Consider the following 259,848-nt stretch of genomic DNA (forward strand, 5'->3'; position numbering starts at 1 on the left):
CCCAGACTCCTTGTAAGATGGCTCCACCGAGTCCGTAGATTCCCACTGCTACACCCGCATTTGGAATATAGTAAACACCCAATGAATGCTGACCATTATTATTATAATTATAATCGTTAGAATTAAATACAAGCCCTATCCTATTTCTTCAAGGTCCAAAGCTAGTAAGCTTGCTGTCTTAGCTTGGGCTGCTATTACAAAATGCCATAGAATGGGTGGCCTAGAAACCAGGTATTTATTACCCACAGTTCTGGAGGTAGGAAGTTCAAGATCAAGGTGCTGGCAGACTCAGCTTCTGATGAGGGCTTTTCCCTTGAGTCCACACATGGCAGGCAGAGAAAGTGAGAGGCAACATGCCCTCTGGTGTCTCTGTTTATAAGGGCACCAACCCCATCATGAGGGTCTCACCCTTATGGCCTCATCTAAACCGAGTTACTTCCCCAAGGTCTCATCTCCATCCCATTGTGGGGTAGGGTGTCAACACATGAATTGAGTGCAGGAAGACACAAGTTAATCTAAAGCATTTAACTCCATCTCCCCAAATTCACATCCTACTCACATGCAAAATGCATTTATCCTAGCCTAACATCTTAACTCATTCCAGCATCAATTCTAAGGTCTAAGGCATGAAGGCTCATTTAAATACTATCTGAATTGCATATGGGTGAGACTCAAGATATGATTGATTCTGAGGCAAAATTCCCCTCCAGCTGTGAATTTCTGAAACCAGACAAGTTATGTGCTTCCAAGAGACAGTGGTGGGGCAGGCACAAGATAAATGGTCTCATTCTAAAAGGGAGAAATGGGAAAATAAAAACAGGTGATGGATCCCAAGCAAATCCAGATCTTACCAAGGCAAATTCCATTAGATCTTGAGGTTCAAGAATAGTCCCATTTGGTTGAATGTTTTGCTCTGTAGACCCACTGGGGGTGGCAGTGTCACCCCATAGTGACACCAAGGCAGCTTGGGTTGAAGGACCCTGCCCCTCTAGCTCTACAGTGCCTGACCCCACCTCTTTTTGTAACAACTTCCCCTGACGCCCCTTGTAGGCACATCCTGACTGATAAAGGCAAACATATCAGTGACTGTGATCAGGGTTAGGACTTTGTACCACATTCCTTTATTTTTATTTTTTCCTAAGTAGGCCCTGTTCTAGCAAATGCTCTAAACTGAAGCAGTGAGAATTTCAAGTCCACCGGAAAATAGAAGCTGCACCTTGGCAAAGGTCCCAAATGTCAGGGAATCATCAGAAAGGGCAAACGTTAGCAATCCACTCTGATCTCTAGGATTCAGGCACCATTTGGCGGTCCTGTGTTCAACAATATGTGCCAATGCCTGTCTCAAAGCATTGCCCAGTCCTTAAGAGACAAAACCTCCATCCTTGAATTTCCAGGGCCTGGCACACATGACTGCTGCATGCTTAATAGTCTCTACCTGATGATAAATAAAGCCTGGATAATAGTTGTCTCTCTAGCAGAAGACATCAAACATGTTAATCCCTTTCTTTGACATACACCATACACCTCATGAATAATTAAGTAATGATTCACAATTGGCCAGTTTTTCTTCACTTTTTTCCTTTGCAGACTTCAAAGGACTTTTGGATAGGTAGAAAGTAAGGCTGGTGGTAAAGATCAACCTAAATTATCTTATCACTCAATGTATGTTTTTGCTTAAAAAAAAAAAAAATTCATTCTTTAGCCATGGCGAGTCAAAAAGACAATCTTGAGCTTCAAAGCCTTAAAGTCTTTAAGAAATCTTTGCTCACTTCAACCCACGATTCTGAATTCCACCTGTAGCTGCTCATTCATCTGAGTCAGTCTAAGTGCGGTTAGTTAGTTAAACCCTCACTAACCAAGTCTTAATCCTCCTCCTGAACAAAGCCACGCAAGTAGAGACCAGATCAAAGCCCAGAGTCAAAACCCAGAGTTTATATAGCAGCGGTACGGTGGACAAGAGATAAGGAAACTGAGCCAGTTCAATTTAGAACAAAATCGGTAGTTCATGCTTTTTACTAAATATTTTACTTAATGACTTGGTTTTTAAGAGCAAACAGCTAAGCAAAAACAATCATTAGAACACACGTCAGTTCCTCAGCACATAATTCCCTTCTTAAAAAAAAAAAAAAAAAGGAGTGAAGCAGTGAATTGAATCCAATTAGGATGGATACTAGAACAAAGCGTGCTTCAGAAACGCGCTGCAGACATTCATGTAGTATTAATTATGACGGACTTGGCCTTCCGTAGGTCATGTTCGGTATTTAATCGTTTTATGAGACTTTTGGCTCTGATTTAAGTACCCTCTTTAGTTGCTTTAATCCACTGTTCTTAATAAGAGAAAAGACGTGTTCAGAGCCCTGTAACTGGATTCAGTTCACTTTCCTGAGAATCCATGTTGGCCGTGGTCTCCCTGGGTCAGTTTGGTAGGGACCCCTGTCAGCGCTTGGTGGCCAGGCCAGGGAACTGTGTGCCTGGACTAGGCCAAAGGCATAACGTGTTATCTGCCACCTTCTTAGAAAAGCCTAAGGTTGGCACAGGCCTCAGGGCACATCTTTATGAGCAGAGGGTTAGTACCCTCCCTGTGAGACTGTCATGCAGATTAAGTGTCACGCAGGTGAAAGGCGTTCAGTCATAGAAAGAGCTTAGGAACACCGCCTGGCAGTCGGAAGCAGCCGACAAATGAGTTATTATTTGGTTACTATTGTCGCTGCTGTTGTCATGGCCTCAAACCATGAAAGGACAGTTAGGTAAGCAAATCTTTATTTGTCTTTGGCACTTGCTGAAACTAACGAGGTTCTCGGGCGCACGGGCGCCTGCAAGGGGAATGCACTTGAATGGAACGCGGTATCTTCACAATGGATTTCACGTAGAGTTCTCCAAGAAAGCGCTTTCTTGTCACATGCAATATATAATGGAACAAAGGTAACACACGTATAGGTCACCGAGTCAAATTCAAAGCAAACTTTTCCCTTTACAACCACAAGGAACTATTTCATTGCTGGCACTAAACGTTTAAGTCCTGGATGAGTGGGCGGCCAACGCTGATAGAAGAAGCTGTAGAGAGGAAAGATGGAAAGAAAGAAAACAGATGCAAATTTAGAGAAGGAGGAATTGACATGCTTTGCGGTGGTTTCTTTTTGGCAGGACAAAGCTGAGCAAACTGCCTCCCATTCATTCACCATTCATTCTGAATTTTCCAAGAACATCATTTGTAAATTCTAACTCCATTTCCAGTGTCCTCTTGGAATAATCCAGTTCATCAAACCATCGATTCCAATGTTTACTCAGTCTGTGTTCAGTCACTTCATTAGTCAGAAGATCCCAACTGCCCACCCACTCCTTCCCACCACTCCAATATAAAATATTTTTCCATAACAGCTTGCCAGTGCCTAGCATTCTATTAACAGATGGGACAACCTTCTGTTTCACAATTAGGCCTTATGCATGATAATTGAGTGCCTCTGACTCCCTTTTAAAATTCAAATTAAATTATACATTGTTGAGTTCAGAGTGTTGCCAGGAACCAAGGTTTGATAGTAACAGAGAGCAGACACTGGGCTTAAGGGGGTAGGGGAGGGAGAGTGGGGTAATGCACCCCAGAAGAGTTATGAGCAAATAAAAAATAATAATAAAGGCTAGGGGCCCAAAGACAAATTTGCAGTCTTCAAAAGTGTTCCAACATTAGACCTGGACAGGAGTGTTGGTTGAATAGGAGGGAGAAAGTGCTGAGGTATAAAACCAAGCTTAAATTCAATTTCATACAGAGAGTTTTATTTGTGTAATATAGAGAGTTTTATTTGGTCCTCTGTTCTCTGGGGACAAAAGTGGGTAGGAGAGGAGTGAATTTCACTGATTCCGCAGAGGGAGAGCAATTGTGTGCAGAAAGGAGATCTTGCTGGGAATCAGTCCCGAAGAGTCAACAGGTAGGAGGGCTTCTCATACAGCTCAATGGGAAAAAAACAGTGACCAAAAAGTACAAACTTCCGGCCATGAGAAAAATTAGTACTAAGGATGTCACGTACAACAGATTGGCTGGAGTCAGCACTTCAGTATAACGTACAGGGTGGGGCGAAAGTAGGTTTACAGTTGTTCGCATGGAAAATAATACACTGATTAACACATAATAATACAAGGATAAGTCAACTCTGTGTTTCATGTACTCACAACTATAAACCTACAAAGTTGTTAAGAGTAAATCCTAAGAATTCTCATCACAAGGAACATTTCTTTTCTTTTTCTTTTCACTGCATCGACATGAGTTGATGGATGCTAACTAAACTTATTGTAATAATCATTTCAATATATGTTCAGTCAAACCATTATGCTGTATACCTTAAACTTATACAGTAATGTGTCTCAATTATATTTTAATAAAACAGAGGGAAAAGAAGAAATGAGAACTTCTCTGCCCTTTATCTTAAAGCAAACCCTCTGGGCCATTCCCACAGCCTCCCCTGAATGTGTGACTAATGGAAATCAAAGAACTGATTTTCTCTCTGCCTAGTGAAGTGTTAACCTAAGCTTGGAAAGGACAGGTAGGGCTTGCTATAGCTTTTATTCTCAAAACAGTAAGAACAAAGCATTTACCTAAATCCCCACCCTCCCCACTCCCACTTCATTGTACTCAATATTTTATTTACTAAAGCAAATTGCATTTAGCTACTCACAAATGTTGCAAACCACCTGGCAGATAGTCCAGCATTAGCATGTATGTCATGAGGAGGTTCTTGTGTCAATATGTTTTAGAATCCCAGTTAATATCCATGTCATCTTCAGTTAATATTTTGGTATTATCCCAAGGATATTTTTGATTTCTCGAACTCATAGATACAGAGAATATATTGATAATTGCCAGAGGAGGGGAATTGGGGGGCTGGGTAAAAAAGGTGAAGGGATTAAAAACCCAAGTTGGTAGTTGTAGAATATGGGGATATAAAGTGTAGGAAAGAAAATGTAGTCAATAATATTGTAATAACTATGTATGGTGTCAGGTGGGTATTACATTTATCAGGGTGATTATTTTGTAAGGTATAGAAATGTCTAATCGCTGGGCTGTACACCTGAAACTAATACAATATTTTATGTCAACTGTAATTGAAAAATAAAAAATTATTAAAGAAAAAAAGACTATCTTTGGTTTCTAATATCCTTGAACTTCCTTTATAGCTAGTTTTTTTTTTATCTCCATAAAAATTTAATATCAGTGTGTTGGGCAAGGAAATTTATCTACATATAAATAAGTTCAAATTTCTTTTATTTGTATGTCACTTCTTCCAAAACAGAAAATAAAAGTAAAGGATACACATCTAAAACCTCCATATTGTGAAGAAGAACACACTCCCACCTACAGAGTCTGAGATGAGACAGAACGGGAAAGTGACTGTCACCTCCAATCCAGTCCCACAGAAGAGAAGACAGGAAACAAGAGCCGTGGTACGGAAGGTCTGAGGCAGTGAGTGGGGCCTCTACTTTAGGGATGGTACCCGTTAAGAAGTAATAACACCACCTTGAACTCAAATCTCTAAGCACAATGAGATCTATCAGGGGGGTTATTCAGAGTTTTACCTATGAATAAATTGGGGGTCAAGAGATAAAGTGAGTCTAGGCCTGACTGGACAAAGAATGACATTCTCTCCAACACACCACCTACTGAAAATAGTATTTGGCCCCTCCACTGATGAAATTCAGTGTTCTTCAGGTTGCTGACATTCTGTTCGTATATTCACCATCTCATGCTTTTTTGATATTCATCAAGCTAGTAAACTTGCACATGGATTGTGAGGAAATGTTTCCTTTAAAAAGTTGCTGTGAATGAAAGGTTCTACAGTACTTATATTGTTCCTTGACAGACTATAAATAGGTCATCATTGATTTGCAAATTTAATGCTATGGTCTAGAAAACAATGAGAAAATATGATCATCTTTTGTCTTTACACTCAGTGGTCTTTATCCCTGTTCCTAAGTGTTCTTCCGGGAGAGCACCAGGTAAGGGATAGGGTCATAAAAATAAGCCAGCCACAGAGCTAGCCTCCAAGACACATTCATTGAGTTGGTTGTGGATCTTAACACTCTACTCTCTGGCTCTGGGTAGAGCTGGGCTGCGACCGGAAAGGCACAAAATCACCAACAGGGACTTCAGATGAGGAAGCAGCAAGCTAGCCTTCTGTGCAGTGAGCCTTCAGAGCTGCAGTGACTGAGTGAAAGAAGTTAAACCTTAGCAATGCAGCCTTCTTTTTTTTTTTTTTTTTTTAACAGTATGCCCATCTGTTGACCTCATGTGCAGGCAGCTGCTCTAGGGCCTGAGTATCAACATTCTTAATGTCAAGGGGTTGTGAAATTTTGCTTTTGTGACAAGAAGTCTTCAGGGCCATAATTAACAGAGTAGGGAATTTCAACCCAAATATTATAACTTCTTTAAAACTATGCCCATCTGCTAGCCTTATGTCCTCCATCGGGCTTGGGTCCTGGAAGCAGCAGGGGGGTGGGGGGAGGTCACAAAATGTAATTTTTATTTCAATAATTTGGTTTTTGTCTTTTTTTTTTTTTTTTTTTTTTTGAGTGGTGAGGTGGTAGGGAAAAAGGTTGGGTATTGATCACAATTTACAAAGGAAGAAAGTGGAACTATTATAACTGGACTTCCATTCTGCTTTTTAAATTTTCCCAAGGAGAAGTATAATTCTAGGTTTGGAGAGCACTGATTTAAGGTTATACAATTAGCAAAGCTTATGGACTTGTTATTGCAATTGTTCCCTTCTCTCCTGTCTCTCCTCTTTGCCCCATTTTTTCTAGCTTTCCCAAAATTTGCAAAGCAACTTCATTTTCCTCAGTCATGTATCATAGAAATGTGGACCAGCCTCACACCCATGCTTCTTACAGCCAAAGTGGGAGACAGTTCCAATAAAATGTCAGAAGTATAGACTCAGCTATGTTACATGGGTATCCTTCAAGTTGGGGTTTTTTTAAAGACATATCTAGTTTGTTTATTTGTTCTTTTACAGAAACATTTCCTAAGCACTTATTCTAGGGACTCAATATAGAAGGATGAGTAAGACATGGTCTCAGCCCTCAAGTAATAAACCATTTGATAGTTAACCACATTATTTTGAACCTGACACCAGGATAAGCAATTCATAGAGGACTTCCTAGAAGAGGTGTCACCTAAATGGAAAGATAGGATTTGGTTAGGTAATAACTGGGTCCAGAGGGTAATTTTGGTCAAAGGGACAAGTTGATCATGGGGTAACAATGAATTGACACTGTCCGGAATTGCTAGAGCAAGACACATAAAGTTGGAGCTTCCCCGACTGCATAGAGACCAGGTTAAGGAGGGTGAAGAAAGCTATGCTAAATTACTTAGACTTTATCCTTTAGAAATGGAAGCATTTCAACATGGCGTTACATTGCCATTTAAATAGATGACCCCAGAAAGAATGTGAAGTTTGGATCTGAGAGAGAACACACCAGAGTCCCAAAGGCCAGTCAGGATATTGGACTTAGTCCAATAGATAAGAGAGAGAAGGGAAGGAAATCCCAACTCTTTGGTGGGTAAGTTAACAGACTTGCTTACATAGATCAATTGCAAGAAAAAGTGTTATTTCTATAGATTACCACCGTGAATGAGGTGGAAGATCTGATTAGTTTAGAGAAAACAGGCCATGGGTGTGTCTTGATGCACTGAATAAGGCGAAAGCTGAGTTTCGTCCTTTACATTTTGTATTTGAGGTGTAACATATACATGGCCACAAAAATGCAGCTTCAGTTCAGAAAGAGGTTGAAGGATAGAGATGCAAATATAGAATTTACCTGCATATAAGCAAAAACCATGGGAGTGGAGGAAATGATCCAAAGAGAATGTAAAAAGTGAGGGGAGTTGCAGACAGTGAACCAAACCGAGGCCTCATGTTTCAACAGCCCCCGTGGGTCAAGTATTATTGTCAACATGGTGAAGCATCTCGTGAAACACCTGTTTAGTCATAAATCAAGGTGTACCCACATTCAAAGTACAACAGATAATGTATGAATCAACCTTTCCTGAAAGGATGCCGACTGAATGAATCATTAATTTATTCAGCAAATCTTTATTAAGCACCACAAGGCCGGTAACAGGCTAAGATGCTATATGCGCTGGTAGGACTGGAACGATTGTTAAACCGTTGGAACATTTCTGTACCGGACGGCATAAAACAGCAGTCCTCAGCTAGGCTGATTTTGTTCCCCAGGGGGCATTTGATGATTTCTGAAGACATTTCTGGTTGTTAGAACTGCGAGGGAAGTGATCATGGAATCTAGTGGGTAGGGAAGCCGGAGTACATGTAGCTAAGCCTTCTGCAATGGAAGACAGCTCCCAACAACAAAGGATTATTGGTCCCAAAGTGTCACTGGTGCCAAGGCTGGGAAACCCTGGCAGACAGTCCCTATCATGAGCCCCCAGGAGCCTTGTTATCGGTCCTCTGCCTCTTTCCTGGTCCACCTCTTCATTCTCACCTTCTCAGGATCCAGCAACAAAGGGTTAATGTCCATCCCCCAAAGGGGCCTGAAGGACTTGGTTCAGCTTTATGGCTCATGTCTGTTCTGACTGGTCAGTGCTCCAGCCTTGTCAGTTGTTAAATATTTGGAATATTTGATAAATATTTATAAAATATAGTTGCTCTCTCATCAATAAATTTACCTGAATCCTTTCAATGATGGTACTGATTGAAATTCCTTCTTTTAAGAAAGATAATACCTTTTTATAAATAATATGTATCATCAGGGAAATGAAGATTTGATACACCAAGCTCTTTGTGAACAGTTGGGAAAAATGTAATTTAGTGCTATATGATGGTACAAGATAAAAATAATAACATGATTATTGCTCACATAAAGAAAAATTGGAAAAACTCTCAGATGTTTTGAAAAATGACCTGGACATAAACAATTTATTCCAAAGTATGTTAAGGTGTAAAGATTCAAACAATGCTCAAAAAGATATTTTTAATATAGTAGGTGATAATAGAAAAGAATCTTTTCTTAAACAGTTGTTGAGCCATTGATTTTCCACCCTTAAACGCTTCTATAAGTTGTATTAAATATGGGTATGAATACTATTTGTATAACTGCACATTTTAAAGGCTTTATTATAAACACTTTTAAAAATTAACTATTCCAAGGAAATTAAACAGCAAAGGAAGTCTGTTTTGAATATGTCGTTTCTCTGATAACATCTTCACAGGTTGACATGGTTCGCTACTAAAGATAAACATAAAATATTAATCAGCCACCTACAGTGTTGCTTTCTGTTTGATGCTTCTGAGAATTAACCAGCCAAGTTGTGCTCATTAAAATGCACCGTAAATTAGAAAAACTGTTTTGCAAAGACATAATTTTCACGGTCACACAACGTAAAACGGGGGAGCATGCCTTTTCGTTTAGCAGCCCTTAAAGACCCCCTCCATTTCAGCAGAGCATTCAGACCTAAACAGGTGGCATCAGCGTGAAAGAAGTTGTCCCCACAGGATGTCAGGGGTTTTGTTTTTAGCCTACAAGGTCAGTATCTAGCCATTGATTGCTCAAATAATGTATCCGTGAGGGCCGCTTTCTATTTCTCCCGTTACATTATTTTTAGCAGAAAGACACTGTCCTCCTCAAATGAGGTCTGTCCATCTTCCACATAAAATTGAAGCTGATGTCTACATAAAAGTGTCATTCAAGAATTGACATGAAGGGATTAAGAAGGACAAGTTGATAGTTACAGAACAGTCACAGAGATGTAAATTTTACAGCATAGAGAATATAATCAATAATATCATAATAACTCTGTATGGGGTCAGTGGGTACTTGATATATTGGGGAGAACACTCTGAAGTGCAAGATTGCCTCACCACTATGCTATACATCTGAAATTCATATAGAAAAAGATTGAATGTAAGCTATACTTGAAAAACGTTTTTTTAATTAAAAATAAAGTTTAAAAAAAGAGTTGACATTAAAAAGAAAATACAATAACGTAATCGAAGTGTTTGAAAAGTATGAAGTAAAAAGCTTTTAAAAGTTTCTCCTTCTTCACAGTGTCCACAAGACCCTTGATGCCAGCTAGTTGGTGACTTTCTCACACTTAGAGACTCTGCTTTGTGTTTCTTTGATTCTACATCACTAAGAGCATCACCTGGTCCTAACTCTGCAGCTGCTGCTTGAAACCTGCATCAAAAATAATCATCTCTGTGACTATGTCTTGGGCTTGGTTTCTAAAAACTTAAGAATCCTTCACTTAAAAGTGTAGTTTGCATAATAATTAACCTTTCTTAAATTAAATTAAATTTTTGTCATGTTTAAAAAATGGTCATTTTTTAATTGCTTTTGATTAAATCAATTCAGTTAGTTGGTCACAAAAAATTTTTTTAAGAGAGAAAGGAGAAGGGAGGGAGAAATAGAGGGAGAGAAGCATCACTGTGAGAGAGAAATAGACTTGTGCCCTGACCAAGGCAATCAAATCAGCAACCTTGACCTTTGGTTTTGCAGGACAATGCTCAACTAACTGAGTCACACTGGTTAGGGTGGTCACTTACAATTTTTAAATGATAAGAGTTGATACTCATCTGTCAAAGTTAACACAAACTAAAAAAAAAAAGGAAGTATAGAATAAAAAACAAGAATCTTTCGTTGTGATTAAGGAACACTCAAATCTTTAGAACAGGTCTAGTTTGGCAGGAGAAAAACCACACACACACACACACACACTATTCCTTATAATATTAACATGATTTATCAGCATCTGAAATCTCACCTGCTGAAGTGGCCTTAAACTTCTTGGCAATGTTTCTCCTCAAGGAGTGTGTCTTCATGTTAGCTTTAATTCAATGTTTACTCGCAGAATACCTGCATCATACACAATGTTCTGTTATGCGCTTCAAGTGGTTTGGCATTTTGAACTTTCTCGTGGATGCCAGGATGCTGACCACAAGGCCAAAATACATTGTATATGGTCTGATAGAGCAATGACCCTAAAAATCAGGTTGGTAATAGGCTCTATCTTAAAGCACCTTGACTGGAGTTGAAACTAATCCTGTTCACATGATGACTGAACCCCACTAAAAATTCAAATTCACTTGAAACAAAGGATCCATAGCAAACGCTCACTAAATACTTGCTAAACGAATGAATCACACCTTTTTAAATTTAGAAATCTTCCATATATTTTATGACACTTTAGACTCAATACATACATTTATTCATTTAATCCCCTTGAAGTTTTGGGAAACCTATCTTTACACACATGCACACGCATGCATACATACACAAATCCAGTTGGAAAGAAATCTGTTCTGTAGAAACGCTCTTATATCTTATAAAGGATAATATGTCCTGAGATGCAAGTTTTCATAATGGTTAGAGAAATCAAACTTTTTCGATGTTTTACCGCTTCAGAAGGCTTCAAACATCTAAAGTCTTATAGCCTCGACTACTAACAATAAATATGAAAAATCCCTGAACATTTCCGTGCAAATGAAAATTGGGGCACACCTAAAGTTTCATTGTTAAACGTCTAGTGAGAGTCTACTTCATCAGATTATTCTCTCATTCTTAGTTTCTACATCTGTCAAGTATGACTAATACTCACATCATAAGTTTGTTATTAAAAAAAAATAAGTTTGTTATTAGGAGTGCATGACCCTTGGACGTGGACCACATTGTGGGGATTGCCTGAAGGAGTGGGGGGGGGGGCTGGGAAGAGGGGGGTAAAGGGGAAAAAACTGGGAAAACTATAATAGCATAAACAATAAAATGTAATTTAAAAAAGATGAAATGAAAGTCCATGCAAAGGAGTGAGTACATTTTTTATTCATGGACAAATAAAATGTTAAAGCCGGAAGGACCTCAACCTTCTGCTTCGAAATGACAAAATTAAGCCTCAGAGAGGGTGACTTGAAGAAAGTCACACAGCTTGTCAATGGAAGATTCAAAATCAAAACCAGGGTCATAGGACATCCAGTTTGGCACTATTCCCATAGCTTTACACTAAAGTATGAGCTAAACTAACTTTGAAATAATTAATAGTAAATCATGTGTCATAACACACACCATAAAGTTCTACCCTCAAGCTAAGCCACTCATCAAAAAATGTATCTTCTTTTAGATTGTAATATAAGCCCTCAACAGTGACTAATTTGATTTATTTTCTGGATTAGTTGCCATAGATGCTTTGCAAAATGTTTTTCCACAAGCTTTCTCATGGAAATAGAAGCTAAAAATTAATAGTCAGTGGTCTTTTTCTTCCTTCTGAGAAGGAATTTTGATTAAACTACTAGCCCCAACATCAAGCAGGCTCTCCTGCACCCTGAGTTCTTCTGTATTGTTGAGATGGCGAGTCCTTGAGAGCAATCCAATGACCAACGTTGGGAGCGCCCCACTGGGACTGGGAAAGCAACTGGGAAGAGTGGGGGGAGGGGCAGGAGGGGACAGCGGAGAGGGGGGTTGTTCCAGCTGCTCTGCACTTGCCTCACCTTCATTCCAGAGTCTTCTCTACCTAAATCATTCCCAAAGCTGGCTGACTCATCAACTGGAGCCCACATGTTTATTTAAAAAGAACTTGTTCATGTATTTTAACCTTCTGTTTTTTAATAAATAATTTTTATTTATTTCAAATAAAGTTTATTTAAATAAAATAATGAAAATGAAACAATAATTTTATGTGTTTACTTTTAAATAAATGATTTTAATTTTTTGAACCTTTTCTTTTTTACTTTAATAAAAGGTTTTATTTATTGTTTCTCTATTATAGTTGTCCAACTTTTCCCCCCATTGCTTCCCCCAACCCAGCCCACCCCCTCTCCCATAGTCAAACCCCACCCTGTGGTCCATGTCCATGGGTCATTTATACTAGTTCCTTGACTAGACCCTTCCTTTTCTTTCCTCCCTCTGCCCGGGTCACTGTTAGTCTGCTCCTTGTTTACATGCCTCTGGTTCAGTCTTGCTCTGAACTTTTTATTATAGACATTTTCAAACATACACAAAGGTACAGATAACAGTATAAAACACCCTGTAGTCCCATCTCGCTTCAACAAACTAGCAACATTTTGTCCATTAAATTTCATCTATTTCTTTCCATTTTTTGGCCTTCTTGTCAATGTTAAAAAGCAAATCCCAGTCATCACATTATTTCATCCATAGATACTTTAGTATGTATATCTAACAGATAAGGACTTTTTAAAAAATCATCACAATATCATTATTAACCCTTACAAAATGAGCAACAAACTTTTAATATCATCTAACACCCAGTTTGTGTTCAATTTTCCCAAATTTTCCTTTAAATGTAATTTAAAATTGGGTTGTTTGGATCAAAATCCAAAGAAGATCCTAAAAACATAGTTGGTTGACATGTTTTCTAAGCCTCATTAAATATATCCCTTCTCCCTGTGCCCGTTCTCAATGTTTCTATGCCATTTGTTGGTCAAAAAATGGATTATTTTGTCTTTCAGGATTTCCCTATCCTGAATTTGGCAGATAGCACCCTCAAGGTATCAGTTGATAAGTTCCTCTTTCCCTGGTGTTTCCTACAGCCTGGTCGGATCAAGATGCTTCTGCTTCCATTCAGGTTCAGTTCAGGTTCAGTTTTCGAGTCATGGATATGCATAGGAGGGACTTAACGTCTGGTTGTCTGCTGCACTTTTACTGACGAGACTGATCAGGGGGTCAGGCTGCCTGCCTGCTCCCTCCCTTGAGAAGTTTTCCGCTTTCCCTTTCAGCTAATGGTTTTAAGAACCTCTGGGTATCACTGCCTGGATTCATTATTTTAGTAAAGGTCTCAAAATAAACAGTCTTACATTCTGCCAAGTTAATTAATTTTCAATTGTATTGAGATGTAATTGACACACAACGGTGTATAAATTTAAAGCATGCAGTATAATAACTTGATGTATGTATATTACGAAATGATTACCACAATAAGTTTAGTGAACATCCATTACCTCACCTAGTTACAAAAATGTATTTTCCCTTGTGATAAGAACTTTAGGGATCTACCCTCTAAGCAACTTCCAAATATACCATACAGGAGATTAACTATAGTCATCACGCCCTGTACTTATAACTGAGAGTTATACCTATTTTTTGGGGGGGGGGTGTTCTTTTTTAAGATTTTATTTATTTATTTTTAGAGAGTGGGGAAGGGAGGAAGAAAAAGGAGAGAAACATCCATGTGTAGTTGGCTCTCTCACACCCCCAACTGGGGACCTGACCCACAACCCAGGCCTGTGCCCTGACTGGGAATCGAACCAGTGACCCTTTGGTTTGAAGGCCGGCACTCAATCCACTGAGCCACACCAGCCAGTGCAGGAGGTATACCTGTTGACCACTTTCTCACAATTCCTCCTCCCCCAACCCTCTACCTCTGCTAACCATAATAATTTTTTAGAATATCACTATTAATTCATGAAATGTTATTTTATATTTGATGTGTTGCAATCCCTTGCATTCATTATTCTTTTTGCTCCTGAAATGATCATGTCTTTGGTCAACAAGTTGGCACTTGTGACCTTTTGACAAGACCCAAGTTTGGCAGCCTCCTCTACTTTCTGGCACAAGATGCCCCATAATCCTGTTCTCTATTGCCTGCGCTGTAGATTGGGTGTAGCAGACCCAGTTTATATGACTCCCTGGATTTGCCTGACCACTGTTTTTTTGCTCAGTATTATTCAGACCCCCCAAGAAGGCCAAGCTGACCCTTAACTACAGCTTTTGAAAAGCACTCAGATTATTCTAACATACTGGAGGGCTTCAAAAGCTATTTGTACTGTTGCCTTCCTCCTGAAGGTAAGGAAAGAAAGTAAGTGAAGTTACAAAATAATCATATACACCCCAGTAATTCTCTTTCCATATCTTCACTTTAAAAAAAAATTAGGGACTAATTTTAACATGAAACCTCTCAAAGCCAATCCAAGTATTTCTCCTGAATTCAAATCAAGTCAAACTTTCCAATGAAGTACGTGAATCAACATCCAAGAAAAAGGAAATAATGGGAACTTCATGATTACTGACACTACATGGCTTGATGGCTGTGTCTGAGTTTCACATCCAAGGTCAAAAATGCAAGTGTTTTGAATACGTTATTTCTATTGTTTTGTTTTTATCTGGAAGCATCTTGAAATCCCAGTCTCTCTCATCTGCCACATACCTAAAGCTGCGGGACCTAATGAGTTGTCAGTAAAACATTACTAACAAAAGCTATTTTCTTTAAAGATTGTTTTATTGTGCTCTGACCCACTGCATCTATAAAGGATGCAGAATAGTTCACCCCTGCACCCGTCACCTAGCTTTGTCAAATCTTGACATTTAGTCCTCATTTTTTTTAAGGAACAAAACTTTACAGACACAGAAACACTCCGTTCTTCTCTCCTCCCCAAACTCATTCTTTTCACTACCTTTTGAGGTCTAACTACTTTTCTGAAGTTAGAATGGGTTATTCTATTCAAATTTTAATCATTCCACCATGTAGCATATATCCATAAATAATATAGAATAGTTTTGGCATTTCCCAAAATTTTTATAAGTTGTATTATACTGTATGTAGCCCCGTGCAGTGGGCTTTTTCACCCTCATTGTTGTTTTCAAGATTTATATGTTGATAGATATGACCTTTGTTCACTCAGGGGAACTGTTACATTTTATTCTTATCTGAATATTCCACAAGTTGTTTATTCATTCTTTTTAATAAATATTTAGATCCTTTCCAAATGTCACTACTTAAGCAACACTGCAATGCACTAGTGCATAGTGTGCATTAGTCAGCTTTGGCTGGGATAACAAACACCCCCCAAATCACAGAGGTTTACAAGACAAAACATGTGTGTTTCTTTCAGTAGGACAGTGGCGTGGCTATAGCTCTTCTCTAAGGCTCCGGCTTGGGAGAGCAGAGAAAAGGAAGAGAAAAACTATGGGGGTGGGGGAGGTTCTCTACGCCCTCTGAGCATCATGCATTTCCTTTCCTGCTCTTCACCTCGGGGTTGGGGGAGGAAGGGGTGAACTTGTTAGAAATGCAAATTCTCAAGCCACAACCTGACCTTGGAAACTCCGTGGGTGGACTCTAGCAATCTGATGCCTGATAAAGTTTGAGAATCACCCACACAGGAGAACAAGGGGCTGACAGTAATTAACATCCCAAGATAAGTAAAGTGAGGACACGTGCTTAATGTCCCTAAGGTAGGTAAGTGACAGGTGTTTACTAAACAATGGGATTGTTTTTATATTGCAAAGGGTCCTCAAGAATTTGCAAATTGCATACACTATAAAACATGAAAAAAAAAAAAAAACAAGAGATGCTACACTATTTAATGACATATTTGTAAGTAATCTTAATTGATGTAATATTTGAGCATATTGCTGTTGATTTATAGGAAGATTCTACTTTGATTTATGTTTTTGTTTTATTACTACTGACCTTTGTGTGATCCCATTTTGTGAGGAAGTTCTTTGGGTCAGAGTACCACAATACTGGTCTCTAAATGAATACTTGTATTGAAGTTCATTTTCTGGCTAATTTGCATCCAAATGGCTCTATCTGAAACACTGATAACAGGCCTAAAGAAGGTTTAAAGACCCAAACCTTCAGAAGAAAGTTCATCAGAGTTCAGCTTGAAGGGATGTATTTATGGGAGGAGATCAAATTCCCTATATAACAATTTTCTAATCTATGCCTTTTAAAGATATAAAACAGACTTTTATATTATTAAATAAGTAGAATTTGAATATGTTTTACAACAGTTAATAGATAACAAATATATTTAAAAGGGGAGAAAACTGAAGCCTATTTAAGGAGTTGCTATGTTTCAGACTTTGTTAGGTATTTACACACATAATTTTAATAACCTATTGAGTAAATATTATGTACAGTTCTTGAAAAGAAAACTAAGGCTCCAAGCTGTTAGGTAACTTGTCCCACATCACAAGTAGCAGCCTAACTAGGTCTGTCTGACTGCCTGCCCCATGTACTTTCCAGTGTTCCACTTGTATACCTCAGCACAAGTTTCTACAAACAGTTACTGGGTAGATGCATTGAAAAAGAAGTCTTTGCACAGGGAAGTGCAATACAAACATATCCAAGCAAGGGTCAGATCGGAGCCTGAACAGAGATTAACAGACAGGTAATTTCATAGAATGCATAAAAACATTCACCACTTTTTAAAGTGACTATCTCAAAGTAGCTTTCTATATTAGGCTAGGTAATTTTGCCCCAAAATGAATTTGTACATCACGCACCCAACAGCAACCCTGGTGCCACAAGTAATTATGAGAAAGCTGCTTGATGAATACAGCAAGTGTTTGAGGCCACTCTCCCAGATGAGGTCTGCCTTGCTCCTTCCCAGGAAGCATCAGGATCAGCCACCATGAGACAGCGTAAGTAGTGGTGATACTCAGCGGTCTAAATAAACTCAGTGATGTGAACGTAAGACTCTTCTTCTCTGAAATCTTCTCACATAGCTAGTGACGAGACTGCTTATGTTCTACAGAATAAAGTTTTAAAATACAGTGCAATGCCAAATACAAGTTCCCTATGTAGTGGAATGCAAAACCTAATGCTCCGTCCATTTCAGAACACTAAGCTTAACAAAGAAAGAACTGAGTGCCTTCTGAAGATTTTCAGAAGGGGCTTTACTTGAATTGCTAGACTTAAGTCTACCAAAAAGTTAGCCTTCTTAACAGAATCACATACTATATTTAAAGCATGTGCTAAAATAAAACCACTGTTCAAAAATAACTATTCAACAGGAAGTATTTGGACCTAAAAGAAATCCAGAATATCTTCCCATTGCTAAGCCTGTTCAAAACACACACACACACACACACACACACACACACACACACACGTATGTCCTGAGGTAATTATATACATTTTCACTTAAACAAGACATCTCAGAACTAGAATATTTCTGGAGAAATGTGAGTACACACACACACACACACACACACACACACACACACATATACGTCCTTTATTTCAGACAAAGTTCAGAGCTTTATCTTTGCTCACAGGGAAAAACAAACGGACCATAGATGACAGATGTACAAGTTCAAAAAAGAACAACCAAAAAAACAAACAGAGATAAGCCAGTTATTTAGGCTTCTATAGTCAAAGTACTCAATTCATTTCCAGCACCTTTCATTTCATATCCAAGCGCTATGATAGCAGGGACTCCGTGCCAAATGAAGCCCATGGAAATGTATTTTATGGCTGACCATTTAATTAGAATGCACTTTACCTCAAAGAGGAATTAAGGAACATGATTAAGGAGGCTTTCCCGCCACCTCAAAAAAAAAAAAAAAAAAAAGAAAAAAAAAGAAAAGAAAAGAAAGAAAGAAAGAACTGTTAAAAGTGAAGAAGTAGTCATTTTTATTAAACTGGAAATTAAGCAGTGGGGGGGTTTGATAGTCTCTCTGCAGAGCCACTGTGCCCTGTGCAGTAGACATTAAATACTGAACTCCAAGAAGAGTTTAATTCCTGGGAACTGACCAGGCGGCAGTGGTAGAAGTCCTGGAATATTATGCTATAAGTGACTTATGAGGTCATGACAGAGCTGTAGTTTTTCATAGGACCATCTTTAGTCATTATCTGGGGTGTACAGGACTTTAGAGAAGGGTTCCTTGAGCTCTCCTAACATTCTCCGAAATGCAATGTCACCATCCGCTGACACTGCTGGCTAGTCACTCCTCAAAGAGGCGCGGAAAGGTAGGGGGAGTGGATGAGACCCCTTGAAGCAGCCCCTTCCAATGGTTAAATCCTGTGGGAAGATAAAAAGCATTTCTCTTCCCACTGTCACCAAATTCAGTTTGGAATAACCAATCCACAGAATTAATACAGTGAATTCTACCTCCCCAAGTTCTTTCTTGAACTTGAACTAATAGATCCTGTTACTACAACGAGAATAATTATCACATGTTGAAATTATTTTTTCCCTCTGTCTCACTACCAGATTTGGGGAGGGTATGGGCTAGAGAATTAGATGATGATCCCATTAACACAAATCTCTTCAACAGACTCCTTCAGTTCGTTAATGTCCAATAAAGTCATCCATGTAAGACATTGTTAAAATAGTCTTGAGTCACTTACTTAACATGATAGTATGAGGATCCCCTGAGACTCACCCTACATTAAATTCATCTATGGAAAATCCACCCCCTCCCTGCCTTTAAACTGTTCTCATACCTTCTTCCACTTGTATAGTATTAGAGAATTCCATATATCCAGATGCAGATTGTGCTATTTGTTAACATGATTTCAGAAAATGGGACAAGAATGCAGGATTTGTGTTGCTTTGTCTTTAACACCATCACCTCGCTATCAACTTTTATTTGCAGTTAGGGCTGTTAAATAAAAGACGTGGATTGGCAGGTCATATATATGTGTCATATATGTGGGGGGCATACACACACACACACACACATATAAAATGGAATACCATTCAGCCTTTGAAAAGGAGATCCTGCCATTCACAACAACATAGATAAACTTGGAAAACATTATCTTAACTGGAATAGGCCAGGCACAGAAAGAAAAACCCTGCATGATCTCACTTACATGCGGAACCTAGAAAAATGAAAATCTTAGAAGCAGAGAGTAGAATGATGGTTACCAGGAATTGAGGAGGTATTGGTCAGAGGGTACAAAGTCCACTTATATAGGATGGATCAGTTCTGGAGACCCGCTGTACATACAGACTGATGACTGTATTGAATACTGGAAATGTGCTCAGAAAATAGACTTCAGGAGGTGCTCTTACCACACACATACAAGGGTAATCACGTGAGGAGACAGAGATGTTAATTAGCCTGACTATAGTACTCATTTTACTATGCATTTGTATATCGGAGCATCATGCTGTATGCCTTAAAGACAGTTTTTATTTAAAAGACAAATGAAAAAATAGCAGCTTAGCTGCTATCAGAGACAATTCAATGTCAACAACAACAACAAAAAACCAATTTGGAGTGTGATGTAAAAAGAAACTTTATTTGGTTCAAAACAGCTCAATGATGATATGGCATGGCTGCAAATTGGCCCTGCGGCCAGCCCCTCTTGGGCTAGACAGCTCTGCTCTGCTCCACGGCCTGCTTTGTTTTGCTCCTTACTGGTCTGCTCCTCTGTGCTCTGAGGAGACATCTTCAGTGGTTCAGCTCACCAAGGGAGACACAACCTTTCCTCTTTGGTGGAAAAACAAAGTGCACTCTCAGAGTGAGAAGGGAACTGGTTTATATGGACAGAAGTCCCTGCCCTGGTCCCTGATTTGTTGGTCCCCATGCAAATGAAGGCTCCAAATTCTTGCAGTTTGATTGGTCCAAAAGGTACTGTCCTGATTGGTCAAAATAGAGCTGCTCTGGCTGACCGGAGCTGTGCAAGCCTGAATGGATGGGGAAAGTCTCAGATCTATTGATTGAAATAAGATTCCAGGAACTCCTTTATAACTGACTGGCTCACATGGCAGAAACACAGGGCAGGCAGGCAGCTCCGTGCAGAGGCAGGCAGCTCAGTGCAGACTTCTCTGTGAGGCGCAGTTTGGGATAGAGGCCCCTGTGCAGAAATGGCTTCTAGGCTCTGCTTTTCTGTTGTCATTGCTCAATTTGAATCCCGTTAGCCACCTTTTTAGTAGGTGTCTTTTTTTCTCTAAGCTAATGGCTCTCACACTTTAACACGTATCAGAATCGTGGGCAGGGTCTATTGGAGCGGATTGCTCAGCCCACCCGCTCGGAGTTTTGGATTCAGCAAGCTTGGGCAGGGCCTTAATTTGCATTCTTACAACTTTCCAGCAAATGCTGGTGCTACTGGTCTGAGATCATACTTTGAGAATCACTGCTCTGACACCTTTATTTACAAGAAATATGCAAATATATAGTATGGTAACGGCTGCCAGGAAACCACACCCAGCATTGCCAATAGCTGGATCAAGAGAGTTAATAAATAGGCCTGCTTGTATGGGATGAGGTCTTGACTGGAAGCAGATGGAACACTTCAAATAAGATAATTCCCTGCAGCCAACGAGTGAATGCACAAATCTTGTCAGGCCCTGGGGTTTTGTACTGAAGACCTAAGCATACAAGTAAAAAATTGAACTCTGCTCATCTCCACACACACTCGTTTAAAACAGCTGACACAGCCTCACCTTACAAGGTCACAGCCATCTGCACACTAACTAAAAGGCCCAAGTAGGCACCGTAGCCCTTCGCGCTGAAACTTCTGTTTTTTCCTCCAAGAGCACCTGGCGGCCTTTCCCGCTTTGTCCGTCCCACGAATTCATCTTCACTCAGAGCAGGACGCTCGTAAGCTTTAGCACCTAGGAGTGCTTTCTGGGACGGGTCACACTCTTCTCTGGGCAGCCCTATCTCCCTCCTTCTGATCTACGGCTCATTTCTCGACTACCTCTTCTTAACCGCTATTCTCATGCCAATACACATGCAGAGGGTTATTTTCTTTCCTTTTGTTTCTATCTTTGAGGTTCTCTCCAGTCTTGCTACCCTCCATTCCTTCAAATACGTGTTCAGCTGACACATGGATACCTTTAGGTTACAGATGATCTCTCTGTATGGCCCTAATTATTACAGCATACTCCCTTACTTTTGTAATAGTTATATATTAGTAAAAGAAAAACTTAGGTAAAATATTTTTAAGCTAATAAGCACAAAATAAATATAATCAAGTAGGAACCCATTTTCGATCTCAGACCTAGAATATTCCTGTACCTTAATGCATCTCCTTATCCCATCCGTCAGCCTTCTCTCAAGTAACCACTATCCTTTTAAAAAAGTGAATTTGCTGTATCTATAGATATTTCCCTAAGCAAAATATTGCTTAGTTAACCTGGATTTGGGGCAAATTTCTACAATGTCTATTTCTCACTCTACATTTTAAAAAAATCATTTATATTGTTACATGAACATTCATTGTCCCTGTGTAAATTTCATAGTGTGAAGGTGTTGCAATTTATTTATTTACTCTCCTATTGCTGGACATTTGTGTGTTTTTTCAGTTTTTTGTTATGAACGCAGCTGCTATAAGTTTTCGGGTTTTTTTCTCCTTTTTTTATAGCTATCTGCTGCTGTAGATGCTTTAGAGTCCCTCTTGGGTGTACTAAACCTAATAACAGAATTGCTGGATTATAGGATATGTGCAGATTCACTTTCATAAGGTAATATCAAGTTGTTCTCCAAAGTAGTGGCACCAATTCACAATCCTGCCACTACTGTGTAAGAGTTCCTGTTGAGTCGTATAGTCACCACCTCGGACACGATCAGACATATTAATTCTTGCCAATATGGTATGTGTACAAGGGTATTACATGGAGGACTTAATTTACATTTCTCTAATCACTAACAAAAGTATCTCTTCTTAGGCACTGTATTTGTTCCTAGGGCTGCCATAACAAATCACCACCCATGGGATGGTTTGAAACAACGAAAGTATATTCTCTCCCAGTTCTGGAAACAAGAAGTCCCAAATTAAGGTGTTGGCAGAACTATACTCCTTCTTTGCATCTCCCAGTCTCTAGTGATGTCGGGCATTCCTTGGATTGCAGCTACATAGCTCTGATCTCAGCCTTCGCCTCCATATGGCCCTTTAGCTCTGGGTGTCTTTCACCTGAACGGCTCCCACAAGGACACCTGCGATTGAATTTGGGAGCCACCTGGATAATCTAGGATAATCTCACTTTGAGATTCTTAATTTAATTACATCTGCAAAGACCATTTTCCCCGGAAGGTCACATTTACAGTTCTGGGGATTAGGACACGGATATATATATTGGGGGGGCCACAATTTTAACCCACTACATGTATAATCACCATTTATAGTTCCACTTCCATAATACAGTTTAATGATTTTCCCCATTTTTTCTATTGAATCTTTTCTATTTTTCTAAATCTTTTTCTTATCGTTTGGTAGGGCTCTTTATATTAAAGATATTAATTTTTATTGACTATATTTGTTAAATGAGTATTCTCCCAATCTGGGACTTGCCTTTTCACTTTTTAAAATGATATCTTTTGATAAATAGAGGTTCTTAATTTTTTTGTAATTAAATTTGTCAGTCTTTCATGATTAGAACATTTTGTGTCTTTTATAGTAAATTCTTCCAAAGAATTAAATAAATTATTTTCTTCTAAATATTTTAACAATTAGCCTCATAACTTTCCATATTTAATTCATCAAGAGAAAATTTTTATTATAGTATATGGTAAGGATCTAATCTTACAATTTTCCATTAATAAGGATAAGCAATTCCCCTTCATTCTTTTTAGATCAATGCCTGGGGCAGAAGCAATTATTTTGTAATAAATGTGACCACAAGCTTGAGCATGAAAGGCAGGGTCTGAGATGATGAAGGGACTTATGATAGAGATACAGTCAACTTCTAGGACAATCAGCTTTATAACTGAGCACAATTCGACAAATGTCATTTAGAAAGAATAAGAGAATCCAGAAGAACATCCCTGCTCTACTAACAGTATATATATGTGACATTTTTCGAGCCTTAACTGATACAGTTTTGTATGCGCTGAAGTTTATCTCCAGGAAGGTTTAACTATTGTCAAAAGTAACTTAACAGTAGTTGTTCTTATATTTGGAGTTGCATAGTTGCCAAATGACATCACTGAATAATGTGGTGCGGAGAAACCCTCAGGTTATTATCTCTCTGTCACCCACCAGATGGATGAATCTGCAGTGCCCTGTGTAGTTAAGGTAACAGTTGGCTCATTGCATCCCTCTTCAATCAACGATGTAAATTAGCCAATTGTTTGAGATAGTCAACAGAACCCATAATTTTATGTCTAATAAGTTACACCCGTACACACAAAAGAAAATGTACTGGTGATCTCAGAAAACCTACCTTTACAGAATGCATTGTCCTTCTTTATACAAGGAAGGAAATAATTGCTTACCTTAACTCAATCCATAATTTCCAAACTTCACAAATAACATGTGTCTTCCTTTTTTTTTCCAAATTATAAGAGAAAGTTTATTTAGAGAGTCACAGAGGTACTAGAAGTGAGCCAGCTGGGCTCTGTAGGCTCAGGAGACAAGTTACAGAAGTCAAAGAAAGGCCCTCGGAGCTTAGCAGAGGGGAAGGCAAAGGTAATGCTCTGGGTGGGGGAGGGGGAGTTGTTGAGGGGGCGGGGGAGGGGAAGGGAAAGGCTGGGAGTGCTCCCGGGAGGGAGAGTGCCAACATGTGTCTTCCTTTAGAAAAGTCATAATTGGAAAAGAAAACATGCTTATGCTTTTTATGTACTGTGTTCTTTCTGACTCTGTTTTGGAATAGTCATTTGTTGGTTTTGAAACCTCTAGACTTGTTCTTTCCAAAATGGTAGCCACGTGCCACCTGTGACTATTTAAGTTTAAATGAACGAAAGTTAAGTAAATAAGCTGCCAAGCTCACACGGCCAGGCAACAGTCACCTTAATCCTTTGACTTCTAACTCCTTTTATTCCTCAGCACTCCGTCTTCACCCACCGAGGTATTACCTCAACCTCCTTAAACGATCTGGTCATTTTTATAAAACCTACGACATAGTATCATAATGTTAACCTGCAATTATTGCAGCTGAGATTCAAAGGGTCTCAGATGCTTGGTTAATAATCATTGTTTCTCTCCTTTTGCTTGGTTTTTCAGGAAAAAAAAATTACAGGAGAGTAGAAAGAACAGAAGGAGGGTGTTACTGGCAAATACTCTCTTTGACCCAACTCTAGACAGGGTGGCTCTTCCTTTATAGGCCTTGAACTTGGTGGCCGTCTTTGTCTAGTGTGTATCACCCCGTCATAGCAAGAATCCTATTAAGCTGGTTTAGCCAGAATCCCCCACCCTGGGTATCTAATCAAATCTGATCACCCTGGCCTGTTGTCAGCAAGAATCCTGTCAGATTGGTTTAGCTAGAATTCCCTCTTACCCCTGATGTTTTCTTCTTAGTAACTTCTTATCCACTGACCCCAACCCTGCTTCTTGGCTATAAATCCCCACTTTTCCTTGTTGTATTTCGAGTGGAGCCCAGTCTCTCTTTTCTGCTGCTAAATGTCGTTTCACTGATCCCCACATCTGCTGTGATGATCCTGAGTAGAAAGCCTCACTGTTTAACCAAGTGTCATACGGAATTTTTGCAGCACTATTCCAGAGCAAACATCAAGTGGAATGGAAGAAATAAGAGGAAAATTACTTTGTTCTTCATCTCTCAAACCCGCACAGGAGAGGTCACTTTTTATAAATTGTCACTTAGAAAAGGGATGGGGCAAGCTCTTCCTTCCTGAATGTACAAAACAACAAAGGTGACCTGCAGAGAACCTTGTCTTCAACCACAGCACATTCTAATTTACACAGTTAAAAAAATTAGTTCTATTTCAAACAAAGGGCAAAGTGTGGACAGAGTGGGCCATGGTATATAAAGTGATTTCACTTTTTGGTCTGCCATTCGATATTGGCGACTGGAGGTACGATAGATTTAAGTCCCAAATGTCATGGATTTACTGACAGTGGGCGCTCCAGCGGACTGCGTTAGCCTCTGGTCATTATTTCAAATCGGGGTTTGGTTAACACTCACTGTAGATATTAAGAAATTACTTTTGCGAGGTCCTTCCTTACAAAGATACTGGAAAATATGCTAGAAAGGTTTTGGACACTTGAGAGGAAAGACTAGTAGAAATGAAGAAAAATCTTTTGGTTAAACAAATAAAATTTCATATTTTGAGGTTGTTCTAGTAGAACGAAAGGGGCAGTTTACAAGACTGAACCGCTTTGTAGTTAACAACTTCTCACCACTCAGGGAAAGCTCCAGGAGTCTCTCCATCTTGTCATTAAGGTCCCCTCCATTCCTCTTGACCAATGAGTTGAGGAGGTTATTTTCGTTTAAATAATTCCTAGTACATTTTTAAAAGGATTACCTATCTGTGGGAGATGACGTCAGGCACAAGTAACCCAAATTCTGCCCTTAAAAGGAAGTCCTGAGTGAAGCTGGCCTTCAGAGAGAGTTGCTTCCATTCATTGAGAACGCTTGTCTGCCTTCCCTGGTGCTGGCCTCCCCCTGGGCAGGTAGGAGGGCTGTAGCAGCCCCACGCACAGCGCCCCAACCTGACAATGTCCATTGAAAGACATAATGTCTCTCGTGGATCTCTCTTAAGACAGAGAACATTTTTTCCAGAGGCCTCCAAGCCGACGTCCTCTCATATCTCATTGGCTACAATTGGGCCACCTGCTCATGGCAAGGAGCACAGAACTACCATGACGGGCTGAGAGAGATCATCTGTTAAAGCAAGGGTGTTGGGGGATCTATCACAATTCTCATTAAATGGAATCCTTTCAATTTCCATATCAGGCTAGCTTTTATGACCAAAAATTCCTCCCAGGAAGACAAATGGGTTCTTAATAATAAAAATAAATCAATAAACATAGAATGAGGGAATGGCCCCTATTGTCATATGAGAAACTATAAATGAAATAGAAAAGGGAGAATTGGTGAGATCAAGGAACAGTGGTTGGTCCAGACCAGCGAAGGAAAAAGCAAAGTATAAATTGAAATGCTGATCACAAAATCCTATGAGACAGTCCTTGTCAGAATTCATTGAGACTCGTTGGTGTGTATTTTTCTGCTGTTCAGACTAAAGTTAAAAGCCAGACAACAACTTTAAATTGAAAAGAAATGTGTTTAAGAGCATGCATCTCTACCTAGGGAAATAGGTAAGCCAAACAAATGATAAATGTATTACATTTATACTTCTCAACACAATCAGTGATGCTGTCGCTCTGTGATTAAAGTACCCACTTTTAAATAATTTTTAAAAATCCATAGTCAGTGTAGCTGCTGGAAGGAGAATCTTCCTCCAGCCATTTTTTTTTTTTTGTTGTTGTTGTTGTTGTTTTTCTCTTAGGATGCTTCTTAAACCACTACACTGATGACAATAACAGCTTTGGTTCATAAAGGGAGCAAATGAGGTGTGGAGTGTAAGGAGCTAGTGTATTACACTGACCAGCACATCGGCTGTGGGGACAGCTAGCCTTGGGTTTCAGTCCAAGAGGTGAATTACTGTGAGTCATTTCGTCCACCTAAACCTCAGCTTCTCATCCATAACATGGCGGTAGGGTATTAATTGCTACCATCTTACAGGATTTTATAAAAAGAACATGAGAATATTTCATATAAGATGTTAGCAAAGAGTCTGGAACATCATTGGCATGGAATCAATGTTACGTACTGCTATTGGTCCCCCACAGCTTTGTAACTGAAGCAAGAAATAGTGGGGATGTTTGAGTAGAATAATGGCACATAGTTGTTATCTTCATGTTTTGCTGGTATCTCTCACAATCAGTGATGCGCATTTTTAAAAGGTCCTTTTAGAGATGCACTTTTAGAGATGAAAGTAAGACTCCCCACATTCAGTAATAACTACATACATACATTGGAGTTTATGTGGCAAAGATGAGATCAAACCAGAATTACTGACCTCAAGTGTAATGTTCTTTCTGTCTCTGTTGAGAAAATATTGTTACTCTTCTGCATGATTCATTGCTTACAGTTCAAAAAGGTAGACTTAGAATCCTTTGATCACTGAGCTGGGAAAGCATCGCAAGCATTATATTTGTCCAGCAAGATCTGTTCCCTAAGCACTTGGGAATGCTGATCTTATATGTGTAGCAATAGAAAGTCCACAACCAACCTGCTCCTCTATGTATTTATTCCTAAAATAAAGGTATACTTTGTCATTTTTCATTGTTCTGTTAACAGCTAGCCACCCAGGAAGTGATTTGCAATGCCTCCAAATATTTTTCTGACTGGCTTATAGCATCTGGATTTTCACCATTAAGGGTAAAATTTTATCTTTAAAGCGTAGCTTTAAGAAAGTCCTTGTTCTTCTGTAATAGTGTCAACAATAAAAATAAAGAAAAAAATAAATAAAATTTAAAAATTAATTCATAATAGAGAAAACCCTTGCTCTAGTGAACTTGGAAGGGACCAGAAATATTAACACATTGATGCCCATAGTTAAACACTCATTATTCTTATCAGATTGATTAGTTGTTCTAATGCATCCCCACACCTCCACCCCCTCTGGAGAGGAGAGGCAGATTCCAGGGGAGAGTTGCAAAGGGTAAAATAATTCCAAAACATGGGGAAGTGGAAAGGGCTGAATAGTATGTCACCTTCGGGAAGTATAGGCAGAAAAGGGGTGCAGGCAGATGAGAAAATGGGGAAAAGGGACGGAGGGCAGGACATGCCTGAAATCAGTCAGCCAACTCATGATTATTTAATCCTAGGACTATTCCTAAACATGTCTTAGAATTCTTTCTTGCCTTAAATTTAGTATTTCCCCCGCTTTTAGGACTCAGCCATGACTGACTACAACTGAAAGAGCATGTTAGGCCACGTTAATAGCTCTGTGCGTGTGTGTCATTCCTTTATTTTCTGTGTATTAGTACTTTACCAACACCACAACCATTAAGAACACAATTCCAAGTACTATACTTTTTAGTTTGGGGCAATCAGTCTACAGTCTCCTTTACTTATATTAGACAAGATAAACTTCATTCGAAACTCACGGCAGTTCATAAATTCACACAAATACATAAATTGATGCAATTAAACAAAAACTTAATGCTCTCATTTTTTAAATTCTTAGATTATAACTTTCTCCGCAAGCTATAATTACCTGCCCCATGATCAGCAATAGTTACAGTTTAATTTAACTACATCAACTATCAGCTTTTTATATCCTTAAAAGAATGTAAATGAAAATTACAGTTTCTTACCAAAAGGTGAAGGATTTTCCAAATTTCAAATATTCACTCCCACTCTCTCCACTTCCTTTGCTTATTCCACATTTCAAATAAACTACGAATAATCACACCTCACGTGTATCAGTCAACAGCAATCACTAGATGTACGAAACTTTAACTATGCCCCCAGTTATTTTAAGATACAAAAAAAAAAATGGCTGCCTATCAGTCTAATTCTCATAAGTTAGAAATTCTACACTTAAGAGTTAACCCAAGGGTTTCAAGTTACCTCCACTTTAGGGGTTTATAATACCTTTGTTAAACTGTGTGAATGTTTCTTAATCACCAAACATACCTAAGTAGAGTCCTTCTCATTTCACTTAGTATGCTGTTGGTACTTGATAAATATTTGTGGAATGAGTAAATCCTTCTGCAATGTAATTTTGTTTTTTACTTTGGAAGCGACTCAATATTGAGTGCATCGAACTTAGGAGACTTGATGTAGCCTTCAAAAGCCATAGCAAAGTCTTTAACAATGTTGTTCATAATGAAAGTGTTCTTTAATTGGTCCTGGACAACACACTGACGACTAGCCATAAATCGATATTGAGTCCTTGACAAGTAGCTAGTCAGACTAAAGAACTGAAGTTTAATTTAATAGCCACTTGTGGCTGGTGACTACCCGTGGTATTGGGCTGTACAGCCTACAGGTTTAATTAAAAGTTTTCCACCCTGCTCATTTAGTTTTTATTTATTTATTTATTTATTTTTGATTTAATCTTTATTGTATATTTTCCATTGCCATTTAGTTCCCTTATACCCCTCCCCCCCCCGCAATCACCACACTGTTATTTTTAAAAAAGCTATTTTGATTAATTCCATCAATTGTTATATATAGGTTTCTCTCATGTTGTATTTTTCTTTTTTAATAGAAATAATTAATTTATCTATGATAACTCTAAAGATTAGTATAGCAAACCAAATTAACTTGCACAGCAGTGTCTGGGGAGAATTTATGCATGTCATTTATAGAACTTGTAATATGTGGTCAATTTCTAATTTCAACTATCGACATAGATAAAAGGAGTGAGCCTCTGTGGTTGACATAGTGAAGCACAAGGAGTCTGTCCTCTGCTCTGACAGGCTGGCCTTTCAAGCCAGTCTTTCCTTTGATCGCTTTCTGGCTCTTCAAAAACCTGGTACCTTGGGGCAGCCCCCTGGGTCTCCTGGGGTCCTCTAAGGTCCTTTCCCATAGTTCTTCCTTCTCCTAGCCTCTCTGTGCTCTTCCCTCCTTGCAAATCAAAAACTGCCCTGAGTTACTTGTGACAACCTCCCTTAAACCCTTCCTAATTTTACAGATGAGAAAACGGAGACATTGTAAAGAACAGGGGTGGGGGAGAAACCATTAGCTACTATGTGTCTGCTAGACACTCTGTGTGGTGCTCATCAGTAAGAGTGCTGCCTGCATGAATGAATATCTCCCTGGCAAATAAATGGCATTCAACAATAGTCTTCGAATGGATAAGCACACCATTACGTTCTTACCTTGTGGAACCGATATTATTCCCTTACCACAGATGAGGAAACAAAGTTAGATAAGTTATACGACTTCCTCAAGGCTAAGCACACAGAACACTCCAACACTTAATCTTTTATTCTCTTAACAGTTTAATTCTTCGTCCTGTTTCCTGTGCCCTCCGGGTTTTGCTCTTTACCTTTCAAACACAGGGATCAGCTAAAATGACCACTAGACTTACATCAAGGGCTGCAGACGCCGGGCGCTAGAAGCCGCTCCCAGCACCATCCCTCCCACCCCGCCACCTCGCCCTGTCCCAGGGATCTTCTAATTTTAATGCCGACTTTCTGGGAATAGTGTCAACCAACTCACAGAAATGGCTCTCTGGGAATCTCAGGCTGTTGAGGAGGTATTTTATTTTGGTACTTTAGCGACATTAAAAAAATACTACAGCAAGTATTTTCCTGGGGTCTGGGCGCTGTACATAAAAACGACGCATTCATTTATATATTAAATCTCAACAGTGTTTGCAAGTATCTCAGTTTCTAGTACGAGGAGTAGAAGATCGATTTGTGTATTGGCCCCATGAAGACTTGTAAGAAACATCACAGATTGGCTCCTCCTCCATCTCTTCCCCCACCCCTCGGAACCTTCTCTGCTTCAGAGTACTGTCTAAAAACGTAGGCGCTTTTGGAAAGCATCGGAAAATTAAAATATGGCTCCGTGATTTTCAACACAAAGACCACAAACAGCGCTAGAGCACAAGAAGTCTTGAAAAGATATCACCCCCAGAAGTTGGAGGGCGACAAAGTACAAGTCAACTCGTCCAGGCCAGTCTGCAGAGACCGTTCGTGTTTCCTCCCTGCAACAGCCGAGCAGGCAGTACGTCGCGATGGCTTTCAGCTGCAGAAGAGGAAGAGCATCACCTGCAGTTCCCAGCGTGGGAAACGCTGCCTGAGGGGGCTTGAAAGGCGGGCCGAGAGGAACGCGCAGCGGGGGTCGGGATTCGGGGGCCGCTCAGGTGGGGAGTTCGAGGCACGCCAGCGGTCTGCGGAGCCCGGAGACGCGGCGGGGTACAGGGGCAGACGCTGCACCGGAGGGACAGCAGCTGGACAGGTGAGCCCGCTTCAGCCTGCCAGCTCGCCGCTGCGACTGTCCCGGAGGCGGACCCCGCCGGAGAATCCCTGCCTAGCCGCCGGGTTGGGGCGAGGCGGGGCGCTGACGTCACCTCCCCTCCCCCAGCTCCCCCAAGAGGGAGGGAGTGGGGAAAAGAGGCAGTGATCCGCCGCAGCTCCCGGCCGCAACTCTCAAACTCGGCGGCTTGCTGCCTGGGCAAGTCCTGACAAACTTGGCTTCTCTCCGGCCCTCTCTCCGGCTCTCTCTCCGGCCGCGCGCTCTCACCGTGCCTCGTTTGGGTGCTTAAGTTTCACCCAGGACAGAAGCCTCCGGAGATGCGGCCACCTGGGTCCTGGCAGCGCGGGTGGATTGCACTCTTGTTGGGGACATGCTGAAGATCCGTGGGAGGCAAAGTTGGTACTTCAGACACAGCTTCTAACATATATCCCAGTCGCGTGGGGATTACGAAGCTGCCGAGGACTTGAGAGCAGACCACCGAGGACTCGGCTGGAGGGGTGAGTTCTTTGTGTAATGGAAGCCTTGGGTATTTAAGTTTCAACGTAAATGAAATTACGTGGGGTATTTGGTTCTAAGCTAGTGCTGGGAAGCGTGTGCATCCTACAGGCTCTCCACTCGGCGATCTGCCCGCCCCTCTGACTGTGCATGGCTCGAGAATGAAAGATCGAAAGGCAGAGGTTTGGGAATTCATAAGACACATACATGGCACTGTTCAAAAGAACTTGAAAAGCTAGGCTGTTTGTGCATTATTTTGGATGTAACTTATTATAGAAATGGTGCCCAGGGAGGGCGCATCCCGGGCCGCGTGATTCACAGGGGCGCAGCGCCCTCTAGGCTAGACACCAGGCAAGGAGCGCGCTCCCTGCCGGGTTCCTAGCGCACAGCGAACTTGGACCTGCTCCTGGGACGTGGGCGTGAACTCCGTCGCCGCCACCCCAGCCTTCACTTACCACCCACTCTGCCCCATTCTATATGTAATTTACAAATACTAGCTTGAGTGACCTGGATTCAGAGGCGGTGCTGGAGGAAAGCGTTTTTGTTTTTCGAGAACTGTCCCCATCCCCCTAATTTCCAAGAGCCTTTGGGGACAAGGTTAGGGAGGGTCGACTATTGACAAGAGACACTTGGAGCTTGAACTACATTTCTCTTTTGTGTCAACGTAATTAGACGGTAGCAAAAAGGCACCTCTATTTCGTTCCGTTGGGGCTAAAGGATCACGTGGCAGCACCGGAGTCTGAAATCTCCATCTCTGGCTCTCGGCTGTACCTGTGGCGACCAAGTGCAACTTCATCCAGGCAATTAGGTTTCTTAGTGAGCCTGGAACATGGGGATTTCCAAACAGATGTTTTAGCTCGAGTAAGCGTTATTATTTATTAACGAGTGGTAATTTTCTCCGGGAATTCTTTTGTGCCGTTCATGAAAAAGCTTGTGATTTTCTGTTACGGGAAGGTGTCTTTTTACTTTACCCATCCCCAGCCCCACTCTCTTGGTGTGTGGTGTGTGGGTTGCGTTGAGTCAGAATTCGGCAAAGGATAAAAACTGCTTGAGCTTGGAGATCACCTACTTCCGAGGTGTTTCATGTATGAAATTGACCCACATTGCAGGAGTACTTTGCGCATTTCTGGCTGTGCCCAAATGTTTTTTGATGATAGTGTTTATTGGGAGTGTGAATTTGTGTGTATTCTAAATAATGCGCAGGGAATATACTGCATATTCTTAGTGCTAGGAATCAGCACACTCACGCTGCAGGCATTATTTTTCCTTCCCGGCCATAACCTGCTAGACACCTTAATTTTTCTCAATCGCCTTCTTTAAGATGGGTTAAGAGGAGACTGCATTAAAGTGGAACCAAGGAAATTCTCTCTTTAACCCTAGAGCCCCCCCACGCCCCCCCAATCTGCGTCGCAGTTCACTCTGCAGCCCCCTCCATCGGTTCCGGGGAAATAAGATCTCTTTGTCCTCCCGGAGTTATAATGTTCGAGCCCCACAAACTTTCCGAGGTCACGTCCGCCCCTCTTCTCGGGGCTATCTCCCAACGCCCGGGAGCATTCCAGGCTTCCGCGGCGTCTCGGAGGCTGCGCGGAGCCCGGGCGTCTGGAGCTTTGCTGGCGCTGAGATGAGCTCACGGTCGGGAACGCCGGATTGCGTGCCTGCCTTGGGGAGCTCCCGGAGGGGGAGTCTGGACACCCGAGGCTTCCCTCTCTCCCTAGGGAACTTGTAGTTTCAAGTTAGAATGGACTCAATTTGCAGGGTGTGACTTCACACCAGGCTGGGAAAGCGCACGAGGCGGCACTGCTGCCTTTTGTCCCGCAGACCTGAGCGCCGGCAGTGCCCGCCCCTGGAGGCGGGCGTTGGGGTTCCTCACCGGGGTCGGGAAGGTTATGGGGACTTAGTAGCTCCGCACCAAGAGGTCTCGGAGGAAGCGCTTTGATTTTCCCGGATCTTAATGATTCAAGGAGGAAGTCATTCCGATCTAACTGCATTCCTTTCAGACCTTTTGGAGGATTTTATACCCCCTCCCCTCCAAAGTAATGCAGACCCGGAACCGAGGCATTCAAATGCAGATTTAGGAATTCCCGGAAGGTTCTAGAGAATCTATTGGGAAGCTTTTTCATTAGCCTTAGCTGGCTTCTCCTTCTTTTTAACTTTCCCTTTCCTAGCAAGAAACAGCCCATATTAATTCTCTGCACAAATCTGTACTGGCCATAACTAACTTCAGCACTAGAGGAAGCCCCACACTGTTCCTTGGGGGGTCGCTACACCGCCCTGGGTACTGGCTCCTCTCCTCGCCGGGAGTTGGTTGCGGTGCCCGCAGGGGATCTCTGACCCCGGAGCAGGGGGGTGGTGCATCATCACCCGGGATCCTTGGGCTCCGAGTCCCGCCGCCTGGGAAAGTCTGATTGAGTTTCCGAGCTGGAGAAACGAGCGCCGGCGCTCGCGGGCGTGGCCGCGGGCGGAGGGATCTACTCTGAGCCTACCGGCCTGGGAGGGTGCTGCACCGGGGGCGAGTGGCGGACCGCAGACACCTGGCCGGCCACACCATGCGGATCTGCGGACCCAGTGAGACCCCCGGCCGACCCGGTCCCTGCCCCGGGGAGCGCTGAGGCGACGCGGTGCACCGATCGCGAAAATGCTACCGCCAAAGCCACCGCCACTTGGGGCCAACTTTGCTGTAAGTTTGATAAGAGCGAAGTTGGAGCTCCAGGGCGGGCGGGTGGGTGGGTGAGTGGTGCCGCGCCGCTCGTGCGGGGGAGGCATGCATGCGGCTAGCTGTGTCCGATGGCGGACTTTGAGCTCCCCGGCGCTCTCGCCAGATTGCCCAGCTGCAGACCATGCTGGAGCTCGGGAAAAGGGGATGAAAGAGAAGAGCCCGGCTGGAAGGTGGGCAGTGCCGTGGCGCCTGCCCATTGGAAAGTTCATTGCTGGCCCTGGAACCGGCTGCTGGGCAGGGAGGCGGAGGCGGGGCGGAGAGGCATGAGGGGGAACGATTCGCGACGTGAACAGAATGGGAATCAGCGAGCCAGAGAGCGGGGCCCAGCCACACCAGTCTGGTCCCGGAGCCATTGCTGGAAATCAAAGCGCCGCTGCGGCGCGGGGCTACCGGGCTGCCCCGGGGCGAGGACTTCCGCTGCGCCCTGCAGCTGGGAAACTTCCCCAGCGCGCTCCGCTCTCTCCTCTCCGGTAACACTTGTGCCTGCTATGGGCTTACTGATCTCTGCTAGGTTGATTCTTCCCGTTTATGAAATAGTGTTCACAGTAGGGGAGAGATGAAAAGAGAGGCCAGTGGCCCAGAGATAGCATCTTGAAATGGAGTCGCAGAGTTCTCCCAGATGTTTTGCGCCCTGAAGGAGCGCTGCTCTGAGGTTTCAGGGATAACTGGTTGAATGTGGATTGATGCGATTGATAATTGATAGGTGCGCTTGATAAATTGCAGGATAAACCTTCACACAGTTTATCCATTCGATGCTATCTTTTCAGGAAGAGGAACTAGTGAGATCAGTTTTTAAAGAAAGGGATTCTGGTTCGTTAGTGCTCTTTCTTACTCAAAGTGCCTTCTAGGAAGCTAACTTTCTGTTGTCTCTAAGATTTTTTTGTTCCCATTGATGTGAATTGCAGGGCTTTGAAAACAAGGACGCAATTGTATGCATTAGGAAAGTAAACTCATAAATATTTTCTATGCAGTTAAAGTTTTTTTTTTTTTTTCCGCCATGCTTCTGAACTATGGTTACATTAAGTGGCATTTGTTAAGCAATTCCCTGGTGCCTGGTACAGTCGATTTTTTTTTTTTAAGCTGGATATTTACAGTGACTATGACAATCAGGAAAAGATTTGAAAAGCAAATTTTTCTCCTTATGTATTTATCCTTACAAAACCAGATTCTTAAGGATTCATATCTTCAGAGGTAGGTTTTGGTTGTTTAAGAAGATATCTGCATGTGTTAAAACTAGGTATGGTGATGGTATCCCATATTACACTCAGAGTTGTGTTTGTTATCTGGCACACCTAGTTAGTAAAGTTACTCATGAAAATTTGTTTCTCCAGTTACATAGGTAAATTCTGATACTTGGCTTTGTCTTTGTGTTTTAGAAGGACAGCTCTGGTTCCACAGTTATTATTCCCTTTGCTTGGTATATATTTAAGTTTTAAGATGGATGTAAAAATACTTAAAACTTTACATAATTTTAAAAACAGTTGATATAACTCTTAAGTTATGCCAAACATTGCATTTAACAAGGTCAATGCAGGGTTTGATTTGAATAAAGGGTGCATTTCTTTGTGCACCCATTTCTTGCAAAAACGAGCATTTTAAATGAGCCAAATTCGTTGTCACTCAGAAAGGAGGTGAAATTGTTAAGGGGACTTCATATAATCATTCAGGCCAACTGTATATTCATTTCTGTCTTTTCATGACTAGAAGTATCCCCAGTAGGTTCTTATCATGTTAATAGATTATTCAAATCCATATTATGGACAGGTGCCAAAAAAGGAATCTAAAAAGTTATGTGCAAAGTAACAGTTTTCTTTCCTTTGATCCCCCGGTCTTAAACTTAGCTCTTGGGCCACCTTTGAGAAGTCAGTCATTTCTTTGAATGTTATAGGTGAAAGGTATCTTACAGATTATCTGTTTTAATTCCCTTAGCAAGTCTATAACCACCTGTTCTCCACCCAAGTCTGGCAGAATTTACATAGAGCCAATAAACTGAATCAAATTAGTTAATTATTGTTGCAGTGAATGTTGTCTCAGTGGCCTAATTTGTGGTCGAAAGGACCTGACTTGATAGCTGGAAGCCATAAGGCTAGTTGTGTGCTTAATCGTTATGAGTGGGAAATTGCAGTCGGTAAGCTCTCTTTTGATCAAATGATGTAGATGATGAAACCAAACTCTATCTCTCTGTCGCACTTAATTGTTCCATTTACAAGTGTTCGTTTATCCTTAGGCACTGGACAGGAGTTTTTGAAATGAATGATGCAGATAACTCATTTAATTAAGATCAGAAAGTTGCTATTTTCTTATATCTGAGAGGAGCTTTTTATTTCAAAGATGTATTTGATCAGATGAAGAATCTGTATATTTCACATTTTAAAGTTTTAAAAAATTCATCTTTTGCAAGTCGCAGATGTAAGAATATTGCCAAAATTCTTGCTTAATTTTATAGTTTATCATATCTGTGGAGATAAATCTATAATTAAATGCCCTGTACAGACCGCTTAGGAAAATCGGTCATTGTTAATCCTTATCCTTCACGGAATATTCAGGTACATATAGAACTCCATAATGAGCTCTGCAGTACAGACCCTGATCTAGCGTCACCTCTCGCCAGTCTGGAAGCATTTTGAAGTAGGCGGTGACCCCTCTCAGAGGTGCTGGAAATGAGAGCCATCTCCAGGGCAGCCACCTGCAGTGCTGTTACTGGGCTGGTGGCTGCACCTGGATTTCTGTCAATTTTGGAGCAATGGATGTATTATTTTCCCATGTTATCCCCCCACTTCCCTCCCCTCTCCTCCTCCAGTCCTGCCTTCCCTTGTCCATTCTTGATCCTCATTCATCTGTTCATTCACAAACCCAATAACTGGATCTCCTCTGTGCCAGACATTGATTGGGCCGCTCACAGGGTGAACAAATCATGTCTTCTGCCTTCAAGGGGCTTACAGTCCAGTGCAGGAGAAGGACAAACACACAGTTCTATGCAGTGGATAGGAGAGACCCACTAGGGCCAGGGCAATTCATCATAACACCGTAGTGATCTGGGAGCTGGGGTAGGTGGATTTTAGGATAGGGTGAGCGCCGAGGGAGGAGTGACTCAGAAGGGACTCATCAAGGAGTGGATGTGACCTGTGCAAAGCAGGCTGTAGAAACCTTAATTAGGTTTCAACTCTTACTCAAGGGTTAAGGATTAGTTGCCACTTGGTGGTGGTGTGATGATCAATGGTGAGAAGAGACCTGAGACCTAAGCAGGCCATGTTATCTTTAGGGAAAGGGTTGGCTGGTTTATCATCGGTGCTTCTTTCACTCTGTCGTCACTTGATTATGAATGGTCTTTTCCTTTGTGTAGGTAGAAGAGAAAACCTCTAGGTAGGTCTGACACTGGCTAACAGAGACAGCAAGGATACTTGCATGGGGGAGTGGTTAAGAAAAGAAGGAACTAAAGAAATAGTGAAGAAAACGGTGAAGATAACGAAACTGTATGCGAGGAGTGGAGGGCAGGAATAAGTAAAATAGTAATGTTTGCATGACCTTTGAGAAGATACGGGGTGGGTAAGGGACACATTTAGAGCCCCCACCACAAGGTGGTCGCATCAGCTCAGGACAGCTGAGTTGTTTCAGGCTGCTAGGATTCACTGTTTTGGTTTGAAATAGGAAGTAAAATTGGAAGATGAAATTAGGGATGTAGGTATCGGACAGATTAGCAAAGGTCTTTAATATAAGGCCGAGAAGAATATACTTAATCAGCAGGCTGAGAGGAAACACTGGATATTTGTAAGCTAGGGGACAACGCAAAGAAACTTGAATGAGATTAATTTGGTTGCAGTGTATAGACTTAATAGTGTGGGGACCAGAAAGCAGAGAAACCCGAAAAGTTCTGCAGATGCTGTGTCTGAACAAATACAAATATGAACTGAACTAGGTGGTGGCAGCAGAAATGGAAAGGGAACACTTTTGAGAAATTGAGAAAGAAAACAAGTCCAGTCTAGGTAACTTGGTAGCCATGGAGGTTTGGCAGTTAAGAATGAAAGGTCATAGAAATGTTGAATTTTCAGAGAGAGAGAGAGAGAGCATGTGTTGACTATATTCAGAGAGAGGGGTGAAAGAATATGTATCTGTGGAGGGCAGGAAGCTATAAAGATTTTAGTCCAATCTCAAGTTTTTCAAATAAAGAAATGCCATCCAAGTATTGTAATTTCATTCAGTTCACCGAGTTAATTAATGACAAAGTTAGGGCTAGATCATAGGTTTTAGGTCTCCCAGTTCCTTCTTTTTAATTTAGTTTCTTAGATTGCAAAGTTGGGTGATTGGGGAGAGATGAAACTTCTCTGAAATAGCTCAGTACAGTGGGATCCCTGTTACAGGTGTGCCTCATTTTACTGCGCCCCACAGATACTGTGTTTGTTACACATGGAAAGCTGGTGGCAACCCGGAGCCAAGCAAACCTGTCAGCGCCATGTTTCCCGGAGCGCTGGCTCACCTCTCGGTGCTGTGTAACATTTTGGAAATTCTCACAGTATTTCAGATTTTTTCATTGTTGCAGCTGTGTCGGTCTGTGATCAGTGATCTCTGATGTTATGTTACAGTTGTAGCTGTTGGGGGCACACGGACCACACCCACGTAGGGCGGAGAAGTTAATCCTTAAATATGTGTGCTCTGGCCCCTCCTCTGACGCGGCCTTTACCTGTCTCTCCTCTCCTCGGGTTTCTGTTCTCTGAGAGACAGCATATTGAAATTACATGTTCCAGTGAAAGAAGTGTGGCATGTCACACTTTAAATCAAAACTAGAAATGACTGAGCTTAATGAAGAAGACAAGTGTAAAGCTGAGTTAGAACAGGAGGGAGGCCCAACCGCCAAGTTGTGAATTCAAAGAAAAAGTTTTTGAAACTAGGAGTGCTACTCCAGTGAACACAGGAATGATAAAGAAAGCAAAACAGCCTTATTGCTGATACGGAGAAAGGGTTAGTGGTCTGGAGAGACGTCCAACCAGCCACACAACATTCCTTTAGACCAAAGCCTAATCCAGAGCAAGGGCCTTAACTCCCTTCAATTCTGTGAAGGCTGAGGGAGGTGAGGAGGCTGCAGAGGAAAAGTTTGAAGCTGGCTGACGTTGGTTCATGGGGTTTAAGCAAAGAAGCCGTCTCCGTAGCATAAAAGTGCAAAGGGAAGCTTGAAGTGCTCATGCAGAAGCTACAGCGGCAAGTTATCTGGAAGATCTAGCTAATATAATTAATGAAGGTGGCTACACGAACAGTAGATTTGCACTGTAGACAGAACCGCCTCGTATTGGAAGAAGATGTCATCTAGACTTTCATAGCTGGAGAGGACAAGCCAGTGACGGGCTTCAAGGCTTCAAAGGACAGGCTGACTCTCTTGTGAGGGGTTGATGCAGCTGGTAGCTATGTTGAAGCCAGTGCTCATTTACATTTTGAAAATCCTAGGGACCTTAAGAATTATGCTAAATCTCTGCCTGTGCTCTGTGAAAGGAAAATCAAAGCCTGATGTCAGCACATTGTTTACAACGTGGTTGACTGAATATGGGGCAGGGCAAAAGTAGGTTTACAGTTGTGAGTATGCGAAACAGAGTTTATTCTTGTATTATTATTTCAGTGTCGTACTGTTCGTGCAAACAACTGTAAGCCTGCTCTTGCCCCACTGTGTATTTTAAGGCAACTGAGACCTACTCAGAAAAAAAGATTTTCTTTCAAAATATTGCTGCTCACTGGTAGTGCACCTGGTCACCCAAGAGCTCTGATGGAGATGTACAACTAGATTAATGTTTCATGCCTGCTAACACAACATCCATTATGCAGCCCGTGGATCAAGGAGTCATTTTGACTTTCAAGTCTTGTTACTAAGAAGTACATTTCGTAAGACTATCTATAGCTGCCACAGAGAGTGATTCCTCTGTGGGATCTGAGCAAAGTAAGTTGCAAATTCTCTAGGAAGGATTCAACACTAGATGCCATTAAGAGCTCATGTGATTCATGAGCAGAGATCAAAATATCATTATTAACAGGAGTTTGGAGGAAGTGGATTTCAACACTCGTGGATGACTTTGAGGGGTTCAAGACTTCATGGCAGAAGCAACTGCAGATGCGCTGGAGATAGCATTGGAAATGGAGCCTAAAGATGGGACAGAATTGTAGCCACCTCACGGTAAAACTTCAGAGGATGAGCACTTGCTTCTTACGGATGAGCAAACAGAGTGGTCTCTTGAGATGGAATCTATCCCTGGTGAAGATTCTTTGAAGATTGTTAAAATACACTTGGTTGATAAAAGCAGTGGCAGGGTTTGAGAGACTTGACTTCAATTTTGAAAGAAGTTCTGTGGGTACAATGCTATCACACAGCATCACATAGTACAGAGAAATTGTGAAATGTCAATCAATATGGCCAACTTCATTCTTGTCTTATTTTAAGAAGTTGCTAGAATCGCCTCAGCCTTCAGCAGCCACCACGCTGATCAGTCAACATTCAGGCAAGACTCTTTACCAGCAAAACATTATGCTGAAGGTTCAGATGATGGGTAGCATCTTTAGCAATATTTTTAAGTGAAGGTGTGTATATATTTATTTAGACATAATGTGATTACACACTTAATGGACTACAATATAAGTGTAGTCCACTTACAGACACTGGGAAACCAAAAAATTGGTGTGACTCGCTTTATTGCGCTGTTCCCTTTATGATGATGATGTGGAACAGGCTGTATTCTGCGGTGGGGAGGGGGTGGAAAGGCTGCAGGGCGCAGGTCTGGTGGCGTCTCCAGAGGAGTGTCCCGCGGCATTTGAGGACTGAGTTTGGGGCTGAAATGTAGGATTCTGCTGTGGTCCTTTGTGGTTAAGGCAAAGTGGATGAGGTCTTGAAGGACCCTAATATGTGTGTGTATCCAAAGGGTTGGAAGAGAGAAATTTGTTATGCCAGACTTGAAGGTGATAGAGTCGATGTCGAGTATAAATGTATTGAAGAAAACCAGGAGAATGGTACCATTGATTTTTTACGTGTTATGGGTTGCCTCTGTCTTAGGCAGTCTGCGACAACATAAAGGGCAAAGGGCATTGGAGATTAGAGAGGAATAGTGTCAGATGTGATGCTGAGTCCAAGAGGATGAACACTGAGAAACATGTCATTTGATTTGGCGTTAACCTGTCGTGCCAGGTGGACCTGAGGTCGTGTGGAGCAGTTGAGGGCAGGAGCTGTGTCTTTGGAGGAGAGGGAGTTCTCAGGGAGTCAGGGGAGCACCCAGAATCCACTCTTCACCAGTACAAGCAAGAGCAATAATTGGGTATTAGTGTGAGGGAAGAGACGGTTTGAATAAAGTTGACCTTTCGTAGGGGATGAATGTGGGCATTTGAGTCCGATGTTTGAGTGGGGGAGAGAATTTGGGGAAGAGCCACAGAAGAGGCAGAATTTTAGGGCATCGAGGGTGCCTTTATTTGTAGCTAGGTGGGCCCCATCCCCTGTGAGATGTGGGAAGAAGGGAGATGGAGAGAAGAAGAGGGATTGTGTGCCTGATGACTTCCGTTTTCTTACTGTGCGTGGACCGTTACATCCCGCACCCGTTCTTTGGTGAAATGCCTGCGTGTGGACCCGAGTACACAGGTGCACCTGAACTTGGCCTGTAAGAAAACCTAACTAATTCAGGAGTGGGAAGAAACGGCCAGTGTTAATAACTGACCACGCTGCCAAAACATGATTTGAATGATTTCTGTTTGCAGAGAAAAATTCATTAGGTGAGATTATCTTAAATCACAAGAAGTAAACAGTGTGTTTACCGAGCTTCTCAGTGGGCAAAGTTTACCTCGGGGTGTGGATGAGGAGAAAGCAGTTGGAGGATGAGTAGTAGATAGTGGTCACGTTTTTGGAGGTGTGGAGAGACTAGAGAAGGGAGTAGCATCGCAGGGATGCCTGGCCCAGCCACAAAGGTCCGCCCAGCCCCTGGTTGCCTGCCCCATCTCTTGTGCGGCACCAGCACAGAAGCCCCAGACACATAATGCCCGCAGACATGTTTTACGGGTTCATGTCGTCAGTAAGTGACACCGTAGATTCTATACGGAGGCCATTTAAAAATGAGGAAGTCTGTTTCACTTTTTTCAGGGCAAGAAAACGTTGTAAAAATTATTTGGGATTAGTTAAATCCTGTAAATGCTGACATTTTTAAGTTCTGAAAACGAGTTATAATGTGCCTAGGAAAGAGATTGGTAGCTCTTCACTGTCAGCATCAATAGTTTCAACACTGTTTTCAGTTATTTTGGGGTCAGTTGTGGATCATTTGCAGGCAACACTTGAATTAGGTTATTGCTACAGGAGTCAGACTCACTGCGGCAACTGTGAAAGCTAACAGCATACGGTTACCAGAAGGAGTGAAATGATAGCTACACTATGCCTAAGGCTGCCGTTCATTCAATTCTGGGTTCATAGCTGGGCCCCTACCCAGTTTTATTGAAAAACATGTCGGGATATCTTAAAAAGACTTAGCATGCACCTAGACGATGAAGATCTACCCATTAATTTTTCAGTGTAAGAATGAAAGCTTTTAAAAGTACTATCTATGACTATTATAATTAATTAGAAAAATGCAGATTTTTTTCTTTTATAAATGTTATTTGGAAGCTGTGAATTGATTATAACTGAGTAACAACTAGGCTTTCTTAGTAAGCTACAATGCTTTTGATTCCTATTAAATGATTTTAGAGATCATTAAACATTTATTTAATATACAATTTTTTTAAACCAGTAGTTATTTAATTTCATATTTTGACAAATTAATGACATTTTTCATTGAAAGTGCAGTTATCTTCCCTGCAATGTAGACATCTTTGAAAAACACTCTAAAAATGTAACCCTATTCGAACCGAACATGAAGCTCTCAATGTCAGCGGTCAGCTGAAGCCCAGTGACGCTGTCACTGATGTTGATACGGGGTAGGCGTGTGCAGGAGAGCCTGAGGACGGAACACCGAGTCCTTGGATATTGTTGCATATTTTTATCATATGTGGAATGGAAAGTTCAGGACTGTTCCCCTAGCCCAGCAGGCTGCGATGACTAAGTGATAAATATACAACACTGAGTGGAATTCGTGCGTTGGGAAAGGCCAGGTCCCACGTAACGTCCTGTTTCTGAGAGTCTGAAACCATTCCGAATCTTCAGCTTTCACTGAATATAAGCAGTGACCTCCTCAGCACGGACTGTGTTCTGTTTTGTGAAGATTGTGTGGAATCACAGTGATTGAGTGGAATACTTTACAGGAGGCTCTCACCTCATGAAGCAATAGGAGCATATTGATATTGGAATTCTACCAGAAATGTTATTTTTCTCTTATTTATGGATTTTCAGAAATCTGTACTAAAAATATGTAAGCTTTGGACCTGAGGCCCTTTTCCCTAAAGGCTGCACTAAATAAGCGTTCTTAATTTTCGCTTTGGAGAGTGCCAGAAGGAACCCTAAATTCCTGTGAGTTCAAGCCACTGATCGCCTTCTAAATATCAAAGTGTAGCCTTTGGCTGGAGTGGTTTCTGGAGTTTAATTTTCATGAGCATGCACTCTGGGCGATAATGTACTTTTTAGACTCTTTAGATGAAATGGTATTAGTGTCTTCTTTTTCCCCTTCAGGTTTACTATTTGTTGTGCAGAGAGTAGCAGCCATAGTTTTGTTTGCTTGTTTTCTGATCATGGTGTTTTACAGTGAAACTGGAGTTTACAGTTCTTGCTTATATTACTGTAAGGTTAACAATATCTCCTAAAAACTGGGCCTTTTTTGATCCAAAGAACTGTACTGAATAATGTAGTCTGATCACAGTGACATTCTGGTAGCCAGCGTTGCCCAGAACATTCACGGTGTTAAAGGTCTCACTCCATCACAGGGTGCAGAAGGTTGATCCCAGCTTCCGTGTGTCCGCGAGGGGTGTGGTGGGTGGGCTGTGGGAGGCCATCAGGTGCGTGGGGGTCCAGTGAGAGAAGAGGCTGTGGTTGGACTGAGGGCCTAAGAAGCGTGGCCAGAGAGCAGCTGCAGTAACTTGACATGTTGGGTGTTTTCCTGGTGACCTGGAGGCGAAAGGGGTGTCCAGGGGAGACAGCATGGCACCAGCCAGTATTTATGGGCCATTCGTATCCAAGGTCTAATGTTAGGCTGCAGATGCTCTAAAGGATCCATCTGCCTATATGTCTGTCACACCCCTGGGCCTTGCTTCTTCCAGCTCAGCAGCTCTCTGTCTCCTTCGCTGGCTCCTCCTTCGCTGTCTTCCAAATCTGGGGGAGCAAAGGGGTTGTTTTCTGTTCTCCACCTGTGCCCCAATCGTTGGTGATCTCAGCTTTGTGGTTTTCAGTACTTTCTTCATGTCCGATCATTCTCACACGTTTTTGTCTCCAGGCCGGACCTCTCCCACGCATCTGACCACCCACCTAGGCTTTACAACGGGCAGGTCCGCCTCGACTAAAACTGAACTCTTCTCCTTACTCCCTAAACTCCACTCTTCCCTCATTCTTCCCTCTTTCTGTACCTGCCAGCTCAGTTGTTCTTACTCAGCACGCGATCCTTGGTACCTTCCCTGATACCTCTCTCTTTCCTTCCTCTTCTGCCTCTCTGATCATCAGCAGATCCTGTAATAGATCCACAATGTGATCACTCCTCCCCTCCTCCATCATTACCATTTTTGGGCTCAGCCGCTGTGGTCTCTCACCTCGAACTGGTCTCCCTCCAGCTTTTGCCCTGGCCACCCTGCGTTCTGTTCCCAACACAGAGCCACGATTTCCTCAAGTAAAATTCCAAGTCCTAAAAATCGCCCTTCCTCCGTGAGTTCATACTGAGCTGAAGGAATGATTGAATAAAGACGAATGAGAGAGAGCAGACAAACTTCCCCTGTAGAATAATTCTAGATCCTCGAAGAAGCGTACCTCTCCACCCCTTAAGTGTGAGCTGAGCATAGTGACTTCTTTCCAAATAGGACAGAAGGGGCGGGCGGGGGTTGGGGAGCGTAACTTCACTGTGGAGAAACCTGACAAGCACTACATCAACTAAGTGACCAAGGTCAATATCAACATGGCAAAGCGATGGTGATACGATGCGAAGAAAATGGCACTTTTCCTCCTCCCTTGAGCACATAGCCACAGTGTAGTCATGAGAAGAACATCAGGCAAATTCCACTTGAGGGACCTTCTATAGAATACCTGACCGGTGCTTTTCAAAACTGTCGAGGTCATTAACGCGAAACTGTGACAGTCCAGAGGAACCAGAGATATGACGATGGCCTGGGATGAGGTTCTGAGTGGTGGGGGTCTTGGATGGGATCCTGGGACAGAAAAAGGGCATTGGGACTTAAATAGTTAATAACAGTGTATGAAATGAATTCATTAATTGTGACAAAGATACCCTAATTATGTGAGCTATTAACAATAGGGGAAATGATCTTAACTTTTTTGTAAATCTGAAACTATTTTAAATTACAAGTTTATATTAAAAAACGGCCCCCCTTACTGCCTCTCCCCTCCCCCACATGCCCTAGCCACAATGGTCCCTTTGTTGTTTCCCTAACTGGGCTCCTGTGCTGGGGGAGATTTTGAGCCCCGGGGACCTTTGGCAGTATCTAGAGACATTTTTTAGTTGGTGGGGAAGTTATGCTACAGGCTTTTAGTGAGTGGAAACCAGGAATAATACGAAACATCCTCTAATGCTCCGGACAGCTCCTCGGCTCCACCCCCCGCCCCCGCCCCCGCCCCCGCCCCCCACATTCCAAAATGTGAATAGCGCCCAGCCTTAGAAAACCTGGGTCCTTTTGAATTTAGGGTCCTCTCTTTCCCTTCAGGTTACTGACCACTCTCTCGCCCTGCTTTATTTATTTTTCTCCTTGGCACTTAATCCTCAGCATCTGATACACTGTTTACTTGTCACCTGGAAGTGTATCACCGTGAATTCGTTGGTAGGTTGTTTGCTTCACTTTTATATCTCCAGCGTCTGCAACTGTTCCCGGCACATTGAGTATTTGTTGACTGAATCAAATAATCGGTAAAGGCGTTGAATGAATGATAAAGATAATATATGCTTATGCAAAAAAAAAAAAAAAAAAAATTCAAATAGAAAAGTAAAAAATGGAAACATGTCCCCAACTGCCTATCTCCAGACGTTACCAGAGTTCACAATTTTTTAAATCTGTGCCCAGATTTTTCTGTTTATTTTTAAGCCCATTTGTGTCCTCTGTGCACAATTTCTCTCTCCTCTTTTTATTTTGCAAAGATAAATGGGATCAGTTTAGTTTTTCCAGTGACTGTATCTGGACATCTTTACATATCAACATATAGAGTGCTGTCTTACTCTTTTTAAAGCATAATGTTATATAGAGAGAATTAAGCAAAATTTTTAAATGGCTTACAATAGAATCCTAGTATAATACTTTGTTGTAAAGCAGATAATAGTATGTTTCCTAAAACAAAGACAATGTTTGTTTAACATCATCTTTTTAAGTGTTCTTTAAAGCATTTTATATCTGTCTGTCTGTCTCTAGTTACTCCTAGTTTATAAATGCCTCAGGATGGGAATCTCTTTTAAAATAATCTTTTAACTCCACGTCCCTTGCACTGTCTGTGCCATAGCAGGTCCGCAATACCTGGATGTATAATTGAAGTTTTTACTTGTTTGATTAAAATGACTGGATTATCACAAAAATATTCAAATTTCCCTGAGTTTTTGAACTGTTAACCAAATTAAGGAATAGTTTTGGGAGAGATTTGTTTTGTTATCTTGTTTAAATGAGAGTTGTTCTTCTGGAGGCCAGAAATCTGTCTAATTTCCCTACTTTCTGTGCTGCGCTGAAGACCTGGTGTCTAAAGAGCAAGTTCGGGTGCCCAACTTGAACGTGATTCAGTATCGTTTTGCTTCTAGTTGCTTTCGGAATATCGGGTCTTTTTCCCCCCCCCAATGAAATGAGTAACGGGGCAAAGTTGGCCGTAGCTAGCTGGGTTAAGAGACTGCACGTTAATATTGCCATGCTAATTTCAGGCTGGCTGTTGAAGCAGCCCTCAGTCTGCTGTTTCTTTCACCTCTGGTAACATTCACATTTCACGACTCTTGATCTGAGAGTCACTTTGCCAAGAGTACGGTGCTGTCCTCCACTCTCAGTGCTGGGATGTTTGGTGAAGCTACGTTGAGGTACAAGGTGAGTTTGGCATTTAGGGGAACAATTGATCTGCAAATAATCATTCTGCTCCCATGCCAGACCTCAGCCCCGTGGAGGGCCTTCCTTCCCACTTACTAAAGGCAGCCCTTTCTCAGATGTCTCTCCCTTGGACTTCTCCCTGTGACCTCCTGCATCACCTACCACCTTGTTGCATGGAATGGACCCTCTATGAGCCTTAGCTTAGGTGATGTGTGTGTGCGTGTGTGTGTGTGTGCGTGTGTGTGTGTGTGCGTGTGTGTGTGTGTGCATGTGTGTGTGTGTGTCTTGTGTTCCGTGACAGGTTGTTCAGTGCCCTGAGGACAGTAGGCACTCTGAGCGCTGGTTGTTGACAACAGTGGCGATAAAACATTGATGTGGTTGGTGATATGTGCTTCACTGACTTAGAGGAAAAGTCCTGGTCCTCATCAAGCTGCCGGTTTTCCTTTTGTAAACTGACTTCTTTTTTTTTTGGCTTGTGGTGGTTCAGAAATGACCTCAGTATCACACTTGAATGATATAATTATTTTAATACACTTCAGTTGTTATATAGTACTGAGACAGGAAACCCTTCCATTTTGTGGGGAGTGAACTTAATCGTATAAAGAAATAATTTCAGCATAAATTTTGAAATGAGATTACAAGCTATCTTTATGAGAGGTCATATAAAACCACTGCTGAGAGGTTTTTTTTTTATTATTATTCTTTTAAATTTATTGTTCAAAGCTGCTCATGCTCAGGATGAGGTAGTAGCATTGTTTGTGAGTTTGTGAGCACTTATTGTACGCAGGTAAGTGTAGACAGTGTACCTCGCCACCTTTTTAACGATTGCTTATATTTGCCTTGAAGATTCAAGTGTTAGAATACACTTTAGTTGTCAAAATTGGCAGTCTTTCATCTGGTGCTCATTAGGATTCTTTAACTCGAGTCATTAAAATATGAAAAAGACTGTTCTGAAACTTAGTAACTCTTGACAAGTAAGAAATGCTGAGACTTATATTGGAAAACAGAAAAAAAATCTAAAACCATTTATTCATATTCCGCAAAGATGGGAAATAGTTTATCAACATGTAAGGTCTAAACCAAACTGGAGGGAAAAACAATTACATGTTTCCGGTGCATTTCTCCGAAGTAATGGCTGCCCCTTCTTTGCTCTGTTGCAGGTTCCCGAGAGCGGAGCGATGGGGAGGCATCAGGCCCTGCTCTTGCTCCTCCTCCTCCTCCTCCTCCTCCCCTTCGGAGACAGCGATGGAAGCCAGGCCACGGAGCAGACGCCACTGCACTTCACGCAGCCCCAGTACAACGTCACTGTCCACGAGAACTCGGCAGCCAAGACCTACGTCGGCCACCCTGTGAAGATGGGCGTTTACATTGCAAACCCCTCGTGGGAACTAAGGTACAAGATTGTCTCGGGAGACAGTGAAAACCTGTTCAAAGCTGAAGAGTACGTCCTTGGAGACTTTTGCTTTCTAAGGATAAGGACCAAAGGGGGAAACACAGCGATTCTTAACAGAGAAGTGAAAGACCATTACACATTGGTAGTCAAAGCACTCGAGAAAAACACAAACGCTGAAGCACGGACAGTGGTCAGGGTGCAAGTGCTGGATACAAATGACTTGAGACCGCTGTTCTCGCCCACCTCATACAGTGTTTCTTTGCCCGAAAACACAGCCATAAGGACCAGTATTGCAAGGGTCAGTGCCACAGACGCAGACATAGGAACCAATGGAGAATTTTACTACAGTTTTAAAGACCGAACAGACATGTTCGCTATTCACCCCACAAGCGGTACAGTCGTTTTAACGGGTAGACTCGATTACGCAGAGACCCCGCTCTATGAGCTGGAAATCCTGGCGGTGGACCGTGGAATGAAATTGTATGGTAGCAGTGGCATCAGCAGCATGGCCAGGCTCACCGTCCATGTGGAACAGGCAAACGAGTGTGCTCCTGTGATAACAGCGGTGACATCCTCGCCGTCAGAGCTGGACAAGGACCCCACCTATGCAATCATAACCGTGGATGACTGTGACCAGGGCGCCGGCGGGGAAGTAGCTTCTCTCAGCATTGTGGCAGGCGACGTCCTTCAACAGTTCAGAACAGTGAGGACCTCTCCAGGGAGTAAAGAATACAAACTCAAAGCGATCGGTGGCCTTGATTGGGACAGTCATCCTTTTGGCTACAATCTGACACTTCAGGCTAAAGATAAAGGAACACCTCCCCAGTACTCTTCTGTAAAAGTCATTCACGTCACTTCTCCACAGCTCAGAGCTGGGCCAGTCAGGTTTGAAAAGGATATTTACCGGGCAGAAATAAGTGAATTGGCTCCTTCCCACACGCCTGTGGTCATGGTAAAAGCCACGCCTCGTTATTCTCATTTGAGGTATGTTTTCAAAAGTGCACCTGGAAAAGCTAAATTCAGTTTAAATCACAACACTGGTCTCATTTCCATTTTAGAACCCATTAAAAGACAGCAATCATCCCATTTTGAACTTGAAGTAACAACAAGTGACAGAAGAGCCTCGACCAGGGTCTTGGTTAAAGTCTTAAGCGCTAATAGCAATCCCCCTGAATTTACCCAGATAGCGTACAAAGCTTCTTTCGATGAGAATGTGCCCATTGGTACCACGGTCATGAGTGTGAGCGCTGTAGACCCCGACGAGGGTGAGAATGGGTACGTGACTTATAGTATTGCAAATTTAAACCCTGTGCCATTTGTCATCAACCATTTCACCGGTGCTGTGAGTACTGCAGAAGACTTGGACTATGAGCTGATGCCTCGGGTCTATACCCTCAGGATTCGAGCGTCAGACTGGGGCTTGCCGTACCGCCGGGAAGTTGAAGTCCTTGCTACGCTTACTCTCAATAACTTGAATGACAACACGCCCTTGTTTGAGAAGATAAATTGTGAAGGAACGATTCCCAGGGACCTAGGGGTGGGAGAGCAAATAACCACCGTTTCTGCTATTGATGCTGATGAACTTCAGTTGGTCCGCTATCAGATCGAGGCTGGAAATGAACTAGATTTGTTCAGCTTAAATCCCAGCTCTGGGGTGTTGTCACTGAAACAATCACTGATGGATGGTTTAGGTGGAAAGGTGTCATTTCACAGTCTGAGAATTACAGCAACAGATGGAGAAAATTTTGCCACACCATTGTATATCAACATAACGGTGGCTGTCAGTCGCAAGCCAGTACACTTGCAGTGCGAAGAGACGGGCGTGGCCAAGATGCTAGCCGAGAAGCTCCTGCAGGCAAATAAATTGCACAGCCAGGGAGAGGTGGAGGACGTTTTCTTCGATTCCCATTCGGTCAATGCGCACGCACCACAGTTTAGAAGTAATCTACCGACCAGGATCGAGGTGCAGGAAAACCTCCCTGTGGGTTCCAACGTCGTTCTCATGAACGCCACTGACCTGGACACTGGCTTCAATGGGAAACTGGTCTATGCTATTTCGGGAGGAAATGAGGATAGTTGCTTCATTATTGACATGGATACTGGAATGCTAAAAATTTTATCTCCACTTGACCGTGAAACAACAGACACATATACCCTGAATATCACAGCGTCTGACCTTGGTATACCGCAGAAGGCCGCGTGGCAGCTTCTCGCTATCAGGGTCCTGGATGCCAATGACAACCCCCCTGAGTTTTTGCAGGAGAGCTATTTTGTTGAAGTGAGTGAAGACAAGGAGGTAAATAGTGAAATCATCCAGGTGGAAGCCACAGATAGAGATCTAGGGCCAAATGGACAGGTGACGTACTCTATTCTCACAGACACAGATACATTTTCAATTGACAGCATGACTGGTGTCGTTAAAGTCGTGCGCCCGTTGGATCCTGAGGTCCAGCACGTGCATTTCTTAAAGATTGAAGCCCGGGATCAAGCCACAGAGGAGCCCCAGTTGTCTTCCACGGTACTTTTGAAGGTCTTGGCAGAGGATGTGAACGACAACCCACCGAAGTTCATTCCACCTAATTACCGTGTGAAAGTTCGGGAGGACCTTCCAGAAGGAACCATAATCATGTGGTTAGAGGCCTACGATCCCGACTTAGGTCAGTCTAGTCAAGTGAGATACAGTCTCTTGGACCACGGAGAAGGAAACTTTGATGTGGACAAACTCAGTGGAGCAATTAGGATTGTACAGCAGTTGGACTTTGAGAAGAAGCAAGTATATAATCTCACCGTGAGGGCCAAAGACAAAGGGAAGCCAGTTTCTCTGTCATCCACCTGCTATGTTGAAGTCGAGGTCATTGATGTGAATGAGAACTTGCACCCACCGGTGTTTCCCAGCTTCGTGGAAAAGGGGGCCGTGAAAGAAGATGTCCCTATTGGCTCCTCGGTGATGACAGTGTCCGCTCATGATGAGGACACCGGAAGAGATGGGGAGATCCGCTATTCCATTCGAGACGGTTCTGGTGTTGGAGTTTTCAAAATAGATGAAGAAACAGGTAATTGTGTTCTTATTTCTCTGTCTGAGCTCCCCTCCCATGTTTTCTACAGTAAATGTCTCTTCTCCACAGATCCCCGTCGTTCCCCACTGGCCTCTGTTAGGGTTCAGTATAGAAGGGAGTGTGCACACATTTTGTCCTTGTCGCAGGTGTCTTTGTGTGGAGTAAGTCATGAATGGAACCAGAGAAACCTGAATGAGCCGCCATAAAATGAATAAAAAATGAGGAAGCATGAAATCATGATCGCTGATACTGATCTCTTGAGTTTGCACCCTTATCAGAAGCATCATTGTGGTTTTGCTGTAACTTGGAGAAGCCTTGGCAAAGTTTTTCAAGCTAGTATGTTTACAGACGTAGCACAGTCACTACCACCCCCTAGCATGCTCTTCAGAGGTTATTGCAAACCCACAGAATTATGCAATGCACAGAGAGAAGTCTACTACAACTCGCATCATGTGACCTGCTTTCCTTAGTGCTGCCTCTGCCTCTTGTTTGAGAGGCAGATGTACAATGTTGAACAGAGGAGACCTTGCTTGCAAGTTTGGCTCCTTCCGTTGTCAGTTGGGTGATATTGTACAAGTTAATTATCTTCTTAAAACTGACGTTCTTCATCTATAAGATGGGCACACTTACACTTACCACAAGATTTATGTGAGGATAAAGTGAGTATCATGAGAAAGCTCCCTTGCAGGTGTTAAGAGTCTGTTAATGTCTTGGAGATGGTAGTGCTGCTTGGTTACGATACTCTCCCACCTAGTAAAGGTCCCCCAACCAAAACATCCGAGACAGATGCTTTGTGCTAGGCTGTGGAGTGTTTTGCACTTTGTACTTCTCTCTTAATTTAGCTGCTTTTCATGGCTGTTACCTTAGTTCTATGCCGTTCTCCTCTGCTGGGATGTGAGCCTTTGGATTACTTTGCTAGGGCCACCGTAACAAAGGACCACAGAACATCAGAACACCAGAAATTTACTTTCTCACAGTTTGGGAGGTCAGAAGTCAAAGATCAGGTGTGGACATGGTAGGTGTCTTCTGAGACCTCCCTCCTTACCTTGTAGACAGATGTCTCCTCTGTGTCTTCACATGACCTTCCCTGGCTGTCTGTGTCCTGATCTCTTATGAGGACACCAGTCCTGTTGGGTTGGAGACCACCCTAATCACCTCATTGCAACTTATTTATCTCTTTAAGGCCCCGTTTCCAGGTGCAGTCACGTTCTGAAGTACTAGGGATTGTGACTTCAACACATGAATTTTGGGTGTTGAAATTTACCCTCAAAGCACCTTTAAGGGCAGGCCATGAGCTCATCATGCGTTTTCTATGCCCGGCATGTAGCCAAAGTGCCTGTCATGTAGAAGCTGCTCATGAAATGTTGAAAGACTGACTGATGGAACGAATGATTATTTCGGCTTTGAATGTCCTGTCCTCTGAGAGAGTTAGTGGAACTAGAAGGAAACTAGGTAATCACAGCATTAATCAGCCATAGATGGAGCTCAGTGTGTTTACTGATCTCATTGATATTTCCTTTATTAATGATTCCATTCTAAAAAGGGATGTTTCGTATTACATTAAAACTTTTTTTATATTCAGTAATACCACTGGGTATTTAGTCAGTACCCACTCTCACATCTAGTAGATATATAACAAAAAATATATAATTATTCTCCCAGAAGTAAATTATTTTAGATGCTATAATATATTTAACGTGCTCTAGCTTATTCAAAGGACTCTTTTTCTAATGAATTAAATATTACTGGCATGTATTAGTATTATTTATGGACACACACACTCCTACCTTATATACATACCATTCCTCTAAAATACCCAAAAGAGTTTTAAGTCATGAGAAAATAACACGATCAACAGCAATTAGTAATCACTCATCTGAAGAGTAGAATAGATTTTTGGGGGGAATCATATTCTCCAATACGAATTGGGATTTTCAGCTGCAATGTCAACAGAAAAATACCCTAAGATTAGTAACTGAAGCTGAAAGTGTGAAGTATTTTGCATTTCCTCAGGGCAGTCATGACTACTTGTTGTTTTTTGTTTTCTTTCCAAGTGGGTTTTGAAAGCCCTTAAAGAACGGTTTTAAGTTAAACTGCAGACAGAAAATAGAACTAAAGTCCTAATTTACATTTCTTCGATGACTTCTACAAGCACTTTAGGTTTTATTCTTTCAAGGTAAAAGTATTTTGCTGCTTTTTAAAAACTCATTTAGAAATAAATATTTTTCACCTATAAATTTAAGAGACTGAGATATTTTTAACCACCAAGAAAGAGAAACAGAGGAAAGAACCCACAAGCCAAGGCTGTCTCCTGACATATATCTAGAGCAGGGAGCCAGCTGAACAGCAGGGCTGGACCTTTCCCGGGGAAACTTAGTGGGAGGCCAGGGATCCTGGGCCGTGGGGTTGGGAAGTATATATGAAACTGTTCAGCATTTGTATAAATATTGAGATTTAACGGGGAGAGAAAAGTTGGCTGATTCTAGGTCATCTGCCCTGTAATCCTTGCTTTACAGAGCAAAACACATACTGTACAGTAGATTTATGTTTATATTCTTTTTGAAATTAAAGTGATATAATAACATTTGTCCATTGGCCTGGCAAGCATTACAAGATGTATTTTTGGCAGTAGAATTCTCAGCCCAAGTTATTGCAGTGAACCCTGGCAAGTCAGCTGACACCATAATGCAGAATTCCTTCGGGAAAATTCGGTATGTTTTGTGCAGTAGAAATACTAAAATTAGGTATGCTAATTCTTCCTGCGGGATTTGTCTAATTCCTGCGACACGTTGGAAGAGCAGAGGGGTGCCTGTCAGATGAAGAAAAGCAGGGGCAGTTCAGGGACACCGGCGGGGATATCATAGGACCCTGCACTAACACTCGGCGTGAACTGAGCCGCCGGCCTTGCTCGGGTCAGGTGGACCAGCCCCTTCCTGGAAGTTCAGGGTCTGCCCCTGGCCCGATTCTGCCGCGCTCTCCCGGTCTCTCCTCGCCCTGCCTTTACCGCTGGGCTACTACCTGGTCTGCTGGGCCCACGCGGGAGGGCCTTGCCTCTGAACATCAGCAAGCTGCTCACGTAACTGCTTGCTAGTAATGCCTCGGACTTAACTTTGAACAATAGCTAGTTGAGTCATGTAACCAAGCTTTTGTGATGTTTTACCTATTTTAACATCGTCAGATACGTGTGTCAGTACCTTTTCAGAGAACAGAGAACATACTCAGAAATCTGAATTTAATTCTTATGCTTTTAAGATTCTATTCTTTAAAAACAAACTACTTATATTTGAAACATTTCCTGAAAAGTAGATTTGTTTGTGTTTTTTTTTTTTTTTTGGAAATGGAAATTCTGTGGACTAGCTGAAATATGCACAGTCCTGTCAGGTCCAGATTTTGTACCTGCTTTGCTAATTGGCTTTGAAGGGAGGAACGGGTAATTGCAGTGTGGGGGTGACAGTTGACTCATCTGACGCCGCTCGCTGTACCCTGTGCTTTTCCTGGAGTGGCCTGTGGGTGGGTGCTGGGGAATTGTTCTGACAAACTGTGCCCACGGGATGGCCTGTCCGTTTGAGGTTTGGAAGGGTACAGTGTGACGTGAAAAATTATTTGGAAAGTCAGTCTTGTTAGAGAGCCCATTTCCAGGGCCCGGCGTTAAGACTCTCCCCCTTCCTGTCTGGCATCCACAGTGAGGATCATAAAGCAGGGTTACCAGAAGTGTGAGTGGAGTCAGTATCGTTGGAGCATGGAAAATTTCACGTTTAGGGTTTGATTTGCCCGACTGATCCTTCTCAGCATTCACCCCATTCGCACTTCCAATAGATTCCTGGTTCTTTGTTGGAAGCTTCCAAGTTGAGCAGAATAGAATCTTAAGCTTCTGTCCTTAGATTTGTGGAATCATTTCAGCTCAGCGTTCTTGGCTCAGAGGTACCCATCCAAGTGAATTATTACTTGAGCACCAATAGAAAGGTGCAGCTTTTTGCTAATTTTTGAAACTTAGGCTCTGTCTAGAAAAACGGCTGGCCAGAGAGTTTTCCAGTTGTTAATAGAAACTTCTGTAGGCCTGAACACATGTCCTCCCTTCAGTCTGAAATACTCTGGTTCAGTCGTTGGTTTTTGGTTTTGTTTTTTTTTTTAAATGCAGCCCAGTAAGAGTGTTTCCCCCTTGACAACTTATTTGGGGAGACCATGTTTTTCATTAAGATAAGAGCAAATTCTGAACTTATTAGTGCTGTGTTACTTTTAGAATCCCAGCCGAGGCTTCAGGATGGAAATCGACGTTTTGATGAAAAGACTTGGAATGAATTAATACGGGAGCGCAGCTGTTCCAACAAGATAAATCACCATCGGGGAAATACGGGAGGGGGAGTTAGGAGTCCATTTTTCTTAAGAGAATCTGGCCACATTCTCCTGGTGGGGAAGTGTTACTGCCCCGCTCCTGTGTTACCCCTTTGGAGACAGGCTCCTGGGCCTTCCTTAATTAGGGGGACACAAGGCAAACGCATTTGTGTAGTGGGAACAGAAGGGAATTTTAATGAGAGGGGAAGCATTTCTGGGGCTTCTGTCTGGTTTGGCAGAACTCTGAATTATTTTAATGATTTATTCAAGTTTTTCAACAACCTCTCTCAACTGGAAGTAGGATATTTTCCATGCAGCCAGGGACCTGTGTTTTTCCCCAGGGCCTGTTCTCCCACGACAGGAAACAGAATGCAGAGCATCAGTGGGCTCAAGCACCGTGATGAAAAAGTTTATGAGTGGCCGTTAGAAGCGAGGTCTGCTGGGGTGGGACCGGTTACCTGTGCGGGAGCTGGGTCTGCATTCCTGGCAGCGGGAGCTTAAGTAGATACTGGGGGGAGGCCCCTTGAGGGAGTTCAGAAATTCGCTGGTGAAAGGGCTTTTGTGTGGCTGTCCCCTCCCTCTGTGGCTGCAGCTGCTGCCCTGTTCTTTTTGTCCTCCTGGAAGAGTGGAAGAGAAGAGAAGTGGATTTCCTAGCCACAGCGAGGTGGACAGTCAGGCCTTGGCAGAAACTGACGATCGAGTGCCAGGGTTGGGAGTACCAACCTGCCCCTGAGTACCTGCGGGATTCTGAGCCAGGGCAGGGCATCGTAGGAATTTCCGTTGGGGAGAAGGACCCACCCTGAAGCAGGAGGGCTTTTAAGCGAAAGTAGGGTCCACTCAGCCGTCCTCAGGGCATTCCATTTTGTTTTCAGAGAAGACAGAGGATCAGCTTTTCTTCAGTTCTTTGCATGATGGTGAACACGTCGATGCTTTGTGTGCTGATGACGCACTGGTTGGGCCGGGAGTTGGGTCCGGAAGCTGCAGGTGCTGTGTTACGAAGCAGAAAGTGGTGAGGCTGTGCAGTGCTTTTGTACCATCCTGAGCAACGCGGAGCGGGTAGCGTGGAGACAGTGTCAAGTCTGGTCTCTTTGGCCTCGTGCTTTCAGTGATAACAGTAGAACGATGATGGACATCAGTGTAGTAATAAACCACAGACACCATTACCCCCGGCGCCCTTCCAGCAGCCTGCATGTATTAATTTATTTAATCCTCTCGCCTGCCAGATAGATGCTGTTAATCTCTTGGTTACCTGTGGGGAAACGTTCACAGGTAGTTTAGGCAACTTGCCTGAAACATACGGCTGCTAAGGGCAGACCTGAGCCGTGCGTGCAGACACGGCCGTATACCAACTCTCACTTTACAAAGAACAGTGTTGAGATGTCTAAGGAAGCCCATTTGAGAACTACTAGTTGGGGGGTGTTCTGGGCTGAATTGGCTTGGGTTGAGCTGGAGAGTTGAATCCTAGATTTGAGGCTTGGTCTTTTTTTTTAATCATTTTTTATTTTGCAATTAGAGTTGGCATACAGTACTAGACTGGTTTCCAGTGTATACCCCAGTGACCAGGTACCACCTAACCCACCAAGTGATCATCCCAATAAATTCTACATCCACCTGACACCACCGGTAGCCACCAGACCATGACTGACTGTGTTCCTGATGCCGCCCTCCACGTCCCCATGGCAACCAGTCTGTACTTCATAGTCCCTTCACCTTTGCCACCCAGCCTCCCAACCCTCTCCCATCTGGCAGCTGTCAAAATGTTCTCTGTATCTATGAGTCTGTTTGTGTGCTGCTTGTTCATGCTTGTTCATTTGTTTTGTTTTGTTTTTGTTTTTAGATTCAATTGTTGATAGATACGTACTTATTGGCTTTCTACTGCTCACGTTTTTAAATCTTTTTCGTCTTAAAGAAGACCCTTTAGCATTTCACATAATGCTGCTTTGTTGGGGATGAACTCCTTTGGCTTCAAAGAAGTGTAAAGTCTAAGACTCTGTCCATCACTTTTTCTCAGAGTGACATACTGCTCTTCAGCACGTTAGGAGAACAGGATTTTAGGGTTACAGAGTGGTGGCATTTCAACAGTTAAAGATTATTCCAGTGAAGTGATTAGTAGTGGTGAATCATGCCGAGTATGACTTACTGTGTAGTTGAGGTGGACAAGTATTTTATCTGGGTTTTCAGTTGTGAAAGTATGATCTCCTAAATAAAAATGCTACATGTCTGAAATGTATAGAATGTTAAACTCAAGCCTCTTTTCATCAAAACAAAGTTTTAGGTGGTTGTTAGGGTTGCAGCAAACCTCTAACCCACAGGGTAGCTGAAGGTAACTTCACCTGCCCTTTGCCTTTGAGCCAGTTGCTTGCGGTTGCTGTTGTCTGCATTGTCCCCTTGATGCCCTGGCTTTGGAAGCTGTGCTCAGGGCCATCTGGTATGTGTCATGACAGTAGGGGGACAAAGTTCTCCTCGGGGAACCATTAACTCGATGAGTGACTGTTTATAGAGATTTAATGCTCAGTTAATATCTGGTCTGTGTTTTCCATGATGCCCACCTTTGCCCAATTATGAAAATTGAGTAGATTTTAAACTTGAGGCGTTTGTCCATATTGGATTTTTTTCCTGTCTTTCCTTAACCACTTAGTTCCTGTTGTTTTGACTTTGTGGATTATTTTCATTCAGAAGGCTGGATTTGTCAAGTTTTTATTATCTATTAGTTTGTATTTTGCATAGTGCACTACTTTGCATTACGTGTATGGCACTTATTTTTATACCAACAAACCATGTTGCTTATAATAATGATGCTCACTGTATAAGACGTAGTGCCTCAGAGCACTGTCTTTTGTGCCTTTGTTACCAGGAACACATGGACTCAGGAAGTTTGCCACTCAAGGGCACAGGCCTGTGCTTGTTGAATTGGCAGTGACCTTCTTCAACAGCACTGATAGTCAGTCCAGGAAACTATTCACATAGAGACTCCAAGGGCCAGTCTGATCAATTAACTTGCCTTGCCGGCTAAATGCACCATCTCTCCTCAGAATATCTGATACTGTATTGAATCTGTTTCATTGCTAAGTCTCCAATAGCTGAGTGAACTGACCTGTTGAAGGAGGCTCTTTAGATTTGTCTATTTGTTTTATGCCGGGGAAAGTCTACTCAATTTAGTCTTTTTTAGTTTTAGTCTAATTGATTTTTTCTTCTTCTTTTTTTTTTTTTTTTTCCATAAAAGTTACCCAGCTATTCCTGTAGTTTCTTAAAGACTTCTTTCTAACTTGTGGTAATTGAACTATGTTGTATCTTCTTATCAATGGTGGTTTTTCTTCTTTATCATGGCCGGTATATAATTATAGTTAACATTTATTGAAAGCTTAATGTGTATCAGCCTTGTTTTAAGCTCTTTGCATAGACTCTCTCATTAGATCATGACAGCAATTCATGAGTGACATTCGGTACTAATACACTGTGTTCATGTAGGGCCTATATTATAAAGACATGACAAATAATGGAAATTAAGATACATACCAACCTTGTGTGATTTTTGAGAACATGTTTTAAATGAAGTAATCTTCATTACAAAATAGAAATTTTGGCACGGTTGAAGGGGGACACATTTGAGGCTATTCTGGTAACACAGAGATGCTTCCTGAGTGGTGCTATTCCATTGCTCAGGGCACCCTCCTTCATACCTCTCACTGTCTCCATCACGTAAAGCTGGTAATGCTTGATACACCTGCCCCCCCTCCCTGTTCCCTGGTGTGCCCCTCCCGTCAGCTCTGCTTGTCCCTGTGACATGTGGAGCAGCCCTTCACCATGCAGCCCTGCCCCTCTGTGCCCCTCGTTTCTTGTCTCCCCATTTTGGAGAACACGCCACCCATTCGCTTGGTTCCTCTTACCTTTCACTCTTCCTAACACTATCTTTCTTCTTCATATGGAGCTAATTCATCTCTTCTTGTTTGTGCTTTAAAAACCATTGTAAGTGTAATTGTGTCTGTATATGTTCTTTTCCTCTAAATTGTCAGCTTCTTGTGGGGATGTAAGGTCTAAATCTTTTACTGCTGGACTCACATAATAGGCACTCGATAGATACTTGGTAGGTTGGCCAGATAAGCCCTCATTGCCTCTCTTCGGAGCCCTTTCCCAAGACCCAGGCACTTAGTTTTTGCTTCTCTGTGTTTCAGGGATTCTTTCTGTATGTTCTTCTGTTATCACATATGACTCATGGTGCTGTGTGTCTGGCTCCTTCATGTCTGTCTCCCGGGACTTGCAGATGGATTACAGTCTTACTCCTTTTCCTGTCCTCTCCTGAGCACAGTGGGTCACATAGCAGAGCTATAGCCTTTGTTCACCAGGCACTCTGACTGTAACACACAGTGACGGGGGTCATGAAGGTAAAGTGAAGCCTTCCTTCCACTGCCAGATGCCTATTCCTAGGCTTCCAGAACAGGAGTTCTTAATGTTTTCAACATCAAAGAAATTTTTGAGAAGCTGTTTAAAACTGTATATTCTGTCTTCAGCGATACCATGATTTACTCGCCTACAGTGCTAAGGGCTCACGAAGTGCTGAGCCTGCTCCTGGCCCCTCGGTGTCCTTGAGGGTCCACGTTCGAGAGGTTCCAGGCTGCCAGCCCTTGAAAGTTCTCATAAAGGATTGTTATTTAAATGAACTTAAAAATCAGAGCATTTGGGATTTAACAAACTATTTTGAATAGTCCCTTTATTCAGTACAAAAGAGAAAATTGATAAATCATGCCAATTTTTTGGCACTGGTCATTGCAAAAGGGGCATTAAACACCTTTGCAACAAAATATGAAATAACTGCATATGTGGCAAAATATTCTGATCTGTGATTTCCAGGCATTAATTTCTTTCCTTTTTTTTTTCTTTTAGTTTTTTTTTTAATATGCTTTATTATGCTGTTAACAGTTGTCCCAATTTCTTTTCCCTTTGTTCCCTTTCACCCAGTGACTTCCCTCCCTCCAATTGTCCCTGACCCTTAGTCCATGCCCATTGGTTGTGCATATAGTTCTTCTCAACAAAATAATTTCTTATCACTTCCAGTCAATATGTTTTTTGACCTTTATGGAGGTCATTTTTTAAAATAAATAATGATTTTGGGATCTTTCATGAAATAACATTTTCTTTATTGCACTAAGTTTAGGACATTTTATTAGTTGAAAACAGGTTTTTGGAAGATGACTGTAAAGCAATTCCACCATAAATTCTTGAAAGATTCTCCAAAATCCATTTGCTTTTAGTCCTTTATTAAGTTTTTTACTTGATTACTTACTCTTCAAGATGTTTCAGACATCTTTATTTCTCTTATCTCATTGTCTGGCGCACAGTTGGTCTTAGTAAATACTTGTTCAATGATGTTCATCTTTTGATAAACCCAATAAATATTTGTCACATGATGTTTTTTTATTTGTTTCTCAGACGAGTGTAAGCAGGGCTCAGTCACCCGGTTCAGGAGATGCCCCCGTGGTCTAGTCCTCCGTGATTGGTCGGCACACCCTGTGGGTAGGGGGGTGGGAAGAGTTAAGTAGGTGGGCATGGTGTGTTTAGCGTTGGGTGGGAGTCAGATAGCCTCTTCTGATGGCCTTCAGCCATTATGCTGGTGATGCAGAAAACGCCTTTGTCAAAGATTCTAATAGCGTGGATACCAGCATGGCTTTGGAAATACTGCACCGAAACAATTCCTGTGATGTTTAACTAGTGTCAAAGCTAGATGGAAACTCCTTTTGCAGCCATTTGACTTGGGCTCTCTCTGGCTCGGTGTTAGCGCATGCAGGAAAACAACTGAACAGTTCATTTCAAGTTAGAACTTTGCTTTCAATTAAACATTGGCCACTGATAACTTTTGTAAAATTCTGAGTGAATCAAGAGTCTCTTTTGGTTTTTAGCATAAAGATCAGTTCCTAAACTTGTCCCATTCACATTGCTTTCGGGGGCCTAATTGGGGTTTGGTAGTGTAATTCCAATCTAAAGATTAGAAATTTGTTTCACCATTGAGACATACATTTTTTTTTATGTGAAAGTATGTGATTGTCTTAAGACGGTGATTTTCAACCTTTCCATCTTATGGCACATACAAGCTAATTACTAAAATTCAGCGGCACACCAAAATAATATATTTTTTGCCAGTCTGACCAAAAAAAATGGCTATGATTTTGATTCATTCACACCAGACAGCCATGGTTGTGTTGGCTGCTGTCATTTTTTAAATTTGATGATCTAGGGAAAAGAGGTGAGTGCCCCTGACTAAAATAGTCAGGTGTTGCATGTTCTAAATATCCTTGCAGCACACCGATTTGAAAATTGCTGTCTTACGACAGTGTTTTACAGAATAATTTTACAAAAGATTTGACTGGATCAGGTCACCATATCCAAGTGAAACAAAACCTGTAGTAATTAACAAACAGGTTCCCGCGGGCTTGGAAAGTTGTTAACTTGGGTAATTCATTCAAAACCCACCTTTTTCATACTTCTCTTTGAAATTAAGGGTGATTAAGTAGCCCCTCTTCTGGTACCTGGCTCTTCATGTTGATATATTGTCACATTCCAGATATGGGAATTCTTTGTGTAAGTTTTGGGGGGCGTGCACTGGGATTTTTTTTTTTTTTTTGCATTTAAATGAACACTGCCACCATTATTAGTAGCTCACAAATCTACCTGTTTCCATTTGGGCTTCAGCGGTGTCACATCAAAAGCTGTGAATGAAGCCTAAGTAAACATGTTTGCTTTGTGGCGGATGCTGGCTGGGAACCTGCTGGAGCAGCTTGAGATTTTTTTTTAACCTCTGCAGGGTGAATCGCCACTGTGGCAGGTAAATAGCATTCTTCTCTAAAGCCGGAGCGCTCCCCCTGAAGTTGCCCCCTCCTTCATTTCTTAGGACTGTTGAATGTGGGGATTGTCTTTCTTGGACCCCTGTTGATTAGGTCACAGCCTGGTCCTCTGAAAACAGAGCTGCCCTGGGGCGACCTCGCTGCGGGGGGCATTTGTTAAAGCCCCAGTCAAAGGACCACATGGGGTCTCACTATTACCTTATGAAGGGCAATCAGTTCAGGCAGCAGAATACATATTTAGGACCTATTAACTTTTTCAGGCTTCTGGGTAAATTGAAAAGTACTTGGGAGTGAAGGAATAATAAGAGGAAATTGTTGCCAAAGCCAGTGAATACGCGCCTTGCCAAATCTCTGTGGGCACATCCGTTCAGTTGCAAATTTATTTTCTGCTGGGGCAAATCCCCTAAATTCTTGGAAGGCGAGTTGGAAAATGATTGCCTAATGTTTATTCTTTTCTTTCAACTTGATTCTCCATTGCATTTGGGCAAAATTAGCAGAGAAATACCGTCATTTTAAACATGAGCTTTATTCTTCAATGAAAAAATTCAATATATAACTATTGTAGTAGACTTGGAAATATAGACATTTATAAAGAAGGAAAACTATTAAAGTTCTACTTAGAGGGCCATTGAGAGTTTTCCTAATTTGTGTACGTGTGCGCGTGCATGCGCGCACACACACGCATGCACACACCCTATTACTATAGCTCTGGGTGCTGGGTTAAAAAAAAAAAGTAAACATATATTGCACATATTGTTTTGTGCACTGTCTTTTAATATATCCAGAGCCTTTTATGATTCTTGGGTTTACTTAGAGAACTTGGCATGCCGTCACAGCGTAAACTGTACTGTGTATAATTATACCCAATTTTTGAATATTTAAATCATTTCTTTGTTGGCGTATTTCTCTGTTACTTTAGAATAAATTCCACAAAGTGGAATTAGTGGGCCAAAGGAAACAAAAATTTAAGCTTTTTGATAGAAAACAAATTGCCACATTTTTATACAGAGAAAGACTCACCAGCAGTCAGAGAGTACTCATTTCTGTATTCTTTGCTGCAGTGGAATAGTTGGATATAAAAACAAAAATCAAAAAAGTTCCAGTATTGTTGGTGAAAAAAAATGACCCCATTCAGGGAACTACCGTAATCAGAACAGTGGTTGTTAATTTGGTGCCTGTAGTTTCGGTTTTGTGTTTAGAAAATCCTTATGTTTATAGACCAACTTTTGAGACAGTACTCTGATTTAACTTAGCTTTTTCTAATCTCTGTCCCCATTGGCATCTTAAAGCTTACTTCTTTAAGTTCTTACCTTTATTTTTTAATGAGTGTCTCCTTATGTGCCAGATAAAGGTCCTGCTGGGGGAAAAACACTAAAATGGGGGTTGACTTTTTATTTCCTTCACCTGGTTAGAAATTGCTTACTCTATAAAAGCACATGTTTAATATTGTCAACTGACGGTCATTGGTGTCAATTCAACATCAGCAGGAATCCCCGATTGGTCCATGTTCATGCAAATAAGGACTCCAAGTCCTCGTAGTTTGATTGGACCAAAAGGCACTGGTCTGATTGGTCAGAATGGAGCTACTCTGATTGGTTTCTGAGGATGTTGAGATGGAGATAGCTGAGCAGCAATGATTGGCCCGAGGAGGCCTCAGGCCCGGTGGTAGAAATAGGATTCTAGGGAGCTCTCTCTAAGGGCTGGTGGCTCAGAGGGCAGAAGCACAGTGGACGCAGGGGCTGCGTGCAGGAGTCAGGCAGCCTGGTGCAGGCTTCTCCCTGACGTGCGGTTTGCATTAGAGGCCCCTTGTAGAAATGGCTGCTAGACTCTTGTTTTCCTGTTTCTTTTTAAAATTTGAGCCCAGTTAGCTGCCAAGAGCCCTTCTTAGCAGGTATCTTCTTTCTCAGGGTCCACAGTATGAATTTCTAATGTTAACTGTTCTGAGGTTTTTTTAATTAAAAAAAAATCTTTTTTTATCCTTAAAACCAGAATGCGATTTCTTTTCTCTTCCCTGTGTGGTCAGTGTAATTTAATTCACCATGCCCATAGCTAATATATACTCATAGCACAGTGTGAATGAATTAAAACAAATTATCTTATTAATGGAGTAATTTGATAAGCGATTATGAAAGATCTGTTATTAGGCAATAAGCAATTTCTTGGCAGCTGTTAACTCAAGTACTTGGGAAAGACTGGAGTAAATTTTTTAAAAACAGGTTTCTATTCAAAACAGTTGAGTAAAGAACAGTGTTCTTAAAAAGAAACAAAGTGATAAAGTTTTAAGTTAATTACTTACGCAGCAGAGCTAAGAATTAAATATGAAAACTAGGTTAGTATTGAGGCAGAGTGCTGCATGCATTAGACAGATGAGGGCCAGATGTTGGAGGCTAATACATTGATTTAAATATGCTGAGGTGATTTCACTGAACACTTGTAAAAAGAACACTCATTCTGAAACTGAAAAATATTTTTTCTTTGTTAGCTTCCTGTTTTATGCTTATAATTGCCATAATTCATAAAAACTGCATTGTAGAGTTTAATTTATCAATAAAGTGATAAAGATGGGAGGGAAGATACAGGAAAATGTCTACAGGTTTCTGGAGAGTTTGGTGAAGAAAATTCCCAAATAATTATGGTACACCAGCTTTCTGCCTTATCATGCCATGGGGGACTAATTCTAAAAGCCCAGGACTGAATGGATGCATCTTTAATCATGTGGAAGTAAGAAATCCATTATTTTTCTAAACCAGACAGTGGTTGTCTGTTTCAGTGGAACAGTTGGTTGATTACATTTCTTCAGGGCTTTATTTCCCAGTGTTTACTTCCTGTATATATTTGAATTCCAGCTTTAGGGATTGTCGTGAGTGAGTGAGACAGCAAAGAATATGGAGTAGGGGTCTGAGGTTGATGGATTTACGTTAGTAGTTTTTGTGGCATTGCAATCTTACTGTTGCAGTAAGTGGATTTCCTTATAGCAGATTACATACCTTGGCTGCTTAGAAATGGACTCATCTATTGTGTAAATACACAAGCAAAACTTTCATATGTTACAGTACAATCTACTGATGAGAATAGAGGATTCAGGGTCGGCCAGTGTTTTCTTTTTAGGAGAGAGAATAATGCTTCTTTACCTATGTTGAAGGAAATAAATTGTCTTTTGTAGAAGTTAACAATAAAAAAAAATCTTCACTTTTTTACAGTAACCAAATACATGCCGGCTTTATGGGAGGCAGAGTTCTAACTGCAGACTCCCAGATATAGAAAGCATTATACAGGTTGAAAATTACTGGCTAAACTCTTCAGAAAGAAACCTCTTAAGATGCATTAAAAAGAAAAGTTAATTGGAGTAAAAGATATGTTGAATATGTAATCCCTGACCTATGGAATAACTTAGAAGCACTACAATATCCCCAGGGCAGGCACCACTTACTGGTTGTAAGAATCTGCTGTGATTTTAAGAAAATCGTAATGAAGATCTTTCCTTTGAAGTTGGAATTTTGAGACCTTCATATGTTTTACGATCTTACTAAAAACCAAGGAAGTTTGCTTTTCTATTAACTTTCTCATCAGCGTTCTCTGATCACACTCACATACTATCAGCTATGTGAAATAGTATTTAAGGACACAGAAATGCTCCATTACAGCCTATTCATTCATGAAATGTAAAGCTTGTTCGTTCTCTTCCTGGGAGAAGAGATTCGTGTGAATGCCTTTGCCTTTTTGGAATGCTTTGTTTGATCTCCGGGTAATGCCCTTGGAGTCCCCTTCCTGGAACGCAAGAAAGGTGAGTCAGGCCAGATAAGACAGGAATGTGCTTCTTGGTCACTTCTGTGTCGTTCTCGGCTTTGAGGCTGTGGCTTATATATATACTTTACCTTTTTTGCCCAAGGGAATAGGGCATTGGTTGGCTTCCTTTCAGATACAGTGTTTCATGCACTGATACGACCAGCCTGCTGAATTCCTGAAATTCATGACTTGATTTGGGACATTAAAAAAGTTGCCAAAAACAATAGGAGGTTGACATTCTTAGTTAGTTGAAACTGAACACAGAATAGTGGATGAAAACTACACCTCTTTTGTTTAATATGTTACTGTACCCGAAGGTCATCCTTTTTGTGTAGGTATGTTAAATTTTTGTTTCGTTTCGTTACCCTGTTCAAATGATTTGTCTGAAAATGTTGCGGTAGGCTGTCATTCACACTGACTGGTAGGTTAAAGGGACCTGTGATTTTTTTTTCCCCACTGTTAACCCCAAAAGTTAATGCTTAACGTATGGTCATTCAGTTGTGAAAGGAATGTTGATTGCTTTGGAAAAGTACATGGTAATTATTTCACGTTTCCTGAAGAAGTTTGCTAGTTTTTTCATTCTGTTGAAAGTGGGCCAGGCGTCCGTTCTGCTCTTTGTGCACCGGAATGTTCAGGTGTGGAAGGGAGACAACGTTCTTCTAGGGGGGAAGCCCCGTCCACAGTAGCGGCTGAGTTTTGTTAGAGAGCCAACAGGAAATTTACAAAAGCTCTTTCTGCCTTGCCCGGCCACAGGCCTGGCCCTTGGAAAGCTGTCATTTCAGGGTCAAGCACAGAAGCACTAATGCAGGCTGTGCAGTAGACCCTCACCTGGCGTAGGTAGTACTGGAATTGGAATGGAGAGGTAGTTTAGATAACACATGTGTTAGAAAAATTGTGTAATTAAAAAATCTTTTAAATGTTATAAAAAGAAAATAATATCATTTCTTATTGTGAAATACACATAGTCCATACTGACCTAATGGAGTGGGATAGGTAAGGCTCCTATGGAATGAACAATATCTTATAGATGTTACACATTCTTAACTACAATAAACATGATAATTCTAACGTCTATCAATAGTTCTCTCTAAATTGTTAATTTGCTTATTCAAATCTTTGCCTAAGTGAGTGATATAATACCTGTATGTGTTGGCCTAATGGAACTAATGATATAGTCATCTTACTGTGCATAACTCTTGAAAACAACTGGAAAATTAAGTTATATTAAATTTTATATGACCTATCTTGTGATTTCTGTTTTTAATTTTCTGTGAAGATTTTGGGGGTCACTGTGGGAATTTTAACAATTTTCCAAGGCATCTCTGATCCCTAAAAGGATTACTGACTCCAGAAGATGAGTAGAGAATGAAGGACCAAACAGTAAGCCCTGATGATCCTTGATGGACCTTTGTGTGATCCTACAGAGAAGACCCCATTTATGGGACTGTCCCAGGCCTGGGGCCGTCTTTAAGTTGAGTGGTCAGAGAAGGACTTCTAAGGAGGAAATGTGCGCTGGGACTTGAATGACAAGGGTGGAGAGCCAGTCGTGACATGATCAGAGGACGTAGTGGTCCCAGAATACAAACAAGCTCATCCTGGTGGAAGTCTGAGGTGTGGTGTGTAGGAAAGGCAGGGTCCAGGTCATGTGGTGGCTTTTGGTCTGTGACTGAAGGTGAGTGGTGGGAATAGAATAGGATCCTTGGGGACTTCTGTGTTCGCTGAAGATGAGGCGAAAAGAAGCAAAACGCTCCTCTTTTCATCTCACTGCTTTTTTTACTTTTGATGGTTTTCCAAACCAGTTTTCCTCCTTGGCATTAAACTTTCTTTTGCATACATAAACCCTTGAAATCAGATTGCTGTTTTAACTACTTTTTAAAAAAAATCCTTAAAAGCAAGTTGTTTTCTCTCGGAAGCATGTTTTCTTTAATTTCAAAAATGTCTTATGCATATATATCATATCAAATATAGCGTTTAGGGGCATTTACAATTTTTAGCAGTTCCAAAGGTAAGTTTATATTTTGAAAAGAATATGATTCATATTTCTGCACCTGGATGGGGAACTAGGTTTCCTTCCCAGGTCTTAGGTAAGAAGGTCCTTCAGTGCTCCTTGTCTATATAATATTCACAATTTCATACATTAGGTGTCTAAGGATTATATGTTGCACAGGTGTAAACTTTATGCTTTAAATTCTTTTAGTCACGGTATATTCTAGGAATGTCTTATTGAACTTTGTTATTTTTAACTTGTGAATCTGTAATAACTTCTGGAAATTTGATGAAAATAAGTGGAGAAAGAGGGGGTATCAGGGGCAAAGATGCACGTAATGTTTTTTCTTGGCTCCAGAAATTTCTAATTGAGTTTTTCCTAGTTTTGATTATCATATTTGAAATGAGACTTTATAGTGTCTCATTAAAGTAGCTCTAAACTTTGCTGGGGTTTGGAGCCGAGGGTTCATGACAGACCTCACTGGCCACTTGTGCAGTATCGATGCATGCCGTACGCATTTATCCTGGTTTCTGTGCTGTCACTTGGAATTACTCATGTGTCTATTGAGAAGGCTGCAATGGTGGTGTAAATGTCTTTTGCTCTGCAATATTCAGTTCGAAGCACTAGGGTTATTTTAGTTACCTGGTCTTCAAGTGATTCCAATAGTTCTGTTTTAAACGCCACTTCATCATCATAAGGTTTCTGTTAGCCAGGTTTTTCTCTGGAGCAATAGTAATGCCCTTGTCACTTTGGAGGTTAAGGATTAAGGTGTCAGACCTCTTTAAGAATCTCTCTAAGTCTTGACTTTGCTTTCAGGTTTCAAGCATCAAAATAGACCGAGTAGTAGTTATTTTACCTTTATTTTTATACTAATCATTTAAACCTTGCCCCCCCCCCATTTTAAATGTGAATAAACTGAGGTATAGACAATAATAAACTGCAAAAAGTCACACATTTATTAAAGCGCAGAGTTGGGACAGTTAACAAGAATGCTTAAGAATAATTGATTATATTGCTTAAAGATTAGTACTTTTAAGTAACACATGGAAGGAACAAAACCTACATTTTCTGAAAATGGAAAATGGAATAAGTAATACTCTTGGGTAGTGACTGGGATGTGTGATTAAGTCAGTCATTGATACACAGGAAGGTAAGGCCTGGAGTACTTTTTAAGCTTCCTTAGAATTTTGTTGCGGGTCACTGAGACGCGTCGCTGAAGCTTGTTTTTCCTGCTGTCAGTCACTTCTCTCACAAAATCTGCACCAGCAGTTCACTCCTACTGGAATTTGGATTAAGGCAGCATCTCCCACCTTTATTAGGTTTCACTCTTGGGGGTGAGGTGGGGTTTCAGGAGACCAGGGCTCCAGTTACAGCTTAGATTCAAGCTCTGGAGTCTAATGCCAGGCCGCTTACCCTCTGGACCTTGGCTTCTTCATCTGTAAAATTAGAGGATAGGACTAGATGATTTTTATGACTCTCTTCGTTCTTAATGCTCTGGTGTGATCGTTGAGGTTAACTACACATACCTTTCTTTAGAACTTCCCTTGCTTTTGAAACGATAACATGCTGTTTCCATAAGGGGTCAGCTCCCTTCCTGTGCCTTTGTAAATGGGTTTGGGATACCCGGTTGTGCCCCCTTCCAGAGGGGAGAGGGAGGAGGGGGTGGGGCAGGAGAGGCACGCTACAGAAATGACCGTGCGTGTGCAAGTGTGTTAGATGCTTTGTGGTAGTGTCGTCAGTAATGACAAATGTTAAGTTCAGTCACATTCACATTTCATGCTTATGTATTCCATGCTTTGACTCTGAATTAGTCATTTTTACCTTATTAGAGAACATCAGTACCGTCAAGAATAAGAATAGCAGTTCTTAGCCTTAGCCCGTTAATACTACTGACCTTTGCACATTTCTTTTTGAACAGATTTCAGTCTGTTGGATTCTATTTCTTCTAAAAGACAGTCATTAAAGCCATGAATATGCCAGAATTATTGCAAAATATGGTGCTAAACGTGAATACCTTTAAAGTTTCTTCAATATTTGGTGAAATTGAGATAATTTATAAATGTAACTTTTACAAGTTAAGTCCTGAGATCATTTTGGAAATTTTTATGGGTTTTTTTTTTGCTGTTGTTACTGGGGATATTAGTACTAAATGGATCTGTGAGTTATGATTGGCTGAGAAATTACCAGATTATAAACTGATCATTTAAATGAAAGATTTTCTTGAGTTTCAGATTTTAATAACCTGTTGTAGCAAACCAACCAAAGTAGTAAAATATTGGGTTGGCCAAAAAGGTCGCTTCGTTTTTTCCGTAAAATAAAAGACATATTTTTCACTTTCACCAATAACTTAACTGATTTGGGTATTTTGAGTATGTCGGCTCTCTCCCGCTCTTGGCTTCCGGTGAGTAAAGGCCAGGGGGGCTGCTAAACACCTTCCAATGCGTCAGACAGCGTCACAGCGAAGAATTATTTCGCCAAAATGTCAGTAGTGCCAGGAAACTTCACAAGCGACTTGTGACACCTTCGATCAGTCATAGCAGCTTCTCCATACTTGGCACGAATCTTTCTTTTGCATTTCAGTTGAGTTTTTACCTTCCTTGAAATTATAAAGCATGATGCGCCGAAACGTTGCGGATTTTCTTCCATCTTCAGTATTAAAATGTCTGCACGAAAATTCACCGATTTTGATTTTTTTTAAATGCACGCAGATGCGGCAAGTGTCACAGTCTAACAAAATTGATTCGAGGGAAGTTAAAGACAACTAAGCACTACGAGAGCCATCATAGGGAAGACACCTAAACGAACATTTTGGCCAGCCCAGTAACTAGAAAAAATACATGCTTTGCCGCCTCTTCCATAATTGGTTGGATGAAGAGGCAGGTCCATGCAGGAGTTTAGGAGTACATCATTTTTTTAAAACCACTTTAAAAATGACAAACTTTATAACGGAACATCTGGCTTCTTCCCTTTGAACCCATCTATCTAATATTAAACATTAAATAACATGCTTTTTTTTTTTTTTTTTTTTTTGCTTTTGCATTTTGATTTTGTATTTACTTTTTAGTAAAAAGTATTTGGAAAGTGCAGATAATTTCCAAAACAACCTGTGAGATATTTCCATTTTATTCAATTGCCATTTACTTACCTATTAATTAGGAAGATCTGTGTTTTTAGTGTTTCATACTTTCAACTACTTATACCTTTAATTAAGATTTTATTGTTATTTATTTATATTTTACATTATATTTTAGTAGCTGTTTTACTGGTTAATTATAATTAATATGCTGTAATTAACTTGTGCAGTTTTGAATACATTTCAAATGGATAATTTGATTATGTACGCTTTTGTAATATGTATGGGTATGTGATGACTCTGTGTTTAATGTTCTGTATCTTCTATTATCACCTCATTTTATAAATGCATAGGAGGATTAGAGAAGAAAATATTTCACTTTTTAATGAAATGTTTATTATTTGTCAAAGAACAGCTTCATTAAAGAACAACTTTGGCCTCAATAGAGGGAATTGAGAACAAGGGTAATAGAAGAACATTTATTCTGTGTATTTAATTTTTCCCTAATTCATTTCTTTGCTTTATTTTTTTAATGTAGACATGTGACAGTTGCGACTCACTGATCTATTTTTTATATACCTTCTTACTGTCTCAGGAATTATGACTCCATATTCTTTAAACTGATGAATTAGCAAGAATCTTTCTCCAGGTGCCTGAATTCAGTGTTTCCAAGTGTGTGTCCTGTGAAATGTTTCCTGTTTGCTTAAAATAGTACAGATTATATAATTCCTGTGTGTGCATCACAGTCCCACTGAGAAGCCCTGGCTGTGATTGCTCTGGCTTTTCGAGATTAGTTCAGTCTTGATTGTATCTCTCTAGTTTCAGAATTCACTGATTAAATATAGGTACCTCATATTTTGTGATTTAAAAAATATATGTCAAATCAGTAATTTTCAACTACATTCAAGTCTGTCATTCACACCTTTCTTCATTTAAGAAACTATGAATTTAGAAAATGGATAAATTAAGGGGTGCTGTGTACTTAAAAATGGATGTTTTGCCTTAACGAAGATTCTTAGTAAGATTTAAATAATCAAGTCTTGTGTTGCATTTAGGTCAGTATTTATAGGTGTTTAATTTGAAGTGTTAGTATAAAAAAGGGTGTACTTGAAGTTTCTCCTAAGGTAGTGTCAGTGAATCAGTTCGTAACCAGGCTAGTCTCGCCTGACTTAAGTTTCTGAGTTCTTATAGGTGGCGGGTTTGGCAGCTAATTGAATATTAAAAGTAATTGCATTTTGTCTTTAAATTATACCTTCTAAATTTGTAAAATAATTTGGATTCTTTAAATTTAAAATATGCTTTATAGTTAAAGTAGAATTTAATAGAGAAATCTTTTTTTTTTTCCTCCCATTTGAAAGAAAAATGTCCCTTGGGAGTGGAGAGGACATGGGAGAATTTACACAAGTTCATTACCACAGGCACCAAAAAAATAAATGGGATTTTTATTTGCTTCAACTGGTATTTGGTTCATGTAAAACACACCTTCCCTTTTTGCATAGCTGGACTGCATGTGGGTCTTAGGTTTTATTTTAAGAAAAATAAATGCTACTTGCAGTTTTCTGGGTTTACAGTCTGTTTTGCAGAAACCTAAACAAGCCTTAGAAAAAGGACAACCTGCTCTGCTCCCAGCCTTGTACATTCTAGGGCTCTGGAGACAACTGTCTCTTGGAAAAAGCTGTGTTTATACAATGACCAGCGTAATAACTTGACTGTAGCTGGAGGAATCTCATTCCATTCCTTCTTTAGCAAGGGAGTGCTTTAAGGAGCTTGGCATGAGGCTTAGCCATTTCAACTGACATTTTAATTATTGAATAGTGCCTTGTCTTCATGCTAGAGCATACTTTGCAATACAAATGTTTCAGGCAGTTGTTACTTAGCTTATGGAAACCTGGAAGTCACTTCTTAACCTATAAAGGTTGCCTTAGCATTTCTGAAATTTCTCAAGTTCTGTTAATACACTTTGGATTAATTCTTTATACATGAGGGGTTAAAAATAGTTTTATGCAATGCATATGTATTTCTTGTAGACAATATTGACACAAAGTAGAAAAAATCCATTCGTCCCTAGTACCCACCATTTTTAGTGTATATACACATTTCCCTATTTTTGTCACAACATGGAATTATAGTTTATTTTTAAAGTTGCATCATATTATTGAGGCAGAGATTTATAACCTAAGAAGGGTGCATTTGACCTTTGTGTAAGACATATTTATAACACAAATGGGAAATAATTATTAAGGTAACTGGTTGTTAAAATAATACTCTGCCCTTCTGAAACAGGTGTGCTTTCTATTTCTCCTCTTCCTGCTGCTCCAGGGAATAAATTGCTCTTTATTTAATTGTATTTCCCATAAGACCTAGTCTTACTTTTCTTGGATTCTTTAGCAGCTTGTCGCATGCTGGCAGATAGTAGGAAACATGTGCCTGCTGAACGGATTAAACGAGGTACAAATCAATAGTGACAGGCTTCAGATTAATTTCTACCAAGACCCTGGCCACTAAAAATATTAATTTTGTTAACGAAAAGAATAACGTAAGGTACAGGTTTTTAAAAAATCTATAATTTAAGTATTGTGGACTAAATTAAAAAGTCACCAGATTTTTTTTTTGAAGGGGACTGTTCCTTAAGACATTAGTTTTTATCTGACACAGTTTTTTCACCACTGGCTTAAGATTTAGAACCCTGGACCTACCACTCACCCTCAGTATTTAAAGTGAATAACAGTAACTGCATTCACAGCTCAGTTATGATGGTCTCACAGTGATTTCAGTGTTGTATAATGCCACAGACCTATTAATGTTTCACTTAATTTAGATTGCATTTTCACATTAACAATATGGCATGATAAATACACCACCCTCCTGAATATACAATAATTTTAGAGTCTTTTCTACTGTGTATCTTTCTCCCTTTTTCATTCTAAACAGACATGGTCACCTGGATTCTTGAACTCTCTCCAGGGTTCTGCTTGGCCCACAGTTGGGTTTATACTTTAAGGCCTGTCATTGCTCCCACCATGGGCCGCTGCTGGTGAGCTTTTGTTGATGTGTTTCATTTTTTTCCCCCCATCAAGAGTGGTGGATTTACTTATGGGCTTGCAAGGAAAGAACCAGGGCTTGAGAATCAGACATGGCTGTTGAATTTCACTCTGCAACGCCAGCGCATAGAAATAGAAGAACATCGTGTCCTGGTGGGCTAGGGTTTGCACCTTGCTTCTCTATGACTACGTGGGTAACTGAAGGCAACTTACTTAATTTTTGAGTCTTAAATGAGTTAGTAAATGTAAAATGCTCAGGTGACTAACTGGTAAGGGAATGCAATAATTAATTTACTGATTAATTTATTATTGTTACAGTGCTGAGTAATAAGTGACTGTTAGACCAGTGATTTTTTTTTTTTCAGCTCTAAACCTCTGTACTCACATATGGAAAGTGGGGAAAGACCAGAGTTTACAGAATAGTTGTGAGGAGTAAACCATATGACCTATATGCAGCGTTTGCTGAGTGTGTATCCAGTAAATACAAGGTAGGAAAAAGAATGAACATTAGTTTCTAAAAGATAAAACAAACAGCTGGAAACATTGCCATTGCCATGTGAAATGTTTCCTTTGAATTTCAACGTCTCCAAAGGCTATCTTGTGTATGTAGTTATATCCAATTAATGTATGTTCAAATGATACTTTTGATACCCAAGGATGATCCTCTTTAAGAGAGCTTATCTGTGAAAGCCCTCATTAACAATATTAATGACTCTGACATGGAGATCAGAATTTGGAATCATTTCTCAACAAAGCAGAAAACATGGTTTGGGAGAGTTTGCCATGGGAATGGCTTTTTACAAAGCAAAAGAAATCCCTGGACTTGAAACATGATGCTTAAAATCTGATTATGAACTTAATTAATGTTAAGTTCTAGTAAGTTTGTAAGTCAGAAAGCTTCCTTAGCTAATTTTAAAGTTATTGCAACAATTTTAATAGAAAGAGTTGACAGATCTACATTTTCATTAAAATCATTTAAGTAGACACTCTGAATAGGGAAACAACAGATTGACAGTGGCTCTATAAAAATACTTTTCATGATTAACTTATGACCTAATTCTGGGCATTATAATTAATTATAGAATTTCTGAGACATAAAACTTTGTAAGTAGTTTCATATACAAATACTTTCAGAATATTAAATTGTTGAAGTTGTCAGCATAGCCACTCTTATACATCTGCTCAGATTAGAGGAAATCTATACTTGGAAATGGAAGAGGCAAATACTTGGGGATGGAACTATATCTGAGATATAAAAGGAAAATAAAACACGGAGGTTATACTAACAAAACTTCTAAGTGAGGCACTTAGGTTTTATTCGGCTTTTTATTGTATTCATTTTAAATAAGGCTTAAAATTTATTGTTATAGAAAGTAACAGATTAAAATATGTAGTTTATTGGGTGATCATTGTTCCTTCATCACCTTGTTTATTCTAGACTTGACTTTCCTCTGTGTGTATTTGAGTGGTTTTTAAATTTGGAAACGGTGCTTTGTACATTTTGACAAAGATTTACATTTTTCACTAGTTTGTACATTACTGACAGTCTTCCACGTGATTAATATACAAATCTTTTTTTTAAAGCTGTATCATAGGCCCGTTATGATACTGTGGAAAGTGCTTGATGTCCTAATGGCACAGAACAGTAAGGTTTTGGCAGCATCGCATACGGGACGCAGATCCCCAAATGTTGGAGAAACAACAAAACCAGTTTTTCCATCGTATCTACAGTGTTTCCATTCCTCTGAAGCCAGGACTTTTGCTCTGGAAGCTGCGGGTTGTGTTCAGCTGCTGTCACGTTTCTCTCCAGTTAGAAGGCGCAGCCGGAGATTCAGAGGTGGGAGAGCGTGATTGTCCAGAGAGGGCTCTGGGGGATTGAATCCCAGATCCCCCACGAATGACCTGTGTGTGACTTTGGGCAGGTTGTTGAACTGCTTACTCAGTTGTAAAACGGGGGGATCATATGGCTTCTTAGAGTTGCCGTAAAGAGTAAATGAGTTAATATGTGAGAGGGTTGTTTAAAGTAGCATCTCACGCGGCGTGAGCCCCACATTTGTATTTGCTGTTTGATAGGATTACCATCACCTCGTTGTTTCTCTTGAGTTTGCTGGGTTCCCAACCACGGGTGTTTCTCACTGAATGACAGTCATGGCAGGTCCTTGGTTTTGAAAGGCTGGCTCATGGTAGTGATCTTTAGTTGAATAGGGGAGAGAATTTTACAACACAGTTGACTCTGTTTCCAGCTGTAAGGGCAGAGAGGTGGCTGTTGAACTGTGTGGTGTATGAGCAGGCTGCCTAGCTGTTTGCTCAGCCCACGAGGCTTTTTTATGTAGTTTGATCTTTTTAAAAATTCCCAAAAGCATAGCGTATTTACCTTAGGTTTGTGGTCTCAAGCATTTAAAAATTTAATGAAATATGCTTCAGGCATTTTAAAAATTAATTGTATATATCATTCTGTTTTTGAAAGTACTAGATTTTTTTGCAGAGAATTTTTCTCTGCAAAATAAACCGTTAAACATGACTGTGTTTTCCTTATGTGTCATGATTATCAACACCAGCAAAGGAAATAAATAATACTTTGTATACTCAAGGTGAAAGGAAGTACAAAGTTTTTATTTGAGGACAGAAATCTTTTCTTCTGTGTCATTTTCCAAGTGGACAGAATAACACCGACTCTTATTATTTGTTCCTCTGTATTAGTCAACAGTAGTGACACAGTTTTGCCAACTAACGGCAGGAACAGGCAGGAAGCATTAAATATGTACTATATATTACATATATTATAGATATGTATGTATAATATACTTATGTTTTATTATACTTACATTTTCTAAAGAATTAAAGGGTTTTCATATGTTAGCTAATGCATATCAAATTAATGTAGTAATTTTAAAGTGGTTAAATTTCAGAAATCTCACTTTATATCAAGAACGTATTTGATCACTTTTTCCACATTAGTATTATGAAGGCAAAGCAAAGTAATAGAAAGTCTTTATTAAATTTGAAGTAGACCTAGGAGTTAAAATGTAAATATATACATGTATATTTATTTGAATTGCTATTTAGATCGTCAGCCCTAACATATAAAAATTGTTATGCACATATTAGGATCTCTCAGGGTATTATTAAGATGTTGAAATATTAACAGCATTGTCTGTGAGATCTAGTAGTTAATGAAAATGACATAAATTTAAAAATATGTTATCCCATGAAAGAAAGAAATTAATGTATGTATTATGAACTCTGATATATCCTTTTTGAAAAATTAAGTAGATTTACAGAAAAATTGTAGCGATGGTCCATGTGGCCCCCACTCCACACACGATTTCCTCTGTTACTAAGATTGCATTAATATGTCTATTTGTTATCATTAATGAACCAATATCAATACATTCTTATTAAGTGAAACCCACAGTTTACTCAGGTTTTATCAGTGTTTCCTAATGTGTTTTCTCTGGTCCCGGATTCCATTCAGGATCCTGCATTCTGTTTAGTGGTCCTATTTCCTTAAGACTGTCTTGGCTGTGACCATCTCTCACACTTGTTTTTTCGTGAATATCCTTTGCTTCACACATGCTGAACATGCCCCCGCTGTTTCCCAGCCTCTGAACAAAACATACAATAAACCCAGGGCTTGTACTTCAGCAGGGATCTTATAGTCGACTTTTTACATTTAATTTCAAGGACGAAAGACTATCTTACCGTCGATTAATATTTAAAATAACTGTTGTGGGACTTCTGATTTTTTTCTGTAATTATGAGGAAAAAATTGAGAAAACCATTTATGAATTAATTGCAGAAACATAGGTATTGGAGCTCCAGTATGTAGAAGATGTCTTCGTTCTTTTATATTTGGGAAACACTTATTTCTAAAAGAGTTATTCTGTTTATGATGAAACTATGGAGTTGGAGAGTATAGTAGTCAGTTCCTTGTTGCCAACAGGGAAATATCATCACAAAATTACATTTCATACTCAAGTTTTATCTTGTGACTGACCAAAGAAGCTTTTCATACAATTGCAGCCTTCAGCTTGGTTCCAGAAAAGTGGGGACACACACACATGCACGCATGCACACACAGGTCCACACAAAAACTGACATGTTATATCAGGTGGGTAGGGTTTATAGCAAATCTGTGTTGCCAGTCATTGCTGACTACAAAAAGTGTTTTGGGTTGGAGTAGCTGAAGAACCTCAAAAGCAACATTTTTTGTTGAAAGCTTTGGCACTAAGACTTGATAGGGGGCCAAGACCTGTTAAACAAAGAAAATAGGAAAATTCCAGGAATAAAGGTGTTCTGTGGCCATGGAAATTGGAGTCAGTTAAGTTATTCTTGGCAGACAAGTGGCCACATGTAACTTTATTTTTGCCCAAGCAATAACTGTGTTGAAAGCATCTTGCTTGTACAGCCATGTCAGTTGGAGGGAACGCTGGCTTTTCCTGTTCCAGGATCATTTGATTTAACAGCAACCTTCACCATCACTGGTGGGGAGTAGAAATTAGTTATTCATTGAAACCTTTATTTACTTTTGGGGACCACTTACCCAACCACCTAATATTGTACCTTATAACCCATGAATCATCAGGCTATAAGAAGACGACATCAATACCTGTTTTAACTAAATATGTGAACATCAATGAATCCTTCTAGAAAGAAATTTTGTTATGAGCTGCTTTATCAGCTGCATTGGCCAAGCTCCTAACAATGTCCTTCTTCCTTTTTGAGTTTTTCCACTGTATTCACATTTAAAATCAATTTCCATAGTGACATCTGGTGGTCGTTTTGGAATCCTAGTGAGTATGTTTGGAATGATCAACATTTTAACTTACTAGCTCCAAATTTCGGCTTCTTTTCAGTTTTTTCCGTTATTAACAACTGTTCCTGAGAACGTCTTCATTGTATTCTTGAGATTGGAAAGGCAGGCATGTTCCTGTGTAATGTGTCATTAAAGCAAAGATGTGATTCCTTACAACATGGCTGGGGAGTTCCTATAACAAGCTTGTGTAAACTTGTTTTCTGTGCTCAAAGTACACAATATATAGGATCACACGGCAACATCCCTACCTGGCCTACTGCTGGGACCTGTGGCCTTGTGGTAAGAAAGGTGTCCATTCTACATTCTCTTTATCGCTGTCTTTCTCTCTCAACGACATTGATAGTCTTCTTGTCCAGCAAGAAAGCTTGGGCTTCCTTGTTGCCTAGTTGCACCCTGTTGTCTCAGAAAATGAAAGAGGAAGTAAAAACAGGAGCAGAGAAAGAAGGAAAGCTATTGGAAGGCAAGAAGGAGACCTCAGAGTTTGTATTTGGGTATGTCTATGTGCCAGATGAGATACAGTATTATTGTGGGTATATGCTAAACTGGAGATTAAGTATGTATAGTTTTTATTGGTTGCTTAAAGAATTGTTTCACGGAAAGTGAGTTTATAACCCAGTGTGCAAAAGAGTAGTTACTGAAAGTTGGGTGGTGGCTGATCGTGGGTTGAATGAAATAGGAATGAAGTTGCATTTTGAGAATGAACACAGTGGGCTGATTGAGTCACTTCCAGTGATGGCCAGTAGTCTAGTTATTGTCTCCTCCGTGAATTAAGGTAACTGCTGCAGGTACGGAAGAAGTCCCTCTATAAATGCTAGTTGTGGCCTGGGAAGGGCTGGGAACAGAAGTGAAGGGTAAGGACTTACAGTGACTGAGGGAATAAATGCTGCTTCTGGTGTGCTAGTCAGTCATCTCAGAAACCAGGACCCCTGTGAAGAACGATGATGAGCGCTGATCAAGGCGATGCTTTGCTCTGGACTCTAAAATCTGTATGTTTAGCTTCCTGAAATTGGGCGAATCATTTCAACTTTATTTAAAAACAAGAGAGTTACCCTGAGGATTTCCAAGGGTTTGCTAGTCTGCCATTCTTGATTTTGAGATGCTAAGCTTAAGTCTACTGGTCTTTTCTCTGCAGATTATCTAGACTTTTCTAGCCTTCCTGAACTCTTCTACTCCTGCTGGAATCCTGACGGGAGCTCGGTGTAGGGCTTCAGTCTGTGCCTGGGGATTGGGGGGTTGGGGGGTTTATCTTGTGACTGATCAGACAGACTAAAAAGCAGAGCATAAAATAACCCTGCCTATGGATGTTCTTTCCCCACCTACTTTCTGCGTTTAGTATCAGGATCTACAGTTAGGCCCCCGCCCCTGAACCTTGTGGCCAAGCACAGTCCTTGGGTCGTCTCTCCTTTAGTGTCCTGATTTCAGCAGGTGAGAACTTGTAGCTTCTCCCATTGCCACAGCCCCCTCTCCCACGGTCCCCAGCATCGTAGGTGCTGTGGCATGGGTGACAGTGATGCTGTGGCTAATGACGGTCTAGCCTGACGGTGAGGAGCCTGTGTTCTGGAATCAGAGTGTCGACTCAGATCCCAAATCTACCAAGTAGCGGCTGACTGTGGCTTGTTTCTTATACTCCAAAGCCTGGGCAAGTGGGTTACTTTGTCTAAGCTTTGCTTCCACATTTTTAAAGCTGGAATGAAAGTCATACATGCGGGTTGTGTGTTCTTTAAATCACTTAATACATGGAGAACACCCAGGGAAGTCCTTGGCATACAGCAAATATTTGTATTATTAAGGTATTATAAGTACAATAAATATACTTGTGTTTATATGGATTTGAGCATTTTGGTTAGAAGAGATTACTCAGTATGTCCTCCTTCCCCTTTGACAGTCAAACATTTACTTGATAGTTACCTATAAGCTGTATTAAATACTTTTGTTTGGTCTTTCTTTTACAAGGATGTAGTAATTAAAATACATCAAAACAGCCATCTTAGCAATCACCATGTCATATTTAAAAATACAGTCCATGAATTAATGAAACACGAACTTCTGAGCATCTCAGATATGCGTAGTTATTATTTAAATTGCTAATTAATACAGTTTTAGTTTTCTCCTATATTTCAGTAGAGCCACTTTGCTGTCTCTCACTATTAACCTTAATTAATATCCAGAGATTACCTGGAAGTCAGAAACTTCCCTTTCTAACGTGTCTAGCGGGTCATGCATAGAGGCGTGGCTGTCCCCAGTCCCTGGCAGCCAGGTGGGTTGGCAGAGGGGGCCCCTTCACAGCCAAGGCTCCCTCCCCTGCACAGTGCAGTCCGGACACTCACAGGCCAGACTCAAGGTGGAACTTGCTGGAAGAGAGATAGCTGGCTTTGCCTCCGATTTAAACTTCACAGTATACTTCCATTTTATATTTTTCCCTTCCACCGAGACACTAGAGAAAACCAGTGTGTACGCACAAACATGGAATACACTCTTTCTGAGCACTGGCACGTTAAACAGGGGACGAGCTCTGAGGCTCAACTTGCCTTTTCAGAGTTCGCACATTGACTTCTGTGTACTACACTTTTGTCACATAAACAGCAGGGCTGACAAGATGTGGGTGGCACTGAGGTCAGAGATCCACGGTGTCCGGACTCCAGTCTGCGTTTACTGCGACCCTGGCAACATGCCTCATCTCTCTTCCTCTGAGCTTTGCATGCTTTATCCGTGGGTAATAACACCCCGTATGCGGGCAGGTTGGATATGAGGAGTAAAGAAGGTGAAGCTGGTAGGAGTCCTCCTCGCGCTTGGCATACAGTGAGCTGCACACATTCGTTTCCCTAATTACTGTTGTCACAAAGTGCCTGCGAATCGCAGGTAGAGACGCAGTGTTAAAAAGTGGATATCAGAACTGTTCAAGGATTAGAACTCGTACCTGTCTTCGTGTAAGTTTCTAGTAACGCTTCGCCTGCCAGATGTACTGTGTTACATTTTAGCACATAGCAGAACACAGGGGGAGCCTATGAGCCTTCCTTTGTCACTACGTTCGGGTGTTTCCCGACTGCTTTGTATCGGTTGACGGGAATCATGAGAGAGTGAAACTGGGAAAGATTATTTATTTTCTCTTGGTTACTGAGAGCACTCTTCTTTCAAGCTAAAAACATATTGCATACTGTTTTACTAATTTAGCAAGGAGAGTTCATGCGTGAACTGTGTTTGGACCACAGGAAAAGTAAAACATGTTTGAGTTTATCTGACGGTTGTCTGTTGCTGCATAGAGAGACCAGTTAGTGCCTTTTTATTTAGGAGTTCCGTGGCTTTATTTTATATTTCTCTGAGTAGCACTATAGATCCATTTATACATTTAAATATTTGCTCATTTGAGGTAGTTAATATGAGAAAAATCTCATTGATTTTGCATATCAGATAATGTCTTAACAACTCCAAAAAGGTTGACAACTCACAAATAGCAAACTTAACTAAATAATAAAATGTGGAACAGATCATCATAAAACGTTGATTGCTATTCAGCAGCATCGTACTTACTGTCGCTTTGTTAATTCTTAGCAAACCTTCAAAACAGAAATGCATTAAAGGGGAAATTTCAGTGATTCAGGGGTTGCAGGATTCCAAAGCCCAGCCTGGACCGTGGTGTTGAACCCTGAATGTAGCGCTCGTTCCGAATGGTTAGTGCACAAGGACCAACGCAGTGAGGGATTCTCTGGCCATGAAGGTGGGGTTTCCCTATGAGAAATGGACGTTTTCACTGGTCATCATCCTGAGGAGAGGTTAACTCCTGGGATCGAGTGAGGTTTTGACTCATTTCAGTGGCTGGGCCAAAACAAAACACTAACCTCTTCTTGACAATTATATAACTCCACATTTTACCAGTTGACTTAATAAGATATGTGTCCCAGTTTGGGTCCTTATTGAGGGCTTTTTCTGTACTAGCTCCAGTTAAGATATGTATTCATTTTTGTTCATTCATTTAAGGAATAATTATTGGGCTTTGGGTAAGGTGCTGGGTACACTAATATTTGGGAAACGTGGCCTCTGCTGTATATTTTTAGCACTCTGCTTGTCTTGCCCTTTGTTTGAGGTGATTAAAAGAAACCAAAGGTTTGAGTACACAAGAGGCCTGAGCAGGCCCTTATTCTGGACTTTGGAAGGCTGTACTCCGTGTTTCTTAGCCACTGTAAAGGGTGTGTCTACCGAACTAACCTGTGTAGAGGAGTTTGCTCCAGCCCATTCTCCAAATTGTAGCGGGGTACCATGATGCAGCAGGGTGGGAGTGGGGGTGCGTGCTAGACCGTAGAGGCTCAGATCTGGGCCATAGCTTTGGTTTTGACCCTGATTGACATCCAGAAAACTCAACAAATCTTAACCACCCGTAAATGTCATCCTTGGAAAAGCAAAGTGTTCGGCCATTAGATCATCTCTTACTGCCCGTGCATCTCATTGGGTTGTTTTGAGACTTAAACAAGATAATATTTGCAGCGTGCTTCCCATAGTACCTGGCACCTAATACTCATACTGACAACAAGTACTTTAATAGCCAGTAGCCTGTGCCAACTCTCATTCTAATTGTCATGTGTGTGTGAGTTTATTTAATGAAGCTCTGAGGCACCTGCTGCCTTGGCTCCGTTTTATGGGAAACGGAAGCATGGAGATGAGCTCAGTGGCTCAAGGTCACACAGTTCTGTGGCTTATAAGCCCCCCATAAATCAGAGCTGTTATTTAGGTTGCCACTTGCTCAGAGTGGCAGTTTTGGTTGTTCTTGACGCTCTACTTCAAGTTTTTCTTCTTTGTCTCCAGGTGTCATAGAGACTTCAGATCGTCTGGACCGCGAGTCCGCCTCCCATTACTGGCTGACGGTCTACGCCACGGATCAGGGTGTCGGGCCTCTTTCCTCGTTTATAGAGGTCTACATCGAGGTAGAGGATGTCAATGACAACGCGCCGCTGACGTCAGAGCCAGTGTATTATCCTGAAGTCATGGAAAACTCTCCCAAGGATGTCTCAGTGATCCAGATCGAGGCGTTTGATCCGGATTCTAGCTCTAATGACAAGCTGACGTACAGAATCACAAGTGGAAACCCACAAGGCTTCTTCTCAATACATCCAAAAACAGGTATGTGTGAATACTGTTATTGCATGAAATGTTCTTGTTGGTCCTCTCCTGATAGGGGGACGTTTTAAATTCATTTTTCACTTTTCTTTAGTTTTTAATTGTTTTCCTTCTGAGTTATTCGAAGTAAGTCTTTTGCCAGATAAAAACTTAATCCAAATTTGTTTTTCTTTTGAGGTTGCTTTTGTAAAGCTATTTCATGATTTTGCCTCGTTTGTGGAATTTTACTTACAGGCTCAGTAGTAGCTCCTAAATTAGTGATATTATCTTAAATTCATTGCAAATTCTTCTGTTAAGTATTCCAATTTTCTTAACTACTTTTTATGAAGAATAGCAAGAGTTTATTTCACAATTCACAGGTGGGTTTTTTGTTGTTGCTGTTTCTGTTCCATTGTTTGGAATTTTTTAATAGAGCAGTGCCGAGTCTCTGCAGGCAATAGGAACTGGATTAAACTATTTCCAGAGTGCGAGCAGTTACTTTCTCCAGGTGCCAACTCAAGATTTCCCTCCGTTTTCTCTTCTCGATGTCTGACCCTCTGCTTCTAAGCAGATAGCTTCTTCTCCTTAAATCCTTAAACATCTACTAAACGTTGTTCTTTTATATTGGACAATGCATCTACTTTTTTCTTAGTCTTCAGTTTTTGTTATTACTATTATTTAGCAAAAAAAGAGGTCCAGCCGGGCTTTCACTCATGTAGTTGAAAGTTCGCTGTCATTGGTGCACTGAAAAAATGGACTTGGCGCTCTTCCTTTTCCTGGTTGGCGTTAAAGCAAGAACAATTTATTTGTAGGAAAATGAAACTTCCAATCAAATAGATCACTGGCCTTTGAGCCCAGATATTTCTGTGAGTCAGTTCTTTCTGTGGAATCTAATTATGAATTCCGAAGAAGGAAATGTGTTCTGGCTTACGTACCTCTCTCACGTTTTCGCATGTTATTTCTCTCTTGCTTTAGGGGAGCTGGCTTGTTTGCTCAGTTCCTGGGTTGTCTCTTAGACACGTGTCAAGGAAATAACACACAAAAATCAAAATTAAAGAGGCATCTTCCGCTTCCTTAGCAATCTTTGTTATCCCTCTTTGGTACCATTTTTATTTCGTAATTTCCTTTGTTGAATGTAAAAGGAAGCCATTCTTAAAGTGGAAAGAAGCTTGAGTTCAAGATCCATGTACCCCAGTGCCTGTGGAAAGACACCTGATAGAGATCATGTGTGTGTGTGTGTGTGTAATATTTGTGTCTTAAAAAGTATGTTAAAATGTTAGTTTTAAACCTCTCATCGGCATATTTCAACCTGATGTTCAAAGAGACTGTTTTTCTTGACAGTTAAACATAAACATAAGTTCAAGATTGAGTTTGGATGTATTAGGATTTTCTTTTGCTTTGAGATTGTTCTTAATGCTCTACTCTTTGGCCAAATTCTGGTGGGCTGCCCTGATAGAGAATAGCAGTGAGTGTGGAGTCATAGAGAACCAGTCATTGGTGGAGCCATGTAAGAATTTAATTATATAAACGAGAAAAGGGATCGGAGTGTTTTTTCTTCTGGATGCATTAGGGGCAGGGTGCGGGACTCCCAGCCTGTGAAAAAGGGCTGGAATTAAGAGATTACACAAGAACATGAAGACTTAAAACACATCTCTAAATGATTAATTAAAGGCTTGTTTAAGCAATATAGTTGCATGCTCTGTTTACTGCACAAAAGTAGTAACTAAGTTTAGCCTTTTATTTGTGTGTGTGTGTGTGTGTGTGAAATCAACTGAAAGAAAACTTAAGAGCACACTACCAAATATAAACCAAGAAAAATTAGAGATTTATAATGATTTTGAAGGAGGATTTCAGACTTGAGAAACTGTTTGCCTGAAAGCAAGGGGGCAGGGGTGTCACAGGCCTTGAGAAACAGAGGAACCTAGAAGTTCTGTATGTTAGGGCCATTGTGGGGGCCTTGAAACCTCTGAAGTAATGATAACACTGTTGTGTTGCTGTGTCTTGTGAAATGGGATTCATGTGGCCTTGCCACTCCCTTTTACGTCTCTGTCCTGCAGCTCTTAGGAAGAGTTATCTGCAGAGACTTCTTTCTTATCACCAGGAAGACGGAGTCCCCTCCGGAAGTCCACGGAAGAAAATGCACAAGGGTTACAAAGAGGTTTTATTTCCTCATGGGCCGAAGGCATGTAACAGTGAAGAATAACGATAGTTAGCACACGGGAATATTTGTTGTGAGGTGTATGATAGACTGTATGGATAGTTAAGAAGTCTGATCTCCCCTCTGGTCCTCTGATGTCTTTTCAGATAATAAATAACCATATTTTCGCATGGGCATTGTTAAAGAATATGGTTAATATGGCTTCACAAGGTCTGACTCTAGAGGACTCTAGTCCGTCAACTCAGCAGAAAGTTTGGGCCTGATCCTCAGGGTCCAGAGCGTAATGCTTCCGAGTGTACTTCTTCCTCAAAACTGTTCGAGCAGACTTATTTCAAAGAGGTAGTTTCGTATCATTGGAGGCCAGATTGTGAAAGCTGATGAAAGACCGCCTGGGAGAGAACGTTCCCATGATGTACTGACCCAGAACACCACCTGGAGACCCTCTATCATGTTTCTTAATCATTAATGGCTGAGTGCGAAAATTACTGGGCTGGAAACGAGGGGGTCTGGGCAGCAGCAAGGCTTCCACGTCCTTCCCTTGTGTGGTCGGTCAGTGGCGAGTGTTTTGCACGCCTGTTAGGGCACCTGTGTGCAGAACGCAGCTCACTCGGAACCATTTGTGGGAAACACACCACCGCCTCTCACGTGCATGTGTTCCTTTTGCTCTGTTCACTATGCAGAAGGTAATACTTTTGTGCATCTCCTTCGGATGAACAAATCTGAGGAAGTAAACGGAGCCGACTTGCTCCTTAGTGGGGCGGATAAATGTAGGGCCCCGGGGATTGTCCAGCAGCCTAGAGAAAGCCAACTGTCATTGCCATTCGGGCCATCTGTTAACACATCAGGTATGTCCAGAGCTTCTGCCCTGCACTCTGCACACTAACAGATGCTCTGAATCCAGGTAGTCTGAGAGGGTGAAGAGCAGGTGGGTGTGGGAGAGTGTGTGATGGCCCCGGTCCACACCTCTGGGGCCCTGGGCAGCACCCCGGGGCGGTGGGAGTGATTAGGGGGATGAGGTCTCTTGGCAAAGTTACAGGGCTTGATACTGAAGGGAGTAAAACTGAACGGGTGGAGAAGGGGTAGGGGCGGACGTCATGTTGGGGACACTTTGAAGGAGTGGCGAGCTAGTAGCCAAGAGATAAAGCTAAACGAGTGTGGGGGAGAATGGATGGAAACCCTGAAGTACCAGAATAAGGGTTAACAGATGATATTTATGTGATTTTTATAAACAGTGACCTGTTTTCAAGAGTCTCCATGCAGACCCTTGGAATGTTTCATGTAAACATAAATCCAGTGACCTCACTGAGTTATTTTGGAGAAGAAATATCTCCATAGCAGCCTTTTCTCCTTTTGTCATAATGCAGCAACATATTAAAAAAGAAAAAAGAAAAAGAAAAAAACAGAAACCCTTCTTAGGACTGCATTTGATCATCTGAATTTTGGGTGCCAAATGACAAGTTTGAATGAACATTTTTGAATGTTTATCCTTTAGCCAAAGTTTTTGTGCCTGATTATGGTGCCAGGAACTGTCTTTCTGCATCTCAGCTGGTTCCTATTATATTGTTTTTCTTTTTCAGGGTGTCCAGGCAAAAGAGACTTGGTCCGTTTTTCTCTTTTCTGATACACACACTTTTGTTGACACCAGCATTTTTCATGACCTCGTTTTGTTTATGTCCGGTATCAGTTTGGGTAGATTTGCTGCTTCTAATGTAAATTGTGCATTTGCTCAGGATGGGAGACAGATGAGAGCATGGAATGCGAGGCTGTCTGAGCTCTCCTGACCCCAGCCCCTGCAGACAAGCGCGTCAGCCACAGCTTCGTTGGTGGCAGGTGAAGGACAGCCAGGAAGGGGAGTCCCGAGCAGCAGGGACCAGCGTGGGCCTCAGGGGTTTCATTGTCCACAAGTGCCTCAGGACGCTGAAATGACCCCAGCAAAGTGCCTGTTCAGTCTGTGTTATCAATTTGAACTTCTGAGGAGTGGCTACAAATTAGAATTGGTAGATAATTTTGAAGCGTTACTTTAGCAAAGACGGTTGTTTTATTCTCTTATCTGTATGCTTGGTATTTTCCATGTTCAGGGCACAAAGCAAGTATTGCTTTTTATTTCTGAAAAGCTTTGTTGGAGTGTCATTGGCATACTGTCAATTTCACATACTCAAGGTCTGCAGCTGGACAAGTTTTGATGTCGCTATACAACCGAAGCCATCACAGCCAAGCAGTGAACGTACTCATGGCCTGCAGAGGTCTCCCCTTCCCTCCCTGGTGTCCCTCCCAGCTTCCTCCCCATCCCACCCCAGGCTACCACTGATCCGCCTCCCGTTCCTACATGTTAGTCTGCATTTTCTAAAATTTTAAATAAATGGACAGAGACAGTGTTTATTCCTTTTGTGCTGAAGCTTCTTGTACTCCTATTTGCTCTGCGATTCATGCACGCTGTAGTGAGTCCCAGCGCTGGTACGTTTGGTTCACTGCCCTGTGTGTCCCTCATATAGATGTCCCATGATTTGTCTACCCAGCCCCCTGTGGATGGACCTTTGTGTTCCGGCCACTGGTTGGCCGTTACATATACAGCTGCTGTGCACATTCGGGAATAAGGCTCTGTGTGGACAGAAACTTCCATCTCTCCTGACTCCAGCTTGGAAACTGCCTGAAGCCAGCAGGCCCCTCATCTCCTTTGTTTCCCTTCTCTCAGGATTTGCCGTCTTTCTGTGATGCTCTGGTGTCCCGTCAAGCATTGTTTTATTTATTTGTCATGTTGGAGGGTGAACCTGGTTCCCTGCTTAGAAGTGGAAGTTCAACTATTGCTTTTTAATCTGGAAAAAAAAAATGCTTATTTAATTTAACAGCTGCCGTAAATACATATATACTGTTAAAACCTCATTTAATAACTAGTATACATCTCCCTTTTTAAAAAAAGATTTTCTTTAATTTTAGAGAGAGGGGTGGGAGGGAGAAAGAGGGAGAGAAACAGTGATGGGAGAGAAACAGTGATGTGAGAGAGACGTCGATCGGTTGCCTCTTGAACTTCCCCTGACGAGGACTGGGACCAGGGTTGGGGACCGAGCGCACAACCCAGGCCTGTCCTGACCGAGAATTGAACCGGCGACTTTTCATGTTGCAGAACGATGCCCAACCGAGCCAACCTGGTCAGGGCAAATAGTATAAATCTTCTGAACCAAGATTTTTTGTGTGTTTGTTTGTTTATTTATTTATTTTTAGAGAGAGGGGAAAGGAGAAAGAGAGGGAGAAAAACATCACTATGTGGTTGCCTCTCACTCGCGCCCCCAACAGGGGACCTGATATGCAACCTAGTCATGTGCCCTGACTGGGAATCGAACCAGCGACACTTGACTCCCAGGCCAACGCTCAATCCACTGAGCCACAGCAGCCAGGGCCCGGGTATCTTTCTAGACTTTGTAGAAATACAGACCACTGTACACTTTCATCTGCAAAATTGTGTCACTGTGTTGTACCTAAGGCCCAGAGCAGGGTCCTCTCGTTCTGGCTGGGCCACCTTCCTCAGAATGCCATTTATTACTATCTGTTCTGCTTACCGAGACACGAAAGTAGATGTGTGTTTGAGAGACAGAGAGAGAGAGAGAGAGCGAAAGAGAGAGAGAGAGAGAGAAAGTGTGTGTGTGTGTAACATACTTCATACGTTATATTACTTGTTATAAATAGGCCATGCATTCACAAGTACAAAAGGACACCCATGAAAACTCTGGCTCCCATTCAGTTCCCCCGGCACAAACTTTTCTTCCCCAACGTGTTAGCTGTATTTTATTCTCTGTCCTCGGTGCTCTGATGTGAGGAGCCTCGCTGCCCGGTCAGGGGCTGCTCCCCTCAGGGCTAGATGGTCTCAGAGGCAGCAACGACCACCTTCCACGTGCTCACTGGCCAGGGCAGACGCCGTCCTCGGAAGCAGCCCTTTATCCGGCCGCTGCCCGCCTGCCCTGGATATCCCAGGCCCGGGTACCAGACACGTCGGCACAGGCCCTGTGCTCCGGAGCCCGCCGGATGCTTCCAGCCGGCCAGGGCTCAGCCCCCGTGGCTGCTTGGCGGGCCTTTCCTAAGGAAACCACACCAAAGGCTCTTGCTCAGGCTTCCTCCCGGCTCCCGCTGCCCCCTGACCAACCCAGTGCGGCCTCCTGTGGTCTGCATGACGTGGCCTGGCGTGCCCCTCTCTTGGGAATGGTGAGTGACAAACTGTCTTTTCAGTGACAATTGTCTCCTGACCTGTTGGCCTCACCGTACCTGACTAATAATCGTCGGCAGCCGTCCGTCTCGAGAGACGATGGTGTAGCTTCTTAAGAGTCTATCTGCACCGCCGAGAATGGCTGTGCAGTCCAACTCGGGAGTGACACGGTATATGTCTCCTCCCGTGTTGAATCGACATCTTGTGATGACGCTGGAGTGTCCTCTCCAGTGAAGCTGAAGCTACAGAGCCTGGGCAGGGTGATATGGAGGGTCTGCTGTTGCCCATGCAGCAGACCCCCCCTCTCTTCGCAGCTGAAGGGTCCAAGGGAAAGACGGAGTCAATACAGCTTGGCTTCAGGTGCGCCGCAGGAGTTGCCGGTGTTGACTACAACGTCAAACCGCCTTAGGGACTCCGGCTCCGGATTTTCTGTCGGGGTTTACTCCCTTAGCCTTTCCCCTGAAGAGGTATGCCGCAAGGCAGTGGAGGTTTTTTGGAATCAGAGTTTTCCTTCTCTGATAATAAAACCTACGCTATAAAACACTTTGAAGCAACGGGTGTCTGCGGTTTCTTTCACTTGTGTATGAACGAGCTGGAATATATTTTTATGTTTTTTAATACAGGTGGTAGCATACTCTACACAGTGACGTGCGTCCTGGGGTCTTCCATGACTGTATTAGATGCTGTGCTACAGAAAAATGATTTTGTTATGATTCCTGATGGACTTGCCACGTTCTTACACAATTACAGATGCCTCTGCATGTACCCTTCACCACTCATTTCACGGATCCCCTGGTTTTACGCTGTCTAGTGAATGAATTTTTAAATATCTTCTCATTTATTGATTACATCTTCCTGTTTGGGAATAGATATGCTGACGGACAGTTTTTTTTTTTTTTTTTTATGGTTAAAAACAAATCCATCAGAAGTGTATATTAAGTAAAAGTGGAGGTGCCCATGTGGCATGTGTGTGTGCGTGTGGCTGTGACTTCGGTGTGTCAGCAGGAGCATCTAAACAGGCTTTCGGCCCTGTGACAGCTATTGGATCTATTTCTGTCTGCTTGACAGAAATTATAAATGGTTTAAAAACAATTTTGAGGCTGTTTCAGCTTACTCTGTTCGAAGCCTTTTAAAAAAATTCTGTAGAGGAACAATTTTACCTATTTTGGTGGCTGATCTTTACTCTTAAATCTCTTTTCATGGTTGCATCTGCCGCCTGGGATATATAATGTTCGCATCTTCCAAGTCCTGCAGGCTCTCCCCGGGCAGATTCCCAGCAGGTGTGTTGTACCTGTCACCTTTGAGAGTGAGCCTCGAGGAGACAGCCAAGGAGAAACCAGCAACCCTTGGTTTCCTTTTTCCATTTCCTACTCTTCTGTCTTGTGCTCCGATCTCTCGTGCACTGCTTCTCCACCTCTCCGCTGTCCCTGACCTCACTTCTAGATGAAGCTGAAAAGGACCTTCCGTTCGGAGTCAGGGCAGGGAGAGGAGTGGCATTGCGTGTTGTGCTTTGGATGTTACCGGCAACCTCGCCTACTTACTCTTACAAAAGCCTTGTGAAATGGGTACAGACTACTGATGCCAGCAGTCTGCTGTCTTCCCCAGTTTGCACATAGTTCTATGACTTCAGGGAGGTCAAGGCCACCTGGCTGTGGCCACCTGAAAGAGAGGCATTTCCTGCCTGCTGCTTCTGGCTGCACCTTCCCAGATTTGCTCTGTGCCTCTGGCTTTGGGAGCCGGCTCTTCTGGTCTTTGTAGTAGGAATCGCTGTGCTGCGTCACTATGGCTTCAGACCGAAAGTAACAGCGCTCCAAATAACCTGCGAAGGGCCAGGCAGTGACGCATCAGGCTTTGTAGGTCATGCAGGCCTGGCACTGCAGAGCCAAAGCAGTCACGGACAATATGGAAATGAACAAGCGTGGCCGTGTTCCAGTAAAATTTTATTTTTCGACACTGAAATTTGAATTTCACGCCCTTTATGTGTTCATGTGTCACAACACATTCTTCTTCTTTTGATGTTTTTTCCAGCCGTTCTCAGCTGGCCAGCCACACAAAAACAGGTTGCCAGTTCGTTCCCTGATTCTTGATCAATTGATGTAGTTACCAGTTGGATTAAATTGTTGACTTATTTCTGAAGGCTGGACCATTTAATATTCCTGAAGTAAAAGTGGAAAAATTTCCCATGTTTTCAGGAGTGAGTATTTAGAAAAGATGATACACAGTTTGCTTCTCCAGTGTATTAAAATTATTCTTTAAAGAATAATAGCTAGAATATTTGTTTTCAAAGTTAAAATCTCAGAGCAGAGTAAGCAAGTTGATGAAAGACTGTTAGATTTCTTCTACTGTGAGAAGTAACTATTTCTCATTAGGAGATAAAATATCTCCAAATTTTGAGATTTTTCACACTTCCTTGTGCTGATGTATCCTCTTAAGAATACTCTACCTTTCACCGTTGGCTGCCTGTGTATACTAACCAGATCTTTACCATTTTCTGCATTTTTTCCATTCCTTTATTCTCAGTTGAGATAGTGATGCTGAAATTACTAAGTTCTAGCTTCTTATGCTTTGTAGAGGACTTAATACAGTGCCTGTTTTTAGTTTATTTGTTTACATGTAGCGTAGCGTATTGAATATAGAAGTATTTTATGTTCAGTATAAAAAATATTATTTGACTGCAGATTGAGGTGGTGATCTATACTCGCATGTATATAGTCTATAGGTAGTAATTCCTAAAGCGTGCAAAGCCATAAAATGCTCTAGTAGCTAATGGACGTACTCATCCATGTTCTAGTCCAGTATCACATTATAACTAATTTTTTTTCTCCAAGTAAATAGCAGTTTATTGTGGCTGTAACAGCGGCTGAACGAAGTGCAATAGGAAGTCGTTACAGCTGCAAACAACTTCCAGGGGTTTCCGGTAACATTCGGTAGCTACAAAGGAAGGAAGCGGAGACCAGTCACTTCACAATGGCAGGAATTCATTTTTAAAAAAAATAAATGTACCTATTTGTAGCCTCTTTTCCAAAGACCTGCAAATATTATAAGGAAGAATTATAGATTTTGTTGACCTGCTTTTCTGCTTTGAAATTTTATAGTAAAGTGTGTTATCCTAAAAGTGAAATTTTATCCAGTGCGTTTCCTACACATGTTGAAACGATGATAGACTTTTCCCCTAAAATCTGTTAACATTGAATTCATAGGACCCAAGGGGTATTCGGTGTTGTTTTTTTAAACATGTTGCTCAATATTATTTCCTAAAATTATTTTAAGGACCAGTTTAATATTTTTTATTTAAGTGCAGTTAGCCTTTTCCTTTCCTTTCCTTCTTTTTTCTTTCTTTCTTTTCTTATTTCTTTTGTCAACATAGGATGAACCTTAAAAATGGGTTGCGTCCCCTCCCCTCTCTATCTCTGGTATATCTGACATTTATAGGGATGATGAAAGCACTTTGCAATATATCATATTTGTCTTTTGATCTTACATTTATCTTAGGTTTCAATGCCATCAGCTTCCAACAAGAAACAGCTATTAAGATAGAATTAAAACCAGAAGAGAAGTCTGAGTATAAATTCCTGTTCAGCCACTACCTGTGTGACTTCAGCCATTTGATCTATTTTATTGGGGTTTTCTACGGGACTCTGAAAGTCTGAACTACATGAGATCCCAGCTCCTCTCCAGACTGGACAGTTTGTGACTAGAATTCCATTTCTGGCTCCAAGCCTAATCCACTCGGCACCAGGACCGCAGTGACAGACAGTAGCCGCTCACACGGCTGCAGCTGCTAGGGGAGCTCCAGGCAGGCTGTGCTCAGATGCAACCTTACAGCCGTGCCTAAATAAAGACAGCGCGATGCTGTGTCGTGTCTCTGAGCTCACGGTCTGAAGCTCCAGTGGGGTGGAGGCCGAGCAATGGCCACAGGAGAAACAGAACGTTCCCTTCGGTCCCGCAAGGCAATCTGTGCTTCTAGAATGGGGGATGGGCAGCAGTGCCCAGCCTCCCTGCCTGTCTTTGCAGGTCTGCTCTACCTGTATTTTCAGTGTGGGTGCTGGTCTTGCCTGTGTTTGGTGGGGGTGCCATCCAGGCTCAGGTCCCTGAGGGCCGGGACCACCCCGTGGTCACTTACTGCAGCCACCGTAGAACCAGACTGGATACTGAGCGTGTGGTTGCTGCTTAGTACTTCCCCGCGGGCTAATGCTGATTTTAAAAATCAGCAAAATTGATACGATGTCCATTTCACCTGTTCGAAGAGAAGGTTTAAGAAGTGTGAACAGGAAAACGCCTTGCTTGGTTTCGTTTCTGTCCCTCCTCCGGCCTGCGGTGCCCTCCATCCAGCTACTGACCAGACCCCAGGACTTCCGCTGTGATCTTTGCGAAGTGCAGTGCACAGCCCTGTTCTGAGAGCATTTTTACTTTATTAAAGCTGGTTGGGTAGAGATCTGTAGACTAGCACGTCCCATGTGGCAGCGAAGTGTGGGCAGAGGGGCAGTCGTGTGCTCCGTGGAATCTGTCATCACTGTCTCCTGCTTCCCCGCCTCCCTGGGCTTTGTTTTCTTTCATAATTTATTTTAAAAATTAGAACGGTTATCAATTGTATTGCCTCCTTCACTCCCCATTCATTAGTCTCTCTAGTTGTTGATAGCTCAACTAACTCAAGGCTTGTTCTATTTCAGTAGTTACTGTGAACATTTAAAAATATATAACTTCTAACCTCTCATATATTTTATATTTATTTTAGAGTTGATGTTTTTTTTCCTGGCAGTAAGCATTTTATTGTTGTTTCTTAGCCATCAATAATAAGAAGAAGGGGTCACGATGGCTAAGGTGGAAAGGAGTGTTTGGGCAAATGTAGGGCAAGCACAGGTAAATTTTTTGACTAAAGAGAATATTTTTTATTGGGTAAAGTATTTTTGAAAACTTAAAAAAAAAAAAATCTTATTGTACCTTGGGGGCCCACATTGCTTGAATTCTTACAAAAACAGAGAGAAATTGTTTTGGTTTATTCAGAGCATAAAAGGGTCTTTTCTATTTTCCTATTACAACTTTGTAATTAGGACTTGTATTTTATAGGCATTAAGCTAGGATTTATAATTACTGTTATGGGGTTACTGAAAAATATTTAGGCAATTTTTATTTCACTATTCTACTTTGGGGAAGGAAAGAATAGGATAAATAATAATATATTCAGTGATACAACTGATGTATAATTGTGGCATGCTTTATGTATTAATTTTTTAAAAAGAATAACATTTAGCTTCTTTGGGGTTCTCAGCCAGAGATGTTCAGGAGCCCCCCACCTCCGCCATCCCCAAGCTGAGGCAGCCTGCTTCCACTTCCCTTCCTTTTGAGGGGAAGCATACAATTAACTTGGATTACTTCAAACATTTGGCACATTCCTACCAAAAGTCATCTTTGGGCCTGAGACTTTATTTTTAATCCTCTGCCTTTTAATTGTCTTGTGTATAGAATAATACCCTATAAAGTTATAAAACATGCCAAATGAAGACAATAATATTAATACAATACAGAAAACCATATGGGTGATTATCTCTGGATTATAGAATTGTTTGTTTTTCTTACTTCTCTCATTTTTTGTTTTGTTTTGTTTTGTTTTTTGGTATTCTTTCATTACTGCTGTTTGATATTCAAATAAAAAGGTGTATTAAATTTTGAAGGCTACTGCAAAATGCCACAAGCTGGAGGGCTTAAAACAACAGAAATCTATTCTCTAATAGTTCTGGCAGCCAGAAGTCTGAAGCCAAGGTGTTGGCAAGGCCAGGTGTCCTCTGAAGTCTCTAGGGGACAATCCTTCTTTGCCTCTTCCAACTTCTGGTGGCTCCCAGCATTCCTTGGCTTGGGGCAGCATCATTTGTCTCTGCCCTCGTCTTCACTTGGCCTTTTCCCCTGTGTCTTGACTACATCCTTTTCTTCTACTCTCTTTAGACAACACTTACTGAATTTAGAACCTACCGTAGAATTAGGACAATCGCAAGCACCTACTTGATGATGTCTGACAAGACTATTTTTCTAAATAATATCATAGTCACAGGTTATAGGTTGGTTGGGCATATCTTTTGGACAAGGCCACAAGGCCACCATTCAACGTACAAACAACTGTTTCCAGAAGGAAGAGAAATATGCTGTTCAGTGATCAGTGACACAGCCATTAAGTTTGTTATTTCCTTTTATCTTGGAAAGGCTACATTTCATTTAGTTTACATTTTAACCGGCTTTGATGATGTGGGTCAGCCGTTGTAGATTTGTTAGGAAGGTTCTGGGAGATGGTTTAGACTTTGTTAGGTAACTTATGAGCAGTGGACATCTTCCTGTAGGCTGTCCTGGCCATTTCTTCCAAGTAATTTCTGCGATGCTCTTTCTGGTTCTTACGCACTATCTCTCATACGTCCATAGTCCTATCACAGTTCTCTCTATCTCAAATGGTATTTTGAGATACTTTGTTCCTGAATGTGGCCAGTGGTGGTAATGAAAGGGACTGAAAAGAATTCTGTGTTTAGGAAACTGTTTCCATAAGAGGGCATGGAATTTTTTCAACATCTTTAAGCTCTTGGCCCAAAACGTTTGGCGTGGGATGGATCACCAAATCACCTGGAAATCTCTGTGGAATTGGACTAGGTGGGTCTTCCTGAACTGGGATTCTGATTTGGGGGTGGGGGGGGAGGAAGTGGGTTCAACCATCATTTCTTCTGCTTCTGACACATCCCTCTGGTTGCATTGCCTGGAGTGACAGAGAAACTAAAAGTTTTCTTTGGTAAGAACTCAACTCTGGCTCCAACTCTGCTGCTAACTCTGACTTCCAGGAATTAATTTAATATTCCTGAACCTCATTTCCTTGTTTTCAAAGTGTAGGATTTGGGCTAGAAGATTTTAAGACTGTCTGGCTCTAGCAAACTTACTTTTCCAGTAAGAGGGCATTTTAGAATGTGTGATACATTTCATTAAATTTTTGTTTCAAAAACATTAGAAAACATTGTAAAACATTGCCACTGTAATATTTCTAAGAAGTGTTAATTTTTTATAAACATGACCTAATATTTGAGGGTTTAAAATTTTTTTCCAACCTAAGATTAATCTTCAAGAAATAACATTTCTCTATTTCACTCTAACCTTAAAAATATTTTAATGTTTGAATTTCTTTAAACTTGTTAAAAGTCAAACATTACCACAATAAAGAAGTATATAGAGTAAAACATGAAAGTGCCTTTTTCTCTTTTCTTATCTTCCTTTGGCCCCCCTGTTATTCCCCAGGAGTAACCACAGGTAGTAATTTTGGGTTTAACCGTTCATAAGGTGTGAACACATATTACATGTCACATATATATATACACACACACACATACATACATACATACACACATATATATTATATTACCATTTTGATTTTTGTAATATGCTTTGTGTAAAAGTTGCTTGAGCAATGTTAAGCTTTCTAATCTATTCACCTAAGATATTATAATTGTTTTATTGTAATTGTTGCTGATTCTTAAAGCATATAAAATGTCCTGGTAGGAATCCCTGCTAAAGTAGGGGTTAAATGTAGAAGAGTAGAAACCCCCAAAACTCGGTGGCTTAAAACAACCACCACCATTTAGTCAGGGCTTCTGCCAGGCAGTTCTGGTTTTGTCCAGGCTTGGCTGACCTCTCTTGCAGGTGGTCACTTGGCTGGTTGGCTTGAGGCCGTATGGTCCTGCATGGCCTCACTTGCATATTGGGTAGTTGGTTGGGTATCTATGGGAACAACAGGGCTGACTAGACCACACATCTTCTCACCCAAGTTCAAAGTGACTTGGAATACAGAGCCCTCAGCAGGAGCCCTTGCTTGCTTTTCTCTGTTTTTTGTAGGTAGCCTGTACTCTAGGCTGTCTTATTGTTTCTCGAACATAGCCTTTGCCTTCCACCCTTCATCTTTGTTTCTTAAACACTGGAAACGAGTCTCGGTCTTAATCATCTGCGTTCTTAGTGCACAGAACAAAGTAGCTGAATGAATACTTTAAGGTAGCTTCACCTATGGGGACTGTCTCCCATTATCTTTACCTACTAATGCTTTAGTGCTTGTATGTGAATTCTGCGTCATGAAATCTGTTTGACCTCTTAAACTTTGAGCAGTTTGGAGATGGTTTTTGGTATTGATTTGTAAGAAATGTCAAAAAATAAAATTTTCTAGCGAAACAGTTACAATTAATCTAACATTCTCTTTTCTTAAATGAACTCTTCTCTAAAGCAGCATAGAAAGGCTATGCATAGTTTTTTAATGATGTTTAAAGAGTATAGGAAGTTTGGTTTCTTAGTTTTACATACCTTTATGGGCTAAATGTAAACTGTTAATTGGTGAGAAGATATGGTATCTATTCTCTCAGCCCACCTGCTTTTATAATAATGTTGGTCTAGAGAATGGGATGTTTTTCTAGGCCAAGGAAAGAAAATTTTCTATTTCTACCTCTAATTTTAATGTAACAGTGCTTCACAGAAAAGAAGGATAAAACAAATGCCAGCACTTGCGTGTGCATTTTCCTGCTTTAACCAACACTATTTTAATTTCTAACTTGCGTTTTTGGACCTGTTAAATGAATAATAATTAACTTGCCATTTTTTCCCCCTTAAATTTTGCATAAGCCACAGTTCGCAGTTTATGGAGTGTTCAAATACCATAATGCAATATATTGTGCAGTGTGGTGTGATGGGGAGGGAAAAAAACAACAGAAAACCTCTCATCTGGGCCTCAGGAAAACTAAACTCTAATCCTGGCTTTGACAATGACTTCCTGGTGACTTTGGAACAATTGAATTTTTCTTTGGCTCAGACACCTGAGCAACTTCAAGGTTCCTCTGCAGTTTGGAAACACTGTACTGTTTCTGTGAAATATAAGCCTTTGGCTGGGATTTAGTAATAAACATTACAGATGAGCACAGATGTTTAAAATGGAAGAAAAAGATGCCCTTTTTTAGCTATTTAATACCTACAAGGTTAATAACATGTACCAGGTACATAGAAAAGGCTTATACTGGGTTCGTTTTTGAAATAGTTGTTTATCACAGAGGCAAGGAGGGAGGATTAGTGGGATTCCAGAGGGGAAAATAAGAGGGAATGACTGTTGAATTCTGCAGCTAACGTGATGTGGCTGGAGCATGGGATATTTAGGTGGCTTTTCCTGCCATTGAGCGCCCAGTGCGGTAGGTTGCTTAAGGTCCCGTGTACCTCTGAAGAGCACCCACGGTTTGCCTAGTGTTTTCCTGCTTCCTTAGAAAAGTTCGCCCTCTTTTCAGGGTTGACTTTGTATGAAACCCAAGAAGCACTGATTTCCCACTTTCTTTGGTGTTGACCACAGCCTGTCCCTGGGGATGGCATCAGGGCAAAGAAAGCCCGGTGACACTGATGGGATTCCTTTTGGTAGGAGGGTGTGAACCTAGAAAGGACTCTGTGTCAGTCTGAACTGTCCTGCATGTGTGTGAACTATCTCATGTGACATTTAAATGCCAGCGGCCACCTGAGGCCCATGGCTGCTGTGCGTCAGCCCGGGTCTAGATCCTCTCTCATCTCATGTTTGCGTCACTCACGCATCTGCTCTGTTAGCGGGCTCAACTGTCTCCTCTTTGGGCAAGAAATACCTTTGCTAGTCTACTTTCTGCCTCCTCTAAGAACTTGGAGGAGGGGTTTCCTCCTTAACTCTCTCTGCCCCTGGCTTCTGGGACACATGGTTCTGTCCCAGCTGTGGCTGCATAGGCTTCTTAGCGGCCTTCTAAATGTTGATGTTCTTTACATGAGTAAGACTGGCCCGCCAGTTGCTTTGTTTTTCAGTAGGTCTGTCTCTTTCTAGGTTCCTCATACTCTCTTCTATACTTGTGAAATAGCCCAAGTTCATTTGTTTGCCTCGCACTGCTCCCCTGCACTTCATGTCTGTGTCTCTAAATGTCCGCCGGACGCCACGGTCACCTAGTCTGCCTGTCACAGTGCCTGCCACACCTTGCCTGTCAATACGTGTTAAATGGTTGTCTTTTAGCTCATGTATATGTGAGCTATAAATATGTATCATTTCCAAGGTCAGTGTAGTTTATGCATCTCTCTTACTCTAAAACGTATTTTAAATTCTGCTCTTTTATAATTTTAAGACATGCATGTGCTCACACCCTGAAACATTTTGGGGGGTAACGGAGATACAACAGTGTCACCAAGAGAGGCATGAAAGACAAAGCCCCTGCTCTCATGGGCTCTGCAGTCCACAGAAGAAGACATTGAGATGAGAGACCATGGTAGTGTGGGGTGATGCAGTAGAGGAAATAGAGGAGCTTGGAGAGCCGAGCTGTGGGACCCCCAGCTCGGCCTGTTGGGGAAGCCTCAGAAATGATGTGTAAGCTGAGAGCTGAAGGAGCGGATAGGAGTAGCTAAGCTGAAGCAGATGACAAAGGAACAGGGGAATGCGTACTGCATTTGGACGGAATTTAGGTTCCATTTGTGTTCAGAGGAGAGTTCATTTGAAGCGTAGAGAACACACAGCTAATTCCAAACCTAGGAGGTGGTCAGGTCTGCTTTCTGCGCCCTTCAAGTCAGTAGCATGGACGTAGGTACACCTGATTAGCAGTCTGGTGTGCTGCATGTAAGTGAACTGGGAAGTGGGAAATTTTATTTGCTAACAGATATTACTTGCTGTGGAAATGTATTGCCAACGGATATTCGTGCAGAATGATTACCCTCTACAGAAGCGGCGTATTATTTTGCTGAGAACATGCATGGCAAGCTGTAGCCGCTTGGGAAGGTGCCATCAATAAGAACTTTTTGACGGGCACCTTAGCACAGTTAGGTGGGACCATCGTGGTTATATCCTGTCGTTCCGGAACTACTTAAAACGACAGACTGGAGGCGTGTGGTACACTTTGGGTAGGAAAAAATAGAAATGAACTTTAAAAGGGTTTTAACTAATGGAAATCAAGCTTGTGCCAAAGCAGCATTTTGACATGGTTAGCCGTTGTAGAGCATTTTCCTTGGACCTCTTAATCTATAGGAATGTTGTGGGACAAACCTCAGATTCCAATTTACACAATAGTCTTTTGTTGTTCTTATTAAAAAGAGTGCGTGGCTTCATTGAAGTGTGTGGAAGGTGATGTTGAATTAGGTTCTTAGTGACTATTTAAGAAAAGACTTCAAATCACATGAAAACCTTTCATTTACAAATGTAGAGAAACATTTTAAAGAACCTTTCATGGGTGGTTTTGTGAAGTTAGGATAATAGAGAAAATCAATTAGAGTAATAAAGTCTGTTCTTAAATATGAACCGTTTGAAGTATTTCCTTGCTGGGAAAACCGCAGCAAGCTGAGCAGGAAAAGGTGAGCCCTGGAATGCCACAGGGGGCTGGGCCTGACGGGATGTTAGAGGCACTCAGCCCGCACCTGCCCGTGGTCGCAGCACGGGCTGTGGAGGACGTGTTAGTGGTGGGGGCATTTAGTCTGCTCGTATTTTCTTTTTTTAAGTACAAAAATATATTTAATCAATTTTAATGGTCTTCTAGGTTCCAACATATGTTGACAATTTAGCAGATAGTTAACGTAGTCTTGGAGAGAGACAGAAATTTGATAGTGTAGTTGGATAGAAAAATCAAAGAAATAAAGGGGTTACTTTGAGGCTCATTTATTTTCTTCCTCTTTTGGAAAATCAGTGATTGTTATTTGAGAAACATTACCTGGGAAGTAACATTTCCTTTTATCGCAGTTCTTCATTTTTGAGAGTAGATGATTCAGAGGTAATGAAGCATAGTTAACATTATGTTTTCTAATGGTCCTTTTCACTAGTTATAGATGTTACTTCCGTCAGTTCTTAATCATCTGCAGCGCTTAAAGGAGATAGGAGTGAGGTTGAAAGCCTGAATAATTTCATCGCATGTTCTAAAAATCTTTTCTGACAAAATGCATATTGAAACTACTAAACAAAAATAATGGAACTGATATGAGTTTTCCACTTTCTTAAGACTTCGGTCACGGATCTGTTGTGCCTAAGGATTGTTAACATGCGAGTGTTATAAAGTATGTCAAACAGAATAAAAGAATTAACTGTTCTTGTATTAATCATTTTATTTTTTCTTTGGAGAGTGAATGAGAGAGTTGCTCAGGCTTTTACACACAGGTGCGGTTCTGTGAGGCGATGGGTCATTTTGTCGTAAGGATTCATGAGCTGTCGTCCTTTTATAGGTCTCATCACAACGACGTCAAGGAAACTGGATCGAGAGCAGCAGGACGAACACATACTAGAGGTAAGCATTTCTTTGTTTTTAGTGGTTTTGCAAATACACTTGTAAATATCATGGGAAAGAGCAATCTTGTTGACATTAACTAGTATTCATGGCTGTTAATATTTTGTTATGTTAGCTTCCTGTCATTAATAAAAAGAAAACCAACACATTGTGAATGTATTTTATGTCCCCTTTACATCCCTTTCTGTCCCCAGAGTACAAGACCACTGTCCTAAGTCCCATTCTGATTTTTGTCCTTCGTCCATACTGACTCACAGAGTGAACAAAACTGAAAGCAGTTATTTGAATTTTATTTTCATTTACATAAGTGATTTTTATGCCTTCCTCATCTTTTCCTCGATATTATTCTTTTAAGATATATTTGTGTGAATAGATCTAACTCAACTTTTGAAACTAGTTAGCTCGTTTCCACTTTTTTTTTGCGTTAACCAATGAATTGTTCATGCATTTTAAACTGAATTATATAAAGCTTATGCTTTAAAGAAATTTCTAAAATAAAGGTAGATGGAATGTCTGACGCACTTTTCTAAGAGGTCCTCTTCTGAGGAGGCATCTCGTGCTCGCGGGAAACACCGCTTGTCCTGCGCTGCCTGCTCTGTTCCTCGGGGATAGTAATTACGCTGCGGGGACAGAGACCGCAGTCATTTGGAGGAAGGAGGTGGCATGCACTGTGCTGTTGCCCTGGAACCACGGCGAGGCCGAGAGAGGGCAGCCCTGGGAGGGGAGCCTGAGCAGAACAGACCTGTCACCTCTGTTACCGTTCCTCTGTCACACGTTAGAGGCCAGACCTGGAGAAGACCCAGGGCTTTTCTTTGACTGTGGATTTTCTGCACAACTCTTACATTCTCGTCAGTGTGCGTCATTAAAAACATTCCGCACTGTGGGGTTTTTTTTTAAGTCCCTCTTTTTATATTATTGCTGTTCATAGTGCCTCTTGCGAAATTTCATTTCACGGTTAGTCAAAATTTTCTCCCTTTTCAGTAAAATATTTCATTTTATAGCTCTCACTATACACACACACACACATATATTGTGTGTGTGTGTGTGTGTGTGTGTGTGAATATCCTGGCTAGAAAAGGTGATTTCACAGCCACAATTACAGTTAGTAATTTCTCCATGATTTACCTCCTAACTGTTTAGTCATGGGTTGTATAGTTCTCTTGAATTGTGTGTGTCTGTGTGTGTCTGTGTGTGTGTGTGTGTGTGTGTGAGAGAGAGAGAGAGAGCGAGCGAGCAGTGTTCCATTTGTATTCAGTCGCTAGTGTGATTGACAGCGGGGCAGATACGGTTCCTGAAGAAGACGAACAGGTGGCAGGTTCGCAGAGCGGCAGGCCCCACACTGGCACCCTGCTCCTGTCCCCGCCCCCAGGCAGTCGTGGGTGTCACTTCAGAGCCCCCTTGTCTCAGTGACTGCCAGGGCTGCATGGGAACAGGCCGAGGATACTTCACCCTGAAGATACCGCTAAAGATGTTGATGGGAAATAAGATACCATAATAGTGTGTTTTCATATCTTGTGCGTTCTTCTGTAATCCTTCTGTGTGGTACATGCACCAAGGCCCCGTGCAGGGACTAATTTGACAGTCTAATGAAGGACCTTTTTTCCATCGCACGTTAAAAACTGCGTTCCTGGCCTTGCTTGTTACCTCCACGCCTAGGAACAATTTGACGATGAGTACTACAAAGAGTAGTGCTTGGTTGTGTTTCTCTTTCATTTTTCTTTTCCCCTCAGATAGCATATGAAAACTGATCAAAAGGATATACTTTGAGGTGTTAAAATTACAATAGCAATTTTTATCTTGTTTTGTTTTGAGAATTTGCGAAGGTAAATTGTGTACTTGAAACAAAGCAACTACTTTATTTAAATACTCTTGACAAGTTCTGTCAGGATACAGTCACACCTTTATAAATCACCTGCCAAGCTTCAGTAGAAACTAGTTCCACGGGGATCTTCCATCTCCTTGAGTGCTAAGCATTTCGTTAATTAATTTCAGAGGTTGTGGGTGAGGGGAGAAAAACTATATTACGAACGTCATTACTTTTAATCTACCTGCAACCCAGGTATGTGCCCTGCCCAGGAATCAAACCTGCGACCGTTCACGTTGCCGATCGGCACTCAATCTACTGAGCCATACCAGCCACGCTGCTTACCATATATCTTAAATTTATGATTCAGCTTATTTTATTGATGAAGCTTTAAAGTGATAGTTTTTTTTTTTTTTTTAATGTACTCTGTGGAGCTTTTCTTTTAAGTATATAGAGTGTTTTTTTTTTTGTTTTTTTTTTTAAGGGGACTCTTTAGATATTTAAAATGAAATCTTCATGCATCTCTCTTCCTTGGCTTAAAAAATAGTAACTTTTCCATGGCTTGACGTTTTGGTGACGTTCACAGTACGGGAATGATGGCATGAGGGCGAGAGGTGGCCTGGTAAGGCAGGGTTAGGGCTCACAGCCAGTCGTCCTTCCTTGGCCCTTGGCCCTCCCTGAGTTTCTGTCTGAATAGAAGAGAGGTCATCTTGCCCCCATGGCAGGGCTGTTGTCACCGTGAGAGCAGGTGGTCTGTGTCACAGAGCTGTGTGTTTCTGCAGATGCCGATCATCATATCAGAAGACATTCACTTTTCATAGAGTGTATTTTAAAGACATTTGTTGATCTGTTCGTTACCTTCAATAAACAGGTTACCGTGACAGACAATGGCAGTCCCCCCAAATCCACCGTGGCAAGAGTAATTGTGAAAATCCTTGACGAAAATGACAACAAGCCTCAGTTCCTGCAAAAGTTCTACAAAATCAGACTCCCAGAGCGGGAAAAACCGGAACGGGAGCGCAACGCCAAGCGCGAGCCTATATACCGGGTCATAGCTACAGATAAAGACCAAGGCCCCAATGCCGAAATCTCCTACAGCATCGAGGAGGGCAACGAGCAGGGCAGGTTCTTCATCGAGCCCAAAACTGGCCTGGTTTCATCCAAGAAGTTTTCGGAAGCTGGAGAGTATGATATTCTTTCCGTGAGTTCCAGTCAAGTCTTTGACCTTGTTATGTGCATTGATTATGGTCTCTTTCCCTTATCACTTTATTCAGTGAATGGCCTCAGAGTTTGTGAGTGGCCACTGCAACGTAGGGGTTTGTTTTTCCTCTTCTCAGCTGTCACTCCAGTTACTATTTGTTGAGTGTGGCACAAAGAGGTTGCTCTTTTCCTCAAACACGTGGGATATGCAAATACAGATGTAAAATGGTGGAAAGCAGCTCAGTGTAAGACCAAGCCAATCCATGCTTCTGTTATGGGATGTTACGCCTACTAATTTGCTGTTTGTACCCCCCTGCCCCTGTTTTATATAGATTAAGGCAGTTGATAACGGTCGCCCCCAAAAGTGGTCCACCACGCGACTCCATGTGGAATGGATCCCCAAACCCAAGCCGCCCCTGGAGCCCATGTCCTTTGCAGAACCGTCTTTTACCTTTACTGTGATGGAAAGCGACCCAGTTGCCCACATGATTGGAGTGATATCTGTGGAGCCTCCCAGCACGCCTCTGTGGTTTGACATCACCGGTTAGTGTTCCTCATCATCGTCATTGTCCTTGTATAGGTTACACCGAGGAGACCCCCCGCTGTGCTTTCCTGGTTTTTGTTCATATCTCAGAATTTAAAATGGGGAGTAAGACCAATCCGTTTTAAATTACAGTATTTTAATTGTAAAATTTATCGCAATATCCAACATACCTAAAACTTGTTTAAAATAAGCGTTCTGTATGTACCCCCTCAATATAAAAATAAGATTTTTCGTAAAGTACATCAAGGAGTTATAGAGAAATCTAAAGATTTTGGTCCAGAACGACACCTTTTAAATTTTTCCTTTTTGATACATAGCTTATGGCACATTACTATTTTCAGTAAAGTGATTTAAATGTTTAAAATACCTGCGCCTATGTGATGGTCACACATCACTGTTATATAGGAAATAAGCTTCAAGTTTTTCAAACCGATAGTACCAACCATAACTTTTTAAGTTTTATTTACCTCATTTTCCATAGGAAGCTGAGGTTTACTAGATTAGGTTACCCTGTGATAAATATTATATCCCTAAGCCAGTTTTTGTTTTGTCATTTAATTTAGTTTAGACATAGAATGTAATACCTTGTTCCAACATACCTAAAAGAAGTTCGTATTAGACTTGGACACTGTAGGGTTTGTTTGTTTGTTTTCTTTTAATTGTTTCTTCACACTGTTTTAATTATAAGGATATTTAAGATCAAAAGCATGTATTGCGAGTCCTCTCTAGTTGGAACTTCCCTCGTCTGCCCCTGAGCCGCTGTCCCCCAAATGCTTTTTCAGGGAGTGCGGCCGGTAGGGCACAGGCTGAGGGACTCCAGGGAGCAGGTGGCACAGGCTTTCCCTCTTGAACTGTCACGCTCGACAGGCTGTGTTCATAATTGTGGTCAAGGCATGAAATTGTGGATGTCCTCAACACCTGTGAAACCGTTTCAGGTTTGGTTTAAAAGAAAAAAAATGAGATTATCTTCATCATTAACCACACCCAGAAGAGTTTGTTTGCTTCCGTTCATTGCTGTCACGTTTCCGGATGAGCAGGCTGCTCTGTCCAGCAGTGCCTGACTTCGCCGCCGAAGCCGATGCCGCTGGCCCCAGTCTGACTGACGGCTCTTCCCTGTTCTCTGCTTTCTTCCATGCTTGCTTGCCTCTTTTTGGCTGTTCCAGGAGACGCGCTTGCTAGAGAAGTGTTTCACATCTTTCAGATGACTTGTGACCTGAACTGTACAGCAGAAGGTATCTGCTGAGATCCCATAATTTGCCTCAGATTATGAGATTGAAAATGAAAGCATCCGTTTTTAGACCTTTTTTATTTCCAGTGACTACCTTCCATTGCATTTCCTTTTCTTAGCGTGCACATGGTCACCTGTTTGAATGGCAAACATACTGCCTTCTCATCCATCCCTAGCTCTTTAGTTTTAACTGAAGGCTTTGTTTTGTGTGTGTGTTGTTTTGCTTTTTGGTGAGATTTAGTTATAGAACTTCATTATCATGTTTAGACATTTTCATTCCATTTCACTGATGTAGCTCCAGTTCAATGGGTTTGAAAAGAGTTTATCTAGAATATAATTGGCAGTGCATTTGGATAATGTAAGTTCCACAGCAACTTTGGCTGCGTTATGCTTTGTTTGACAACAATATGGAAAAAATTTCCAATAGTTTATAAGAGTCACAACTAACTCTTATTAACTACCACTATTTTTTCCAAGTTAACATTTGTTTTTAATAGTTATTTTATTAGGGCCATGTGCCCAAAGTGCCACAATTTAAAAAAAAAAATAATTAAACTTTTAAATGGCCAACCTTGGTTACTAAATGATGTCTTCTGTAGCTACTGAGATATACATTAGAAAGATATTTAGAACCCCTAAGACAGCAAATTGACAGTAATTCTCTGGCAGAATTAGCAATGCTTTTCTCTTTTTCAGAATTGCTTCCTTGCTCCCTTTCACATAGTTGCTTTCTTGATAATTAGGTCTCAGCTTGTGTTGCTAAGAGCAATGCCTTCTTGGTGCCCGCTTCCCCTCCTCTTTCAACATGAAAGCTCCCTGGAATCGCCTTGATTAGTATTGATCAATATACCAGGACATTTTTTTTACTGCCATTAAGAATTAGAAAGCCACAAAATAATCGACAAGGTTTCATCCTGTTACCTGTTTTTACTTTTTTATTTGTCCTCATTTCAACCAGGTGGCAACTATGAGAGTCACTTTGATGTGGACAAGGGCACCGGAACCATCATTGTGGCCAAGCCTCTTGATGCGGAACAAAAGTCAAACTACAACCTCACAGTCGAGGCCACCGATGGAACGAACACGATACTCACCCAGGTACGTGAACTGCGAGTGGTGCCGGGATCCGCAGGCCGTGCGAACACTCCATTCCGCCACCCGCGGCTCTCGAATCTGAAGTTACTGTGTTCATCTAGTCAATACACAATATATGCGCACCATGGATTTTTATTTAGGGAAAGACAGTTAACTGCAAATCTGATTTAGGCTTTGCATATAATTAACCAGTTTTGAAAATTTTGAAAAAAGACCAGAGAAACAAAACAAAACAAAAAAAAAACGCGTTGTTGTTACGGCATCAAGATCTTTTTATTTTTTACTCCTTTTCAACTGTGTTAATATAAAGTATATCCCTGTTGAGGATTAATTAATTGTCCAAGTCATTTTCATGGAAGTTGGTTAAAGCCTTGGCTACCTAAATAGGGCTGTGTGAACTAACTGGTAACCTTGTTCTAATAACTCCTTTAACATCTTTATTTGTTCCTGATGATTAAGGGATGGCCAGATACTGGGATTTCAAAGACCAGTGTTAAAACCCTCTCAATTAAATTAACATTTCTGTTCTTTCTTATGAATTCTCTTTGATTTCTCAGTGTGGGCTGTTTTGAGAATGTGTTGAATATACTTGCTATGTGCCAGGTATTGTTCTAGAAGCCGAAACCCTCCCCTCCTGGACCTTACGTTAGGACAGTCGAAGCTAAAGGGTTGTGGACAAGCTGCTGTATCCGAAAAGCAAAAGGAAGACGTTAAATGTTAGAGGAGAAAGTGCTTCCAGAGTCCCAACTTTCTAGCTTTACTGAAACTATTTTAAAACTTACATGAGCCAGATCACCTGCTAAATCATTTAATTGCATTAAAGAATAACAATTATAGTTTATGGTGTCTTTTCAGTTAAAAGTGAGTAGATGAATTAAAGCCAATGGTGAAAAGGTTTTATTCCTCTTTCCAAGTGCTTGTGATCTTTAGTGTATTTAAAATTGATAGATGTACCCTGCTTTGGCATCATTTTGAATTCGTCGTGTTAAAATTCCTGTGTAGTGTTAAAATTTCAATTCTGTTGATAACCGTTCTCGTTGTAGAAGTTAGACCGTAGAGCATGAAAATGAGAATAATAAAACATCAAAAATTATATAAGTTTAACAGGATAACTCTGAAAGGTTTAAAGACTATAACTGTATGTAGACGAGTTCAAATAATGAACCCAACAGAAATATAGCAAAAGGAACTTAATAAGCGGTAGAAAGCATTCTCATTACCAAAGATGTTGTATCTCCCTGTAGCATTTGTCCCTTATATCAGTGAAGAGTGAACGCTGCCCCCTTTCCCAATAATCATAGTTTTACTTAGTTCAGTTTAGCAGCTTCGTATGAAATATGGTGTAGATTGCCTAGAATTTCTATAAAACCCCAAAAATATATTCTAGTCTTCTTTGCTCAGGAATACAGAGTATCTGAAATTCAATGCTTCATGTATACTTCTGTACCTGATTTTGAGCCATTTGAAGAGGGTCCTGGTCCAATCTCAGTGAATTGCTGGCAGGGAGAGGTGGTCAGCCGATCACAGGATGGTTACCAAGCCTGGGCTGACCTGTTAAGGTGCAGGGCAAAGGGCACAGCTAGCCCATGGGTTCGGATTTCCAGTCTGTGGTTAAGAATAGGGAGATGGGGGCCAGGTTAGGCGCAGAGCAGCAGATAGCGCCGGGAGAGGGACTCAGAGGTCAGAAACGTGGTGACGGGCCCTGGAACACAGCCAGGTGGATTGCAGGTGTCGATACAGCTGAGGAACCAACAGAGCAGGTTTGGCTGCCTTGAGGTCAGCGGGAGCAGATGTCAGGTGCGAGGTTTGGAGGGCCCGGTGCTGCACCAAGGGGGGTCCTCTGCAGAGGGGGGCTGCTGAGTCCACCCTTCTGGCTTTCCTGCCCTGCTGACCGGTATTCACTCAAGTCGCTTTGCTTTATCTGGCACCTTGCCAAACCCAGGTAACATTTTTTTCCCTCTCTTGGAAACAGCTTTGCTTTCCTGTTTTCTTTCCTTTTTTCTTGAGCATCAGCGTCGCATACCCTGGAGCAGACCACTTGGTCTGAATCTGAGCTCTCTCTGCCCCACTCCTGTCCGTGGGCAGGTGGCTGTGACCCTCTGTGCTTTCATCTTCTCCTCTGGGTGCTTATGTGGGTTAAGTGAGGTGGCACAGGGAGGGCCTGCCTGTCACCCATCAGCACTCAAAGAGTGGTCACCATTGCACATGAGCGCAAGTGTGGGCTCTGGTCCCCCGTGACACTTGAGGCACTTCCCTGTCTCCGTTCTGCGTCCCCGCAATTCACCTTGTACTGCCTGCCACCAAAATGGCCTGCCCATCTGGGAAGAAGGGTAAAGGTGAATTTCCTCTCATCGGAAGTTCAGCACACACAGGACATGAAACCTTCCAGCCTCTGCTCGGGAGTCACGCTCTGCACATTTAATGCCACCTTCTCCCTGCGTCTTTGCTGTATTGTCCCCGTTCCAAGGCCTTCTCTCCAGTCTCTCAGAGCTCGGGTGGCCCTTCCCACCTCCTGCCTTCCTGGCTGTGACTGAGCCCTTCCTGCCACCCCAACATGCGCTCACCTACTGACCCAAAACTAACACAGGCAAAGCCTTTGCTTCCTCCCCAACGAGGTCCCAGGTCAACTTGGACTCTTACCGACGTTCTGGTTCCTGTGTGAAGCCTCTGTAGACTTTGTATGTACAAGACATTGCCCATGAGGCGGAAAGCTTCACGAGGCTGGAGACTGTCACATTTATTTTTCACTCTGATCGTGGAAGGGCCCAGTAAATGTTGCAGTTGAGCAACCTTATCAAAGATGGTTGTTTTTACTTCAGCTGTTCCTGTTTACTTGTGACTAATTGATCTCGGAGCAGGATTAAACCACACCTGCCCAACACTCCGTGAGAAAAACAATTTTTAAATTGATAGTGGAAATAAATATATAATGATTTCATTTGTAGAAACTTCCGCTATAGCCATCCCTTTAACATTCGGAATTGAATTTTAAGAGTGAGGCATCTGTAGCTTTAAATATTGACACAACTTTCACATGAAACCTTTCTGTGCTTTGGTGACTGCCGTTAGTGTTCGTACAATGTCGGATGCTGCCGTCTGTCACTGACATCTCGGGCTCTGTGAGAACGCTGTTCCAGGCTTCCTGCAGAAGCCTCTAGTCCACGTGCCCGCAGGCGGCAGTGTGGCTCCTAGGTCTGCGGTGCATTCCTGGGACTCCAGCCCAGGCCACTTGGACTAGCAAAGCCCTTCGTTCCAGATGTGTGCCAGCGAAGCCCCGATTTCGTGCCTGTGACTGAAAACTGCCTTTTACAGTCAGCAGTGATCCCCACTGTGCCTTCTCCACGTCCATTCTGCAATCCAAAAATTAATCCTCTTATTGTCAAGGAAAAAGATTTGACTTGGGACTGAGTTTTTTTAACAGCTGCCTTTTTTTTCCTCTAAGGTTTTTATTTTGTGTTGACATATTTAAGACAGTTGATCTTTTCATTGTCCTTAAATTGCTTTAAGGAAATCATTGTGTTTTCTATTCGTGTGTAGGTTTCTTTGATCACAAAAGTGTAAGAATTTTAAGGCACATTTCTAATTCTTTCATAAATATTTTAAAATCTATTGATAGGAATTTGGAGTCTCAAAGATTAGGCAAGAAATTTCAATACTGCAACCACCTCGTAGCATCCTCACCTCAGTAGCTTGATAATTACAAATTCTATTCTGATACAGGAAATTAGTCTTCTGTAATTCTTGGTAAAGTTAACTCTCTTATCGTTATGTGAGTAATCTAGAACTATCTCTTCTGCCTTTCATAAAGAAATGTGTGAAAGGTGTTACATTTTCTCTCCAAAGTTAGTCTCAAGAATTTAGAAAGGTCCTTATTGTCCTACTTATTTATAGAGGTAATAGGCCAATGAAAAATTTAAAGGTATTTTTATTTTAGATTTTTATTGCTTTTCTCATGTTTGTATTTCATTTTGCTAAAAATTTAGTTTTTTTCAATGGGCATCTGATTTTTTTCCCCTGATTATTTATTAAAACACCATGATTAGGAATGTTCTTATGTGAATCATTTTGTCATTCCAGGTATTCATCAGAGTGATAGACACAAATGACCACCGTCCTCAGTTTTCTACATCAAAATATGAAGTTGTTATTCCCGAAGACACAGAGCCAGAAACAGAAATTTTGCAAATCAGTGCTGTGGATAAGGATGAGAAAAACAAACTCATTTACACTCTGCAGAGTAGTATCGATCCACTGAGTCTCAAGAAATTCCGCCTTGACCCCGCAACTGGCTCCCTCTACACTTCTGAAGCCCTTGACCATGAAGCCGTTCACCAGCACGTGCTCACCGTCATGGTACGGCCTCTGCTCCTCCTTCTGCCACCACGTGGCTCCTGAAGGGTTTCATGCATTTGAGAGTGAGGTTCAAGCGGAAGGAAAACTCCAACAGGGTCAATAATGTGTTGATTCTTTTAGGTACGAGATCAAGATGTCCCCGTAAAGCGCAACTTTGCGAGGATCGTCGTGAACGTCAGCGACACCAATGACCACGCGCCCTGGTTCACGAGCCCCTCCTACGAAGGGCGGGTTTATGAGTCGGCCGCCGTGGGCTCGGTGGTGCTGCAGGTGACAGCCCTGGACAAGGACAAAGGCAGGAACGCTGAAGCGGTGTACTCCATCGAATCAGGTATTGGAGCCCTCGATAGGCTCATAACTGGGTTTCTTCTTTTCTAACATGAGTTCTGGCTGTCAGAACATTCCTGCGTATCACTGTAAAACTTGCTCAATTGGTCTTACGTGCTAGGAGGAAGAGAAAAAAAAAAAACTGTTTAATCTTTTAACTCTTCCGAAAGCTAGGCTAGAGAGTCCTAACTAAGTTTGGGTCCAGTTCTTGGAGACTCACAATATTAGCATAAATCAAGGCTGGGAAGGCCTGCCCTTTAGAAAACTTTATTTGACCAAGGCAGTATTTCTAAGATTGTTTTAACCTCACAGTCATTTTCCTTCCCACACAATGAAACACCCTTAGGAAATGCTGGCCAGTTAATAATGGCGTTTTACATTAGGTCAGTTTTCTCTTGAGCAGAGCAGCGAGTTTCATGAGTGCTGACTCATCCAATTCTGATGGAGTCAAACCTCAGAGAGGGTGTCACGCCTCTGCCCTCCTCCCCAGGTTGGAGCTGCTGCCAGCGTCACCCCCACACAGCTTTAGCAGTTCTGTTGCTTTCATGCATTGCCGCAGTAGGTCCCAGGGCTGGGCTTTGGACTCAGAAGTGTTGAAAAGCTGAAGGGGCTGGAGCTGGGCAGTAGGCAGTGGAGACAGGGAGACCAGCTGGAAGTGTGGACCGTTCGTTCTTCTAGGGACGATAAGGCAGGAGACGAGAGCCTTGCTGGAGGTTCCAAGATGGAGGACCACCAAGAACACTTATGGCAAAGGAGAATGCTTTTGTTCTCTGTTCTGTTTGCCACTGTTATTCACTCATTCATTTAATCATCCCATGGGCTCATGAAGCTCATTTTGTGGGCCAGGTGCCATGCTAGGCACATTCATACTTGAACGTGGTAGGTGTGGGGGTCGGGTGAGGGTGTTGTTACCATTGGTCCACATATGTATGTTCTTGCAAAAGAAATCTTCCCTTGCTAGAAACTGGAGTTGGTCTGCATTAGAGCATATGATTTGTCCAGTCAGAAGTGACCTTGCTTTGGGACATTCCCTACCCATGCCAAATAATACAAGTAAGCGGTTAAATATTGAGAAGGCAGCTTTCATTTTTACATCTTTCTCGGTGTCTTTATTAGTACAGCCTCTTCCATTGTTCTGTGTTTATAATAATTTTAGAGAATTGAGATTATCCATTGAACTTGACTTGTTTTGTGAAGTCCATATCTGTATATTTATTTAGAAATCGTATCTATCTTAGACATTAGAATTGGAAGAGGTATAAATTAGCTGTAGATCAGATAATCAAAAGCCGAGCAAATGGAGAGGAATTTTTTAAAAAAATTAGTTGATGTATTTTATGTAGTTAAATTATTTTCATTTCTTAATTGAAATTTCATTTATTTCACTGAAAATGGCCTAATTTCGTTCATGGGCTGTCCGTGGTTGCAGTAGTAATAAAATGCATTTTAGAGTATACAGTGCCTTGCTAAAGACGATTTTTCCACTGGTTCAGAAGGTTAGTCATTAAAAATCAGTGCATTCCATTATGCATGCCTGAGCACTTCAGCAAAATAATTTTCTCATAGACAGACGGGCTGGGCTTGTGTAGGAGAAAATGTGAAACTTTCCCTTAGCTTTCACATAATTCTCAACAACTGGGTGGTTAAAATATGATTGTTGGTGCCCGAACGAAGGCATGTGCATTCTTTAAATGCTTGTAGTGACTGACAGAATTAGTCATTTGCTATTCCAAGAATGGAACTGTTTCTCTACTCAGAGAATAGATAATACCAAGGGCCTATTCTGATACAGAATTTGGACTTTTAAGAAGATATTTTCTTAGATGTGGTGATACGCAAATTGCTAAACAGTTACTTTCTAGGAAAGCACTACCTTTAAGTGCTGTAGAATTATGTGCATGGGACTCTGTTTGAATAACGGAACTGTAAAATGGTCATGAGGCTTTTTCACCTAGAGTTTATTCATAATTGCCTGCTTTAATTTCTGTCAGATTACATTTACTGAAGTTCAACGGACTAGTTATAAACTCAGGCCGTAACACTGCATGTTTCATCGGCAGCAATTCATTGAGCAAAAGGCTCGGTCTGATTAGGAGCTGTGAGGGGAAAAGGGATTAATTAGAGGATATTTTCAGTAACAGCTGAGGTACATGCTTGGAGACATATCAGCACCACACTCCGGGCTACATGATGTTCTCTTCCTTCAAAACTTGCAGAGCCTGCAAATAGAAGACACTCGGTAGATGTGTTTATTGACCAGAATTGGTTTTCCTTCCCAGACTTAGGCTAAATATTATTGCACTTGAATCTTTGTAGAGGTTGCCATGCTGGCAGGCAGTTGGCACCCACAGCGAGCCCACTGTGGGAAGACATGGGTTCCTGTGCGCAGCTCCCTGACACACCCTGAGGGGTGGGTGTGTGTGTGTGTGTGTGTGTGTGTGTGTGTGTGTGTGTTAAAGTCATGGCTAATGAGCACAGATGTGCAACAGTGTCCACATGACTGCCTTGTTCCAATGGACAGAACAGTTTACGGCTATTTAGAAATCGTCAGTACCTCCTGTTAGGGTGAGTGGCTGAGCCCCCAACCAAGTGTGGGCTGCTGCCACTGCCCTGTGGGTGTGTTCGCAAATGCCAGTTGTGCAGTTGAGCACTGGGCGAGTGTGCCTATTACTAGGCCAGGCGGGCGTGTTCCAGCCACTCAGCAGCCTCAGTGTGTTTGCGCAGGAACAGCACGTCACCCTCCCATCTGCAAATCTGGTGGTTTCTGCCGTGGAGTATATATCTGTGGGATCCATGTATTAATTGGCTGGCTGGGTCCTCTTTACCGTGTTGTTCCAGTGCCAGAAATGGAGCTGTCTTATCAGAGTCAGCCTACTCCAAGTAATTAAGGCAGGCGATGCCTCGTATATCTGCAGCGTTAAGATTTCACTATCCAAGACAAGAGAGAAATGCGTTTCGATGAATGAACGTAATATATGGGAGGTCAGCCGCTTTTTTAGAACAGACAGAGGGAAGTCCAAGGGGCAGGGATGAAGACAAGTGACAGCGGTGTTTCATGGTCTCCTCTGTCACCCAAGCAGCCAGCCAGTCACAGTTTTAGAACTTGGGGCGATGCATAGCTAGGATGAAAAAGGACCCCAATGAATGACTAAGACACAAAGAGAGAGAGCCTGGTGTCCTTGACTTTCACAGACACGACAGGCCAGAGACAGTGTCTGTCAGACCTGGAAGAGGCAGCAGGGCCCCATCCATGGGCCAGGGTTTAGCTCAGAGCCGTAGAGCCTGGAGCAAGCCCAGGCCTCGGCCCTGTTACACCGAGGCACGGCCGTGGGGGCTGGATACGGAGCCAGGCAGGCTTAATGAAAACCAGACTGGGTCTGGCCTCAGAAAAAAATGATCATGGGGTTTTGGAAAACATTAAAGGAAAGAAATGAGAGCTCTAGAGGAAGTGTTTACTAGTAATGATGCGGAGAAAGACGTGCTTGGTTAATCCCCTGGTTTGCAAATCACAGCGAGTAATGCTGTTCTGTGAAGGGCCACACCCGGCTGCAAACCTAGAGGGAGACAATCGAGAAAGGCGTCAGGTGGCCAGGCAGCCTTGTTTGGGGTAAGTGTAATCGTTCTCTAGGGAAAGATAAGGTCGCTGCTGTGACTGAGATAATGGATCTCGACTCTGGTTTGTGAAACAGAAAAGGGATGAAGGGTGATCGAACCCTCCTCACTTTGCCTTGATCTATTTTGAAAAGAGAATTCACTGCCAACCTGCAGTCAACGGCTGGTTTCATCAGAAACATTTCAATTGGTGACACAGAACAGTGGAATATTGCAGAGTTGAATTTGCAGCGGAATACACGTCTATGTTATAATACAAGTGGAAAAGGTCCAATGAAAAGCCAGTAAAACGGTCTGTGCTAGAGGGAGTTTCTCAGACTCAACACTGCTGACTGTTTGAACCAAACGTTTTAATTGTGGGGCCATCCTGTGTATTGCAGGAAGTTCAGCAGCATCTCTGGTCTCTAACCACTGGATACCAGTAGCACCCTCTCCACAAAGTGACAACTGAAGGTGCCTCTAGACATTGTTGAATGTCCCCTTCTGGGCAGAATCACCCTCTCTTGAGAACCACTGACCTAGGGAATAAATTGACCTGAAAAAGATTAAGAAGAGAATATTACTGAAATCTTCAAAACCTATGAAGTGTGGGATAGGTTATACACAGACTTATTTATCAATTCCCCAAATATATAAAATAAGGGCCAATTCCCCTAAGTTTGTTCAGTTTTCTTAATGAATCGGTCTTCCCTTTTATAATGACTAAAAAAGAATCTTGAGCATTTTCAAGCGATAAAAGCTGCTGCAGATATGTTTTGAAGGGTTTGTTAGGGACTCCTGGAAAATCGTGAACTTAACTGCTCCACAGAGAAGGAAAACTCTGACTCCAAAAAACCTCCGCTGCCTTGCGGCATACCTCTTCAGGGGAAAGGCTAAGGGAGTAAACCCCGACAGAAAATCCGGAGCCGGAGTCCCTAAGGCGGTTTGACGTTGTAGTCAACACCGGCAACTCCTGCGGCGCACCTGAACCCAAGCTGTATTGACTCCGTCTTTCCCTTGGACCCTTCAGCTGCGAAGAGAGGGGGGGGTCTGCTGCATGGGCAACAGCAGACCCTCCATATCACCCTGCCCAGGCTCTGTAGCTTCAGCGTCATCACAAGATGTCGATTCAACACGGGAGGAGACAGATACCATGTCACTCCCGAGTCGGACTGCACAGCCATTCTCGGCGGTGCAGATAGACTCTTAAGAAGCTACACCATCGTCTCTCGAGACGGACGGCTGCCGACGACGAACTGCTCCATGGAAGGGGTAACCGTATTCTTTGGCAGCACATTCCTGGTTGAAGCAAAAGAGAGTTGGTTTTAGATAGAGTGTTATTTCTTCTGTTTCTTGCTTTTCATATTTGGTGGAAAAAACTGAAAAGTCTGCCTTATTTTAGGTGGAGAAAAATGAAACAAATTGAAAAATGAAACAAGTTTCATTCAAATGTTGGTTATTCCCATATTTGTTTAATTTCCGAATATAGTTTTTAAAGATATCATTTGTTTTTGTAATTCCAAATTCTCTTCCTGTTGACCCCTGTAGTTTTCTCTTACCATGTTTTCTTTTTCCTCCCAGGAAATATTGGAAATTCTTTTACAATTGATCCCGTCTTGGGCTCTATCAAAACTGCCAAAGAATTGGATCGTAGTAACCAAGTGGAATATGACTTAATAGTAAAAGCTACAGATAAAGGCAGTCCCCCCATGAGTGAAATAACTTCCGTGCACATCTTTGTCACAATCGCTGACAACGCGTCTCCTAAGTTTACATCTAAGGAATATTCTGTGGAAATCAGTGAAGCTATCAGCATTGGGAGTTTTGTCGGAATGGTTACAGCCCACAGTCAGTCATCAGTGGTCTATGAAATAAAAGACGGAAATATAGCCAATGCTTTTGATATTAATCCACATTCTGGAAGTATCACCACTCAGAAAGCCCTGGATTTTGAAACGCTGCCCATGTATACACTGACAGTGCAAGGCACGAATATGGCGGGCTTGTCTGCTAACACGACGGTTCTCGTGCATCTACAGGATGAAAACGACAACTCGCCCGTTTTCACACAGGCAGAATACACAGGACTCATCAGCGAATCAGCTGCCATTAACAGCGTGGTCCTGACAGACCAGCACGTCCCGCTGGTGATTCGGGCCACCGATGCTGATAAAGAATCGAATGCTTTGCTTGTTTATCACATCGTGGAGCCATCGATACACAAATATTTTGCGATCGATTCTAGCACTGGTGCCATTCACACGGTACTAAGTTTGGACTATGAAGAAACGAGTACCTTTCACTTTACTGTGCAAGTGTATGACATGGGCACACCGCGTTTGTTTGCTGAATATGCAGCCAATGTGACCATACACGTGATTGACATTAATGACTGCCCCCCTGTGTTCTCCAAGTCCTTGTATGAAGCGTCTCTTTTGTTGCCAACATACAGAGGAGTGAAAGTCATCACAGTCAATGCCACGGATGCCGACTCAAGTGCCTTCGCCCAGCTCATGTTCTCCATCACTGAAGGCAACATCGGGGAGAAGTTTTGGATGGACCACAAGACCGGTTCTATTACGGTCCAAAACACAACTCAGTTAAGAAGCCGCTATGAGTTAACCATTCGAGCGTCTGATGGCAGATTTGCCAGCTTCTCCTCTGTGAAAATCAATGTGAAAGAAAGCAAAGAGAGTCAGCTGAAGTTCACCCAAGACTTCTACTCCGCAGTAGTGAAAGAGAATTCCACTGAAGCCAGAACGTTAGCCGTCATCAGTGCCATTGGGAATCCAATCAACGAGCCTCTGTTCTACCGCATCCTCAACCCAGACCGCAGGTTCAAAATCAGTCGCACGTCGGGTGTTCTGTCGACCACAGGTATACCGTTTGATCGTGAACAGCAGGAAGCATTTGATGTGGTCGTCGAAGTGACAGAAGAACATAAGCCGGCAGCAGTGTCCCATGTCCTTGTGAAGGTCATCATTGAAGATCAAAATGACAATGCACCAGTGTTTGTCAACCTTCCTTACTATGCTGTTGTTAAGGTGGATGCTGTGGTGGGCCACGTCATTCGCTGCGTCACTGCTGTGGACAGAGATAGTGGCAGAAATGGGGAAGTGCATTACTACCTTAAAGAGCATCATGAGCACTTTCAGATTGGACCCTCCGGTGAAATTTCCCTGAAAAAGCAATTCGAACCTGACACCTTAAATAAACAATATCTCATCACAGTGGTTGCAAAAGATGGAGGAGACCCTGCTTTCTCAGCTGAAGTTCTAGTTCCAATCACCGTCATGAATAAAGCCATGCCGGTGTTCGAAAAACCTTTCTACAGTGCCGAGATCCCGGAGAATATCCAGATGCACAGTCCAGTGGTCCACGTCCAAGCCAACAGCCCGGAAGGGTTGAAAGTCTTCTACAGCATCACGGATGGGGATCCGTTTAGCCAGTTCACCATTAACTTCAACACGGGAGTTGTCAATGTCATAGCTCCTCTGGACTTTGAGTCTCACCCAGCGTATAAACTGAGCGTACGAGCCACTGACTCCTTGACCGGTGCTCACGCTGAAGTCTTTGTTGACATAATAGTGGAGGACATCAATGACAACCCTCCTGTGTTTGTTCGGCAGTCTTACACAGTGACACTGTCTGAGGCATCTGTCATCGGAACGTCGGTCGTTCAGGTTAGCGCGACAGATTCTGACTCGGAACCAAATAGAGGAATCTCTTATCACATGTTTGGGAATCACAGCAAGAGTCATGATTATTTCCACGTCGATCGCAGCACTGGCCTCATTTCACTCGCCAGAACTTTGGACTATGAGCAGTTCCAGCAGCACAAGATTTTTGTGAGGGCTATTGATGGGGGCGTGCCCCCACTGAGCAGTGACGTGATCGTCACAGTGGATGTCATGGACCTCAATGATAACCCGCCACTATTTGACCAGCAGGTTTATGAGGCCAAAGTCAGCGAGCACGCCACGCATGGGCATTTTGTGACCTGTGTAAAAGCCTATGATGCAGATAGCTCAGACACAGACAAGTTGGAATATTCCATTCTGTCTGGCAACGATCATAAGAATTTTGCCATTGACAGTGACACAGGGATTATCACACTCTCCAACCTCCGCCGGCACACCTTGAAGCCATTTTACAGTCTTAACATTTCTGTTTCAGATGGAGTCTTTCGAAGTTCAGCTCAGGTTCAGGTAACAGTAATTGGAGGCAATTTGCACAGCCCTGTTTTTCTTCAGAATGAGTATGAAGTGGAGCTAGCTGAAAATGCCCCCTTCCACACCCTGGTGATTGAGGTGAAGGCAACTGATGGGGATTCCGGGATTTACGGCCACATTACTTACCATATTGTGAATGACTTTGCCAAAGACAGATTTTACGCCAATGAGAGGGGACAGATATTTACTTTGGAAAAACTGGATCGAGAAATTCCAGCAGAGAAAGTAATCGCAGTTCGCTTAATGGCTAAGGATGCTGGAGGAAAAGTTGCTTTCTGCACCATTAATGTCATCCTTACCGATGACAATGACAATGCACCACAATTTCGAGCAACCAGGTATGAAGTAAACATCGGATCCAATGCTCCCAAAGGGACATCTGTCATTAAAGTTCTTGCAAGCGATGCCGATGAGGGATCTAATGCCGATGTCACCTATGCCATTGAAGCAGATTCTGAAAGCGTGACAGAGAACTTGGAAATTAACAAACTGTCTGGGATAATTACTACAAAGGAAAGCTTAATTGGCTTAGAGGATGAGTTCTTCACTTTCTTTGTCAGAGCTGTGGACAGCGGGTCCCCACCAAAAGAGTCTGTTGTTCCCGTCTATGTGAAAATACTCCCACCAGAAATACAGCTTCCAAAATTTTCAGAACCGTTTTATACCTACACGGTTTCAGAAGACATGCCTATTGGAACAGAACTAGATGTCATTCGGGCAGAACATAGCGGGACCGTGCTTTATAGCCTTGTAAAAGGGAATACTCCTGAAAGTAATCGGGATGAGTTCTTTGTGGTCGACAGACAGAGCGGGAAACTGAAACTGGAGAAGGCTCTTGATCACGAGACGACGAAGTGGTACCAGTTTTCCATACTTGCCAGGAGCACTCATGGTGACGACGAGGGGGTGGCTTCTGTGGATGTCAGTATCCAAGTGAAAGATGCAAATGATAACAGCCCTGTCTTGGAGTCTAATCCATATGAGGCGTTTATTGTTGAAAACCAGCCAGGGGGGAGTAGAGTCATCCAGGTCCGGGCATCTGATCTAGACTCAGGGACCAACGGCCAGGTTATGTACAGTCTAGACCCGTCACAGAGTGTAGACGTCATCGAATCTTTTGCCATTAACATGGAAACAGGCTGGATCACCACCCTCAAGGAGCTTGACCATGAAAAGAGAGACAATTACCAGATTAAAGTGGTTGCATCAGATCACGGTGAAAAGGTTCAGCTGTCCTCCACGGCCATCGTGGACGTCACTGTCACGGATGTCAATGATAGTCCCCCGCGATTCACGGCAGAGATTTATAAAGGGACAGTGAGTGAAGATGACCCGCCGGGCGGAGTAATTGCCATTTTAAGCACCACAGATGCTGATTCAGAAGAAATTAACAGACAAGTTACATATTACATAACGGGTAAGAAATTGAAACTAAATGGTTTAATTTAGAATTAAATGTATTAGAAATACTCATTCTGAGATACACATTTTGTGGAAATTAGAAAGTAAAGGGATGATTTTAGTTAGGTGTCTAAAACATTTCAAGTTCTTTGGCTGAGCAAAGGTAATAGTTGTTTCATCAGATGGTTTTTTTTTTCTTTACTTTTTGACTCATTCCTTTGAATTTTATGCTTAGTACATAATAAATATATTATAATTAAAAAGGAAAACTATAGTTTTGATGTAGGCTAAAGTATTGATTAGTAGTCCTTTTATTTTATTTGGCTTAATGCTGTGTTTAAATAAAATTTTAATGGGAAAGCTAATATACCAAATTCAAATGTAATTATTTTTAAAAACCATAGTCTTTTCAAACCACAGCATTATACATTTATTGTATAGCTTACTTATCCTGTTGCTTATTTCTTCCTTTATTTCAACAAGTTTGGTTGTCATCTTCCTCCATTGATTTCACAGGAGGGGATCCTTTGGGGCAGTTTGCTGTTGAAAATATACAGAATGAGTGGAAAGTCTACGTGAAGAAACCTCTGGATAGGGAAAAAAGGGACAATTACCTTCTGACTATCACAGCCACTGACGGGACCTTCTCCTCAAAAGCAATCGTTGAAGTGAAAGTCCTCGATGCGAATGACAACAGCCCCGTTTGTGAAGAGGTACGCTGCTCTTTCTTCCAAGTTCTAGATTACAAATCTGGGTTTCTTTCTTAAGCCTTCCAGCAGGACTGCTGGGGGGTGCTGTGGGGTCATTGAGGTGTTTCGTGTTATAACCTCCTCCTGGTTAAGCAGAGGTGAGTGTGAAGTGGGGCAAGAGCTGGGTTAGCAGCAGAGCTGTTTGAAGGACTGCTAACTAGCTTAAAAATTGTTCCAAATGCTGTAAATTATGGACAGGATTACAGTTGTGTTTAAGGCTAAAAGTGCCCTGCCCCGTTTGTAGGAAGAGATCCCCTTCACTTGCGGGGGGAGGCTATTTTAGAGAAAACATCTGGCCAGCAGGTGTTTAGACGGGGCTCAGTTTTGCTTTCACTGTCTCTGGGGCTCTTTGCTCTTAACCCGCTAGAGAAACCGCGAGGTTTGCGGTGCGACTCCTGCAGCGGTGGGGCTGCCATTCTGTCTGAGATCAATATACCAGCGCAGAGCTGTCCCCATCGAGGTGCAGCGTAGGGGCCGAGCAGGAGTGAGCCCTGCCTGGGAGGGCGAGGAGCACTCACCTTTGGGACGTGGTGACCGGATAATAATAGCCGAGTAGCCGTGGAAAGGCAGCGGGGCGGGAGGAGTTAGTGGATTATAGAGGCTGTGAAGGTCCTTCCCGGGAGCTGGGTCTCCGCCCCAGAGCAGACAGGACCCTGGATCCTTTTCTGTTCCAAAGGTGGAGAGGATCTGACTGGGAGGGAGCTGCTTAAGGAAGATGAGTTTGGTAGTGTTGTGTCCATGTGGATGCAGAACAGTGACAACAGGGGCATAAAGTGGCAGAGGGAGGAAGGGACAGAGACCGGCAGCACCTGGTCCTGCCTGGAGGTGCCCGCAGAGCAGGCCTGTCAAGTCAAGATCGACATGAATGCTTCCCGCAGGAGCGTAGGGGAGAGAAACCCAAGAGAAGCCAGAGGGGAGTTGCTTCTAGAGGAGACGCAGTGGGTCCCACTTCCGATTTGTTCAGTTTCAGGTAATGGGACATTGAGGGAGTATTTCTTAGACGCCTCGAGATGGCGAGATTGAGGGTGAGTATTAGGAAAGTGTATGCAGAGTTGGCAGTTTCTGTGCATAGGTGATCATCGAATTCATCTGAGAGGGTAATGACAAACAGGGAAAGAGCAGGTGGGTGTTTCCCGAGGGAGAAGGCGGGAGGAAGCGGAGACGGAAGGAAAAGAACGCAGCTGTCAGGGCGGGTGTCTGAGAGCCAAGGAGGCGGGATGGCGAGCGGCGTGGGACTGAGGGGGCAACAGACCATTGTGATTGTGACCAGCTCAGACGGTGGAGTCAGTTCGTGATACAGGTGGACGCCTGATTGCTCGAGATTCAACCGTGTGCGCTAATGAGGGAATAGATTTGGAGAGTAAAAGGGAGGAAGAGTGTGGCCGGGTGAGCGAAGGCTGGGTCTGGGGGAAAGGGACCTGGCAGAGGGACAGAACAGCTGGCGAAGGCTGCAGTGAGCATGCCAGGCCATGGGAAGGGTCAGAGCTGTTCTCAGGAAAGTGGGCACTGATGTGCTCAGGAGGGGGGCGTGGGGCTTCTGCGGAATGAGGGGTTCATTCCAGCCCATGTGTGCGCATTTGGGGGTGGGGTATATATACTTATATCTTATAGACACTAAGTGGGTTAGTGTTTTCTTGTTTTCTAACACTTGCATATTATTTCTATGAAATACCCTATCCACTTCAGGAATAATAAAATTAGAACCCTAGATCATTTCAGACCGTCGGTATTGTAAAGCATTCTGTTTCATGAGTCATAAAATGTCGTTCACCTAAAATTGAGTTTGGTTAAGAAGATAAATTCAGCAAAATCTAATCTGTCCCATGTTTTGGTTTGTGGCGTGGGTTTCTAAATACTTGGAAGAGGAAACAGCCCTTCATTTGAGAATTCGGTTGGGTATGGAGAGAGAGGTTAGAGTAGGTAATAGAAGGGCCTGGCCTGATCACTACTACCCGCCATGTGGCCTTGTGGAATCTTTGTTTTCTCCCATAGCATGAAGGTCGCTTTCTTCTTACCTGTGTTTGTTTGGTTATATGTTAAGAATGATTGAAAACAATAAATTTCTGTATTGGAAATTGGTAGACATGATGTAACAGGCATCTGTTCTCTCCAATCCTTAGGTAAGTATGGAGCACTACGTACGTGTATTTTCTCATAAGAATTTAAATTAAACATGAAACCAAGTCAAAGACATAAAGCACTGTATTTGGAACTCTGTAGGTTAAATGTCCGATCACTCTTTCAACAATATGGAGTTGTGAACTGTTACATGGCTCCTTGTTTTATAAGAAAAATAGTTTTGAAAGCTCTGTGGATTTTTAACCTCAGTCATTTCCCGTGTTTCCTATGGCCAAAGTTAAATGATTTATTTTCTGTTATTCCCTTGGCAGTCATGTTGACTTTCAATATTTTATGTTAACAATATTGTTTCAAATTTTTATAGACTTTATATTCAGACACAATTCCAGAAGATGCCTTTCCTGGGAAATTGATCATGCAGGTCTCTGCTACAGATGCAGATATTCGTTCCAACGCTGAAATTACTTACACGTTATTTGGTCCAGGTGCAGAAAAATTCAAACTGAATCCAGACACAGGTAATTGCAGAGTTGGGGGCAAAATTAATTCTGTTTCAACAAAATTGTATATGTGGGTGGTTGTAGATCACTCACAGAATTTGAAATTACATTTTGTTCTTGTAAAAATGTACTTGGATGTCACAAGGTCGTCATCTTTTAGAAATCTAAACACAATGTGTAAAACTTGGGGTGAGATTAAAAGATCAGTCAGGGATTTAAAATGTTTATATCATCTTTAAAAAAACAATTCAGAAGTTAAAGTATATTTCAAGCTTTCCTTTTATCTGTTTTATATATAGCTTGTATTCATGAATTTGTGACCATACATTTATAATTTAGCATATTCATTAAAATAACTCATAGTATGTTACTCATCTTTAAATTGCTAGGATCATTTTTTCTCTTATAATTTGTTAAAATTGGGATCAAGTAATAGTTTTCTGTTAAGCTCTCCCCTACCAAAGAACTAATTATGAACATATGAAGCTAATATTTTGAGTCATTTTTTTAATTTGAATTTGGCAAATTAGGAAGCGATTTTGCTCTTGTGATACTACATATAATGCAGGAGGCCCAAGCCTCGAGATCTTTATGACTGAGGACGCTAGTACCTGGCAGGGTTTGGAAACCTGGAACTCACTGCACTCACACAGCTGTTGACTCTGTCATTGATAAAACTGTTCTCCAAAAAAAGGCTGCCTTTCGGATTTTGTAATTGTTAAGAGCCAAGGAGAAGATGTAAGATTTGGTATTACAGTTCACATCGTAAATTTCAAGTGAGCCCATCTATTGTTGTTTGTTCGTTTCTAGGTGAACTGAAAACACTGGCCCCCCTCGACCGCGAGGAGCAAGCGGTTTATCACCTTCTTGTCAAGGCCACAGACGGAGGGGGGCGATTCTGCCAAGCTAACATCATGCTCACGTTGGAAGACGTGAATGACAATGCGCCCGAATTCTCTGCCGACCCTTACACCATCACCGTGTTCGAAAACACAGAGCCTGGGACGCTGCTGACCAGGGTGCAGGCCACAGATGCGGACGCAGGTATCGTGTGGCGGGGCTTCATCTGCAGACTCTGCTCGAAGATCCTAGGACCCTTTGTTTTAAAACGCATCCCAGAGTCAGATGGTTTAATTACTTCACCTCATGCACGTTGATTAACTTATCAGTGTTTTGTTATTTCATTCCTTGGCATTAAAAATGGAACAAAATATCTAGAATAACGAATTCGCTTTTAAGGAGTATTTGAAATCTCAGAATTGTGTCCACTGAACTTGCTGTTGTAGGAACTCTGTGGTGTCCCTAAAATTCTGGTTAGTGTCTGTATTAACTTGTATTAACTGGTCTTCATATCCCATTGAGTGAGTGAAGTGTTATTTTCTGAATAAACCATTAGTGACATAAAGATACTTTAGTATCATAGGAACATAACAGAAGCAAATGCTATAATGTTGTAGTTTTATAAACCTTTCATGTTTTTATGGAGAAATAAAAGTCTAGGCTATCTGTAGCTTTTTGATAGCAGAGAATAAAAGTAACTTCTTCAGTCATATAGTATTGCAGAATTAGGAGTATAACAAAAATATGTTTTCAAATAAATCTTTGTCACTGAAGGAAAATAATAAGTAGACTTTGAAAGAGCTGCTGGTATTATAGCCTAAGTTTGTACAAAACATAGTCTTAAAAAGCCAGATAACTATGAACTTATATTTACTTGAACTCAGCAAACTATCAATATAAAAGTTTACTTTTTTAAGATCATAGTCATAAGAATTTTTAAGTAATGTGTTTTTAGCACTTTTCTTTTTTAATATGTATGCTCCATGTTTTTTTCAAAAACATAATTTGTTTAAATTCCTTGAACCAGAACATTCTGATGTGATGTCCTCCCTTGGCAGGATTGAACCGGAAGATAGCCTACTCTCTGATTGACGCTGCTGATGGGCAGTTCTCCATTAATGAGTTCTCCGGAATCATTCAGTTAGAGAAGCCTTTGGATAGAGAGCTGCGGGCAGTGTACACCCTTACTCTGAAGGCCACAGACCAGGGTTTGCCGAGGAGGTTGACAGCCACCAGCACTGTTGTTGTGTCCGTGCTGGACATCAACGACAACCCACCCGTGTTTGAATACCGTGAATACGGCGCCTCGGTGTCTGAGGACATTCTTATTGGGACAGAGGTTCTCCAGGTGTACGCAGCAAGTCGGGACATTGAAGCAAATGCAGACATCACCTACTCCATCATCAGTGGAAATGAACATGGAAAATTCAGCATAGACCCGAAAACAGGTAACTTACCATGTACATGAGAGGATTCCCGCTATTCTGTCAAAACACGTAGATTGCACGACACGTGTCCTACTACAGAGTGACTGATCATAAATTGTTAGTAGATACTAAAAAAAACTCATTGTCTTCGTATTGTTATTTTTAAGTGGGATTTATAGTGGTTTCTAAGACTTTGAACTATAATTCTACAAAATAAAATACAGGTAAACCCCGTATAACTTGGTTGTTAGGTCCCTAACAGATGCCATGTTATGCAAATCCATGTTATACGAAACAAAGAACTAGTACAAAAGGGGGATTACGTTCCAAAAATTTTTAAAACATACTATTATATTTTTATAATTAAGAGAAATGTCTTTATTAAAGCAGTTTTCATCAAAAGTATTACATATTAATATGAATTAAGCAATGTTTTCTTCGTCATCACTACTAAGCTCCATTAACTGAACGCATTTTCTTTTTCACAAGATGTCCTCATCCTCTGAACTTTCTTCAACGTTATCTTGATTTCTGCGCTCTACTTTTTAAAAAAAATTTGTTATTTTAGATTGCTTGCTTTTGGCTGAGAGATCTTTATAAATTTCTTTCTATGGTGCTAAGCACTTCTGAAGTTCTCTCTTAAACTCTGTACTCCAGTCAGTGCAAGGACCTGCATTTAAGAAATACGACTCTTAACTGTGCGGCTAAGTCTAGACCTTTCTTTACGCTTTTTAGAGTAAACTGTTTAACTTCTTCGTTTTCATGAGGGCTCTTGCCCCCTATGTTATTTTGGCACGTCCCAGATGTCATTTCCACCAAATTGCTTCATCAGTGTCTTCTACCAGCAATTCTTGGATATCCTTCTTCTACAGTCATATCGTGTTAGAGTGAAACCGTGTTATAGAAATACCGTGTTATATGGGGGGTTTCTCAGTTCTCTAACCGTGTTACAGAAGTGCCGTGTTACACAGGGGATACCTATACATATCTGATGAATCCATTATAACTATAAGCAGGTTAACTTTAAATAGAAAATTAAAGTATCACACTAGTGATTTAGAAAAGACATAAGATGTAGTAAATTAGTGAAGACAAAGACCGGAAGGTAATGAAGGTCCGACCTCGCGCAGTGGCTCCTTTTTATCCCCTGTACGGAACTCATGGGAAGTGGCTTCCCAGGAGAAACAGCAGTTTCTGTGAGGACAGCTGATAATTCAGAAAGTTGACTTTAGGAGCTTAGACTTCTGCTGCATCATAAATACTTTAGTAGTCTTGTTAACCTGTGGTCTAAATAGCTGTCTTTAGAACATTGCAAAAAGTTGCTCTGGTGTCGTAGTATTTAATCGTATGAAGCTATTTCAGGAGAAGAGTATGTAAGGGGGCTATTTTTAAATGTGTTTTTAACACATATCATAAAACTTATTCTTAGGACTCCTAAAGTACTGTGGACAATAAAGAGATGAAAAGGAATGGAGTTAAAGAATTGTTCATCAAAAAGGGATTTTTTAATGATGGGATGTAAACGGTTATTCTGGAGATTTACAAAAAAGGATGCATATTTCTGTAAAATAAAAAGCATGAGAAGGAAGAAGAAACTAAAAGCCGAAGAGAGGAATTTTTACATTTTTATTTTATTAAATTAGAATGAAGTCTGTGATTTAAAAAAGTTTAGAAATACAGTCATTTTTATAGCAGAGGTGTTGATGGTATTAATAAGGAAAGCCATTTAAATATCACAGAGAATATTAGGAAAATAAGAGAAATAAGGATTAAGGATGGGCTAATTTATCATTTTTAATCATTGAGTTAAAGAATTAGAAAATACACATAAATGGTAAGTAAACTTTTGCAGTGAAAATTAAATTTACGTAAACGTGTCTCCTTCAGTCATAGCGGGAGAAAGAGGCGGCGTCCTAAAGCGCCGGACGTAACTCTGCTTTTCCTTGCAGGAGCCGTATTTATCATTGAGAATCTGGACTATGAAAGCTCCCATGAGTACTACCTGACTGTGGAAGCCACCGACGGAGGCACACCCTCCTTAAGTGACGTCGCAACCGTGAACATCAACGTGACAGATGTCAATGATAACACCCCGGTGTTCAGCCAAGACCCCTACACGGCCGTGATCAGTGAAGACGCGGCGCTTGAGCAGCCTGTCATTACAGTGCGTGTTTCCCCTGCCGTTTCCTTCTTCGGAGGCTCTGCAAGAGTTTTGTTTTGTTTTGTTTGTTTTAGGAAGATGCTCCTTCTTCTCCTTCTTCTTCTTCTTCTTCTTTTTATTTATTTTTTTGTGGTGGCCTTACTTGAAAATATTTTGAAGTTATGGAAATGTCTTTTATTAGGGCAATTCCTCTGCTATAAATAACTGCTTTGTAAAACGAGCTGTTGATATCAGAAATGTGCTTAATGACTTCCGGCCCTTCCTTAGCTATCTCTTAAGCAAGAGTGTCGTGTTTTCTAGGTTATGGCTGATGACGCCGATGGACCTTTGAACAGCCACATCCACTATTCGATTATAGATGGCAATCAAGGCAGCCCGTTCACGATTGACCCTGCCAGGGGAGAAGTGAAAGTGACCAAACTTCTGGACCGGGAAACAGTGAGTGAAGAAGTCTGGGCTTCAGTTATTTACCAGCCCCCAAACGAATTAGTGGCAGTGCCTTGTATCCATATCTGCCAGCACGAGGGGAAGTACCGAAGGGTAGAACCAGCCTTGTTCTTTGGAACCGACCAGCAAGATACCAATACTTGAAAAGCAATTACAATATGAAAATGCAGGAAGGATATAAGAGATGTGCTTCATACTTACATGACATTTGGATGATAAAAGTTTATAGTCAGGAAGACTGAAGCACTTCATGGAGCCAGGAGCTGGGTTTTAAATGCTTTCAGTTTGGAAAGTCATAGGTACTGAGAGAAGGGAACCCCCTGGGAGGACCTGCATGACCTGGGGCACAGGGAAGGGAAGCCGTAGGATATATTTAAGGGACCTCATTCTGTTGGGTTAGAGTGAAGTAGTTATACGAAGAAGTAAGGGAGAGAAGACAGTAACAGATTTTGGACCACGTTCAAAAGCAGCAATAGGGGAGAGGATGTGATGCTGCAGGTATCATGAATATTCATGAGCCCAGGTGCATCATCACAGGAGACATAATCTGAAGATGAATTCTACAGTATGTCCAGGTGTAGTTGAGAGCAGTGAGAGACTGGGGAAGTAGGGAGGCCAGTGACAGTCCCTGGGGAGGCAGCAAGAAGAGAAATGCAGAAACTCCGTAAAGGAAGAACTGGAGTCTGTGGCACGGAGCTGAGGTGTGGCGCACCACGGAAGGCCACTGTGCAGGTGACTCTGTTTTCTCCAGGCTTGCGTGGCTGGTGGTGCCGTCGAAGAAGAGCAGGAAGGTCATGAGGGTGTAAACTTAGCATGGGGACAGGTTATTGAACATGGTTTCTGATACACTGATTTTTAGAGGGATATGGCATATTGGAGTAAAATTACTGAGCCGCTATCTGGAGATTTTAGTCAAACTTGAGACCTGCAAGCTGGAAATACACGTGGCCTATGCCTCTAGGGATGATTATGGGCGTGATCCGAAGCATTGAGATAAATGTGAGCAATTGAGGACCGGCAAGTCAGGCCTGTCCACTCATTCCTCTGTCTTCCCATCCGTCCGACTGTCCGTTCACCCACCCACTTACACACTCACATTTAGAGCTGCCTCAGAGAGGTGGAGAAGTGAGGGAGGCCTTGGTTTGGGGAGTTAGACGTTAGTGATAACAAATAATGCAATTTCGGCAGAATAATGGGTAAATCTGAGATTAGAGGCTTGAGGGAGAGAGTGATGAGATATCTTGTTAAAGTCTCAATTCTTTCATTCCTTTTCTGACCTGTTATTTTTTAATTTTATTCACTTTATTGGGATATAAAACAAAATAAGAAATAAACGACAAACGTACAAACAAAAATTGATAGACACAGACAACAATATGGTGGTTCTCAGAGGGGAAGGGGGTGTAGGGGAAGGGAGAGGAGGGTAAACAGGGCCAGGTATATGGTGACCTGTTATTTTTGAGCAGGGACCTGACAGGAGTTTAGGAGGAACAACTATGTTTAGGGTTGCAGGGCAGAACAAAATTTAGTGTTTCTCGTTGAAGAATTTCTCAGATCCTTGAATTTACTAATAACGTCTGTGATAAGGTAGCAGACGAGGTGGCCTGTAGTGTCTCCCAGGCTAGTTCCTCATCAGAACCCTCTGTCATGTGAGTCACTACCTAACTGATATTCTGCAGAACATAGCTCTGGGATTTAGGCAGCATTCCGGCTTCTTTCGCCCCTCATTTTGGAAGGGAGAGTTTAACTGGAACCTGAAGCTACCACACTTGACTCCATTTTTTAAAAAATAGAAAGTCATGAAGAGATCATCTCTAAAGATGTAGACAGTTGACTACAGTCCAAGTGTGAAATTGGTGGGACAGGTGTTGAAAAGCAGTAAGCACTCAAGAGTGGGAAACAGCTTAACGCCTGTGTCCTTCTGGCCGAGAGTAACATCAGGGAAGGTCACCCTCCTTGTTATCACGGTCTTTAGATACGTTAACATTTTTTTCTCATCATGTGAATTCTCTCTTAAGTTTTGTTAGTAGATCCGTAAGGTTTTCAAGTAGGAACACTTAAACAGAATGAGTACATATCTGAGAGGCATCAGAGAATCTAATCAACTCAGTCCCTTCTGTAGCACATTATTGGCAGGGTACCTGCCCACATACAGGACACAGCAAAGGATGGCAGGTGTTCAGATCTGCCGTTCCAGGCTGTCAGGAGTGAAAACGGACATGCCATCTCTCTGTCTTGTTTCCGAAAAGATTTCAGGTTACACGCTCACAGTTCAGGCATCTGACAACGGCAGTCCCCCCCGAGTCAACACAACTACGGTCAACATCGATGTGTCTGATGTTAACGACAATGTGCCCGTCTTCTCCAAGGGGAACTACAGCGTAATTATCCAGGTAGCCTTGGGGTGCTGAGTTCACTGCACGCAGTCCTTTGGGAATGAGCTCTTCCATTGGGTGGCCTCAGTTATTTGTCTGAAATGTCTTTCTTTTCCAAAGACTACGTTGTAGAAACTGGGAAGAGTCCATGAGAGGGCTCTTCCTCAGTACTAAAAGATGAGCATTTTCTAGACACAACCAAGCTTTTATGCTTTTATGTCTGTGTGTGTGTGTGTGTGTGTGTGTGTGCGCGCGCTTTGGTTTTTAAGGTACTCTTACTACTCTGATTCTTATCTTCTCTCCCTGCTTTTCCTCCTTTCCCTTCTTGACCTTCTCCCTCCAGCTTCTTTTTCGGACATCCCTCCTTTCATTCCATTAGCTTCTTCATCCCTCTCCCTCTTCCACCCCTCCCCCACGCCACCAAGGCCCCCTCCCCTCCATCCCTTCCTCCCTCATTTCCGCCCTCCTCACTATAACCCCCTCTTTTTCTCTCTTCCTTTCCAATGGAGCAGCAGTAAAGCATTGCTTTCCATGTATTTCATAGTATAAAAAACTGGCATGTGTCCCTTACCCTGAAGATTTGGTTTTGCTAGACGTTGTATATTTCCTTTCATTTTTTGTTTTATCCTGTGCAGGAAAATAAGCCTGTGGGTTTCAGTGTGCTCCAGCTGGTGGTGACAGACAAGGACTCTTCTCATAACGGCCCCCCCTTCTTCTTCACTATCGAGAGTGGAAATGATGACACTGCATTCGAAGTTAACCAGCAAGGGGTCCTCGTGACGTCAGCGGCCATCGACAGGAAAGTGAGAGATCGTTACTTACTGCGTGTTAAGGTATTGCTGTTCTTCTTTATGATTTTATTGTAGATTTGCAAAAAAAAGAACTGCTTTGGTGGTATCCTCTTATATGTAAACATCTCGGATTTCATGAGAACCCAAACAGTGTGTAGCGTTATTTTGCCTTTTTAGTTTTATGCCATGTCTTCGTTTCTATTCCACTGCACTTTTAGGGGCTCCCTGATTCATTTGGTTACTTTATCATGGAGATGAACTTCAATATGAATTAGTGGAAAGGCTGTAAAGAATAGGCTTTAATGTGGAGAAATAAGTATGTAATGGTTGATAATTTTTAAGAACTTAAACAGTGTGAATACCCTTTCATTAAGAAGGTGCTCACAATGACACAGTGACGACTGTGTTCTCCTTTCCTCCCAGGTGGCCGATAACGGAAAGCCTCAGTTGTCGTCTCTGACCTACGTGGACATCAGGGTCATTGAAGAGAGCATCTACGCTCCTGCCATCCTACCCTTGGAGATTTTCATTACTGCTTTTGGAGAGGAATACTCCGGCGGCGTCATTGGGAAGATTCACGCGACAGACCAAGACGTGTACGACACATTGACCTACAGCCTGGATCCCCAGATGGGCAACCTCTTCTCCGTGTCCAGCACAGGGGGGAAGCTGATCGCGCACAGAAAGCTGGATCTGGGGCAGTACCTGCTCAATGTCAGCGTCACGGATGGGAAGTTCACCACGGTGGCTGACATCACAGTGCACGTCCGGCAGGTGACGCAGGAGGCGCTGAACCGCACCGTCGCCATCCGCTTCGCCAACCTCACACCCGAGGAGTTCGTCGGGGACTACCTGCGCAACTTCCAGCGCGCGCTGCGCAACGTGCTGGGGGTGAGGAGGAGCGACATCCAGGTGGTGAGCCTGCAGCCCGCCGAGCCTCAGCCGCACCTGGATGTCTTACTCTTCGTGGAGAGAGCAGGCAGCGCTCAGCTGTCGACACGGCAGCTTCTGCACAAGATCAATGCTTCCGTGACTGACATCGAGGAGATCAGTGGTGTCAGGATACTGGATGTGTTCCAGAAGCTCTGTGCGGGACTGGACTGCCCACGGAAATTCTGCGACGAAAAGGTGTCTGTGGACGAAAACGTGATGTCAACGCACAGCACGGCCAGACTGAGCTTTGTGACTCCCCGCCACCGAAGGACAGCTGTGTGTCTCTGCAAAGGTAACACCCATAAGGATCTGAAAGTAGGGGAGACGTGCAGTCTTTAAGGCTACACATGAAAAGATCATTCTCTTGAAATTCCTATTATTTAGCTCTCGCTCCATCCCTTTTTCTTTCCTTCTTTTTTTTTTTTTTAAGAGGGAAAATGCCCACCTGTCCATCATGGATGCGAAGACAACCCGTGCCCTGAGGGATCAGAATGTGTCGCTGATCCCAGAGAGGAGAAATACACCTGTGTCTGTCCAGGTGACAAGTTTGGTCAGTGCCCAGGTGAGAGGCTAATGATTAGGCATGTTTTTATTTTAAAAAGTCACTTCTAGTTTTCCTAATAATTTTCTTCTTTAATGGAGTTGAAAAGTATTGTAAAATTATGTTTATTATAACATGTAAACAGAGAGATGAATAAGGCATAACAGTAGTAATTTTTTCTCCCTTTTATATGGTCACGCACTCGAGTTAATAGTTTGATGTATGCCCTCTATCATCAAGGCTCGTATAAACATATAGACCCGTAGGTACAGATTTATTGTCCTTCTTCTCTCGCATTCTCTCTTTTAAAAAAAGCAACTACAAAGTTGTATCTCACAGTCCTGTTGCACAGGATGTTTTGGGCACCTTTGCAAGTTAATACAAGTAAACCTCATTCTCCATGAGGCTCTGTGGTGTTTTCTAGCCTGGCTGTACCATCATTTACGCAGCATTTTTTTACATACAGAGGTTCGGGTTGTTGAAATGCTTCCTTCTACCGAAAAAGAAATATATGTATCCTTACATATCAGTGCTTCCATTTCTAAAACCAGTACTTACTATGTCAAGGAATAACTACACCTTTAATTTTGAAATAAACTATTATGTTAGTTTCCCAAAAAGTTATACCAGTTCCTTTTTCTCCCAGTCATGTGTGAAAGTCTCACTCCCCATTCTCTTTCCAGTATTGAAAGTTTTCAATTGAGAAATAAATACCCCCTTCTCATGGGCACAAAATGATTATCTCATTAGTTTTACTTTGCATTTCTCTGGCTACTTGTGAAAGTTATCTTTTCATTCGTTCCTCGCCTATTAGCATTTTTTTCTTCAGTGAGTGCCCTGTTCGCATTCTTTGCTTGATTGTTTGGGTTATTTGGTCTCTTATTTTCATGGGTGAGCTCTGTGTGTGTTACGGTGTTAACATCATCAGCATTCTGCTGTCTGGATATTGAATTTTTTTAAAGATTTTTATTTTTAAATTTTTAATTGTGTTTTTTTCTATCCCCCATACCCTCTCCCACCTCACCCACACTTCTGCAATCATCACACTGTTGTGCACATCCATGAGTTCTTTCTCTTGTTTTTTGCCTGATTGCTCACCCTGCCTCCCAGAGCTCTCGGCCTGCTCTCTCGGTCCGTCTCTGTTTAGCTTGTGAGATTCCTTCGTTCATTAGATTCCACTTATGAGTGAAATCATATGGTAATTATCTCTCTCTCTCTCTCTCTGATTGGCTTATTACTTAGCATAATGTTCTCCAGGTCCATCCATGCTGTCACAAGGGTAAATTTTCTTTTTCTTTTTTATAGACTAGCAGTATTCCATTGCATTAAAAGTACCATAACTGTTCTAGCCACTCATCTACTGATGGGCACTTGGGCTGCTTCCGCATCTTGGCTATTGTAAATAATGCTGCAGTGAACACAGGGGTGTTTTGAGTTTCTACAGATAAATTCTCAGAAGGGAAATCACTGGGTCATAAGGCAGTCCCTCTGTTAATTTTTTGAGATATCTTCATACTGCTTTCCACAGTGGCTGCACCAATCTGCATTCCCACCAGCAGTGTACTAGGGTTCTCTGTTCCCCACATCCTTGCCAACATTTGTTGTTTATTGACTTATTGATGATGGCCATTCTGACAGGTGTAAGGTGATATCTCATTGTGGTTTTAATATGCATTTCTTTTGATGATTAATGATGTTGAGCATCTTTTCATGTGTCTGTTGGCCATCTGGATGTCCTCTTTGGAGAAGTGTCTGTTTAGGTCTTTTGCCCATTTTTTATTGGATTGTGTATATTCTTTTGATGTGTTTAGTAGCATCTTTTTTTTACTTTGATATTTAATTTCCATTTTGTAAGTTGTGCATAATTTTACATAACAGTTTCCATCTCTGGAGATTGATATTCTTTTCATCATTTGAAAGAAACGGATTGTTTTATATCTTATTTCAGAAGGTTTCTCAAACCACCTTGAGGATATGTGAATATTTTCCTTAAAGTGCCTTTGTGGTCATTTTACATTGAGTGTCTTTATAGTTAGCTTTTTCATTGTTTTAGAATTTATTTCTTTCGGATACAGTAGTCAAGTTCTCTTCCAAAAGGAGATCCCGTTATGCTATGCTGTTTATTAAGCCACTAGACATTTCCCATTGAGTTGAATTTTATAATATTCTAACCGTAAGTAAAAACTCGAGTCAGTCTCTTTGGGGGATGAAATCGCACTTTTAAAAGTATGCTTCAACTTGGTCCTGATCCGTTTTTTCCTCTCTGATTCACAGGGAGCTCATCTGTTACATTCACTGGAAACAGCTTTGTGAAGTATCGTCTGAAGGAAAATGAAAACAAATTAGAGATGAAACTGGCCCTGCGGCTCCGAACGTACTCGGCTCATGCAGTTGTCATGTATGCGCGGGGAACGGACTACAGCATCCTGGAGGTACGCGTCCGTGCCTCCGATCCGGGGACGCCGGAAACATGTTACTTCCGCTTTAGGTCCAGATTGTCTGTTTTTGAAAAAAGTAAAGTAAAGTGATTGAAGTCCTCACGTCACTTGTTCGCTGATACCTGTACAACAGGTTTGGGACAGAGAGGTCAGCAGCTTTTTCTGCTGTGCAGTAACGTAGGGATTTACTGCTGTTTCTCACCAACATTTTTAGGCACATGTTACAGTTACCATTCCAACTCTGATACGACATCGTCCTAATTTTGTAGAGAGATCTTGCGTAAGCTTGGCGTGATAATCATCTTGCCTATCTTCCTATTTTTTTAAGCATGATTACCTTTTGACTGTTGATCTTACTCGATGCTAATTTTGGTTGTTCAGTTAATACTTGATTATTAGTCCCTTCCTGATGCTTTTTGGGTGGGCATTCGGCACTTAAACTTTCTGTCCCCAGAAATTCATTGTTACTTGTACAAGGAACAAATGAACGCGTGGCCTGTAGGACTTAAATGCAAGGCCTAGTTACAAAATTTCTGCCTTTAATTTCCAAACATACTTCCCCTTCAGATTTTTTTTGTTTTTTTAATATTTTATTTATTTCCAGAGAGAGGGGAAGGGAGGGAGAGGAACATAGTTCGGTTGCCTCTCACTTGCCCCCAACTGGGGACCTGGCCTGCAAGCCAGGCATGTGCCCTGACTGGGAACCGAACCGGCGACCCTTCGGTTCACAGGCTGGGAGCTCAATCCACTGAGCCACACCAGCCAGGGCATCCTTCAGGTTTTTTGTCAGACTATACTCAGAAGTTTCTATGAGACTAATGTGAATCGTAACTCTTTCTATCGTAGATTCATAATGGAAGACTGCAGTACAAATTTGACTGTGGAAGTGGCCCGGGCATCGTGTCTGTTCAGAGCATTCAAGTCAATGACGGGCTGTGGCACGCGGTGTCTCTCGAAGTGAACGGCAACTACGCCAGACTGGTCCTGGACCAAGTCCACACTGCGTCAGGCACGGCCCCAGGGACTCTGAAAACCCTAAACCTGGATAACCACGTGTACTTCGGTGGTCACGTCCGTCAGCAAGGCACGAGGCATGGACGAAGCCCCCAAGTTGTAAATGGTTTCGGGGGCTGTATGGAGTCCATTTACTTGAATGGGCAGGAGCTCCCTCTAAATAACAAGCCAAGAAGCTATGCGCACATTGAAGAGTGGGTGGGTGTCTCTCCGGGGTGCTTACTGACAGGTACAGAGGACTGCTCCAGCCACCCTTGCCAGAACGGAGGCGTTTGCAGCCCCTCACCTGCTGGAGGTAGGCTTCGTAACGGCGCCGTTTTATAAATGGTGCATGTGTGTGCGCTTGGGAGGAAGTTCCCCAAGTGTGTTTATGTTTCTTCTTTTGATTCAGATCATATTGTCAGGTATTGCATCCGCGTTGGAATTGAGTAGTATGAGTTATAAACAGGAGAGAGAGCGGGACCTAGAGCTCTCCCAGCAGCCAGGCTGAGCTCCGCTGTCGCGTCTGTCCCGTTCTGCGCCGGTAACCGTGGGCCGCCCGCAGCTAATTCCGAACTCCAGGCGCAGATGTTGACCCGGCGGGATTTAGAATTGGTGCCATGTAGTTCTTCTTGAGTTCCCCCTTTTACACGATGGCCCAGTGCAGAGGAAGTGCCAATAGCACTAGCTATAGAGGGGAGTATTGATTTTCCTGTTGGCCTTCACCCCCCCTGAGGTGTCGCCGTACCTGTCTCAAAGCCCTTACACAGTGCCGGACGCTCTGTCTTCTGCAACCTGGACCCATCTGTCCACTTATCAGCAATAGAACACAGTTCTGAAAATGACAGACGTCATACCTGATAAATCGAGCTTTGTGTCACGAGTGGAGCGAAAATCAAAATAACCCTTTAATTAAGTGAGATTTCAAAAGACGTGGTTTTCTATTGTTTTCTATATGCAAAGAGTAGGCCAACTTATCCCCATGGAATACTCTGAGCAAAAGCTTATACTGTGCTCCTATTACATGGCCAATGAGGCTGTCCTCATTGTGTCTTCAGGGGTGGGACCAAGAGAGGAGTCTTCCTGAAATCACTGTCCTAGCAGCAGGAGGAAGGGAATATGGAGACCACATCATGGCTCCTGAAGCTCTGAGCCCAAAGCGCCACATTTCTTTGGCCAGAGAAAGTCCCATGGCCATTGCCAACGTCAGAGGCAGCAGTGAAGGCATACAGTCCTGTCCTCCCAAAGACAGCCATTGGAAGTGTCTCCACAGTGCCGCACCGTCACAGTCGTCCCTAAGTGAAGAGTCTGACATGCTATTTTGCTCCTTTATACCAATTTGAAGGTCACCTTCTTAAAATGGTAGTTTATAGTTTTCAAAGTGCTTTCCACTTATTATTGTCTCATGTAATCCATCAAAGCTTGTGAGCCGCAAATAAATTGAGATGTTAGGTAGTAAGTGTTGTCGATCTAACGGCCACCCAGATAAAAGACCACTTGTCCCCTGTTCTGTAGGCTAGGCCCAGTAATCTCACATCAGTTACGATGAACTAAAGCTAATTATGAGGTCTGTCTTGCGTTCTCTGTGTTTTGGTTACACCAGCCGTGGCTTGTTGATACAGCCAGTGTTTTACCTAGCGGGATGGGATGTTACTAGCTTTTACAGGGCTTTACAGAACTCAATCTTCACCAAAACTTAAAAGGAAGAACCGACTTCCTAACACTTTCATTTTGAGTTACTGAGTGATAGGACTTGTTTGTTCTCTTCCGATCATTTAGGGTATTACTGCAAATGCAGTGCCTTACACTTAGGGACGTACTGTGAACTGAGCATCAGCCCATGCTCCTCCAACCCCTGCCTTTACGGCGGTACCTGCATCGTGGACAATGGCGACTTCGTTTGCCAGTGTAGAGGATTATATACTGGTCAGAGGTATGTACGTTTGGCTTCACTTTCATAATTAATTGTAGTACTTAAAAGTTTTAAAGGTAGCTATGTATGTAAAGCACCTGCATTCATTTGTCACTGCTTTCTGTTTTGCTGTATTTATTTGGGGTAGAAATATTGGGTTTATGCCTATTTTTTCCTACTCGTCAGGTGCCAGCTTAGCCCCTACTGCAAGGATGAGCCTTGCAAAAATGGCGGGACGTGCTTTGACAGTTTGGATGGTGCTGTCTGTCAGTGTGATGCAGGTTTTAGGGGAGAAAGGTAAGGGCTTCTTTCGTTTTTTTCATTTCCACCTCTCTCTAATGCCACGTGGGTGAACAGATACAAGAGAACGTGATTAATTTGGACAGTGTTGCTTGGGAATTTGATAATCCTCATATTAGCTTCTTATAGAATTTATCTTTTTGATCTTTGGAATAAAAAACAGTTGAGCAGATGAATATAGTAATGCTTGGAAAAAACCTGTGCTTTTAAGATGTTATGTATAAACAAAGAATGTGTGGGCTTTTGCAGGAAGTAAATGTTTGTGGAATGAGTGAGATTATTATGTTTCTTAAAGCAGACATCTGTGGTGTGCTATCTTTGAGTGATGATGATGATATTTTTTTATAATAACTAACACTTATATAGCACTTATATAGCATCTTAGAAACCTTTCCCAGCTCTCTCATTATCTTTTGTAATCCTTACCATAATCCTAAGAGGGGATCATTATTCTCCGGGAGAGAAAAGTAAGGCACAGAGGTGCCTTTTGTACACCTTGAAAGAGGTAGAATGTGTTCCAGATTCTATTTCACCTTAAACTTTTTACCAGTTCAGTTTTTAAAATTCCTCAATGAATGTTCTTCGTAAGTGCCTTGTGCTGGGCATTGAGGTGAGCCTGGACCGTCAGTCTTGCTGGGAAGCTTTAAGTGGCTTCTGCTCGCAGGTATTCCTGTATGGTTCTGCCCTGGTCATGGTGGTACTCTTGAATTATTCCACCAGTCACGTGGTCTCAGTTCCTAAGTTAACTTTCCTAATTCTAATCCATTAATACTTAATATATTGGACAAAAATGTCTCAGTAATAAAAATTTTACTGCCAGGTCCGTATGGGGGGATGGTAAGGAGAAACATTTTATTAACAGAGGAAGGGTTTGAGAAGTGTCAGCTCGGTCTGCACAGGTGCAGAGTCTGCCCATTTGCAGAGGAGAAGGGACTTGCAGGTGAACCATTTTGTAAGGGTGCGGAGCTGTGGGAGGTTTTCAATGGGGAAAATCATTTTAAAACGGAAAAGAGGTTTTTTTTTTAGCTTTTCACGTGTTTTATGGAACTGTCATAATCCCCTATAGGAAGATTTCCTTAGAAATTTAATCTAGCCTATTAGAACAGTTCACAGCATGCCATTTATCAAAATGCACATTATAAATATCTGGATCAGAATTAGAAATAAACTGATGTTTAACCAATGAGTTTGGCTTAGTACTCTGTTGAATCCTAGAAAACTGGTCGTTAAATATTGGCTTGACCTCACGTTTATCTCCCAAATGTACATGGAATGCACGGAAACAATCGATACATTATTCCACGAAAGGTTTTTTGTTGTAGGTATCGTTGTGGGCAGTGTGTTCTGGTTGTTACCTATTTGACTTCCTTTGCAATAAGCTGTGCAGAAGGGGTTGGGTTAGCATTTTGTCTCTAAGAGTGACAGGCCTGGCACCTGCTGGCTGACACCGCAGAGGTCTCTGCTCACTCGTGGCTCTCCTGGCAGGTGTCAGAGCGACGTCGACGAGTGTGCGGGGAACCCCTGCCGGAATGGGGCCCCATGTGAGAACACACACGGCTCCTATCACTGCAACTGCAGCCATGAGTACCGCGGGAGGCACTGCGAGGACGCGGCGCCCAACCAGTACGTGTCCACGCCGTGGAACATTGGGCTGGCCGAAGGGATCGGCATCGTCGTCTTCATCATAGGGATCTTCTTACTGGTGGTGGCGTTTGTCCTCTGCCGCAAGGTGATCGCGCGGAAGAGGAAACAGAAACGCCAGGCCGAGCCGGAGGACAAACACGTGGGACCCACTGCAGCATTCATGCAAAGACCGTATTTTGATTCAAAGCTCAATAAAAACATTTACTCGGACATCCCGCCCCAGGTGCCCGTCCGGCCCATTTCCTACACGCCGAGCATTCCAAGCGACTCCAGGAACAACCTGGACCGAAACTCCTTCGAAGGGTCTGCTATCCCGGAGCACCCCGAATTCAGCACCTTTAACCCCGAGTCTGTGCACGGGCACCGGAAGGCCGTGGCCGTCTGCAGCGTCGCCCCCAACCTGCCACCCCCCCCACCTTCCAGCTCTCCTTCTGACAGTGACTCGATCCAGAAGCCCAGCTGGGACTTCGACTATGACAGTAAGAACCCCCTTTCCCCTCTCAGTTAAAGGTCACTGAGATGAACGGCAGGACGACACGTTCGGTCAGAGCCTCTGGGGCTCGGGGGCCAAACGTGGAGTCTCTGTTGGGGACAAGTATGCTCCAGAGGCCCTGGAATGATTTGAAAAACTTTTCCCAGTGCCTTGAATGCTGGCTGAGCATTGTGGCTATAATATTATTTTAATTAAGGAATTGAATCTGGTCACGTTCCAATTAATCTGGAAAGATTATTTTATTCTTGTAATTGATATGGGTTCCCAACTAAAATGGGGGGGGGGCTTTTGTATGATAGGATTTTTTAAAAACATGGGAAAAGAAGCGACAATACGGGGTGGGCAAAAGTAGGTTTACAACTCATATGGATGAAGATATGCTGGTTATGATTATTTCAATAGGTTTATTAATTCAGAATGCCACTCAGTACTGTAAACCTAATTGTACTTACCCCTGTATTTTTATTAGTGGCCTAATGTATATTTGGTGCCTCACAAAAAGTTCTATGTACCATTTTAAAACAAAATTTTATTTCCCCGTATTATCTAATGGTATCTGTGGGCAGGTTTACTGAGAATTTCTAGTCTGTGAATAAGCAAGAATTTATAGGTATTTTCATTTGGGTTTTCTTTTTTTTTTTTTTCCAAATGTTTCTCTCTCTCTCTCTCTCTCTCTCTCTCTGTCTTTTTTTTTTTTAAGAAAGAAAGGGGAAGGGAGGGAGAAAGAGAGGGACAGAAGTATCCATCCGTTGCCTCTCACCCCCAGCCCAGGACTTGACCCCCAACCCAGGCATGTGCCCTGACTGGGAATCGAACTGGCAACCCGTTGGTTTGCAGAACGACGCCCAGTCCACTGAACCACACCAACCAGGGCTCAAATGTTTCACTTTTTTTCATTATTGTTTTATTAAATAAATCGTAGACAGTCTTGGCAATGCTTGCTTGGTGTCAGGACACAGCAGTGAACAAAAACCAAGCTGTGCCCTCAACAAGCTTCCTGTTTGTCGTCTCTTCCTTTTAGCTAAAGTAGTGGATCTCGACCCCTGTCTCTCCAAGAAACCTCTGGAGGAAAAGCCTTCTCAGCCGTACAGTGCCCGGGAGAGCCTGTCTGAGGTGCAGTCCCTCAGCTCCTTCCAGTCGGAGTCCTGTGATGACAATGGTGAGTCAGCAGAACTGGGAACCGCCGTGGTCGTCTGTGTATTGTTCATGACTCTGTCACGTGATGTCATACATCTATGTGCTGTCGCAGTGCACCCAGTGCCCTGTTGGCTTCAGAATGTTTCCACGTTTCACTTGGGGCCCCTGTTAAACAGTACCTTGTAAATACTTGCATGCACATCTGCCGGGGAAAATGTTTAAAATATTTGTATTGGATTGATATTTGAACTGTAGCAACTTCCCAGTAATAGGAAAGAAAATATAACTACGTGAAAGATAATTTTTACCCTGTTGGCCCATCTGGTATTGGCTTTTCTTCCACAACAGAACTGTTAGAACTTCCGTGGGTTTTTATAAACCCTAATAACGGCTTTCTTGAGCATGCAACACCGACTTATTCACTCTCACCCTCTGACACGCCCTTGAGAGGAGACGGGATGGTCTGCCGCGTTAACTTTTACAAGGTTTTATTTGTTTCTTCCCGACTCCCTGCGGCCCCAGCTCCCATTTGGATCGGAGCGTACTGACTGAGAGCGCAGTTTAAGAGATTGCTAGTAAGTTGGCTTATCTTTCTAACGAAGCAAGTCTGACGGTGGGATCTGCGATGCCGGTGACGTGTGTCTGATTTTCCCAGCGTGCTTTGGGTTGACAGCCAGCTTCGCCACAATAACACATAAACCACCAGAGAAAATGATCTGTGTTCAGTAACACGAGACAGTGAGTTTTTAGTGGGAAGTTTCAAATCTCAGAATTAATGACGCTGACTGTAACTTTTCTTTGCATAAAAATATAATGTGGTTAAACATTTCAGATATTTTATTGATGGAAGAAAATAACCCACTAATAATAATTTGTTTCTAAATCTGGAGTAATATAGCCCATACTATATTGCAAACTAAACTCCTCCAAACTAAAGATGGCTATAAGTATGTTCCGTTCATTTCTGATTTCAAGCATGTTAAGTATGATATCACAATGTACCTGTGTTTATTATTTTGTGATACGGTATATGAACATAGCTTTAAACCAACAACAACAGAAAATAATTATTTTTTTATTAGGTTTAATTCTAAAGTGTTATAGTTGCCAGTTGATATAATAATTTATACTTTGATCCCTAAATGATCTTTACAAATACATATCAGAATTTTTTGTATTTTCTAATTTTCCTTGGAATATCATTCTTTTTAAAACTCCTAAATAATTGTAATAAATTATGGCCAAATTAGTTAGAAAAATTAATTGCTAGATACTACAATGTGAGGGAGAAAGGGATATATATCTATCTCCAGGAGTTTGTATTTTAATATTTATCGTATTTTTTATGATTATCAATTGTAAATTTAAGTCTGTATTACAAGTCTATACTTAAATTATATTCTTGTTTTCTAAGGCTGTTATAACAGATTACCACAAACATAGTGGCTGAAAACAAGATACATGTGTGATTTTACAGTTCTGAGGTTTAGAAACCTAACATGTGTCTCAGTGGACACATATGGCAGGGTCTGCGGGGCTGTTTCCTTTCTGGAAAATCGGGGCTTTGGTCTCCTTCCCATTTCCAGTTTCTCGAGGACACACTCACTCTTGGCTCATGCGTCTCCCTCTGCCTTTCAAAGACGGCAACGCAACACCATTGCATCTCACTGATCATTATTCTGCAGTTACCTCTCCCTCCAAGCACAGCTAGGAGAAGTCCTCCCCTTTGAATGACACTTGTGATTATGTACATTGGACCCTCACAGATCACTCAGGAAAATCTCCCCACCTCCAGATCTTTAACGTAACCGAACCAGCCGGGCCTCTCTGGCCAGGGATGGTAGCTATGCTCTGGGTCAGGAGGTAGCCATCTCTGCAAGCCACCGTTCTGCCTCCCCCAGGGGCGCTTACTTATCTTGGCATAAATGCTCTAAAACAATCTGATGTACAGATGACGAGGGAATCCACGTGGGAAACAGCCAGGCAGGCAGTCTGCATGTTTCTGCTGGTGTGCTAGCTTCCCAGCTGTTAACTCATGTACAAAACGACAAGAAATTCGGGCAGGGAGTACATAAAACAGAGACAAAGCCCACTGCCCCCCACCCCTGCCCTCCACTTCTTATTTATTTCATAATTTACCTAATTATGTAGCTCTTTACATTTCTTTTTCCTAGAATAATGTATGAGTTCATTAAATGGACCCAGAAAATTCTCTTAGCAAGTATTTTACTCTTTGAATATGAAGTCTTTGCCCATGAGGATTGTTTTGTTATGACTGGATCCATAACTTAATTGTGAAAAAAATATATAGCTAAAATGTTTCCTAAATTACAGCATAATGTGGTTCTAGTCCTTTGATTAATAAGAACAAATACATAGTAAATAATAAAAACAATATATAGCTTGATTAGAAAAGACTTAACAAAGCATGCAGGAGTCATGCATAATTATATACAATAGTTATGTTAAAGTATTTGCTTCACATTTTTAAATTGTGAGGTAGAGTTTATGTAAAGAAGTCCTGTTTAATATTCTGTATTCTAATGAATTGAAGATTGTCCTAATTTACTCCCTTTGTACCTTTTCACAAGCTTCCATAGTGACTGTCATACACCTTGTCAACGCGGTCGTTGGCACGGTGACCGATGAAGGTATAGTTGTTAATGCGTGTGCTCTGTGTTTGTGTTACAGTGACTGTCACACTGGAGTAGTGTGCTTTTGCCTCTTGTAGTCTTAGAAACAATCATTTGTGGGTTTGAGGGGGCTGAGTCCTTCTGTTTTGTGCAGGTGTGTATGGTCACAATCCAGATCCATTGCAGAAATAGTTTTGTCTCTGTTGTATCTTTCACCACCCGCAGTGAATTTCTGCAATGTCAGAGTAACCCATACTTGGGTTACTTGCCTTTATATGGTACAACATTAAGAAGCTTAGAAGTAATTCTGATTACCTAAGGAAAGTTTTAATATAAAAAATTCCTGTTCACATGAATAGGAATAAGACTGAATAACAAACACACAGCTTCTATGATTTTCTACAGCTGACTCTTCACTTTTGGATTTTCCCCATGTTTGATCAAGGAAAATGGTTGAACATGGCAGAAGGTAGATCTTTGTGTATCCATCCAAAATTATAAGAAAGGACATTGGCCACCTCCCTTAAAATTATTTAAAGTTGAATTAGCCCTTTCTTAGTGTACTGTAGTCACCTGCGAACTGCACAGCCTATAGTTTTTAAACGGCAAGTCAGATCACCCGGAGGGCTTGTTAAAGCCAGTCTGATGGCTGGGCCTCCGCACCAGAGTTCCTGATTGAGCAGGCCTGGGACAGCCCTGAGAATTCACATTTCTAACAAGTTCCCCCTTAATTCTGATGTTATGGTCTGGGGATCGTACTTTGAGAACCAGCGACATAGACCACCGAGGGTACGTAAAGCATAGAGGACCCGTTTTGCGATGACACATGTGTTGTCAGGATTGAGGGGAGAGAAAGGAAGGTTTTGTGCCAAATTTGTGAGCGTGAGGCAGGCATGGGGTTTCCACGTGGCTGGTCAGTTGCTGGTGAAGCTTTCATTTATTTTCCTGAAAAATACCATGTTTTTGTTTGGTGACTCAGAAAGTAATCTGTATTTTGACCTAGTGGATTTTAGTTTTAATATGAAATTCTAATATTTTTAATATCAATGAAGTTTAAAGACGCAGGATTGAAATGGTTTTTTCAGTGCAACCTCCTTTATTGAAAAATATCGTTTGCCATATTTAGAAATATAAATTGAATTTAAAATTGAAAGCTAGCTTAAATGTTAAGAATTATTGAGTGCCTATTTATTAACAGGTTGTCAATCCTCTTTAAAAAGGAATTACTGCATTCTTAGTAGACTTAAAAAAATATTCTATAGATACATGTTACCTAAATAGTGGCTTATTTATCCTTTAGAACCACCACAGTCTTTTCCGTTTTTGATTTAAATTCCTAGAAGAGAACTATCAATCACTCACGTCTTATTTGTTCCAAATTACTTTATTGCCCGGGTTCTTAAGAACATTGTGGAAGGCATAGAAAGCATTTAGAAAATCACTAAGGTAACCGCACTTCTACCATGATTATAACTCACAATAAGAATCACTGTGATAGCCAACAGTCACAGCTTGACCCACATCATCTTACTTAATCCTCGCAATAACTCTTAACAGATTTCCACCCTCATTTCAAAGACAAGAGCCTGAAGCTTAGCCGGGGTAAGCAGCCTGCCCTGGGTCTCTGATTTACATCTGCTTTCTCTGAGGCTGGGGTTCTGTGTGTAAGATGAGAGCCGGGTGGCATGAGCCATAATGAGTGTAGTTTGTGGTCCATCCAAGGAAAGGGAGCAATGTAAATAATAATTCATACTCCAAGCAGGGCAGGTTGGAGAGATTTACTTGAAGTTACTTATAAGCATCTAAGTTCTTGAATGCCTCTGAGTTTAATAACCATTTGAAGGCTATATTTTTTATTAAATATGTATTATATAGCATCAGACATCATTGGATTATCACCTAAGGAACCCAATGCTGCCTGGTATTAGACAAAAATTATTTCATGGTATTTCTCAGTCACATGCAGGTATAATTTACATTTTTCAATCAGTTTACATTTTACTAGAGCCTATATATATATTTTATTGTAATTATTCCTAACGAAATTCTGTGTTTTCAGGTTTAGATTGCCAGAGACAAGAAAAAGAAAGTAAAATGATGTTTGAGTTTTCCAGCAAAGTCGCTGGTTCATCGTCAGTCACCTTTTTCGTCATGCTCATGTCCCATCGTATCTGTGCTACATGAATTTCTCAGCCATTGGGAATTTCCGTAGCTTAGAGACATTGTCCGTGGCTGACCGGGCCTCTAAACAGTTCGCGTTGTATTATGTACTTATCTTGATTGCCTTTTCAGCCGTCTTTCTGTTTTAATTATGAGTGTTTTCTTTTCTCTCTACTCTGCCACCCAAAGAGTCTTTGGCTGCTCCTGAGCTCAGCAAATCAAGAGGTGACTTATGCATGCCAGTTATTCATTGATATTCACTAAAAACTCGGTAGAGATTTCACCCCAGTGCTGACTTGCTTCCCCTGTTTGCTCGGTGGTTGCCCCAGTAACCAAGCACCCCCTCATTTGTGCCCCGCATTCTAAACACGATTGCCCTGTCTTTCTTTATCTCTCAAGGGATTTCAGAAGTCCGAAGGGAGAAAAAAATTTATCCCCACATTGGGGTTTTCCTTTTTTAAAAAGAATTGTACTTTTTTATCATCTGCAATGATCTGTAGACCTTTTTAAAGTAACAAAAATTGATTCATGTAGTCTATCAAAACTGTTATCTTTCATTGTTTGATTGCATTTTGCTTGATTTGGAAGCATGCTTGGATGCACACGTATATTAATATAGTTCGTTGTTTTGTAGGGCTAATGAAAAATAGTCTAATTTTATATTAAGCTTATTACATTATAATATAGGAATTTTTTTTATTTTAGCATGTTAAAGATTATTTTGCTATTTTAAGGAGTTGCATTAACTCAGTTTTTTTGTTTTTTTTTAAGAATCCGGGATGGGCAATCACTTTATTTTTTAAATAATTTATTTGTTTGTTTATTTTATTTTTAGAGAGAAGGGAAAGGAGAAAGAGAGGGAGAGAAATATCACTGTGTGGTTGCCTCTCACTCGCGCCCCCAACTGGGGACCTGACGTGCACACCCTAGTTATATGCCCTGACTGGGAATCGAACCAGCGACACTTGGCTTGCAGGCCGACGCTCAATCCACTGAGCCACAGCAGCCAGGGTTTAACTCGTATTTTTAATGAGATGGAGTTAGTGGAGATCAAGTAACATTTGATATTGTACTCCATGGAGACTTCTTTCTGAAAGGAAAAACTTCTTCCTGATCTCCTAAGACTGAGTTACAGTAATTCTCCTCGTCATATAGAGCAGTAGGCCCTACATTACAGAAGGAAAGCCGAATGATTGGAATCGTTTGTAGAAAAATGCATGTGTTCGATGCTAGCACACAGCTTCTGTTATGACTTGTTTCCTCGAATGTCACATAAACTGCAAATCCACATTTTATAAAGCGAGCCTAGGCCACAGAGGCCCTCTGAACTGGGTTGGAGTTGGGGGATGTCTTCCAAGTGAAGAGTGGGGGTTTCCAAAGGACAAGCCTGTGTGTGTGTGAAGCCTTTGCACCTTCGTGGCTGGGGCAGAGTCCTGGAGGAAAACGTTGAGATCTGTTGTTTTCTCCCTCGCCCTGCAGGCTACCACTGGGATACATCGGATTGGATGCCGAGCGTTCCTCTGCCAGATATCCAGGAATTCCCCAATTATGAGGTCATCGACGAGCAGACGCCCCTGTACTCGGCAGATCCCAGTTCCATCGACACTGACTATTACCCCGGGGGCTACGACATTGAGAGCGATTTCCCGCCCCCGCCAGAGGACTTCCCTGCCCCTGACGAGCTGCCACCGTTGCCTCCGGAGTTCAGCGACCAGTTCGAGTCCATACACCCTCCCAGAGACATGCCCGCCGCAGGCAGTCTGGGTTCCTCCTCCAGAAACCGGCAGCGGTTCCACTTGACCCAGTATCTGCCCGCTTTCTATCCCATGGAGATGTCCGAGCCTCCGAAAACAGGCCCTGGGGAGAGCGTCGCGCGGAGAGAACCCTATGCGCCCTACCCGCCCGGGTACCCGAGAAACTGCGAGGCGCCCGCCGTGGAGAGCCTGCCGCTGGCCGTGTACGCCGCCGCGGCCTCCTGCTCCGACGTGTCCGCGTGCTGCGAAGTGGAGTCCGAGGTCATGATGAGTGACTATGAGAGCGGGGACGACGGCCACTTCGAGGAGGTGACGATCCCTCCGCTGGATGCGCAGCAGCACACGGAAGTCTGACGCCGCCCCACCCCCCGAAGTGCCTGGACCTTAGGGAACCTAGAGATTGTGCAGATCGCCTGCGCCGCTGTCCGTGGGCGGGGGACCACGCGCTGTCCCCGGGGAGCTGCGCGCGGGGGCGCGCCCCCGCACCGCCCTGCGCCCCCCGGCGACTCAGCTGCCCCCTGCGTCCTGCCCTGCTGCCCGGGGCGGAGGCGGCCGGCGGCCGGGCTGTTTCTAAGCAGGTTTCTGTATTTTCGTTTGTCCGTGTTAGAAGAATGAAACGAAAATCGGCCCTACCATCTTGTTAGCATGAGTCGTGTATTTATATAGATTTGATTATTTTAAATTTCCTGTCCCTTTTTTTTTTTTTGTAAATGTTATGTACAGATTTGATTTTTCATAGTTTTAACTGTTTTCAAAATATTTTGTGGGCTTTTTTTTTTTTTTTTTCTTTTTACCGAATTTGGGCGGTGTTAGTGTCATTTTACCTAGCACCATGATCTTATAATATAACCAGGGTTTCACTATATGTCCTTTTTCACAGAAGTTTGACATTTCATTAATACATTTCAGTGTAGTCATTCATTTCTAGTTGTACATAGAATGAGCAAAGATCTGATCCATGACATGTCGTAAATGGATTGCTGTATTTTAGAATTACAAACATTTTTCATTATTGGAAAGTGTAATGGGGACCTTCTGCATACTGCATACCTGTTTAGAACCAAAACCATCATGACACAGTTTTTATAGTGTCTGTATATTTGTGATGCAATGGTCTTGTAAAGGTTTTTACTGAAAACTACCATTAGCCAGTCTTTCTTACTGACAATAAATTATTAATAAAATACTTTAGCTTTGCTGCCTGTTTTTCTTTCATTGGTACTCCTATTCACAATTTAGTTAATGAATTGAGAAAGATGGGTGGATGAATGGTGGCAAAAAGGAACGGTAGATGTAGAAATAGCTTTGTGTGGCTTAAAAGTGAAGTCTCCCCTCTTTCCAGGTGCCAAACCAGGCGGTGCTTACATATGTAGCCACTAGGTTGCAGTATATGGCTGTGGGTTACGGCTCATAATTCTAGATAGAAAGTAACAGCACTCTTCTATAATAAACATGTTCTTAAAACCTTAAAGTTTTTACTTATATATTTTTACCTTATTACTATTTATTGGCCATAATTGTAATGCTTTTATGGCTTTCGCCTATGATTTATATCAGAAACAAAGTCTTTAAGAAGCATTTTATCTCTCTGTTGTCAAAGAATTCATTCCATTGTATTTTATATTATTTAATGTGAAATCCAGAAGCTATTTTCTATGGGTATTTCTACCGTCAAATCCATTCATCTGTCTGACAAATATTTATTCAATATCTACTATGTGCCAGCCACTCTGTTATGAATTACAAAGAATCCAGTATTTTTAGAACTTTGGAAAAATACAAATGCCTTCTGTATTTTATCAAATTGTGTTTGTGTGTGTGTGTGTGTGTGTATAGTTTAAACATCAAAGAGAGATAAGATAAGTTTAACAAAAAAACAGCAAATTCACGCACTCTAGAATCACACTCTTTAAGCTGTTTTTCCATTTTTTTCTTACATATTTTTAAGTGTATATATTGTTTATTTCTGGAGTCACTAATTTTAGAAGGTGTCCGTTGCCTCAGTATTATGTTAGAAGAAGACTATAGAATCTAGAAAAACCTGTTACTCTTGTTATCCTGCCATTAGTTATAGCATAGTTTTTGGATTAATCCATATATAGTGTTTTCATTACTCTGATGATATAAATACTCACTGTAGAGCTAAGTAGTATATGATGTTTATTTCCATTTCCTTTGCAACTCTTTCTTAAACAGTTGCCTTAGTCTTTCTTTTTCTTATTTTTTAAAAATGTGTGATCGTTTATTAATTTATTCAAAAAAAATTTTAGGTCACCTACCATGTAGTATATATTCTACATGAACAGACAGAAACTTCCCACCTTGGCTTTCCCATGGCTGGGGTGGGTACCAGGAATGATGGATTACTAAAGAGAAAAACTGGTATTTGGGAAGGAACCTGTGCGTTGGGTGGGGGATGGGAGGTTAAAATTTTGAGAAGGTGAAGGCCTCTATGGCTAGCTGGCCTTTGGATAAAATCCTTATGTTGATGACTTCCACGTGATTGGGAAATGAGCATTCCAGGCAGAAGAATAGTTAGTATAAAAGACCTGAGGTCAGAAAGTCAAAGGAAAAGGGGAGACAAGTATGGCCGCTCATAGATTTGTAAAATGCCTTTTAATACATGGGTAAGCTATTAGAAAATCTTTGCTGAGATCCATAGATCTTTTCATTGAAGAGTCTCAGTTTCTCCAAAGGAGGGACCTTCCTTTTCCTGCGTGGGCAATGTTGCCTTGATTTTCAAGTTGACAACCTAGTCCCCAGCTCTCGATTATGGGAACCTATGTGCTCCCTCCTTTGCCTCTTGTCGTCCACCGAGTCTGCTCAGGATGGAGCTGAGAATCTGGAGTCTGTACTGAAACAGGCAGAGGCCTGGCATTCTCCCCACGGCTCACCTACTTTCTGGTGAGCATAACAAATCGCTGCTGGCTCCGGTGAAGGCCCTGAGGTCTGCGTCCTTCTTGGCTGTTCATCGTCAGTGTGACGCTGGGCAGTGTGGGGCCCAGAATGAATAGTAACCTCTTGCTTGCACTAAAAATGGCGCTGTTTAACTTTTTCCCCCCTTTCCCTGTTCTGGATTTTCAAGAGGAGAAGTTGGGAAGAAATATAATAGTCCTTTTAATGAAAATACTGGGTGGAACTAGGAAATCAGTGCTTTGAATAACCAAAACGACCTGCCGTGGTATTTTGCCTGTTGTTATTTGCTAGTTTATTTATTTTTAGAGAGGGGAAAGGAGAAAGAGAGGGAGAGAAACATCACTGTGTGGTTGCCTCTCACTCGCGCCCCCAACTGGGGACCTGACATGCAACCCAGTCATGTACATTTATAAAGACACTCACGAGGCAATTTCTCACAGACCCCTCCCGGCTCTGCACGTGGACAGACAAAGCTCCCTGTCCCCGGTGTCGACCTTCCTCCTTGCACTGCACATTTGATTATGGCATTCCCCTCTTTCTGAAACGACCCCACCCACACCCGTCCTTTTTGTGTATCCAAATCCTTATATGTTCCAACAATCTGGGGGAAAGTTTCCTCAAGTTTTTCAGGCTTATGCAGCTTTTTCCTTCATTATTGCTACTAGAAATGGTATTGTAATACATACTTTGGAAGTTAATACTGAATTCGCTGGCATTTTTTCTATGTTGTCCATTTGCCTTCTATAGACTTGCAAGATTTTGGGACAGAGGATTGCGCCTCAGGCGGAGCTGTCCCCAGGGGGTCGGCAGGTGAGGCTGCTCTGAATCAGAAGGCAAGTCTCAGGACTTCCTTCCAATCCCAACCCACGTCGTTTGTTTTTATGTACCCCCCCCCCACCTTTTCCCTTGATTCCACTGATTTCCAGCAGAATCATGGGAGACATGTGTTTTATAACCGCCTCCACAATATTTATAGTAGGGAAATTACTAAACTATATTTGTCATGTGTTTTCATGCATATCAGCAAGAAACTTGAACTATTCCTAACATCTCTTAAACTATTTTCTTCCATGAGCAATATTTTACTGGAATTAGTATGAAAGGAAACCTTGTGAATAACATTAAGAAATGGTAAAAGATTATTTATTTTATCATATCACTAGCTCTTTAAATTAGGAAACATGTATATTTAGTGAAAATACATATACCCTAAATAAAATTTAAATTCTTGAATTGCATTGTTTTACATCTGGAGGTTATGCAATGATCTTCTTACAGCATGCAAACAAATAAAATTCATATTAACTAACCTAATAATGCAGTGTAAAAATTTTTTGAGTAAAATTATAGTTTCTCCTTCGTGTTTTTGACAGAAGTAAAAAATTTTAAAAATCTCATCACTTGAGGGTGACAAATGCATTAAAAATCCATTAGTCTGACAAATAGCATTTTTCCTGATAAATTACAAGTTTCTAAATATGATAAAAGACATAATTTCATAGAAATTATGTTATCTCAAAGCCACCAGACAATGATGGATTCCTTTATTTTCTTATTTTCTCCAACAAATAATTGTAGGTGCCCTCTGTATACCATCCCCAGGAGCTGCTCCGCAGTCTGGTGGTGGGATTCCAGTCAGAAAACAGGCGTCGGGATAGGCACAGCGTGGGGATGGGGACCATGACCCAGACTTGTGGGAGAGGCTCACGGCGGGGTCAGAGCGATTCTGGAGGAGCGGATGGGAGGAGTGTTTCACGCAGAAGGCGCATGTGGGAGGACAGGGCTCGAGAGAGGAGATATGACGTGTGAGGGACTAGAGAATGTTCACGAGGTTGGGGAGTGGAGCAGGTGCTGGGCGAGGGAAAGGGTGCTTAGGAAGGTCAAGGCTGGAAGGCCACGTTTTGAAAGGTTTTGGAAAACGTGTGGAATTGGCTTGACTCGGGAGCTGTGCAGATCCAAGGAAGGGCAGTAGGTGTGGATGGATATATTTGTTTATTCGCCTTCAATACAAGGGAGTGTTACAGGTAAATGGAGGGAAGACCATTGACTTTTGAATACATTGATGGGGAGCCAGGGGATTAATTAGAAGCTGTGACAGTGATTTTTGTAAGAGACCATAGCTAAGTGTCATAGGGATGGAGGGGAAGCAGAAGGTTGGAACCAACAGGACTTGGTCTATTTTGTACAAGAGGCAGAGAAGGTTTCACGTCTTCCCTCAGGCACTTCATATGCAGCTGTACATGCACACATGCACACACACATTAAAGGAACTCCTTGTATAAGCCTGCAAATGTTACCTAAACTTCCACTTACATCCTTTCTTACCTTTCTTAGTGATTGCACATAGTCCAGGGAAGAAATCTGCTAAAGGCAACTTCTATTTTTCATCTAAGTGTGTACACTAATTAACACGCTACAGCTTAAGGTTTTTTTTAAGTGGTTAAAGAACCAAGTCGCATATTTCAGAGTTTTAGCATCTGCTGGTTAGTGGGACCTATCACTGCAGAGCTAGGGTGGAAAGGCTGCTGTGTTTATTTCACACTGAATTTTTTACCCCAAATCATAAATAGGAAAATAAAATGCTTTAGAGAAAATGCCAGAAGGCTAACGTAAGAGCTTACTATATTGTTCATTTTTCACTTTGGGGCATGCATTCTCTAAATGAACATCATCAATGTATTAATAAAGTTATAGAGTTACTATAAAAATTTAGAGATAGGAATCTATATGCGAGTGAAAAGATTTGAAAAAATAGCATTGCCTTATTAAATAAAATCTATGCTTTAGACCGTTGTACACTCTTCAAATCTTCTAAGTTTGTATGTAAAAACAGGTACTTAAATAGTGAGTTTCTAGTAAGTTAGAAAATATGTATGATTGTTCAGCTTTCAAATGAAAAGAATGAACATAACCCCACAGCATGGAAGTGGATTACACCAACAGCTGGAGTAGGCAGATTCATTCCTCACACCTCCAGAAAGGAACAAAGCCATGGTGACCCCTTGATTCTGTCCTCGCCAGGCTCTCAGAGAGGACCCAGCCGAGCCACTCCCTACCTGGACTTCTGGACTATGCTCCTGTGAGATGATACATGAGTGTTGTTTGAAGCCTCTATGTTAGTTTAATTAAGGTAATTGAATTTTGTTGCGACAGCAATAGAAAGCTAACATAGTTTCTGATGAGGAATCAGCTGTTAATTCGATTAGTTGTTCCCCAGTCTGTCAAATCTTGTTTTTCTTTTAACACTTTTCATCTTTGGCTTTCAGCTGGTGAGGAACTTTCATTCATTGCTGGTGGGAATGCGGCATGGTGCAGCTACTTTGGAAGATATTTTGGTGATTTTTTTTTTTTTTTAACAAAATCAAATGTACCTTACTTGGGCTCCAGCAGTCATTCTTCTTGTTACTTACTCAAAGGAGTGAAAAACTTATGTCCACATGAAAACCGGCACATGGATGTTTACAGCAGCTTTATTCCTCGTTGCCCCAAGTTGAAAACAACCAAGATCTCCTTCAGTAGGTGAATGGATAAACAAACTGTGGTCCATCCAGACATACAGCATTATTCAGTACTGAAAGGAAATCAGCTACCAAGCTATGAAAAGACATGGAAGAACCTGAGATTCACATTGCTAAGTGAAAGGAGCCAATCTGAGGAGACTGTGTACTGTATGATTCCAACTATATGACATTCAGGAAAAGGCAAACTATGGAAACAGTAAAAAAGATCCGTGGTTGCCAGGGGTTGAGGAGAGGGAGGGATAAATCGGCAGAGCACAGAGGATTTTTAGGACAGCGAAAATACTTTGTGTGATACCATGAGGATGGATGGATGTCATTACACAATTACCCAAACCCTAGAATGTGCAACACCAGGAGTGAATCCTAATGACTTTAGGTGCTAGTGATGTGTCAGCGTAGGTTAATAGGTTCTGGTAGAGGTACCACTGTGGTGTGGAACGTAGACAGCAGGGAGGCTGTGCGTATGTGCGGACTGAGGGCATCTGGGAAATCTGTACTTCCTTTCAAGTTTGCTGTGAACTTAAAACAGCTCTAAAAAAAATGTATTCATTAAAAAGACCTATTATTCAACGGATTTGATGTTTGTTATCCTTCCTTCCTCGGTGCTCGCCTTCCTTGAGGACTCTCCATTTCCCCGCTGTGCCTCATCTGTACAGACCCCCAGTTCCCGCTGCCATTTGCACGGAGAAGACTAGGTTTTGAGCACCGTGCCAAATATGTGAACTATTTCCTGAACAAGAGCATTAATGAATGAAAGGGAATTGATTTTAATCTAAGGCTTGCCCAGTAAGGCACAAATATAGGACAGCTATAAAAGGGAAAGGGGAGGCCCTAGTCATACAGGGGATAGAGGTGAAGTCATAGATTTCCTTGATAAGAATCAGTCTGGCTGCTTTATTGGGAAGTTCCCGGTTTGTCTTGGCACATGGCAAACTCTTTTGAAATGACTCCAAGGCCTGGTGGCTGGGAGTTACTATTGAGGTTGCAGGTTTTCATGGACAAGTGGAGAGACCTGCTTGCGTGTGGCTACGGACGCGACGTTGTGGTGACGTGGAAACTGCAGTCCGTGACACTTGGAGGCGACATGAAAAATTAATTTATCGTTGCTTTGATTCAGGGTTCCCAGTGGCATCTTAGGACATTTCAGCTGGCAGTGTCCCTCATTACCATTTTGACCCCCGGGGAAAGCCGGCAGAGTCTGTACTGAAGTTGGGGCCAAGCACTTGAATTTGAAGGACAGAGGTCAAGAAATCTCAAAAAAAAGGTAGCTAGCTGCTCAGGAAAAGTATCAAAATTATGGATGGCAATTATTTAAATAAAAAAATAAAACTTACTGCAGACTGCCTTTTCAGAATGTGGGGGAGCAGTGGGGGTGGGGAACTGGGGAACGATTTCTGTTTGATAAACGGTGCGATGCCTGCCACAGAACGTTCCTTGAGTTTTTCGCCTCTCGCCATCTACCAGGTAGCCGAGTTAGATACTTCCTGGTCCCCAGTTCACCGGTAAGGACATCGGGGCACATGGTGTCTAACTGACGCTCCTCGATCCGAGGAATGGGTCGCGCCCACGCAGTCCGGTGAAACGTCCCCGAGAGGGAGCACGACCGCCCGAAGCGCTACACAGACTTCTCTGGAGTCGTGTGCCCACTTGGAGCGCGGCGGCCGGACCCGGGCCCCCCGCACGGGGGCGCTGTCGGCCCGTGGAGCTGGGCCACCGGGACGCCAGGTGTCACCAGGCTGGGGCTGCAGGTGCGGAGCGCGGCCGCCGGGAGGCGGCGGGGCCGGCGGGGCAGCTGCGGGAACGCACTTGCGACGGAGAGTAGACGCGGGAGGGCGAGGAGGAGCCACACAGGTGGCGGAGCGCGATCGCGCGCTGCGCTCGGGAGACCCGCAGGGGCGGCGAGGCGGGGGTCGCCTGCCCTGGCTGCGCGATGGCCGGGCGGCCGTGGGGCGCGCCGGGCGGGACCTGGAAGGGCAACAGCAGCTCGCTGCTCAACGCCTCTCAGCAGGTGCCGGGCGGTGGCGGGGACGCGCGGCCGCGACCCTCTTGGCTGGCCTCCACGCTGGCCTTCATCCTCATCTTCACCATCGTGGTGGACATCCTGGGCAACCTCCTGGTCATCCTGTCGGTGTATCGGAACAAGAAGCTGAGGAACGCAGGTAGGGGCTCCCGGGGCCAGGCAGGCTGGACGGGCAGCCCCCAGCTTCCGTCCGCCCGACGGCAGCCTCTCAGCTTCCTGGCCACCTTTCCAGAACGCAGCACCCTCCGCTGTCAGTGGGGTTTTCTTAAGAAACGTCCTTTTTCTCAAAAACTGGGGACTTTGAGTCATTTTTTCCCAATAGAGCCTGAAGCCTGTCGGTTGGCTTTCTTTTAATCTGCCCGTCAAAGACTTTCTCCCTCCCATAAAACAGTACGTCTTCATTCCCTAAGTGGTAGGCAACTTGGGCAGAGTCAGGCTCTTTATTTTAGAGGAAACTCCCACCGTATAGCTTTTAATTTCTGAGGTTTATTAAATTGAGAGACACTCCGTACAGGTTGCAGAGAGTTCCTCAAGAAGCCCTTTCAAATACCATCAACACACTTACCAGTTGCTTGGTTTTACATATAATTTAATGTTCCCAACTTTGTTAAAATGTGAGACAGATGACAGTGGAATTATTATAGTTTTGTTGTCAGGAGTAGTTTTCAGGGTTTTAGCATACAATTCTAAAAGAACTGTGGGCTCCTACACATGCTTGGAAAAGTGACTATTATTCCTCCAAGTTAAACAAGCTTACGCCTTAAAAATAGAAATTGTTGTAATAAAGAGTGTGTTTCCATGTAATATACTACTGAAGTTAATTTTATGCATGAGTTAAACTTGCCTTTTTCTTCTAGGCAATGCATTGAAAGTGGTTTATCCTGGGTGGGAGCCTGTGGACCACCCAGAAGGCACCTGCTGGTCGGACCTCTAAACAATGCATAGATGCCCAGCTCTTTGTTCGGAGGCAAACTTTGTGGAGCAGTGGATGGGGAGGGGAAGGAGCCCTGCCCTTGCATGTTTGTCAAAAGCAGTATTTTTGTTCCAGCCAGGTAGTTGATGCATGCTGTAATTTTGTTCGGCTCCTTTCCAGGAAGGACCCTTTCTTTCCTATGTTGCTTGAGACCGTGCATAGTTTAAGAGCTCGTTAGTAAGCACCAGCCATGAGTTGTGTTTGAGTTAGTCTGTTGAAGAGCCTCACTTGCTAGATGACTGACTTGAACTAGAGGAATTCTGCCTTCAAGAAGAGGCTACCAGAGAAAACAGGTGGGAAGCTTCTTGACATAGGTCTTGGTGATGATTTTTAAAAAATCTGATATCAAAAGGAAAAGGAAGCAGGACTACATCAAACTAAAAAGCTTGTGCACAGAAAAGGAAACCATCAACAAAATTAAAAGACAACTTACTGAATGGGAGAAAATACCTGCCAATTATGTACCTGATAAAGGACTAATATCCAAAATATATAAGGACCTCATACAACTCAATAACAAAATAAAACAAACAAAAACAAACAAACCACAATCCAATTTAAAAGTGGACAAAAGATCTGAACAGACATTTTTTTCCAAAGAAAATGTACAGATGGCCAAAAGATAAATGAAAAGATCCTCAACATCATTAATCATCAGGAAAATACAAGTCAAAACCACAATGAAATGTCACCTCACACCTGTTAGGAATGGCTATTATATATTTTTTAAAAATCCAAGACACAACAAGGGTTGGTGAGGATGTGGCAAAAGGGTATACTTGTGCCCTGTTGGTAGGAATATAAACTGGTTTAGCCTGTATGGTAAACAGTAGAAAGATTCCTTAGGAAACTAAAAATAGAACTACCCTAACACTTAGCAATTCCACTTGTGGATATTTATCTGGGAAAAAAAAATGGAAACATTAACTTGAAAAGACAGCTGCACTCTCATGTTTATTGCAACATTCTTTACAATAGTTGAGACATGAAACCAACGTGAGTGTTCACTGATGGATGAATGGATAAAGGAATTGTGGTATATGGATGTTGGAATATTACTTAGCCATGAAAAAGAATGAAATCTTGTCATTTACGGCAACATAGATGGACCTCGAGGGCATTATGCTAAGTGAAATAAATCAGACAGAGAAAAGCAAATGCCACATATGATCTCTCTCATATGTGGAATCTATAAATAAATAGGTAAACAGATAAATAAATATAAGCTCATAGACACAGAGAACAGGATCATGGTCACTATAGGCAGGCATCAGGGGTAGGGAGAGTGGGAGATGAAAGAAATGGGTGAACTGGGTGTTTTGTTTTGTTTTGTTTTGTTTTTTGGTTTAAATAAACAGATTTTATAAAGGGGGCGGGGAGTGAGAAGACCTAGTGCCACTGGCATGGTGTGAGAATTATTTGTCTCCTCCCCAGGAGCAAAGCTGTGGGAGAAGCTGCTTTGTCATCATGGCTGATGTCCTGCCAGTCTCCGCTGCCCCCCTGCATCTCCAGGTCCTGGGAGTGCTCGCTCTGGTTATGTAGCAACCTGCTTTGCACTCTCCTTACTGCATTGTTGATTGTTTTCACTCCTTGAATTAAGATTTAATACTAGGACTTAGGATTTGACCGGTCTAGTGCATTCTTTTGTTCCATAAAAGAGAAAGAGAGAGAGAGAGAGGAGAAAAAAGAAAAAGAAAGAGAGAAAAAGGAAGCAGTTTGGAGATCCCTGCTAACTGAATCCTCGGGCAGCCTTGTGGTGTGTGTGTAGGGGGGTGGGCACTGTCCCCTCTCTACAGAGAAGGAACAAGGACACACTGTGGAGCTGGGTTTGATTCAGAGGCTGGTCCCCAAGTCCGCTCTGCTGGATTGATATCAATAGTTGCACCATTTGGGAAGTTTGCATCCATACAACTTTTCATTTAAAAAAACATTCACATGCCTGGAACAATTCTACTTCTTCTGTCCTATGGAAAAGAACTTACGAAAAGTGCTCCTTCCCCCCAGCTTTGTGTTTATTGGCTAAGCAATTTTTTGATAGGGCAGTTAATAAAATACTCCATTCCTGTGACTAACTGGGAGACGCACGTGAGCCTTAACCGGGGAGGCTTTTGAACTTTGCTACATTTGGGATTTTGTATTTCGGTTCAGAGTTACCACTGTTGCAATTCAAACCACTGGAGGCTTGGATGGGTGATAATATGAGACAGTGATAGGGACAGTGGCAATCCAACTTATCAGAATATAGCCAATAAATGGAAATAAGCAAAAATAACAGGTCTTCACCCACAGTTGATTTGTTCTGCCTTTAAGTTCCACAAAACTATGAGGCCAGTGTCTGGGTACCCATAGACTGCAAGGCAAGCAGTCAATTAGAAGGAAGGTTGACACATTTAAAGGAATAGAGCATGTGCCAAAGAACATGGGTTGAAATAGACTCATTAAAGCAGGCCCGAAAAACTGAACAAGCACAGTCTTCTGTGGGCACGTTATGAAGAAGCCAACAACCCTGCTCACCATGAACCGCTCCTGAAAGCCACACGGTACAATAGTGTGTTTATTCATCCACCCAGGAATGGCCCAGTCGCATGCAGCATCTTCTGCCTAAAAAGACAGGGACATCAGATTTTAGAAAGTTACCTATCTAAAGTGATTTATTGTTATTTTTTAATTTGGCGCACAGTGGGCTATACACCAAATTGTAAATATTGTTAAAAAAAAAAAAAAAAAAAAAGAGTTCTTCAGAAGGACCGTAACACAGCACTACCAACACAGGGCTATGCCATTCATGCACTGGTTTCTTTCAGATCTGTAGTGAATATTATCTATACCTGTCCTACGTTTCCATTCAGAGGGGCGCTCTAGGGTATGGAAAGAGAACATGGACTTCAGACCTCAGTGATTTGACGCATCAGGGCTGTTTTTAAGATGCTTATAAGTCTTAGGCATCCCTACAAGCAAAGAAAAAACAAAAACAAAACATTAGTTTTTGATGGAGCATAACATAGGCAAGTATGTCCTTTTGAAAGTGTGCCTCACATGTCCTAACCTATCTGGTTCCCTTGTACACTCTCTGTTAGAGATAAATATATCATAGTGACCTCTGGTTTCCCTAGTTTACTTCCCAAGGAATGTTTACAAGTTTTAGAAATGTCCCATATAGTTTTCCCTTCTTGAAAGAGAATGAAACAATCAACTACACGGCATGATTCAAGTCTCTTTTGGTGGGCTCACTCTGGTTCAGAAATGATGACTTGCTTCTGTGGGGCATACGCAGCCTCTCTTGAGTTTGGGTGGGATGAGCTGGCGTGCCTCTGATGAGCAGAGTAACAGTGGGTGTGCGTGAGCAACCCTCCTGCGTGGTCTTTCATGCCGCTGGATGGGTCATGGAAGAACAGGCTCTTCCAGGTCTGTAAAGACCCTTCAAAATGTAATCACTCAGGAGAAATGGTCTAACTAGGCAGCCAAGATGGCCATTAACTGCAAGAAAACCCATCTAAAGAACGGCGGGGTTCACACTTAGGTGTTCCCAGGCAGGCGGGAGCTAAGCACTTCACCATGTTACAAGTATTTCTAAAACAGTCAGACAGTCTCTCCTGCGATATCAATTTAGGAGGTCTATATGGAAGTCATAACTGTGGCCGGTCACATGGTTTACTGGTGATTTAAAAACTAGTGCTCTGTGGGATTTTTACGGCCAAAAACATAAAACAAAATAAAATATCCATAGATGAGCCAGTTGCCCAAATCCCAAAAGGGAAATGAAGACAATGCACCGGGGAAATAAATTTGAGTCACTTTATCCTTCCAGAAATTTTCTTTTTTCATAAACATTTATTCTGCATCTTAAATGCTCTTTGTAAATGATGCTTTTCTGTGATGTATTAATATTCATGGACATCAGATAAGATAAATGGAGTTGTAACAGAGGTCTAACTTCTGCAATATAGGCAATTGGAACAAATATCAAGTTTTCCTCAACAATCCGTTCTGGAGTCTTAATTGTAAATCAGAACCATTTGTGATAAAATTTAAGCTTCTTTTATTGTTCTGGTGCATAATTAATTTTGCAAAAACTGCTGGCCAGCTTTTGGTGGACATTTCCATTTAAAATATGAATATTTTACAGGACCCATATCAAAGCAATCCCAATTATGAAAGAAATTTAGTTTTTTGATCCTACAATTTTATTTTTAACATTTATTTATTGATTTTTGTTTGAGCCATTTTTTCAAACTCGAAGAAATGAAAGGGAAAAACTGGTAGAATGGCACTTGGTGTCCCACTTACCTCAGGCAGCTGATTGGACTTGTTTTCTGTAAATAAAGTAGAAAAATAACTTTTTTTTTGTTTTTGTTTAGAATGTCTAGAGCTTTGTACTTTCCCACACAGAGCAATATACGGCTTTTAAAGTGTTTTCCCACATTTTGTTTCTTGGTCCTTATAACCATCTCCTTGGGTAGATAAGAACACTGAAACCCAGAATTAGCAGGTAAGTGATCAGTGTTTCTTACTCCCTGCACAAAACCGTGTGGTACAGCAGAGGGGCAGGGAGATTCAAATAAAAAGATCCAGGCAGAGTCTTACATCTGCGATACCTTTATCTGTAGTATCTTTGGGTTCAGTTACTCAATCTCTCTGAGCCTCGGTTTCTTCATCTGTCTAGTGGGTGTACTTGTCTCACACAGATGCTAGGAAGATAAATTTAAATTCAGATTCTGTCTGTCCATCCATCAATCCAGCCCTCTGCTTATCACTCTGAAGTTATAAAATACTATGCAAATAATAGTATTATTAAATATTAGTAGGCAGCCCTGGCTGGTGTGGCTCAGTGGATTGCACACTGACCTGCAAACCAAAGGGTCGCCTGTTTGATTCCCAGTCAGGGCACATGCCTGGGTTGCAGGCCAGGTCCCCAGTTGGGTGCACATGAGAGACAACCACACATTGATGTTTCTCTCCCTCTCTTTCTCCTTCCCTTCTTCTCTCTCTAAAAATTAATAATAAAACCTTTTAAAAAATAAATATTAGTAGGCATTCTATGATTAGTTCTTTCTATGTTGTTTTTATTTTTTAAATGCTCATTTCTTTTTAAATGTACTTTTTAAAAGTGAGTGGACAATATCAATGGTAAGAAGTAAAGTCAGTCAGAAGTTGAAGATTTAGGATCTAATTCTCTTTTGTGACATTATCAAATTATGCAAATTCTCTGATGTCTCAGTTTTCCCTCTTGTAATAGGCCTGAGATGCTAATTATTTCAATATCCAACCTCTGGGAGACTGATTATTTCAATATCCAGGCTGTTCTCTAATTCAAAATGAATCAGCTCTGGTTAGACATTTATATTGTGTAACTGACAAAGGGATCCCCCTGATATTTCTAGTGACCAGCCGCTACCATACATACTTGTTACAGTATTATTGACGATATTCCTTATGTTGTCTTTTATGTCCTCGTGACTATTTTGTAACTACCAGTTTAGACTTCCTAATCCCTTTCCTTTTTTACCCAGCCCCCTAACCCCTCTCGCATCTGGTACCCTTTGTTTTGTTCTCTGTATCAGCGAGACTGTTGCTGTTCTGTTCATTCGTTTATTTTGTTCCTTAGATTCCACATATGAGTGAAATCATGTGGTATTTGTCTTTACCTATCTGACTTATTTTATTTAGAATAATGACCTCTAGGTCCATCCACATTGTCGCAAATGGTAAGATTTATTCTTTTGTATGGTCCAGTAATACTCCATTGTATATATGTACCATATCTTTTTTATCCAGTGTCTAAGCACTATACTGTACACCTGAAACTAAGATAAATTAATATTAACTGTCAACTGTAATTGAAAAAAGGTACAAATTTCCAGTTACTAAAATAGTTACAGTGATGTAAAGTCTGGCACGGGGAAGACAGTCAATAATATTGTAAGAACCATGTATGGTGTCAGATGGGTATTAGACTTATTGGGGTGATCACTTCATAACTATACAAAATATTTAATCACTAGTTTGTACACCTGAAACTAATATTAGATGTTAACTGTGATTTAAAAATAAATTTTAAAAAGAATACAAATAAATCAACTCTGGAAGCTACAGGAACTTTTTCAGGCAAGGATTTTACCATTCAGAAACTTATGACCTAACTTGTATGTGTAGACTTGGAAAATGATTTCAAGCTAATGAGGTCAGTGTTTAATATAATCTCCAGTTTGATAGTATCTTATTAACATTGTTGTTGTTTTCCTCAGGTAACTCTCCACGATGTTTGAAATTATCGATGCAAGGCTCTATTTTACTTTTTAAAACATTTTATTGGTTTTTTTTTTTTTCCCCTTGCATGCTTAGCCATTGTTTAAAGTCTGGTGACTTTTCCCCAGCCTGGCCTCCGTAGTACATTATTCTGGAACCCTGAATTTTTTGAAATGTGCCAAAATAATAGCCAGAATCCCTTGGAAACCTTAAGACAGACTCCTAAATACATGATTTAATTTGGATCTGATTTTTGGTTCCTCCAACTATCCATCTCCTGAGAAACTAGCAATTTTCAGCATTAAATTAATCATGAGTAAGATGGCACTAATTTTTGCTAGCTTTCAGATTGGTTTTTCTCTTGGCAATTTTGAAAGTCAAACACAGATAAAATACTCCTAAATTCAACCTCCTGCTTTTAGTTCTTACTAACATTTGATGGTTCTGTTTTTGTGTTTTGAATACATACTTTGAAAAATATATGCCTTAGAAGTCATTTTAAATCTCTATAAAATCTCTGGAGCTTGTTCTGCTCATTCTTTATTAGCACCTTTTAAAAATAATAACTGAAATATTTGAGGTGAATAGTAAAATATGTGCAAGGAGCCTTGAATTTTTTCCTATTTTTCCTAAGTGTTTTTGGGTTTCCTAGCTGACAGAAATGCCCTATCTTCTATAAAAGAAATACACTCTCAGGATTGTCTAGGCTGCCAAAGAGGCAACTGATGACTGTTTTTCAAGAAGCATTTTTGTGTCCTCGGAGCTCTGCATGGTATCATCAGTATCTTCCACTCCCCTTTATAATGATGGTTTGTTAATCAGCACCCTAACATTTTCACTTTTCAAAAATGTTGGCTAATCAATTGACCTGAAACCTGAGCACTGTATCTCAAGAAATTTTAGTGGAATTTAATAATGCCACAAGTGAAGAATAAGCTTTCAGATTTCCTGATTGAGGTCTTCTAAGGTTAATTTTTATATAGAGCTATATACTTTGGGGATCACACTGAAGGAACTAATGTTAAGGGGGGGGGATAAGAAAAAGGAAAAATCTACTTGGTGCCAAATAATATTCAGGCTTTTGAGGGTAAATTTGAGTTATTGAGCTTATGGCTTAAAAGGATGCTTACCTGCTTTGCTATTGAGCATTTTTAGTTTTTATTGAATTGAATAGTCATTTAGATAACTATTTATTGCGACCTACAGAATAAGACAGAATATAAATGGTCATCAGATGTTTGTTTGTCAAAGTGCAAGACACTGTGTTAAGCTTGTATAAAACATGGCTCTTATTTTCAAAGAGATTACTTCCAATCATGGCATTTCTAACATTTTTTATTCCTTAATTTTGAGATAAAAATAAAACATGGAGTACAAAGATATGACTAGAAACATGTTTATGTAGCAGGAAAACTTTTCAAAAGAAATTTGAAAGTTGGCTGGTGGATGATGGTAGCTGGAGCTCCAAGTACGTAGTGATGATAATTTTTAAAAGATGTTACCTTGGGATGAAAGAAAAATAAGTAATAAATAAAAAATGTGAAAGCTCTGGCACATGTAAGGCAGAAGTAATGAGAGAACTTCAAAGAAATTAGTCAATAATGAAGACAAAGCATAGCTATTTGAGGATAATACATTGGCCCCCTATCTTTTGAAGAAAGTGGTACAGCCTGGAAATACCTCGTTAGAAAACCACCCACTCTCATCATGGAGCTGAAGGCCTGTCTCCGGTTGCCTAGAAATCCAGGCCCAGAGCAAGCTGGGAGGTTCTGTACTCACACTGTAATGAGGGAGGGCTCTCCAGAAGCACCTGAAGGAAGTGAGGGGAACAGGCTAGGGCAGAGGAGCCAAGCAAAGCTGGGATCTCAGGGGAAGCCTAGACTTGGCCTGACCCATGGGGCTGAGGCTTCCGGGCATAAATCCTACCACAGAGTTGTCACCACTTGGGGCAAGAGGGCTGGCCTTTTGTAGCCCACCCTCAGTGCCCATCCTTATCCATTTATCTGAGGGCCGTTTTCTGGTCCAGGAAGCAGCTGCAGCCAAATGCAAGCAGCCAACACTCCTCCAAAATCCAGGGGTAAATGCACCAGACCTGCAAAGGGGACCTGGGAGGGGTCTTAGCAGCAGCTACTGTACGGCCTGTGAAACAGAGAGGACGTACAGAGGCAGCCCAGGGACCAGGCTTGCCGGAAGAATGGCTCCCGTAGCCGGCATTTTGAGGAGCACACGGAAGGAAATGGATCTTACTTGGGTGAAATCACCACACAGACTTGATTATTACCAAACTGGGAACAAGATAGCTAGAGGTTTAGAAACATCGGGGATGAAGACCTTGAAGGCCCGCACTTCGCACGATGTTAGATCGGAAGATAGATTTCTTGGGATTCACATAGCAGCAAAATGAGGCAGAAGGATTCATTCAGATGGAAATCAGCAGAACATTTGCCGCGAGTGGGATATTATTTAAGCAGCAAAAATAACTGATAAAAGATAAGATCTGGCCCAGGATAGGAAGTTCTTGTACTCTCACCTAGCTCAGGTTTCACTGGTTAATGATGGAGATGCCACAGCGCCTCATGCCGCAACTGAGCCTTTGGAGCATTAAGAGAAAATGTGGCTTCTGCTTCACCTCCACCTTCCAAATCTCATGCACTGTTCCTTAGGGGACCATGTTAACACATAACCATGCCAGGAAAGAAATTCTGGGACGCATAGTCCCAGCTCAGTTGAAATGACATGATACAAGCCCACCACGGTCCACCCTTTGGCAACTTGGCATCCATATACATATGTCTATTAACCATACTTAACTTCCGGATAAAGGAAGCGTCATAATTACATTGCCACCTAATATAATGCAACTGTCCTTGTAAAACGAAAGACACACTAACCCTCTTCCCAAAAGACACAGTCTCTTCATTCATCTTTGCAGAATTTTCGCTGTTCTTCTAGATGAACCGTATTCCTCGTTTGACATCCTATAACTGAAATCCTGAGATTGTGAAATTCGCTACTAACACATATTAGATGACAGCGAGGATAGAAGAGGGAAAAACACAAACAAGAGCCTCCCCACCCAACACACACACGTGCTCCAAACAATACAGCAAATGTGATAAAGCTTCCAGATGAATCACCTGATAGCCACATCTGCATAGAGTCGATGGCTTATTTTTTCCTCCAAATACTGGTAAAATGAGATTAGTTCAAAGAAAATTAAACTAATGATTTAATTAAGATAATTACTTGAACAGAAAAGCAGCATAATTACTACAAAATAAATGGGACAGAAGATTAAAGCCATGTTGGAAATCTATGACATCATTTGTGATTTTACTTTTAAGGCCTTTTAAAAATAAATCTGTATTAGACCAGTTTGTCATGACATTCTGGGTTAAAATGTACTGTTTCGATGACTATTTTATTTGTAGCTGAATTTCATACATTGTACTTGTTTTTAAAGTATTAAATATGTTGAGTTAAAAATTTATTAAAATATACCCACTTTGGAATTTAAATATTTTATTGGTAATTGAAATTGATCTGTAAGAAAAATAAATTTGCCTTAATTTGCAAAGAAGTCCTTTATATGACAATTTATCCAAAATTTCTAATTAAATGGCAAAACCTTGCCTTTTTTGTCACAACTGTTATTTTTACTTCACTATTTACAGTTTTGGGGGGGGATAAAAATAAAGATTTAGGAACTTTAAGTACAAAGGCTATTTTATTTCAAGTATTGAGAGATGACAATTCAGTTCTCTTCATTAAGCATTTGAGCAGAAGTCTCAGCTGCGTACTATTCAGGATACAAAGTGTAGAAGACAATCTCAGGGGACTACAGTATAGAAACATAGAAAAGCCAAGTTTAGAAATAAGTATAATAAAAGGTAGAACATATAGTCACTCTACCTGGCATGTTCCTCTGCGCCTGTCCAGCTCACTTTCTTCCTGACACCTTTCCTCTCTCTGCACAAACTCTTATGGTTCTTCTTTCTCTCTAATTGTGTTTGTTTTTCTAAGATCGAGGATCATAGGATCCCTATCTGTTTATTCCTGTTTTCTTAGCAGCTGCCATATGCACTTAATAACTTTCTATTGAATGGAATTTAATATAATTTAATCTCAATTAAAAATGCTATAAATAAAGTGATCTGGAACGTGCAAAAGAGGAAGATCATCCATGTGGTTGGGCAAGTAAGCAAAACTTGGGGTAATTTTTATTTAAGGTGAATTTGGGAAAATGGGTAGCATTTGAAAAGTGAGGGGAAGGAGCCATCCAAGGCATAGGGAATTGTAACAAAGGTATATGAGCCACTAAAATAAAGAATGTACTAGCCGTACATCTCAAAATCTGACTAGAATTCTTTTTTTATGGTTTAAAATGTATTATTATATTAACATAGAAAATGATCACTTAATCTGAATAGTTAGGGTTTAAGTTTTGCACCTTAAGTTCTTTACACATCTTAAAAAGCTTTTTCCCTTTTCTTCTGGAGTGAGGCGAGAGAGTTGTAGTATGCCACCACCAATTACCAAGCCCTTATCATGTGACATACTGCCCCGCACCTGACATAGATTGCCTCATTCCATCCTCGTCAGTCATGCCTCTATCAAGAAGACACTGTCATTATTGCCATCTCAGAGAAGAGGAAACTGAGTTTGGTGAGACAGTGTCATTGTCCCAGGTAGACAGCTAGTAAGGGCTGAAGCCAATATTCTCAGCCACACCGATGAGGACAGGACACCGTTTTCTCTTAACTATGACGGGATGGACAAGGGTCCATTGCTGTCCAAGAACAGGAATTAGAGGCCCATTTGAGACCCACTGGAGAACCACACAGGGGTAAAAAATATGGAACTTAAGGAAGTCATGGGTGCCTGGAGAAATAACATGACATGAAGTTTCTCAGGTAATGTAGAAGATTCCAGAACAAAAGGTGTGTGGTAGGAGTATATTGACCTCAAGATTCTTTTTTAAGCGCAAGAGAAACCAAACAGTTTGAAAGACAACAGTACTGAAGATGGATTATGCCTTGCCCTGAGGGTGTGGGGGTTGTGAACTGGGAACCTGACCAGGGCAGCAAATGGGCTCACTTCCTGGTGAAAATAGCCTCCACTCCATTCATAACCTGTAGTTGCCGCGACATCAGGTCATCGAAGTTTCCCGGAAATAGCTTTTTGGAAATAATAATAATAATAATAACTGTGAAAGAAAACGAGTGCTGTTCCCTAAATACTGACATCACCTTGTATTTTCCAAACCCTTCCCCTTTAGGAAACATATTTGTGGTGAGCCTGGCCGTGGCGGACCTGGTGGTGGCCGTCTACCCGTACCCCTTGGTGCTGACGTCCATCTTCAACAACGGGTGGAGCCTGGGCCACCTGCACTGCCAAGCCAGTGGCTTCCTGATGGGCTTGAGCGTCATTGGCTCCATCTTCAACATCACTGGCATCGCCATTAACCGCTACTGCTACATCTGCCACAGCCTCAAGTACGACAAGCTGTACAGCAACAAGAATTCCCTCTGCTGCGTGTTGCTCATCTGGGTGTTGACGCTCGTGGCGATCGCGCCCAACCTGCGCGCCGGGACCCTGCAGTACGACCCACGCATCTACTCCTGCACCTTTGCGCAGTCCGTCAGCTCCACGTACACCATAGCCGTGGTGGTTTTCCACTTCATCCTGCCCATGGCCGTCGTCGTCTTCTGTTACCTGAGGATATGGATCCTGGTTCTGCAGGTCAGGCGCAGGGTGAGACCTGACCACAGACGCAAACTGAAGCCGCAGGAGTTCCGGAACTTCCTCACCATGTTTGTGGTTTTCGTGCTGTTCGCCATCTGCTGGGCCCCGCTGAACTTGATCGGCCTCGCCGTGGCCTCGGACCCCGCCAGCACAGTCCCCAGGATCCCGGAGTGGCTGTTCGTGGCCAGTTACTACATGGCGTACTTCAACAGCTGCCTCAATGCAGTTATTTATGGGCTGCTGAACCAAAATTTCAGGAGGGAATACAGGAGAATTATAGTCTCCCTGTGCACGGCCAAGATATTCTTGGAGGATAGCTCTAATGAGGCAGCAGACAGGGTTAAATGCAAGCCCTCTCCATTAATGACCAACAATAACCTAATAAAGGTGGACTCCGTTTAAAGAGCAAAGCATCATCTTGGCTGGCGTGGCTCAGTTGGCTGGAGCGTCGTCCTGCAAACCAAAAGGTAGCAGCTTGGATACCCGGTCAGGGCGCATGCCCAAGGTGCGGTTCCGACCCTGATTAGGGCGCGTGTAAGAAGCAGCCCATGGATGTTTCTCTCTCACATTATGTTTCTCTCTCTCCTTTCCCCCTTGTCTAAAATCAATGAGCATGTCCTCTGATGAGGATTAAAAAAAAAAAAAAAAAAAAAAGAAAAGCATTACTGGCAAGATATGCACCTTGTTCAAGGTCTTACTAATTTTCATGTTTACTTCTGTTTTGATAGACATCTACAAAAATAGTGTGGTTGAAAAAAGTGTATGTTCTTAAAAGGTGGCCTCTATACTTTCTGAGTTAATGTGTTATCAGCCTTTTGGACAAGTCTCTCGTTATTATCCAGAGAAATGCAAAGTTATATGTTACTGAAGAATATGGTTCAGGGACAGAAGGGGGTAATTTTAAGTAAAAATGTTGACTGTATTCAAGTGGGAAAATGTGAAAACTTTTTTAATTGCAAATGAGTACCACAAATATAGTGATTGCTGTTTTCGTCCTCTTTTTAAAGATTTTTGGTAGGAAAACAAATGATGCGTTTTATTTATAATGAGTAAATGAAACAAAATGGGGTAAAATGGGTTGAGTGACTAATTCTTCACACAGTGAAAGGCTGAAAATAAACCACAACCACCACTACACAGTTTTCAATTGGCACTGTTAGCCCTGGGTAACTATAGTCATGATCATACGTATTTGTTGCTCTGTATTAAAAGTTGCACATTGAATTAGCTGAAGAGCTAATTATATGGCAGGGCCTCTTTTCGGTTGTCGACAACCATAGTTTTGAATTGATTCCTGTTAATTTATTCAATCATCTAATCAGTTCAGTTAAAAATGACAAAAACTCAAAGAACTGTTGATTTTTAGACATGGTGCTGAATGTGTTTTAGATTGATAATCTATTTGGGCAAGTAAATATTTAAACCAGAAACATTTTCTTTTAGAGGTATTTCAAAATAATATTCTTTAATAATTTATTCTAGTATTTGATTGCCCTAATAATACTGAAAGTCTAGGAGAAGAAAAAAATGGGTAAACTATGGTTATATAAACAATGGCTCTAGTTCACCCCAAATAGTTATTTGGGACCACTGTGAGATTGTTTACATAGAGTGCTTTGCAGGAAAGTAGAGTGATATGTTCTTGTATTTTAAAGTTTTTCAACCCAACTATCACATACCAGAATGAGTTGGTTCGTTACAGCTCTATACACAAAACAAAAAGTGATCTGAATATATTTCTTAATATCTCTATGTCTAGGTAATCAGAACCTCCTTGGAAATTTCTAAGATTCATTATTGTAAAATGTTCTTTTGATAATTCTTTCTATCAAGCACATGTGGAAAACACTAAATTATGGTGATGGTGTGTGTGTGCGTGTGTGTGTGAGTGTGTGTGTGATGTCTAAAACTTAACCCATTGAGTCATTTATGTGTAAATATCAGACCAAACATTGAAGAGTAGAGATCATTTTTAAGCTAACATTTCAAATTTTAGATAACTGAACCTTTAAAAGATTAACCATGTTAACTGAGTTGTTTCTGAAATGTATTACATTTTTTTCTTGATGCTGAGAATGAATTACTGGTAACTGTACAGCATTATTGCTCTTTATAGAATTTCATCTCTTGGTTTATACAAAAGGAAAAATACTGAATAGAAACCGTGCCCTTTAAAAATTGTCTGCCACTGTGAAGTTTCTCACCTGAAAATCAGTTATGTAACTTTAAAATCGTGAAATGTTTTCTTCACTATCATCAGAAAATTAGCTCGTTAAAACTTGACAATGAAAAACAACTGATAAAGATCAAAGTCAAAGACAGGGATTTTCTCTAATGAAATCCTTTGGTAGAAGACTTGTAAGCCCTCAGGATTTTATCACCAGTTTCCTCACTGTAGTATTAATAAGGAGAAAGTCCTTAGGTAATGATGGTTTTTTTCTCTTGCAAAACTCGAATATTTAATTAGTTGTCCCTGATTTTCCAGGGTTCAAATTACTTGTAGGCTGTTTGGAAGATTAACTCTTTCAAGACTACTAGGTTACTATTACCAAATGACCGTTGTATGGTACAGATTGGTATGTGAGTTGCATCCCTGAAGTGCCTCACTAGTCAAGAAGGCAAACTCTTCTATTAAACCCATTAAGTTGTGAATTAGCTATAAACCTTTGTCAAGGTAAACTTCTTTAATCTATCAAAATTACTTACCAGTGTAATAAATTTTGCCAGCTTTCCCTCTGTTGGAACAGTAGTGGTGATGCGAGGGCTGGCAATGAAAAGAAATGACATTTTGATTGGCATTGTGACAAATGTTATGAATATTTGTACTTGTCTATAGCTTGTATTTCTTTGAGGCTGAAACTTATGTTAGACTCTGGATAGAAAGTCTACACAAGACCTTCTGAATTAGAATAAAGATAGTAAAACATCTACCATTATCTTTTCTAAAATTCAATTATTAGCATTATATGATTTAATACCTACATTAATATTCACTTGGAGAGGATAGACTGAAGAATTTGACCTTTCAATTTACATAACTCATTTGAATATTATCATTGGAGGGTTTTCCTCAATTGTATTCTCTTATGAAAAATTTAAGTTATGTGGGATCCATTTTTGCCTTCAGTGAATGTCACTTTTATACATGACATTGTACTTCCTACACTTGTTGCAACAGATTAGTTTGGGACATATTGCCTACACTTCAACATGTAAGCTTCATAATCACACAAAGTACAATTATTTTTGTTTAATAACTAAAGAATTAATAGATACTATAGATTGGGGAAGTAAAAGGAATAATTTCGGTTTCTCTACTCTATTGCATGTTTCATTAGCAAATATTTGCATATAACTTGTTTACATGCATAAACATGACAATTTTTCTGACAAAGCAGCAAAACTACTTGGCTTTAAATATTGTGGGAAGAAATATGACAGAGTAACCAGTCTTGGCTATTAAATCCATAATTGCTCACTGAGAAAATACATTCAACCTGACTGTAAGGTAACGAATAATAATTTTGACCACTTTTTGGATGACCTCTGATGCATCATCAAATATTTCACTGTGAATAAGCAAACACGTTAGGAATATAACAGATACATTTCAAGTCAGATTAAATTACTGAATTATTATATTTGAGAATTATGTAAGCATAACCTTCTTTAGGCAGACTTTTCTTTTTAAAAAAATAAATTTTACAGTTTCTTTTCCACCCTTGCTTTTACTTTTCTCTACTTTTATACTTGAAAATAAAGAATCTCCATTTAAAAAATATTTTGTGTACAAATAATGTGACAAAAACAAATGGTAAAAATTCAGTAACTAATGGGTACCAGCAGATCGTCCGGTAATCATAATGGTTAGAGGGTGTGATGTAAGCTGAGCGCCACATTCCTGAAATGTTGGGACATGAGCAAATTGGATTCCCCTTATGCTCGTCTGCCACCAGAAGGTAATGGAGTCAAGTGCACATGCCCCCTCTTTTAGAGCAGCAAAGGGAAATGTAATCAGCTACCGGACCTCGGTTGTAAAGGAATACAGAATGGTGTGAGAATCACAAGCCTTAATCATATTTTGCAAGGTGTACCATCTCTAGAACAGGCACAGTTTCAATTAATAAAGACCATTCTTTACAAATCTTTCTAACCGTTAAAGCGTTTAACAAAGAGGAAAGAGTTGTGGGTGCATCTTGGTGTGCATGTGCGTACTCTGTGCTTTAGCCACGTTGCTGCTTTTTTTGTTTCATCTTTAATGTAGATGATCTTGGGGAAATGAAAAGCCTTCCCAGCTTTGAAGAGTAAAAAGTTATTGAGATGTTGTGCTATGCTGTTAGGAATGAGGAGATAATGCTTGTCCCTAGGAAACATTACCTTCATTACAAGGACACATTTCTGTGTTCTGATTACAGGAGATCTATGATTAACATGCCCATCTCAAAAGCAATTGCTTATTGTTGCTTTTAGAGTTGAGCTACTGAGCCTGTCTTTCCTTGTGTTAACCCGGTGCTCTGATTTCTGATAGAACTGTTACTTTACAGTGAGCGAGGCAAGCAAACCTGGCATATTAAAAGTTTAGAGAAAATAACTTTGTTTGCAATAAAAAGTAAATTTTACCTTCTATTTCTATGATGTGTTTAACAACTCACTAAGAACTCTTGAGAATTGGTGCCTAGAAAGTTATAATATCTTCACCGACTCTGTGCCCATTGAGCTAAAGAATAAGTGTTCAGGCAATTTGAAATGCTTAACTATAAGATAAACTGAATTCTGACATTGTTTTATGCTTACATACCTATTTTCTTCATTTTGAGTATAAATTTAAATAAAAACATAAGAAGGTTTTTTTTCAAAAGACATCCTATTTTTATATTTTTGAAAATATAGTCCATGATGTGATGTACTTGCATGTTTTCTATTTTTGTGCATTAATGTTTACTTTGTTACTGCTGAGGATCAACTTCAATGGAATCTTTGCTTGTATATGCTTGTTCTAACAAATGGTGTATTATATATAAAGGTATATATCTATATGTAAATTAATCTGATTTACTGTAATTATATTCAAGGTTGTCAGTTTGTTTTTTCTGTTATTTGTTGAGAATTCAATAAAATAAAAGTTGGTTAAAGATGAAGAATAGTCTGATGATTAGTAAATATATGTATCTGTTAATGGACAATAGGCTTGTCCTTTTGGGGGGTATTTTTCTTAGCAGAATTTAAACTACCCAGTTAGTCATTTATTCATATGTTATATATTTACATATTCTTATCCATCATGGAAGGGAACTGAATTTTATTGAACATTATTTGCTCCAGCTTCATATATGCAGCCAACAAGCTGAATTCTACTCCAAATACAAGTTTGTTGCACTATTTAACAAATGTGTTTCTGTAAAAAAGAAAAATGAAAAAAGAAGCAAAACAAATTTCTTAGTATAACTGTATGGGATGGATTCTTTTATTTCTTCTCACAACCTCTTGGGGTGAGGGTGGAAGAAAGCTTATATTCTTGACCTTTGCGTGATCCTTGCATAGAATCGTTGAAGGGATCTTAGAGACCAAGTTCAAGTCAATTCCTTCATTTTACAGGTGATGAAAATGTAATTCATTAAACAGTGTGCCTCAGCAATGATCTGCCAAGGGTTAGTGAGGGAGAGCTGAGACCGAATTCACTAAAAACTTAGGAAACATCGAGCATCTGTTACTTTTCAGGGACTATGCCAGGTAGTGGAGCTAAAGGGATGAGCGCAGTGTTTGCCTCCAAAGCGCTTCCCACGCTGTAGGAAGGACATGTGAACACAAAGCAGGTGCCGTGAGGCTGCTAACATCACACAGAGAGACGTCGCAATGGAAGGACGTGACACATCTCCGATGTAGACGCTCTTTCCAAAAACTCAAAACTGAATCTGATTTAACTAGAAACTATCTGGAAATACGGGGAATGGGTGCACATATTAACATCACAAAAGGCAATCGGCAAAATCCCAACTATACCTACGTCTATAGGACAACAAAGTGCTTTCTCTAACAAATCCCTAAACAAAAATATACAAGGGAAACCTAAAGATTAAAAGAGACTTAAGAGATACATCAACCATTTGTAGTAAATAGATTTGTTCGGGACAAACATTTAAAAACTTGTATAATACAAAGTTAAAATGTAAACACTACTAAACACTGACAATATTGAGGTATTAGGGTTTTTTTTTTAAGTGTGATAATGGTGTTTTGATTAAGTTAAAACATAAAGTGCTGTCTTTTAGAGATACATGATGAGAAATTTATGCAAAAAAATGACATGATGTCTGGGATTTGCTATAGAATAATTAAGAGTGGAGAGGTAAGGAGGGGGTGGGCTTGTAGGTAACTCAATTTACCTTGAGTTATTTATTTTGTAATGGGGTAATTAGTACATAGAAGCATATTATGTCTATTCCTTGTTTAAAGACTTGTTAATTGTGTCTAGAAACTCTGCTATTACCTGAGAAGTAGGTAAAGGAAGAAAAACTTTCCAGTAGTTTTAATGGAAAAATTAATGTATCCCACCCAAGATACCAAGATTTTTCAAGGATTCATGCTAATTAAGAATATGAAGCGACTCTTGATCCAAATATAGTTATCCAACTATTTAATATTCTTGGGCATGTCTCAGGGTTATTGGTGTATTATTTATTATCGTAATTTTGTGACTGATGGTAGCAGTTCTTTGCTTCTCATCTCAAAGTGATAAGAACATTACAAATCTCTTGTTTTAATAGTGCTGTTTTGGCATTACTACTTTGAAAAGTGTCTTATTTTGGAAACCAGACCAGGTCTAAGCACCCTGCCCCATTTCTTACAACATTGTTTATAGTTTTCTACTGATTTCTGAGAATTTATGAAGTGAAGGATAACTCTAATAACAACAACAAAAAGTGTTCTCTGGAATCGAGCTATGTTGGTATTTAAAATGAACTCAAACCAGACTAAGTGCATCTTCTGAAGAAGGTCAAATAATTGATCCTTAATCTTCATTTTGTAGAATTCCACCACATTCACATCATTTCCAAGCTGGTCTCTCTGCCTACAGTTCTTTTTCCAATATATGTTGCAATTGAAAGTAAATTAAGGGCTATGATAAATAAAATCATTCCCCAACAGGTGATCAGATCACGCCTGCTTGGAGTCTCTGTTTAGATGCTACTCCTTCTGAAGTCTCCCTTGATTTCCCGAGTGGCCTGTGTACTTCATATTGCTAACAAAATTGTAGTTATAATAACTCTTTCCTCCTATTTCTATATCCTCTCCCTTTTTTCACTCCTAAGACTCCAGGGAGGACAAGAAAATGTCTTATTTGCTTCTATAGATGTAAAAACATCTAGCACAGCTTTGTTAGAAATAATCCATATGTCTTACTTAAGATTTTGCTAAATTTGTGGTTTTAAACTCAATATGATTATTATGTTTTTTAAAAAGTCAGCTTAAAAACATTAAATGATATAAAAGGTCCAAGTACATACATCTCTGAAAATATTCAAAAAGTTTCCATTAGTTGCAAAAATAAAAAAGCTTTCAAAGGATAAAATTTTATTTTTCTAAACCAGGTCACACTTTTTTTTTTTTTTTTCATTTCTTAAAAGTGAAGATACTTTTACACATATATATTATCAATAATTCTTAGAAAGGAAGACACTCTTTTTCTTGCATTATTATTAGCTTATGCATTGCTTTCATCCTACCAGTATGATCACGCCTGCTTTTTAAATTCATTTATAATTCGATTGAGATCAAGTCTCAACAGAAAAGAGTCCTGAGGAACAGGCAGCCCGTTAGAGTTTCTTATTTGTAGTGTTAGTAATCACAGATAACACCGGCAACATTCCTTAACAACCTTCTAATTTCCACAGAGTAGGGTGGATGATTCTGATGATATGATTGTCACAGAAAAAGCCTGAGTATATTCAAGGCGTTGGAGAAAAATGTCCAAAAGCAGACATCTCTTTCAAGAGCTTCTGAAGCTCCAATTTTGTGTGCACTATGTAAGGTATTTACATACTGAGTTCTTAGCTTCTCAGCTTTGAAAGGAGTGACGCCTTTATTGAGATTATTTATCTTACTTCACTTCCTCCTTTCACTTGCCGTAAGGAAAAAGCACTGAATCAGGAGTCAGAGGACATAAGAAACAATTCTGTATGAACTTAAACTCGAGCTGTCTCATCTGCAAATTTTCAACAGGAATGGTTGTCTTGCCTGTACAAGAGATCGTTTAGTGCTCACTCAGGTAATGAATGAAAAAGTATTTTGAAACTATAAAGGGTTCAAATGGAGAGGAGCATTATTATTGCTTTTACCTTTTAAATAATATTTTTTTCTGTTCGACTAAAAATATTTAAACATTCTTTTCGGCTAAGAAATGTTATAGCAACTATTTGATTTAGAAAATCTATTTTTCAAAAGGTTTTAAAATTTGAATGAGCTTATATTGTATGATACTTTGTTCCTTAAAAATAGGCCATTATTTTAATTAAACAAGCCATTATTTATTTAATCATTGCTGTTTAGTTTTTCCAAAGTTCGAGTCTGAAGCTCTTTCTTTCTTTCTATTTTTTTTTTTTTTTTTTTGAGAGGATAAATAGCCTTAGAGATGGGAGATAAAATGGTGAATGTCTCACCTTAAAGCCATCCAGAGAGGAGTCTCTTTCTAGTATATGTAGAAGTGTCACAAAACCCATAAAAGACCCTAAGCCTGAGCCTAAGCCAGAGAATCAAAACCGAGTGTAATGCCTTAAAAAGACACTGTCCGCCCTCCGCACTCAGGCAAAGTTCTATGCTCCTGTTTCTGTGTGTGATCCCTTAACCTTCCTCGAGCATCCCAGCAGTTTCCAGGCTTCATAAAAACTCAGCCACGGAGACAAGAAGGGATGGGAGCGGGATGGGAAACAAAGACAGTGAATCAGGACATGAGAACTTGTAGAGCAGGTGTCCGACCTCATTTGTGGTCTTAGGAGCTGATCCTGGGGAAGAGCGTGGGCAGGCCTTCCCGTGGGTGTGGATCAAGGAGTAACTGATGCCGTAACGCCTCAGGTTTTGGGGTGCACGTAGATTATTGTCCGAAGTAAACAAAGGTCAGTGACAAAATAGTAAATCAATCAATCAAAAAATAGGTACAACTTGCTGAGTGGCAGGTACTTTTAATAAGTCCTTTATACATAAAATAGTGGTTCTTACTTACTTAGCATTAATGAATTCTCACAGTAACCCTATGAGGTAGGTACTATTTTTATCCTCGTTTTACATGTGAGTTCATTGAGACCCAGAAAATTCAAGTAACTTGCTCAGGGTCACACAACTAGTAAGTGATGGAACAGGGGTTAAAATTAAGCAGTTAGACTCCCACAACCCTGCCTTATTCTACTGTTCTGCAGAGAAAGAAGAGCCCAGAACTCCTGCTGCAATCCCCAGGATACTCAGGAAGGCATTCTTTGATGCCCGGTGAATGACCGCTAATGGCAAGGTAGCTTCTAAGGGCACTGAGCTCTTTGGGACAATTTCATGGCATAAGCAGTTAATATAATATGAAGTCAGATGAAGGTTGCATTATTGGATGGAGCAGGCCTTCAATCTGAGTGAGATTATTTTATAAATATCATGCTCAAGTAAAGGGTTTTAAGCTTAAGATGTTAACTAAACAATTGATTAGATAAAGTAGGGTTACTTGGCAACAGTAGGTTCAATCGATTGTCATTTTACTGATCCATTAAGCCCTTTCATTGTCCCTGCATTGCACTTTGTTCATTTGATCATGAATAAGACTCTGTCCTACCCTCGAATCTACTAGGAGGTAGGGTTTAAATAAGCTACAATTCACAGAGGTTTTAACTACAGTTTAACTAAAAGATTTTAATTAAAGGTTGTGAAATACTGAAGAATGAATAGATGGAAAACTGGGGACCAAAGGCAATGGTTAAAAAAAAATCTACTATCAAAATTGTCTTAGACCCTCACCTACCTAAATGGCCCTCCCATTACCCATACCCTACTATATAAATAATGACATTAAGATTTTGCTGAAAGTACCCTGGCCTCAGTTTCCAATAGAAATAAGCAACCCATAGACAACAACAAAAAAAGTTAAAAATGGAAGCTTTACCTTAAAAAAATACTTTCTCTAGATCTTGGAATTCCATTTTAAGAGATCAAGATGACTGTTTTTTGTTAGTTTCTTTAGATAACTTTTTAGACCATACAGAGACGGATTAAGGTCAGTTGAGCCCCCGGGCGCAGAACAAAATATTGGGCCCCTTTAAAAAAAGAGAGACAAGGAAAATAAAAATACATGGTTTTGTGGGGCCCTCTAGAAATTGGAGCCCAGGGCACGCACCCGGTGCGCCCGCCCTTAAATCCGCCTCTGGGAATATGATAGTGTAAAATGAATCCACAAAGTAATTACGGGTGAATCTTATTTCCCTGCCTTATATCCTACACCCACTGTACACCCTCTATGATCCCTACTTCCTCCAGATGAAGCTCCGACAGCCATTCACTCTTTATTCTATGATTTCTAACCCAGAGAGTGAGTTATGCTTTGAAGAGGGCAACATTCACATAGAAGAAGAGGTTATTATCAGAGATGATAATGGTTTAAAGGAGTAATTTGGAGCAGCGACTCAATTGTTCCTCCAAAAAACATGGACGCCCATTTCTCTCTGCTATGTGCCGCTTAGAGTAAAAAGAAGCATAATGTTTGATCCAGATCCTTAAGCTTTTCATCTTTTTAAAGCTCATATAGGTAATCAACACTTAGGAACCATAGTGAACAGCAAGACGGGATGTCAAAGTGTAGTGCTGTGAATGAGAGCTGGGCTGTGTCTGCTGCCCAGCCGCCAAGGCCTCAGGACGTAACTGTGTCTAGGGCAGGGCCGTTAAAGAGGTAATTGAGTTAAAACAAGGTTGTGGGGAGGGGGGTATTAATCCAATATGATGGGTGTGCTTAAGGAGGTTAAAACACAGACACACTGGCAGGGAAGGTGCCATCTGCAAGTCAAGTGTAGAGTCCTCAGAATGAAGTCAACCATGAGAAAATACATGTGTGCGGTTTAAGCCACTCAGTCTGTGTTGTTATAGCAGTGCCCCCCCCCCCATACCAAATAACACAAGTGCCAAATGAGTGTTCTTTATATTAAAAACAGGTCATTCTGAGCCTGGGTGGTCAGAAAAAGCTCACATAGGAGGTAGGCCTTGAACTAGTCCTTGAAGAATAAGCCAGAGTGGGACAGAGTTCAGAAGGGAAAACAGTCTAACAAGACCCCGTTTCGCATTGATGCGTGAGTGGGTCAGCAGAGTGTGGAGTAGTAGTTCACACAGAGAAGGTGGCAGAAAAGACCAGATGGGTGAATGGAAGGTTAACTGAGGCCTGTACAGAGCTCTCAAAGGAAATATTAAAAGTATATCAACTCATAGCCAAATATTCTTCCTTCTTTATATGGAAGTCAGTTTATGCCTCTCTCTAGAACACAACCAAGCAATGTCAGCCCGGCTTTCTCGGGGATATAAATCAAACAGTACATTTTCTCACCAGTGCCACACTAACTCAGAGCTTGGATTCCTGGCATTGTGCTCGGGAGGTGAATAACAAAATCACTCATCCAGATGGAGTTAGTAAGTTTATAAGTTTACAGTAGGGTTAATTAAATAAACTTATGGGGACAGAAATCAAGTATATTCTCTGCCTTTCAATTTTTAAGGACATTGGGCACGTCACCTCCAATTCTGTCTGCACCATTAATTGCATCACTTCATTCACTATTCATGCCATCTAGCCTGTGCCAGGCACTGGGATGAGTGCAGAGAACAATGCAAACCCCCACCTTCACGGAGCTTACGTTTTTATTTCTGTTGCGGTTGTGCACATTAAAACAGATGTTTGCTCTTCTTTTTCAAATGTGGTATGATTAAGAATAGTATTTCAGCCTCTTTGAAAATATAGTTATTTCAACCTCTTTGAGAGAAATCATTCATTCTCAGCATAGGAAAAATAAAAGCTGCTAGGTGACTAGCTAGCCCTGTGTGTCAGAATGAATTGCTCTAACTATTGGGAAATCTGTAGGTTGTGAACAGGAGATCCAATATTCTTCCACTTCCAAATGGCTGAAAAGGTTTCTAGGTAATTTACTTTGAATATGTCATATCACTTATCTGAACATAGCACAGTGACATGTCCCTCCTTGCAAATTGCTGGAGATGGCAAGTTCATAGGGAGCAAGATTACTCATGGAAACAGAGATGTGCCCCAGAGGTATCTTTGCTCTTTGTACTTAGCAGTACGTGTATAAGAATACATTTTCTCTATTAACTGAGAACTAATACATTTTATCTATTAAGTAAGAACTCTTTTCCTTTTCTTTTTTGATATTTCTTATTCTTTACCTCCTTTCATTAGTTTTGAAAAAAAGAGCTTTATTTCTAAATAAGTAAAATGAATAAATTGGTGCTCATTGTTAGAGACGGAAGTTATTTTTAGTCTTGTAATTGTGTTATTTATCCACCGCTACCTAACCATCCCTAGATTTAGTACCTTCAAAGAGCCAACATTGATTAATTCACAGATGCTGAGGGCCAGGCATCTGGGTGTGGCTCAGCAACACCCTCCGGTCCCTGGTCTCTCACGAGGCTGCCATCAGATGCAGGCCAACATTGTAGTCACTCTCATGTACCTGCTGACAGGTCTCAGGTCCTCGCTGGCTGGTCTCCAGGGACGTCTTTCCCTCGTCGTATGGGTCTTTCCCCAGGGCGGCCCATCTTGTGGGTACTGGCTTTCCTAGAGCGCGGGCTCTAGGGTGCATGTGAGAGAGAGTGCCCAAGCTGGAAGCCACACTCTTTGTAATCTAATCTCAGACGTGACAGGACATTATGTTTGCCATTCTATGGCCATTGGCTGTGCCTCGCTGGGTCTGGGTTATACTGTAGGCGAGGAGACTACATGGGTGTGTTTACCAGGAGAAAGGGGTCGTTGGGAGCCCTCTCAAAAGCTGCCTATGATTTAAAAACGTTTTCAATGTCTACTAAAGCATTGATTCCTGCCCAGGTCTCCATTTGAAATCTCTTCCTTAATCATCCCTCCCTTTCCATCCCACAGCCAATATCTTGGTCTCTGCCTTCATTACCACATAAAGAGGTTGTGTAACAACTCTCTTCACTCCACGTGAATTCCCTCAGATGCCTCGTTCACCCCTGCCCATTAATATTCCTGAAACATCCCTGTGTCCCTCCGTTTTCTTGTTCATAAGCCTCCAGTCGCCATTGCTGCCTCCTTCTGGTGGTGTCTCTTATTCCTTCCAATTTGTGTATCCGTTCTAGCTGGTCCAGGGGCGTCACTGTGTCCTGTACACCACGTGCTTCCTGGATGTCTGTCTTTGTTTTAACCTTTCTCTCCAAACTGTATCCACTGCCTTCTCAGTGAAGCCTGTCCTGTTCCCACGGCCTTCACTGTTCCTTTTGTTCCCAATTCCTCCATTACAGGTGATGTGTGCAGCATAATTTAACATGCACCACGGCTGACAGCTTGGCTCGTTCTAATTTCTCTGGTTCTCCTTTTCATCAACTGGGCTGAAACGGTGCAACTTGCTACATTTCTGCGACCCACTGCGTCTAACAAGGTTGTGCACATCATAAATTCTCAGACACTTGTGGCTTTAGGTGAAAAGTGCGGGGGGGTGGGGGGCGCTCCTTTTTCTAGCTGCTTATACCAAAGAAGGGTTTAGAAAAAGCTAAGGATGGGAGACCAGATAAAGGAATATATTGAGACATTTCCTAGTAAGTCTATCTCAGAAGTTAAGGAGACACTGCTAAGATTATTTTTAGTAATTCATGTTTTGTAAATTATCATTCCCTCTTTTCAATATTTCTGTTCCAGTGACATAAATAGGGGAGGATTTTTCAATAAGGGATGATTTTTGCCAAAGGGGACATTTGTCAATGTCTGAAGACATTTTTGGTTTTCAGGACTGGGGGTGGGTGCGGGGGCTGCTACCGATACCTAGCAGGTAGGGGCGAGGGTTACCACAATGCACAGGACAGCCCACTGCAACAGAAGATGATCTGGCCCAAAGTGTCAACAGTGCTAAGGCTGAGAGAGCTGCTTTATTCTGATCTACAGGGGCAGTATAACGAAGTCATTCAGAATCTGGATGCTGAAGCCTCAGTGCCTGAGTTCAAACCCCAGCTCTGCCATTGACTAGTTGTGTGACTCTGGGTACTCAATTCATCTCCTTGGCTCCTTCATGTTTAAGTGCACAGGAGAACAACTCACCGCTGAGTTCGTTGGGAGGACTAAATGAGTTAGTAATTATGGAGTTCTTAAAACAGAGTCTGGAACATAATGTGACCTATGATAAGTGTTAAGTAAAACCCTCTTTTCAGGAGTTTCACATCACTTATGCTGGACACACCATCATCTGACGGTGGTATTAGACAGAAAACCCGAGTAAGATCTTTTAGGCAGAGTTTAGCCTTCATCGGCTGCATGAATCCTAGGGGCTAAATGGCAAATCACTGTTTTTGTGTTTGGTACCTGCCACCACCTGAAAGTTAATAATCATGGCTATTTTAATGCAGCTTTAATGTGTCACCTAAGCATTTCACACTTTCTTTGAGAGGATCCAGTTTTACTAGGTAAAACAGACAGTAGCCAGCTCTTTCTAATAAGAGCCGATATGCCATTGACTTTAAAGTCCTTATTAGATTCTACACCCAGAGAGCCACCCATCGTCAGACACACAGGTGGCCAGGTCCAGCACAATGGAGAGGACAGTCAGGGTGCCCCAAGCCGTTAGGATTACTAACAGAAGCTATGCAGAACAAACACACTCCTTTCTGAAAGGGTCCACGTTCTGTGGATTTTTCCAGATTTCCAATTTACAAAGTAAACTGTAATGTGTACATGTTTAAATGACTCATTGTGTTAACTTGATATCTGAATTGCAAAAACACGGCACTTATCTGCAAGTAGGTACATTTCCCCTGCACGTGACAGAATTTTCTCAGTCACAGGTTTTACATTCTGATCTTGGAGGAGCTGAAATCATAAGAAAGTTAGGAGGACTGAACCTAAAAAGCACCGTAGACAATTTCCATCACTCGACAATAAAGACTTCTGGGGACATCTTAGTCTTTTCTACTTTACCTCAGCTATAAAACTTCTTAAAGTAACTGGCAACTGGCTTCCATCTGCTTTGCATGCTGGAAGAGAAGACAGATAAATTACAGCCAAGATGGAGGCCTAGACAGACACGCTGCACCTCCCTCCACAACTAAGAAGGGATACAATTACCTCAAAACTAGAGACAACCAGAAGTTCCAGAAAATCGAGCTGCATGGAAGTCCAGCAAACAAAGATATAAAGAAGAAATACTCATCCAGACAGGTAGGAGGGGCGGAGCCGGGGTGGAGAGGACACCGTGTGGTGGCAGCAGCAGCAGCAGCAGCAGCAGCAGAGGGCTGGCAGAAAGCGCAGTCACTTGTTTTAAAAAGTCAGGAGGGACACCTGGGAAGCGCTCCCAGCACCAGACCAGACCATGTAGCTCATGGGCCCAGCACCAGGGAAAATCAAGTCTCATTGCTTCTGACTGTGCAGACCAGTGGGGGTTGCAGTGGAGGAGAAAACTGCCAGTCTCTCAGAAGAGTCTGCTTCTTTAAAGGGCCCCCACGGTCCTAGAACGTCCACAGACCCACCCACTCCGGGAACAATGGCCAGGGCAGCAGCTAGAGGGATACCAGTCCCATACGGAAGTGGGAGAAGTGCCTGGAAAAGGGGTGAGTGCTGAGCAAGTGGCATTGTTCCCTTGCAGACCCCTCCCACACACACAGCGCCACAACATGGTGAATCAGATCACACAAGGTTCCTCCCCTTACAACATAACAGGTACAACAGCTCTACCTAAGACACTGGCAAACAAACACAGGAGCCTGTCAAGATGAGGAGATGATGGCCCAAAAAAAGGAATAGATCAAGGTTGCAGTGGGAGAACTAAGCAACGAGGAGATAGCCAACCTAACAGATATAGAGTTCAAAACACTGGTGATAAAGTTGCTCACAGGCTTGACAGATATACTTAAGTACAGCAAACGCATAAGGGAAGAAGTGAAGGCTATGCTAAATGAAACAAAGGACAATCCACACAAAACCAATGGTGAAGGGAAGGAAACCGGGGTTCAAATCAATGCTTTGGAACACAAGGAAGAAAAAAACAGTCAACCAGTACAGAATGAGGAAACAAGAATTGAAAAAACTGAGGAGAGGCTTAGGAACTTCTGGGACAACTTTAGACATATCAACATCCGAATCATAGGGGTACCAGAAAGAGAAGAGGAAGAGCAAGAAATTGAAAGCTTATGTGAAAAAATAATGAAGAAAAACTTCCCAAATTAGGCAAAAGAAATAGACATACAAGTCCAGGAAGCACAGAGAATCCCAAACAAGCTAGTTTCAAAAAGGATCACACCAAGACACATCATAATTAAAATGCCAAAGGTTCAAGATAAAGAGAGAATCTTAAAAGCAGCAAGAGAAAAGCAGAGAGTTACCTACAAAGGGGTGCCTATAAGACTGTCAATTGATTTCTCAAAGGAAACTTTGCAGGCAAAAAGGGACTGGCAAGAAATATTCAATGTAATGAAAAGCAAGGACCTACAACCAAGATTACTCTATCCAGCAAAGCTATCATTTAGAATGGAAGGGCAGATGAAGTGCTTCCCAGACAAGGTAAAGCTAAAGGAGCTCATCATCACCGAGCCATTATTATGTGAAAGGTCAAAGGGACTTACTTAAGAAAAAGATCAAAACTATGAACACTAAAATGACAACAAACTCACAACTAACAACAACTGAATCTATAGAATAAGGACAAAATCCAACTAAGCAAACCAGAATAGGAACAGAATCATAGGTATGGGGATCATTTGGAGGGTTATCAGCTGGGAGGGGGAAGGGGAAGAAATGAGGAAAACAGTGCAGGGATTAAGAAGCATAATTGGTAGGTACAAAATAGACAGGGGACTGTTAGGAATAGTACAGGAAAGGGTGAAGCTAAAGAACTTATATGCACAACCCATGGACATGAACTAAGGGGGGGTGGGATTTCTGGAGGGAAGTGGGGTACTGGGCAGAGGGGAGCAAAGGGAAAAAAATTGGGACTACTGTAACAACATAATCAATAAAATATACTAAAATATTAATAAATAAATTACAAATAATTTATTTGCTTCTTGGTTATCAATACCAGTTTCTCAATGTCCTGTAGAAATATTCAGAAACTCTGGGAGCAGCTGAAATCTTCATTTTTAGAGTCTCATGGTTTCATGATTATATTAACAGGAGTCACACTGTGTCAAGAATAATCAGTAATTAGGGTCTCAGATGACAAAGCACAATACAAGGAAAAACAACAGTCCCATACTAAAAGACAGTGGCATGTACTGTTCTTAAGAAGTGACATTGATCATGAAAGTTCAAGTTTGAAACTTGTTAGTTCGTGGTATTAACTAAAAACCACAGGTCCCCTTCATACCTCTACAAGATGAAAATAAGGCCTCGTTTATAGGCCCCGAATGCAGGCTCTAAGAGAAGAAAATACTCCGTTTGCAGCAATATAGTGGAAAGAATGCTGTATATGTAATTTCCATAATTCTGGTTTCAGCTCTAAGTTATAGTTGTTATACATTTTATTCATGCTTTTTATGTAAATGAGATAAAATTAATCCACACTAGTTGCAATATAATTGTATAATTTCTTAGTTGCCAGTGAAAGTAATGATCCATGTTGGAGAATGAACTCAGCTCTGTTAAATCATAAGGGAATAAGTCTCTCTGGATAGTCTGTTTTTCTAGTTAATGACTTTTCTCCATTAAAAACTCTAAAACTGAAAGAAATAATTCAATACTTTTAATGGGAAACTCCTAAATTCTTATGTCATTAAAATGGAGAAAAGAAGAAATACAGTCATGTGACTAAAATTTGTAAAGGAATAAAGGGTATAAAATAAAATGTCTCTCTTACTTCTTAAGGCACAATCCTGCTTAGCTGTGATCACTACTGGCAGTTTATTGTGGATTTCCAATACATTCTTATGTGACTATAAGCTCTATCCTCTTTTAAAACAATGAATTCATAGTCTAACTGCTGTCAGTGGAAATCAGGCTCTTCCACGGGATCGCGAGGAAAGCAGTCTAAGGACTACACATGGTAGATTGTAGAGAGGCAAAATGGTTTAATTCACATGGAAGGCGGCCCTGGGTTTCTGAGGTCCCCTCTCTGTCCATCCTGCCATGGAGAAAGGCCAACCACATCCTCAGCAAGGCCAAAACCAAAGACACTGTTCAGAGCTTCTGCTTCACAGGCAGGCTCAGTCCTTTTGGAGCCTGCCCCATCTGCTGCAGCCCCCACAGCTGCCAGACCCATAAGGTCATGTGCTCCCATCAGGAAGGCACCTGGGAACCCACGGGAGAGCACGGGTCACAAGAGAGAGAGCATGTCTTCTTTCTCTTGGGGTTATATCATCCCAGTTTGGGAAGGACCAGGTGACTCTTCAAAAGAATTTATCAACTTGCCAAGCTTTTATGGGCTTTTGACACCCTCTAGTTAGAACTGGCAAGGCTCTATGGTCAAATACCTCTCCTGTACCCCCTCCCCAACAATCTGGTACCAGAATTGGGAAGGGAGAGTGTCAATCCCCTCGGCGGAGCAATGCTGTGATCCCCTGGGGTGTGAGGCTGTAGCTTCCTGGTGAAGGAACAGGCTTAGCTCCCCAGTTTATTAAACGTAATGTCTCATTCCCTTAGCCCTGTTCTCTTTAATAACTAGGGAACTATTGATTGTAACATAATTACCATTAAATACCTTGCGTGTCACTTGGTTCCTCTTATTCTTCCCTATCAACGTATACAGAGCTACCATACGTATTCTTCAGTGAATAACTACCGTTTTTCTTAATGCTTTCGTAATTTTAAACTAATACTTTACAAAGAAAAATTTAGATATTTTCTGATTTTTTACTTGTTAGCCATGTTAGGCCTTTTAATTTCCTATTGAGTTTTGCTTCTTTTTGATCGGTAGGAGTACTTAGTACTTCCCTTAATATTTTTCTGTCGTGTGTTTTCAAACTCGAGGAAGAGATTGTAATTTATTTGTATGAGGAGGGTGTCACATCTGGGGTTCACACCTTTTGCCTTCCATTGCTTTCATCTTTGTCTTTATCTCTGTGTTAGTATTTCACGTCCTTCCTCACCGTCGCCAGTTTGCTCTGCAGCTCTGAGAATTCTGGCTTTTCGCTGTTTCAAATTTATTAGCTTTCTAATGACATTTTGTCCTTAATTTGCTTTCTTCACTCTTCGGTCTCCCTTTCGACCTATTTTATTTTCGATTTGGGTTTATTTGCTTCCATGTTGTTTGGTTCTAGAGTACGAAATGTGGATTAAGTACACAGTTCTTCGCTCCCTTGTATGTTTCCCTTTCGATGTGTTGCTAACTTGTGTTTGGTGTACGATACTCCTTTCCACAATGGTTTGCATACTTAGAGACAATGAAAGCCCAGTCCTGCTGGTGCCTTAAACCAGAAACACAGCAGGCTCTCCTGGGAAGTTTTGAAAATGGCAGTGGTGGATCCTTGCATCATTAATTTGCAGTTGGCCCAGTGTTTTTCTTGTTGCAAGTATGGGAGCGATGTTTTCCCAAGTTCTCTACATTAATAAGCTGAAACAAAATGGTATACTTTGGCAAACTGATTTTTAATTTATCATTGGCTTTTTTTAAGGCATGTTATATTCTGATGGCCTCCAGTGTAGACCTGTTCTGAAGTTTACTGCTGTTTGTTCTATTCCCCTTGTGTCTGGAGTTAGTTCTTTTGTTTGGCGCGTCTTGTTTGTGGCGATGCCCTCCTTGGGTTTAGGGGACTGTCCATGATCTGGGACACTTTTTAGTTGAGAATTTCTGGTCGCCTTTGCTGTTCACCTTGGCCCTTCTCCTGCCACTGTGCTGTGGTTCAGGTGGGCTTCTGGGATTTTCCCAAGATGCTTCCACCAGCTGATCTGATCTTTACTTCCCATTGGCAGAGAGGGATGCTGGGCCCATCACAGCGTGACTGGTGAGCAGCCTGTCACTGGAGGGACGTCCGGACGTAGGGTGTGCTTACTGCACTGTTTCTACAGCCTATTCGGTGGAAGCTTTCCTTGCTTTCTTCTTCCCCCTAAATGGCATACGCTGCAGTGTTTTGCCCTAAAAAGAAAGATTTTCTCTTTCAACCTTGTTTGTGGTGAAAATAAAAAGTGACTTTCAAGAGTGCGCTGTCCCGACTGCCACCCACTGGGAGCACCAGCGCTACTCTGGAGACGCTCTCAAGACACTCTGGGGACGCTGTGCCCACGTTGCCAGTGACCCCTGAAGACACTTGTTTTGTTCTGGATGCCATGCTCATGTTCAGTTAATGGGAACCCATGCCCTTGTCAAGCAATCCAGCTGGAACAAATTTTCCTACAGGGAAGTGCTGAAGAAAACAGAATTTCCCTTTAGTCTGAGTTATAGGAAGTTGGCTTACGCTTTTGGCAAAAACAACACCTAGTGGCTCATTTACTTTCTTTGTCACTGGACACCCAGGCCCCCAGTTGCTAAATGTCTTGAACAGTTTACTGCTTTCCCTTATACTTTTTAAATTTTTATCTGCAATCAGTATATTCTAAACTCTTCTTCTATGGTGTTGAAAATGGGTTGAAAATCAAAGAACTCCTGATTTCTTGGTTTTACTTACAGAGTGTGGGGGCCTCTGCTTTCCTGACCTTCCACAGTCACGGTGGGGCTCTCCTGGCCTCCACGGTCACGGTGGGGCTCTCCTGGCCATGGTCACCCTGTTTTTATGGCCTTGCTCCATTTTACCAGGTTGACAAAAGAAGCCCAGTTCCAGGGTAGGGACTGGAGTTCTGTTCCAACTGTGGGGTGCAGTGGACAAAAGGGTCACCATGAATGGGCCCCCTGCTGAGCATGCCGCTCACCTGAGGAGTGAAGGCGGCCATTGATCTTCGAGGCTGAGGGTTTTGAGATGCCCATATAAACCGGGCCTCGCAGGGACTGGTCTCTAGGTAGCCGTCCAGGGAGCGCCGAGGCCCACACCCAGGGAGCAGCGTGCGGCTCCTTCCAGAGCAGCGCAGGGAGGCCTCCCTCACCGCCTCCACGGACCCCTTTCCTTCTCCTCAAGATTTCCTGCGCAGGGACGCACCCACCGCTCTGCTCCTCGTGTTCCTGTAGCCTCCTCTGAAGTGAGGCGGATTTTTCAGACAGGGCAACACTGGTACCTTAACTCCAAATGCAAGTCGCTCCCTTAGATGCTTTCTGGAGGTTCAAGGAGCCTGAGCTAGGAAGGAAGAGCCGCGCAGGGTGCCTGCAGGTGGCGCACAATGTCCCTGCTTTCTCCCCTGTCCCCACCTCGAGCCCTGGTCTCTCTTGGCCAACCCCAAGGAAGGAAGAGTGTCACGGGAGTGGGAGCAGCAGCAGAGGCAGCGGCTGCTCAGAGCCTGACCCTAATCGCAACCATGGCGGCCCCCTTTACTGTACGTTCTCCTGAAGCTCTTGGTTTCGTTTTCAGGATCCTTTAACCCCTGTGCCATGTGAGCAAACAGAACTCCATGTTTCCGTAAACGCTCTGCTGGGCCTGAAACACAGTAGGTCCACTCAGCCAATCCCCAAAGGCCAAGCCGACGCTGGGCTCTGTACTTATTTCCTTGTCCCTTGAACTTTCTAAAGAAGGCCGGATACACAACCCCAGCCAGTCATGCTGTTTCTGCATTGCTGCTTCTAACGTACACTCGTGCCCCAAATCCCTGGGGAACGATGTTCCATCACTGCTTGTAAAGCACTCTACTCCCAGGGCCCATGGATTCATTTCCCTTCAATGAAGGGCATCAGCCTTGCTAACTGTTTTTGTTTTGTCCTTTGAAACCCGAAAGCTAAAGCTGACGATTTGCCTGCAGCAGAGCTTCCCAAACCGCTGGGATGATAAAATCCCTTGCGGTGTTTGGTGAGCGCAGACTCCAACCTGCATCCCAGACCTGCTGCTGAGTTAGAGGCTGGAGGAGAGATTTATGAGAAGGGAACCAGGGGAAAAGCTGGCCTAGGGCATTGTCAAGCAGCTGTATATTTCATCTGTGTTCTTCCAGGCTGTCATTAACAAACAAAATCTTAATTTGCATAACTATGGTGACAAAACCCAGAGCGAAAGGCTGAACGTGAAAACTTGGCCCATGCCATTAAAATTTGAATGCGCAAGGAGTGCTTGCAGAAGCATACATGCCAAAAGCCTCCCTACCAAAACATCAGCGTTACTTTTCTGGACTCGATTTCATAGAAAAGGAAAACAACCTTTTAAAATTATCATTATTATATAACACCCATAATCCTGCATGTAAGCAGTAAAGTAGGTTATTGGTAACCTACCCCTACAGTTCCACCACTGACAGTCGACTTTCCAAAAGTATTCAACTAATAAAAAAAGGCAATAGAAAAAGCTTGTCTTGATGTGACCCTTACAAGGTTTAAATTAAAGTTTGGCAAATAAAAGTAATTCAATATGACTATGTTTTCTGCAACTGGTATTTTGCCTTCTTGAACAAGTTATAAAATGCTTGTTCAATTTTGTATTTTATCGTCTCAGGAAAAATTGAAATTGAACTATATGACTCAATTTTTTTAAATATATAGATTTATTTGAGCCTTGAGCCCAGAATTGTCTGGTGTCAAAAGGAACTATTTTTGCATATGGTTTTGTCTACTTGGAACGATAAATGGGTTGTTTTAGAGTTATTTAAAGTTTCTTAGCTAGTGAGGGGTGTTTACTTTCAACTCTGAATGTATACAGGGCTTGACAAAGACTCTTTCCCTGACCAAACTTTTGTTAGGCTCCTCTGAGCGCTCTCCACAACTAGACCTTGGCCTTGAACTTGGAAACCATGCCCATCCTTGTGGAGACCAGTTTTAGTAAGAATCCAGTTTAGAGAGAATTCCCAACCCTTGACATCTGATCAAATTCCCCATTCCCAGCTCTTGCTATCTGATCTGATCGCCATGGCCTGCTCAGCGATCCTGGTATGTTGATTTAGCAAGAATTTCCCTACTTTTGATGTCTCCTCTTAGTAATTTTCCATCCACCTGCTCACTCTGCTCTTTGGTTATGAATTCTCACTTGTATTTGGAATTGAGCTCAGTCCTTTATATTAAGATCTCTTTCCTTATTGCACTGGTTTCTAAATCCCGTGGCTGCCTGGAATGCCATGTTGAGAAAGGCCCTCAGGCTACAGCCAAGCTCGGCAGGAAAGAGAGCTGTGATCCATTAGTAATGTCTGCCCACGGTGCAGGTAGGTTTCTATATCCGTAGTGTCTTTTCTGAATAGAGTTCAGGGCTTGTTTCATCCCCCGTGCTATTTCTAAAGACCAAGAGCCTTGAGGATGGAGGTGTTAGTTGTAGAATAAAGAAATTACAGAATTGGTCTACATAAGTGTTTTTCTTTTCTGCTCACATCATAAAGAGGTTAGTGTCCTTGACCTTGAAAGGCAAAATGAGACCAGGTGAGGACCCTGAATCAAGTGCTCAGATAAACCTACCTTAGGCCTCAAGCTAAAGGGCAAAAATAACCTTGAAGATTCCCAACGTGGTCCAACTTGAGTCACTCTTTGAACTAGCGGTGGTTATGATGTAGCTATTGTTGGTGCCATTGGGGGGGGGATGGCTGGATTCCAGGAACTCAGAGTGCTTCAGGCTTATACTTCAATGCTATCCTTCCTTCTCTTGCTCTTTCCAACCAAGAGAACCATGCCTATGGAAAAATCAGTAGATGAGAATTTAAGTGTAATTCATGCATATTTGAGCCAACACCTAATAACTACCAAACCTCCCCAATAAAAGTCTGGATGAGAATACCCAGCATTGAGTCAAAGACATCTGGAGAAAGAACAAACTTGGAGGTATCACACTCGCTGATTTCAGACTATATAACAAAGCTAATGAGGTGAGTTGGAGTCATTTAATATTCAATTTTTTTCATGGAGAAATATTTCCAAATTGTCTTATATCACTTAGGAAAAAGCCTTAATATAAAATAAAGTGCATGATTGAAATAAATGTCTTCGTGTTCATTTTACCATTAAATATTATCTGAGTAATCCAAGGTGGTTTTACAATTATTTTCCTTCACTTTGCACATTTAAGCAGAAACACAAATATTGTTCTAATAGCATTTTGCAAACGCAGAAAAGGTGTAGCACATATTGGTAGGCAAACAGCAGTATCTCCTCCTAACACAGATCCTAGCACGGGCTCATTAATCATCGTGTGCATAGAATATACTCGAGCAGGAAAGAGAAAGGCCACCTTGGAGCGTACTCCAAGGACTTCACTTATAAGAGACTGAGCTTGGCTTTCTGACACATTTCATTCGCCCCCCTAATGGGCTAGGAAGGAAACATTATATTCGTGAAAGAGAACAGCCTTCGTGGCAGTGAAAATGAAGCCCAACCTGGAAGCCAGAGATTTAGACTGTTCATCCGGCCCCTCCATTGGCCATCTACGTAACTGCTGTCACCTTGCCTCACCTCTGCAATCTCAGGTGCTTAATTTATAAAGTTACAGGATTTTAAATCCTGTTTAATTCTAACATTCTCTGAAATTACTCTCAGGGATTTAAACTGTTATCTGTGGGGAGTTACACTCCCCCTGCTGGTGGATGAGAGTAAAAAGCATACTTCAGAAAATGATTTTATTCTATGAGACAGTGTACTGGATATTACTTTGGAGAACTATGCAATTTCAGGTTTATGGATTTTATAGAGTGAGTTCAACTAAGCCAAAGCATTTTCTACCATAACAGAAGGAAAGTCTTATAATGATGACCAAAGTACAGGATCTGGAGTCAAAAGGCCAGAACCCTACAGGTCTTCGGGAACTGGTATGTTAGTTCAGTCCTCTCGTCCGCTGGTTTCTCAAGCTGAGAGAGAAGAGAGATATTAATGTTTCTAGTCTGCCTATGTAATATGCTTAGCATAATGAGTGTCTTATAATGAGTATCTTCTTTACAACAGACCCTTGAAACCAGACTCTCACATGGCCTGGTATCAGTAGAAGAAGACGCATTCTCGAGTACATTAAAATTGGGCCTATCAAATTATTCAGAGATGTTGAATTACAGACCCATTTGACATCATGGATTTGCTAATGGACCCTTTGTTTTTTTTCAGATATGTAAATATCGTAATGACAGAGAAATATGTTAATGCTTCCATGAACTAATTACGAAAGTCATCATCCTTTAAAATAGGGAAGAGTTCATTTTTTCTCCCAGTTACTGAATGAGCCCTCATTTTAATGTATCGCAGCCATTTTATTGACGATGAGGCATTTTATGCCAACACTTTGAAAGGTTTCACACTCCAAAAGTAAGTATTGCTTTATGTAAGCAGCCTAGAGCTCAAAAAAGATACTGCGTATGTGCTTTGGTTACACAACAGTAGATATGGAAGTGACTAAACATATATGCTTTTTTATACCATCAGTCCATGAATTGTATACCCTCCTGCCTTTTTAGTTTCTCAGTCTTCTATCTTTATTCTGATGCTGGAGACGCTAAGAGTTGGGAGAGGACATAGTCATTCCGTCCTTTCTTCCTTCCTTCAACTCCCTAGGTGATGAGGATCAGGTAGGGTGTCAAAGGGGGTCAAGGTGGGGCCACACAAGGTGCAAACTGGCTATTAGACATGGTGTGAGGGCCAGGTATCTAACCCCTTTTGTCTTCATAGCATGTGTTGCAATGAATAATGGCCGCCCAAACAGATTCTTGTCCCTGGAACCTTTGAATGCTACTTTATGGGGCAAAAAGGATGAGATCAAGTTAAGGAGATTATCCTGGGTTTGCCAAGTAGGAGGAAGGGAGAGGGAGATTCGGCACAGGTAGAAGAAAAATGGGCCATGCAAGCACAGAGGCAGAGAATCTAGAGATGTGGCCACAAGCCAAGGAATGGCGATGGCAGCTATTAGAAGCCATAAGAGGCAAGTAATGTAAGGATCAAATCTTCAAAAACATCAAGAGTTTTTTCAGTTATGTAGAAGATATGATCATTAGAAATAAAATTAAAAATAATTTAGGAGGAAATACTATTTTTTCTTTGAAGTTTTTTGCAGATATCAGAATCATTATCTCAACTCTTAATGTGTTTTTTCTTTTTGTAATTACATAGTGAAGTGTTTGCATCACATGTATTTTATAGGAAGTGATCAATCAAAGGTTAAAAAAGAAAAATCTGAAGGTATATTATCATTATAAAGAGGCCATGAAACCATGTATTAATTAAATTACCTATTTAGACTCACAATTCTAGTTTGCTTTACTCCTAAGTATAATATTAGTACAGGAGATGTCTATTCATTGACTCTGCAGTGGTGTACAAAAATCTAATATAATGGTTTATCACTTAAAGAATCATTAAATGTTGAAACTCTTTAAAAGGCTTAGTGGAATAAGTCACACAGTTAAAAAACATTGCTAATACATGCAGTGTAGGTATAATTAGTATAATGTCAGAATTATTAGCTTGTTAATTAAAAATAATAATATTAAATTTTTCAGTCAGTATTCTCAGAATCTGTATTTTATCTTGACTTCTCTCACGAGCTAGCTAACTATGTGAACTTAGACAATGAAACTCTGAGTTTTAGTTCAGATTTCATTGTTGTTTGGTTTTTGTTTCATTGGGACCAGGTTGGAGGAGAAACTTTAACATCCATTACACTTGTAGGCCATTGTAATTATTTTCTATGTAATTAGATATAATTAGACCATATTAAAATATGCTTAACTAGGGCCATAAAGTAGGACATGATCACGTTTTCACAGAGCTCAAACTCTTGGCATGAGACAGACACATGGGACAAAGACATTATCACACAGTGTTGTAAGTGCAAGGATGGAAGCTCCCATGTGGTGCTCAAAGATGTCTGGTTAAACTCTGAGGGGCGGTCAAGGGGAAGTCAGGGTGCCATCCTGAGGAGGTGATCTTTTAGTTTGGGTCCTGGGTCTTATTACCTGGATCTCTCTCTGATCAAGCTCTTTAAATTAGTCAGTATTCAATAAGTTGTAATTCCAGTCTGCGGAGTTTAATCATTATTGGTCCATTTGTTACTAAGACCCAACCAGAAGGGCCAAGTTCTAAAGGTTATAATATGAGTTATTTATTTTGTGTTTAGTGATACAGAGCTAGATTCATACTGGAAATTTTAAAAAAATGTCTGGCAGATTACGCTGAACAGATTGCCCCATGGTATCTGTACTTTTATAAAATGAGAGGAGAACGTTAAGATCTAATTCAGATAGTGTGAAATTGTTTTCAAGAGCAGACAAAAGTATTTTATAGAAAATATTTATGTATTTTAATGTAAAATTATGTCATATTTTCCTGTCCATGGAAAGGTTAATAATCTTGTCTTTCCTTGTCTTCCACGTGAGACGGTCACAAGCAACTCTTCTCTGCAGAGCAAGATCGTTGCGGGCTGTGACTGTCGGGGAGGGTCTCCTGCACTACAAGTCTTGATGCTTCCACCTACAGAAACCACCCCTTGTCAAAACATATTTGACTGCTGGGTCTGTCTACGACACACTCCAGACACCCTCTGATGAGTCACGGGAGCCTCTTACCTTTAAGACATGCAACTCATGCCCCTACAAGTGTCCTAGAGAATCAAGTTCGGGAGACCCAAGGCTGACATCTTGCGTGTTGCTTCCAGCTCCTTGAGCTCCTGAGACTGTGAGGTTGGCTCTGAGCTTCTTAACAAGCAGATTATCCACCCAGTAATCTGTCAAAAAAAGAAAACTCATTTTTAATGCAGCACAGTGAAGAATCACCAAAGATGGACATTCTTTTAGCTGTATAATACCAGCCTTTCCCCCAAACCAAGTTTTCCTAGAACAAACAATGGGAACTGGATTTACTTTCTGGGAAAATCTCCTTTGTTGCATAGTTAAGGATGGACAGTATTTGGTGCATAATTTATGGGTTGTTTGCTTTCCTGTGAATGGATGCTAGTTTTTTAAATATACTTAAAAACGAGTTTTCCTTCTGGGTTGTACCATCAATTTAACTGACATTTCTTCACCGAAAGAATTCAAAGCAAATAGCAGCTTTGCTTTGAACCTAAATGACCATCAATTACAAAATAATCGTATTCAAAATTATTAAATTGTAAATGGCATCTTAGTTATTTAAATATGACCAATAATTTGGGACCAATCTGCACTTAACTTTCTAAAATATATAAAAGGATCTGTTAGGGTCCTTTGTGTTTTATCTGCAAAGGTCCAGTGAGTTCATCCAATTTTCTTCTTCATCAAGTTTACTTTTAATTTTTTTGCTTATTAACCTAACTTTTTCAATGTTTCACAAGTAATGTTGCATTAATTGCACTACTCACATGATTATCCAGAATATTAATTTAAGGAGTTCATGGCAGGACATAGATTCACCTGTAGTTTATTATGATGGCTTGATATAATTAAATGTAATTAGAACTAGATAAACACATAAGAAAAGAATCAGAGAAAATTATGTCACAGTGTTTCTATTCAATTCAAGGCCATTTTCATCTATTAAATCATCTGGAATTGAAATAGGAGTTTCTAAGAAGTTGTCTGATTGATTTTGCGGGGGAGCTAAGCAGTTAAAAAGACTCAAGAAAAACATCTTCCTCTGAAATGGAACAAAGGAGTATGAAGGGGTACGTTACTTAAGTTCTGTTACCTAATTTTCCCTTTTACACAAAAATGTATAACCCAGTAGTCCTCAAAGTTAATGTGTGTAACAATAAATGTGGGAGCCTATGTGATGTAGATGACAGGGTCCTGTTGTCAGGTATTTGGATTCAGGAGTCATGGGTAGGATCCAGGAATCTGAATTCTTAAAAAACAGCCCAATTCTCAGGCGAGCAATTGTTGGACTCCTTAGAGAAGCACAGACATAATGCTGACTGCCTATTATTATACTCTCCTATTCTTTCAGAAACCACTATTCTACAAAGTTGATATTTGGCTGTATTAAGATATGATTGCGCTAATTTTTTGAGAAGACGTTGAGAAAATGTTAGACTCTTGTACATGTATTTTCATTTAATAATCTACTAAATTATGATGGAAGCATTCCCTCATTTGCATGCTTCATTCCATTTTTATGGTGGCATATTGAGTTTCTTAACTAGATTTTATGCACACACACATCCAAACATATAACATTAATTAATTTTAATATTAATCATTTGTGTTCTACTGCTTCCAAGTGGGCCTTTTGGTTCTCAGGGAATGCTGTAACAATATCCAGCCATTGACGCTGAACAAAATACCCAGTAGGCCACTGGAAAAATTAGAATTATTCAGGGTAGCATCATTAGCATGACCAAAATCTTTGCCATTGTGTATGTGATTCATTCTTGACTGATGAGGTCTATGCCATACTCTGATGTAAGATGGGTATTTAAAATAACTTCTTGCTTTGGGTTTGGTTTGGGATTAGCCCTGAGTGCTTATGCCATAGCTTTAATTCTCTAACTAGAGATACGAGAAAGTTACCTTTGTTTCAAAGATGTAAGTTTCACAATCTTTTTGAGCAGTGTGAGCCAGCCCTTGAGACACTCAGGGCATTTTCCTTAGGCCTGTCTTACCAAGACCTAGTGCCCGTCCAGCAAGTCATTTTTAGTGGCATTGGTCACATAGTGCTCTCCAGACTCCAGGGCTGTGGCCTTGTCTTTCTTAGACTAACCAAAAGCATAAAGTTGGATATCCCTTACCAGATTCAGAGAAAGCCGTACTGCGTTGGTAACTACTCATCTGTCCTCCATCTTCTCCCTCCCATGGGATGCAAACCAACTGAACACGCACAGCATGTGTCTTCCCTGATGGATGCAGAGATATAGCTTCTTCCTGACCGTGGCTTCCCTGTGCGGGGCCCTGGATTAATCCTCGCACACAGAGCAGGGGAGGGATTCGACTGGGAGGCCCAATGCTGGATTCCCAGGCAGAAACACACAGACTGCAAAGGGCCGTGACCCGGAATACAGCAGGGGTCCCTGTTTTCATAGTTCTGTTCCTGCAGATTTCCTTCCCTTCAGACCAAACAGCACATAGTGCACGACAACCGTGGAAGTAGCTTCACTCAATGTGCGGACAATTCTGAACTGGTTTGCTCTCCAGAGCGTTATGCAGTGGAAGCCTGGCTGATCCCGACGTACTGCTCACGCAAGCACTATCTTTATCCACAGTTCTTGAAAAAAGTAACTATCTCTTATTTAATTTTTTTTTAATCCCAAGGGAAGAAGACCATGACAATTTTATTTAGAAAGCTTCCCACCCACTCTCTTGGACAAAGTGTAACATGGTATTTTACATGGGGAATTCTTAAACCCACTGCCGCCTCTGCCCCATTTTCTTGGAGAGTCTCTGTTCTGAGTTTACCTCCTGGGGATGTTAGTTGGTTTTCTGACTTCATTTCCTCAGTCTCTCCAGCTGTTCAGAGAGAATCGCTTTCAGGAGGATGTTCTCTTCTGTCTATTCAAGTAGAGCCATTTCCACTACTTAAGACTCTCTCAGTGCGTACTCTTATTGAGAAGGAGAGGGAAATGCACAGGAGAGAAGGGAGGAATGTGAATAGCCGGTCTTTGCACTTCCTTTTAGGCCTGGGTCTGCGGAGCCCAAGCTTTTGAAAAGACAAGTGTCACTCTAGGGCTGCAGCCAGTTCCAGCCTAACACTCAGTTGTGTCAGACAAAGGAGCTTCTTCGAGACTCAGAGAGCAGGTGCTTCAAAAGCTGGGCCGGTCCCAGTCCAGTACCCTCCACCACCTTTTAGCAGTCCCTGACAAGAATGAAAATCACATTCCAGAGTTGCAAAATGTGTCAACCCATCTAGACCTCTTTGAGAAACTTCACTTGGTCCGATTCAAAGGCAACGTGCTACCGCAAAAGCAAGCACCTCAAGTAGAACCAAACATGAAGGATAAACATGTTTGAATAAATTGATTAATGTAGATGTATTTACTGTAACTTTATCCAACATGTGCTTCATTTACGTGTGAATATTTGAAAGCGCTGAAAGGGTATTATTGTCCAAACACCCTGCCATTATCAAAATATTTTGTGTCGGGAAAAAATAATTTTCTGAAATTATGTGAAGCCTGATGAACAAAATAAACTAGCAAGTGGGGACAGACTCATGGATACAGCCTGTTTTCAACACTCAAATCACATCACAATAACACAAAAATCCACCTTCAAAACAGTCTCTATGTAGCACATGCTTTTATAAAAGAATGGTGTATTACTTAGTGGAGTGAAATTCTGATACACCCCACCCGTGTGAGGATGAAGCAGGAAAGCAGTATGCTAAGCGAAATAAGCCAGCCCCAAAGAACAAATACTGTGTGACTCCACATACATGCGCTGTCTAGAGACAGAAAGTACAATAGAAAGAGGCTTACCAGGGACGGGCGAGAGAAGGATGCCCATCCTTATTATTATTGTATAATTAAGATGCATGTGCCCTGGCTGGTTTGGCTCAGTGGATTGAGCGTCGGCCTGCGAGCTAAGTGTCGCTGGTTCGATCTTCCAGTCAGGGCACATCAGAGAAGGAAAACTCTGACCCCAAAAAACCTCCGCTGCCTTGCGGCATACCTCTTCAGGGGAAAGGCTAAGGGAGTAAACCCCGACAGAAAATCCGGAGCCGGAGTCCCTAAGGCGGTTTGACATTGTAGTCAACACCGGCAACTCCTGCGGCGCACCTGAAGCCAAGCTGTATTGACTCCGTCTTTCCCTTGGACCCTTCAGCTGCGAAGAGAGGGGGGGTCTGCTGCATGGGCAACAGCAGACCCTCCATATCACCCTGCCCAGGCTCTGTAGCTTCAGCTTCACTGGAGAGGACACTCCAGCGTCATCGCAAGATGTCGATTCAACACGGGAGGAGACAGATACCGTGTCACTCCCGAGTCGGACTGCACAGCCATTCTCGGCGGTGCAGATAGACTCTTAAGAAGCTACACCATCGTCTCTCGAGACGGACGGCTGCCAACGACGAACGAAGATGCATGTACTCCCCTAGATGCATGATATAATTTAAAAACTGAGCTGCTTTCGTATGTTCTGTTTTCTCCTTTAGAGGATATAATGCATGTCATTGAAATCATTTAAAGCTATATTAAGTCGCAATTCTCAATTTTTTAAAATTATATTGGCATTTTCTCTTACAGTCACGTTAGTAATATTCTCTGGACTAAAACTATCTCTCTCTTGAATCTTGTGACGGCGCCATATCGTTCCTAATTGTCTTTTTAAACAAAATAATTATGAAAGCTTGTCATGGGCAATCAAGGAGCTAAAAGCACCTAGAAGGCAAGAGAATTGATCCAGAGGAGGCGGTAAATCTAAACAAGGGGAAGTAACGCTTCTGGAACAGTACCCACGGCACTCATGCGCTTCGCAGTAATGAAGTGGGAAAGACATCTTACCCAGAGCATACTTTATAAAGTCAAGGTCTGATAGTGTTTGATTTTTTTTTTAGTTAAAAGCTGGCTTCCAGGAGCACAATACACCAACAAAAATTAGACATTGCGAAAATACTGTTTCTTGCAATTGGCTCTCTTTTTCTGTCTTATCTGACTAGCAATATGATAGTGGGAGGTTGCTGTCTAATTTATTTTCTCTTTAAAGGGACCGATTCTTTTCCTGAGATTACCACATTCATTCATTAGCGTTATTAGATTTTGTTTCCCATTTACGCAAGTGAAACAGGATCTTAAATGAAAATAAATGCAATTAAGTGCAAATGAAATAGGACTTGAATGGAAATTAACATGATCACAGTAAAATAACTTAAGGAACAGGGAACATCCCTCCATTGAGATTTTTTTCACAATTGTCAGGCCATGTATAAGTATTTTTTTTTCCCCATTAAAATACACACACACACACACACACACACACACACAGTTTATCCAAAAAAAATGAACTGATGGCAGTAACCGTGATGCTTTAAATTTACAGTTGAATATGACAGCTTCTGAAGCCGCCTATGATCCAGCTGCCTAATGCCACACAGGTGGCACTAGCAGCTGTATCGCCTGGCTGGTCAGGAAGGCTGAGGCTCACCTTTCTTCTGCAGCATCTGTTCTGATTTAGGGCCCTACACCCGTAGCTTTGAGCCTCCCACCAAGGCTACATTTCTACTAGGTTCATTTCCCAGTTGTGCGTATACTGCTGACCTGGTGGGGTGGGGTTGCCTTCTGCAGCCATAATCACTGTTGTCCTTTCTGACACCCGGGGACTCCCACAAAATCATTGTCCCCCTTGTTCTTCCACTGGGGTAAAGCCTATCTGAGAGCCATGCAGGTCTTCCTTATAATTGTTGCTTCTCCACTCTTAACCCTTCTAGATAAGACTTGCCTGACTATCTGAACCCCGATCTTGTCCCTACCATGACATTTTCCCAGAAAGCTTCTGAGTCTGTCACTGGATATAGAGGAACATCAGGACAGGATGTTGCTCCAGTAGTTTTTATGTTTTTACATTAGAACAGCCAACCACATCATTTGGGGTTAGAAGAGAAAGTATATAAACTGTGGTGTTCTTGAAGTGATCCAGAGTAACATAACATAAAAATGTCACAACCAGAGACACATTAGACATCAACCTTTTTTCTTTAAAATGAAGTATTTTAGTGGAGCCATAATTTTTATAAAGATGAAGCAAGACTTCATTGTTTGTTTGATCAAATAGTCCATTACAAGTAATGAGGACAATGGCAGGTGAGTACTTTCTTTCTGTCAGAGTATGCAGAGTATGTTCTTTTATTCTCTGACATGAGAAAAATGACAGAATAAATTAATATATGTCTTTGTTACTGCCCTTAAGGTAAATTTTTAAAATTCTTCTTCTAGCTAGTGAGAATGTGACCACAGTTTAGCTCCCAAGCTTGATTTTCTTCCTCTTGTTAGGAGCGCCAAAGCCACACTGACTCCTTTCATTATCATTAAGTGCTCCCTGATTTTGCTGAATTCCCAACGTTTGCCCAGAATGTTCTCATGCATCCCCACCTTCGCCTGGCAAAGTCTTGTCCCTTCTTTACGACTTAGCTTAAATGTCACATCAATCAGAGACCTCCCATCCCACCCCCACCCAGCCACTGCAACCAGATTATTCAGCTGTAATAAACACTTCTGTAGCGTAATAGCAATACGCTTCCCTAAGCTGAAAACGCAAAAGATGTATTACCTAATTTCAATTATCTAGCACAAATACTCTTTGATTTCAAATGCCTCCTTCAGTCAAAAACTTTGAGGTTTAAAAAGTATGCCTGAGGTGGCTCATCTTATGTGTCAACATGGCAGTGCTCAGTTGTTTGGTCAAACACGAGCCTTGATGCTCCCAGACAGGTATTTTGTAAACGTGATTAACATGTATAATCAGTGGACTTTAAGTAAAAGAGACTATTCTCAATAACGTCCGTGAGTCTCCTATAAATTGAAGACCTTAAGAGCAAAAAGTAAGATTTTGGAGAAGGAATTCTGCAAGATTTATGTAGAAATCCTGTCTGAGCTTCCAGGTTATGGGCCTGCTCCCAGGTTTCAGACCCAAGATGGCCACAGCAACTCTTCCCTGAGTCTTTCAGCTTGCTGAGACACACGAACACACAGCTAAATGAATGGAGAAATGCTAAATCCAAGGGAACACTTATCTGTAATTCTTTTAAATAACAGTGTTAGGTGAATCAATGTTACATGTTTTCCTGAGATACCATAGAAAGTAAAAGAGTAAAGGATATTTACTTTTAATATCTATATAGATAAATATAAGTATATATACCAGAGAAGGAAAACTCTGACCCCAAAAAACCTCCGCTGCCTTGCGGCATACCTCTTCAGGGGAAAGGCTAAGGGAGTAAACCCCGACAGAAAATCCGGAGCCGGAGTCCCTAAGGCGGTTTGACATTGTAGTCAACACCGGCAACTCCTGCGGCGCACCTGAAGCCAAGCTGTATTGACTCCATCTTTCCCTTGGGCCCTTCAGCTGCGAAGAGAGGGGGGGTCTGCTGCATGGGCAACAGCAGACCCTCCATATCACCCCGCCCAGGCTCTGTAGCTTCAGCGTCATCGCAAGATGTCGATTCAACACGGGAGGAGACAGATACCATGTCACTCCCGAGTCGGACTGCACAGCCATTCTCGGTGGTGCAGGTAGACTCTTAAGAAGCTACACCATCGTCTCTCGAGACGGACGGCTGACGACGACGAAGTATATATATAATATTTTAGGTTAGTATCTAATGTTGACCAAAGTAGAATATATTATTTAACTCAGAGTGGCTTCCAAATCTGGAAATATTTTTTGAATTATAACCCTTTGCATACGTTACACAATAAATTTTAAAGCTTTTCTGCGCTGTTTTAATATAATTTTATTGCCATCTTCTTACTAGGTAGGAATTTGTGCATACCTGGCAAAAATTACTATAGTTTTCGCTCACTTTAATCAATTTTGGCTGACTTATTACCCTAGAAAATGCATACAAACAACTTCATTAGCATATAGTAGATAGAATTTCTTAACACTGTTATTACTATTTTCTTTGAAGTTTTTGAAGTTCAGTGGTTCTATATTTCAGTCTTATGATGCAGTTTTCTGAGTTTAGGAAAAGAATCTGACAACCACAAAATGAAATCGGTTTTGTTCACACGACGTAGCCCGGGTCAGGGTGTCCTGCCTTGAGTCTATTCTATGAGAAATAGGCCTGAGAGTTTTCAAATTGCTGCTATTACTGGGTCTTTTAAACTTTTTATTACAAAAACAGTACTTCTAATAGCCATCATTTAAATAACTATTTAAAACATACTTAAAATTTGACTAATGACATAATGATCCTCATGACTTTGTTATCCAGCTTCCGAAATGATCAGCTCGCAGACAATCTTGCTTCACCGATACCCAGCCTCCCCAGTTCCCCGGCCCACTGTGACTTTGAAGCAAGTCGAGGCAGCATGGGGTCTGTGTATATCTCTACAGGATAAGGATTCTGGAAATAAAATAATCACCCAGCGATGACCTCCTCTAAAAATTGAATAATACCTTAATTCACAAAATAGCCTGTCAATATTTCTGCTTGTCTCATAGATGTCATGTAAAAACTAAATTGTCCGTTCAAATCAGGATCCAGAGGAGGCTGCTGGGTGTGATCTGGTGACACATCTCTTAAATGTATGTTATAATATATAGATTCTTCTCCATCTCCTTTTTCCTTCACCATTTATTTTTTGAAGAAAGTAGGTTATCTTTCCTGTAGAAATTTCAACCATCTGGGTTTTGCAAATTATACCCCAGTCTGCTCTTTAAAAGTTTTCTCTCTGCTCAACATTTTTTTGGTGAATTGGTAGTTATATATAAAGGCTTGATGTGATTTTCTTGATTTATTCATTTAATTTTGAGAAGCAAAACTACTTCAGAAGTTGTGTTTTATTCTTCATTACAAATCACATATTTCTGATGGTCTCTTTAATTTAACAGCCATTTTAAGTATCAGTGACATTCGTTATTTTATGAGAAGACGCTAAATGGCTATGTTCTAGTTCTATCATTCCTTTTCATTTACTGGGTGGGGTCTTTCTATAATAAGTAACTTTTCTTCATCATGGTTAGTAAAGTAATGGCATGATGCATGTTTGTTTTCCTTTTATGTATAAGTTTTCAAAATATCGACTTTATCATCCTCCCATCATGACCTTTGGAATGTGTGTGTATCGGTTTGAGTGTGTGTTGCAGCTAAAGAAAAGTTGCTGGTAAGAAAGCTAAATATCAGCTGGAAGAAGCGGACCGAAGTTATTTTGGCAAATCCAAATGAGACCAGGGTTGGATTTTCCGGAGGTCAGCATCTGGAACCTGATCTGATAGCATAGAGATCAGGTCTGTCACTCAGTGAATACACTTACTTTACTTAAGGTCATAAAGTGAAGGAAAAAAGAAAAAAGCAATAGAAGGATGGTTCACTTCCAATGAGAAGTACAACTCAACTCTTAAGTGAATAGGATACTTATAACTCCTGATCAGTGTTTTCACTCCTGGAGAAAAGTTTAAATTTTAGTAATTATCGTACAAACAAGAGCTGGCTTGTTCGATAGGTTTTAGCTGACATCATTGCCCCATTCACCTTAAAGCATCTGTCTCTACTGCAGGAATATATCTGCAAAGGGACAATTTAATTGGACCCAGAGCAAGTGTTCAAGCTATTATTCACCCATACACTCCCTTGATTGACACAGTTTTTACATTCAAGTCTTGTCCTAAGAGATTGACTTTATTCTGTAATGATAGCTACGCCTATCTTCCCTGGGAGCTAGGCTGAGAGGAAATGATCTAATTGTGAGAGAGGAAGTTAGAAAGATTTGCATGGATTGGTGGGGCACTCACCTAGATCTGCTGGGAGCAAACAATATCAGGTTCAAGGACACCTAAAGGAGACATACTGGGAGGGAACGATGCTCTGGACTTAGCATAAGGAGTGGAGGGTCCTGTGGGAGACCTAGCTCAGGTATAGTCTGTGCTGTGACCGAAAGCCCTCCGCAGACCCCATCATAAACACATGCGATCGATCACAAGCAAATGCTAAGCATGTGAGCCCTGACCTTGGAGGCCAGCATAGGGCATGACTGGTGTGGGTGGGGAGCCAATTCTCTAAGACCCCAGGGAAGTGGAGATACGTCCATCTGACCATATGGTATTGCCCTGGAATAACTAAAGCAACCAAAGTCACTGTGCAATTATACAAACTGAGCTCCCCTCTTTTCCTCTCCCTTTCTAGCCTTGGAATTCAGAATTGACCCTTTACACTGTTGTGTGATCTGCGGGGTTGGTGACGTTAAAGAGAGTGTACTGCTGTTTTTATATAAAGCCTGTGGGACCTGAAGTTGCTGATCAGAATATAAACAAATTTTCTCTGCATTTGTACCGTAAGCTAGTAATAGGGATTGCACTGGTTATAAATGCCATCACCCCAACCTCATCAGCAGTCTTGGAATGAGACTCCCTATGTGCACGGTACTTTGCTGAGTTTCACAGAAGTTTATAAGGCTTGTCCGATGGCCTCCTCAGAGATACTGATGTACATGGTGGGCGGAGGAGGGGAGTGATAAAATAGAAGAAATAGTAAAAATAAACCATGAGGAAAATGGCCAAGAAAAGGGTAAATAAGAGTAACACATACATATTTTCCAATGAGCTCTGGAGCAAGTCAGGGTCACTGCAGGACAAGGTGTCCAGTGAGAGTTCATGAAACCATGTCCTACGCACTAGCAATTTGTGACTAAAAACACAAAAGGTCTTCCTTTGAGAAGGCAGCGCTTTAGAAAAATGGGCACAGATTCCTTTTCCATCAATGACAATGTTCCAGATGGTTTCAAGAGCGATTTTTATCAAATATTTAAGGGAAAAGGAGCTTAATACATGAAAAAAACTTTCAGAAAGTAGATAGAGGCAACAATTCATACCTTCTGAGTTCAGCTTGACTCTAATACAAGCATCTGACAAGAAGATAAAATACCAACAAGTCTCACTCATTAACATAGATGCAAAAAATGTGAAACAAAATTTTAGCAAATTCAATCTAACATTATATAAAAAAAGATACAACATCATAACAAGGTATGGTTTATCCCGGGATTATAATATAACTCTAGAATTTGAAAGTAAATCAAAGTAACTTACCACGTTAACAGATTAAAGGAGAAAAACAGATGATCCACTGGATACATTTTTAAAAACACCTTAACATTCAATACACATTCATGACCAAAACACTCACAAAGAATAGAAATAGAAGAAAACTTTCTCAGTCCGGTAAAGGGCTTGTACAAAACTCTTACAGTTAGCATTATAATTCATGGAAAACACTGAACTCTTTCCCTTTAAAATAAGGACCAAGGCCAGCATTTCCACTCTCACCACTTCCACGAATCATTCGCTGAAGGGCTAAACCATGGAATAAAGAAAAAGTTAAAAATAATAAAATTAAAGCAGAAACAAAGGAATAAATGGCATAAAATTGGAAATGAAGAAGCAAAACAGTCTTTATTTGCATATGGCATGGTTCTATACATATAAAACCCCCAAAGAACCCAGGGAAGAAAGTCTACTACATTTAAGGTAAATAAGGTAAAGCTAACATGACTTTGGGATATGAGGTATATACAAAAAGTAACTATATTTCTATATACAGATAAATTTTTAAAGATCAAGACATTTAAAATTGGTATCAAAAGACATCAAATACTCAGAAATCAATTTTTAAACATATATAAAATACTCTAAGTAAAAACTATAGAACAGCATTGAGAAAAGTATAAAAAAATCTAGATAAATGGAGAAATATATCACCCTCACATTTATAAAATTATTTATTCTTTCTAATTGGCCTATTGATTCAATTCAATCCCAATCAAAGTTGCAGCAGAATTGGTTTTCATGGGGGGAGGGAGTAGGGTACATATTGATAAGCTGATCCTAAAATATATATGGACATGTAAAAGAATTAGACTAGCCAAAACAATTTTGAAGAGAATTGAACAAAATTGGATACTACATTCAACCTGATTTTAAAACGTATTATAGAGCTACAATAACAGAGATATGTGATACCGACAATGCGTAGACAGATTCATCAGTAGAGCCGAACAAAGACTTCAGACAGGGATTCACACATTTGCTCAACTGTTTTTCAAAAACATGAAAAAAAAATTAGTAAAGAAAGTACTTTCAGTAAATAGTACCAAATAAATTAAATATTTATGTGAAAATAACAGAAAATTGATCCATACATCACACCGTATACAAAAATTGACTGGAAATGTATCACAGAATTAAATTCAAAAGCTAAAACTATAATGCTCCTAGAGAAAAAAAGAATATCTTGGCAATCTTTGGTTATGCAAAGATTTCCTAGATAGAACACAGCATACCACAAAAGAAAAAAATGATTAACTGGATTTAATCAAAATTAAAAATTCATATTAAAGGACACTGTTAAAATAAAAATGCAAGCTATGGGATAAATATAATTATGCTTGTAATAGCAAATAGTCTTTTGGGGAGGGGAGCCACAAGGAGGTACAATAGATCGGCTGAAACCCTGAGGCTACCAACACTTAGTGTTGAAGAGAACGTGGAGTAACTACTCTCTTACTTGGTTGAGGTGGCAATGGTACAGCCATTTTCTGAAACTAATTGGTATTAGCTACTAAAGCTGAATAGAAGCAACTTTCTCCCTAGTTATTTATATGCCCATAGAAATGCATAAATATGCACACGTATATACAAAAATACGTGCAGCGGTATTAAATTCAGTAGTGCCAAAAATGGAAATGACTTTAATACCCCTCAACAGTAGAATAGATTAATAAGTATTTGCATATTTATAAAATGAAAACACCAATACAGCTTGAAAATGAGCTCACCTCTGAATAAGGAAAGAAAAAAACAGTGAGATGGGACTGAAAATGTAGTTCAGGGTCACACTTTGCAGGGACTTGGCTGTCGTGGTGAGGAGACGGAGTTTTTTATCTGTCTGATGACAGGGGCCCTGAACTATTTTACAAGAGGTCTAACATTATTTGCATGTTTTTAAAAGGTGCCTCTGGCTGCTCTATGGACAATGGTTTGAGCTGTGAACCAAGGGAGGAAGCCAGAAGACTTATTAAGATGTTAAAATCATCTAAACAAGACTGAGAGTCTTGAACTAGAAGGTAGAAATGTCTCCTAAAGGTCGTTGTCATCAAGGAGGAATACACTGTCCTTTCAACCTAAAATAAATGCCAGGACTTGTTTCTTGATATATCCCATTGAGATTAATTGATTTATAATTATATAAGCAGTCACCACAGTTCTTTGGCATCTAAAAGTAACTGCAAAGGCATCTCGTATTCTACCCTAACTCTCAAAGGCAACGCTTTCTCCCCAGATGGGGAACTTTCTCGTTGCTTTTCTTCAAATTCACAAATCACTAGACTTTCATCTATTATCCATGCAAGTCCCAAAGATGCCAGCTTGATTATAAGGTTACAGATGCCTTCTATTTATTTTGATGTTTACTCTGCTCTGTAACAGTAACCCTGGTTCTTGGCATCGTACTGTTATGTGTCTGCCTGTCTGAATGGTAACGTAAGTCATTAGCTGGTGAAGTTTAGTAGAAAGATCAGGCCATTTGACTGTTAATGGTAAATGAAAATAGACTTGTTAAGAGTTATATCCTGTCATGTACAAGACACACATTTTCTTTTTTCAAAAACTGCCTCCCATATATCTCTTATTGAAATCTAGCAATGCGGAACGACTATTCATGGACTGAGAATATAAATGAAAATATTAGGCGAGCACACGGGAACTGAACTTGGCATGCTCGTGTTATCAGAGAATCTTCCAGGTGCTGACTGATTGAGGTTGAGGGTAATGCAAATGAAGGAGGCCATGTTTTTTGCTCTTTAAACTCTGAATCAAATGAGATGTGCCCAAGTGAACTCCCACCTATACCTGCAGTACTTTGCAGGGAATGGCAGTAGATCTATCATTTTCCTAAAGAACTCAGATCAGAAGCCTGCACAGAGTGACTGACTCATGTTGCCGGTTCTTGCAGTAAACTTTGTGTTCTAAACCAAGGGAATATTTTGGCCACAATACACACAGCCTGGTACATACGAATACAAAATAATACAAAGAATTCCCCAAACCAGATATGAGTCAAAGAACTCAACTGAAAAAATGACAGGAGAGTCAACAAATGATGCTAAGACAACTGGACGTTCATGTGCAACAAATGAAATCTAGACACAGACCTGACACCCTTCACAAAACTTACGGCGACTGCAAAGGGAGCTTAGCCCTAACTATAAAACGCACGACTCTAGCTCCTACAAGACCACATTGGAGAGAGCCTGGATGACCGTGGGTTTGGCAATGGCTTTTGTAGGCACAGCACCAAAGGCATGATCCGTGGAAGAAAGACTTGATAAGCTGGACTTCTTTAAAATAAAAAAATTCTGCTCTGTGAAAGACACGATCGAGAGAATGAAAAATAAGCGAAGACTGGGAGAAAATACTCGCAAAAGACACTTATGGTAAGGATCATTATCCAAAATATACAGGCTCTGGCTGGCGTGGCTCAGTGGATTGAGCGCTGGCCTGTGAACCAAAAGGTTGCTGGTTCAATTCCCAGTCAGGGCACAAGCCTGGGTTGCGGGCCAAGTCCCCAGCTGGAGGCATGCGAGAGGCAACCAACTGATGTTTCTCTCACACATTGATGCTTCTCTCCCTCTCTTTCTGCCTCCCTTCTCTTCTCTCTGAAAATAAACAAGTAAAATCTTTAAACTATATATATATACATATGCGTATATACAAATATATATATTTGTGTGTGTGTGTATATATATATATATACACGTATATACAAAGAACTCTGAAAACTCAACAGTAAAGAAATCAGCAACCTGGTTAAAAAAATGAGACACACTTTAACAGACATCTCACCCAAAGAGAAAATACAGATGGCAAATAAGCATATGAAAAGATGCTCCACATTTCTGCCATTAGAGAAACACAGAGAGTAGCTGGATTTTCTTGAGTCAATGAAGTAAGGATTCCAGGCTTCAGTCTCTCACCTGTGAAACGGGCAGAATAAGAGTACTTGCCCCACAGGGTGACTGTGATGTTCAACAGGTCCATACATGTGAAGCTTTTATGCATAGTGTGTGGCTCACAGCAAGTCCTCCAACAATGTTCTCTCTCCGGTCTCACAGATTCCCACACTTGGCCTCATATCTTACAGTCTAATGATTCAATATGGTTTGAGGTGCCCAACTTTCCTTGCTTACACCAAAGCTATTTCTCGGGTGTGGAATATTTTGAGTCTGCAGCACCTAATCCCATATTAAATGTTGAAAAGTTAAATGCATTTATTAATGAATACATGAATATAAAAACAAATGACTGGTGTTATCTGTCAGAGTTCAACCAGAGAAGCAGAACCAGTAGGAGATACATACTGAGAGCTTGATTGCAAAGAATTGGTTTCTGTGATTGACGGGGCTGGCTGGGCAAGTCTAAACACCCTGGGGCAGGGTGTCACAAGGGGACGCTGGACCTCTCAGGCCTGGGCTAAAGCATCTGTCCACAGATAGAAGTTCTTAGGAGAAGGCTCAACGACTTTTAAAACCCTTCAACTAATTAAATCAGGCCCACAGAGATTATCTAGGATAATCTCCTTTACTTAAAGTCAGTGGATTATAAATGTCAGTCATATGTACCAAACACCTTCACGGCAACACCTAGATCGCTGTCTGATTAAATAACAGGGGACTGTAGGTTAGCCAGACTGACACATACACTGGCCATCCCAAGTGGTATGTAAATTCCTCTTGCGTGAGGCATGCACACAGGAACTGTCATGTGACAGAGGCCAGAAGAAGGGCTCCCACGGGGCTGATGCTTATGAGGGAATTTTTACACAGACTGTAGCCCTTTCTCCAAGAAACCTCCATCTGTCGGAGGCTGTGTAGACCTAATGTGACTAAACTGTAACCTCTTAAGGGTAGAGGCTATAACCCTTATTTCATTTTTAAAAAAATCCTCCTTAGGGTTTAAAAAAAAAAAAAAAAACTCTGTTCATAAAAAGTACTTAATAAAATTTCATGGAAAACTGAAAAACCAAAAATGAATTTATTTATTTGCCATGTCTTGGATTATTTATCACTCCAAGTCTGCATAAAATTTAAACACTGCAAGAATCTTTTGGAGACTAAATCCTACTGGGAGAATGAGGCAATGTAGGGAACCTGTGAAAGTAATCAAGATTTCAATCGCAAGATTAAAATACTTGTTTCACTCGGTGGAAGTATATGTGCTATTGTCCAGCACAAATAATTACTTGTACACAGAGGTGTTTTGTTTCTTCTTGCTGCCTTTGACTGAAGTGTAATTCACACCATCCAGTCAACAGGCAGAACTGTAGTCTCATTAAAACGGGATCATTTGGGTTGAATTATTAAGTCAAAAATGCTAAATACATGGGAGACATGTTCACTAGCAGGGGTGGAACAATATATTCAAATGAACAGGGCAGGCTCACTCCCTGTGGGCTGCACCGTGCATATCATCTGCGCCTTAATTACCTTTAGTCAGGCCATGGAGACAGGAAAGGCGTGCTTCCTTTATCATTTAATTTTTAAAGTGATTAGGGTCCCACCTTGCGGGTAGGGTCTCTAGTCTGAAGCCCACTGGTGAAGACATGCCTTTGGTGAGCTGTTATTTGCCGAGCAGACATTCTCAGACTGCAGCCCACGGCGAGAAGTGGCTGGGAAGCGTGCAGGATGCAGGTCCCCAGGTTCCCTCCGTGACCTTGACTCCACAGGGGTGGAATGGGAACCGGACCAGACCATGTTTGAGATGCTGATTTGAGACTACAGACAAAACCCCGAAGAGAGTCTCTCCCTTGTCATTTGTGTCACTGTGTCTGTGACCTGGTCTAGACTCCCTACCAGAACACTCTTGGCCATGTCTGAAGTCCTCTGAGCCAGCCTGGGCTTTCCTTCTTGCTTGAAAGTCATTTTAGCCCTTACAGAACTGTGATACACCAAATAGGACATTTAATTTCAGATCACTCTTATGAAGAGAGAAGCTAAAGAGATTTTTTAAAATGTCGAAGGATAGCTTAAAACACAGAGGAATGGGAAACCAGAATTTATTTTCCCTCCCGCGGGAGCTATTGAAAATGATTCAGAATACTTGTTTGTTTGTTTGGTGCTATTTTGGTCTCAAGCTCCATCAAATCCAACTAAATGCACTGCCCTAATTGAACAGACTGACGAAAGAAAGTGTACGCGATGAGAAACTGTTTTAATTTACGGACTTTTATTATGACGTTCATGGGGACTTGTGATTTGCCGAATACAGAACCTTCCCATGTCACAAGGCTGTTCAGGGATGGAGCTGACAGGGACCTGGGGTTGGCCGACCCTGGGTCAGGACTAACGGTGCCCCTGGCACAGCAGGGGGCGTGTACGGATGCCGTCTGCGGGGATGAACCCCAGCGTCCTGCCCACACTCCCCCCGCAGGCCTCAGGGGTGCTGGCGGGGCTCCTCTCTCCAGCTCGTCGGAATTTCACTGCTCAGGTCCGTATCATTGACTCATCGTCATTATCGCTGCAATTGTCTGTTTATATCAAGACGTATAAACTGAGAAAAGAGTACATGAGATAAGGGGATGCAATTTTAACACGTTTTAGAAAAACATTTACTTGGTGCTGGCCTTAGTATAAGAAGTCAGCATTTCATGGTAACCGCCAGTTTATAAAAGTCGGCTTGAAAAAGTTTACGATACCTTCCTGTTTTGATATCAATACCAGTCCTACTATGATCCCAGAAGGAAGAACACAGAGGCCACAGCCTTGGGGTATTGGTGAGCCCAAGGTATCATCCCCTGAACAAAGCAAACCTTCCTCTTGTGGGCTCTCTGCCTGCCAGCTGCCCCAGCAATAATTTTTAAAGAAATTCTATATCATGTTGGTTCACATTGGTGCATCTGTTTGCATGACAATCTCTGACTATTTTTTTGGTGATTAAAACTGTTTCAGAAGCTGTCAGAAATAAGAATGAGTTTAGCACATCGACGGACTCATTAAGGTGGCTGATGAAAATAATCACAGTGATTAACTTCCTAGAGAAATGATTTTCTTTCAGTTCTACTCCTTTGTGCAAAGCAAAAAAATAAAAAATAAAAAAAGGAGGTTCTTTACTTTTGTAATTGTTACTGTGCTAATGAAGGTTATCATTCACGTGGAATCATACTTGGCCTCCAGCAAAGTCACGACTTAGGCAGAGTTGGTTCTCATCCATTTACCACTCTGTGTTCAGAATTTCTTTATTAAATTATGCACCAAATGCTTTTCTCAGTGTAAATTTATTGATGATCTTTAAAAGTGCAGTTTTGAAGGAGAGATGAAAGTGAAAGCCAGATTGGAGGGGGTTTGAGTGAAAGTGAGAGAAGGGTGGGAGGTAATTGTGAGCGGTTTTGCTGTATACAGTGGCAAAGAAATGGGGTGATAACTACGGTGGCCGTGAGAATAAAAGGAAGTGTTTGAAGAGGCAGAGAGAACAGTGTGTCTGTGTGCCGATGGGATGCCCCAGTAGAGACTGAAGACCATGGACAAACAGAGGTGCTGGCTTTGTTATGACCATGGACAGTTCATTTATAGCACCTCCGTTAAAGGCAAGTTATCCGGGTATTTGTGCAGCCACTTTAGGAGCGTGACGGTGAGTGACTGAGAATGTTGTCTTCTGATGACAGCCTTTGTTTTCTCCCTGAAATAAGAATCAAATGTGAGGATTGTGGAGGCGATTGGCGGATGTGAGGAGAACATGGTTTCAAATGATTCCCAGGGTAGTAAAGAAACAAATGGACTGAGAAAGTACAAAACTGTCACCTGGTCCCATACGGGTCCCCTTGAGGTTCATGGTCATGAATTGACTGTGTGGCAATCACATACATCTGTCCAGATACTAGGACAGAACAGGCAGAAAACTGGATTTACCCTCAGTTGAGGGTAAGGCAGGAATTAAAGTGAAAGGAAGAAAGAGCAATGGTATCGGTAGGGACTTTATGGACGTAAGGTTAACTGAGGTCACGGGGTGGGGCCCTAATCCATTAGGATTGGTGTCCTTCTAAGAAGAGGAAGAGATACCAGAGATCTCAGGGGCCACAACCTAAGGACAGGCCACTACAAGCCAGGAAGAGAGGTCTCAGCAAAAACCAACATGGATGGCAACTTGATCTTAGCCTTTCAGCCCCCAGAAGTATGAGAAAACAAATATGTGTTGTTTAAGCCAGCCAGTCTGTGGCATTCCATCATGGCAGCCTTATCAGCTTAACGCAGTCATCATTTAAAAAATGGAAAGAGTTAGTAAAATACAATGCCATTGACTGGTAAAAACCTCTCTTTTCCACTAGCCACTCTCTATGAGAAGGAATAGAGGAATAGCTGAATGGACCAAGTGTGTTCCTCACACAAGTAGCAACTTAATGGGATGAATCACAGGTGACAGAGCTTTCAAAGAAAAGGAGTGGGTTGCTGCTGACTGCTAAAAGCACAGAAATGCAGGAAGACACCAGCCAGGAATGCGGAAGCCCCATTCAAATAACAATGTAGAAAAGAACAGTGTTTTGTCATAGTGTTTCACAGGGTTTGGGATTTTTAAAGATGCCACAGATTCTTAAAAGGACCTCGGTCTGCATTAAAATGACATTGTTGTACTATGACTCGCCCCCTAGAAGCCTTTGAGAAGCACTGAGTTAGGTAATCCACAAATTAGTAGTGTTACGTTATACTTACCTGAGTATAAAAATAATAAAAATCAGAATAAATTTTCTATATATATATATATATATATATATATATATATATAAATACTTTATACATAAATTCAGGTATAAATAATACCTGCCACTTTGTGCTGCATAGTGGATACTTCTTGGTATGAATGAGTTCAACATTAAAGAAGAAATTTTATTGCAAAGGAACTAAGAATTCATGTATATGAGTGCAAGATTGAGCGTCTAAGTAGGGCGCATACAAAAGAAAAATTAGATTGTAACCAGTGCTTACATACCTCAAGACATGTCTGAACTTGGCCTGCTGAGTTCTGAGGTGACCCATAAGGCAACTCAAAGGAAAATGTCCTCGGATCAAGGCAAGAAGGTTGGTGACCAAGAATACACTCTGAAATAGGATAAGAATTAAGAGACAATATTAATCAGTATAAAAAAGGACCAATACAGATAAGAAATTAGAAAGAGCCAGACCAGCTGGAAAGGGTCAGAGCAAAACAGCAAGAGAAGCCCTTCGGGCTCAGATCTTCTTGGGGACGAATCTGATAGACACTGAGCTCTTTCCCTGGCGACCTTCTGAGACACGCCTGCCCTGACAGCAAAGCACTCCTTTGTGGACTTGGCTGTGAGCACATCTACTAACAACTGAGTGACAGGCGTGCCCTTTCTCCTCACTCCTAAAGGCTCATGGTTGCTAAATACGGGGTGCAGAATTAATTTAGAATTTATGTCAAGTTCAGAATGTATTTGAGCTGTACTTTGGAATAAACCAAGACCCTCCCTGCTGATACATTGCTGTAAATAAGTACAATGTACGGCCTCACTAGTGGGTCCTAACGTACCCGCACTCACGAAAAAAAGGCAGTTAATATCCTCAAACATTCAGTTTGAAATGATACCCTCTTGACCTCACCAAGGATTCTGTTTACATGTAAACACTACCATGTTTTGAAGAAGCAGAGGAACCCTCTGAGCAATGCAAATCCCTCTGAAGCTTACGGATTTATTTTCTGTGACAAACATGAGCCCTTTTTTAATGAATGCAGTCACACAAGGGAACAGTGACAGAATAGCTGGTACAGGGGCAAGTAACGCCCTGAAGGAGAGGAATCACTGTCTGAGGCCAAAATCCTGAAAGTGCACAGCTCCCGTGGTGAGTCCAACCGAGATGTGGGAAGCATTTCTGGGACGATCGATGTTTTTTCGCCGTCGCCTAGGTTTGTGAATGGCTTCACCAGTGCCTCCTGGAAACGTTATTAAGTACGTTTTGTCGACCTGGCGCAGAGCCAGCCCCGCGCCGAGCCTGTGATGAGCATCCAGGAGCTGCTTCAATGAGGGATCAATGACTTGCAGGTTCCCTGGCAGAGTAACGAGTACAAGTAGCACAACGACATATGGAACCGGAACAAGGCAGGAGGGGACCCAGAGCGAGCATCCAACAGCGGAGCACAGCAGTGGGACATTGAGCGACTGGACGCGGGACCCTGGCCTGCGCGCCACTGACTGCAAATGACCAAAGTCAACGTGGTCTCTGGCTACACGCAGCGCGGAGCTTGGGACATGAGAGACGTATTAATCATATCATTGTACTGATATATGTAACATATAAGTCTCTCAACGTTGATTTTATTTTTTGGAGGGGGGAGTTCCAAATTTTAAAATTTCTTCTTTTTTACTTAGAACAACATAGAAGGAATAATATAGAATTAAACCCGCAAAATGAGTTCCTTGGTAGAACACCTATACACACACACACACACACACACACACACACCACACACACAAATCACTCCAGACAGGAAGAGAAGCTTCTTCACAATGAGGGAACACGTGTAAATTAAGGTAGCTTGCAGTTTTCACATAAACAATTTAAAAATAAAACATATGCTACCTGGTGCCATATTGAAGGGGAGAAACCAACCAGGCCCAGGCTTTACCACCTCAGGGCAACAACAAACGTCCTCAACCCCAGTACAGCTAATTAAGCAGAGCCGCAGAATTGTTTCCAAGGACGTCATCACGTTTTATAGTGACTCGCAGGGAGGGTGATTCTAGGCGCTTTCCGAGGAGTTCCAGAGCCTCCGCGGGCCGGAGGCCGAGCTGCGTTCTCCGCAGACAGACCTGGGGAAAGCGCAGGTGCAGCGCACTCACCCCCTCCTCTGCGGACCACCGCGTGCGTCCCCGTGTCTCCGCGTGCCGCCTGCCCAGGTGAGGTGTGGCGTCGCAGAGCGGCGCGGGGAAGTTGTACGTGCCCCGCAAAGCACAAGCTCGGGATCGTCCCCGGTCTGAAAGGTCGGGAAAGGCTTGCAGAGGAAGCGACATCTGAGCCACAGCTCGGAAGGACGAGGTCAGGTTCCTAGGGGAGGTGGCCGAGGCCCGTGGAGCGCGGTGGCTCGGGGGACACAGCGGAGGTGAAGGGTGCTGGAGAGAGGAAGGCGACGCGGCCGGGCACCTGCTGGGAGCGGCCAGACCCTGCCAGGCTCTGAGAAGGCTTTGGGCGTTTAACCTAAAACCACCGGGGAGCACTTAACGTATCTCAAGCAGGAGGATGACACATTCACGTTTTCTCTAGGAAAAGACCGCTCTGGGGCGAGTAAAAACAGGACACGTGCAGGGAGGGAAACGGGGTGGGCCGGGGCGTGGCGCCCTCTGGTGTCCAGCTCGAGGAGCCACACGCGTTCCCTGTACCCGCAGTAAAAACGGGGAGCAAGGGTTCAAGGCCAGAAGCACACGCTTCCGTAATGCTTTCTTTTCATCTGTCCAACAGCGACTCCTGCTCGGCAGGCGTGCTAGTCCCACCCTGGGTCTGTGTTCCGAGACAGAAGCTGAGCTGCCCCCCCAGCTGAGTACAGGGCTAGTTACCCGTGTTCTGTAAAGAAGCTTCCGTTACAAAAAGCAGAACACGCCAACAGCTGACAGAGGAGGCGCTCGGTGTGCCTGCCCTGGGACGCCACCCTGTCTCTCAGCAAAGCTGTTTAGACGTTTTTTGTCTGGGTTGCCGACGCACACGGTTCTTTTGTTTGCATCCATGTCAACAACTGCTCTGGAAAGTTCCTTCCTCCCCGCCGCAGCCCAGGCTGTGCCTGTTCAGCTGGGGGAAATTCCATTCTTCATGGAGACCTTTTACAAGGACTAACGGCTTTATGTAGGACATTTGGGAAGCCCAACAGTGCTCTGGGAGAATTTATATACCACTGCCTAATTCACTCCCAGGCGGTTCTCCAAGGGATAATAAAGAAGGGCTGTGACAATGGCCTGGCTTGCTCTCTCTTTCCCCCCTCCACAATCACCTGTGTTCATTGAGCACACTATACACCTAAATCTATTAATTATTTTTATTATGGTCACCAGTAGGAAGCGTATTAAACTCCCGGCCTGTTTATGTACTAGGCACGCTACGCTGGGAATGACATCGACCTCAGCTCTACCCTTTGCCATCTCAAACAGGTAAAGATGTGGAATATGGATACTAAAACTAAATAGGTGTAATTTATTTATGTTATAGCTGTAATTTAATTCTAACTGGTAAGGGTGTGACAAGGACAATGCTGTGTTTACAAACCCATCTAACTTCCCTGAGGGCACCCTGAAAGATTCTATTTCCCAGTCTTCCTTGTAGGCATATGGGAGCCAGGAACCCGGTTTCCAGCCAGTGGAGTGAGGACAAAAGTTGTGTATTATAGGTCCAGACTTGGGCCATGAAAATCCCTGTGGGAGATTCCATGCTCCCCTTTCCCCTTCACACAGCAAACCTGGAAGCAATGCAGAGAGGAATGGAAATGGAAAGGGCCTGGCCTCCTGAGTCACTGCATGGAGGAGAGAGGCACCCGAGTACTGCCATCCGGGATTGCCCACATGACACTTTGTACGAATGAGAGGTGACACTGTTGTGCTGAAATTTTAGAGGTGTCACAGAGGATCATCCTTCCTAGTACAAGACATTGACGTTACTAGATTAAGTCTAAACCTCCTTAAAAGGAAAACAATTTGTTACGGTGTATGGCAGTGTGGGGGTACTCCTTAGATTATGGCACAGAAAGACCCAGTATAAAAAGGTTTTATGCAACCAAAATGTCCTTCTGTGGTACGAGCACATAATGAAATATATTCAGCACTGAACAGTAATGAGCTATGAACCCACAAGAAGACCTGGAAGAAACTTAAGGGCATGTTACTGAGAGAAAGAAGCCAATCTGAAAGGCTACATATTGTATGATCCCAATGATGTGACATTCTGGAAAAGGCAAAACTATGGAGACAGTAAAACTATCAGTGGTCACCAGAGGTGGCAGGGTGAGGGGGAGGAGAGATGAGTAGACAGCGCGCAGAGGATTTTTTAAAGCAGTGAAGATATTCTGTGTGATACTATAATGGTGAATACCTGTCATTATACATTTGTCCAAACCCATAAAACATACAATACCAAGAGTGAACCCTAACGTACACTGTGCACTTTGGGAGATAATGGTGTGTCATTGTATGCTTATCAATTGTAACAAATGTACCACTCCCATGGGACATGTGGGTAATGGGGGAGGCTATGTATGTATGTGCAGGGGCAGAGAGTACATGGGATGTCTCTTACCTTCCCCTCAATTTTTCTGTAAACCTAAAGTTACTCCAAAATTAAATATAAATTTTAAGAAAAGTTTTTTTGTTTTTTTTTTTAAGAAATAACATACTAAGAAGATGTTTACATGAACCATCATGGTTGGCTAGTTTCAGTATGAGGCTATGTAAAAGATATCAACAATTATGTATTTGTAGCTTCTGCTAAAAGGCTATATAATTGCCTCTGAGGTTTGTGTGATAAGGATCAAAACAGAACCTACTAAGAAGCATGAAGAGTCTGGAGAATGAGTTGGTTATGGAGGAAAGAGCATGTGCTTTAGAAGCACTTTTTATCTCAGTAAATATCTAGAACTCCTTTAACTAAAAGATGGTAAATGTTATTAGTGATATTTAGTGTTATAACAGCATTAATATATAGCTGCTGTATTTTTCTTACAAACTGACAAAATTGGATAAGGATTTTGAGACATATTTCTGTTTCCCATTAAAAAATTTTAAATATAATTCTTGATTTTAGAGAGAAAGGAAGTGAGACAGAGAGAAAGAGAGAGAGAGAGAGAGAGAGAGAGAGAGAAACATTGACGTAAAAGAAAAACATCAATTAGTTGCCTCACAGACACGACCCCACAGGGGATTGAGGGATTGAACCTGCAACCTATGTATGTGCTCTGACCAGGAATGGAACCCTTAACCTTTTGGTGTATGGGATGATGCCTCAACCAACTGAGCCAGACTGGCCGGGGATCTGTTTCCCACTTAACTGCACTCCTGTATCCACACAAGCATGCCAACTCTAAGATAAGATGAAACACAGGTTTGTATTACTGAGTTGGGTGCTACACTGGTATTTACGAATATTAATCGAGTTCTACAGATACAGAAATAAGTGGTAAAATAATGTTTGATGTCATTGCCCAAATAATTTTCGAACGGCAGATAAAATTATGTTGAAAAGTAAACTGTAAATTGTAAGTTGCTGTTACCTTCTCATCACATGTCCTCCTATAAAATGCTCACATGGGAAGCAGCGGGCCAGGACCTTTGCTAACAGGGAGGAGGTGGGAGCGAGGGAAGGAGCCTGGGAAACAGCCTAATTCCATGGCCGCCCCAACCATACATCCTAGTGATTCATTGTACAAAAGGCAAGCTTAGCCCCAGTTGAGGCTATTTTTGATATCTAAGGGTGTCCAGCTGTTAAGTAGGGCAGGGATAAAAGGGAAAGATATTGCGTCAGCTCAGACTCAAAAACAAGTGGGCATCGGGCATTATTTTGACAATTTAATTCATGGCAAAGACACAGCCAGTGGGCTGGTAACGGGGAGGAGGGAAGATGTAACGTATGGTGGGAAGGGTATAAAGGAAGCATGGTCTAGCCTCTGGGAGGGAACCTACAGGCAGACAACCAGAGATTTGGGGTGCGGTTCAAGTCAAGTTTGGCAGGAAGGGTCTGAAAATATTAGGCAGAGGGAACTGAGGCATAATATCACGGAGATGAAGTGGCCCAAATGAACTCCCATTATTAACAATAAACATCAAAGCCGTAACAGCTACCGTCCATTGGATACTTCGTGTGTTCTGCTACGTTACACTTCATCTCATGTGAACTTAATGCTCACAGCAGCCTGATGATGTCGTTATTAGTGTCTCCATCTGTAGAAATCAGGAAAGCAGAATGTGGGAAGATTTAATAACAGGGCAAAGTCACACAGTAATAAGCAGAGGAGGGATTAGAGTGAAGGCTTCCTGACTCCCCACAACCACGCTCTTGGCTGCTCCCACATACCGTAGGGGTTAAGGTCTCCGTCCTGCTTAGGATTTAATGAGGAACTAGACAACCTGGATCAATGGCTGGAGAAGTCAGAGACTTTAAGGGACATCCTCTCTTTTGTCCATCCACCTAAATACAGTGACTACTCCCCAGCTGGGGAATGACTACTACTTGTTCACTTCTGGATTGCTTTTAAATCCAAGCTAGAGAGATTAAGGATAGAATAGCAACAGCAGAAACGTTTCCTCTCCTTCCCCAGGATGGAGATTATGCTGCTTGGAAAAAAAAACATTATTTTTCTTCTTCCTAGAGGCAAGATGCCATATATATCTTCCCATAAATCACGAACCCTTGAGATCCCCCTGTCTCGCCATCTGTACAATTTTGAACAGTTGGCCAATTATGTCAATTGACCCAATTTAATAAATTTATGGATAACTTGAGTCAGACATCCAGTGACTGGCCAAATGAACTGATGAGTGTGTCTCTGTACTGTTCTCTCTTCCCATGTGTGCCAGGCATGGAGGAAGCACTCAATAAAAGTTGGCTGCTCTTCTGTGTGTTACGACTATGTACAGAGTAATCAATATTCCAGCTATAAAGGTTTAGATGGAGAACCCTCCACTGAAGTACTGCTGTATTTCTAGCGGCCATTAACCAGGACATCATTAGAGATTTTGGGAAAGATTAGCTAATGAGTGGCTCAATTCATTAATGAAACAACTCAGCTGTGCTTTTTCTTCCCTTAATGGCAGATCTTCTTACTTTCCAAGGCACTATTTAAACTATTAAAATAACTAATGAGGTCATTACTGTTGTCAGAAAAGTCCGACCCCTAGCAGATATCTTTACTAGTAAATGTAAAGGATTTGTTCCAGGAGAACATTTGACATGCTTAATAACATCAGAAGAGAAGCAGGTAACCACCCCATGGCCCGGCCTTGGGACTTCTGGGGCCAAACAACAGGGGAAGTATATTAACCTAATGTTACACTTTTTAAGTCAGACATACCATTTCTTTGTGCGAAGACAACCTGAGGCTGAATTTCTGTATGATTTTTGAATCAAATGAACGCAAAGGCTTTAATGGTCCGCCAGACTCACCTGACACCCATCATACCCAGCGCAGACTGTTGCTGAGGTCTAGGAAAGTGTGCATGAGAAAAGGAAGAGCGTTCACAGCACCAGCGTCTAGGGGTGTGCTCACCCACGAGGTCCGGCCTTCTGAGTCCCCATCCCCATCTCTGCCAAGATGAGTTTTGGTTTTTGAGAGACACCTGAGTGGGAATTAGGTGAGTACAAAGCTGCCATTGAGTTTAGGGGTCTCTCAGCTTATTTATCTTCCATATCATGTGGTCCTTTCTGGTTTGTCACATTTGTTCTTCAACACATCTGCAGCCCACAAACGGCAGGTTTATTGACAATAAATGATGTATTCTAGACAGACCAGGAATGTCTCTCTAAAAGCATTTCTAGCTGAGGAATTGCTACGTGGCCACCCCGGAGCGACCCCCATGTCCCAGTTCACGTTTGCTAGAGTTCTCTCCTCAGGCCCAAGTTTGCTTTTGGTGTTCACAGGAAGGAGACATGGTTTACAGACCTGCAATGACCTTTGTCTTCCTAAGAACAAAGAAAAGCAGGACAGAATGTAAACCGGCTGCCAACTGTTATTATCAGAACATCAGACTCTCTCAAGGGTCAACCACGTAAGGGCCTGCATGTTTTAACCCGAAAACAGCGGAACATTACAATCAGCATTGCTTGATATCACAATGAATCAAAAACACAGTAAAGTTAAGTAACGCTTTGTGACAGCTCTTTAAGAAAATAAAGGTCAAGTTTTCCATGTAATTGTCTTTCAACTCAACTCAATTCCTTCGGAGAAAAGCAATTCCTATAAAATACAGCCAATTGTGAATATTTTGCCATATTTGGATGTTTATCTACGAAAAGCATGCTTTAGAGGTGGGTATCGGAAAGGACATTATGATTAGCCATGGTTCTCATATAATGTACTCATTTTATAGCAAATTTTCAGATTCTACTGATATATTGTCAAAATACAATGCTGTTATTAAATGCTCTTGTAATCTTAAAAATGACAAATTTATAAATATTGGTTATAAGAAAATCTCATAACCAAAACAATGTTCCATTTTATAGTAATAAAAACATATAAAAGGGTAAGGAAATGGATATGGCTTTTCATACTTGTATTTCACTTATTTCTCACTGTGTGCTTTGGTCCAAGCTGTCCATGCATTAGAAACAGGACTCACAGGAATCTTTCTATGTCCCCGGTTTTCTTTGCTGGAAGAGGGTGAAAAACTGACAGCCAAGCTGGTGCTGGAGGTATATGAGACATTCCGGACACTCAGCCACACCCTCCTGATGGACAGATGCTGAAATTGATTCTACCTAGTTCCTGCGTGCTAGTCATGAATCAGGGGCATAGGTGAGTGTTCCTAACTCTGTGCTCTTGAACCTGTTTTCGGATGGGACGCTGGGAAAACGCAAAGGAACAACTATTAATCTCATGTTTATTCTTTCAATATTTTAAAAGGCTTCTGATGTGTTTGTTATTGGGCATAAAACAAAAATGATCACATCTGCTGGGGAATTAAGTATCTAAAAAGGTAAGTGTAAGTCATGGACTAGATCCTGCACTATATTATGTGTAAATACCAGGGCAACACAGAGAGGGAATGCACTCTTATGTCCAGAGGAAGTGGTGAGACGTGTGCTGGGTCAAGAACATGGCTAGAAGCATAAATGGAAGGGTTGGGAATAACATTATTCGTAGAAGAAAGCGCAAGAGCAAGAACATAGACGTGTGAAGTGCCTGGTAGCCTCACTCCCCTGAGAAGAGAAAGTCTGAAGAAGAAGAGAAGTCTGGAAAGAATTTCAGGAACTTCCCACCTGGGTGGTCTGCTAACTACTTTAAATCCTTCTCACTGATCAGAAGGCTATTCTGGAGAGTCGATGAAATTTTCATAAGACGATGGGCTGTCGGGAGAAAAAGTCACCTAATTTCCAAAGCCTGGGGTTATTCACATCCAGGGGGTATAATAAGATAGGAACTAGGAAACACGTGAAGATTAATTTTTAAGAAGGAACCAATTTGACTGGCTAACTACCTATCCATATGAGTCATACAATCATGATTATTTTTGCATGTGTATGAATTCAGCTTTTAAAAAAATACTTATGAGAGTTATTAGTAGCAAGAATTATAGTAACCTGCTGTTAAAGGAGTGGCTATAAAGGACTAAAAATGGGAAGTCCCCTATTGCAACGATGACCCTTCAGATTCAGCCAGGCCCATCCGTGAGCCCATCTGCTGCCACTGAGAACCCAGACATGCTTCTGAGACACGCCTGGAACCTGGGAATTTTTTGCCTACACCTCTCTTGGCAGATCTGTGTGCCATAATCAATATCTGTGCATCCGATGGCAATAAGAGTGAGCTTTTGGCAAACTCTGTGACCTCATTGTTCTTGAATCCACTAAACTAATCTGGAACAGAGCTAAGAGCTTAAATTGAAGTGAGGTTAGTGAGCCCACTGTGTTCACACCGCCCTCCAACACAGACAGGCCTGGAAAACTCAGACATACAAGACCAGGGACACAAAGCGCACAGGAACACATGGAAAGACAGCTCAGGTGACAGGTGACAGCAGCCACAGTGGCTCCCAACAGGCTTCTGATGCCCACATCTCAGGTGCCTTCATGTAAAGATTCAGTGACAGATTTGGGACTATTTGAATGACCTTGGGGGGGGGGGTCTCTTGACCATCACGGGACTTTCAATCCCTGCCCAAGGAAGGACCAAAGACTCAAAATTCTCATTTTAATAAGAAACTGTGTGGTTGCCAGCAGTATTCACAGAACTAGCCCCGTGGGTTTTTCCATTTATCTAACATAGGTCAGTGTAGTCCCCCAATCTCCAGGGTGTCATTCTCTTTACGATTCTTAAACCTCAAATCTCAGCCCTCCTAGCGTCTTTTCGCTCTCTTACCTCCCACGCGTCTGCCTCTCGGGCCACGCCAATGTTGGCACCGTGGTCTTGAGATACAGCACTCACCCAAGTAGCCTGTTTGTGGTAAACTAGGTGCTGTCCTCTCCCGCTCTTATGGAGGTTTTGATTTCCAGTGCATGGTTAGCTAACATCTATTTAATAACAGTTTTAAACTTCTGTCCTCTTAAGGCTAAATTTAGAAGTAGGAGTGTATGCGGGGTGTTCAGTGGTATTGTGACTTTCACTAAATAGCTTGACCTCTTTGAAACATTTTATTTATCACCTTCACTTAATATTTTATCAAGTACATGTACCTCATTTTAAAATTTCTGCTCGTTTCAAAGGAAATTTTGTCCATATGTTCCTAATTAATTTGCATTTAACTCACCACATGTTGACATGAGATTTTCAGTACAGGCCATTGGAAATTAGCTTGCTTTTAAATTGTGTAAATGACAAATTATTTCCATTCTGTATTTGGTGTAGTGATATATAGCGCCAACCTAATCATTATTTATTGATACATAATGTAAGATGAAAAGTAATTTACCTACTCATTCTTTTAATTTCTATTCCCTCAAAACCCAAAATAACAAATAGAGAAAATCGATTATATTTAATTCATTTCAATAATTAATATGCCTCCAGTCCCATAACAGATGTGAAGTGATCTAGAAATTAAGAGAGAAAAAAAAAGAAAAAAAAACTCATGGAAGATAAAAACATGAAGTGAGGCGTAGAAGGTATCTATAGAATATCTCAAGTAAAGCAAATAAGGCTTTTAACAACATTTGGCTGAAATATCACCTTTCTCCAAACATTCACCAGATTCAGAAAGATCAAGGAGACTAGGACAATATTTTTTTCAAAGGAAAGAACAGTCAGGAATAAAAGCCCTTGACACCTCCAACGTGAGGACAGAAGCCGGGGCGGTCTGCTTCTGCCTTGGCAGCACGTTCCCACGGCCAGCTGTCGGAACACCCCCGGTGAGGAGACACAGAGATGATCCTCTCAGGCACGGTCACACCAGACAGTGACCTTCAGCAGGGGCCAGGGTGAACAGTGCTGGCAGCTCCCTCTGCCCCCAGCTCAAAATGAAGCAATTCTGGAGGCCACTAAACATGATTTTTTGAAGTATCTGAGAATAATAAGAAAGTGTAAGCTTCTAAGTGGGGGCCTGGGAGTACCCCTACCCCGTCTTTCACCGCATACCTTGCAGAACTCAGCATTTTTCCTCACCCTCTGGTCCCACTTTCTCAGTTCCCTCCAAAGCCCCAAACTGGGTGCACCTCACCTCTTCATTTTCCATCTTCTGCCACATTTTTGGACCAAGTCTCCATCTTCCAATCCCATGTACCACCAGAAAAAATGTTTTAGAATATGGAGTTTCACAGTGACTGCAGATGGAACCCAGGCATCTAATTTTGCTCCTCCAATACAGAAACTCTGTCAGAATGTCAGGAAAGATACTTATTAAGGAATGAAGGCAAAAGGAGAGCATGAGAGGAGAGAAGAATAACATCCTTTGGTGGGTGAAAGACGCACAGAGACAAGGGGTAACCTACCTAGGAAGCCCAAGACGTTTGAATTCTATACCAGCAAAGGTAAAGCTAAAAATTAATCAGATGGAAACCACAGGATTTTCAAGAGACTCAGAAATGGGTGGTATGAGATAACTCTAAAGCAGGAGTGAAGGGAAGCAGGCTAATATACAGAAGATATTTTTTTTTAAAAAGAACTTGCAACTAGAAGCCTACTTCCCCTCACCACTGCTGTAAATGGGCAGGTTTAGAGAGGATAAAGTGGTGTTGGGGAGGGGACTCTGCCTTGGAGCACAAAAGGCTCAGCTGAAGCTGAAGTACTCAATGGAGAACCAAAAGAGTATGTGTGTGTGCAGTGAATCCTACCCCACAACCCAGGCTTCCTTCCCCACTCAGCTTCCACACTTCACTCCCAGGTAGAAGATGGGAGAACTCTTCTCGAGGGACTATGACTAGCCCAAGAGGAAAAATCCCCTCTGAATACTTCCAGCACTAGGGGTTCCCAAAAAGTGTTTCTGCCCTGGAAATGGTGCCCCTACGGTCTCATCGATAAGCCGAGAGCTTCCAATGCTGTCCCTCTGCCCAACACGCTCCTGTGGGTTCCTCCTGGAAAACTCCTACATGTCCATTTGCCATCTGACTCAGATACAATTTCGTCCATGGAGTCTTTCTTGGCTGTCAGGCAGAATTGATGACTCCCAGTTATTGCCTGGATAGTTTGTATATCCCTATATCAAGGTACTTTTTTTAAAAAAATTTATTTGTTTATTTATTTATTCATGTATTTATTTATTTTTAGAGAGAGGGGAAAGGAGAAAGAGAGGGAGAGAAATATCACTGTGTGGTTGCCTCTCACTTGTGCCCCCAACTGGGGCCCTGACGTGCAACCTAGTCATGTGCCCTGACTGGGAATTGAACCAGCGACACTTGGTTCGCAGACCGATGCTCAATTCACTGAGCCACAGCAGCCAGGTCTCAAGGTACTTTTTACACACCTACAGCAGCCCCTCTCTTCCTGGAGACTCTGAGAGCCTATGAGGCAGGTACCCAATTGCTTTCATTTATTGTCTTCCTCATACCCAGCTTGGTGTACACTTCGTAAAATTACAATACTGTGTTATTTGGAAGAATAAATGGTGAAAACGCTTTCTCAGTTAAATAGGATAGAATCCAAGCTGTAGATGGAATATAAAATCAGGGCGAGCACAAGTCTGAGAGCTAATGAAGCTGCATTGTTCAAGTGGAATTCACTTCTTTCAATGAGACTGTTGAGCAATTTTCAGCCATGTTTCTGGCATTGAGAATGAGACACAATCAAACACCTGCTCATCAAGGCTATGTATTCTTGTGGGTGAGACTCTTAGAAATGCTCATTGGATGCTTCAATTTATTTGTTGTACTCAATATGACATTATATATATGAAGTGAGTAGACAGCATTATGTTATAGCTATAACATAATGCACTTAAACAGCATGTATAACCAAAGTCACGCACAAAGGGGTAAGTTGTGTTCTTTCCTCTCACCCCCTTTGATGAATTCAGCACCCCGACCATTTGCCAGTTCACCCACAGACCGACTCGGAATTTGGGTGAGTCATCACATTTCTCAAAATGAGTATTAAAATTAATGCCTGTCCTGCCAATTTCATAAACCTCTTAAAAAGAGGTAATACAATACTGATTTGAAAATTGGTCAGTGTGAAGGTGCTGTTATGATGTCAGGGAGTGAATGTCATTGCCCACGTTGGGGTAAATGTTGGTTTGCAGGATGGTAACATAGAAGGAACAGCAAATGGACATGACTTCCGCAGAGTGGCAGTTGGAAATGATCTCCCACAAAAGGTGGCGATTATGAAGCTTTGAGGACACACTTAAAAAAAGAAAAAAAAGAAGAACAAAGGGTCACCTTTGTTCTAAATGTGGAGTCTTTAGGATTTTTTAAATGTTACTATAATTGGAAATAATGATGGCAGTGTGTATAATAAAATGAGCCCTGAGCTTCCTTTTATTTATTTATTTTAATTAATTAGTTAATTAATCAATTAATTTTGAGGGGGACCCCCACTCTGTAACAATTCCCTCCTCTCAGACTTAAGACCTTTTATAATCTTACAAAGGACATTGGGCGAAGGTCACATGCTCCTCTAGCTGCTTCAAGCTGGACATGGTCATCATCCTACCTACCTTTGGGTCCAGAAATGCCTAATAAGTGTAGGGCTGTGGATGGGAGGGTGGCCTTCCCACATGGGGAAGGATCTTGCAGACTTCAGGTCAGTTGGCTGTCCCCAGACCACAGCATGCTTGCTTTAACAGGCTGGCATCCTTGTTGTATTCTGGGGGCAACAGATTTGACAACAGGGTTAAAAAGCATCATTAAAACCATAACCACCAGATGAGGAAAGGCAGGGATTAACTTTCCAATGTCCCACATTAGGAAAAAAAAAAAGGCTTCTTTGGAGGAAGGTATGCAAGGCATGTCACACCTGTCCAAAGCCCTTTTGCCCATTATACTTAGTTTGGGCTGAGGGAAATATTTTAGTTTCCCCCCCTCAGACCTCTGGGCCCTTTCTGTCCAAGCCATTAGAATAGAAAAGAGAAACCAGTTTTAAAATGAAGCCCATAGACCACCCTATACTTCACCAACTCAACCACTTAGTTCAACCAAAACATTGAGTCTTGGGAGACAGAGATGCAGACAGGATTAAGTCAGGATATATGTACAGACAATCACTCAGGTAATGAGATCATAGGCTTATGCCCTATGAATAAAGAACACACACATTAATTTATGTAACATAACCCACAAACCAGTCTCTAAATCTGTAAGACTGTCTTATTGGAAAGACATCCAGTTGCAAGGCATTTGACATTCTTCTTGCCTGTAAATGAAGCATCTTTGATGATGTCACAGACCTAGTTTAACTTTCAAATTAAAAGAAACTTTAAATGAAAATAAACTTTAAAGAGAGTTAGCTGCACTAGTTTATAGTCTACCACTAAGCATTGAGATTTTCCTTGAATCGCGATTTTTCTCCTTAAGATTACCCGTCTTGTCATTAAAGGGACTGCATTGAGTCCAGTTTTAATTTATCCTGTTCATTTGCATAAACACAAAAAGAGCAGCAACTGATCACATATGATCTTTAAGTCTGCTTTGCTGGAATTTACACAAGGAAACTTTAGCGTGACCTTAAGTTTGCCCTTCAGGGCACAAAAGCTGAGCCACATACCTGCCATTCAGCCTTGCCTGTAAACACCTGTCTTTTCCAGGTCCTTCAGGTTTTCTATTGTGTTTTAAGGTCACTTCTAGCCATCTTTCAGGAAAGCAACCTTCATTTTGTCCCTGGAAAGATTGCTATGAACCGCACAACCAATCAGGGTATCAAGCTTTTTCCTCCTTGGCTTTCATTAGCCTTGAAAGTCAATCCCAGTTCCTCAGGGCTATCTGGTAACAACCAGAGCCCAGGCATGCCTCCTTTAGGCATGACATTCCAGTCAAAGTCTTGGTTAACAAAACCTCTATTAACAACTGGTTTTATTAGTTTTATGCAAAGAACCTTGTCATTAATTACTTCTTCAGAATGCCAAATTCTGGAGGGATCAGGTAGGGAGAAAAATATACAGTGTGAAGGAAAATCCTTGTCCTTCTAATATTCACTAAAATTGCATTTCCATACTTTACATTTTCTTTTGTTCACTTTCCTATATGTGAAATTTTTTGTTTGATTTTTGAGTGAGGGGATTTGCTGGCTTATTTGTTTATTTATTTTGCTTTCCTTTTTTTTTCCACTAAAAATGTTTGTTTGTTTTTCTATTACAGTTGTCTCACTTTTTTCCCCATTGCTCCCCCCACCCTGCCCACCCCTTCTCCCACAGTCGGTACCACCCCATTGTCCATGTCCATGGGTCATTTATACTAGTTCCTTGACTAGACCCTTCCCCTTCTTACCCCCCTTTTCTCCCTCCCCCTCCCCCCTGGTCACTGTCATCCTGCTCCTTGTTTACATGTCTCTGGTTCAATTTTGCTCATTTGTTTGTGTTGTTCATTAGTTTTCTGTATTAGGTGATATCATATGGTATTTGTCTTTCATTGCCTGGCTTATTTCACTAAGCATAATTATCTCTAGTTCCATCCATGTTGTCGCAAATGGTAGGAGTTCCTTCTTTCTTTCTGCTACATAGTACTCCATTGTGTAAAAGTACCACAGGTTTTGAATCCACTCATTTACAGATGGGCACTTATGTTGCTTCCAGCACTTGGTTATTGTAAATAGTGCTGCTATGAACATAGGGGTGCATAATTTCTTTTGTTATAATCCATAGATACTTATTCATTGTCATTTTCCCCCTTTGTACTTGTGTTCCTCTCTGTCTCTCTTTGTTTCTTCATCTTCTTAAAGCAGACTTTTTAACATCTCTTGCAATGCTGTTTTGGCTGTATGATGTATTCTTTTGGCTTTCTTTTGTCTGGGAAACTCCTTATTTCACCTTACATTTTGAATGAGAGCCTTGCTAGGCAGAGTACTCTTGGTTGTAGGCCTTTGTTTTTCATTGCTTGGAATATTTTTTGCCATTCCCTTCTGGCTTGTAGCGTTTCTGTTGAGAAAGCTGATGGTAGCCTTATTGGAGCTCCCTTGTATGTTATTAGCTATTTTTCTCTTGCTGCTTTTAGGATTTCAATGTTGCCATTTTAATTATGATGTGTCTTGGAGTGAGCCTGTTTGGGTTCATCTTCATTGGGATCCTCTGTGTTTCCTGGACTTGTGTGATTTTTTTCTCTCCTCAAGTCAGGGAAGTTTTCTATCATTACTTGTTCAAACAGGCTTTCTATCCATTGTTCCTGTTCTTCTCCTTCTGGTATTCCTATAATATGGATATTATTACATTTCACATTGTCCTGCGGCTGTCTTAAATCCTCTTCATTCTTTTTCAGTCTTTTTTCATTCTGTTGTACTGTCTGGAAATTTTTTTCTATGTTATCTTCCAGCTCACTGATCCAATCTTCTACTTCCTCTAACCTGCTTTTAATTCCTTCTACTGTGTTCTTCAATTCAGAAATTGTATTCTTCATTTCCTCCTGGCTCTTATTGATAGCTTCTATGTCCTTTTTCATGCTGGTGTAATTCTCAGTAAGTTCCTTGTAGTTTTCCTGGAGTTCTTTGTAGTTTTCTTTGAGCTCGCTGAGCTCATTGAGTTTTCCTATAATCTGTGTTTTGAATTCCAAGTCTGATAGTTTGCTTTCCTCTATTTCATTTAACACTCTTTTTGGGGATTTCTCCTTTCCTTTTGATGGTTTTTTTTTCTCTGTCTCCCCATTTTTGTGACTCTTTTTGTTTGTTGCTGATTCTTAGGTTGATCTGCACTTCCTCGATCTGCCCCGGGTGGTGTCAGATTATATACCAGTCTGGGCCAAGGCAGCCTGTTGGAGACTACCAGGGATCTACTGCCTTTGTCTGTCTCCTTTAGTTGTTAATCTATTCAATCTGTGATCTGCCATCAGGCTTAAGCACTGAGGGTGGGGCAGATTAGTTCCTGTGGGTGGGGCTTTTGCTTCCCCTCAGGCTGATGCTACTTGGAGGGAAATGGCCCGCCTGCAGTGTGGGGATGAGTCAGCACTGGGACTCAGTAGGCTGTTCCCTCAGTTCTCTCCTCAAAGCCACTGCCCCAAATTCTCCCCAAACCTCTCTAGTCCTCTCTGCTCTCCCTCTGCCTGAGCCCCGGGTAAGTGGGTACCAAAAAATTTTCATACGTGATCCACTTAAGAGCTCTTTGTCTCCAGCTGTTTCTTTCAGGCCACAAAACACCATGTGGCTTTTTGCTTTTCACAGCTGGATGCTATTTTACTTTCTGCTCTGTTGCTGTAGGCTGGGAAGCCCAGCTGGGGGTTTAGACCCTGCCCTTCTCGGGGAACCCCTGGCTGCTGAGCTGTTTCTCAGTCCCTTTAGTTGCTACCTGTGGGAACCCAGCCAGCCCTTTCACATCTCTGCACTTTCTACCAGTCACATTGTGATGAAGTGGTCTTTTCTGTCTCTCCGTGGTTATAAGACTTCTCTCTAGCTACTGTTCAGTTGGTTAGTCTAGATGATTTCTCCACAATTAAATTGTAAGTCCAGACTGGTCCTGGGGGGAGGTTAGTGTAGCTTCCACTATTCCTCTGCCATCTTGGATCTCTCCCTGAGCTGCCTTTTAGATCCATAGTTTAAACTCAGCTCTCTCACAGAGTAGCTTTGTGATCACGGAGGAATCTCGCCTCTCCTGAGCCTTCTATTTCACATCCGTAAAATGCAGCTGGATTTAGTAGCACTGATGTTTCTTCCAACTAAAAACTTCCAAGGCTATGGAGACATTTTGTTGACCATGGGCTGAGGTATGCAATAAAAACTGAAGATATTACAAACAATACCTTGAGTGTTTGGCTTTCATAATTTTCTAAGTGGTTTCATTGCATCATCTCCTTTTAGAGGTTCTTAAAATTTCACCCTGGAAAGGGAGGTAGATGGCATGCTATCTGGTCATCCTCTTGAAGGTTTTATTTTTTAATCAGTATTAAATGTACTATCAGTCTGTACTTGAATATTCAAGTGACACAAAACTCTTTCACCAGGGCGTCCAGTCTCACGTTGAGACTTTCTGATCAGTAGAAACATCCTCAGAGGAATTCTACATGATAATGATGTGAGCAACCCTCCCGAGGCCTCGGCCATAGGCTCGCCATAGGGTATCTCACCTGGCCCGCCAATCAGCTCTAACATCTGAGCACCATCCCTGCCACTTTACACACATCACGTGCTCCAGGTCCTTCCAGCTCTCTGGATCCAGAGATCAGCTTTACCTTCATCATCCTCTGCCTAGGAGGACTTACTTCCAAACCAGTGTACACTTGCTCATACCTGGAACACTATTCCCTCGGACCAATAGCTCCCCAACCTAAGCTACGGTTCCAAGAATTTTGTTACTTGGAGAGATAACTGATGACTGTTTGTATGATCCTCTCTAGACATTGCCTACATTTTGGTCAGAAACTGTGCCTTCTGTAGCTGCATCTCTTCCCTTCAGCAGACAAGTTGAGGCAGGAGTCTTTCCCTGCCCCTCAAATAACCTCACCCCACAGCTTTCTGCTTTGCTCTGAGCTTATATTGGTGCCAGTGTAGCAAGCAGGCACAAGGGCTTGGAACATTAGCAAAGTAGAGGCATTTTTGAAAATATTATATTTAAAAATTTTAAAATGCATTCAAATAGTGATTATGAAAAAAAAAACTAGAACTTTATAGGATTTTTTAATGGTTTATAAGACTTTGTTAAATGTACGTGTGTATGTGTGTGTATGTGTGTATGTTGCTACAGGTTGAAATGTGTTTTCCTAAATTCATATGTTGAGGCCCTAACCCCTTATGAGATGGTATTTGGAGGTGGGACCTCTGGGAGGTAATTAGGTTTAGATGACGTCATGGGAATGGGGTCCCCATGATGGAATTAGTGTCCTTATGAGAAAAGTAAGAGAGACCAGAGTTTGTGCCCTCTTTGCCACTTGAGAATGTAGAGCCAAGGTGGCTGTCTGCAAACCTGAAAGAGGGCTCTCATCAGTAACCGACCCTGCTGGCCCCTTGATCTTGGCCTTCCCAGTGTCCAGAACTGTGAGAAGTTAATGTTTGTTGTTGAAGCTACTCAGTCTATGGTATCTTCTTATGGTAACCTGAGCTGACTAAACATTATATATGTGTGTATATATATATAATTTTGGCCCTGGCTGGTTTGGCTCAGTGGATTGAGCGTCGGCCTGCGAGCTAAGTGTCGCTGGTTCGATCTTCCAGTCAGGGCACATCAGAGAAGGAAAACTCTGACCCCAAAAAACCTCCGCTGCCTTGCGGCATACCTCTTCAGGGGAAAGGCTAAGGGAGTAAACCCCGACAGAAAATCCGGAGCCAGAGTCCCTAAGGCGGTTTGACGTTGTAGTCAACACCGGCAACTCCTGCGGCGCACCTGAAGCCAAGCTGTATTGACTCCGTCTTTCCCTTGGACCCTTCAGCTGCGAAGAGAGGGGGGGTCTGCTGCATGGGCAACAGCAGACCCTCCATATCACCCTGCCCAGGCTCTGTAGCTTCAGCTTCACTGGAGAGGACACTCCAGCGTCATCACAAGATGTCGATTCAACACGGGAGGAGACAGATACCGTGTCACTCCCGAGTTGGACTGCACAGCCATTCTCGGCGGTGCAGATAGACTCTTAAGAAGCTACACCATCGTCTCTCGAGACGGACGGCTGCCGTCGATATATAATTTAATTATATACAAATTATTATTGTATACATATAATGCATATTATAGTCCTGGCTATAATAAAGACACTTAATCATGTGCTACCTCCAAGTCAGAAAGAGCTTTGATTTGCAGGCCCCAGGTCATCGTGCCGAAAGTACCTGCAGACAGCAACATCTTGGATGCAGAGACAACATATAGATGACATGACAGAACATTCATATGTCTCTAGAGCTGTGCGGCTGGTGTGGCAGTCACGTCACATGGGGGGGGGGTGCTCTTTCAAGTTAAATTTTAGTTCAACATAATTACAATTCAGCTCCTCAGGTGCCTTGGTCACATTTCAAATGCTCAGTACCCACATGAGAGCAATGACGACCATGTTGGACGTTTCAGCCAAACACTGTGCTGGAACTATTTCCATCACTGTGAGAAGTTCTGCTGGACACGTTTACTCTGGAGGCAATAGAGCAATATTGTCTGAGCTAACATACAGGGCCTACAGCTAGTGCCAATGTCTAGTTTATGGAGTGCAAAATATATGTCTAGGAGCCACTAAATCAATGGTCATCTAAATGTCCCAGAAAGGTGATTTCATCTTACAAGGTTGCTTTACTGCTCTTAAGCTTCCTAGGGGTTGCCCAGGGGTAGCTCTAATTGTATATGGCCATTATTTCTTGGGATATGTACATACCTACCTCCACATATAAAACAAATGGAGTAAATAAAATTCAAAGGATGTTGCTTTTCCCTGGCTCTTAGAGCTATAGAAAGATAGAAGCTTTAAAATAAGGCCAACTCAGAAATATATTATTATACATCTATTACTGGACTCTGCAAAATAGCCCAGCAGTTATTGTTTTGGTTTGGTTTCATCACTCTCTGGGACTGCAGGGGTTTTTGTATGCATCTTTTTATGCCATACTCGGCAAATCTTAATAAAGTGGGACTAGATCAACCAGGGCACGATCCCAGCGAGGGGGTTGGAAATGGGGAGATATTGTTGAATAAGATCTGGAGATCTAACACACAGCATTGTAACTGTAATTAACAATACTGTATTAGTCTTCAAAGTTGCTAAGAAACTAGCTTTTAAAACGTTCTCACCACCAAAAAAGAAATAATTATAGTACATGACAGAGGTGTTACCTAATGCTACAGTGATAATTGTATTGCAATATATAAATATATCCAATCAAAGTGTTGTACACCTTAAACTGACAGAGTGTTATTTCAGTTATATCTCAATTAAAAAAAGAAAAAGAAAAAGAAAAAAATAGAGGAGGTCAGGATGTACTGAAAAATACAGTAATGTTTACATCAGTGAGTACAAACTATTCACTGATGTATTTTCTGAACGAGTGATGACTGAATGGTGCATCCATATCCTGGCATCATCCTCCAGCCAAGCCAGCGGCCCTGGAAAAACAAGGTCATCTTTCAGTGGATGGAGCGGGGAGCAATGTGCTTCTTCTGTGTGTTATCATTATTTGTGAACTCCTTGCCATTCCCTCAGCCACTTTCTCACTACATACTTACATTTAGCAGAAGCGGGAGCTGTGTCTTCCTTCATTATTGTCTTCCTTTGAGAAGTTAGCTGTGTGCGTTCTGTGTGCGACAAGCATCCAATGTAAGTAAAACTCCGTTGAAAATGAAAGGGCAGGCTAACGAATAGAGTAAGGAAGTAAATGTTGAAATACTTTATATTCACTTCTGGTATTAGACCAGTCACAGGGAGGAGGATGTGGCTGACCACCCACCAGAACTCCAGGCCATCTGGATAGAGATGTATGTGGCCATCGACCCTCCCTGGCCCACTGCAAACTGGTGCAGGCAAGACACTGCCTTGGACAGGGTAGGACAGGGCAGGACAGGGTATCCCATGTGGATGGCCACATGAGAGAACCTGGAGACAACTCCATGAAGGAAATCAAATGGAGAAGTTTAAGTCCTGCAAAAAATATTCTTCCTGCGCCCCAATGACAGACCTCAGCTGAACGGGACAACCATTTATTTTTCCAACAGGAAAGAAGCTTGGTTTTATTCCACCATGAATAGTTATTGAGAATCTTCACCAGTGTTCTGTTTTTGACGAGCCAAATATGAGGGAGTGGGGAGAGGACCTTTACTCCACAAACAAGCTCCTCTGGCCCCCAGCAGGTGAGCACCGGGGCATCTGCAGGGTGCTGTCGGCGTGGCCAGCTGGGAGGGTGGATGTGAAGGGAGACTCAAGCATGGGGGAATCCCTCGCCTGTGAAGATTGAGTGTCACACAGTCTCTGGAGCTCAGAATAAAAGTTCAAATTATTTAGTTTAAAATCTATCATCTTCTATTTTGCAGCAAAATCTAGTGAAAGCTAGTTTTAAATTGGATCTTTTTTCTCTCCTTTGTTGGGACAGAAATTCACTATGGACTTCCGTCCTGAGCGGGTCACCAGCACCTCCACAAATGAGAGTCTCGGTCTCAGAAAACCAGCCTCCCCTCCTTTTTCCTCCTCCAGTGTGGGTCATTACGTGACCAGCTGCCCCAGTGGATTACAGTGTTTCTTCCATGAGAGGCACCCACTGTTCCTGCAGACACCTCGTGTACAGTAGAGTGATGGAAAGAGCTTAATGGTACTCACATGAGGCCCTAAATGAGAAAGGAAAGCAGACTAATGGGCATAACCTAATCGCTAAGATCAAAAGAAGGAGATAATTTAGGATACAGTGTGTTACTGACAGACTGCTACAAAAGGAACTTATTTTCAGTTTACAACATAACCCTCCAAAATAATAGTAACAGCTGTAGCCATTTATTGAGCATCCATGTCTGCGCTAGACACTCTTCTAGGTATCATACTTTCAATCACCTGTGCAGCTGACTTTTCCTAGTGGCCACACGTATTATTATAATGGGAGTCTATGTTGTTTAGTGCAGGGGTCAGCAAACTTCCTGTAAAGGGCCACATACTAAATATTTTAGGCTTTGCAACGAGGTCTCTGTTACAACTCAGGTTTGGTTCCAGACCACTGCAATAAAGTAAGTCATTATCTTTTTGGTGGTAGAGGGTCTTGCTTTCCGTTTGTGAAAAATGTAATATCCGTGAAATGAGGTACACCCATGCTTACCCCTGATGCTGTAGTGTAAGCTAAAGGCAATGTATAAATCAATGGTTTGGGTCGTGTTCCAATAAAATTAGGATAAGAATAGCAATTACCTCTTCAGTAAGTACTCTATTTTCATTAAAAAAGGGCTTTCTGGGATTCAGAGAGGTTCATACGCATCTATAGTGGAATCTCTTCATCATGTCCCTCCAGAATCTCAACTAGCCCATGAACAGAATCTCCCATAAAGATATTCAAGTGTATTGAGCAGAAACATGAACAACTTTTAAAACACTAGGTCAGTGGTTCTCAACCTTCCTAATGCCGCGACCCTTTAATACAGTTCCTCATGTTAATACAGACCCCCAACCATAAAATTATTTTCGTTGCTGCTTCATAACTGTAATTTTGCTACTCTTATGAATCATAATGTAAATATCTGATGTGCAGGATGTATTTTCATTGTTACAAAATGAACATAATTAATTCATAGTGATTAATCACAAAAACAATATGTAATTATGTATGTGTTTTCGATGGTCTTAGACGACCCCTGTGAAAGGGGCGTTCGACCCCCAAAGGGGTCATGACCCACAGGTTGAGAACCACTGCACTAGATAGTAGGAGCCTCCATCCTGTGCCATTGGAACTGGTAGTTGGATAGCCAAAAGGTCTATTAAAAAGGAAACCAAGCAAAATGTCACTTGCACACCATTAACATTTTAGGCACCTCTGTAGAGACTTAATGCAGATTAGTGATTGCATGGGGCTGGGATAGATTTGGGGGTGCAGAGGCTGAGAGGTGTGAGGTTTCTTTTGGGAAGTGATGAAAATGTACTAAAATTAAATGGAAGATTGAACTACTCTGTGACTAGACTCCAAAATCACTGAACTGTACACTTTGAATGGGTGTAGTTAGGAGGCATGTGAATTGTATCTCAATAAATCTGTTTGTTTTTCAAGGGCACATGCTGTCACTCATGACTTAGCAACATGACTTATCACTGATGACATTAACCTTGACCACCTGGCTCTCCCACCGCTGTAACAGGACCTTTAAGTCTGTCTCCATACTCTACACTCTGGAAGCAAGGCACGGAGAGTTAAGCTCCACCTCTGTGTTATTTGGATTCTTCTGTGTGGGAGATTTCTCTCTTCTCTCTCATTTTTGTATTCATTCAATAATGTTTCTATTACTCTGGATTCATGGATATTTACATATTTTTTTTTACTTTAGGATATGATCCAATACTCCATTATTCATTCTGTTACTTAAATTGCTACAGCTTTGCTCAGGGGGCCTCTTTCAGGTTGTAAAATCACTTCTTTACAATAACAAATAAAACTGATCTGAACATGGAAACAGCGGTTTTCATAGTTTCCATTCCACTGAAGAGAACAGAACCTCACGTGGGCACCAGAAAATAGCCTTTAGGCGAAGAACGTTCCGAAGGTGGGGGAATCAGCCAGGGTGTTTCACAGTAGACGTGGGGAGTGTGACAGAGAATCAAAAAGCCAGCTATGAGCTTTGACTCAAATCTTAACTCATAAAACAAAGTATATTGTGTTGGTAAAAAAGTATCAATGCTACCAAATGCAATTGTCTAATTTTTCCAGAGTCAGGTAGTTATTTCCAAGGTGGAGAGTCTTACACTCTCAGACACTCACCTCTGCTTTTCTGGCTCTGCTCTAAGATGACGGGGCAGTAAAACAATCTAGAAAATCTGATGAGACTTCTGATTCCAGTCTGACCTCCTTCCGGAGCTACGGTCTTGGGCGATGAGCAAGCACAGCCTGGGCCGCAGAGCGGGCACCGTTCCATTCTATGTGGTGTCAAAGCTCTTTCAGACCCACCTCAAGCTTTAAAAAGCAACCTTCTAATGAGCGAACTGAATCTCAACATTTGGTTGATCCTTCATAGAGTCCCTTTTGGAGAACCAAAGAATCCATCCAGCTGTCTGTTTTACCACATTGGCAGAAATGCTTTCATTTATGACAAATGTCTGTTCCCAGGGACAGATCTTTCAAGAGAATTATCTTCTACTGGGGAAAATTGCACAGAACTTGAATTTCCGGTAATAAGGATGGGAAAGCAGAAAAACACTGTGAATTAAAATGCTCTGGTGCTCCGGTTTTGTAAATAGACGCAAATGATAAACCATCAAGAAGCAATGGTCTTTCTGCTGATTCATGTACTCATTCATGCATTCATTCAATGAAGGAATGGTTACTGGAGATCAGCTAAAAATTTCAGGAGTAGAACTTGTATTATGATAGGCTGACAGACAGAAAATAAACAAAAGCATATAAGATATATTTTATTGCCATAAGGTCATAAAAAGGATATTGTGTTAGTGACAGTTGGCAACAGGGTCTAACAGCATGGGTGAAAAAGCCCTTTCTATAGATGTAGCATTTGAGCTGAGACGAGAGAGAGAGAGAGAGAGAGAGAGAGAGAGAAATCCACGCCACTGAAGGGCTGAGAACGGCATTTCCCAGGCACAGTAGCACAAAGTGCCTATGAAAAGCGTGTTGATGGAGAATGTAATTAAGGGAAGAGAGCAGTCAATGATGAGGTCAGAGAGGCAGGCAGCAGCCAGGTAACTCAGGCTGTAAGAATCTTAGGGTAAGGAAGCTGATTTTCAATAAAAATCAAAGACCCAGAAGGCCTTAATCTAGAGGTCCCAACTCTGCTTCCTAAATTGAAAAGTTTGCTTACTTGAAAGGAAAAGAAAGCAAAAGGAAAGGCAAGGAGACCTGCGGGGGTTCAGGCGTGGCACCGGCTGGCTTGGGAGATGAGACAGGACACTTGTAGGCGGCATTGAAGTTGGAAGTGAAGACCTTCTTGATGAACTCGATGTGAAAGAACATCAGGGTCTCTGATGTCAGGCAACCCGTCAGATTACAATGTATTTAACCAAAGCACAGAAAATATCCAAGGCGGGGCGGGCACACAGACTGTACGTGATGTAGGATCTGAAGCCCAGATTTCCGAGCTCCCCAGGAGGTATTAAGTTTTGTTTTACTAAACATCCTTTGTGTTTTTCTTATACAAAGGGAAAGAAGATGTTTTACTTCAAAGAGGCTGATTTTCCTCAGAAGCTGTTACATTTATGAATACGATAAATAGGGAGACATGAAAGCCCAATCTGTCTGTTCTGCTGCTGCGTCCCTAGTCCTCTTTTCCCAGAGTCGAGCAGAGTCGGCTCCACCCTCACCCAGTCGCATCAACAGTGGCGGTAGCGTGTGCGTGGTTCCGAGCGATGGGCCAACCGCACGGCCACCCTTTGCTCAGCCTCTCCGCCATCTCCCCTCTAATCCTGCACCGAGTGGGACGTCAGTTCTTGGGGGACTGAAGGGAAAATTTCCTAATATAAATGGTCATCTTGAAACATCCCAGTTTGCATTCAGGACAGACTTTGAGCAACAACAGATCTTTCCCCCCACAAAACAATCCTTTTTAATATATGCATTTGTCATTTTAATCATCCTTCTATAAGAAAGCAGTGACCTCCACCTAGAGGGAAGCCCTGAAAGCCATCTGAGTTCATTCCCTATTGCTGTTCTAACAAATTAGCTTAAAGTTAGTGGCTTAAAACAACACACGTTTAACATCTTGTAGCCCTGGAGGTGAGAAGTCTCAGTTCGGTCTCAGTTGGACTACAGTCAAGGTGGTGGCAGAGTTGTGATCCTTCTGGAGTCTCCGAGGGGAAAACCCCTTTCCTTGCCTTGGGTCAGCTTCCAGAAGCCACACGCATTCCTTGGCCGGTGGCCCTTCCTTGCGTCACACCAGCCTCTTGGTTCTGTGGTCACATCTACGACTAACCCCCTTACCTCCCTGTTATAAGGACCCTAGTGATGACATTGGGACCGCTGGGACAATGCAGCGTAGTCTCCACATCTCAGAACACTTAACTTCACCACCAGCAAAGTCCCTTTTGCTCTGTAAGGTGACATAGTCACAGGTTCTGAGGGTGAGGACAGGACATCTTTGGATGGTGTGAGGAGTCACTCATCAGCCTACCACAGCCTCTGAGGTCACATTTTCCAACCTGTTCTCTGAAATGTGCCAGGACGCCTACAGGGTGGAGAGGACACCTGGAAGCTTCAGCCTTAGAAAGTAACTTATCAATAGTAGTTGAAAAATTAATAAATAAGAAAATTAGAAAGATGCTCTTCAACTGGTAAAATCTCATTCCTGACATCCATTTGATTTTAGCAGCCTTGGGTGCTATCAATTTTAGTGTGGTCTTTTTACTTCTTAAAAATATCCATAGGATAATATTACTTTAAAAATCAGAAAAGAAAATAAGTTTGAGAAGGTAGCAGTAATAATTATCTGTGAGGTCATAATAAACAGAATATTAGATGTGAATGTTAAGGAAAAAAAATCTCTTTGATAGCATGATGCTTTGCAGTTTCACGGTGAACTATGTTGCTGCTAAAAATAAAATCCACAATAACAAGGTCCTTTTGGTATTTAAATTATCTTTAGATTAATTCAGAAGCTCCTTTAAGGCAGTAGAGCACTTTTTAATTCTGCAAGTATGAAATAGAATTAAGAATATTAAAGTGAGGGTATTTTAAAAACTCATTGGCAAGACAACAAAAATTTTCTTTTGTGGCCCATAGGGCAACTTTAAAAAAAATATTTTTGTATTCATTGCTGCTTTTATTCAATTATTAATGTAAAAAAAATGTGTTGAGTCTCTCCTCTCTGTGTCAGGCATGTATTATTATGTCTGATGGGCCATGATGTGAATGTTGCCTTTTGCAAGCCAGCGAAACAAAAGAGCATCATAATTAGATTGGTGTTGTAAAAGGTTCCCTTTAACTCCTGGTTGAAACCAGGGGAAAGGAAGGATGAAAACCAGGACACCAGTAAAGACATGTATGTGTGAGACACTGACCCTAAAGAGTGGTTAGCATTTGACGTACCCTGTTCCCGAATCGGTAGTCTGGGTGGTTACTTTGCATTTCAAAGGATGCTGTCAAAACCTACAGTGATGTCCCAGATGGCTGGGAGCTCGTAGAAATGTTTGAACCGGCTTCACTACCTTTGCATGGATACAGTATGAAGGGTCTGTAGGTCCCACCCTGTGACTCCCCTGTTAAGCTTAAGGCCTAAGGCTCAAGCCCCACTGAACCTGGGTTTGTCTACTGAACCCCACTCCAGGGTTGACAGGTTCTTCTATCAGAATCTTGTGTTCCCCTCTCAGCAAACCTTTCGTGCCAGGTGTAAGACTGGGTGCCTGAGGACTCAGGGCAGGACACCCCAAAGCTAGAAGAATAGGCTGAATAACTGTTTTTGTACATACACACTTGCTAATAAATGTCAGCATAATTGGCAGAATTGGGTCTAACCTTTGCTTTTTCTGTCACATATTATCTTACAGGCAGTTAGCGGGGACAGGGGATGCATAGTGGCCAGACTTCCTCTGACCAGGAAAGACTATTTACGAGAATTATCCGATGTTTGCTGAGAGCTTGAATCGGCTCAGATCCACTCTCACCCATTCATGATTTACCTCGTTTTTACATAAATTTGGATTCTATGTGCTTATGTTTCATGTTAAGTTTTTCTGTCTGTATTCAAATATGACATTGCTCTGAAGTTTCAATTTTGGCTGTCTTTAGTAGGTTCTAGAAATATAAAAAAGACTGGAAAGAATTAAGTCAGGGTAGATGCAGTGCATTGTATCATGGGTGGTTTTTATTATAATCTCTTAATTGTGATGAATCTTACAAATCTTCTTCAAGACAGTCATAAGATACTATTAAAAATTCTTAAACATTTAAAAGACTGTTAAATAACTCCTTTTGGTAATTTGAATATAAACTAAACCAAAAGCTTCCATTAGTTAAAAAGAGGAAGATTTTCAGTATATAAACACATAATAAATTTCTTAACAAAAATTTTATATGACTTGATCCATTGACAGAAAGATTACTCTTTTAGACTTACACCAAGAAAAAAATCTTTTAAAATTGTGACATTTATTTTAAAATTTGTTAATCAGCTAGATTTAGATTCACCCATTGTATTTTAAAGAACTATCTGAATTCTCTGCAATACAATAACATTTTTAATAAGTTCTCCACTTAAGAATTCTTACTTATATAATTATCAATTCTACTTTCAAAGTTTCTTTCCTATCTCTTACCTTCAGTAGGCCTGAATCACTTGTAATGATCTTTCTTAGATGAACTGAATAATGGGCAAGACAGTTAATATCATGAGTTTCTCTCTGGGAGTTTTGAATATTTTTGATAATTTGTATCCTGAGTCCTCTGCCATGGTGACTTGGGATAAGTTTAAAAGGAACTCTTGAACTGAAAATCATGCGCTGATAATACTTCCGTGTACAACTCTGCTCTGGATCCTAAGAGGGATTGTGCTCTCTTCCTTAAACAGTTCGATGGCTTAATTCGGATAAAATATGACTTCCTAAGTTCTTATTTTTCCCCCCTCAAAGTATGTGGCACTCAAGAAAAGAAATACGTGCCAATCAGGCTCAACACCTGAACTCACTTTCTGAAGGGGCCTTTTTTTTTTTTTAATTCCATGTAAGGCGCTTTCATCTTCATGGTGTAAAGGTGGAATGGGGAGGCGTTTCCAGCCGTCCCTGCACCGCCCAGGCGCGGCCGAGGGGTCCCGATGAGCTTCGTGGGAGCAACATACACGTGGATAAGCATCCGCACCTTTCCCGTACCCCCGCACCCCGCCCAGAAGTCAACGCAGAGTAGCAGCGGTGGATTCCAACTTCGGTATCCGGCGCGCGAGCTGGCCCGGCTCCAATCCTCCAGTAAACGCCGAAAACGTGAGGGCTAACCACGGAAGGCAGCGCAGGGGCTGAGAGGGGGACGAGCCTTCCAGGCTTCCAGGCTTCCTCGGTTGCTCTAAACGCTGCAGGTCCGAGGGGACATTCGGTTCGCAGGACAGCTGCGCCCTCTCGTGGGCAGACGCGGAAGCCGAGACGACTCTCCGTCGCCCTCTGAGGACTTGCCCCACGTCCCTCTTCCCCAGCGCCAGCATTATCTCATTTGGGTCCCCCAAGTCCCTAGCGCGCTGGCCAGCTTATTAGACACTGTCCACGAGTCAGGAGAAATTGTACCCCACGCCTTTTCTCTGACCACGTGAAGGGACAAACCAAGTACTGATCAAAGTTCTGCCCGTAAGAGGCATCCTGTGTCAAAGTCATGAAGTAGTACAAATTTCCACCCCGCCAGACCTGATTTTTGCCCTGTGGGGCTTGCGGTTGCAGAACATGTAAGCTGGTCCCTGCAAGCCAGGGGCCAGGGGAGCACAGAGCCAGCAAGGAAACCTCTCCAGAGGAAGCTGCCCGGGGTGTGCTGGATCCAAATCCGCGCGCGCGCGTGTGTAGAGTGGGAGTTTTTTTTTTTTTTTTTTCTTTTTTTCCTTGTTATCATAAGCCTTCAGTATTCAACAAACAAGCTCTTAAATATTGCAACATGATCTTAACAATATTCCGAGTAATGGAGCCCGGGGATTCTGTTTGCAAGTCCAGCTGGGTAGGTATGGGGGCAGGAGTGGCCAGAGGGCTAATGGCGGCCGTGAACAGCTAGAAGGGCTGCAGCGGCCTAGAGGAGACCACAAAGACGTGGCCAGGAGGGGTCCTGAGCCACGTGACTCAGCAAGATGGCAAGCGAGAGCAGGGAAGGCTTAGTGGCAGGCAGGGAAGCCCTCCCCTGCAGTCTTACAGGTGTTTGGAGAGGTCACCTTGGTACACACCACCCACTGTCGGGGGCTCTCAATAGTGAATCCCTAAAGGGAAGGGAAGTCTCAAAGCTGGGGGCTCTGGAGCGTATGGTATGAAGGAGCTACCATCTAGGGACTAAGTATTTTTAAGAGTCCTATTTGAAAAGTAAAGCAAATTTGAATGGAAGCAGTTAAATTGATTGCATGTTTCCAGATATTATATACACTCGAATTCGTTCAAATGCCTTATAAATTAAGTGCATCCTGTCCAGATGCTATGGTATAAAATGGAGCAAAAAGAGGTTAAAAGTGCCATCTTGTGGGAAAATGGAGAATTGAGTTGAAAATATCTACAAGCTAATTTTTCTTTTTGTTCTCCTGTGAAATAATAACATGACATTATGTTACAATGGGAGAGATAACACCTTAACTTACATGGTGGAACAAGGGTAAGAAGTGTATCAAGAAGCAGAGCACACAGTCCACCTTGCAGCGACAGCAGCATACCATGAGGGAGAGATACTATAACATCCTTACTTGTATTCTTTTTCTTATTCTTGTTAATCAAAATAATATGACTGTTATTATTAACAACACTAATCACTGGTGGTTGGATTTCTTGAATTGTTTGTTCACTTAATTCTGGAATGTCCACTTGAACTCTTATTGGATAGAATTAAGTGACGTTGATATGCACAATATCTTTATGGTCACACCTTCTGTGGGATTGTTTCAGAAACTGCTCATGAAACTCCTAATTATTTCAACATGCACGATTTCCAGCCACTTTCTAGAAGCTGCTGGAGTGGAGGAAATAAGGAGGAACACAGAGATCCTGAATGAGAGCCGTAGCCCATCTCCAACGTCAAGGCCACGTACGCAGACTGAATAGCTACTGCACATGACAGGCCGTTCGGTAATAAGTGTGGTGTCTTAGAACCTTGTTTCTTTCTGATGCGTATGCAGCAGCCAAAGAAATACATTCCCTGACACAGGGGCTGCCTTCCCATTTAACTCAATTATGCGACTTCCCGTGACATTGACATTGGCACCTAGACAACTGGGGCCTGTTGCTAGAAGGCCTGGGTGTTCTCGGCTCCGCTCTTGCCCTAACTCACCATGTGAACCAGGAGAGGCCCCTGCACAGCCTGAGCTTCGTTTCTGTGATCACTTAACAGTTCCTGGGTCACCAATAATTCATGGGCCAAATACCCACTTCCATTGGGCTCATCAAAGTGCAATTGTTCTTGATCAAGGAAAAACAAAAGAAAAGAAAGAAATCAAAAAGAGTAGGTTGATTAGATACTAGAACCACTTTGGACATGATGTTCTGATCCTCCAGGATAGCTGAGGAAACTCTACGTGAATATTCATTCCCTCCTGAGTAGCAGGAGAGAAAAGACTGGAAGCACAGATATACATGCATGATGCTTGGAATTCAGCCAAATGAGAGGAGGGAGCAAGAGGAGCCCAAGACAGGTTGTCACAAGCCAAGGAACACTTGGGTTCACCTGCAGCTGGAAGAAGCCTCAGGGGCAGCGCATCCTGGCTGAGAACTTGCTTTTGCACGTCCAGCCTTCAGAACTGTGAGGGCGTAAACCTTCAGAGTTTCTGGGAATTTCTTAGGGAAGCCCTGGGAAACCAAACCTGTGCTTGAAGATGGGGAACCAGAGAGCCGAAGGCACTGAGTGGGCGATTGCAGGCATGAGACATATTCATTTTAGTCCTTTCCCTCCGTCACCCCTCCTGCCTCTCCCTGTCCCTCGCTCTCTCACAGACACACCGCATATACACACATAGAGAGAGGCGGGCTCCTAATTGAGCAATTGCTCTGAGGAGTTTTAGTTTGTGAAATTGTGGCATGGCCCCGGAAAGGCAGGAATGATCTCCCAAAAAAGGAGAGAAGGTTAGTGAGTACAGCAACCTCTGCCTGGAGCCACGTGGCTGCTCTCTCTTCCTGGCCCTGTACCCTACCTAGGGTAGCTGGTGGTCTTCAGGCACCTGGCAGAAAGGCATGCTTGGAGAGAAAACCACGGGAACAATACACGACCTCAACTGCTCCCTGAGCAGCGATACAGTAGGTCAATGCTCTAGATGAACTTGGGGACACTGCTAACTGGCATGTTGAAAATGCTCTCACACAAGGATAGGGACAGAAAGACCCTTTCCAACCCCGACTGGCGCAGGGTGAGGAAAAGCATGTCACAAAGTGATATTAGAGGACACCGCAGAAGCCAGAGGGTGAAAGGAACTGGGTGTGGACAGCAGCAGATGGAGACACACCACTCATCAAAATGCATCAGCTTCTCTGACTCTGTCATGAGGTGGGACTATAGCGAAGGCCACATGTGGGCCACATGGAATATGAGCGGTATTATTTGTAAAGTCTTTCTTAGATAAGCAGTTTTTATTTGGTGATCTTATATGTGGGATGAGAAAGGTTGAAAATCGCTGGCTTACATAATTCTGTTTGCTTACGAACCATTTCTGGCTACTGTTCTCAGAACTGGCCACGGGGCAGGAAACACTGTTGATCTGATCTTTACTCTAATTGTTATGTTATAGGTCCTGTTCAATCTAGACAGTCTTTTTATTTCCACCCTACCCCAGAGACTGCTACAAATTAGCAAGTTTTTATCTGTAATTTTTGCCAGTGTTCACAACTACAGAGAACCTGAAAGAATGAAGGCCCCCGAAACGGAGCTACTAGGGGATTTCTTGAATAGATCCATAATTTTTTGAACATATGATGATTATTTATGCTTCAGTTAAAGTTCAAGTAATGGCCAATGGAAAGAAAATTAATAATTTGATTAACCAAGATTCTGGGTGAGATTGCAATTATAAAGGATCATAAGAAAGATAGTTGGTCTCATGAACAACAAATTAGACATGAAAGTGTTGGCTGACTCTGGATTTCACCATGAAATACCAGTTGTATAAATGCGTCACATTAAAACACGTATTCAATGACTATTAGGCGGTGGAATTTAGTCAGGCCGTTTACTCACCTTTGAAACATGATCAGCCTGGGTGATAGAAGTGAAAATAACAGAAAATTGTAAATTTGTGTTTGTTATTATTTTTAAATCCCTCTGTGGCTATTATTGACTCTCTTAGTCATGATATTAAATACAGAATAGCTCCTTTAGATGTATTTTGTCAAATGATGTTAAACTCACCATTATCCATCTCCCTAACCTTCATGTATTTCCAGAGACTCCTCCTGTCCTGTGAGGTATTTTAGCGGGCGATCCATTTGAAGAAAGTTTGAAGTGACATGTACCCTTGCAGGTTGGGAACAAAATGGTATAAACTTGATGCACCTCTCAAAGAGATGGGACGGGATCAACTGTGTCACCCTTCTTGTGCCTTATGGCCCTCTGTTGCAAGACTCTCGAGGTGGGAATAGGAAAAAAATTGGCAGCGGATGGTGTTGGTGCACGTGTTCAGGCAGGCTTCATGCCCTATGACATCAACAATGTCCAGTTCTTCTCCCAAGAAGTCGGTGTCACGGTAAAATGAAGGATGGCAGAAGCCCGCAGAGCAAATCGCTTATCAGTTATGAGACCCCAAACCATCAGTCTCCTCGGAAGCAAGTGATCCCCACCGGAAGGCGGTGCTTTCCTTAGTTACCGGGGACACCATGCCTGCGGTTTTGTGGGCCGAAACCAGACAAGGCTTTGTTTTTTTTCATGCATGTACTTGGTCCACTGCTTTTAGATGTTTTAAGGAGACAAAGATTTCTAACAGTAAAAGAAGGGAAATAGTAACTTATCCTATAAGACATATCGAAGAAAAATAACGTTTTTTTACAGTTCATATGTAAGTCGGTTCATGTTGGCGTTTAATAGCAAACATTTCCCGTGTTGAAGGTACTCTTCATAGGTCACCGAGTCAGGCCCCAGGAGCGATAAGTTAGAGAAAAATTTTCAAAGCCCACCACCTGCCTCCAGCCAAAGTTTTGGAGCTCGCTCTGTTGTCAATGTCCCTAGCATCTTCCTTCTTTATTTCCTGTCTTCAACGCTCCCAGCCTATCTCAGAGACCCAAGAGTTTTCGTGCTACCGACATAGCTGCTGCCTCTCCTCTCCAATTGGTTATGGATATTAACTAAAAAAAACTCTAAAATGTTAAACCACATTTTAAAAATAAAGCATTTTCTATTGCCAAATTTTTAAAACTCCTGTGGTAGAAAAAGGCACTTCAAGGAACAAATGCTTGATAGACATAAATGATAACTTTTGAAAACACACTTGAAAAACCCTTGTTTGATGAAATTCTTAATGAAAGTGTTTTTCTTCCAAAATGGCCTCACCCTCCTCTTAAAGGGCATGTACAGTTAGTGTTGGTTTAACTTTAACATTTACTTTTACGGGTTCCCAACGTTACGTAATGTTGTCTCTTTGTACTGCGTGTCTGTGAAAGCTGTTAAAAATCTATAATATGTGTATCCCAAATGCACCTCAGTGAAGTTGCTTGCGTTTTCTCTTACCTTAATGTGGATTCAAACAAACAGCGTACAGAGACAGCTAGTGAACTAGGATTTGCCTGTGTGCCTCAGAGTTGGGCAAACTCGGATTTAGTGTGCTTGTACCACTGTTAATCATTAATTCAAGGCTAACAGGAGCCTCCCAGTCTAAAAAGTAAACAAGGGTAGTCCATGGATGAAACTTCAGCGGTTGAGGGCTGAGGTGGGGTGCCCCTCTCTCCTGCATTCAGCCTCCCTGGGCATAATGTTACCTCTTCAGAGGCCTTTTTGGATATGGTTAGTTCTGAGGGTCCAGACTCTTTTTCTCCCACTTGCAAACACTAAAAATCTAAATTAATTTTTTTTTTAAGTCAAATATAGGCGCGCATCTCCTTGTGGTCTTGTTGGTTTCAGGTCATAGAGAGGAAAGTTTGAGAAATGCTTTTCTGGGTTCCATCTATTAATTACATTTCTGTTAAGAGCCTTCCGATTGGCTTTGGAAAAGGGCCAAAAGCTCTCCTAACAGCAGGATGATGCATGTTCTCTGTTACCAGGTCTACGTGTTAGTGTACCAGACCTGCCACCTGAGCAGCAGTCAGCCCCCATCGCTGTTTGTCTGTGGGTATGTGGCCAAGTTGCTTCCTCTCTCTGGGCTTCAGTTTCCTCATTTATAAGATTAGACATTAACTAGCTCCAAGGACTTGTATGTGGTCCCTGGCAACCTAAAAGAAATAAAATTAAAAAAAATTTTTTTAAATATGTTTGATTTAAATTTTAGGGAAAGACATTTTTATGGTTCAGAGAAAACTTCTAATTTTCCATAGAAAAAAACAAAATAAGCTCTGAGGTGTTTATAAATGGAGTCATACATTAAAAAAATAATTCTAAAGATGAAGGGAGAAACAGAATTACAAGTCTGCCCCTGTTCACGATCTCACTGAAGTTATTTATAGGTACCGGAAGAAATAGTGTACTGTGTTCAGGGACAATGTGCTAATGACTGTGATCTTCTGAAAATGTCACTCGTTGACTTTGAGCATTTCAATATTTGGAAACAGAGAGACACAGTCTCATTTATCTTGATCGTAATAATGTTGTCATTATCTACATGGGTTCTGAAGGTGAGCAATACCCAGTCTTTGGTGGCCAAATCCCTACATATAAGAGATGCCCCAAGATTTGAACCGCTTTCAAAACTCCTACACAAAGGGAAATATGGGGTATGGGGGAGGGAGAGAACTTACTGAAGGCGTTAGTGGGAGAAGAGTCGGCAAAGGTACATTTGAAGCTGCGCTCCATATAAACTCATCTGAGACTTTTTGAGAAGAAGAGAGAAGCCAGCATTTTGTTCCATTCGGCAGAAAGTTCAGGGGAATTTGAACTTTAGGAGAGGTCTTTCTACAAAATACCAAGGAACTTATTCTGACAGGCTAGCTGGAAGGCAGTTATTCAGATATTTTTATCTGCTCTGTTGCCAAGGTTTTATGGCCTGTGTGGGTGTAAAGAGTCCTTAGTTACTTTCTTGAGTTTCCAATTTAAAATTAAGTACATTCCAGCTACACAAAAAGCACATATTTACGATGCTCTGCTTTTTACAAAGCTCAACATGGAATGGCAAATTTATGCCAAGAGAGGTTTTCGTGGAAAACTGATATGTAAAATTATATAAGGGCCTTATATCCCTGTATTCTTTAGCCATGAAACCCCATATCTATTTTAAAAGCGCAATAAAAAGACTATAACGATAAGTCTTCAACCCTATTGAGAGAAACAGAAAGACTCTAATGAGAGAAATACTTCCCCGGGAAACCAAATAATATTTTCCTAAATTTGGTTTAGTGAGTTAGTTAAATCTCTAAACCCTTTCAAATAATATAAAGATTCCAAAAATATTTTTTCTCTATTCAAATAAAAGTGAAATAAGGGTCTTAACTGCATAGAAACTCTTTGAGATGAAATAGATCTTCCTTTCAAACTGATCAATTTTTTCAACTAATGCCATTACAGTTTAGAATTCTGATGTTGACTATTTTTATCTAAAGGTAAAGGTAAAGGTTTCCCCTCCCCAACACCCCCCTCCCCAGCAAAATAAAACGCTCTCAAAGCCTAATGACAATAGGGAATTATTAGACACAATCTCAGGAAGACTCCAGAATATAGTCCACAGGGACCCAAGGGCAAATCAGAAGCCAGGATGACTGGTGACCCAAATCCTCTGTCTGGGATAGGGAAGCACACAGGCACACAGCTGGCAGAGGCCCCTCCTCTGTCTGGGTCCCGTCAGCTTGCTCTAGGGGGGAGCTCCTTCTCTCTCATCAAGGCCTGCTTTGAAAAAGGACACGGCCTCCCATGTCCTACAATCCTTTCTTGCTGTCCCTGAAATATCCCCTTCTCATTATAAGGTTTTAATCTTGACCTTAGATCAGAGTTAATTAACCACGGCATTGCTGATCTTTGGGCCCAATGATGCTTTGTTATGAGGCACTAGCTCTGCATCGTAGGCTATGTAGCAACCCCGGCCTTGACTCAACAGGTGCTGGTAGCTCCCCCTCGCCCAGGTGTGCCAACCGAAAATGTCTCTAGACATTGCCCGATGTCCCCGGGGTGGGGGTGGGAGGCGAAACTGTGTCTGGTTGAGAACCACTGCCTTAGACAAAAGGAAAACAGCAAATGATGGTCAGACATGCCCCCGCCCTCTTTTCTCCTTCACAATGTGCTGTGGGCCTTCCCCTGGGATGAGAATGCCAGCCTTTGTCCTGGGTTCTGTGCTGGCCATGACCTTGAGCTAATGTTTTGATTTCTTGGATGCCTCCATTGCCTCATCCTTAGAATAAAGCTGTTTTCATTCATTAGACGTCTACTCAATGCCCATTGACATGCAGTGTGAAAGAGGGCCTCCTTCACTGTTTGGTGAGCGGATAAACAATAATTTTTTTAAAACTTTAAATTCAAATTAGAGGTTTCCCACACCTTGGTGATAAAAGAGACAGACGTGGGCGGCCTTGGCTAACCTTGTGTCAGACGTGACCGAGGTCCAGGCGCTATTGCCACAGGCCAAGGACAGTGCCCGCTGCCACCTTCCTGGAAGGCACCGCCTGACGCCCCGGCCTCCTTATCCTTCTCCCTCGTGGGAGGGAAGCCATTCCAGTCCCTTGTCTTCTTAGCCTCTTACCCACTGCTCAGTCCCAAAGGCCCTCACTGTGCGCAGGGCTCCTCTGTTCACCCCTGTCCCGAAGGCGTTGCAAGAAACAGAGGTCAGGTCAGTGCCACTGGCTTCAGCTGGCAGCTTTCATTCATACCCCAGAGGAGGCCCACATTTCAAAACTCTGCTCCCAGTTCTGTCCCACACAAGGTCATGCCCTGACCAACAAAAACCCCGTGGTTAAACACCCTGTGGAATGATCAATCCGAAAAGCCACAGATTAAAGATTTTTATTGCAAACCATTCTTTTTTTTTTTTCTGTTTAAACATAAAGCAACATCCACACAGAACAAAGACCAATAGCTTTATTGCATGCCGAAATAAAAGATGAAGTTGTGTTTCTTTTTAATCCTTTCATGGAATCCAGGCAGGTTTGACGAAATCTGGGGGTTTACTTCTGGGGAAAAGTTAATCCTTCAGTTTCTTATTGTGTGGTTTGTGAAGAACCCAGACCTCGTGGGTTTCCTCCATCTGTGGCCCTTCCTACCACTGAGAGTGTCTTTGAGCATGGAAGAAAAAAAAACT

At 41.7% G+C, this 259,848-nt stretch overlaps 2 protein-coding genes across 3 annotated transcripts; both read left to right on the forward strand.

Moving 5' to 3' along the window:
* Positions 1-48,886: 48,886 nt before the first annotated feature.
* Positions 48,887-153,009, forward strand: FAT1 (FAT atypical cadherin 1). Of its 2 annotated transcripts, XM_090258900.1 has the most exons (27): positions 48,887-52,167; positions 84,839-85,153; positions 103,675-103,736; positions 106,412-106,741; positions 107,073-107,283; positions 109,471-109,610; positions 113,685-113,960; positions 114,081-114,291; positions 119,460-123,527; positions 124,028-124,224; positions 126,704-126,857; positions 127,650-127,883; positions 128,738-129,127; positions 131,056-131,270; positions 131,568-131,705; positions 133,964-134,107; positions 134,725-134,922; positions 135,304-136,105; positions 136,244-136,375; positions 138,629-138,786; positions 139,639-140,101; positions 141,565-141,718; positions 141,884-141,994; positions 143,483-144,120; positions 145,156-145,293; positions 150,254-150,289; positions 151,544-153,009. In XM_090258900.1, exons 1-27 carry the CDS (start codon positions 48,900-48,902, stop codon positions 152,170-152,172), a joined length of 13,812 nt encoding a protein of 4,603 aa, XP_090115026.1. In that variant the 5' UTR covers positions 48,887-48,899; the 3' UTR covers positions 152,173-153,009. The 2 variants fall into 2 exon arrangements, with proteins under 2 accessions (XP_090115026.1, XP_090115027.1); XM_090258901.1 differs by lacking the exon at positions 150,254-150,289.
* A 7,176-nt stretch (positions 153,010-160,185) lies between these two features.
* Positions 160,186-173,641, forward strand: MTNR1A (melatonin receptor 1A). The gene is made up of 2 exons (XM_090258608.1): positions 160,186-160,414; positions 172,773-173,641. Exons 1-2 carry the CDS (start codon positions 160,186-160,188, stop codon positions 173,639-173,641), a joined length of 1,098 nt encoding a protein of 365 aa, XP_090114734.1.
* The last annotated feature ends 86,207 nt before the right edge of the window (positions 173,642-259,848 follow it).

This window comes from Furipterus horrens, unplaced genomic scaffold, assembly GCF_987537825.1.
Source record: "Furipterus horrens unplaced genomic scaffold, mFurHor1.1.pri manual_scaffold_12, whole genome shotgun sequence".
NCBI lineage: Eukaryota > Metazoa > Chordata > Mammalia > Chiroptera > Furipteridae > Furipterus > Furipterus horrens.

Coding starts and splice junctions, on each gene's coding strand:
- MTNR1A (XM_090258608.1), top strand. CDS start 160,186: ATGGCCGGGCGGCCGTGGGGCGCGCCGGGCGGGACCTGGAAGGGCAAC. Junction 160,415..172,772: donor CAAGAAGCTGAGGAACGCAG/GTAGGGGCTCCC, acceptor CTTCCCCTTTAG/GAAACATATTTGTGGTGAGC.
- FAT1 (XM_090258900.1), top strand. CDS start 48,900: ATGGGGAGGCATCAGGCCCTGCTCTTGCTCCTCCTCCTCCTCCTCCTC. Junction 109,611..113,684: donor CGAACACGATACTCACCCAG/GTACGTGAACTG, acceptor TTGTCATTCCAG/GTATTCATCAGAGTGATAGA. Junction 134,923..135,303: donor GTTACTTACTGCGTGTTAAG/GTATTGCTGTTC, acceptor CTTTCCTCCCAG/GTGGCCGATAACGGAAAGCC.